At 37.6% G+C, this 287,537-nt stretch overlaps 24 protein-coding genes across 30 annotated transcripts in view; 9 read left to right on the forward strand and 15 right to left on the reverse strand.

The window, feature by feature from the left end:
* Positions 1-32,395: 32,395 nt before the first annotated feature.
* LOC310738534 (sodium- and chloride-dependent betaine transporter-like) lies at positions 32,396-36,908 on the reverse strand. 2 transcript variants are annotated; one of them, XM_083563573.1, is made up of 14 exons: positions 36,596-36,908; positions 36,377-36,511; positions 36,054-36,194; positions 35,223-35,316; positions 34,905-35,037; positions 34,622-34,756; positions 34,428-34,531; positions 34,195-34,319; positions 33,948-34,060; positions 33,715-33,852; positions 33,426-33,528; positions 33,241-33,341; positions 32,687-32,857; positions 32,396-32,530 (listed from the first exon to the last, which is right to left on the reverse strand). In XM_083563573.1, exons 1-14 carry the CDS (start codon positions 36,750-36,752, stop codon positions 32,432-32,434), a joined length of 1,749 nt encoding a protein of 582 aa, XP_083419699.1. In that variant the 5' UTR covers positions 36,753-36,908; the 3' UTR covers positions 32,396-32,431. The 2 variants fall into 2 exon arrangements, with proteins under 2 accessions (XP_083419699.1, XP_083419700.1); XM_083563574.1 differs by lacking the exons at positions 33,241-33,341; positions 33,426-33,528 and having other exon boundaries at positions 36,596-36,907.
* Positions 36,909-50,501: 13,593 nt separating this feature from the next.
* LOC310739205 (sodium- and chloride-dependent GABA transporter 3-like) lies at positions 50,502-53,747 on the forward strand. Its single transcript, XM_083564925.1, has 10 exons — positions 50,502-50,538; positions 50,713-50,847; positions 51,137-51,240; positions 51,329-51,453; positions 51,573-51,685; positions 51,774-51,911; positions 52,861-52,963; positions 53,050-53,150; positions 53,271-53,441; positions 53,581-53,747. The coding sequence occupies exons 2-10, from the start codon at positions 50,746-50,748 to the stop codon at positions 53,677-53,679; spliced, it is 1,056 nt and encodes a 351-aa protein (XP_083421051.1). The 5' UTR covers positions 50,502-50,538; positions 50,713-50,745; the 3' UTR covers positions 53,680-53,747.
* A 5,971-nt stretch (positions 53,748-59,718) lies between these two features.
* LOC310739200 (sialidase-3-like) lies at positions 59,719-220,796 on the reverse strand. Of its 3 annotated transcripts, none has more exons than XM_083564920.1 (3): positions 80,523-80,648; positions 61,373-61,621; positions 59,719-61,288 (listed from the first exon to the last, which is right to left on the reverse strand). In XM_083564920.1, the coding sequence occupies exons 2-3, from the start codon at positions 61,601-61,603 to the stop codon at positions 60,506-60,508; spliced, it is 1,014 nt and encodes a 337-aa protein (XP_083421046.1). In that variant the 5' UTR covers positions 61,604-61,621; positions 80,523-80,648; the 3' UTR covers positions 59,719-60,505. The 3 variants fall into 3 exon arrangements, with proteins under 3 accessions (XP_083421046.1, XP_083421045.1, XP_083421044.1); XM_083564919.1 differs by lacking the exons at positions 59,719-61,288; positions 61,373-61,621; positions 80,523-80,648 and adding exons at positions 73,380-74,944; positions 75,029-75,277; positions 220,791-220,796; XM_083564918.1 differs by lacking the exons at positions 59,719-61,288; positions 61,373-61,621 and adding exons at positions 73,380-74,944; positions 75,029-75,277 and having other exon boundaries at positions 80,523-80,644.
* Positions 83,855-92,113, forward strand: wdr73 (WD repeat domain 73). The gene is made up of 8 exons (XM_083564922.1): positions 83,855-84,120; positions 84,242-84,309; positions 88,550-88,635; positions 88,721-88,809; positions 90,137-90,204; positions 90,523-90,684; positions 91,230-91,598; positions 91,683-92,113. Exons 1-8 carry the CDS (start codon positions 84,074-84,076, stop codon positions 91,925-91,927), a joined length of 1,134 nt encoding a protein of 377 aa, XP_083421048.1. The 5' UTR covers positions 83,855-84,073; the 3' UTR covers positions 91,928-92,113.
* LOC310739197 (sialidase-3-like) lies at positions 91,105-97,752 on the reverse strand. 2 transcript variants are annotated; one of them, XM_083564915.1, is made up of 3 exons: positions 97,598-97,752; positions 93,735-93,967; positions 91,105-93,657 (listed from the first exon to the last, which is right to left on the reverse strand). In XM_083564915.1, exons 2-3 carry the CDS (start codon positions 93,960-93,962, stop codon positions 92,707-92,709), a joined length of 1,179 nt encoding a protein of 392 aa, XP_083421041.1. In that variant the 5' UTR covers positions 93,963-93,967; positions 97,598-97,752; the 3' UTR covers positions 91,105-92,706. The 2 variants fall into 2 exon arrangements, with proteins under 2 accessions (XP_083421041.1, XP_083421042.1); XM_083564916.1 differs by having other exon boundaries at positions 93,735-93,964; positions 97,598-97,742.
* xrra1 (X-ray radiation resistance associated 1) lies at positions 97,923-110,957 on the forward strand. The gene is made up of 17 exons (XM_083564878.1): positions 97,923-98,162; positions 99,028-99,206; positions 99,340-99,411; positions 99,539-99,611; positions 100,616-100,713; positions 101,868-102,016; positions 102,122-102,223; positions 103,462-103,541; positions 103,658-103,728; positions 103,822-103,887; positions 103,990-104,083; positions 104,160-104,284; positions 105,695-105,979; positions 106,096-106,246; positions 106,337-106,452; positions 108,415-108,520; positions 110,311-110,957. The coding sequence occupies exons 1-17, from the start codon at positions 98,072-98,074 to the stop codon at positions 110,451-110,453; spliced, it is 2,001 nt and encodes a 666-aa protein (XP_083421004.1). The 5' UTR covers positions 97,923-98,071; the 3' UTR covers positions 110,454-110,957.
* Positions 111,492-126,265, forward strand: chrdl2 (chordin-like 2). Its single transcript, XM_083564284.1, has 11 exons — positions 111,492-111,697; positions 111,901-112,004; positions 112,252-112,345; positions 113,711-113,856; positions 114,735-114,828; positions 115,532-115,587; positions 115,835-116,003; positions 116,871-117,059; positions 117,184-117,360; positions 118,334-118,426; positions 120,734-126,265. The coding sequence occupies exons 1-11, from the start codon at positions 111,529-111,531 to the stop codon at positions 120,865-120,867; spliced, it is 1,425 nt and encodes a 474-aa protein (XP_083420410.1). The 5' UTR covers positions 111,492-111,528; the 3' UTR covers positions 120,868-126,265.
* Positions 130,164-137,053, reverse strand: pold3 (polymerase (DNA-directed), delta 3, accessory subunit). Its single transcript, XM_083565491.1, has 12 exons — positions 136,910-137,053; positions 135,375-135,430; positions 135,192-135,294; positions 135,028-135,067; positions 134,463-134,595; positions 132,750-132,990; positions 132,561-132,633; positions 132,317-132,482; positions 132,008-132,117; positions 131,807-131,883; positions 131,532-131,607; positions 130,164-130,716 (listed from the first exon to the last, which is right to left on the reverse strand). The coding sequence occupies exons 1-12, from the start codon at positions 136,964-136,966 to the stop codon at positions 130,499-130,501; spliced, it is 1,350 nt and encodes a 449-aa protein (XP_083421617.1). The 5' UTR covers positions 136,967-137,053; the 3' UTR covers positions 130,164-130,498.
* defbl1 (defensin, beta-like 1) lies at positions 140,573-141,944 on the reverse strand. The gene is made up of 3 exons (XM_083564300.1): positions 141,820-141,944; positions 140,920-141,043; positions 140,573-140,780 (listed from the first exon to the last, which is right to left on the reverse strand). The coding sequence occupies exons 1-3, from the start codon at positions 141,872-141,874 to the stop codon at positions 140,756-140,758; spliced, it is 204 nt and encodes a 67-aa protein (XP_083420426.1). The 5' UTR covers positions 141,875-141,944; the 3' UTR covers positions 140,573-140,755.
* LOC310739473 (olfactory receptor 4B13-like) lies at positions 159,291-160,241 on the forward strand (the record flags this gene model as incomplete). Its single annotated transcript, XM_083565397.1, has 1 exon — positions 159,291-160,241. One exon carries the CDS (start codon positions 159,291-159,293, stop codon positions 160,239-160,241), a length of 951 nt encoding a protein of 316 aa, XP_083421523.1.
* Positions 172,529-173,488, forward strand: LOC310739474 (olfactory receptor 52P1-like; the record flags this gene model as incomplete). The annotated part of the gene is made up of 1 exon (XM_083565398.1): positions 172,529-173,488. One exon carries the CDS (start codon positions 172,529-172,531, stop codon positions 173,486-173,488), a length of 960 nt encoding a protein of 319 aa, XP_083421524.1.
* On the forward strand, positions 176,410-178,735 carry LOC310738536 (carbonyl reductase [NADPH] 1-like). The gene is made up of 4 exons (XM_083563576.1): positions 176,410-176,762; positions 176,881-177,061; positions 177,697-177,820; positions 178,448-178,735. Exons 1-4 carry the CDS (start codon positions 176,474-176,476, stop codon positions 178,685-178,687), a joined length of 834 nt encoding a protein of 277 aa, XP_083419702.1. The 5' UTR covers positions 176,410-176,473; the 3' UTR covers positions 178,688-178,735.
* Positions 185,848-188,262, forward strand: LOC310738535 (carbonyl reductase [NADPH] 1-like). The gene is made up of 4 exons (XM_083563575.1): positions 185,848-186,220; positions 186,336-186,516; positions 187,353-187,476; positions 187,964-188,262. Exons 1-4 carry the CDS (start codon positions 185,932-185,934, stop codon positions 188,201-188,203), a joined length of 834 nt encoding a protein of 277 aa, XP_083419701.1. The 5' UTR covers positions 185,848-185,931; the 3' UTR covers positions 188,204-188,262.
* tgfb1b (transforming growth factor, beta 1b) lies at positions 190,672-198,824 on the reverse strand. Its single transcript, XM_083563628.1, has 7 exons — positions 197,914-198,824; positions 194,904-195,167; positions 194,694-194,774; positions 194,449-194,596; positions 194,116-194,266; positions 193,082-193,192; positions 190,672-192,994 (listed from the first exon to the last, which is right to left on the reverse strand). The coding sequence occupies exons 1-7, from the start codon at positions 198,254-198,256 to the stop codon at positions 192,947-192,949; spliced, it is 1,146 nt and encodes a 381-aa protein (XP_083419754.1). The 5' UTR covers positions 198,257-198,824; the 3' UTR covers positions 190,672-192,946.
* b9d2 (B9 domain containing 2) lies at positions 199,626-202,894 on the reverse strand. Of its 2 annotated transcripts, none has more exons than XM_083563629.1 (4): positions 202,716-202,894; positions 201,712-201,814; positions 201,506-201,634; positions 199,626-201,422 (listed from the first exon to the last, which is right to left on the reverse strand). In XM_083563629.1, the coding sequence occupies exons 2-4, from the start codon at positions 201,797-201,799 to the stop codon at positions 201,109-201,111; spliced, it is 531 nt and encodes a 176-aa protein (XP_083419755.1). In that variant the 5' UTR covers positions 201,800-201,814; positions 202,716-202,894; the 3' UTR covers positions 199,626-201,108. The 2 variants fall into 2 exon arrangements, with proteins under 2 accessions (XP_083419755.1, XP_083419756.1); XM_083563630.1 differs by having other exon boundaries at positions 201,506-201,631; positions 202,716-202,892.
* Positions 205,318-217,718, reverse strand: LOC310739475 (odorant receptor 131-2-like; the record flags this gene model as incomplete). The annotated part of the gene is made up of 2 exons (XM_083565399.1): positions 217,628-217,718; positions 205,318-206,285 (listed from the first exon to the last, which is right to left on the reverse strand). The coding sequence occupies exon 2, from the start codon at positions 206,275-206,277 to the stop codon at positions 205,318-205,320; it is 960 nt and encodes a 319-aa protein (XP_083421525.1). The 5' UTR covers positions 206,278-206,285; positions 217,628-217,718.
* On the reverse strand, positions 218,738-219,694 carry LOC310739476 (odorant receptor 131-2-like; the record flags this gene model as incomplete). Its single annotated transcript, XM_083565400.1, has 1 exon — positions 218,738-219,694. The coding sequence occupies one exon, from the start codon at positions 219,692-219,694 to the stop codon at positions 218,738-218,740; it is 957 nt and encodes a 318-aa protein (XP_083421526.1).
* Positions 220,797-223,354: 2,558 nt separating the features above from the next.
* On the reverse strand, positions 223,355-224,509 carry LOC310739477 (odorant receptor 131-2-like; the record flags this gene model as incomplete). Its single annotated transcript, XM_083565401.1, has 1 exon — positions 223,355-224,509. One exon carries the CDS (start codon positions 224,507-224,509, stop codon positions 223,499-223,501), a length of 1,011 nt encoding a protein of 336 aa, XP_083421527.1. The 3' UTR covers positions 223,355-223,498.
* Positions 224,510-234,176: 9,667 nt separating this feature from the next.
* On the reverse strand, positions 234,177-236,788 carry LOC310739478 (odorant receptor 131-2-like; the record flags this gene model as incomplete). The annotated part of the gene is made up of 2 exons (XM_083565402.1): positions 236,462-236,788; positions 234,177-235,156 (listed from the first exon to the last, which is right to left on the reverse strand). Exon 2 carries the CDS (start codon positions 235,146-235,148, stop codon positions 234,177-234,179), a length of 972 nt encoding a protein of 323 aa, XP_083421528.1. The 5' UTR covers positions 235,149-235,156; positions 236,462-236,788.
* A 3,290-nt stretch (positions 236,789-240,078) lies between these two features.
* On the reverse strand, positions 240,079-241,035 carry LOC310739479 (odorant receptor 131-2-like; the record flags this gene model as incomplete). Its single annotated transcript, XM_083565403.1, has 1 exon — positions 240,079-241,035. The coding sequence occupies one exon, from the start codon at positions 241,033-241,035 to the stop codon at positions 240,079-240,081; it is 957 nt and encodes a 318-aa protein (XP_083421529.1).
* A 6,915-nt stretch (positions 241,036-247,950) lies between these two features.
* On the reverse strand, positions 247,951-258,478 carry ddx46 (DEAD (Asp-Glu-Ala-Asp) box polypeptide 46). Of its 2 annotated transcripts, none has more exons than XM_083564259.1 (23): positions 258,106-258,478; positions 257,393-257,566; positions 257,219-257,296; positions 257,009-257,087; positions 256,734-256,902; positions 256,456-256,652; positions 256,193-256,303; positions 255,877-256,042; positions 255,599-255,719; positions 255,217-255,392; positions 255,003-255,124; positions 254,703-254,781; positions 254,041-254,123; positions 253,588-253,752; positions 253,306-253,468; positions 253,015-253,208; positions 250,343-250,480; positions 249,786-249,935; positions 249,309-249,527; positions 248,962-249,180; positions 248,629-248,773; positions 248,463-248,536; positions 247,951-248,160 (listed from the first exon to the last, which is right to left on the reverse strand). In XM_083564259.1, the coding sequence occupies exons 1-23, from the start codon at positions 258,120-258,122 to the stop codon at positions 248,113-248,115; spliced, it is 3,087 nt and encodes a 1,028-aa protein (XP_083420385.1). In that variant the 5' UTR covers positions 258,123-258,478; the 3' UTR covers positions 247,951-248,112. The 2 variants fall into 2 exon arrangements, with proteins under 2 accessions (XP_083420385.1, XP_083420386.1); XM_083564260.1 differs by having other exon boundaries at positions 256,734-256,899; positions 258,106-258,242.
* Positions 258,479-261,105: 2,627 nt separating this feature from the next.
* On the reverse strand, positions 261,106-264,409 carry camlg (calcium modulating ligand). Its single transcript, XM_083564969.1, has 4 exons — positions 264,086-264,409; positions 262,534-262,943; positions 262,343-262,408; positions 261,106-261,937 (listed from the first exon to the last, which is right to left on the reverse strand). The coding sequence occupies exons 1-4, from the start codon at positions 264,234-264,236 to the stop codon at positions 261,746-261,748; spliced, it is 819 nt and encodes a 272-aa protein (XP_083421095.1). The 5' UTR covers positions 264,237-264,409; the 3' UTR covers positions 261,106-261,745.
* Positions 264,410-266,613: 2,204 nt separating this feature from the next.
* cdc23 (CDC23 (cell division cycle 23, yeast, homolog)) lies at positions 266,614-273,856 on the forward strand. The gene is made up of 16 exons (XM_083564704.1): positions 266,614-266,762; positions 267,442-267,514; positions 267,959-268,096; positions 268,253-268,295; positions 268,430-268,535; positions 268,632-268,764; positions 268,888-269,065; positions 269,454-269,551; positions 269,875-269,956; positions 270,113-270,266; positions 270,570-270,689; positions 271,152-271,227; positions 271,306-271,367; positions 271,469-271,547; positions 271,856-271,975; positions 273,213-273,856. The coding sequence occupies exons 1-16, from the start codon at positions 266,653-266,655 to the stop codon at positions 273,396-273,398; spliced, it is 1,758 nt and encodes a 585-aa protein (XP_083420830.1). The 5' UTR covers positions 266,614-266,652; the 3' UTR covers positions 273,399-273,856.
* Positions 273,857-274,667: 811 nt separating this feature from the next.
* The window catches only part of kif20a (kinesin family member 20A), a 13,041-nt gene continuing 171 nt past the window's right edge, over positions 274,668-287,537 (reverse strand). Inside the window, exons 2-19 of the mRNA XM_083564960.1 lie at positions 286,932-287,090; positions 286,556-286,648; positions 286,290-286,409; positions 286,038-286,176; positions 285,764-285,939; positions 285,501-285,591; positions 280,882-281,091; positions 280,457-280,568; positions 280,182-280,247; positions 279,819-279,962; positions 279,507-279,675; positions 279,256-279,405; positions 277,732-277,871; positions 277,352-277,454; positions 276,970-277,234; positions 275,904-275,983; positions 275,541-275,678; positions 274,668-275,452 (exon numbers count right to left, since the gene is read on the reverse strand). Coding sequence (XP_083421086.1) covers positions 275,108-275,452; positions 275,541-275,678; positions 275,904-275,983; positions 276,970-277,234; positions 277,352-277,454; positions 277,732-277,871; positions 279,256-279,405; positions 279,507-279,675; positions 279,819-279,962; positions 280,182-280,247; positions 280,457-280,568; positions 280,882-281,091; positions 285,501-285,591; positions 285,764-285,939; positions 286,038-286,176; positions 286,290-286,409; positions 286,556-286,648; positions 286,932-287,081 — 2,691 coding nt within the window. The 5' untranslated portion in view covers positions 287,082-287,090 and the 3' untranslated portion in view covers positions 274,668-275,107. The remainder of the gene's footprint in view (positions 275,453-275,540; positions 275,679-275,903; positions 275,984-276,969; positions 277,235-277,351; positions 277,455-277,731; positions 277,872-279,255; positions 279,406-279,506; positions 279,676-279,818; positions 279,963-280,181; positions 280,248-280,456; positions 280,569-280,881; positions 281,092-285,500; positions 285,592-285,763; positions 285,940-286,037; positions 286,177-286,289; positions 286,410-286,555; positions 286,649-286,931; positions 287,091-287,537) is intronic.

Below are 287,537 nucleotides of genomic sequence, written 5' to 3' on the forward strand. Positions count from 1 at the left end.
AGAGCCACTGGGGATATATATTTCTTGTATTGCTGATATTATTGTTGTTATTCTTAGAGATGTGGAAATGATTTATTAAACCACCAGGAGCTGTGATGAAAGGAAGGTTTCATTAATTGAACACATTTCTTTTTCAGTGTGTCCAAAAATGCCTTATTGACCATAATCAAAGACTATTCATCAAAAACAACAATTTGTGCTGCTGTTGAACCTCTATGTACAACACTATTATTGGCTTTGCAAATGCTAGAAATAAGACCATTCTTCTTATGACTGCTTTAAGTATACAAGACACAGTATGTATATAAAGTATATAAAATACATTTGTAAAAAAAATAATTATTATTAGAGATATAGACAGCTAAAGTTTTCTGCATTCAACTAAATGCAAAAAAAGAACACAAATAGATAGATAGATAGATAGATAGATAGATAGATAGATAGATAGATAGATAGATAGATAGATAGATAGATAGATAGATAGATAGATAGATAGATAGATAGATAGATAGATAGATAGATAGATTATTTTGAAAAAAAAAAAAAAAAATATATATATATATATATATATATATATATATATATATATATATATATATATTTATTGTCAAAATAGCTGGCAACAAAAGTGAGTACACCCTAAGTGAACATATTAATATTTTGTCTGAGCACCATTGTTATGTAGCACTGCCTTAATCCTCCTGGGCCTGTAAATAACCAGAGCTGCACAGGTTGTTGCTGGGATCCTCTTCTACTCCTCCATAATGATGGATCTGCCGGATGTTAGACACATGGCGCTTCTCCACCTTCTGCTTAAGGATGACTCACAGGTGCTCAATATGGTTCAGGTCTGGAGACATACTTGGCCACTCCATCACCTTAATTTTCAGCAAAGCAGTTGTCATCTTGGCGGTGTATTTGGGGGCATTTTCATGTTGGAAAACTGCCGGTCGGCCCAGTTTCTAAAGGAAGGGCATCATGTTCTGCTTTAGAATGTCACAGTACATGTCGGAATTCCTGTTTCCCTTGAACGAAGCGCAGCTTCCTATTACCAGCAGCACTCATACAATGATGCTACCACCACGACACGATTTTCTTGGTACCCCTCACCAGGGCTTTGCCACACATGCTGGACACCATATGAGCCCAACAATTTTATCTTAGTCTCATCAGAACATAGGAACATTGTTCCAGTAATTCATGCTCTTGGACAGGTTGTCTTGTGAGCCAGCTGATAATGACCATCCAAACCGACTGGCAGCACTCATGCGTCTGTTTTTTGAAGCCAGCTTTTGTGATGCCTGTTCTGAGTGGTATCTGTCTTGGAAAACCTCTGTATGACCCTGGCCACTGTACTATAACTCAGTTATAGCCTAGGGCATCTTTTTTGAGAGCAACAATTCTAATTCTTAAATCCTCAGAGAGTTCCTTGCCATAAGGTGCCATGTTGAGCATCCAATGGTCATTATGAGAGAATTGTAATCACCAAATTTTAACTGCTCTAATACAAGATACACAAATGTGTATAGTCCTGTCAAGCACACAAAACATGTACATGATAAATAGGACATGTGGCTTTGCATGGTTACACAACCTACAGCTGTTATCACTTAGGGTGTACTGCATTTGTTGCCAGCTATTTTGACAATAATGGCTGTATGTTCTGTTATTTTCAGAGAATAGCAAAAAAAAAAAAAAAATGTAAATACTATATATCCAAGTTTTATTTCTATATTATTGTCCCTTTGTCCCTTTAACAATATACTAAAATGTTTGCTAAAGGGGTGAGGGGTGTACTCACTTTTCTGAGATACTATACATACATACATACATACATACATACATGCATGCATATATAAAAAGAGTTCAATAGTATCAACCTTAGAATAAATAATATAAATTGATACATGTGCAAAATTACTACTGGCATACCAAAAGAAAGAGGAGGAATTATATAGCTAACTTGCCACTGGCAGAAAAGATCTCCTGTTTCTTTTTGTAGTTTTAGGTGTCATAGTTTTTGCTTAAATAATAATTTGATTTAGTTTCACTGTTTAACATTTCTCACTTTTAGAATAGGGCAGTCAAGATGTTAGCTGTGTAACTATCTAATAGTGAAGGATGATTAAAATATAGTTTACCTACATCAATTGAAATTTGCAATACAAAACATGAATCTTCTTCTAGGCACATGGTGCACATTTTATTATATAAATTAACTTTATAATACATAAGATTCAAAGATGGCAAAACCTGTTAAAACATCTTGTCATTATTTAAATATATATGTAAGTAATTTGGTTTAGTATTAAGGGTAAGCTTAGCAGTTTTGACTTTTCTGTTAATCTACATAAAATTCAACCTCATTCAATTATTAGCATTTATTAAATTTTATTTTCGCTTTCATATTGACTCAAAGTGCACATTTTGAATATTCTAAGAAACACTGATGTCAAGTAACTTTGTGAAAAAAGATACTGACCTATGAACCTTGACCTTGACCTATGACCTTATGCTTGAATACTGGACAGTAACAAAAAAGCATTTCACTGCATGTCGTCCTCTGTATGTATGTGAGAAATAAAATGTAATTTAATTTGATTTGTTTTGAAATAACGGGATTAAGACACATATGATAAATCCCATATAATAATGGAGACTCTTTTCTCCCCTAATATAAGTAGTATTAGCCTTTACCTGCTTGTAAAACTGTGTACTTTCAACAATCTAAACATATTTCATGTCCCACCAGATCTCAGATGTCTTTTTCTGTTTATCACAAGTTTATTGTGACATTTCTTCACACGCTGTTACACAGTCAGATTAGTCACTTGGACAGATCAGCAAGTTACAGACAAATATAGAACGTGTGTTCATTCAATTTCTCGTCATTCTCAGGCTGAGTCATGGCGCTCTTTGTCTTTGCCAGTCTCTTTTAAAGAGTCAGGCTATCTGACAGGTAGACAACAGAACAGTAGTGATGAGAAATTTATTTTTTTATTTATTTTGTCTTTTTTGCCTCAGTTCATACTCAATTTAGCCTTGTTCTGACAGGATAGTTTCTGTAGGTGATAAATATGATTATGTTTTTAAAGTCATTATGTGTTAAAATTTCTTGGTGTGCGGCTAGTATTTAACAACAAAAATATTAAACGGAAATATTAGATAACAACGATTTCAGACTCTTTTTTAAAAGTGTTAAGTGTATCAATAGCTCATGGGTTTACAGGAAGAAAATTTCAGAGCTTGGGGCTTGTTTGTAGTTGTTACTAATGTTTTGTTGTTTATTAGTGTGCCCTGTGGTGTGGTTACACAATTCCATTATGAATCATTATAAACAGTAATCCCTGTAGTTCAAAGAGCTTACCAAGTGCATGGTTATTATGGTGGTAGACCTGCAAGTGTGAGTTTTATGCTTTCATTAGAAGCAAACTAATACAAATAGATAGGTACTCCTTAGCTACAAGTAAAACAAGACTAGGTACGTAAATTTGAAACAAGCCACAGTAAAAGCACAAATTGAATTTAAGGCTTGAAATCACTACTGACACGATAGTGAGCGTCTAAGGTTGCATCTCGGTCAGCTCCATAGTTCAGTAGGCAGGGTACCGATCGGGAAATATGCCATTTTGGGTGTCTTAATTCTTCCACTTTCCTATAATAATACAACAAAGCACCACAAAAGCAAAGGAGCATTTATAATTACTTTGTTACCTTATTAAAATGACAATATATTTTCTAAAGCTCTTCAGCTAGATCCGCAAATGTATATACAGTAGCTTGCTATCTTTGTTATAGCTCTCAAATCATTATTTACATCAACTTATTAAATTTAGATTTAAATTTTTGGTTTGTTTGACAAATTTTAAGTGCTTACTGATTTAAAAAAAATACACAATCTAGCCTGCGATCCTGTTTGTGTATTAAAGCTAATACATTTTAAATATTTAAATTTGATATTTAAAATGTTGTATATGTTTGGGTTTTTACAGTGAATAATAAAGATTAGAAGGTTCATAATTAATCAAGTGATTTTGAACTGGAGATCATTTACATTTAGTGCATTTACATTTAGACAATTCTGTTATTTATACACCAATATTCTTGCTCAAGATCCCAGCAGTGGAAGTTTGGTGGGGCTGGGCTTTGAAAAAACAAAAGTTTAAAGTCTGCAATTTTGGCAGTTACTGTGGTAAAAACAACTGAATAAACACAGAACTATCAAACCTTAGCATAAACATTACCAGAGAAGAAGAGACTTTTACTAAAGCCTATAAAATTGTCATATAATTTGTGTATTGTCATATAATTCAAAGTATAAAACATGATTTCAATTTATCGACTTTCTAGTTTTTTAGTTTCTTTGCTGTTTAAGCTTTACCAAAATTAATTTAAAGTTTAACTTTTAAATAATTGCAGCAGGAATTGTCATCATTCCTGAGAAAGAAAACTTTAGAAACTTCAGAATAGGTTTATATTGTAATTGACTGACTATTTAAGAAAAAAATATGTTTTTGGTTAAAAACTGTCAGGGAATTCAATGTTAAAAGCCTCTATAGAAAGTCCAAAAACAGCTCTGTTTCTATTTTAATGTGTTTTAATGACAGGGTGGTTATAACCTATTAGCTGATTAAAACAAATTGTGGTCCATTATGTACAGTACTATTGTAACAATTTACACAAAGACAAAAAGTGTAGGCTAAGACTTATAATAATCATGCGGTCAGAATCATGTGTGGCCTGTGATGTGTGTGTGTGTGTGTGTGTGTGTGTTTGTGTGTGTGTGTGTGTGTGTGTGTGTGTGTGTGTGTGTGTGTGTGTGTGTGTGTGTGTGTGTGTGTGTGTGTGTGATGGGAATCAAAAAGTAAAGTTTCCTTAAATTGTATAGCTCTCTGGCTGATGGAGCGATGGCTTCCTGTGTAGAGATAAACTTAAAGCTTAAGTGACAGAAGTGAAAGTCCCTTAAGAGCCATCACATTGTTCAACTCCTTTAATGGCATTTTGATGTACTTAAGAGGTGGTATGCAAGTAATGTCCATTAGCAAAGAAGGAAACATTAATGGAAGATGTATTTTTAGATCCGGTTTGCTGTAAGTGTCAACTTATGTTCATACTGAAATGCTGCAAATAATAATAATAATAAAAAAAGATCTATCTAATCACATTCATCTGTTGTAGCCATTTTTGTGCAAGTCTATTTGCTGCAAGTGCATTTACTCAAGGAGATTCAATATGATTCCTAATAATGAATGAATTATGTGCTAGAACATGCTGAAAACACTAAGCAACTAAACACTAAGCTGTTTACATTTCTTTTGGTCTCCGACTGCATGTGTATCAAAAGGGGGAAAGTCATTAGAGGCTGCTGCCGTTTGATTGCTTTTTTCTAAATGACAAAGAAAAACAAAAATTTTGGAGGCACAAAATCTTAAATATGATTTAATTATTTTTTCCTTTCGAGATGGTGGTAAACATGGCTGTTAAGCCTTCACCAAGACATTTCAATTTCAAGATTGAAATTATTTTGTTAAACTGGAAAAATAATTTGTAGAAATTAATTGCCTGAAAATAATCTGACCATAATGATTTATTTTAATTCAAACAAAAATGAAGTATGTGAAACAGTTACCAAAAAATACATAAGTGAACAGCTAATAAAACTGCAACTTCCAGGATTCTGAGGCTTGTAGCCAGAAAAGTGCAAGCACACTGAAATTGAATATGAAAGACTAATGCTTGATTAAAGCATGAACTATATTCTTTTTTTTTTTTTTGCAGTTTTGCAGTTTTGCAACAATTAAACATTTAATACTGTACACTTCAATATATTCAGCAAAGTGGACCCTCCTTAATTTGATTTTGGAGATAAAAAGGCTCAGGTTTAGCAAACGCAAGAAAAACTTTTCTGAATGAGAATATATATAAATAAGTAAACACTGAATGTTCTGAAGTTAATGTCTGCAGAAAGAAAGTAGTTTCAATATGTTGGATACTGCCCAGCTGTGCTGCAGTGTAAACAACGTTTTTTGCATGTAGAAACACTTTCACTGGAACAACACAGTTTGCAAAAGATTGTAAGCTCCCATACGGTAAATTTTGTTATTCACAGATCCATTTTCTGGACTGGAAAATAATACTGACACACCAAATCTTAGCAAATAGAACAAGAAATATACCTATTCACTGCAAAATAGACATTACAAACATGTGATAACTCTAAATAATGTTGCCACATTATTTACAGTTTCCTCCAGCAGATAAAATAATTATTCAGCTCAAATAAACTGTTAATAAATCTACTTTCCCAAGAATCTCAGATTTTAAGAAAAATTGTACACTGATGCAATTTGGCATTTTAAAAAATGTGTATTTTGTATTTGGACATTGATATCTGGTTTTTAAAAAATGTATATTGCTGTATTGTATGTACTGTGTATGGATTCATTTTTCATTCTCTCCCGCTTATCCGTTTCGGGTCGCGGGGGCAGTAGTCTAAGCAGGCCCCCGCCTTCGACTGCTGCCCAATCCTCACAGCACCGTCCCTTACGGTCCCTCCTGCAGGTGGTGAGCCCACGGGAAGGCGGCCCCACGTCATTCCGATGTCACGGACCTTGATATTTCCCTCGTAAGGGACCGCTGGAGCATAGAGGGTTAAGGGCCTTGCTCAAGGGCCCAAGAGTGGCAGCTTGGCGATACCGGGGCTTGAACCCCAGACCTTCTGATCGGCAACCCAGCGCCTTAACCGCTGGAGCCACCACTCCCCCTGTGTATGGATCTTCCATGAAAACTAAACTTTTAGCGTTTAAGCAGTTAATTATATCACAATATTATTGCAAAAACAAATCAGTATATGTAAGTCATAATTTTTTTGTGTTATAGTTTTTAGTTTAGTGTAAGTGTTTCTAATTGTTTCAGGTGGTGTTTCATCCAAATACCAAATCAAGTCTCCAATTAGAAAAAAAAAGTAATTTAACTTACAGTTCTGTATTTTGTCCTGATGTATAATTTGTACTATCTACTTGATACATCTATTTTTAGTTTCTTCTCTGAAGGCATTTTAAAAGCTTTTAGCCTCTGGTCTCTCAGCCAAGGTTGTAGAGACCTATTTCCAGTCCTGAGCTCCCTCCACGAGGAGGACGTATACCGCAAAATAGTGCCTGTTCAGTATATGGTGTGAGAAAAATCACTTAGATCCAGTTAAGTGCCCGGTTGGCCCAGTGCTGAAATTTCTTCGGAAACAGTTCGCCAAAGGGGTTGTCTCCTTCCACCCTACAGGTGTACGTGTCTGCTGTTGCGGCATATCATGCTCTGCATGCTGAGCAGTCGCTGGGGAAAGATCGTTAGTGACATGTTACTTCCGCAGTACCTGGAGGCTGAGATGCCATAGTCCTGAAGGCCCTGTCCAAGCCTTAAGATTTTTTGCAGTCAAGACTGTTTATCGAATCACTATTTCATCTCTAAAGAGAGTTGGGGACATTCATGCTCTTTCTGTGGCCCCTCTCTTGTCTAGAGTTTATATGACCTTGAGACATTTTCTTTGTTAAAAAAAAAACAAAGAGTGTTTTTTTTTTTTATTAACCCTTGATTATGTGGATCATCTGCTGTATACAATAAGTCCCTATGTATGAGTTGTTACTTTTGGAAGAATAATATATTTCAGAATAAGTGCATTATTACAGTATCAAACTATGATTTACTGATGTTCCAGACAGAAGTAGTATCAAAGGTTGTTATGTTGTTAAGTGAATGCCCACTTACTTGTTCCATATTTTAAGCACATTATGGTCTAACAGCAAATAAGATGGTTTGGATGCCAAAATTTAAACTGTATATTGATGTCTTTTATATTAAACATAAAGTAGGTTTAAATCAAATATAGCTATACTATTTGGACGAAAGTTTGTGGATACCTGAAAATAAGATTCATGTGCTTTTTGAGCATCCTATCTCACACCTAGTCACCACTTGCTGTTCTAATAAACTCTAGTCTTCTGTAAAGACGTTCCACTAAGATCCAGAAGGTGCTTGTGGAGATTTGTGTTCATTCAGCCACAAGGCCATTAATCAAGTCAAGTACTGATGTAGGGTGAGGAGGCCTGGGGTGCAGTCAGTGTTCCAATTCATCCATCTATGTTCAATAGGGTTAAGTTCGGAGTTTTATTGCAGGCCACTCAAGATCTTTTACTCCAATTCATGTAAAACATATCTTCATGGAACTTGCTTTGTGCACAGGAGCATTGTCATGCTGGAACAGGTTTCTGTCTCCTAGTTCAAGTGAAAGGAAAATGCAATGCAACCATATCCAAAAACTTATACAATTGTGTGCCTCTAACATTATGGTAACAGTTTGGGGAATACCCACTTATGTGTGAAAAAGTCAGGTGTTACAGTGTATAATAGTTGGAATGTAATGTACAATGTAACCGAGACCGTAATGCTCTAAGAATATTACTAACAACTAAAAAAAATGGTTGATATAACTGTACTATTAAGTAAAGTCTCTGGGACATAAAACAAGCTCCAATACTGTAAGACAAGCTCCAGAGTCTTACTTAGCTCTTGTCATACAGCATTAAAGTTAAAAGTAAAAAAGTAAAATATTTCTCCACCATTTCTCATCCAGTGGATTTTTCAGTGACACTGAACTCTGCTGAGGTTAAAGGATTAGCTCAAGAGCTGTATTTAAGGAAAAAAATGAATAAACATTACTGATTTTGCCTCTAGGCCAGTGACATTTTCTATTTATTGAGGACTGTGCACACCCTGGCTGTGTTAGAAGATTTCACTGGAGCTCTAGCTCTTGTCACAGACTGTGAGTTAGTAAGGGAATCAATATAACCTTGGCAAATGTTGGACTTAAGCTTGCTTAATCTACCACATCTGAAATGTTTTATAGACTCGATAACAAACATTATTTTTTCTTATGTCGTAACAGTAGACAAGCCAAAGTGATTGCATAGAGAATGACTGAACGAAGCACTGTCTCTAACAGTTCCTATCACTGTCAGTCATTAAAGCCCAGCTGAGTGTGAACAAACCTTACTCTGCACCTCCTGCCAGGTGAACCAATTCCTCAAACACATGGAGCAGATGGACCAATTACACACTGGCAGTGCTCACAAGAGGGAACAGACAGTTCAGGTAAACCAGCTCCTCTAAGCATCCACAATCATGAAAAAAAAGCATGAGCTCTCCCAGTGAATGCTTGACTGGAGTAAGAAAGGGCTGGCCAAGGGAAACAACCCTGTCTAAATGTTGTGCTTTTTCCCCCCAAAGTATTTGCTCAGCACATTGTATGCCTGTAAACATCTGTACCAGATTAACTTTAGAGACAAAAAGCTGAAAATGTTTTTTGCCTCAGAGAGGTGTACACTTCTGAGAATATATTATCACAAGCTTTGTTGACAGTCAGGGAAATGAAAATAGCTTAAGGATTTACACAAAAACAAACAATTAAATAAATTTTGTTGTCAGTATTGTTATTGACTCTAAATATAATACAATACAATATTAATAATTCTGCACTGTCTACTTATTTAAATTACTTTTTCTGGCAGTTTGTTTTTTAAGGCTGTACCCCAGCAGCATCTCAGGCCTGTGTGTGCGGGCCCAAACCATTTAATGCACTTAGTAACTATGAACAATGAGAGCAACTGATGAAGTGAGATTGAGTGAGATTTACATTTACATTTATTCATTTAGCAAATGTTTTTGTTATGAATACAACAAGCAATTTATCATTAAATTGGCAATAAAAAAAACTTTCTTTTCGGCTTCTCCCGTTAGGGGTCGCCACAGCGGATCCTTCGCACGTTTGATTTGGCACATGTTTTACGCTGGATGCCCTTCCTAACGCAACCCTCCCCAATTTATCCGGGCTTGGGACCGGCACTAAGAGTGGCTGGGGATGGTTCCCTGACCGGGAATCATTAAATTGGCAATAAACATGGAAAATTCCCGTTATGCAAGGTTTCAGTCATTGATTGTCATCAGTCGTAGACTAACAATTAAAGCTGGGTTTAATGTAAGGAGCTAAAGCCAAACATTAATAAGTTGTCATTTACTGTGAATATATTTAAATTTATAACAAAAAGCTTAATAAATTGCTTCTTGAAAAGCACTGGGGAGAAATGACCATGTGAATTCAACTTAGTGCCTGGATAAACAAACCCATCCTGCTATTGACAAGTGATGAATTATTAAATCATGCCACTTCATATTTAATCAAGACCTCTCAATCTCATTTCTCCAACCAAGGACTTGTTGATCTTCATATGCAAACCAATTCAATGAAACCAATTCAAATAAGAAAGGTTATGAATAAAAATGTAAAATGCCAAGTACTGGACAGGTGGACAATTGAACAGTTGGGCAGCCAGTGTACCCAAAGGGATAAATACAGTTAGTTCTATATTCTGTCAGAGCAGCATGTTTTCTTTTATTAATAGTAGTAGAATGAGCAGGAGGGGTATTGTATTAGTATTAAAAAAATTTTAATAACAAGTGGAAATAATTGCTGTATTTTGTCTGTGTATCCAATATGTGGTCTGTAGAACTATCTGTATTATACATTGATGGGCCGTGCCTTTCACACCTATGCCATTAGTGGTGTCCTACCTGAATCAATCCACCTCTTAATACCATCATTATAATGCTACAGATGTAGAAACCATCAATATTATTCAGAAATGCAGAATAACAGAGCGTTTCATTACAGACAGGTATCTCATACAGTGAGAATGAATGCCATTACTAAACCCAATGAACACAATTCACTATGTCATGTCTCTAGCAGAAGCATCAATACTAACTAGAGTTCAGGGAAGCTAAGAAGGCCTTGCTGGCCGTGACGACCCGCCACAGGTATTATAGGAATAATACTGTACATGCCTATACTCAGTGCATTAAGTATGGGGTCTATAAGCATACAATCTATATGAAAAAATACATGATATATTATTTATAAATATAATAATATAAATAAAATATATTATTAAAACTCACACACTCAAACCCTTTAAAAGAAACACTCATTCTCTAACTGTTTTTGAAGTATACTGTATGCTCTAGTGACTCTGCTCTATGACATTACTGACCCTTTTAAGATTGCCTTCTCATACCTTGTTTTTGACCAGTTTCTGTGTATGTGTATGTGTTGATCTTGCCTAGCCCGGTTTAGTCTCTTTGTTAATAGCCTGGATTTTCCCTGCTTTGACTATGCTCCTTTTATCGAATTGGAATTATCTGCCTGCTTTGTTTATCCACTAAAGCTTCAAACCTGCACTTGCATATGCAAATGTTTTCATTATATGACAAAAGCTATCTTTTTCATAATGTTTAAACAATATAATTAGTGGACCGAGAGAGCTGTTTTACAACATACCTTCTTTTTTACTTTTCTATATGATGTCAGTTGATGTGGTTAATCAATGTAATACATAGTGTGTATTGTGGATCCACAATATTTTTTTTTGTGTTGTGTAGCATTTATAACAATATCTCGTTATAACCGTGTATCCTCAATCAAATAACATGTACCACTCAGTCCTGGCATGGTTTGGCATACTGAAGTGACTATGACTGACAAGGCTCACCAACTCTGTCTCAATTTGTCCTATTTCTTAAGCTTGCCTGCCACAGTGACAAAACTGATTTCACAGGGGTGCAGGCTTGAAATTAAATGTGGATTGGAATTTGCTGTAGGCTTTCTTCTTTATGTTTCTTTTTTTTTTATTAGCATAGGTATAAAATCACTTAATACACCTGATTCAAGAGATTTAAAGTGATGACATTTTACATTAGATCTGATCCATGGTTTAGATGCTGTGCTAATAATCTTCTTGCATATTAAGGGGAAAGAGATACTGCAGTAACTGCTTTTCATCAGTTGGCTGCAATAGTGAATAGACAAATACTGAGGTATTCTTTATGTCCACATAAAAACTTCTGTGATTCTGCTGGGGGTGGTGGGCATCTGTAATTCATATCTCAGACAAATAAAAAGCCACATTTCCTTTCTCATCATTTTTCTTTCTGTTTATAATGAGGCCTCATGGAAAAGTATATAAAAAGAACCAGAACTAGAGGTGTAAAAATCATTATGCACAACCCTCTTGGACTTTTGTCTTTTTGTAAATAAGTATAGAGCCTAGAACTTTTTTTGCTCGAGTAGGGACAAATCAAGAATCTGAAAATCTGAAAAGTGTCAAATGATCAAAACTGGAGCAGCACATTGCAGATGCACTCTATTTTGATCATCTGTAAAACAACAACTGTTGCATGGTTGTTATTTGGTGTCATAAGTCAGCATGACAATTTATTTATGGTTTCATAGCTTTGTTGTCTTACCATGAATTGTTAGTATGTAATAGCTACAACAATTTTATGGCACCTTACACTACAGCTAATTTTGGTTAAATGTACTGTAGTGCACTCTTGTATGATCAAATTAATCTTGTATTATTTGACTATTGTTGCTTCTCTTCCACAGCTTTATCTGACCTTTTTATTTTTCTCAATCTGGAACCAGCAGTATCTGTGAATTCATCAGCATCAGCAATTCATTCAGACAATGTGTTTTTTTTTCATCTGGTTCATTCATCTCAAAAAGGGTCAAATAATTATTAAAGATGGTTTTGGCAAAAACTAGACCTATTAACATTCTAATTAAGCCCGGTGTACCCTGTGACAAGAAATGAGCGAGCATGTCAGAAACACAAGACAACAGATGAAATGCAAACAGTGTCCTTAAAAAAGGTACGATGAAATGCCGAGTGTGCACTTTGCAAGATGCTGACACAGAACCAGAGTCCTGATTCTGCTTTGCCAACCTGTCCCAGCTTTACTCAATGCAGCCTTGATTAAAGAGATGGTATAAATAATAAAGACGTCCAGTCAGCCTGTATATTCATCAGCACACTCCACGCACAAATGTGGCCTCAGTTTATCCTTAGCACACATTGCAACTTGCTATTTAAAGTTAAAATAACAACATGGATATGAAGGCAGATAGCACAAATATCATGACCTGTGTAAATAGTGCTTTCAACCAAACACTATGCACAGTACAGCTGTTTTCAGAGGTAAGTATTTGTAGTTGGAATGGAGAGATATCTTTATTACAAGAAATATTTAAATGCTGCCCAAAACTATTGACTAAAGGTGATTATTGAACTATGTTCATGCAGTTTTAAGTGGTGAGTGCTAGCAGGCTACAAAATGCAGCTCAGAAAACAATTCATCTTGCAGCATAAAACGCAAGGTGAATTCACACACAATTTAAGAAACATAAAGGGCTTTTGGTTAGAAGTAGATCTTATTTTTTTTATTTACTGTCTCACAGGTCTTCTCATATAAAACTCCCTCTCAGATCTATCTCTATTTTGCATATTATAACATCTGCTGTTGTTAGCATTCTAAAAGCAATAAAATACTAAGAGGCATGTTGTTATATGGGAAAAAGGCAACATGGATTAGAAAGACATATACCGTTCCCACCGTAATGTAATGTTATTACATTTAACATCAGACATAACATCATACTTTAATCATTTATAAAAAACGAATAATAATAATTCAGATGTATATGTTTTTAGAGTTATGTTTCAAATTATAAAAAAATCAAATTGGAATTGAGAGTTTGATTGTAAAATAGGATCATTTCAGAATTATTTTTGTTCTCTACAGAAATGCAGAAATTACAGTATTTCGTTTCACAGATGTGTTTATATGAGCTTTTTATTTATTTAAATTTTTTCTAACAAACCCGTGTAAATTGTCTTTTGTGCTGCCATATTTAATAGTGAATGCTGAAGAAAATTTCATGTCATGCTGTAGCTTTTCAACTGAACTTGTCTGAGCTTTGACCTGCCCACTCCAAAATACAAAGCTGCTTTTTCTCCCAAGCTGTTCTGTGTTTTTCCCCTGTGCTTTTGCTGATTGCCCTGTTGGAACCTATATATTATCTAATCTAAATGTGGATATCTGGCTGAATGGACTGTATAAGCAATTGGCTTATAATGTGATGGCAGCAAGCTTTCCTGTTTTTCTTCCTGAAAAGCAGTCTAATATTATCCTGATACCCCAATATTCGTGATAACAGGGATGGCCTGGATGTTGGCTATATTCTGGATTGGCGTTTCTTCTGGCAACTCTCCCATAGAAGTTAGATATGTGAAGAACAGATAATATTATTTGCTAAATGGGTAGTTCACTGGTCTTCATGACAGCAGAAATGATCTGTTTTAGGTGCGAGACCTTGGTGCAAAATTTGGATATTGATTGGGCAAGGACTGGACTGGGCACAGATGGATTCAAGATTACCAGATTTAGTTTCAGTGTAAATATGAGAAATTACAATAAAAACTCATGCTGTAAAAAACAGTTTGGCAGTTTTTAGACTTTTTTATTGTTAAAATCATTCTTTAATTATAATTTTTTTCAGTAGCCATGTCTCCCATACTAATATGAGTTAGTTAAGGGGTGATTATCTTATTTTGGCACTGTGTATAACAATGCAAGTAAATCCTAAATATGATTCACTATGTTTTATGGAAAATACAGGAACTAAGGGGATTATAGCGTTAAGATTTACATGCTGCGCAGTTTCTGTGTGGTACTGTATATTCCACAACAATTAGGGGTGTATACAGCATGTCATATACAAGACTCAATTTGATAAACTGTAGATTAAACACTACACTAAACAAAGTGTAATCTAAAATATGTTTGTCATAAAATACAGCTTCAGTTACTTATGTAATAAACATTTATTATTTAAACCTACACTGCCACTTGTCAAATAGTATATTAATCTAGAGAAGGAAATCGGGTTTTAAAACTTGCAAACCCTGATCATGCTGATTTTTGAAGCCAATATGCTACTACACCAGCATATTAGCATACTAATATTTTAGCTTATTAAATGCTGTAAATATGCAATATGTTTTTAATTGCATCGACTTGATTGAAGGACAGCTTTACTGGAGGATATATTTTTTTAAACAGCTGTAATGGGCAATTATTTAATTATGGCCACTACTAGCATAATAATATAGGTGATTATTTTAAGTAAACCACATACTGTATAATGATAATGCATGTCTTCTGCAGACTTTCCCACCCTGCCATGAAATTTAATAAAAGGCATTGCTTCGCCTAAAAAATGACCGAAAAACACAAAATAACTCTGATACCTCTACATGATCCAATTTAACAGCATGAAGCCAAGTGCAGCTGAACCAATTATGGGTACTGAAAACAGACTGTCCAGTGTGATAGGCGGCTCAGATGGTGGTTCACTAAATAGAACAGAATTACGTGCATAGAAAAACATAGGAGGAATAGAAAGGAAAGGAGGGGAGTTGGAAGGACAGGAGGGAGTGCACAAACATAGCAATAACCATGCAGCAGGCATGCAAGGCCCAAAGGATACAATTAGCAATCAGGACAGAGTGCTACAGTTCTGATTACACATGCAAATCACGTCTCGCTAAAATCGCGAGCTTTATCAAACACTAGTGGAGGCGCTAAGCAAAAGCTGAACCTTTTGCACTGGATGTTTGACAAACTGTATAACAATTCACAGACAGCCCTTGATAGAGGGGTTTGTAGGTTATTTGTTTCCAAACAGACACATAGTGTGACTAATTAGAGTAGAAAAGATAGGATTATTTACACTTGATGTGATCTGCACTAGTTGACTTTCCTGATTTTGCATACCATAACATTGCATGCAAAAATGAATTGCATTATATAAACAAGTTGATATCTAGCCACCATCGCTGAGAGAGGAGTCTATAACTAAATGAATGTCTACTGAACAAGGAAAATTATACAGTGAGTCTAATATCAGTTTCCCACGATGTCTTATGGGGCAGCAGTTTGCTAGCTGAAGCATGAAGACTATCATTAAGTTGAGGTCTTCTGAGAATTTAATCTAATATGTAAAGCTAAATGTATAATATTCAATTACTATTTTTTTTTAACACAATGTTCTATTACTTTGGAATTATTGCAGCAATCAAATTCCTAATTAGCAGCTCAGGTGACAAAGAAATGTTCAGAGAAAGTGTTTTAATTATGTACATTAAGACCATAACACTGTTCAATAAAACATCCACGTTCGGCTTGTATTTGTAACTCTACATTCCTATTGGGCCACATTAGAGCGCTTCATTGGTGTTTATTCTCTTAGATTAGCACATTTTCATTCATTGTTTCTAGTGTGCATCAGTAAACAGTTAATAAGCTCAACATTGATAGCACTATAATAAATTTCGTTCTTTCTTTCGGCTTCTCCCATTAGGGGTCGCCACAGCGAATCATCCGTATTCGTGATCCTCATATTTGATTTGGCACATGTTTTTACGCTGGATGCCCTTCCTAATGCAACCCTCCCCATTTATCCAGGCTAGGGACCGGCACTAAGAGTGCACTGGCTTGTGCAACCCTAATGGCTGGGTTTGGTTCCCTGACCGAGGATCGAACCCGGGCCACGGTGGTGAGAGCGCCGAATCCTAACCACTATAATAAATTAATAGTCGGTATCACCCAGATGAGGATGGCTTCCCTTTTGAACCTGCATTATCTGAAGATTCTTTCTCATATCATCTCAGGGAGTTTATCCTTGCCACCATTGCCACTGGCTTGCTCATTAGGAATAAAACTTACAGGGACAAATTTCTGAATTGAACTGTATTCCTGTATTCCTTGAATATTCCTGTAGCTAACATCCTTACAACGTCATATTTAATGTTCTGCACGGACAATTCCCTCCACAATTTATAATGAATGAAACTGAGAGCTTCAGTGAAGCACATCAAAGTCTCATGCCCTCAGAGACTCATAAGCTATTTTTTTCCTAATGTTTTAAATAGCCTGAATGGGCATTTTACCACTGACATTCTTAGAGTTCATGTTATGCACTTATCTTCAAATGCTGGATAATGCTGGTCACAATAAAAATATATAAATAAAAACAAAAAATGTGCTCTTTTATCCATTTAACATTGTCTGTAAAAGTAAAATTCTCAACTTCACCTTGAGACTTGTTATAGGAAAATAATCTACATCAGTGTGGTACCAGTATCTCCATCTTTCCTTGATTATTTTCCTATAATATGACACAATGAAATGATTTGTTCTTCATTTATGTTAATATTATAACACCCTGGATGTGTTTATAGTTATCCACAGATGTGTTCAAACATATCTCGTATCTCAATATTTAATTTGTCAGACAGACAGACAGACAGACAGACAGACAGACAGACAGACAGACAGATATACAGGCAGATAGAACAGGCCTTGCTAAATGTATTTTGGAATCATCAGGGAAACCAGAAATGATATCATTGATAATGATGTTGTTGATGATGATGATGATGATGATGATGATGATGATGCTATCTTTGTAGTAAATTAGAGTATCTAACATTTCCCACAAATACACAAATGTGTGAAGGAACTCAGCAGCTAGATTATGTAAATGAGACAGAAAAGCTCTTGGCTCTTTGGCAGAAGACTTCAAAGTAGTAGGGTTAGTAAGGGAATTAGTCTGCAAGCTAATCTCAATGGATGTGGGAATGAAGGTTTCACTTAGCTAATATACACATAGTCATTTTTGGAAAGAGCAAGAGAGAAAGAGGGAGAATGAGTGGGGGGAAAAAAAAAGAGAGAGAGAGAGCGAGAGAGAGAGAGAGAGAGAGAGAGAGAGAGAGAGAGAGAGAGAGAGAGAGAGAGAGAGAGAGAGAGAGAGAGATCAAAGAAAGCGAAACTCAATTTTCTTGCTCATCTCCCTTTTAGTAAATGATTTAAGATAACCATTTCAAAATGTTTTGGTTTGTAGAGTGTCGATTTATGTAGTTTAGTATATACACATATCGTATATGTTTTTTTAAGAAAATAAATGCATATGTACATTTTTAGAACATACTGATTCAAAGCTGAAGTTTGACTCTAAGTGCTCATGTGCAGTAAATAGAAACATTAAACTAATATAGAAAACTGCTGAAGGCTTATACAGGCTAGTTTAAAAAAAAGGTAAACACATAGGCCTATGGAAAATCACCCTAATACTGCATGCCTTTATTTGCCCTGTTTCTTTTTCATTTTCTTGACTGATAAGATTCAAAGCTCTACTCATATATCTATCCATTCATGTGCCCCAGGTTGCAGAAATACACACTACAATGCTCGCACCTGACCAGAGTATGATATAAAGGAATGCAGATGATTGTGGTGCAGTTCATAGATTATTGATACCATTTAAGTATAAGTGCCGTTCAAACTGTTTTTATGTTGTCCGCTATCTGTTAACGAGTGTTAAAGAGAGTTTGTGAAAACTTATTTGGTGATGATGATTAGTTGTGATTCCATAAACTTTCCACCTGCAATCTATTAGAGCAGTTGTACTGACATAGGTTATTAATATCTTTGTTTTGTGGCTTTTCTAATTAAGTTACATTTAATAATGCTGTGCCTGAGAATTTTATGAAGCTGCTTTACATTTACCACAATTGCTTACTTGTTGCATGGAACATTCTTAATTAATGTCATGTGTTATTTGCAATTTGCAAGTACTGTATAATTTAGTGGTGGGCCGTGCATTTGGTACCTGGGCCTTCAGTGGGGACTTACCAGACTTAATCCACCTCTTAATACCACCACACACTCACGTCGCGATTATAGAAACCATTAATAATATACAAAAACGCAATAAAACAACACGTGGCATTACAGAGAGAGAGGCATTTCGCATATGGAGGGTAAATAACATTTTACTGAAGCTAGCTTCAAACCTCTACACTACAACTGTAACTGTGCCACCTACATCATCTGGAATCAATATTTGTCTAATAACATGACAAAAACTTGATTTAATGTATATAAAATAGAATAGAATGTCTGAGACCAAATCAATTTCTCTTCCTCCGTCAGCCATTGTGGGCATAAAAAAGTATTTTTAACAGCAACTCTAATGTATTAATGTGTGCAGAGCACTACGACGTGTTTTGCTAGTCAAAGTTGGCCAACCAATCAGAGGACAGAAAAATGCTGACGCTCTTCTGGGCCTGCTAGCTGGCCCTGTGAGGCAAATTTGAAATCTGATTGGTTAAAGAAACAGACCCATTGCTAATATAGTCTAAGGTACAACGGCCAGTACTACTGACAGAAAGGGCCGAAAATAAGCCCTACCGTGCCTTTTGGAGAAAAATTTTATATAAGACCTGGTCTTATTTTCAGGAAAACATTATATATAGTCATTATATACAGTATAGTTACAAGTTTGAATGACACAAAAATTGTTCCAGCCAAAGTTCTTATTGCTATTAAAAGTACATTTGTCAACAGATCATTAAATTAGTTTAAAAAATGCTGCTTGCATAAGTATGTAAACCCTTTTATCAGTTGGTAGAACTAACGTCTGCTGCTCACAGCTTTAAGTCTTCCAAATTTGCACACTGTTTGAGAGTAATATTTTCACTCTTCCTATCAGGTTTGCTTCAGGATCTACAGGCTGAGAGGGTGTAATTTTTTCAGACAATTTTCAAACAGTGCCAGAACTTCTACATTTGATTTAGATCTGGACTTTGACTAGGTCTCTTTAGAACACACACACACACACACACACACACACACACACACACACACACACACATATATATATATATATATATATATATATATATATATATATATATATATATATATATATATATATATATATATATATATATATATATATATTTCTTTTTTATCCACCCCTGGTTTGCCTTGGCCTTGTGTTCATTTCATTTTGTTTTGTTTTAGAGCAGGTTCTCTTCTACTATACCCCTGTATGTGGCATCATCCAGAAGCCTCTGTTTTGAGGACGAAAAGTGTTCCCAGAAAAAAATCTCATACTGTAGAGATACTGTTATTGTAATTACTGTTACTGTAATTTGCATGCATTAAGTTTGCACCACACATACACTGAAACAATTTTGTTTCATTTCAAGTGTTCAGATCAGTGTTGTATGAATGAATTAAGATATAATTAAGATATTATAAGACAATTTGATTCATCACATCCTGATTTGATCAGGTATTTTTTGAGTACTAAATACTCTACTTGTACTGAGGCTCAGACACAGTCTATAACCCTCAATAATCTCAAAAACCCTACTTTATTTTAGCACCTGCTATTTTGATGATTACATTTTATAGTTAGGATTCCTGTCAGTGACAAAATCTTTCAAGATTTCATAATGTGATAATGTAAATGGTTCCTTTCTAGCTACCTACTAATTATTCAGAGCTCTTATCTGATTGTCTGGTGCAACTTCATTTTACTTTTAGCCACTGTACTCTGCAACTCCTCCAGGGTGACTGTTGGCCTCATTGTGGCATCCCACACAAATCTCTGTCTAGGCATTCAACTTGTCTCGGTAGTGGTGGAATGGCGCAATGGTGCTTTCAGTTCAGACTATTGATCCAGCAGTGCTTACTGGGATGTCTAATTCTTTAAATATAATTTTACACCCAATTCCCAAGTTGTGAAATTCTATTACTTTTTTAAAATTCCTTAGCAAGCTATTTATTCTTTATTCTTATTCCTGTACATCTGACTGACAGTCTTATCACTGGTAGTTCCACTAAGGTGTTTTTTGTTCAGAGAAGCTGTTTTATTATTTTACAGATAAAGGCCAATTATGCATGTTTAGAAATGAAAAACAAACAAAAACCAAATAAACAAACAAAAATATAGAAATACAAACAAATCAAGCACAGTCTGTAAATCAGACCAAACAGGGAATTTTGTATACTTGGAGATGGACACTAAACAGTGTGTGTGTGTGTGTGTGTGTGTGTGTGTGTGTGTGTGTGTGTGTGTGTGTGTGTGTGTGTGTGTGTGTGTGTGCCACTGGATGTTTGATGCCTGACATTTCATAGATGTTTCTGTCTATCTATCATACACTTATGTTGTCTTGTCTAATTAGATTGACCTTTTGGTTCCATACACTTCTTTTCAGTTTGCTTTATAGAACCCATACAAACCAAACAGATCTGCATTTAACAACTGTCACAGAAGTTTCCATTTTGTTTTTGTTTATTTATTAAATTTTGCCTGCTAAGTTTGTTATAATTACTACTGTATTCATTGTTCAAAACATATAATGGCAATAATTGCCAGGCTTGACTGGTCCCTGGTGGTTTTGCAATCATTTGTAATAAATAGAATTGAAATTTTGTGTTTTTGTATGGGGTAAATAATTTTAAAGATGACAAATGATTCAATGTAGACATTGCAAAAGATATTCAAAGGTTTCTATGATGATGACTACTGTCCTAATATATGTGTCAGATTTTTTTATTTACATTTGCTTGTGTAATAAATGGCACTCTAGGCTGTCTGAAAGGAAATAAGAAAGCAAATATATGTAGCATGTGAGCTTATCTACATCTGTACCATTAGTGGTGGCTGGTTAATAAAGGTAGGTGGGCCAGAGCCTTATCAATATGAGCAGCCATTCAACAAACAATCTTCCTGAAGTCCTTACTCAACTGATTTATAATAGAGATTATTTAAACAGATTTATTTAAATAGATATATAAAATAATATAGTTATTATTGCACCACTGATGGTGCAACAACAAAAGAACATGCTTAAGGAAAAAGCAATAAAACAAACAGTAAATTACCAGATTGCTTACAGGACAAAGAAAGACCATCCTGATTTACATGCTACTATTCTCATGTTAGTCATCTTTACTACATGATGGTTTTGGCTGGTATAGTTACATTGACCCAATAAATATAATTATTTCTTTATAATGTTTTATGAAATTGTACAAACTGAGTTCATAAATACATAGTACAATGGCACTAAAGAACATTAAACAACTCTTATAAATTCCGAAAAATGTACATAAAGTTAAAATACTTATTGAAAACCATTAGGAAGTAACTAATATTTCCAAATACTTTTGACATGAACAGACCCATGTTAAAGCAGGTTAAAAAAAAAACATTGGAGGACCTACTGCCCAAGTCTCTTGTGGTTGTTCTGGAAAATCTTGAGGGATACCTGGCAGAGGGTGAGAGTAGCCAAAAAATGCAGTTTTGCAGAAACAATCTATCATAATAACAGAGAATTTTAAGAGCATTGATCAGTTCAGAGATTTTCCTCAGAATTCTGTTTTGATATATGAGTAAACTTTTCCTCCAGAATGCCTATATATATCGAACCAGCAATGCAAAAGGGAGGTTGGTGGGGACAGGGAATTCCAGGTGTCATCACACATCTGATTAGAGCAGCATGAGAGGAGAAAAGACATCAGTGTTTTGCTGTGGTTAGAACTTACCAATGCTTAGGAATCAATACTTTTCTGGTTGGTTGAGGTTGCATTGACCCAACATCATGTCCCTTTGAAGATTGTGGACATCATGAACTATTACACCAGCTTTAGCCCGAGATTCACCATCCGATCCTCCACATCAGATTTCAGCATTGATTAAACAAGGGCATCATTACACGGTTATCCTCTTGCCCTTGCTATGAACATACTGGTAGAGGTAGTTGAGGTGTAATGCAGAGGCCATTGACCTCATCTGAAGTGTGACAGCTTCTTATTGGAGCTTTTCTGGACAGCCTTAAAAGCACAATTATATTAGCGCTCAATGCTTGCATTTGCCAATATGGGTAACATGGGCCAACATTCTCCTCCATTCCTCTTGCTGCTGTTCAAACAGGCCATATATATAGGATTTCTTGGCCGAAAATCAGGACTGTGTTGGATGAAGAGCAGTGTGCAGCAGTCAAATGTTGCTATGACACAAGTTGAAGTCTCATCAACCCTATAAGTAGTCTAATGCAGAAAAACCTAAAATATCTGATGACCTCAGGAAACAGCGCTGACTGTGCTTCCTAGAACATCCTATGGTGTATCTCATCAACAGCCAAATGTATTTTGTTTGTTTTCAGCTGTCCTTAATTATTAGTGTCATTAACCAGTAAACCTTTAGATTGTCTTGCAAATTGGCTTGGGAAATGTATTAAAGGCATTTTATTTCATAATGACATTCTGTATGTGTGTATATATATATATATATATATATATATATATATATATATATATTTTTTTTTTTTTATTTTTTTTTTTTTAAATAGAAATAATGGTTTTAATTGTTTTAAAGCTTACACTTGATGCATATAGCGGATCAAGTATAATTGATTCGATTGTTTAAAATAATTAATATCATGATTAATAACACCACCCCACTATTGATTATATACCTATAAAACATGCTCCAAAGATTGATTCTTTTCATATATTAAACTGTAGAATTTATAGTTACTGGAATAGCATAACTGTTTACACCGACCCGGCATAACACTAGATACACTGACCAGGCATACCATTATAACATTCTGACTGGTGAGTGAATAACACTGATTATTTCTTCATCATGGCACTTGTTAGTGGTTGGGTTATATTAGATGAGATTTTGTCCTCAAAGTTGATGTGTTAGAAGCAGGAAAAATGGGCAAGCATTAACGCTTTAAGGAGTTTGACAAGGGCCATATTGTGATGGCTAGATTACTGGGTCAGAGCATCTCCAAAACTGCAGCTCTTGTGGGATGTTCCCAGTCTGCAGTAGCCAGTATTTATCAAAAGTGGTCCAAGGAAGAAACAGTGGTAAACACACAACAGGGTTATAGGTGGCCAAGGCACAATGATGCCTGTCAATGTTTGACAGGTCTGAACTGTTTTAGCAGAAAAAGGTGGACCAACACAATATTAGGCAGGTTGTTCTAATGGTATATCTGTCTTTCTTTCTTTGTTATGTACCCTGTCCTTCTGTATGTTTTTGATTTCAACAAAGGTGCAAGGAAAATCAAAAGACAACCTACAAAATCCTCAGCTTCCATGCCTACAAAATAAACTGTGAGGTAAAACATTTCAGTGTTTTTTTTTACATGACCTTTGCATGCATAGATCAGTCTGACAGTCCATTATCCAAATGGAGAGTTGAAGACAGTTCCAAGTCTGTTTACATTTAGCACCAATGGATAGCAGTGAACTTAGTAAAATGATGTAGGTTGCAACTGGCCTCAGTAGATATTGGAAAAGTCAGTCTAATGAGTTCAGAGCAATGCAGTCAATCAGAGGTGTGGACTTACAAGGTGCCTCTAACAGTCTCTTCTGTGCAAATGGCACAAATGCTTTAGCTCACACAGATCAATAGTCAATTTAGGAAAGGTTGTCAAGAGAGAAAGATAGAGAGGTTACACAACACTGGTTCTACAGAGTAAGTTCTACACAACTGCCCAAGAGAAACTCTGTCCAATGCTCTGACTCTAAACTAAAAGCATCATCTTTGACAAGTCTATCAACTGTTACAGATTCCTGTGTCAAAACCAGAAATCTGCACTTAAAACAGTCTCCCTACATTAATTCAATCATTAAAATTGATTGGCACATGTCTTTTTTTGTGTTATTTTCTGTGTTTCCTTTCACATCTTTTTCTAAGTCTTAGTGCGTTGGATTCTGTGAAAGAAAAGTGTGATGTCAATCTTTGTAAATCTTTGATGTTTTTAGATAGAACATCTCCTACTCTAAGTATGGGATCTTTGAAACCTTTGAAGACATTTCCTGAAATTCTTTTTAAGAATAGTGTTAGTTTGATAAGCCTTGTACCATACAAAGTGAATTTTATGTTATTCCATGTTATTTTATGCCATGTGCTTTCAAACATCTTGACACTGTGTTTCCTGATTTTAGGTTTCATTACAAGGTCAGTGTTTTTTTCTCCCACTTCATGCCACTCAAAACTTTTAAGTTTTATGTAATTTCCTGGTGCATTATTAATAACAGCTTCAGTAGTGTCACAATCACCATATGTTACAAAAGACTGTCATTTCAAGAATAGAATTTGCATACAGTGTCTGGCCCTGATACAATTTATGCAACTTAGCATGTAAGTCAAAAAGAAATAGCAAATATAAACTAACATTTATTAGTACTACCTTCAATAATTTTTTAATTAAATGCCATATTAAGTTCATGATATACTGAATATAATTTGCTAAAGGTTAACCAATCTTAAGCTCATTTACTTCATAAAAATCATTTTGCTCTAGTGTCCAAGATGATTCATTAGATGATTCGTATTAGGATAAAATCCTATTCTATTTTTATCCTGAGCCTTTCAATTTCTCTTCTTCTTCTTAACTTTAAGTGCTTTCACTCTGGCTACAGTGAACAATGAGCAATTCTAACAAGGCCCCTAATACCATATGACTTCAATGAATGCTTAATGACAGGCAAAGAAGACATGACTAATAATGTGCATTCAGAGAGTATTCAAACCATAAGATTACATTTTGTTATGTTGCAGGATTATTCTAAGATGCTTTCTTTTTTTTTACATCAATTTTCAGTCCGCTATGCATTGTGACAGCAAGAGCTAAAAATTTCTGATAACTTTGCAAAGTTCTTAACAAGAAAAACTTGAAATATAACATTCAATTGCTTTGCTAAGACCCTTATCTTCAAACTTATCTGCAGTGTTTCTCTGGATCATCTTAAATGTTTCTACACTTTTGATTGGAGTTCAGCTCTAAAAAAAATCACTTTGGACATGATTTGGAAAGACACACACATATCTATGTATCTAAGTATACAGGTAAACAGCTAAAAAATGAATACGAAAACAAAAATCAATCAATGAGGTAAAATAAACTGCCTGCATAGCTCATAATTGTTTTAAGGCACATATCTGAGGAAGGCTGCAAAATGTTTTGCTGCACTGAAGATTTCCAAGATCACAGTATCAACATCAAGGTCTCTTTCTATAGCTGGGAGCCAAGGCAAACTGAGCAATTGGGGGAGAAAAACCTTAGTAAAAAAGTTGACTATCTGTTACTCTGGAGATGGGAGAAACTTTTGCAGTAGGTCAGCTACACAATTTCTTCGATCTATTCTTTAAGATCAAATCCTCTTTTCAATTGAAAAAACACATTAAGGTTCTCTCATAAAAATTGCAGGTGTGTGCCTTAACAAATGATGCACCAATCAATTAATTTGTCCACAGATGTGTAAAAAAATCTAAAAGATAATAAAACAGGATGTATTCAACCTCTGTAATCAAATACTCAATCTTTTCACATCAAAAACATCTAAGAGCAATTTTAAGTCAGACGGAACACTTTCAAGTGTAAGTCTAAATGCATTACAAAAACAGGTTGAAAACATGGAAATATAAAATCAACTGATATGAACACAAGGAATCATTTTTGCTACACGGACCTTGGCCTGAAATAAAGTTTAGAGCACTACACACTATGGCAGCTACTCACAATGCAAGTGTGACATCTGCTGGTTGGTGTTTCAATGTTTCAGGTTTCAGGTGTGTGTGTGTGTGTGTGTGTGTGTGTGTGTGTGTGTGTGTGTGTGTGTGTGTGTGTGTGTGTGTGTGTATAATAATCAATGGAGAATTCATTGTAAAATCTTATTGTAAAAAAAAAAGGTTTTGACTTGCAGTTAAAGTTATGCAACTATGTACTGTAAGAAACCATGTTTTAGTGTCCTGACTATTTTGATGAATGTGTAGTAAGAAAAAAACTCTAATTATTGCTTAACTCTTTATTCACTGTTTGAGTAAACCCTGTTATAGGATATAGTCATACATACAGCCATGCTTTATGAATCCTTCTGAATTCCATGGTATTGCGCTATCGACCTGGTGCCAGGTGCCAAGTTGCCCAAAGGTCAGGTGTACTCATTGTCTGTCCCAGAGCATGGAGCGATGGAGGGCTACATCCAGAAAACCTTAAGGTAGGGCTTCATCATGCCATCCTCTTCCCCAGCGGCCTCCAGCTTCTTTTTCTTGGAGAAGAAGGGCGGAGGCCTCCGGGCATGTATTGTTTATCGCAATCTTAACTCACAGATCACCACTCCCGTACCCACTCCCTCTGGACCCTGCCGCTCTTGAGGATCTCCGTGGAGCACAGGTTTTCACCAAGTTGGACCTCCGAAGTGCCTACAACTTGGTGCGCATTCCGCAAGGGCGACGAGTGAAAGATGCCATTCATCACCCCCTCAGGGCACTATGAGTACCGAATCATGCCGTATGGACTGTCAATTTCACCCACGGTGTTCCACGGTGTTCCACCAGTTCATCGTCTACATTGACTACATCCTTATCTTCTCCTGAGACCCTATGGAACATTGTGTCCACGTCACACAAGTCGTGGAACGATTACAGGAACACCAGCTCTACCTGAATCGGGAGAAATGTGAGTTCCACCGGTCCAAGGTACAGTTTCTGGGGTACGACATCAGTCCATCAGGGGTACGGATGGACCAGGAGAAGGTAAAAGCAGTGCTGGACTGGCCCCATCCGGGTTCCAGCAAGGAGCTCCAGCACTTCCTAGGGTTTTCCAACTTCTACCAACGGTTCATCTGGGGCTTCAGCTTGGTCACCGCCCCGCTCACTTTACTCCTGAAGGAAAAGGCAAAGACCATTGTGTCGAACCCGGAAGCCGAAGAGGCTTTCCTCGAACTGAAATGGAGGTGCAGTACCATCCCTCTTCTATGACACCCGGATCCCCAGCTTCCGTTCTTAGTGGAAGTGGATGACTCCTCCCCTGGTGCAGGGGCCGCTCTATCCCAACAGATGGGTAACCCTCCACAGCTACAACCCTGCACCTTTTCTTCTAAGAAGCTCTCTCCCACAGAACAGAACTACGACATCGGAAATCGAGAGCTGCCTGCCATCAAGCTGGCGTTTAAGAAGTGGCGCCACTGGTTGGAAGGGGCGGTGCATCCATTCACGATGATCACCGATCACAAGAACCTTAAAGCATGGCAAAACATGGAAAAATAGGCTGGCATAGAACATAGAACCCATTATATAGACAATACACAGCAATGTAAGTAAATGTGTGTGTCTCTTTTTAAAAACCTCCTGCTTGGAACTAAGAGGAGTTTGCAATTAGTTCTCAGGAAGAGGCTTCTGGAAACTGCAATCCAATAGGACACAGTCTTGGTGGTCATGGCGCACTCTGGTGGAAAGTGGGAGGAATGACAGGGACTGGAGACATCCCAACTGTTAGCACTTACAATGTCCTACAATCAAAGTATCCATAAAAAAACATGTATGTGTATATATATATATATATATATATATATATATATATATATATATATATATATATATATATATATATATATATATATATATATAAATATATATATATATATATAAATATATATATATATATATATATATATATATATATATATATATATATATATATATATATATATATATATATATATATATATACACACACGTGTTTTTTTATGGGTTTTTTTATGGATTGAATTTGAATACATGCTTTAATCATTTAAAAATATAATTTAGAAAATATACAAAACAATGGGCAAAATACAAGATTGAAATTTTTTCTTTTATTATATGGGTGTTTTAAAAGGTTATACCAAATAAAATATCATGATAAATTATTTAAATCCACAGTAATTTTTGTTTTAATTAATACAAAAAAAAGAAAGTAAACCACTTTAAAATGTACTATTATATGAAAATATTTGGGTTAAATTTGGGTGGTAGGTAACATTAATCGCTTTGTGATGGGCCAAATCAAATAATGCAGTCTTTGTTAATTAGCTTTATCAGCATGCTCATAAATATTTTATCTATTACATGCTGTAGTTTATCTTTTTGTCAGCTCACAAAACTGAGGTTTATAACTGGATGTGTGGCTCAGAGGACTCATCATAGTTGTCCCTACAAATACAGGTAACTATCGCACAAACTTAAAACATTCGGACTGTTTTATCAACCTGTACATTTTTACAGATGCTGTGCTGCTCGATCTTAACAAATACCCAAAAATATTGTCTGACAGAAAGTCAACGACTGAAACACCTGACGATCAGGGACAGGTTTTGTAAATAAAGTAATTGCAAATATAAAGAACATTACAATGAGATATGCATTGAATTGCTGTGTGTTTGCACCATTTGGTCTTTCAAGTACAAACATTTTACCCAGTGAATGCTTTTTTATTATTCTGTTAAAATTGTCTTAATTGATATATAGTGTCCACTATACAAGGCCATGCATGTGTATGTTCTAACATTAGAATGAGTATATTAATGTAACTGCTGTCAGAGTTGTTATTATAGAAAATAAAAGAACATCTATTTAATCAAGATCAGTGCTGCTGTCAAAGTGAAATTATAGCACAAGTGGGATTAAGGACGAATAAACACACACACACACACACACACACACACACACACACACACACACACACACACACACACACACACACACATACACACGCGCACGCACACACGTAGTGCAATGACACACAGTGTGTTCTTTTTTCGTAACTGGAATTGCATGCAAATTCTTTCATCATATTAATGTCCTCATTTATTCACTTACAAACCTATTTAACATTTTTTTATATTGCTTTTATATTTTACAGTTACAGTCTAACTGTGCTGCAAATTCACTACTCTGTCTCACTGTATAATAATAAAGATAATAATTCATTAATTCATCATGGGGTTATTATTTCAAATAATAAAAAAATAAAAGATAAGCTTTTTGAAATAATGAAATTAAATATTCAAGCAACAGCACCAGATTTTCACAGACTTTACCCAAAGTTCAGATAATTGACATTTCCAATGTACTTCTTTAATGATTACAGATGCTGTTTTTATCCTTTATTAAAACAGGAATATGAAAATGCTAAATAAAGCATGCATAAGCTTCTAATGTTGTAAAATAATGTAGTATTGTATATGTCACTATTTATATGCACATTATTGCATGTCTTACATAATTTGGAAAAATTTAACAATATATAAGACATAAGTTTAAACACAAAAGTATGTTTAGATGTCCATGGTGATTTGATTTAAGCGGCCAGTGGAGGCTGGGGGTCAGAATATTATAGTTTATTAAATATAAAGTTTTTTATTTTTTACATTTATGGAATAAGATCAAGGAGAAGAGAGGAGCGCATACTGTACAGTATCTACACAGTAAGAACAACAGTCATTTTGGCTTTACATTTTTGGAGTTACAGTCTAACTGTGCTGCAAATTTACTACTCTGACTCATGTTATTTACATCTAACATGCAATGATTTGCATGTTATATGTAAATAACATGCAAATCATTGCAGCATTCAATAATCTTTCTGATAAAGTTTATCACATAGAGGCCTTTTTTGCATGATCTATTCTTAAAATATTTTTACAATACCAGTATGGAACCGAATTGCTGGATATTATAAAATGGTAAAATATTGTTTGTGATTTTGGATTACATTTTTCTATAGCTCAGATTTATTCATGAAGAGGATTGGGACAAACCTGAAGGTTTGCATTTTATATTTTATTCATTTGGCAACAACAATTTGCACTTTATTTTTGGTTGCACACTTATTTTTGTTTCACCTTTTCATTAACCAAAATATAAAACCAAATATTAAAAGAAGATGCAGGGATTATTATTATTATTATTATTATTATTATTATTATTATTATTATTACTTATTTGGTATTACTGATTACATTTCCATTATTTTGTACACACTGTATCTGTTTCCTCTTGTATACTGTGTATCTATACATCTATCTTTCATTTATTATATAAATGACTAACTTTTGTACTACTTTTAACTTCTACTACTAAATTCTAGCTAACTAGAATTTTTATTAAATGCATGGCTTTTTTTTTAATCCACTAATAGTTGCATTTACTTGTCATCATATTTGTATTACGATATCAGATATATAGTTGCAACTTCTATAAATGTTAAACGAATCTCCTTACAGAAAACAATTTTCTTTTTAAACGGCGTTTGAAATATATCAATCAAATTGTTGCTCTAAAATCAATAAAGCAGAGCATAATACAAACCTGTGATTTGTGTTGTGTGTGTCAGAGCTGCTAAATTTTAATCATCTCTTGTTGAAAGAATAATGTTTTTTGTCTTAAGAGTATTTGTTTCAGTAATATAGTAACAAAATTGTTGTATACTGTTGTATTATATTGTTTTTTTGTGGTGTGTGGTTTATGTGTGCAGGTGCCATCCTGACCCTCCAGTCCATGGCTTAGCTGCACTCCAGTTAACTAAAGCTGTGCCCACTTCCTGTAGATGATGTCACTAGGAGGCAACCTATAAAATGAGGTCGGTAGTGGGAATTGGGAGCTTATTTAACCTCACCTATAACCTTTAATGCTCACTTTGTTCTTTTGTTATTCTGTTCCGTGCTTTGTGATTTACCGTTACTAACTTAGGCCCGTTCTGTCTCCGAGTTTGCCCTGTCCTGTTCTGACCTTGCTTAGCTTATTGTAAATACTGGCTATATTATACATTTATAATATATGTACATCCGTGTGTTGTCTTGTTTACCGGCAGTAGATGTTTGGCTGCCATTTCTATTGGGTGTAAGTTAGGGAATTGTTTTCTTTTGAGTTTGTTTGTAGGTGACTTAGTGTTTGTGAAAAAAAAAGTGTTTTTTGTTTATTATGAAGTCTATCCCGAAGCTGTATTATACATTTTACTATTTTCCTCCTGTAATTAGATACCCGATGTTTGTGTTCCATTCTTCATCACTCAAAATACCAAATACACTCAGATCCACCTATTATCCACCACCCCATGCATTTAATCACACTGTGTGCCCCAACCTAAACTGGGACGTAACAATACGCATCAGTGCTGAATTCTCCTTAGGCTACTTATCTGCATTTCACGCTATATTTTATTAATTTAATTAAAAAAAGACTTATTATTATTCAAATGTATATATTTTGTAACACACTACCTCAATAAGTGCTTCAATGCTGAATCAATGCTGGCCCTGATTTTAGCCAAAGTATAGTGATATTAATAGTATTTAATAAGATTTATATGTAATTAAATTGGGAAAGGCTGTGTGTTTTTGTTTTTCTTCATGTCTAAGTTACTTCCTTGGTGTTTGTCTGTATACATATGGCAAAAAGATAAGATGCAGTTAGTAACAATTCAAGTGGGATTAATGATGTAAAAAAAAATTACAACAACAAGCATATGCAGTAAGCATAACTACACACACACACACACACACACACACACACACACACACACACACACACACACACATACACACACACACACACACACACACACACACACACACACACACACACTTGTGCTAAGGATCCTTTTTTTTTATCTTCACACACACACACACACACACACACACACACACACACACACACACACACATATATATATATATATATATATATATATATATATATATATATATATATATATATATATATATATATATATATATATATATATAAAATATCTTCTGATCTGATGCACTGAAGAACAAATGATCATCATATTTCTGTCATTAGAGTCTCAATGATCTGCATCTGTGCTCTTTGCATTCGAGTCATCGGGAGTTTTTTATCTGGAGTACACAGAGTTTTAAAGCGCTGTTCAGAAAAAAAAACACATGATACATTTTGTTTTCACTTGTTATGCAATCAATAAGTTATACACAGAAGCCGATCAAAAGAGAGAAAATATCAACTATGAAATATGTTATGCTATGTAATGCAATGAAGCATCTTTGTATATTCTTTGTCTACCTGCTTCAGTGATCCTGAGTGGGTGCATAGCTTCACCAAACCCCATGTAATGACCAGTACAGGTGAAAATGTGGTCATGAGCCATCCAAGACCATAAGCCCAGTTTGGATATACATAAACATTGTTATACATGAGGGGCTTGTATTTTGACAGGTAAAAAATGAAAGCTCCCTAAAAAAAAAAAAGGAAAGGTTGTGTGATGTTCATAATGATGAAGATGATATAAAAATAAATATTTTCTCAGAGCAGCACATCCAAAACTGTGTCCCCTTATACCACAGCAGTTTGTCAATGATAACATTGCTGTATTTAAACATTGTAGACTTTTTGGAAAAAATGCCAGAGCTTTTCTTTTTACCAGCCTCTCTTTTTCAGTTATTAATTTGTGTCCAATGTTACAGCTTTTTATCTGACGTTTAGACATTTTTATAAACAAAATTTATATAAGTCTCCTTGCCAACATTTCTGGAAATTTGTCATAAAAATAAAAAGATAACATATTACAATATCAACCTGTTATCTGCTTATAGTCTAAGTCAAATATAATAACTTACAAGGCACATCAGTGGTGTGAAATAACGCCAGCAGTATTTGAAAAATGCACATGGTGGTTGATCACACATGTCCTCAATGACAGCAAACATGCGATCAGCTCCTGATTTTTCAAAATATTAGGTGTTTACTATATAACGTTTACTGTATTTAGAAAAGACTCATATGTAATAGCAGTAGCACATACCAAAAATCCAGCCAATTACAAGAGTTTCAATTAAACACATAAAAAGTAAGCAAGCGCCACTACTTCCATAATAGTCAATAAGTTGAAAGATGTAGACTCCTCCCTAGTGAAAAAAAAAATAGAAAATGAAAACATTATCTCCGTGTCTTAAATCATAAAAAAACACTTACAATAAGTGTGCTATAATAAAAAAAATGAAAAACATTGCCAGTTTATTATGCATCCCAACGTTCTATCAAGTACACCTATTACTTATTTTATATAGTGTGTATACTGTGTATAGTATTACCTGAGTTGTCATTAGAATTTGAAAGCAAAAGCAGCCAGTGCAGAAGAAAAAAAGGAAAATCTCTCTCCTGTAAGGCCTCCGCAGCACGTTGGGAAACATATCAATTGATGAAGATGTTATCAGCTCAAGTCCAACAAACTAAACAAATGTAAAAGTGTTTCGGGTTTTTTTCCCCAATGGCATCCAAGAAGCAGGCAAAATTAAAAAAAAATTAAAAGCGAGCATCTTCCTACCTGTGTATCCAGGCCCAATAAAATTAGCATGATGAAGAAACAGACTGACCACAGTTGTGGCAGAGGCATCATGGCTACTGCCTGAGGGTAGGTTATGAATGCCAGACCTGGACCTTTATTAAGAAACATGCTACATATATTTGTGTGCTTATTCAAATGCTTTTTATATATTAATTGTGATACTAGGGATTCTTTAGTATATATACACTGTACACACTTTGTATTTAATAAAATGCATACAATCCACCTGGCTTTGCTGCATCTTCAATGTCAACTCCCAACTTCTCTGCCATGAACCCAAGAACAGAAAAGACCACAAATCCAGCTATGAAACTAGTGCAGCTATTGAGCACACACAACCAAATGCTGTATCTACAAGACATGAGAAATATACAGTACAGTACAGTATTTTTGTTTTTATTTAGCATAAGCAATATATGCACCGCACTGCCATCATTGTTTTATTTTCTCGGTGCTTACCTATAGCAGTTAGTTTTGTAACTATTGTAACTTCCAAGAACAGTTAAGGTACCAGTCGCCAAACTGTAGGAGAAAAAAATCTGAGTCCCTGCATCAATCCAAACCTATATGATGTTTAAATGAGGCAGAAATACTTATTTTTGTATGCTGTATACAATCTTTGATTATACAGAATGTGTCTTGTCTTAACTAACCTGTGGGTCCATCAGGCGTGAAGGTTGTGGATACAAGTAATACTTTATACCAGTCAGTGCACCAGGTAAAGTTAGCCCTCTCAACAGCAGCAAGAACAACATAACATATGGAAAGGTGGCTGTAAAATACACTGCCTGTCAAAATATACAGGATATCATATAGGTTATAGTCACACTTTTACAATGATGTTTATAAGCCTTTTTTTATCATTTATTTTGCAAAATAGTTATTATTTTGTTTTCCGGTGAGTTTGATGCAAATATTTTCAAACCAAAATCTGACCTTTCCAGTTGACTTGACCCCTTTCCAGATGCAGAAATAACAGGCTGCCCAACTCACCAGTAAACAGAGAAAAATCTCCCAGTTCAAATTACCCAGTATCTCCATACCTGGGGATATGTTCAGCACTCTTCCCCTTGAAGTCAGCAAAAAAATGTTAGTGAAATAGATATCTGTATGATAAACTTTATATATATATATATATATATATATATATATATATATATATATATATATATATATATATATATATATATATATATATATATATATATATATATATATATATAAATTTTTAATAGTTTTTTATAATTAACATACTCCCAGAATTCAATGACTGAAGAAATGGTAAAATTTCCATGAGTGCTGTTGGGAATCATATTAGTCTGGTTTGATGTGAGTTCTACACAGTTCACTAATAGAGAGAGAAGAATAAAACATGAGGTATACAAAAAAAGTACATCATTGCATATTTAAATGCTAAATTAATGTTAAATGGCAATGTGTTTCAATTATATTTGGCTTGGTTTATTAAAGACCTAATGATGTGGGAAAAACCACTCAATTATTATTACTTACACACATAACCCAATCAGACTAAAAATAGAAATATAAAGCCATCTGTGAAGGGTGAAGGTAAAAGGAAATGTCTGGGTATCAGACACATACTGGACAGCCTTAGATAGACTAGACTCTGAGAGTTACAATGATTTTGGGCAGTAGGTGATTTTTCGAACTGTCAAAAGATTTGTCTCAAGTCTAATAAAGAAAATTCATACAAATAAAAAAACCTGCTAGAAAGTTCACTTTATTACTATATTGACTTCTTTTGCTTCACTCTCTATTTTCAGCTGTCTTTTGCTCTAATTCTCCTTATTCTTCACTCAGTCATAGATAGAAAATCTTCATACCTTTCCATGTTTAAAGAAAATAAAAGGCTTACTATTTGCTTATTGTGTTGTGTTTTGTTTAAATTCAAATTTTAATCTGAAAATAAGAGTGTTTGCTAACAGACAGAATGTGAAGCTTCAAAAGTTTCATTTATTAACCATGCATACACATTTTGAACAGCTATGCAAAATCATAAGTGAAAACTATGTATAAAAAAAAAAAAATTAATAAAAAAAATTTTTTTAAAACCGATTACTATACCTGTGTTCCAAAGATTGCCACAAGTGGTCCATGGTAACTGGGAGCTTAAAGATTTAATGAAGTAGAAAAGAGCCCAAGCCAAGAGCATATTATAGCAAATGCAGCTGTAAAATGAAATTATATAGGCTCCATGTCCAAAACCTGCCAAGAATAATTCATTTTAAAGTTTTACTGCATTGGCAAATATATGATAAACCCTGTAACTAAGCTTAAATTTTATTTGTCAGACATATACTTCATTAGCAATTAATATTATTACTATATTTATATGTATTATTATTCTATCTCCATTCTTTGCTGAATAGATGCACTAAATTAATTACCTTCTGCTAATGGACAGAGTCTCCCCCAAAGTAATGCTGGACTTTGTTTTGTATACTGACCAATACAAATGTCCAACAAAAAAAGAGGCACACCGCAAGTCACAGCAAACAGAAAGTAAGGTATCAGGAAGGCCCCTAAACGAACAAATAAGGTACATAAAACTTGTGTTGCCTCATTCTCATTACTGAGATCATATTGTCTCTTATTCAGGTCGTTACCTCCTCCATTTTTGAAACACAGGTATGGAAATCTCCAGACGTTTCCCAGACCAACAATATTTCCAGCCACAGCCAGTAGAAACTCCAATTTATTGCTCCATTGTCCTCTTTCATTAAGCATTTTATTTCCAGCTTTTTCTCTCTCTAATTCTCCCATTTTTCACTTGACTTAGTCATAGACCATCAGAAAACTCAAATGTTTTAAATGTTTGAACATACAAAGCCAAGAAGTACACTATTTGCATATTATATTTATTATCTGCCAGACAATGCAAAAATTATTTAAAACGTATTCTGGGAACAAAGATGTATGCCAATAATCAGACTGTGGAGCTTTATGAGACCTGGAGACTACAACTACAAAAACGAGTGTGAAGTAACAAGTAACACAAGTACAATATGAATAAAGCTGTGACAGCAGAACAAGACTGATTAAAAAAGTACACACAGATGACAATAAGAATGTCTCAAAGAATTCTCCATAAAATTAACTAATCACATAGCCTGTTAAGGCCTGTCCAGATATTAGATTTAAGTTCTCCTTACTATAATTCTTATTGTATGTCAAAAGCTTGATCATTAGAAAAAAAAAGTTTAAAGGAAAAAACCCCACAGAAAAGTGCATTATTAGGAGTAATAATAGCACAGTACAGTAGTTATTTTTTTTAATTGTTGAAATTACTAAAGTGAAGCTTATCCTTACCATTTTGAAGCTCCAGCAATTCAATTTGCATGTACAGCCAGCATCTCTAGTCAATTGATGTGCCATAGTAGATGGGGACTCTCCCATAGACCTTGCGCAGAGTGGCCACTCATGACTGCTCCCCACCTCGAGAGGAACGCATCCATTCTTAGCACTATGCGACGACCATGGACTCCCAGCACGGGGCCTTGAGATAGGAACCCGCGATGACTCCAAACATCGCACGTAGGCATGGGCCCATGGAACCCATGGGCTCTGAGCCACCACTGAAGGGGTCTCATATACAAGAGGCCAAGTGGAATGACATTGGATGCTGCTGATATGAACCCAAGCAGACTCTGAAACTGCCTGACAGTGAGTGACCTTCTCTAACCTTAATGACAGCAGTAAGGATGGACGCAATGCAGGCAGGGGAAAGCTGCATATGCATAGTCGTCAAATCCCATATGACGCCGAGATAGGTGGTTCTCTGTGATGGAGAAAGCACACTCTTCCCGGCTTTCAGACAAAATCCCTGTTCCTTCATGTGAGCGAGAACAACATCTCGATGCTGGACCACTAACTGCTCTGATCAAGCTAATATCAATCAATCATCGATATAGTTGAGGATGCGGATGCCCTGAAGTCTCAGCGAAGCCAGAGCTGCATCGACACATTTCGTGATGGTGTAGGTGATAAGGCAAGGCCGAGTGGAACAATCCAATATTGGTACGCTTTGACCCCAAAAGCAAACTTCGGGAACTTCCTGTGAGAAGGGAGGATGGGTACATTAAAGTACACATCCTTTAGATCTACCGTGACGAACCAGTCGTCTGATCTGATCTGAGACCCAACCTGCTTGAGGGTCAGCATTTTGAACCGGACCCTCATCAGAGAGCGGTTTAGCTGACGTAGATCTAGAATAGGATGGAACCCACCGTCCTTTTTGGGAACTATGAAGTACCAGCTGATTCCATGACCAGAGCCTGCTTGCTTCCCACCAGAGTGGAATAGAGCCCGTTGAACCGGACAAGACCTGACGCCAGTGGGAAGTGCTGGGTTGTGGTTGGGGCTGCATGGGAGGTACTGCTGGAATGCCGCCGATTGTTTCTTTGCTTCCTGAAAACTAACGGAGTCACCAAAAAGGCCTGAGGTCAAGAGTGGGGCTTCTAGCAGCACGTCTTTGTCCCTGTCATAATTTCGGACAGGGTGAGCCACAGATGTCTCTTTGTTGTTGTCAGGGCAGCTATAGACCAGCCAATTAGGGGCTTATAGGGCCAGGCCTGCCGTACGGCAAAGCTCTTGTATCCGGCCGCCCACGATGTCTCCCACATCCAGCTCCCACAGCAGGTCAGCTTGGTATGCCTGTAACACTGCTACCTAAAGAGATAGCCTGCTAGCGTCTCTTTTACCAGTGGCACGACTTCATAGCCCCAGTGTTGTTGGAATACACCGCAGTCCTGGGGCTAAAGGGGCGGGCAAAGAAGGGCCCAGGACCAGGAACTCAACACCTCTGTGTGCAGGTCAGGAAAAAGTAGCAGACCCCTATGTGGAGGCTGTGACATCGGGAGCAAAAAGAGCTTGTCGAGCTTACTGGATAGGGGCTTAATGCTCATCAACTAGACAAACTATATCTAGCTTCTGAACGGCACATGTCACAACCTCCAGGAGCTCCTCGCTATCTGGATCGCAAGAAAATTGCGGGACCAGAACCGCAAGGAGTGGGGGCACCCTCTTCAAAGAGTGCCCACCGGGAGCGTTGTGATCGCATGGGCATGCGAGCGCAGCGCTAACATTTGGCTCCCTTGAGAACCGACTTAGCATGCTCCGTTCCCGAAACAAGCAACACAAAGGCTGTGTGTATCCCCCTGTGATATATCGGGGGCAGGGAGGGACACATGGCCGAAAAGTATGCTTGGTTTTCATCTATGCTTTCATTTTCATATTTATTTTTTTTGACAGACAAACAAACAACATTACATTTACACAGATTTTTTTTTTTTACATTTAAACAGAAGCTGGGCTGGCTTCACTCCATGTGCGTTTTATACCTCCTGTTCATGACGTCACCCCACTGATGACAGCCTGCCTAAAAAATTTTTTTTGCACACATTATTCAGAGCATGAACAACATGGCTGCATTCCCAAAGCTTTCTAAAGCAGCTCGAGTTCCTAAAAGGGAACTTTGGGGTTCTGAAACAAATGAAATTAGGTAGTGCTAATCCACCTTAAACCTTTTGTCTTTGGAGAAATTCCTTCCGAATACTAGGTGTTTTTCCACCCAATTAAACGAAGATTAGACTGTCTAGTTTCTGAAAAAAGGATTTATGAAACAAATACATTTTACATTGAAACAAATACAAGAGCCATGTGTCAGGCTGCAGACGCGGAAGCAGATAAAGTCCAATCATGTTCTTTATTGAGGTGCAGAAAACAAAACACTCATAAACCGATGAAAACAAAAGCAAACACAGACATCCGCTCGTAACGAAGTATCCACTATGAGCGCGAATGTCCAACGCCTAATCCCAATGTAAGTAAAGCTTTCGGCAATGAGTACTCCAATAAGGAAATGGAGTTCGGAGAAATAGCCAGCGGTGAATCCCGGCGTTTGAGCAGCCACGCGATTTACCTGCATGACAATACAACGACCGACAGCCTGTGACTCAAGAACGTGAGTTTATGTAGTCTGATCTTTCATGAGCCACAGCTGTCGGTAATCTTGGGAAGCAGCGTGACTGCTATCGAGAGGGGCGTGGCAGGGTGAATCCCTGACAGCTACAGAGGGGGGCGTGGCAGGGTGAATCCCTGACAGCTACAGAGGGGGGCGTGGCAGGGTGAATCCCTGACAGCTACAGAGGGGGGCGTGGCAGGGTGAATCCCTGACACCATGGTTAAATGTTTTTATTTTGTTATTTAATTGTAATCACAATTGTAAACACAATTAATTCGTCCTGCAAGTTTTAACTTTAATTAAAGAAGCAAAGTTAAAGGTTAGAAGAGCCCTGTGTAATATTTATCCCTAAGTATGTAAAACCTGATACAGAAAACTGAAAGGGTATATTATTCTTCGAAATATGGAGGCCCTTATTGTTTATGGGGAAACAAAATTGAATTTATAACCTGAGAATGTTCCAAATTGATTCAATATCTTAACTACTTGTGGAATACCTACGATCAGATCCAAAAGGTACAACAGCATATCATCGGCATATAAAGATACATATGTTTTATGTCCCTACTGTTAATGCCAGTAAAGTATCATTTTATACTTCTATGCAAATATAATTAAAATGAGATCAAATGTCAACTGTGAAATATCTTAATTAACTTTGGTTCAGCTGTTTTAATTGCCCTGAGCGGTTGTATTGTTTCACCAAACCGCATTTAATTACAAGCTCTGATATCATTAGTGATCCAAGAACATAGCCCAAGACTAAATATCTGTGTAAACCCTGTTAAAACAAAGGAGCTGATACATAAACAAGCAAAAAAAAAAGAAAGGTAGCTGAAGTTAAACAAAAGTCTAAATCTGAGTTTAAGAATCTGACTGAAGATACTGTTGCAAATGATAATAACAAAAAGAAAACTGCATTAAAAACATATTGTTGATTAACAAAAAAGCATATATTGGTATTGTGAAGTTCTCTGTAAGCAGGTGGTTATTTAGCACTCTCAAATTACTCAACATGGAAATGGATGTCCACCTCAGGAGTATGACTACTAGTAAACCCCTGCCACTTGGGAGAACAGAGCAGTAGTCTTTGTCTTGTTATAATGTTGGTGAATTTTTTACTACGATTTCTTAAAACATTCTTTTCATTACATTTTACAAAGTACAAAATGTAAATGTCTATCTCTGCATTTGAACTTAAACAATGCCCATGAATTTGGGTGATATTAAAAACATAACTGTCTTGTAGTCTTGTACGTGCTGGAGAGAAGGGGAATGAAAGTCAGTAGGAGTAAGACAGAGTACATGTGTGTGAATGAGAGGGAGGGCAGTGGAGTCGTGTGGTTGCAGGGAGAAGAGGTGGAGAAAGTGGAGGAGTTCAGGTACCTGGGTTCAACAGTGCAAAGTAATAGAGAGTGTGTTAGAGAAGTGAAGAAAAGAGTGCAGGCAGGGTGGAGTGGGTGGAGAAGAGTGACAGGAGTGATTTTTGATAAAAGGGTATCTGCAAAAGTGAAAGGGAAAGTTTTTAGGACTGTGGTGAGACCTGTGATGTTGTATGTTTTAGAGATAGTGGCATTGAGTAAAAGGCAGGAGGTGAAGATGTTGAGTTTTTAATTTGGAGTGACGAGAATGGACAGGATTAGAAATAAGTTTACCAGTGCATGTAGGATGTTGAAAAGGCTGGAAAACTAGTTCAACCATCTTATGTTCCAGCAAATGTTAGCTAGCTAACAATAGTCTTATGTTATAACTTTAACTCACGCCTATTGCAACTACATAGTAACCTACATAGTTCTGTATTAAGCATCTGGGCGGTCTGGGAGATAATGATGTGTGCAGTGGTGAATGTGTATGCTGAATTTTCAGCATTAATTTACAGTGTAAATGGTGGAAATATTAACAACATGCATGTATTGTAGATAGAATATTGGTAGAGCTATTAATATTCTTGAACCATGTGCATGGCTGGTATAATTTTTTCAGACATACAAATATCTTTTTTATATATATATATATATATATATATATATATATATATATATATATATATATATATATATATATATATATATATATATATATATAATCATATTTATATTTACAATTGAACATAGAAAACTTATAAATTGCTCTAAAATGCTTAATCTGAGAAAATATACTTTAAAAATTATGAATTTGAATAATAAATAAACATTTTTGGTCATTTTGGAATTGGAATTGCAATCAAGACCATGCATTGTTTGTGTTCATGTAATAATGTAATTTGTGTATGTTTCATTCATGTTCACCCTGTGTTGTATTCTAAGATGGTCTCACTTTTCCTGTTGGTGTGTGTGTGTGTGTGTGTGTGTGTGTGTGTGTGTGTGTGTGTGTGTGTGTGTGTGTGTGTGTGTGTGTGTGTGTGTGGGTCTGTCCGTTTGTGAGTTTTGTGTTTCTGAAGTGACTTTTTTATTTATCTAACAATTACTGACTCCTTTTGTTTATTGTTCACACTGATGGTTTCCTAATGATTTGATGTTTCTGTTTTCTCATTTCTTATTCTTGTCTTGCCTAATTGAATTTTGTGTTCTGATCGCCTGATCTTAGCCCTTATGATGTTTAGATTTTTTGCCTGTTTCAATAAAATGCTCTAACCCTGCATATGTGACACAATACATGACAATTTGTCTCAATAAATAATGTGATATAATATTTTAGCAGATTTTTGTTCCAATTTATTTTCTAGTAGCTTGTCAGAAAAAGTCAAGATTTTGCAACTTCTTGTCAAGTTAGTAAAATAAAGGTAAGCTGAGTCACTTGTTTAAAGAAGTCAACCATGGAGTTAATGGAAGGATTAAGCAGAACGGAAACTTATTCTCATTATCTGTACAAACACTAACCTTCTAACATTTTACAAAAAAAGCAAGTGAAGATCATTTAAAAATGGCATATGTGGTGGACCAAGCCACAGTAATCAAGGAAGGGTTGAACTCAATAAACCTGCTCTCATGTCTAAAAACCTTGGAAAAACTGTGGAAACTGTGGCAAAATTAGCTCAAAAAGGGCTTCAATATGTGTACTGCATGGACAACATTACAGAAATAAAGCGAAATTAAATGTAGCAAAAAAGCTTTACGAATTTACGAATAAGCTTTACGAATATAGTGGAGTCCACTTTGTAAATGATCTGCTGTTTACTGCTGACAGTGTCACTGCTGACATAAGACCAGTGCTAGTGCCACAATCATGCCAACAAATGGATTAAAGTCCAAATTTAAAAAAATACAACTGATGTGTTATTTATAGTCACTGGTCCAAGAAATAAAATTGGCATCCATTCCCACTTCATGAGAAGTTTCTATTCCCAATAATAGGCATATGCAAATAAAAATTTAGCTGATGGGGATGCTACAAGGATGTTGAATTACACATTAAAATCATATGTGAATATGCAAGTGTTATCTAGTGAAATATATGACAGTTGTTTAGGCAGTCCCAGTAAAAGCAAATGAGAAAATGGAAAATGCACAGCAAAGGAGAGCTGCTGATAAAGATTTAGGTGAACGAGGCCAATGGAGCAATAAAGTGGAGTTCCTATTAGCTGTAGCCGGAAATATTATTGGTTTACCGCTCGGTTTACCGCAAACTTTCCTGGAAGTTTTTCCAGGACTAGAGCCTCCTTTTTTGTACCCTGGCGGCATCCAGTGGCTGGAACAAATCCGGAGATTAAACAGGCAATGGCGGTGCATGAGGACACAGTGGGATTGGAGAGCTTTATACAAAGATCCATCGGGCTCTCCCAGCGCTTGGCAGCATGTCACCCAACTTCACCTCGACCAGAAGCTTTGGAAGGTACAACGGCTGCCCCGGACATCAAACTAATACAGCTGGGCTCACAAGGGCTGTCCAGGAGAAGGAGGAATTGTCGCCTGGCCCCTGGGAGTTGCCTATACTGCGGGTCACAGGGGCACTCCGTCACTCAGTGCCCCACGCGCCCTGCTCGGGCTGTGGTGAGTACTGTGGAGTTACCAACCGACATTTCACCACTATCCAAGCTGACCGTGTCTCTTATAACCCCCGCTCTCTCTATTTCTCTGCAAGCACTAGTTGACTCCAGCTCGGTGGGGAACTTCATCTCCCAGGCCTGCCTCGACCGCTTACGCCTCCCCCGAGAGAGGGGCTCCCAGGACCTAGCAATTCAAACCATCCAGGGATGCCCGCTGGGTGAGGGTTGGGTGAAGTACTGCACGCCACAAGTGACGCTACAAGTGGGGCTATTTCATCGAGAGGAGATCCGGTTCCTGGTCCTTGAGTTCCACCAGCAGCATGATCCTGGGGAGATCATGGTTACAAAGACACGCACCGAGGTGTTCCTGGGATCCCTGTGACATCCTGGAGTGGAGTCCCCACTGTAAGGAGCACTGTCTCTCCCAACTTCTGACGTGGGTCCCGGGGACTGTGATAGGCGCCACCCGGGTGGAGGAGGCCACAACCACGACGCAGGTGGAAATCCCTGAGGAGTACCGGGCCTTTGAGGACGTATTCAGTGCGCAGGCCGCCACTCGTCTCCACCCTCATCGACCCTGGGACTGCTGCATTGACATGCTCCCTGGTGCTAAGCTACCCCATCATGCACTTGTCCTCCCGAGCAGCGTTGAGCTGCTTCTTCGTGGGAAAGAAGGACTGAGGTCTTCGCCCCTGTATCGACTACCGACAGCTGAACTCACAGATCGCTCCTCTTCTGTACCCCCTCCCGCTCATGCCCGCTGCTCTGGAGGACCTGAGGGATGCGCAGGTTTTCACCAAGCTCGATCTCCGGAGCGCTTACAACCTGGTGCACATCAGGAAGGGAGACGAGTGGAAAACGGCCTTCATCACGCCCTCGGGGCACTATGAGTACCGGGTCATGCCGTATGCCCTCTTTATCTCTCCAGCCGTCTTCCAGGGGTTCATGAACGAAGTACTTCCGCCCTACCTCCAGAAGTTCGTCATGGTCTACATAGACGACATCTTGATCTACTCACGAGATCTGAAGGAACACCTGAGACACCTGAGGCAAGGCCGACACCCTATTCAGGATGTACAGACCGGACGAACCCAGTGACCCAGAACCTATACTTCCTTCTGCACTCATCATGGGGCCCATCATCTGGGAGATTGACCGGGAGATACGCACAGCAGCATGCCAAGAGGCCGCACCTGTGGGGTGCCCAGAGGGGCGTACCTTCGTCCCGACCTCCAGCTGGCACAGGCTCATAAGGTCAGTCCACGTGGGACCGGGCACGGGTCACCCGGGGGAAAAATGGACGGTCCAGCTCATCAAAGCACAATACTGGTGGCCAGGAATGACGGAGGAAGTCACGTACTATGTGCAGGACTGTCCCATCTGCGCTGTGTCCAAGGTCCCGCGCCACCTGCCTGTAGGCAAGCTGATGCCGCTCCCCGTCCCTCAGCGCCCCTGGTCCCACCGGGAAATCGACTTCGTGATGGATCTGCCCAGGTCGGAGGGCCACACCTGCATTCTGAGAACCTATTGTGGCCAGGACCAAGGGGAGTGGTGTTGGTTCCTGCCATGGGCGGAGTATGCTCAGAACTCGCTTCGCCAGGACTCTACAGGACTCACCCCATTTCAGTGTGTGCTGGGGTTTCAGCCACCCCTGTTTCCCTGGTCGGACGAGCCAAGCTATGTGCCCTCAGTGGATTTGTGGTTACGGGAGAGCAGTCGGGTTTAGGAATCGGCACACAACTAGCTGCGTCAGGCCCTCCGCAACACCCGCCGACACGCTGACGCACGGAGGCTGGACTCTCCACGCTGGCGCTGCTGGCGGAGTTCTATGCCTCGCATCCACGCTGCCCGGCGCTTCGGACAAGGGGCCGGCCTCGTCGCCGGGTCAGGGCGTCTGGTGCCACACCTGGGGGAGGTGCACCCTGCTTTTTCTCCCATGCGCGCCCCGCCCATCCGGAGCTCCTCGCCTTCATATTGATTTCACACACCTGTCCCTCATTACGCACACACTTATATAAACACCTCACTCGCTCCACTCCAGCGTCCGTTATTGTCTTTGTTGGACTTTGTGTGTTTGCTCTGCTGAAGTTTTTCATTAAACTCGGTTTGCTGGTGATTCGGCTTCCGCCTCCATCACTCCCGCCTATCAGGTAACTTGACCACCGAGTTTAATTCGTCCCGTGGACTAGCTCGTATCTCAATTTGCTCGCACATCAAATCAGTTTTCCATATTAAAAAATACTTTAAATGGCATTAATCCGTTCCAAACCTCATAATGACACCCCGTCTTTGTGTTTCATGTTAATAAATTGGAAAATACATTTCTAAATAACAAATCTTGTATAGATACATAATAGAAAGAGTATGTAAAGATATAATGTGTTATTCAGTGTATTTTTCTTGGATTTTTCTTGAGCTAACGAAAACACCGGTGGGGTGTGTGTGTGTGTGTGTGTGTGTGTGTGTGTGTGTGTTTGTGTGTGTGTGTGTGTGTGTGTGTGTGTGTGTGTGTGTGTGGAGGGGGGGTAGAGGCGATAAGCGGAGGCGGAGGGAAAACTAATTTTTTTACTATCAGTCCTGTACACTACGTATCCCTAAACTTACAAATTTTTACTTTTTCTGCTTTGCTTATCTTAATTTTCATCACAAGCTTCGCCATCTAGCAGCGGTGTCTCAAGCTGGTACCTCAATTTTTTGCTCGTGTAACAAATCAAAAAAAAAATCAATCGTCTGAGTGACCGCTCGTACCTCGGAAATCTCGTACATTAATGCACTCGTAGGTCAAGGTACCACTGTAGTTGTGAAAGGAAGGAGGAAGACAGTGACCTACTTGGTCGGCTACTGTTTAGATACAAGCCGTTGTAGCGCGTTGAGTCTGGGTGAAGGGATAGCTCACTAAAACTCCAGTTGCAAATGAAATCATGTAAGCACAGACAGGTTTCCAAAACTCGTGCTTTTTTATTTTTCTTGGCAACAGCGTTATGGGTTAGTCAAAGAAACTTAGAAATGAGCATCAGAAAATAAAAAGGACATATTCCTCGGTCTCCACACACGCAGTAATACCGAAGGAATGCAGTGGCAGGCTATTCCCAAAATACCGCTATGCTCCTAATAGAAGCGCAACATATTGCATTTAGTGTCTTTTGTTAAAGCCTGTGTAAAGTTCGTTAGTTTCAGTGTAGACACTTATGTGTATATTCAGTGTAGGCTTATAGACAGGTGCGGCTTGTTTAAAATAAAAGTCTTTGTCAAATTCAGTGGGTGCGGCTTATATAAGGGTGCGCTTTATAGTCTGGAAATTACGGTACATAACATTTAAATGAGAGATCTATTTCGTCATCTGCTTTTTCATATAATTAGAATTGTGGCTACACATCTGCATTGCTCTGCATTCTGTATTAAGCATCTGGGTGGTCTGGGAGATAATGATGTGTGCAGTGGTGAATGTGTATGCTGAATTTTCAGCATTAATTTACAGTGTAAATGGTGGAAATATTAACAACATGCATGTATTGTAGATAGAATATTGGTAGAGCTATTAAGATTAATTTTCTTGAACCATGTGCATATCTGGTTTTATTTTTTCAGACATACAAATATCTTATATAAAATGTATCTTATATTTATGGGTTTATTGAAGGCAGTAGCATTTGCATTTGGCCTAGAGAATATGCCCTTGAACTGATTTATGTGTATTCAGAAGTTGACAAAGTCATGACAGTTTGGTAGTTGATGTACTGAATGAATTGTACAATGTTGTATAATGTTTGTAAAACAAGAGGCAGTCAGCAAACTAAGTTGAGTTAGGGTTATGAAAATATTTTTAATGATGCAATTAAATCAATATTTTAGCAATTAATTATTTAAAGTAAATACAACACCAATTCCAAAAATGTTGAGACACTCTATAATCATATTTATATTTACAATTGAACATAGAAAACTTATAAATTGCTCTAAAATGCTTAATCTGAGAAAATATACTTTATAAATTATGAATTTGAATAATAAATAAACATTTTTGGTCATTTTGGAATTGGGATTGCAATCAAGACCATGCATTGTTTGTGTTCATGTAATAATGTAATTTGTGTATGTTTCATTCATGTTCACCCTGTGTTGTATTCTAAGATGGTCTCACTTTTCCTGTTGGTGTGTGTGTGTGTGTGTGTGTGTGTGTGTGTGTGTGTGTGTGTGTGTGTGTGTGTGTGTGTGTGTGTGTGTGTGTGTGTGTGTGTGAGTGTGGGTCTGTCCGTTTGTGAGTTTTGTGTTTCTGAAGTGACTTTTTTATTTATCTAACAATTACTGACTCCTTTTGTTTATTGTTCACACTGATGGTTTACTAATGTTTGATGTTTCTGTTTTCTCATTTCTTATTCTTGTCTTGCCTAATTGAATTTTGTGTTCTGATCGCCTGAGCTTAGCCCTTATGATGTTTAGATTTTTCTGTTTCAATAAAATAAAATAAAATGCTCTAACCCTGCACATGTGACACAATACATGACAATTTGTCTCAATAAATAATGTGATATAATATTTCAGCAGATTTTTGTTCCAATTTATTTTCCAGTAGCTTGTCAGAAAAAGTCAAGATTTTGCAACTTCTTGTCAAGTTAGTAAAATAAAGGTAAGCTGAGTCACTTGTTTAAAGAAGTCAACCATGGAGTTAATGGAAGGATTAAGCAGAACGGAAACTTATTCTCATTATCTGTACAAACACTAACCTTCTAACATTTTACAAAAAAAGCAAGTGAAGATCATTCAAAAATGGCATATGTGGTGGACCAAGCCACAGTAATCAAGGAAGGGTTGAACTCAATAAACCTGCTCTCATGTCTAAAAACCTTGGAAAAACTGTGGAAACTGTGGCAAAATTAGCTCAAAAAGGGCTTCAATATGTGCACTGCATGGACAACATTACAAAAAATAAAGCGAAATTAAATGTAGCAAAAAAACATCCTCTTTCTTTAAGCTTTACGAATATAGTGGAGTTCACTTTGTAAATAATCTGCTGTTTACTGCTGACATAAGACCAGTGCTAGTGCCACAATCATGCCAACAAATGGATTAAAGTCCAAATTTTTAAATATACAACTGATGGGTTATTTATAGTCACTGGTCCAGGAAATAAAATTGGCATCCATTCCCACTTCATGAGAAGTTTCTATTCCCAGTAATAGGTATATGCAAATTAAAATTTGGCTGATGGGGATGCTACAAGGATGTTGAATTACACATTAAAATCATATGTAAATATGCAAGTGATATCTAGTGAAATATATGACAGTTGTTTAGGCAGTCCCAGTAAAAGCAAATGAGAAAATGGAAAATGCACAGCAAAGGAGAGCTGCTGATAAAGATTTAGGTGAACGAGGCCAATGGAGCAATAAAGTGGAGTTCCTATTAGCTGTAGCCGGAAATATTATTGGTCTAGGCAACGTCTGGAGATTCCCATACCTGTGTTACAAAAATGGAGGAGGTAAAGAAGCCGCAGCCTTCAGCAGCGATCTTATGTAAAGAATTTTAGAGAGCACTTGTTCTTGAAGAATCATGCCTTGTCTCTGTGACTTGATAATGTAGGTGCGTTCCTGATACCTTACATTCTTTTTGCTGCAACATGCGGTGTGCCCCTCTTTGTCCTGAACATTTGTGTTGGCCAGTACACAAAGCAGAGTGCAGCAACATCCTGGGGAAAACTTTGTCCATTAGCAGGAGGTAATTAATGTATTAAATGTACTCGGTCGTTCTGAAGTTAACACTGTAATGGAAAGATATTGCAATAAAGAATGATTCACATAGGACACTTAAGGAAAATAGAATTACATTGAATTGTTTTGAATGGCAATTTTAATATGCTTGTTTTTTTGGTTTGTTTTGCAGGCTTCGGGCATGCAGGATGTGTGTTTGCATTGTACTTCTGCCTTGGCTACAATCTCATCCTGGCTTGGGCTCTTTTTTACTTTTTTGCCTCTTTTAGCTCCCAGTTACCATGGATTAGTTGTGATAATCTCTGGAACACTGGTACAGTAAATAGCTGAGAGTTTAATGTAATATTGGTCCAATGCTTTATAGATGCTATGTATTTTAATGCAATTTTATAGACACAAAAAAACATACATGAGCATCAAAATAAACAATGTAAATCATAGTAAAAAGAGAATGAATCACGTAAACATTCTGACTGACATTTTAAATATGTAAGTAATCTGTACTTTGTACAATGACACCTTATGTTCCTCTTTATGTACATCATAGTCAACTGTGTGGATCTATTGGCAAGCCAGATCAATCTGACTAAAAGCAGGACTCAAAGGAATTTCAGTATTTCTTCTGTCATTGAATTTTGGGAGTAGGTCCATAAAAGTATAATTTATTAATTGTATATATAGATACCCCACCCCAATCTCTCTATTTTCTTTTTCTTTTTTTCTTTTTTTATTTCACTTACCTTTCTACTGTTAACCACCAGGGGGCGAACGCTAAATGTCTCTTCTGGGATTGAGACCCTTGGAAAACTGAACTGGGAGATTTTACTATGTTTACTTGCTGCTTGGGTGGCCTGTTATTTCTGCACCTGGAAAGGGGTCAAGTCAGCTGGAAAGGTCTTGTCAGACTGATTGCTTTAAGTTTGCCATAATGATTTTCATGTACACATAGAATTTTTGGAAATGTCTAGAAATCATTGCATGTCAACCTGAATATTGCAATTGGAGTGTAACGATTAGAAATGATATACAAACTGTAATATGTAACTGTATTTTTTAAATGTTTCTTAGGCCGTGTATTGTACAGCCATCTTTCCATATGTAATGATGTTAGTGCTGCTGCTAAGAGGTTTAACTTTACCTGGCGCACTGCAGGGTATCAAGTATTACCTTTATCCACAACCCTCACGCCTCACAGACCCACAGGTATTAAATTTATAACTTTCTAGTTATTCGCCATCATTTGGGACAAGATAACAAACAATGATATCCACACTGGTCATTCATTCATTCATTCATTCATTTTCTCCCGCTTATCCGTAATTCGGGTCGCGGGGGCAGCAGTCTAAGCAGGCCCCCGCCTTCGACTGCTGCCCAATCCTCACAGCACCATCCCTTACGGTCCCTCCTGCAGGTGGTGAACCCACGGGAAGCACACTGGTCACATGTGTATTAAATTATGAAAAACTCTTTCTTTTTTTAATGACAATTTTAGGTTTGGATTGATGCAGGAACACAAATATTTTTCTCCTACAGTCTGGGAGCTGGTACCCTAACTGTTCTGGCAAGTTATAGTCCTTACAATAACAACTGCTACAGGTGAGCTCGCTAAATCTGTCATGTCAACTCTTATGATGCAGCAATTTCTTGATTGTTTTAATTATATTCCTGTTGTATTGTTTTGTAGAGACGGTATTTGGCTATGTGTGCTCAACAGCTGCACTAGTTTTGTTGCTGGATTTGTTGTCTTTTCTGTCCTTGGTTTCATGGCAGAGACACTGGGTGTTGGTATTGAAGATGTAGCACGCCCAGGTGGTTTTTCACATGTAAACACTTAATAAAATCTCTAAAATCACAATTAATATGTACTTGAACAAGCAATAAAAATATTTCAATTACAAAATAGCATGTAATTAGATTTCATTTTCCAGGTCCAGGTCTGGCATTTATAACATACCCTCAGGCAGTGGCAATGATGCCCCTGCCACAATTCTGGTCGACCTGTTTCTTTATCATGATGATTTTCTTAGTCCTGGATACACAGGTAATGGAGAAAGCTGTTTAAAAAGCGTTTGTACATTTGCATTACACTGTAAAAGCAGCAATGAATATTTATATTTATATCTGCTTAGTTTGTTGGAATTGAGGTGGTCATTACCTCAATAATCGACATGTTCCCGATTGTACTCCGGAAACCCTATAGGAGAGAACTTGTCCTGTTATTTTTCTGCAGTGGCTGTTTCTGCTTTCAGATTCTTTTAACAACGCAGGTAATAACATACATTTTGACCACAAATACACCACAGAGATATAAAAAAATGTAGTCATTGCTGGGCTGGAAGTTGGTCAGCCATATAAATAGTCCCTTTCCTTTCATGGATATAGTAGATTGTTCAATAAATTTTTGACATTTTAAAAGCTATAGCTTATATATCCATGACCTCTTTGTAGATAGGGACTTTTAATAAAGATCGCAAAACCTAAAAAAGTTGTTTTGTTTTAGGCTCAAAAAAAAAAAAATTGCATGTGATGTGCACATCTGCGAATTGGTCTTTAGTATTAATTCATATTGGATGTTACAGAATTTATTTTTACCCATGTTTAAATAGTTTAAATAATGTTCAGGAAAGTGTTCATGTACATATTAGGCTAATCCTTATCCTTATATGAATTAGCTAGCCACATTAGTTGCTTAAATTAGCTAAGGTAAATAGGGTTACAATAGAAAAAAAGAGGGTTTTGGGCTAATATGTACTAATGCTGTCATTCGATTCAAATTTTATTTAAACTTAATCACACACACACACATATATATATATATATATATATATGTGTGTGTGTGTGTGTGTGTGTGTGTGTATATATATATATATATATATATATATATATATATATATATATATATATATATATATATATATATATATGTGTTCTAAATGTACCTTAAATTAATAATTTTCAAGTTTTTAATACTCTATTCAACATGGGCATGGAAACTATGGATGATTTATGAATGTATGTTTATCATTAGTGAAACCAAACTCAACATAGCATGAAGACAAAATATTCTTGTAAATGTTTTAAAGCATGCATATTTTGTCTTTAATGTTAGGACATATACCGTATAATACGTTATAAAGGTGCTATATACAAGTCCTTTGTAAGTACCTTTCTAAAAAACTTTTTTTACTTGTCAATATCCCTGTTTTTTCTCCACAGGCAGGGGTCTACATTTTCCATCTAATTGATTATTATGGATTTAATGGTGCTTGCTACTTCTTCATGTGTCTAATTGAAACTCTAGTAATTGGATGGATTTTTGGTATGTATTAGTGTCTGTTTTTAGCCTATTTCTCTCATATATGATTGTAATATAGTAAATATATATATTTTTAAATATTTCTCTAGGAGCTGATCGTATGATCGATATTATTGAGGACATGTGTGATAAGAAACCCAGTGCATTTTTTAAATACTGCTGGCGTTATTTTACACCACTGATGTGCCTTGTGAGTTATTAGTTCTAACATACAGCTTTCCAAGACCTCTGTAGTGTTTTTCTTTGTTCTCCTCATCCACACAACAGTGATTTACTCCTGTCCTATTCATTTTTGTTCTCTTGCATTTAGGGAGCTTTTATTTTGTGCATTGTGAAATATCAACCTCTCATGTACAACAATGTGTATGTATATCCAACCTGGACTTGTGTTCTTGGATGGTTAATGACTGTATTTGCACCAGTGCTGGTCATTACATGGGGATTAGTAAAGTTATGCAGCCACTCAGGGACTCTTAAACAGGTGAGGCAAGATACATTGAAAGTGTTGGAATTTTTGGAAATGTGGATGGCACCTTTTTTTTTTTCTTCAGACAAGTGTAAAGTAAAAGTTACAAGTGTAAAGTAAAAATCTGTTTGTTTGTTTCTTCTTTTCTGAGCAGCGTTTTAAAAGTCTGTGTACTCCAGATGACAAACTTCCTATTACTCGAAAGCAAAGAGCACAGCTACAGATCAGTGAGACTCTAATGGGAGGAATCTGATGACCATGCATTCATCTTAATGTGTGTGTGTGTGTGTATGTGTGTGTGTGTGTGTGTGTGTGTGTGTGTGTGTGTGTGTGTGTGTGTGTGTGTGTGTGTGTGTGTGTGTGTATGTATGTATGTATATATATATATATACTTGTGTTCTGTGGCTCAATTTTTATTTTTTCCATATTAAAGGAAGGTTAATCCAAGTTGCACAGTTTGGGGGTTTGGTTTACTGAACATTAATCAAGTTCATTTTAAAATGTATAGATGATTTACACCCAGCTTCGATCCCCGGTCAAGGAACCAACCCAAGCCATTAAGGTTGCACAAGTCTTAGTGCCGGTCCCGAGCCTGGATAAATGGGGAGGGTTGCGTTAGGAAGGGCATCCAGCGTAAAAACATGTGCCAAATCAAACATGCGGATGATCCGCAGTGGCGACCCCTATGGGAGAAGCCGAAAGAAAGTATAAGATAATTTACCTAAAACTAGTTTAAAATCGAATTTTGTTATCAGTTTTCCTGTTATAGTTAGTCTTTTTTTGGATCAGTTAGGATTCTTGTTATATACTTATTTTAAGAAGAAGGAGGATCATAGGATGACGTTTAAGAGTGGAGGAAGGTGCACACAGGTGGACTAGGTTCTATATAGGAGATGCAACCTGAAGGAGATTGGGGACTGTAAGGTGTTGGCAGGGGACAGTGTAGCTAGACAGCATCGGATGGTGGTCTGTAGGATGGCTTTGGAGGTAAAGAAGAAGAGAGTGAGGACTGAAAGAAGAATAAGATGGTGGAAACTGAAGGAAGTTTGACTGTAGTTTCTGACCTCTTCCTTAGGGAAGAGGTCAGACAGGGGCTTAGTGGTGGTGATGGGGTGCTGGATGATTGGGCAACTACTGCAAGAAGTTGTGGTTGCAATATGGTCATATTTTCTGTGGTATTTTTTTTCTATATATATAATATATAATATATATAATATTTCTTACCTTACAATTTTAATTAAAGAGAGAATCTTTCAAAATAAAATCTTTGTGGATCATTCACTATCACACAGTGGTTAATGGTTAATATGATGAAAAGAATCTGGGTATGGATATTACCTACAACTTTTTGTGCGGAATGCCTGGGAAAGTAAAAGCAGACCAATCCTTTTAGAGAAGCATGGGATTCTGACTGAAAGCACATCATTTCAAGAAACTAAATTTGCATTTTAAGACAGTGTGAACCTGACTGTGAACAATGTGTAAATTAAACCTATATTGCTGAGAAATTATAACAATGCATCCTGTTGTTCCTAGGCATTGAGATTTTAGGCAAAAATCGAAAAAAAAAAAATCCAGAATGTACATGAGCTGCACTTCATGAATAATTATGGTAGAATGCATTTGCAAAACACTGTATAGTATTTTCTATACAGTAGTATAAGTTTTAGGTCCCCTGATGGTCTAGTGGTTAGAATGCGGCGCTCCCGAGTTCGATCCCCGGTCAGGGAACCAACCCCAGCCACTCTTAGTGCCAGTCCCAAGCCCGGATAAACAGAGAGGGTTGCATTAGGAAGGGCATCCAGCGTTAAAACGTGCCAAATCAAACATGCGGATGATCCGCTGTGGCGACCCCTAACAGGAGAAGCCGTAATGTTTAGTATAAATAAAACAAAGTGTGTGTAAGGTGCTTGAGCAACTTTCCTGGTAAAGTTACAATGCATGCTTCATTGCATTTGTAGTTTCTTCTGCAATGTGACACACATTAATGTATAACAGTGAAAAGTTAGTGTTTGTTATGCAAGGATGTGAAAAGGAACAGGTTAAAGATCTCAGAACCTGTTTTTAGCATGTCTATGTATTTTTGGAGCTGGGGTGACCTGTGAAACAGTGTGGCAGGCTTGGCAGAAGTTTAGATATTTTGCTGCTAGGAGGTGTTCTTGTGGTTGATAAATATAGTAAATATCTGAGCCAGCAAGAGTCGCCACTCTTCCAGTACTAGCTTAACTTACAACAGCTCTTAGTTTCCAAAGTTGTAATTTTATTTACCTATTAAGAGCTTCTGTGAGAAGAAAATTTATCTAAACCTCTTAACCATCTGCCTTCTCCAAGCAATATACAATGGCACAACCTTTTTTCCAGCATCGGTTCAAATCCTGGCAATTGTTGAATGCAGTATGACATTTAAGAAAATTGTCAGTAAAACTACCAAAGATTTAAACAAAGCAATGAAGAAAATAGCACAATAAACAACATTTCCATTGTGATCAAACAAGGATTTGGTTTAAATTTAAGGAAAAGTTAAATCCAAAAAAACTTGAAACTAAACTAAAATCTGTTTAATATAAAAAAAAAGTTTAACTCACCCTCTATCCCATCTTTAAATAGAAAGGGAACATCATAGGACCACTGCTCTCTGTGGACACTGACTTGGTAGTGGGGTGGTACTCTGTGTGGTGCTAATATCAGTGTGTTGTGCAACAGCATTATTCAGTGCCAATGCTGAACTGAGATTAGCCAACCAAAAATATCCTGCTGCCAATTGCCTTACTGTCAGAAATAAACTACTTATTAATATTAAAAATTGTATTCAATGATTAACACAAATTGCTAATGGAGAAATGTAGCTACAGTCCTTAAGTTTACAACTACAGTATGAGGTGAAGGTTTGGTGTCATTCATACCAAAACACTACCATGACACTACTATGGTGATAATGGTCAGCCATGAAAATATCTAGTCTGTGATGATCATATGATGACCCCCTTTCAGTGACAGACATTGTATAAAGTTCTGAAAGACAGACCTTCATATACGTAGCATTAGAATTGTTTTTTGTTGTTTTATGTAGAATTAAAATTGTATATATATACATTTATATATTTATTATATATATATTTTACCTGTGGCTGTGGATTACTCTGAAAAGCTTCTGTTATTTGTTAGAAACAATGTAAATGTCATGAATATGTTCTTTTTAAAAAATTATATTATTATTTAGAGTATTTAGCATGTCTTTATCCAGACCAAAAGTGCTTTGTAATCTCTGTTTTCAAAAAGTCCCTTATTCTAGTTCACTGGGACAGAGAACATTTTCCCAGAATTAGTAGAATGCAAATGACCTTCAATATGTGAGGCAATGCTAAGGGCAAGTTGTTGCATATAATTAAATACTATCTAATATAAAATGTCATTTTTAAATATTTTAGCAATTAATCTTTATGAGATTAGTAAAACCAAATTAGAAAATGAGAAAAAAAACGAACAAATGACAGCTTTTGAAATGTTGAGGAAATGCAAAAAATGGAGCAATAAAGTTTCTATTGGCTGTAGCGGGACATATTGTAAGTGAGGCTTAATGTCTTAAGTTTTCCATAACTGTGTTTTAAAAATGGAGGTGGTAAAGATTAAAGGAAGATTAAACTGATTCCTTTATATATACAACAAATCTCTGGTTAACAAAAATATTCTCTTTTTAATGAGGAACCATGTCTAGGTTAAATTTCTTAAAAAGGTGTTTTCCTGTTGCATTATCAATAAAAATGTTCCAAAAGCTTGTCTGTGCTACAAAATTCTTTTGTCTCTGGCTTTTTTTTACCTCAATGTATCTTTAAGCTCCCAGTTACATTGGATCAGCTGTGGTAATGTCTGGAACACAGGTAAAATACAAATTACAGATATGTAAATGTACAAATACACAGATATGTGCATTTTTATATTGATTTCCTATCAAGAAAACAAAACATATTTATTAAGAATTAGCATAAAATAAAAACCCCTCCCATATGCCCCTTCTAAAGATAATCATATTATTGCTCACAGACTCTCATTTTAATATATACTGATGATGTACCGTGTCTTCTGTTGTGATCCTCTCTGTATCCACTAGTGAATTGTGTTTAAATAATATCCAATCTGAACACTATGACTGTCAAAAGGGCACCAAAAAATATCACAGCTTCTCGTGTAAATTTTCGGATTATGTTTGTGCAAATAGCTATTCAAATTTGTCATGTTTAGTTAAAATAATTTTTCCACATAATTCAGTCTTTCCTCTGGTATCCATAAGGTTTACATATATTGAGACCCTAAGTAAATTAAACTTAATTAAACTTTAATGTAACAGGGTATTTTTTTTTAGGGAATATTATAGCAACCTTGCTACTGTATATGTAATGATGTTAGTGCTGCTGTTAAAAAGTCTAACTTTACTTGATGTACTGCAGGGTATGAAGTATTATGTGTATCTACAACCCTTACATCTCACAGACATCCAGGTAGAGAAGCATGTCAAGTCTTTTTACCACTAGTTGGAACAAGACAGACAATGATAAAATCTAGAATGTTGAATGTGGCACATTTGCAAAAAAATTCAAATTCACACAATACAAATTTCCTACTGCCTGAGAACTGGTGACCTAATTGTTTTCGCAAGCTACAGTAGTCATAAAACCAACTGTACCAACAGGTGAGCTGCAAAAGGAAAGATCATACATGCATAGCTTTGCATTTCCAGTTTTATGGATTGCATTGCAGTATATTGGCTCCTGATATGTGTATTGCCTTGTAGAGATGGTATTCTGCTGTGTGTGCTTAATGGTTCTACTAGTTTTGTAGCTGGCATTGTTGTCTTTTCTGTTCTTGGCTTCATGACAGAGATGTTGGATTTTTTTTTTCTTGTTTATTTGTAGCATGGTACTTAAACATTTAAATAAAAGAAAATTGCTTTTGCCTGACATGCAGTCGACAATACAGATGCAGGTTAATCTTAGTGGTTAAGGTATCAGGCTTCTGTTTAGAAGCTTGAGAGTTCAAATCCCAGCTAAACCAAGCTGTCACTGCTGGGCCCTTGAGAAAGGCCCTTAACATTCATGTGCACGTTATATAAATGGATAATTTGTAAGTCACTCTGGATAAGAGTATCTGCCAAATGCCTTAAAGTATGACATCAGATGCAACTCCAATCTGCTTAATATGGCATACTGTTATACTTAAAACTTTCTTTTCGGCTTCTCCCGTTAGGGGTCGCCACAGCGGATCCTCCGCACGTTTGATTTGGCACATGTTTTACGCTGGATGCCCTTCCTAACGCAACCCTCCCCAATTTATCCGGGCTTGGGACCGGCACTAAGAGTGGCTGGGGATGGTTCCCTGACCGGGAATCGAACCCGGGTCGCAGCGGTGGGAGCGCTGCATCTTAACCACTAGACCACCAGGGGACCTGCATACTGTTATACTTACTTAGAATATTTTTGTTTGTTTTGTATTTCGTTTCCATCACTATTGTATCATGATTATATAAATGAAAAAAAACAAAACAAATAAAATTATTCTAAATATCTTTGGCATTCCAAAGAGTAACATTTTGAAAAAAATTCTAGGAATTGCCCCTTTGACATATTACCCTTTGGGTGGTGTATTAACTTTATCAGCTTATAAGAGCAAGGTATATAATAAACTTTGACTAAAGTGCTGAGGGTCTGTTTGCAAGTAAAAAAAATATATATATTTAAATGATAACATTTATAAAACTTAAAGCAAATCTTCTGAAAGCAAGTTATTCAATTATGTTTCATAACTATGATGTATTTCCAAATTCAAGAACTCTCTCTGGTACATTTCACACCAAAGCTATTTATTAAAAGTTATATCAGATTTGCTCAAGATTTGGGTGCTTATTACATTCCAGATAGAAAAGCTTACTGAGCACACACACATCCAAATTTGATTCATTAATTAAAATGCAAGCTGGAATATACTGGGATGTAATACTTTTGCTGTTCAAAACTGGGATACTTCAAGCACCAGTTCATATTATAACATTTACATTGACATATGGCATTGGGGAAATGCCTTTGAATACAATTATCTCCTTTTTACACAACTTAGCAGCAAATGAAGGGTCTTGCTCATACATTAGGCCAAGTGGTTATACTGCTAATGGAATTTGAAATTACTTCCCGATATCAAATTACTTAACCTTTCATGGATATAGCTTCAGAAATAACATGGACCCTGTATTACAATCTAATGCCAATCACAGACAGCAATATTCATGCACAGTAAACCAGAAACCAGGGTTATATAAACATTTTTATTTTAAAAATAATTAAATGCATAATATATTTTTCAAAAACAAAGCAAAAACATTCACTTTAAATTAACATTGATGTTTTATTATATAGATTTTTTTCTGTTTGTTGGCATGAATCACAGTCAGCTATTAACTAACTAAAGTTTTGCCATCTGAAAACTAGTAATACTCTGAATAACTAATAATGTGCAAAAAAATAAACAGAAAAGCAAGCATAACACTCCTGTAAGTCTAAATGCCTACACAAAAAAAATAATGTAATTAACCTTTAGAATAACCATATTCTCCAAATGCCTAAACATCAGTAGAGTGCAGTGGAGCAGCACATTAATATTAATCATACCTTTGAAGCATTATAATATCATAAGCAATATAAAAATAGTACTGTATCAATGTTAACCACAGCAAGATGCATTCTGCATTAGAAAATGCCCACTTTAGGTTCCACTATTGGTTACTCTGTAGGAATTTATATCCATATTTAAATTTGAGAAGGTGTGTTGTGGTTTGTTTTTTTAAGTGCTGTACAAACTGAATTCTAACCATGATGAGAATTTTATTCTGATTTAAGTGCTTTTCAACAATTCGATTTATCACATGCATGTAATTCTATCTACTGAATGTTCAAGAGATCACTGAGAGAAAATTCCACAAAGGCTATTTCTTCAAGCTCACTTTTCTTCCCACACTCCATGAGGCAGGCAAAACGATCAGGCTGCTCGCATATACTCAGATCTGAGTATCCACTGGGCCCGTGATGTATGATTCATGGTTTGCTCCAACCAGAGCCACTAAGAGGAGATTTATTTAAATACACCCCAAGATTCATTCTCATTTTTCTGTCAGTTGGATGAGAAAAAAGGAGCCAGTTCTCAGTGTTTGATGTTGACTTTTGTTCGGAAGGCACTGCAATGCTCAAAACACTACCCTGGCAGCCAGTACCGGTTTCTACTAGGTTTTGTGGAAACTGAGGTGTCCCGAAAGCTTTTCCATTGGTCTCGCTCAGACTTTCAACCCTACAATCTTTTGTGCGTCTTGCATTGCAATATAAGTGACTCCTGCTCTCTTTGTCAATAATCTCTGCCATCACACACTCACAAGATTCAGTGCTTACTCTTTCTCCAAACTTCCATGTGGCCCCTTTATCATCGCTATAGAATGCAAAAGACTGGGAAATTGTATGTGGTTGTTTATCATCACTCCTGTTTATGTAATAGGCATAAGCAGGAATGATGAGTCGGCCACTCTTCATTTGAATGCCATGGCCAGGTCCAACAGCAAACGTGGCCCAATTTCTAATCTCACCTCCAATCACACTTTCTGTCAGATCTTTTGCGCTGCTCCAATTTTGCCCATTGTCACTACTGGTGACGTAACACAGCAGAGCCTTGTTCTTACCGGACTGAATTTGGTGATGCTCCGAGGTATTACCCACCACACAGATAAAAAACAGAAAGAGAGTCTTAGTTTCCTTCTCATACACCGGACATGGGTTCATGGTGCGATGTCCTGGCAAACAAGCTGTGCTAAGCTCCTGAACAGGTGACCACTGAAAAGGAAAAAATTGCTTTTACATTTTCAAAGAAATACAATGTTAAAACATAATAAGCTGTGTTTATACCAGCATATTTACCTGAATGGTCCCATCCTGCCGTGTTCCTTTCCTCATAAACAGCAAAGTGGCATCATGATCACTAGACGATGTTCTTTTCTCAGCAAACGCAAGAAATGTTTGGCCGTCATTAATATAGATTAGAGCTGGGATTCTGTAATTGACGCCAAATTGCTCTTTTCTGAACAAGGTTGTTCTCTGTGGGTCTGCTTGCCACATCTGGGAAACACTTACTGATTCACTGTTTGCCATTTCTTCAAATGTTTTTACCTGAAAACAGAAGATTCAGCATCAGATTTTTATATTACCGGTAATTACTGTTGTAGTAGATAAATGCTATAAAAAGAGAATGGAACAGAGGAAAGTAGCAAGCTAACAGGCTTAAAAAGAAAATAAAAAAATATGCATTGGTCTACAAATGCATGAAACATTCGACTAAAAACTTCATGCTGCTGTTATTTGCTGCTTTAAGATTATTGTTTTAGTGAATTATTTGGTGTAATTCCAATAAAATGTGATCAAAGAAAAATATCTTGTCAAAAACATTAAGCAGTTTAATGTAAACTGTTTTCTCGGTAGAGAAACAAGGATTATATCATCCCTGTCAAAACTATTGGAACAATAAAGCCACTTCTGTTCTTTTTACTACACTGATGACATTTGGGTCTAAGATGAAAAGCATATAAGATGATTAAACAAAGGTTCAGATTTCTATTCCTGTTCCTATTATTTTGGATAAAGATCTTAGAACATGGCACTTGACACCACATTTTTAGGTGAGAATTAGCTTATATAACTAATATATATAACTAATATATATATATATATATATATATATATATATATATATATATATATATATATATATATATATATATATATATATATATATATATATATATATATATACAGCGAGGAAAATAAGTATTTGAACACCCTGCTATTTTGCAAGTTCTCCCACTTAGAAATCATGGAGGGGTCTGAAATTGTCATCGTAGGTGCATGTCCACTGTGAGAGACATAATCTAAAAAAAAAAATCCAGAAATCACAATATATAATTTTTAAACTATTTATTTGTATGATACAGCTGTAAATAAGTATTTAAACACCTGAGAAAGTCAATGTTAATATTTGTTACAGTAGCCTTTACAGAGGTCAAACATTTCCTGTAGATTTTTATTAGGTTTGCACACACTGCAGGAGGGATTTTGGCCCACTCCTCCACACAGATCTTCTCTAGATCAGTCAGATTTCTGGCCTGTCGCTGAGAAACACAGAGTTTGAGCTCCCTCCAAAGATTCTCTATTGGGTTTAGGTCTGGAGACTGGCTAGGCCACGGCAGAACCTTAATATGCATCTTACAGAGTCACTCCTTGGTTATCCTGGCTGTGTGCTTCGGGTAATAGTCATGTTGGAAGACCCAGCCTCGACCCATCTTTAATGCTCTAACTGAGGGAAGGAAGTTGTTTTCCAAAATCTCGCAATACATGGCCTCGGTCATCCTCTCCTTAATACAGTGCAGTCGCCCTGTCCCATGTGCAGAAAAACACCCCCAAAGCATGATGCTACCACCCCCATGCTTCACAGTAGGGATAGTGTTCTTGGGATGGTACTCATCCTTCTTCTTCCTCCAAACACGTTTAGTGGAATTATGACCCAAAAGTTCTATTTTAGTCTCATCTGACCACATGACTTTCTCCCATGACTCCTCTGGATCATCCAAATGGTCATTGGCAAACTTAAGACGTGCCTGGACATGTGCTGGTTTAAGCAGGGGAACCTGCCGTGCCATGCATGATTTCAAACCATGACGTCTTAGTGTATTACCAACAGTAACCTTGGAAACGGTGGTCCCAGCTCTTTTTAGGTCATTGACCAGTGTTGTATATTTCGTTGTCTTGATGAGGTGTAGTTGTCGGCTGGAAGGACTCTTCTTAGACACCGTATTTCGTGTAAATAATGATTTTTATTTAGCACAGAAATATAGCATCTTTACAGGCCTTCCGGTCAAGCCTGGAGTCAGCACGCTCTGATTCAAAGTCTGACTCCAGATCCATGCTTACACACACATTAAATGCTTGCCCGTTTCCCGGGTCCGCCTCTTAATGTAAATGAGATGCATATGAGCTTACTGTACAATAATGTTGAACGTAAAGAAAAGCCTGTCTTTGTCCTGACTGAAGTGTCCAGATGTTTCCAGGGGTTACATCCCCAGAACATAAACATAAAGCACATCCTGTTTCCTGTACCTCCTCGTATATGGTGAACGGGTCAGAGGTCGCCTCCCAAAAGGATATACATCCTTGACCACATTCTATATTTGTTTTAAGAACACGGCGCCAGTCTCCCTGTAGCCTTGAGATAACATTAAAGCCTTCTCATACACTTTTGCTTAAAGAGAACGATCTGTCCAGGCGGTTCAGTAATTAACTTTGGCCTCTCCAGGAGTGTCACCATTGCTGAATAACATTAATTTAGGCCTTTTGATATTACACATTTAAGATACTATAATCAACTGCGTTGATTCTCAGTATGGGGTCGCCGATGTGTAGATTTACAGCATTCCTCGTTCCGAGCCTTCAAATCTCCCCCAATATTGTTTCCTTGGAGAGAAGAAAAGGAAAAAAAAACCAACCAGTATCGTCTTCTCAGGCGACAAATGAATCATATCACATTCCATTCCCCCCTTTTACCCGAACACAGTATAGGGGGAAAACTATTAAAAAGTAAGCTTATAGTCAAATTACACGAAGAATCACAATAAGAACTAATATCAAAACGGATACTTCTCCATCAGTTCACCATCTAATTCTATTCCATCTACATCTGCTGTTCGCAGCAGCGGCATCTGAGTACCGTCCCCAGGCATCACAACTCCAACCCATCGCAATATCATTGCTTTCGCAAAGGTCAGCAACAGCGTGCAAAAGCAAAACATCACACACAACGATAAGATAACTGCCATAAAAATCTGTACCAGGACCGCACCTACCGGACCTAATTTGTCTTGCAACCAAGAATTAGCAGACCATTCGGCTCCTGCAGATGGACCGAAGGCATCCCGTATGTTTCGCAATGCCTCTATAACACTAGTCATATTATCAGAAGAATCGGGGATCAAGGTGCATCTTTAGAAGAATCGGGGATCAAGGTGCATCTAACATGCATCACCAGTTAAGTTCAAAGCCACACATAGGCCACCTTGCTTGGCCAATATATAATCTAACGCCATGTCATGCTTTAGCAGGGTCAATCTGTGACTTCTTTGAGTATTAGACAGAAAATCAAATCCCCTTATTGTCTCATTGGCGAAACGCTGTAATGTATAAGTGATATTATCAATATGATCAGCTAAAAATGTCACACCATACCATGGGAACAGTCCTATACCCCACTTTTCTCCTAGACTTATTCTCCAATGGTATGACTCCAAATTATGGAACTGTGCCAATGCTCTTTTCCTCCTATTAGGGACCACATTTGACTGATTTGTATCAGGGCCGTCTCCTTTCTGTACTGTAAAAACCTCATATGGGAGCTTCAGTTTTGCCATGTAACAGCATCCTATCCATCCATAAGGCAGAAATATATATGCCTTATCACCACAAACCCACCAAATGTCTTCAAAATTTCCTATTGTCACATTTCCAGGCAAATCTTGATTTTTCACCATCAAAGTTTTACTATATTTCTGATGTGGTGCATGAAACTTCACTTCATATAATTTACTAATATTCTTATTACGGTGTTGGCCCAGATTCATCAAATAACTGTCAGAATCAGATATTCCCATAAACATCCCCGAACTAGTATACGTTCCATTTGAACAGAAACATACATCAACTTTCACAGATGTCACTTCCATCGACTCAGGGACTGCTGTTAATATATTCTCATGTTGACCTAGTAAATTCATGTAAGGTAATCCTCCCAGCCATGCACACTCGAATTTAGGTGTAAACAGAACGCGTGACCAAGTCATCAATCTATCCGTTGGTGCCTGCTGCTGAAACAATAGCCACGATAATGCATAATAATGACACTTAGAAGTTAGCGGTTCTGGCACCGTTTCTAAGATCGAAGGCCATGTGCCTGGTGATGAAACTTTCACCACACATGGACAATTCAAATTTCAAACTGATCTAACAGAATGAGTTATTTGCTGAAACCATAAGTTCCTACCTGCCCAGGGGTCAGCAATCTGTAACACCGATGAATCGAAACCATATGCTTTCCAGTCACTGTCTCTCTTTTGCAAAGTACGAACTTGAGTAGAATTAAAATATTCACTCATTGTATCTAATATATTTTCCTGAGTTATCTCAACTGAGGCTACAACATGCTCATCCCACATCTGTTTCCCGGCTTCAAAAGTCTCTTCACTACCATTTACTGTAGGCTTTGTTTTCAACATAGGTTCCTGAGTCATATTTAACACTTCTGTCGACTCTAAGGTCACTATGTCCGGCGCCTGTGTTATATTTACAAACTTCACAGGCATCAAAGGTATTGGCACTGTTGTATCATTATACTCTTTTACAATCGTAGATAAAGTAGGAGTAGTCTGGGTTGATGTATTAACACTCGTAGTTGTATCCAGAGCTGTAGTGACAAGCTTTATCTGTGACAAAGTAGTAGTCTGGGTTGGTGTATCAACATTCTTAGTTGTACCCAGCACTACTGTAACGAGCTCCATTTGACAATTATTCGTTCTCGGAGTAGTTATTGCATTAGATTGATCTTGAATCTTTGTAATATCCGCGACATTCCCACTAGGTTCCAAACCTTTTATCACAAGTGTCACTTTACGCGTTACATAATCATCCTCCCAATAATTAAGAATTGGCACAAATTTAAATGCTGGTTCTAAATAAGTGCACACATATTCACCTGCATCTTCCCATGTAGCATTACGCAAGACTAGTGAACAATCCGTCTGCATCTTCACCAACTTCATGTCATTGTACAAAAAATACTTTCTTTGATCGCGAGGCACACTTTCAAATTCGGGTCCTGTCAACAACACGTCTTCACCACGATTATTCCTCCACTTAGGAGGATTAGTACTACCAACATTCCATCTTCCACATTGACAAGGAAGAACAACCGCTTTCCCTAACTTAGCTCTGATAACAACCTTCAGAGGAGAGGGTGTTGTAGCAATCTGCTGAGGAACTATAGGCACATGGGCTCTAGTTCTCGTATCGTTTTGGTCTAACCCTTCTCCGAGCCGGTCTCGGACTCCTTCTGTCAGCTGTCTCTCTTGATTCTCCTGCAGTTGAGTTACAGTCCTTCTAAACCTGTGACGCATTTCTCTCCACCGCCACAGGCTCTGCTGATTCGGGAACCTGCTGGAAATCAATGTCCCCAAATGTTCTTTCCTGTCCGTTAGCTGTACTGTCATTTCTGGCATCATCAAAAGCGTACACAGCATCATCAATATTGCCCATATCACAGACAACCTCCCCTTCTGGGATTTGACTCTGGTTATTGTCATGCATCTCTTCTCCTGCTGTATGCTCACCCATACCTTCTTCCAATTCTCTTGAACCTTCAACATCTTGACTCTGGGAACACGTTATCTCCTCTTTTGGTGCTTTAACACAATGTGATAAATGATACTACGTTGGAGACCCTTTGACCTGGTCGTTATACCACTTTCTTCTAAATACTTTCACAAACAACTTGTCTCCGGGTTGCACTGTGGTGCTCTTTTGCTCATCAAGTTTCTGCTGCGCCTCGTCTTTCCTCTGCCTGTCAAAAACATATGTGGATATCTTTTTATGTAAGCTGACCATATATGTTACATAAGTTCGCATTTCGTCTTCCAAAAGTGCTAGACTTGGACCTTTCCCACTGGTACGCAAACAAGGAGTCGGCATCCGTCTTCCCGTTAGCAACTCATGAGGTGTCATATGCAAATCACGCAGCTCACTTGATCGACACGCCATCAGTGCCAACGGAAGCGCTGCTACCCAGTTTAAACCCGTATGCTGACAGATCTTAACAATGCGATTCTTTAAAACACCATTCATTCTTTCACACATTCCTTGACTTTGTGGGTGGTACACTGCTCCAAGACGCTGTTTAATTCCCAACTTTTGTAAGATTAATTTGACTGTTTTATCCACAAACTCTTTACCATTATCTGAGGATATTCGATCCGGAAGTCCCCACCTACTTATAACCTCTCTACACAAAAACTTGTTCGCATACCACATCTACAGGAGTAATTATTTTCGACATTATTACAACTGTCTGTATTTTTGTACGCATAAATTGATACCAACTACCAAATTAAAGATTACTTAAAACTGACTTCAGCAAACCCCATAAACCAATTGTAAAACTTGCATCAACAACTTGTAACTGAGTTCAAATCAAACGATTGTACCTCATTAACTAGTTAAACACCATGACTGGTCAGTCCGTTGCCAAGTGTCCTTTAAACTGCATAACACAAAGGTCACACACAAAATGTAATTCACTGCGATACTTCTCAAGCTGAGAGATCAAACCGCACAGTAACAAAAATAGATATTTGAATACGCACACATATGTTCAAATACACATCCAAGCATTTAAAAAATGTATTTTTTTTATTTATTTATTTTTTATTTTTTTGGATAAAACAGCACTGGCCTTAATCAAACAGAAGCCATGCGTTTATCATGTTGCTCCGGTCGCGGGCCTCAATCCGTGTGACGTTCTGAGCAACTGTCTCAGCAACGCGCACACACCAAAGATTCAACAAGAGAGGCAGACAGGACCTTAGATCCTTTCTTAGTTCTCCACAGCTAACACCACATATAATTCAATATAATTCACACACAATATCCATCAGCATTTAAGATTTTATACTCTACAGATTTCCTATCTCCTTTTAACCTCTAAACATCATTATTGTTTAAACTTTGATTTGCTTTACTTTAATAATCACCCCAACTTTTTATCAATCAGTATTACTCACAAACAATACATATACATATACAATAATCACTTTATAGTTGCTCATACACGCACACACACACACCCTCATTAATTTCTCTACTTGAAAATGTCCTTTTTTGGGAATTATATTATTCATTCAGGGCAGGGGAGTGTTTTGTCTCACTGTAGGGATATCTTTGTTCATTCAGTAAAAAGGCTCATAAAGTTATTTGGCCATACACAAAACATTTTCTCAAAAAGGCTCATTGTTTTTATCTTTTCTTTTGTTATTTAACAGAAAAAAGGTCTTCCGAAGGAAGCTCATAAGTTTTAACAGATTCAGTCCTCTCATGTAATGAGGCTCATTGTTTTATTCTTAATAGAAGATAAATATTATCCTTATAGTTACTAGAACGTATCTCACACGCACACACACGGCTGCAGCCTTACACACAAAAATTCAGACACGGAGCGGGAGGGGAGGGGGTCTCTTTTAGCTAAACGCACATACACACACTCAGAGAGAGAGAAAGGGAGGGGGTCCCGCCCACCCGCAGCGGAGCGCAGACCCTCACACGCAGAGAGACAGAAAAGCAGAGGGGGGGGTTCGCCCACAGCGGAGAAAGAGGGACTTCACTCGCAGCTGAGCGCACACGCTCAAGCACAAACACACACTTAGTTCCCCTTTATTTATTTTTTTATTTATTTTTTTTTTTTATTTTTATTTTTTTCCTCAAAGTGCACACGTTTTCCTCAACACACACACACAAATTCCACATACACTATAGTCTACTCAGTCATACAAACTTATAGCATGCTATTTTGCCGCACCTTTATTCTATTTTCTCTTTATTTTCCTTCCTTTATTAAATTTTTGCTACCTTATTGATATGCAGAAATTCAAATGACAGTTGCATCATCACCTAGCTCGTCAGCTAATTAGTCAGAGTGGGAACTTCAATTGAATTTTAATTCTGCATCATCCAGTTCCCAGAACTGACCTTAAATCCACCTAGTGAATGCCCAGGTTTTGTGGCCTGACTTAAATGTCACCTCCCTGAGGGTTTTTGTCCAAATCTTGCGGCTTCCTCTTTAAACCTTATTCTTACTTTTCCCTTTTTATTTCAACCTTTATATTCCTGTTTTCCTTTATTTCCTTAACTTTTTTACCATATTCAACTGTTTCTCAAAAGCAATCACCTTTATGCTTTTTTACTTCAGCTTCAACTCTTATTTTCTTCACTTCTCTCTTTATTCCTGTTCCTTTTATCTCTTAAACTTTTTACTTCACTTCTTTTCTATTGTAATTCAACGTTTAATTTTCCTAAAAACATCATTACAGTCAAATCCCCCCTTTTGCGCTGCCCAGCAGTGCAAAAAAAAAAATTTAGAACGGAGAGCCACCCGAACCGACAAGCACAACACAACACTCAACAACCCACACACAGGCCCTTAACGGTGCGACCCAACAGCAGATAAACGGAACCCCAAACACTCACCGTTTCAGCCGGCCGGACAGATCCGGGAGCAGTCGTCGGAGCAGACCCGCGAAGCTGAGAAGGCCGCAACACGCCCAGGATTCGTGACGGCAGGAAATGTTGTATATTTCGTCGTCTTGATGAGGTGTAGTTGTCGGCTGGAAGGACTCTTCTTAGACAACGTATTTCGTGTAAATAATGATTTTTATTTAGCACAGAAATATAGCATCTTTACAGGCCTTCCGGTCAAGCCTGGAGTCAGCACGCTCTGATTCAAAGTCTGACTCCAGATCCATGCTTACACACACATTAAATGCTTGCCCGTTTCCCGGGTCCTCCTCTTAATGTAAATGAGATGCATATGAGCTTACTGTACAATAATGTTGAACGTAAAGAAAAGCCTGTCTTTGTCCTGACTGAAGTGTCCAGATGTTTCCAGGGGTTACATCCCCAGAACATAAACATAAAGCACATCCTGTTTCCTGTACCTCCTCCTATATGGTGAACGGGTCAGAGGTCGCCTCCCAAAAGGATATACATCCTTGACCACATTTTATATTTGTTTTAAGAACACGGCGCCAGTCTCCCTGTAGCCTTGAGATAACATTAAAGCCTTCTCATACACTTTTGCTTAAAGAGAACGATCTGTCCAGGCGGTTCAGTAATTAACTTTGGCCTCTCCAGGAGTGTCACCATTGCTGAATAACATGAATTTAGGCCTTTTGATATTACACATTTAAGATCCTATACATTTAAGATACTAACCAGCTCCTCCCGTGTAGTTCTGGGCTGATTTCTCATCTTCCTTAGGATCATTGAGACCCCACGAGGTGAGATCTTGCATAGAGCCCCAGTCCGAGGGAGATTGACAGTCATGTTTAGCTTCTTCCATTTTCTAATGATTGCTCCAACAGTGGATCTTTTTTCACCAAGCTGCTTGGCAATTTCCCCGTAGCCCTTTCCAGCCTTGTAGAGGTGTACAATTTTGTCTCTAGTGTCTTTGAACAGCTCTTTGGTCTTGGCTATGTTAGTAGTTGGATTATTACTGATTGTATGGGGTGGACAGGTGTCTTTATGCAGCTAACGACCTCAAACAGGTGCATCTAATTTAGGATAATAAATGTAATGGAGGTGGACATTTTAAAGGCAGACTAACAGGTCTTTGAGGGTCAGAATTCTAGCTGATAGACAGGTGTTCAAATACTTATTTGCAGCTGTATCATACAAATAAATAGTTTAAAAATCATATATTGTGATTTCTGGATTTTTTTTTTTTAGACTATGTCTCTCACAGTGGACATGCACCCACGATGAAAATTTCAGACCCCTCCATGATTTAAGTGGGATCTAAGTGGGAAAACTTGCAAAATAGCAGGGTGTTCAAATACTTATTTTCCTCACTATATATATATATATATATATATATATATATATATATATATAAAGCTATATTATATAGTTTATGGCTTATCTCTGTACTGGATTTTAATTTGGGATTTCCACTTCTTGCTGCTGAATGTTGAGGCTTATATATTCATGATTTTAAAGTGTTTTTGAACAGTATACTGTGAAACTTTCTCTTCTGCCTTGTGAAGAAGGTATGTGATCAGCTCTCACAGTGTTTGGGCTTAAACCAGGAGCAGATATAAAAAGTTATTAATTGTTTAAACAATGGCAATTTACCAGTTTAACATGGCACACTTTGGCAACAAGAAACACCCTGTATGTGCTTTTTATTTTACCAGTGGTCTCTTTCTTTTTTTAGGACTTGACATATTGTTGAACTGACAACACCCATTTTTCTGCAATGCCTCTGATTAATCTACTAAGAGCAGATGTTCCAAGGTATTATCTTTTTAACCAGAGATGCACAAACACTAGAAGTGAAACAACTGAATTGTTTATTTTTGTACTATAAGGTACAAGGTGAAGAACACTAAAATATAATTGCACTAGTTGAGCAAATTACAGATTATATATAAACTAAACTTTCTTTTCGGCTTCTCCCGTTAGGGGTCGCCACAGCGGATCCTCCGCACGTTTGATTTGGCACATGTTTTACGCTGGATGCCCTTCCTAACGCAACCCTCCCCAATTTATCCGGGCTTGGGACCGGCACTAAGAGTGGCTGGGGATGGTTCCCTGACCGGGAATCGAACCCGGGTTGCAGCGGTCGGAGCGCTGCATCTTAACCACTAGACCACCAGGGGACCAAATTACAGATTATATATATATATATATATAAAATCTGTAATTTGCTGTAAATAAAATCAAACTATATATGAGAGGAACCAGGACTACTTTAAGTTATAATGACTGGAACAATGCTGAATTGTATGTCTGACCCATTCAGAGTCTGTTGTTCATTATACCAGTTGTTTCTTTCTTTTCAGTAAATAGCAAATTGCTGTATTGTTTACACCCAATGTTTTTCAATGCCTCTTATTCATCTTCTAAGAGCAGATGTTCAAAACTATTTATTGTTTAAACTATCAGTCTAACAGGACATAAAAAAATCGAACTTGCAAAAAGTTGTACGACTATTATCTATTAATTTATTGGACAATTAAATGTAAAAAGTTGATTTAAGTGGAAATAAGTTGGTTCAAAAATTGTCTGACCAACTTGATTTGAACTGTTGACTGGATATGCAGATGTAAATTTACAAGCACACATGTTGGTTTGGTGGTTGGAGCACGCGAGCTGGAATGATAGCGCCATTTTAATCGGCAATCAAACGTGCAGCACAAGATCATGACAAACTTCACTGTTAAAGTAAGTATCTTTATTCTGTGTTTTGAAACTGCAGTCATACTTGAATGTAATGTCACTAGGCAAGCTTATTTTGGCGCTATCATTTCATGTGAGCTGCAATGTCGTTTTCTGTGATTTAAACAACACGGTTATATTTTTGAGTCAATTTAACAATTTAACAAAAACAATTTAACATAGCACACTTGGGCAACCAGAAACACCCTGTATGTGCTTTTCATTTTACCAGTGGTCTCTTTCTTTTTTAGGACATCACATATTGTTGAACTGCCAACACCCATTTTTCTGCAATGCCTCTGATTAATCTACTAAGAGCAGATGTTGCAAGGTATTTTCTTTTTAACCAGAGATCCACAAACACTAGAAGTGAAAAAATAGAAAAACTTTAGAAAAATAAGGACAATTAGACATTGAACTCCACTGTACAATAAACTAAATTGTTTTTTTTTGTACTACAAGGTTCACTAAAGAACACTAAAATATAATTGCACTAGTTAAGCAGATTACAGATTAATGTTTTATGTGTACACACACACACATATATATATATATATATATACACATATACTTCAAGCACCAGTTCATATTATAACATTTACATTGACATATGGCATTGGGGACATGCCCATGAATACAAGTATCTCCTTTTTACACAACTTAGCAGCAAATGAAGGGTCTTGCTCATACATTAGGCCAAGTGGTTATACTGCTAATGGAATTTGAAATTACTTCCCGATATCAAATGACTTAACCTTTCATGGATATAGCTTCAGAAATAACATGGACCCTGTATTACAATCTAATGCCAATCACAGACAGCAATATTCATGCACAGTAAACCAGAAACCAGGGTTATATAAACATTTTTATTTTAAAAATAATTAAATGCATAATATATTTTTCAAAAACAAAGCAAAAACATTCACTTTAAATTAACATTGTTTTATTATATAGATTTTTTTCTGTTTGTTGGCATGAATCACAGTTAGCTATTAACTAACTAAAGTTTTGCCATCTGAAAACTAGTAATACTCTGAATAACTAATAATGTGCAAAAAAATAAACAGAAAAGCAAGCATAACACTCCTGTAAGTCTAAATGCCTTCACAAAAAAAATAATGTAATTAACCTTTAGAATAACCATATTCTCCAAATGCCTAAACATCAGTAGAGTGCAGTGGAGCAGCACATTAATATTAATCATACCTTTGAAGCATTATAATATCATAAGCAATATAAAAATAGTACTGTATCAATGTTAACCACAGCAAGATGCATTCTGCATTAGAAAATGCCCACTTTAGGTTCCACTATTGGTTACTCTGTAGGAATTTATATCCATATTTAAATTTGAGAAGGTGTGTTGTGGTTTGTTTTTTTAAGTGCTGTACAAACTGAATTCTAACCATGATGAGAATTTTATTCTGATTTAAGTGCTTTTCAACAATTCGATTTATCACATGCATGTAATTCTATCTACTGAATGTTCAAGAGATCACTGAGAGAAAATTCCACAAAGGCTATTTCTTCAAGCTCACTTTTCTTCCCACACTCCATGAGGCAGGCAAAACGATCAGGCTGCTCGCATATACTCAGATCTGAGTATCCACTGGGCCCGTGATGTATGATCCATGGTTTGCTCCAACCAGAGCCACTAAGAGGAGATTTATTTAAATACACCCCAAGATTCATTCTCATTTTTCTGTCAGTTGGATGAGAAAAAAGGAGCCAGTTCTCAGTGTTTGATGTTGACTTTTGTTCGGAAGGCACTGCAATGCTCAAAACACTACCCTGGCAGCCAGTTCCGGTTTCTACTAGGTTTTGTGAAAACTGAGGTGTCCCGAAAGCTTTTCCATTGGTCTCGCTCAGACTTTCAACCCTACAATCTTTTGTGCGTCTTGCATTGCAATATAAGTGACTCCTGCTCTCTTTGTCTATAATCTCTGCCATCACACACTCACAAGATTCAGTGCTTACTCTTTCTCCAAACTTCCATGTGGCCCCTTTATCATCGCTATAGAATGCAAAAGACTGGGAAATTGTATGTGGTTGTTTATCATCACTCCTGTTTATGTAATAGGCATAAGCAGGAATGATGAGTCGGCCACTCTTCATTTGAATGCCATGGCCAGGTCCAACAGCAAACGTGGCCCAATTTCTAATCTCACCTCCAATCACACTTTCTGTCAGATCTTTTGTGCTGCTCCAATTTTGCCCATTGTCACTACTGGTGACATAACACAGCAGAGCCTTGTTCTTACCGGACTGAATTTGGTGATGCTCCGAGGTATTACCCACCACACAGATAAAAAACAGAAAGAGAGTCTTAGTTTCCTTCTCATACACCGGACATGGGTTCATGGTGCGATGTCCTGGCAAACAAGCTGTGCTAAGCTCCTGAACAGGTGACCACTGAAAAGGAAAAAATTGCTTTTACATTTTCAAAGAAATACAATGTTAAAACATAATAAGCTGTGTTTATACCAGCATATTTACCTGAATGGTCCCATCCTGCCGTGTTCCTTTCCTCATAAACAGCAAAGTGGCATCATGATCACTAGACGATGTTCTTTTCTCAGCAAACGCAAGAAATGTTTGGCCGTCATTAATATAGATTAGAGCTGGGATTCTGTAATTGACGCCACTTTGCTCTTTTCTGAACAAGGTTGTTCTCTGTGGGTCTGCTTGCCACATCTGGGAAACACTTACTGATTCACTGTTTGCCATTTCTTCAAATGCTTTTACCTGAAAACAGAAGATTCAGCATCAGATTTTTATATTACCGGTAATTACTGTTGTAGTAGATAAATGCTATAAAAAGAGAATGGAACAGAGGAAGGTAGCAAGCTAACAGGCTTAAAAAGAAAATAAAAAAATATGCATTGGTCTACAAATGCATGAAACATTCGCTAAAAACCACAACAGTGACTAAAAACTTCATGCTGCTGTTATTTGCTGCTTTAAGATTTAGTGTTTTAGTGAATTATTTAGTGTAATTCCAATAAAATGTGATCAAAGAAAAACATCCTGTCAAAAACATTAAGCAGTTTAATGTAAACTGTTTTCTCGGTAGAGAAACAAGGATTATATCGTCCCTTTCAAAACTATTGGAACAATAAAGCCACTTCTGTTCTTTTTACTACACTGATGACATTTGGGTCTAAGATGAAAAGCATATAAGATGATTAAACAAAGGTTCAGATTTCTATTCCTGTTCCTATTATTTTGGATAAAGATCTTAGAACATGGCACTTGACACCACATTTTTAGGTGAGTATTAGCTTATATAACTAATATTAATATATATATATATATATATATATATATATATATATATATATATATATATATATATATATATATATATATATATATATATATATATATATATATATATATATATATATATATATAAAGCTATAGCTATATTATATAGCTTATGGCTTATCTCTGTACTGGATTTTAATTTGGGATTTCCAATTCTTGCTGCTGAATGTTGAGGCTTATATATTCATGATTTTAAAGTGTTTTTGAACAGTATACTGTGAAACTTTCTCTTCTGCCTTGTGAAGAAGGTATGTGATCAGCTCTCACAGTGTTTGGGCTTAAACCAGGAGCAGATATAAAAAGTTATTAATTGTTTAAACAATGGCAATTTACCAGTTTAACATGGCACACTTTGGCAACTAGAAACACCCTGTATGTGCTTTTTATTTTACCAGTGGTCTCTTTCTTTTTTTAGGACTTGACATATTGTTGAACTGACAACACCCATTTTTCTGCAATGCCTCTGATTAATCTACTAAGAGCAGATGTTCCAAGGTATTATCTTTTTAACCAGAGATGCACAAACACTAGAAGTGAAACAACTGAATTGTTTATTTTTGTACTACAAGGTACAAGGTGAAGAACACTAAAATATAATTGCACTAGTTGAGAAATTACAGATATATATATATATATATATATATATATATATATATATATATATATATATATATATATATATATATATATATATATAAAATCAAACTATATATGAGAGGAACCAGAGACTACTTTAAGTTATAATGACTGGAACAATGCTGAATTGTATGTCTGACCCATTCAGAGTCTGTTGTTCATTATACCAGTTGTTTCTTTCTTTTCAGTAAATAGCAAATTGCTGTATTGTTTACACCCAATATTTTTCAATGCCTCTTATTCATCTTCTAAGAGCAGATGTTCAAAACTATTTATTGTTTAAACTATCAGTCTAACAGGACATAAAAAAACTTGCAAAAAGTTGTACGACTATTATCTATTAGTTTATTGGACAATTAAATGTAAAAAGTTGATTTAAGTGGAAATAAGTTGGTTCAAAAATTGTCTGACCAACTTGATTTGAACTGTTGACTGGATATGCAGATGTAAATTTACAAGCACACATGTTGGTTTGGTGGTTGGAGCACGCGAGCTGGAATGATAGCGCCATTTTGATCGTCAATCAAACGTGCAGCACAAGATCATGACAAACTTCATCGTTTAAAGTAAGTATCTTTATTCTGTGTTTTGAAACTGCAGTCATACTTGAATGTAATGTCACTAGGCAATCTTATTTTGGCGCTATCATTTCATGTGAGCTGCAATGACGTTTTCTGTGATTTAAACAACACGGTTTTATTTTTGAGTCAATTTAACAATTTAACAAAAACAATTTAACATAGCCTTCCCGTGGGCTCACCACCTGCAGGAGGGACCGTAAGGGAAGGTGCTGTGAGGATTGGGCAGCAGTCGAAGGCGGGGGCCTGCTTAGACTGCTGCCCCCGCGACCCGAATTACGGATAAGCGGGAAAAAATGAATGAATGAATGAATTTAACATAGCACACTTGGGCAACAAGAAACACCCTGTATGTGTTTTTCATTTTACCAGTGGTCTCTTTCTTTTTTAGGACATCACATATTGTTGAACTGCCAACACCCATTTTTCTGCAATGCCTCTGATTAATCTACTAAGAGCAGATGTTGCAAGGTATTTTCTTTTTAACCAGAGATCCACAAACACTAGAAGTGAAAAAATAGAAAAACTTTTAAAAAATAAGGACAATTAGACATTGAACTCCACTGTACAATAAACTAAATTGTTTCTTTTTGTACTACAAGGTTCACTAAAGAACATTAAAATATAATTGCACTAGTTAAGCAGATTACAGATTAATGTTTTATGTGTACACACATACACACACAGATTATATATATATATATATATATATATATATATATATATATATATATATATATATATATATATATATATATATATATATATATATATATATATAAAAAATATTATATATTATTATATATATATATATGACTACTTTAAGTTATAATGATTGGAACAATGCTGAATGTCTTGTCTGACCCATTCAGAGTCTGTTGTTCATTATACCAGTTGTTTACACCCAATGTTCTTCAATGCCTTGTGAAGAAGGTATGTGATCAGCTCTCACAGTGTTTGGGCTTAAACCAGGAGCAGATATAAAAAGTTATTAATTGTTTAAACAATGGCAATTTACCAGTTTAACATGGCACACTTTGGCAACTAGAAACACCCTGTATGTGCTTTTTATTTTACCAGTGGTCTCTTTCTTTTTTTAGGACTTGACATATTGTTGAACTGACAACACCCATTTTTCTGCAATGCCTCTGATTAATCTACTAAGAGCAGATGTTCCAAGGTATTATCTTTTTAACCAGAGATGCACAAACACTAGAAGTGAAACAACTGAATTGTTTATTTTTGTACTACAAGGTACAAGGTGAAGAACACTAAAATATAATTGCACTAGTTGAGAAATTACAGATATATATATATATATATATATATATATATATATATATATAAAATCAAACTATATATGAGAGGAACCAGGACTACTTTAAGTTATAATGACTGGAACAATGCTGAATTGTTTGTCTGACCCATTCAGAGTCTGTTGTTCATTATACCAGTTGTTTCTTTCTTTTCAGTAAATAGCAAATTGCTGTATTGTTTACACCCAATATTTTTCAATGCCTCTTATTCATCTTCTAAGAGCAGATGTTCAAAACTATTTATTGTTTAAACTATCAGTCTAACAGGACATACCTGGTTAACAAGAAACCCTTGTCAGTCACATGTTCCAATTTTCCTCACCTAGAAATCGAGGGGTTTAATATAAAATGTTCTATGTTGTACAAAACATCTAAATACAAATACCAGAAAATAAAAGCTACTATTCTGAACTCTCTTCTCATATTTACTCATTCTTCTCCATCCCAAATATCTTCAGTCTACAGCAAAAAATGTATCAACTGGCCTTGCCTGTCCAATCGTATCAGAGGAGACTGGACAAAGTATTAATGGTCATTAAGTGATCAGCTTTCACACTGTTTGAGCTTAAACCAGGAGCAGATATAAAGATTTATTAATTGTTTAAACAATCAACCTGTAAGTGCAGTTCATTATAGTAGTGGTCTCTTTCTTTTTCAGGACATCACATATTGTTGTACTGCCTACACCCATTTTTCTGCAAAGCCTCTGATTAATCTATTAGGAGCAGATGATTCAAAGTATTTTCTGTTTAACCAGAGATACCCAAACACTAGAAGTGAAAAAATAGAAAAACTTGATAAAAATAAAGACAAGTTTTATGTCTCTGAATAGAAGCCACTGAATAACTGTATTAGACATTGAACTCCACTGTACAATAAACTGGATTGTTTCTTGTTTTACTACAGAACACTGACATAAAAATTAAGAATTAATTAATTTATTCATTCATTTATTCGAATGGTCCCCAAGTTACAATGGTTCAACTTACATATTACGATCTTATGATGATGATAGCGATACGACTAAATTGTAAAAGTATTTTAAAGTTTCTCGCGGCAGGCAAACATAGCAGCGAAATTAGACTGTATATAGTTTTTACAGAATAGTACTGTACATTGCTCTGTTTTGCTACTGTAATTTGTTAAATTGTTAACAATTTACAGTATACTACCCCATACTGTTCAACGTTATTTAAACTCCTGGGTAGGCTGGGTCATGTGGCGATATTTTAAAGTTATAATAGAGCCATCGTTGATTGGAGACTACCTGTATTATCAAATTATAAATGAGAGGAACCATGACTACTTCAAGTTTACTTAAAGTTTGGGGACATCTATATCTAAAGTTTGGGGACATCTATGTAACATTTATATGTATGCAGTCAGGGGCGAAGCCATCATTTCAAAAGTGGGGGGACGAAATGTGTAGTGTTACCTGTTTTTTTTTCCCCTCCACTAAAAAAGTGAGGGGGACGAATTAACTTTTTATTAAAAAAAATGCAGGGCACATGTCCCCCGAGTAATCTACGCCCCTGTATGCAGTTATCCAAACAGGCTCTCATGTGGCAGCAGCAGATACAGGTCCAAGCCCTTCAGGTAAAGTTCAAATCAAACATAAGAATAAAGAAACGTTTAATTCAACAGACAGACAGACAGACAGACAGCACTTTATTATTCCCAAAGGAATCTGTAAAAGTAACCTGCATGCCTGATATACATTTTTTTGGATGCATTTCATTTTTGTTCAAGCAAAAACTAAAGACAGATTAGTCTCACTAGATTTAGAGCAGATCCAAACCACCGGGTTACGACCCAGTACAGGTCACTGGAAGAGTTGCTACCCGGTCGCAACTTCTGGGGTAAATGTTTACAGATACGACACTATTATTTCATGTGCGTTTTGCTTTTTAAAAAGCCGCGATCCAAATTTACAGGTCGGATTTGTATCTCACAAACCCGGTGCGCGAATATATTATTAAAAGTAAACTGGGCCTTAATAAAGAAAAGGTTGCAGACCTCTGATCTAGAGTTCTACAGAAGCTTATGAAACGTTCTACCTTCATGTACAACTGTATGACAGCACATTTCCTTATAAAACTATTTGTATAAGTGAATAAAGCAATGCTCTTTTACCTAGTTATAAACGTCGGTTCGGTTTTCACCACTGGTCCGCTTCCAGACTGCCTCTGATCATCTGGACTGTTTCCAGGTCGCTCTCACATCCGACAAGCTCATTTCCCTTTACTTTTCAGTTTCTGGTGCGAGCGTACTTTATGCTTTACGGTAGCGAGGGGCGCGGAAATGCTGTAGGTTTTTGACTTCATGAGAATATCCTACCAAGCAAAGCAACTAGTCTCAACTATCAGTAAATGGAAAACCTATATATTTCCTAGATAACAACCAAACACAAAGTAATAAAGTGGTAAGTGGTTCCCCCAGACCAACTGTGGTAAATGGGGAGGTAAATGATAACATTATAAAAATATTGGATAGAGAGGCCTGATTTTTTTTCCCCCTCACATTTGTATGGCATGGATTCCACAAAATGTCCGAAGCATTCCTCTGAGATGCTGGTCCACTTTGCCTTGATTTCATCACACAGTTCGTCACGATTGTCAGTTGCTCTTTCATTCAATGCTTAATTGTGATTAACAGGTTCAAAGTGTGCCAAGAATGTATTCTGCACACCATTACACCACCCCCACCAGCCACCATTGATAGCACAAGTGCAGGAATATACAATGTTGGAAAAGTTCTGATCATATAAAGTTTATTGCATCAGGTTATGTTTTTGGCTGTCTAGTATTTGCGAGCCCCTGCCCACTGCAGCCTTGGCATGTTTTTGCTGACAAAAATGGAACCCAATGTGGACTTTTGCTGTTATAATCTATCCATTTTATGGATTAATGTGTTGGCCATTTTTGCGTTGTCTTATGCTCACCACAATTGTACAGAATATCTATCTGAGTTACAATAGCCATTCTGGCCACTCTTCCTTAATCCTTTATATTGACATGGTGTTCCGGTCCCCAGAAATGCCATTTACTGGGTGTTTGTCCTTTATTGCAACTATTTAACAAAAAACTCCCAGGAGATCACCAACAATCATGCCACAGTGTGCATTTTAAATATTGCACTGTTGCTGGAAAATAGGGTTATAATCGCATGAGTTGTTCTCACTTGAACTGAACTACATAAATCAGTCTCGGTTTACATCAATTTACACAAACATAAGAGTTTCTTTGAGGAAACATGGAATAAATATTTTTCCAACAAAGAGAATGTGATGAATACCAAATGTCTTAAATAAATCATACTGTAAATAATTTAGCTCAAGAACTATATTCATATATCATATATAAGTGCAACACCACTAATTATTCATCTCACAATTTCAGGTTCACTGAACATCCTGGCAACTTTGTAAGAAATGTTTGGCTGTATGTGGTGTGTTTAAGATTAAAATGGATAATGTTTGTACAACATGTGGTTTCTATTGCATTGTCCATTCACTGATTTAAATGTGAACTGCAAAAACATTGTCCTGCTCATATTCTGCACACTACAACTGAATGAAAGCTGGTGTCAGTAAGAATGAGGTATTTTTTGTAACTGCATCACTCTTTCAAACAGATGCTGCTTTGACATGCAGTTTCTTTCTTTATAATAAGCCACATCATCAGTTTCTTTCTCAGTTTCTCTGATCTGATACATCTTTGTGTGTTGTATTTAACTCTGGGTAATATTGTTTCACTTTTTATATCATGAGGAATGTTAAACATTAATCACAAAACAGTAATTGTGCACTGTTATCACATATATGGGTTTACTGTAGCATGACAGTATAGGACACTATTTAACAACAGTAAACAGACTGAAGTGATATATGGCACTAATGTTAGAGGCCATATAATACTTTCTTAGAACATCATGCCCTGGAGTGTTTTATTGAACTTATGCAACAGCATGTTGTTAACTTTTACAATGTTCTATTAAATAATACAATATAACCTTTTTCTGCTATCATAATAGTAAAGGAATTGGAATAAAAAAAAAAAATTGATGGGAGAGAAAACACAACGTATTAACTAGAAACAAATTGAAGACTTTTGTCCTGAGGCCATCACATGCTTTTAAGGAGAGTTTTCAATTGTTATATGTGCAGAGTGAAAACTTCCTCCGTAAAAACTCTCGCAAGAACTGCAGAGCTACGATTGTGATCTCATGACAGGTTCTCAATTCATGTAATTTATATATTCACTTCAAATAAGCAATTAACTGCATGATTTTTAAAATGTAATGGAATCAGTGGTGGTCTGTCAGGGCCAGTAAGGCCTTTTCTGCTGAACAGAAACACTAACTTATGTTTTAATATTTTTTTTGTCCAAGAATATGTATAAAATACATATGTATACAATCCTTTCAATAGTCCATTCTTTTCATTTCAGAGCATTTGTTTCGAGTATGGTGCTGCTACTGCTGCTGCTGCAACACCAAGTATGAGCTTTTTGTTTGTTTTTTTAATATAAACTCAATGTTGCCTTGAGCTGTTGCTTTAACCATCAGAATGTGATTTGTCAATTCCAAAGCCCCCTAGCAGGTGTCCAAACACGGCTGCCAGCATCTACTACAAACTTGATTTGGCCACAGATACACTAACGATAACATTTACAAGACAGACTTTTTAAGAAAAGTTGGACATTTTCAGGAAAGGTCAGCAAACACTCTTTTACAATTTACCTTCACTTCAAATCCCCAGGAAAACTGCAATGCAAAACAAAAAAATGCACCGAAATGCATTATGAGGGTAATTGTGAGGCTTCTAAAAGAGTTATGTTTGTGGGCGTCAGTGAAAGGAGACTTGTTAAATTTTGTTGAATGGTTTTCTTGCTTTAGTAATGATATTTATTCACACTGCATGAGATACAGGTATAACAGAGAGCTGTTAAACAGGTATAACAGCACTCTGTTATACCTGTATACAGTATAACAGAGTGCTGTAAGGCAGATTATCTCTGCTGTTATACTGCATTTCTGTATAATATTGATGTAAAATTTATATTTCTATAGCTGTAGCATCATGATGATAGGACGCCACTGCAGGCCTAAGTGTGAAATGCAAGGTCTGCCACTGAGTTTAGTAAAAAATGAAAACATTACTCATTAGAATGCATTGAAGTATTTTTGTCAAGTGAAAATACGTTTTAAGTATAAGTAAAAGTATAAAAATGAAATGAATAAATATATAAATAAATAAATAAAGTTCAAAATTAAAGGCATTGATTTTATTATACCCATTTTCTTTTCGAACCTAAGATAAAATAATAATAATAATAATAATAATAATAATAATAATAATAATAATAATAATAATAATAATAATAATAATAATTCTGAAGTGTGTGCAGCAGGTGGCAGCAAACAGCTGCGTGATCGGAAACTCACGTCAAATTTGAAGCAACGAAGAAGAACTTCCGCAACTCAGGCTCCCTTTCATTTCATACCGCCTTGATCCACATATAAAGCTTGTACACACTACACACTAGTGCACTTTACATCCTATAGAGAACCATTTGGAATTGAATAAGTAAAGTGCGGTTTTGTTTCCTCTTCAGCGGCTGTTGTATTTAATGAGCGAGAGAATAGAGAGTATATATTTAAGGTAGAACAAAAAGGAGATAAGAATGTCATCTGATGAAGCGGACGAATGGTTTATGCAGTCCTTTACACTGTAAGTCATAAAAGAAGATGAACATGATGAGATTCCTGGAGATTTGTCTTTATGAGCCAGACAGATGTTGAAAGTAAGAGCACATCTGATGCTGACATTATGTCTGTTGTCTTTCTTGCAGCTATAAAGACCTGCATGAATTTCAGCTCGAGCATCCAACAAAAACTATTGAGTGGACAGGAGAAAAAAGTAAAGTATTGCTGATTAACATTATTTTTATATTCCAGCATATCCAGTGTGTACATGAATTGCATGTGGAAGATTATTTGTACATCAGAATCAGAAATAGCTTTATTACCAAGTATGTTTACAGGAGCTTCCAGTGCAGGAGAAAGTACAGTCACAATATAACAAAATATAAGTAAAACAGCCAATTAATTATTGCACTATATACAGAAGTAGAAATGTTGTTTAAACGAATGTACAGATGTGTGCAGTTGTACCATTCGGATTCTATATATAAATGTGTAGTTCTGAATATTGTAAATGTTCATGCTGAGTATAGCCTGCAGGAGGAAACCCACAGGCCTGGCTGTTATAGTAGATGATGTTCTGTAGCGCTGACCAGAAGAGAACAATTCGAAGAGAGAGTGGGCTGGGTGTGTGTGGGGTCCAAAGTGATTTTCTTATCCCTTTTCCTCACTGTGGAGGAGTGAAGATCTTGGAGGTTGGGGCACCAATAATCAGCAGTCCTGGCTGTCTGCTGTAGCCCCTTGATGTCTGATTTGGAAGCTGAACTAAACCAGACAGTTATGGATGTACACAGGACAGACTCAATGGCGAATTAAGTACAACCTCTGCAGGGCCTTTTTAGCAATGAAGTCAATATCATTGTCCCACTTTAGATCATGAGAGATGGTGCTACTCAGAAACTTGAATGACTCCACTGTTGTTACATGGCGAGTGGGGGGAGTGCCGGGGGAATTCTCCTGAAGTCCATGATCATCTCCACTGTTTTGAGTGTGTCGCGCTCCAGGTTGTTGTGATTGCACCAGACAGCCAGCTCTTTCACCTCCTGTCTGTAAGCAGACTTTTCTCCATCCTGGATGAGGCTGATGACTAATGTCGTCCACAATCTTTAGAAGCTTGACCGAGGGGTTTTTAGAGGTGCAGTCATTTGTGTACAGGGGAGGAAATGCAGCACTTGGGAGCACCAGTGCTGATAGTGAGAGAACTGGATGTGAGGTTGCCCAGCCTCAATATCTGCTGCCTGTCTATCCACTGACGGATTGGGGTGGGCATGGAGAGCTGCGTCAGTTTGGCTGAGAGAAGGTCAGGGATGATGGTATTAAATGCCGAACTGAAGTCTACAAAGAAGATCCTTGCGTTGGTCACAGGTCTATCAAGAAGTTGCAGAATATAATGCAGTCCCATGTTGACTCCATCATCCGCATACCTGGCAAAGTAAAGAGGATCTAGCAAGGGTCCAGTGATATCCTTCAGGTAGGCCAGGAACAGTCTTTCAAATTACTTAATGATCACAGACATGAGAGCAACAGCTCGGTAATCATTAAGATCAGTGTTTTTTTTTTTTTTTTGGAGACTAAAATGATCTTGGAGCGTTTGAAGTATCAGGGAACTACACAGCCCCAGTGATCTGTTGATGATCTGAGTGAAAATGGGGCCAGTTGGTCAGCAGCATCAATGCTTTTAGACAGGCAGGTGAAACAGCATCTGGGCCTGAAGCTTTCCTAGTCGTCTGTCTTCTGAAGACTCGTTTTACATCCTCTACACATACCTTAAGTGCAGGTTTAATGGAAGGGAAGGCAGGAAGGGGGGTGGCAGGAGGGGTAGGGGGTACATAATAAGACAATGATAACTCCCTCTTTTCTCATTTTTTCTAATCTTTCCTGGTCATCTTCTGATCGTTAGTTAATTTAATAGTTGCATGTGTTACGTCTCCCCATCCAATAAGAGAAAGTAAGCAATGGCATGTTCCTTGTCCTGACCATGGCCATAATGGCCTTTTGCACATGCACAGACATCACCTTAAAACTGAATAAGTCTCATATTACAGTTTTTCTCAAATGCTAAAACACATTTCACAAACGTTTCCTCCATGTTCCCCAATGTCTAAACACAACACCCTTTTCTAAAGCTACATAAACACAACCACACCTTCTCACTTCAAAACTCAAACTTTCACACCAAAAGAGCAGCTCGAAGCTTTCAAAAATCTTAACACTATACACATCATTACACACTACAGCAAAACAATTGAAAACACAATGCTCAATTTGTGAGAAGGTTCTTTGTTTCATAACTGCCAATGCATATTTTTAAAACTTTACAGCAATGGATGTTCTTAGATCTCTGCAGAGGATTAGGCATTTAGATTTGAGAGTTTCATATGAAGAGTATAAATCTATAGTAAATTCTGCATGTACACTACTGTAACACAACTCAATGCAAAAACAGAATCTATTGCACACAACAGTACTCTTGAAAACATGATCAGGGTGTGAAGTTTTTTTATTTACTTTATTCACACCACACACACACACACCACAATCACTGTCGCTGAGCTGCATCGGGCCACATCACCTCATCCACATCGCAGGCTATATTGTCTCTTGCCAGGCACTGCAGGAAAAACGCCCTGGAATGGCGAATCCATCCTTGGAAGGCCTCCACTGGGATGTCAACACAGGCCAGCTCCATTGCCCTTAGGAGGTCCTCTCTAGTGTATGGTTGTCTGTCATAAACCTTCCATCTCCATGATGAGAAGAACTCCTCTATAGGGTTCCGGAAAGGGGAGTAGGGTGGTAGACAGACGTTTAAAAAGTGGTTACTGTTGGTGGTGAACCACTCTCTGATTTGGTTTGTTTTGTGGAAGCGTACATTTTCCCAAATGATCACATAAATTTGATGTGCGGGCCCAGGATGGTGTTGTTGGCGGTCCATATGGATGTCTTTTAGCTCCTCTAGGAAGGTGAGGAGACGTTGGGTGTTGTAAGACCCAAGGACAGCATGCCGGTGGACAAGCCCCTCCAAACCCATGGCCGCACAAAGAGTAATATTACCCCCCCGTTGGCCAGGAACCTCAGTGATGGCTCTTTGGCCAATGATGTTACGGCCTCTTTGCCTTCGTTTCTGCAGGTTGAAGCCAGCCTCATCCAGGAAGAGGTACTCATGAGGTCTGGCCATCGTGTCCAACTGTAATAACTCTGTGAAAATGTGAAAGTGCACAGGTGTTTAGAACAACAGTCAATCAGGTAGCACAGTATTGTCCAGAAGTAATGTAGGCCACTGAGCAACACAGTATGTCCACTAACTGTACTGTGAATATGGATGTATACTTACTTGCACATACTCGTAACGTAGGTCTTTGTGTCGCGCAGAGTTGCGCTCAAAGGTAACCCTATAGACCTGTTTCATCCGCATCTTTTGGCGCCGGAGAACTCGGTCTATTGTGGCCAAGCTGACATCATCAATGCTCTCAAAGTTGACATTATCGGCAATGACTTTGTCTCTGATCTCCCGGAGTCTGATGAGGTTGTTCTCACGACCCATAACCACAATGAGGGTTTCTTGTGCCGCTGTAAATATGGCAACCCTCCCACCTCTATGTGGCATTCTTTAAACTCTAAAGAAAGAAACATGTGTTGTCAGTTTTACAATACAGCAACAACTGATTTGAAACCAATAGACTACTTTCACAGGCTTGTAAAATTGTATTGTGACAAAGAAAGCAATAGAGTACAATACCTGTTGTGTTGTCTGAATGCCCTGATAATGGTGGCCACGGTGAACCTACTCAGGTTTGGACGGACTCGTAGTCCTGCTTCAGCCATTGTCATGCCATGGACAATGACATGGTCAATGACTGTTGCTCGCATTTCGTCCGTAATGATGGTGCGAGGTTGTCTTGCTCTCCCTCCTGGACCTTCTCCTCTCCCTTGTTGGCCTGCTCCTCTTCTTCCATGGCCAACTCTTCTCCCTCCTCTGACTCGAATTCCTCTTCCCCTGACTCTGCCTTCATCCATTGTGTTTGTTTGGAATCTTCAGCAAACTGTGCACTCTGAACTTGCTTTTGTACATGTGGTCACAGCATTAGCAACAAGTGTCTTCAATTGAGTCGTTGTGTGTAATGAATGACGCCAGGTGTGTTCATTGTGTTCAAATATTGCTGACTGTGGCAAGCATTTTGCATCACATGAGCTTTCATTTGTTCTTTTTTCACGAGTTCTTTTGCAACTTGTGTTTTAGCAAAGAAAAAAGTGTTAAGATTTATGAGAACGAAATATTGTGTTTTGTAAATTGTGTCTTGATGTGAAATGTGTTTATGATATTGGAAAAGGATGGCTAGATTTAGTAAATGTGTTTAGACAACTGGCCATTTGGTTTAGAGGATTGGCTTTTGTGTTTTAGCATTTGAGAAAAACTGTAATGCGACAGATGGAATGAACGGATGCTTCTTCTGTTTCAGGTATATGTGTTGCAGGTTACATGTCAGAGAAGAATGAAATTTTAGAGCTGTTGTTGCCTTTGAAATTGTATGCAAAGGGGAATAAGGTAAGTCCAAATCTAGACAAATTTCTTTGTATATTTCTCATCAAAAATGCAACCCAAATACAATCTTCTTTTTCAATGTGCAAAGGGACTCTGTCCAGAGCGTGACTTTAAAGTGCAGCATGGTGGATTTAGTGAAGAGCCGGTTGAGTGCCTGAAACACATCTTTGGTAAACGGTACGTTTAATGCGTAGTAGCTTGATCACCCTCAAAAAGAATCTTGCTAATTTCAACAGATTGTAATGGATTAGTGGTCAGGGTGCAGAGTACATGGATTTTAGCAAGGATGCATAACACACATCAGAAAAATTGAACTTTGTGTCCACCGCTAATATCCAAGGTCACAACAAGGTGAAAAGTCTGAAAATTTTTGTTGTGCATTCCTGTTTGTGGTATTTCTTAAATAAAAGTTAAATGAAAGACTAGAATTGTGGCAAAGGTACAGAATTTCACAAAAGTGAGTACACCCCTTACTGGCCTCTTAAAAATAACAACATTCAGCCATTATTGTCAAAACAGCTGGCAACAAAAGTGAGTACACCCTAAGGGAACATGTCAAAACTGGATCCAAAGTGTTTATATTTTGTGTAAGCACCATTGTTATTTGCCTTAATCCTCCTGGGCATAGAATTCACCAGAGCTGCACAGGTTGTTCATGGGATCCTCTTCCATGCCACCATAATTAACATCACAGAGCTTCTGGATGTTTGGCACATGGTGCTTCTCCACCTTCCCCTTGATGATCCCCACAGGTGCTCAATAGGGTTCAGGTCTGGAGACATACTTGATCACTCCTTTAGCAAGGCAGTTGTTTTCCTGGTGGTGTGTTTGGGTTATGTTGAAAATCCATCTATTGGCCAAGGGAGGGCATCATGTTCTGCTTCATTGTGTCAAAGTACATGTTGGAATCCATGTTTCCCTCAATGAACTGCAGCTCCCCAGTACCAGCAGCACTCATGCAGCCCCAGACCATGATGCTACCACCACCATGTTCGACTGTAGGCAATACACAATTTTCTTGGTACTTCTCACCAGGGAACCTGTCTTCTGAATGACCCAGGCCTCTATACGGTAACTCAGTTTCAGGGTGTTACCGATCTTCTTATAGCCTCGCCATCTTTGAAGAGATCAACAATTCTAATTCCCAAATCCTGCCATGTTGAACATCCAGTGGTCAGTATAAAAGAATTGTACTCACCAAAGCATTATATTTTAACTGCTCTAATACAAGATACACAAAAGTGTGGTCCTGTCAAGCAAAAAAAAAAAAAAAAAAAAGATTTGTAAAACAAATTATATAAGAAATGTTGTTGACCCCGTCCACCTGTTGTGATACAAAAGCGTGTAGATCTAGATGTGACAAAATTTTTTTTTTTTTAACAAATTATGTTTTAAGCTCAAATGCCTGAAAGAATTGTGAGATAATTATAATTGTACATTTCTCTGTTATAATAATGAATAATAGTTCTAGAGTCATCACCTTTTAACTGTGATCTATTTGCAGATGTGTGGTGACTAGTGGGCATTCTAATTCCGAAATCCAGGTCTGGGACATTGGAGATGATGATAGTGGTATTTATTCATTATTATTGATTATTTCAGCACAATAATATGTAGTTTGTTTTAATTTATGTATGCAGACATTTTTCAAAATCACAATGAACTTCAGTATTGGCACCCTTGATTAAACTGGCTATTTTTATTTATTTATTTTTTATTATAGAGGTTATATTTGTGATTTTCAGCCTTAAGCAAATAAACTACAAAAATAAATAAATATCAAAAATATATATATATATATATATCATATTACGAATATTGCCAATTTATTTTGGAGCTGATTGTGTTTTTGTTAACTCATTTTAAAACTTTGTCACCTTTGGTTTTCAGATGTCATCAAGAGAACAGGAGTTATAAACTGCAGTCACACATCAGCCAAAGGAAGAAAACTTGCTTCGGGTTTCACTCAGAATCCTTCTGTTCTTCACGGCTCTACAATACATGATGTTCAGCAGACTGACATAAGCTCAGGGGGAAAGCTTTATGCAGTAGGTAATAAAAATGTCTTATTTTTATTTTTCATGTACTTTCTGTTTCAACCAGCATTTAAAGTGAGGATGCAGACCCAGCAAAGCAGTAATACACTAATATATGCTACAGCTATATTGCTATTTTAGCAACTCCAGTTTTCTAAATATGATCCAGTTTGGGTTCTTTAGCAGATTCCCTGTTGCAGTTTATCCAGTCGCATGTATTTATGTATTTTATTTAGCTAAGAGATAGGTACTAGCTACAGGGACATAGGACATAGGCTCACCTTTGTCTTATTTGTGATCTTGTGATTTGAGGATTTTAGGAAAATGTAATGGTTGAAGACAGACGTGTTTAATCATTAATAAATTAATTGAGAGGTCACATCTATTTGGTCAAATTAATCACCACTACAAACGAAACCAGTCACTTCAAATTGCATTATTCATAGCCATTTCCTTTATTAGTTTATTAGTTGCTTATCCATGCCATTGTAAGCTCTGAGTTTTTGCAGGTGAACTAAACAAATTTAGTTCTAACCCGGGGTTCTTTTTTGTTGTTCATAGAAACAGACTCATTGGATATAGTGAGTGGTCTGCAGTTTGTGACTGATAATACATTTGCTATTTGTGCAACTAATGGCACTCTGTATCTGGGAGATTCAAGAAACCCAAAAATCAATCATTATGCTTTCTCAAAAAGTTCAACTGGCTCACATTGGACTTTTGGATTGAGGACAGTTGAAGCACAGTGTGACACTGCCTCATGCATTGTAGCAAGACTTTCCTCTTCTGGTCAGATAATCGTGTCTGATCTACGAAACCCGAGCACTCCAATCAGCCAGGCTCAGCTTTCCCTGCAGCAAAATGATCTCAGTGACGAGTTTGTGACGATCACATGGGCTCCTGCTCTGGATGACCTTCTTGCGGTGTCAGGTAGATCATATTAATGTATCTTCTTCTAACTTGATGGGTTTGTTCAAAGAAGTGGATTGACTTTGTTTATGTTTTCATTTTAAGGATTTGACGGATCAGTGCAAATCTTTGACACAAAAAGCTGGAGCACCGATTCACAGACGCCTAGGCCCGTTTTTGTTCATCGGGGTCACAACTTATCGTGGAAAGAAAAGGCCGATGCCACTCTTGTGGTCACAACTCATGTGTGGCATCCATGGCGGCCAAGAACCTTGCTCTCTGCAGCTTCAGATGGATCTATACATGTCTGGGACTGGGTAGAGCAAGATAATGAGAGCACAGAAAAATGAAAAAATATAGTTTGATCCTCTTTCAAGTTATAGATGCTTAAAATATTTCTGTATTTTTTTTTTATTGTAAAAGATATTTTTCTGTATTTTTTATTGTAAACGAAAATAAATTGAAATGTGAATTTGATGCATCATTGACACTGCTGAGTAAAAGTTAAAAAGTTTGCTGAATATGTTGGAGGAAAATCTTGCTGTTTTTGCATTTTTTTTTCTCTCTCTCAGATCTAGTAACTAGATCTAAAATGCTAATTGTGCCACTGGTTTCAAACAGTGGCCCGACAACCATCATGAGAAAATACAGAGCCAATCAAACTGTAGCATTTAACAACTGCACAAAAACCATTAGAAGTATCACAGCCTCTTTGTAGAATTTTAGATACTGAGACAAGAAAAAAGGCCTCTGTCTAACTGACACATTCCAGCATACATCCCATACCTTCAAAAAAGGTAAATTAATTTCACATTTGTTTTTTTGGTTTCAGTAAAAACACATTGTTCCAGTGTTTTGAAGATTATGTGGATATGGCCAGAGTGTAACTATAGCTAATATTAGTTGTGGATGCTTGCTGCATTTTCCATCTCCTCAACAAGCTCTCTGAAATGCACATTAAGGATCTAGATCTACACATGGATTTCGCAAAGCTGTTTCATGACCATGTCTTTTGTTAAAAGTGCTACAATATTAGAATTGAAATTCTAAAAACTGTGATAATTAAATCTCATGTAGGTGTATTTATGCTTTTCTTTAAACAAGATTATTATTAACCATGCAAAAACAGCTACTGATTTTGCATGATATCACAGAGAGAAAACTCCACAAAGGCTATTTCTTCAAGCTCACTCTTCTTCCCACACTCCATGAGGCAAGAAAACTGACCAGGCTTCTGGCATGAGGTCAGATCTGAGTATCCACTAGGGCCTTGATGGATGATCCATGGTTTGCTCCAACCAGATATACTAAGAGGAGATTTATTCAAATACACACCAAGAGCCTTTCTACTCCTTCTGTCAGTTGGATGGGAATAAAGGAGCCAAGTCTTTGTGTATTGTGCTAAACAATTCTCTTGGTCCTCAGGTGCAGAGAAGCTCACCACACTCCCCTGGCAGCCATGAGAGGGCTCTACTAGCTTCCGTGCAACATGAGGTCTATCAAACGCTGCTCCACTGCTCTTACTCAAAGCCTCGACTCTGTGACCTTTACTGCTCCGTGCGTTGCAGTATAACTCACTCCTGGACCCCTGGTCTATGATCTCTGCCATCTCACACTCACAAGACTCACTACTTACTCTTTCTCCAACCTGCCATGTGACCCCACAATCATCACTATAGAATGCGAAAGCATGGGATGTAACCCATAGTGGAAAATGAAAGGGAAAACATCGACAATGAATATAATAGACATAAGCAGGAATGATGAGTCGGCCACTCTTCATCTGAATGCCGTGGCCAGGTCCAACAGCAAACGTAGCCCAATTTCTAATCTCATGTCCAATCACACTTTCGGTCAAGTCTATTGTGCTGGTCCAGCTTTGTCCGTTGTCACTACTGGTGACGTAACACAGTCGAGCTTTGTTCTTACCGGTGTGAATCTGGTGATGCTCACTGGTCTTGCCCAGCACACAGATAAAAAACAGAAAGAGAGTCTTAGTTTCTTTCTCATACACCGGACATGGGTTCATGGTGCGATGTCCTGGCAAACAAGCTGTGCTAAGCTCCTGAACAGGTGACCACTGAAAAGAAACATGACCGTATCTAAGACCATTTGAGGAAAAAATTTAAAGTAATACAATGTTTGCACCATCATTACCTGAATGGACCCATCCTGCTGTGTTCCTCTCCTCATGACCAGGAGGATGGCATCATGATCGCATGGTGATGCTCTTTTCTCAGCAAAAGCAAGAAAGGTTTGAGTCTCGCTTATGTAGATTAGGGCTGGGATTCTATATGTTATGCCATTTATCTCTTTTCTAAACAAGGTTGTTTTTCGTGGTTTTGCTTGGAGTATTTGGGAATAACCACGTGTCCGGTTTTCCATTTCTCCTGGAAACAAATAAGAATAAAATGTCATGACTTTTTCATTGTTAAACCATTTTGTGTTAAAAATAACAAATACACAATTCATAGTTTTTTTTATTATTGTATAATAATGGTTAATTGTTTTCTAGACAAATTGTTAAATCTCAGCACCTCCCAAGGCCTAAATATTTTAAACAAAACTATTGACTGTCAGTAACGGCTCTTCCTGGACAAACCCATAATGGATCTGGTATCAGCCTGGATGGGATACAAATCCATTGCAAGCTACCATGCTCGGATGCACTTGTCAGCATTTCAGCAGACGCTCGTTCTTTCACTTAGTGGACTCATTTATTTTAGCCAATTCACTTACTGACAGGAAACCTTCAAAAGTAAAAGAAGAATGCACAGAAAGATGCTTAAGACAGTAACCCAGTATCAAACCTGGTACCCTGGTGCTGTGAGTCAGTAAGCTAAAAAAAAAAAAAATGATTCAATAAAATCCAGTCTACAATGAAGTTACATTGTATGGCCAAATTTTTCAATTTGTATGATTTTTGTATGACCATCACTTTCAGATATGCTCTTTGAACATCCTATATCAGAATGAGTCCCCCTCTATTAGTTTACCTTCATATATTATATATATATATATATATATTATATATATTGGAGCACAGACACCCTAAAGGTGATTGGGTTTAGGGCTCTCTGCAGGGCACTCAAGTTCTCCACTCTAACCTTTGCAGGTCATGTCTTTATAGACCTTCCTTTGAATTACCATGCTGGAACATGATTGCTGAAAATGGGATTGCTAGTGCCAGTGAAATAAAATGTGTGTATATATATATATATATATATATATATATATATATATATATATATATATATATATATATATATATATATATATATATATATATATATACAGTACAGACCAAAAGTTTGGACACACCTTCTCATTCAAAGAGTTTTCTTTATTTTCATGACTATGAAAATTGTAGATTCACACTGAAGGCATCAAAACTATGAATTAACACATGTGGAATTATATATGGAATTATATACATAACAAAAAAGTGTGAAACAACTGAAAAATGTCATATTCTAGGTTCTTCAAAGTAGCCACCTTTTGCTTTGATTACTGCTTTGCACACTCGTGGCATTCTCTTGATGAGCTTCAAGAGGTAGTCACCTGAAATGGTCTTCCAACAGTCTTGAAGGAGTTCCCCGAGAGATGCTTGGCACTTGTTGGCCCTTTTACCTTCACTCTGCGGTCCAGCTCTCCCCTAAACCATCTCGATTGGGTTCAGGTCCGGTGACTGTGGAGGCCAGGTCATCTGGCGCAGCACCCCATCACTCTCCTTCTTGGTCAAATAGCCCTTGATGCCTTCAGTGTGACTCTACAATTTTCATAGTCATGAAAATAAAGAAAACTCTTTAAATGAGAAGGTGTGTCCAAACTTTTGGTCTGTACTGTATATATAAAGATACTTTAGCCAATTATGTGCCACCAAATTTGTGGCAAAGGTTTTGGAACACAACACAACAATAACATCTTGTTAAAAAGCAATTTCATCATCACATTGATTTTTATTGCAAAAAGCAACAACATTTGCAGATACTCGGTAGTCGTACATCTAATCTAATCTACTTCTAATTTCAGTCCTATCCTAATTCTGAACACATAGGTCACATATTGATCAGAGGCTACTAAATTTTACTAAATTGTATTTTAGCAGATTCAGTATTGTCAATAAATACAGTATCAATCATTGCTTTAAGACCAGAAATCGTATTGTATCCTGTGGAATATGATATATACTACATGGACAAAAATGTGGACACTTGACCATAAGATTCGTATGTGCATTCCGTTCCACATTTATTCCTTATTTGCTGTCATAATAGCTTCCACTTTTCTGGGAAAGTGTTCCACTAGATTTGTGTGCCTCTGGAGCCACAAGGATTTTAATAAAGTCACTTACTGATGAAGGGTGAGGAGGCCTGATAGTGTTCCAATTTATTCCAAAAGTGTTCAATAGGGTTGAGGTCACACCTCTATAACAGGCAACTACATATCTTCCAGTCCAACCCATGTAAACTATATCTTATTTGAGCTGGCTTTGTACACAGGGACATTTTCATGCTGGAACAGGTTTGAGCCTAGTTCAAGTGAAGGCAAATTTGAATGATTTACATCCTAAGGCATACAATAATATTGTGTGTCAACTTTGTGGTAGCAGTTTGAGAAAAAAAAAAAGATGGCTATACCTTTTTATTTAACCACTTCCAGGTTGAGGCCACACATTACTATCTGTTCCATAAGTTAATATAATGAATTTACATATTTGTTTTGTATTGTATTGTATTCAGAGATAGGAAGTAGTGAAGTGCAAATCCTTCATTACTTTACTTGAGTAGACTTTTCTGGAATCAAGTACTTAACTATTTATTTTTCTGACAACTTTTTACTTTTACTTATTAATTTTTTTTCACAATTATTTGTACTTTCTACTTCTTACATTTTCAAACCAGGCTTGTTACTTTAGTTTTAATCAATTTAGTGACACGATCAATATATATATATTTTTTAATTGCGCACAGTTTTTAGCCTATCGACCTATTTCTTGACATTGTGTGACTTTTTTAACTACTGGTATATAATTTACTGGCTCTCACACACTACAGTCGTAGTCTATGGGGCTAACGTGGACTTGACAGAGGGAGTCAGCGATGTTAACATGACTGAGAAAAGAGACATTCCTAACCACCTCATCATCATCATCTTTTCTCTGCTTGTGTTCTATTTGGTGGTTGTTCAGCCTGGATACATTCATTAGATAACAACATTTTAAATTCCTGTATATCAATATATTGATATGATGTGAGGTCCGGTTTAGTGTGTGACACTAAAACAGCTTAAATGGCTACTTTTTACGTAAGTACATGTCAGAGCCCAAACTTCTTTACTTTAACTTGATTGAATACGTGTAGTCAGTACTTTAACTTTTAAAACATGAGTATCTGTACTTCTACTTGAGTGAAGGATGTGTGTAATTTTGCCACCTCTGATTGTTATATTGTCTTTTGTCACAAGGGGGCTCCATAATGCTACTTTAAAATTAAGTAAACCCAGGTACTGTATATCCACAATTAAGTCATCCTGAATTGAAATAATTAAGTAATGAAACAGTATTTCAGGAAAAATGTTAACTACATTCACAATTAAATCCCTTCTTTCTATTTTAAAACAACAGAAATCGTTATAGAATGTGTAATGTTTTTAATGGTTATCATTAAAATTGCATTGGTTCTAATGGACACAGTAATGGTCCTTCTGGGTCTGTTTGTAATGTATAGGCATGTTATAGTCTAGTGAATACCATAAGGACCAATAGTAATTCACATGTAAATCACATGTTGGTATCAAAATAGGGATCTTTGGGTCCCCCACCCAGATTTCTAAGTTTCTACACCGATTTGTTTGTTTTTTATGTTAATGATTTAATAATGTTCACAAACACACTGCGTCACGTGGTGTTTATGGTTAAATACCAGCTGATGGTTTGTAATCGTATTTGTACTCTTTGAAACCAGTTAGAATTTACTGGTATTTTGTAGCTGTGAGAGAAGGAAATCATTCTCTTTTACCTGGTTGTGAATTTCGTTTCCGATTTCAGAGCGCCTGCATTTTCCTGGTGCTCCGGACTGAGCTGTAATAACAATCTGCAATGCAACGTTTGGATGCGTTCTTTCGGTCTAATAAGGAATAGCGGACAGGATCTTTGGACTGACTGCGGAAATCCTCGCACGACTGCATTATGGGAAATGCAGTCATTTTAAGAAAATAGTCGTCGTTTCTTCAAACTAGCATACGGATTTTCTGAAAAGTGTCACTGAGAATGTTTTGCATTGATGGCATGTTGATGAAATGTTTTAATCTATCGGAAATCGTAACTATTTTTTAACACACTTCTTACAGCAATTGTGTGTTAAACTACAACTCCCACACATTTTTATTTTGTCGCTAAGAGACCAGTCCATAACAACCAGCTTTATTGCTGGTAAAGTTCCTTATATAGGTTTAGCAGTGTTTTTCTTCAGATCTGAGCTATTTAGTTCAAAATGGCTGGTTTAGGAATTTATAAACTGGACAAAGGAGAAAGTTTTCCTACGAATTGTTTCCCGATAAGGTCATCTCATCAAAATAAAGAAGGTACAAACATTGACCTCTATTCTAATGTATTATGCAGTGCCGCAATGCCACAATAATACAATAAAGGACAGAAAAATAAAGAGTATAGGATATAAAAAGCGAACACTTCATAGTTGTTCTTGAGTTCTTGTCCAGGCTAAAAAAAAAAAAAAAGGTTTTTCTTCTTGAAACAGGACTATGCATTGTTAATTTTAGACCTGATCTGGAATGATCAGTTAGGACTGAGCAAGGAGATGTGAGTTATATGTACTGAATAGTTTTATTAGAATAGAAAATAATATAATAAAATGTATTTCTAATAAAAAGTAATCTTTGGCTGCACATCAAACTAAGTACTGACTTTAATATAATTTATAATTAATACTAATAGAATTGCTTTCTGCTGTTTAACTGGTATTAAATAGGCAGGAAATGGACTAAGTTAATAGATACAATTATTTACTTTAATCATTAATAATAAATAATAGTGCATACTGGTTGGACTTTGAGAATAATGATGATCAGTGACTGGACAGTTATTGAATATTGGAAACAATAGTGATCAGTGATTGGACTTTTTTGTAACAAGGGTGATTCAATCTTTTTTAACCCAGATTAAGAGAAATGCAGCTCAGTCAGGTTTTATTCAATGCTGCCGGATGTGCGTCGATTGAACCTGATGTCTCAGCTTGTATAACTGTAATGTGAGCTGGAGAAGCATGAACAGTTACTTGCATCAGCTAAATGTCCCCCTAGATTTTATTGCTAATCTCTTTTTTTCATTAAGGCACCAAACACTGAAGGGATTTTTTTTATTTGGCAACACTATTGCCACCTATATGGCCAAACTCCTTGTTCAAAAGTTATTATTGTTTTCTTTCTTAAGGAGCAGGGCACTGGTTAACTGTCCACAGAGGCAGTGTGGAGGATCGATGCAAGAGCTTAAAGCATCCAACATCACTAAAACGTGTTTGCACCGGACCATTGGGTCAGTCTGAATGTGAGAGACCTAGGCAAAAGGCATCATCAAAAAGCTCTGGAAACATTTTAAATGGAACGGTTTTGGTGAGAATGACTGCAAAATTTTGTTCAATATCCATCACAGTGTCTAAAATATACGTCATGTTATCAGGTCCACTTGTCAACTTAGTAGAAGTTCAATGACTGAATGTATTAAAATCTGCTTCTTCTTCTTCAGCTGGCTCTGCACAGTGTGGACAAACCATCAGATCTCTGCTATGTGGACATAAGTGAAAGAAAGCTGAAGTCGGTAGGATTGATTGCTTCTCATTCAATGAACCTTTATGGCTTGTGGCATACAGTTTCTTCTTTATACCATCATCAGATCCAAAAAGTTTTTTTGATTTGTCTGATCTTATTCATCTATGTTTGGACAGGTAACATTAGACGGTTTGGAGGAATTTGACAGTGTTGCTTACATGAATGCTTCTGACAACTATTTAACATTAGGTAATATGGATTCACTTTTCATTTGATGATGCCCTACACATTTTACATTTCGGGTAAATCATGCCATTACAGGTAAAAGATCAAGAATAGTTTGGAGTTAGGAAGCCAAACATTACTTTCCTATAACAGCATGCTGATCTGTTTTAATCAACTTATACAACTTGCAGTTTGCTAACAATTACAATATTTTGTTCAGTGAAGAACGATGCAAAATAAAAAAATTTTCTTAGGTTATATAATTCTTGGATTAATATAATTATATGGATTATAGGCAACTAGTTTAGTTGCTCTGGAGCTTATGTTTTTTTTTAACTGGCTTTATAACTGAATAGCTTGATAGACCTTTACTTTACTTTACATCACATTACATAGCATTCAGTAATTCAGTCTAGTGGTTAGGATGCGGCGCTCTCACCGCTGCGGCCCGGGTTTCGATCCCCAGTCAGGGATTCAACCCCAGCCGTTAGGGTTGCACAAGCCTTAGTGCCGGTCCCAAGCCCGGATAAATAGGGTGGGTTGCGTTAGGAAGGGCATCCAGCATAAAAACTGCCAAATCAAACATGCGAATGATCCGCTGTGGCGACCCCTAATGGGAGAAGCCAAAAGAAAGTTTTTTACATTACATAGCATTCAGATATTTGGCTCACTGTAATTTTGCAAGATCGCAAAACCTGCTCTCTTCCTGCTTCCTGTTACTCTTCTTGTTGGTGCAGAACTTCTTTTCTGTATTCTAACTTGAATATTGAGTCATTTCCTTAACTTGAGCAATCTTTTTACTTCTTCATGATAACAAAGTAAATGCTCATTAGGAGTAGCAAGCTGGCTTTCCTTGAGGTAAGACACTTATAGGTGACACAGGATATTGTAAAACTTTTCTTTGGCCGTATTGGACAACACATGTAAATGTATTCATGTAGATTAAAAAGAACCTTCTCAAATGACTTTAAATAACAAGATGATAACTTGATCAAAACACATCTGGTCTTTTTTTGTGATACGTTTAGAGGCTTTTAGCAGGTTTCCTGCTCTGAGGGAGCTGGAGTTGTCTTTGAACCGCATCAGCACTGTGAAAGTTAATGCTGTAGATTTCCCTAAATTAGAGGTATGTCTTATTTATGGAATATTACTGAAATGATTAGCATGCATTCCAAGGTCTTATACTGGTTTATACTGCATAGTGCTGGCTAACGAGTCAGAATTGCTGATAAATCTGTTTTTAATTTTTACAATTTAGTTTCTCATCAAAGAAATAGGTCCCCTGGTGGTCTAGTGGTTAAGATGCAGCGCTCTCACCGCTGCGACCCGGGTTCGATTCCCGGTCAGGGAACCATCCCCAGCCACTCTCAGTGCCGGTCCCAAGCCCGGATAAATTGGGGAGGGTTGCGTTAGGAAGGGCATCCAGCGTAAAACATATGCCAAATCAAACGTGCGGAGGATCCGCTGTGGCGACCCCTAACGGGAGAAGCCGAAAGAAACTATAGTTTCTCATCAAAGAAATTCTCTTTCTTTTGCAGCCAGAAACTCATTGAACTCTAATATAAATCTCATTAACCCCCATAATCACAATGCAACTATTCAAATATTAGACTCATTTTAAAATGCACAATAACTTGTTGGTTCTTACTTAAAGTCATGTGGTAGAGCCATTTCAACAGGTGAAACACATGAAGTACATTATTTACAGACCTACTTTGGATTAAACCGCATTTAGTCAGTCAATAAGGCTAATATTTATAAGAAGCCTATCAATATGATATAAAAAAAAATTACAGTAACAAAGTGAAATATTATCAACAAATTCAGATTTTTAGATCTGATTGGTTGAAACATTTCAAAACACTGGAGAAATCCTTGATACATACATACAACACATTCCCATGATCAAATTCCCTATTAATGTGCCCACTTTTGAAATCAATTAAAAGGATTTCTCACTTCTTAAACATACTGTTATTAAGTGAGGAAGGGAAAGCTCCTTCAGGGATCAGTGTTCTGTCTCAAGAACAATATTTTATGACCTTTTGAATGCAGTGTCTCATTCATTTCTCAACATACGTGTGTGTGTGTGTGTGTGTGTGTGTGTGTGTGTGTGTGTGTGGGTGTGTGTGTGTGTGTGTGTGTGTGTGTGTGTGTGTGTGTGTTGGTCTAAGTATTTAAAAGAAAGTATACTTTAACTAAAGTGTAAGAAATTATCCTAAATTGTTTCCAGTAAGTTTTGATTGTATTGTTTTGTTTTTTTGTTTTTTTCTTGCCTAGGTGCTTGATCTGTCCTATAATAATTTATCAAGCAATAGTATATTAGCCATTGGTCTTTTACAACGATTAAAGGTGCTTTATTTGACTGGAAATGGCCTGCAGACACTTCCACCTGATATGACTGTCCCTAATATCCTTCATGGTGATCAGTATGTTTCTTTTTGTTTTTGTTTTTTTATACAGTCTACTCTTTTGTATTTAATCTCATTAAATATCCACTAAAAACTTTACTTTGACATATTTCATTTTAACAGGGGTCCTGTCTGCAGCAACTTGTTTCAGACTCTTGAAGTTTTGATGCTGGATGATAATAATCTGTCTTCTTGTGTCTTTACGAGTCTTTCGAATCTGAAAAGGTCAGTTTATTTTTGCACTAATAAAAAGATGGAAATAAACTGCACTCTGCCTTGTTTCTGATATTATTTTGTACTTAGACTATGTATCTATATGCTAGAAAGCTTTACTCTATGTTTGCACACTAAAAAGAAAACAATAAATGTATTGCTAAGCTTAGTACTCCAGCAACATGAAAAGTATTCCTTTCAGTAATTGGTTTTTGTTCTGAAGTTTGAAAGAATATATATTTATATCATGTATAATATATTTTAGTGCCTCTGAAATATATGTCTACAGTAGTATTACTAGAATGGAAGGACAGTATCTAACAACTTTTTACCTTTTTATAGCTTTTAAACTACACTACTGAAAAAGGTATAAAGCACTTAGGATGTGTTGTTATAGAAAAATAATCAATGACAGAGTGGTGTCATGTGGGCCATCATTAACAGTTACTGTTACCACTGACTACTGTTACAAAGCTGATTATTTTATTACAGTGGCACATTTTAAAAGGGCTTTATTCACCTTACCCCACAGCAATTTTCCAAAAATTTTTAAACAATTATTAATCAACCCTTTTATCCATATGAACTTACATTTAGTGTTATGGAATTTCTGTTAGCTTTAAACAGTTTTTTTTTTTTCCTTTTTTCCAATTTCTTGAAGTTTCTTGAATAATACAAAAAATGTATGTTTCTAAAAAATTTGATCTAGTGCAGTTATATTTAACATTATTCACCTTTGTCCAATCAAAACTGAGCATTCAGTGTAGCTATAGCATTGTCAGTCTGGAAGAACGAGCAGAAGCCGAAGTTCGACAGAACGGAGGTGCTTTAATGAAATTAGGGAAAGTAGAGAAACCAAACCAGCTGTAAACACGGGAACACAGATATACACCAACAAATAGTAGATCATGAGATAAATCCACAGAAAAGTTCACAGAGTAGAAAATCCACAACAAGTAATTCCATAGGACTGGTAGTCAGTAATGTCCTGAGCTGTTCACCAGACTAACCAGTAGACCAGACGGGGAGTGCTTGGAAGTGTGAGCTTATAAAGTGGGTGAGCTGATGAGTGTCAGGTGTGTGTGATTAGTAGGATGGGGATCTGCTAGGAGGAATGTGTGGTTCTAGTGAAGGTGTGGCTGGTGGATCCCTGACAAGCATAAATATATTAGTATTATAAAAATCAGTTTTTAATTTTTTTGTTTTTAAGTTGTTGTTTTTTTTTAATAAAATTTTTTTTATCATTTCAGACTTCGGCATTTAAATTTAGAGGGAAACTACATCTCTAAAGTCCCATACCTCCAGGCGGTGCCAGTGCGACAAATGCCAGGTGCTTCAGATCTGGCAATAGTGATCACCACAAATGATGACATTATGTTAAACAGCATCATACTCCACTAGAAACTGTTAGCTTTGTATTAATCCTCTTTCTTTTCCCCCACACAGGCTGCTCTGATTCTCAATTGAACCAACAGAAGCATTCCAGTATAGGAACTGATATAGAATCACCACAGTTGGTATTATTACATAGTATATAAGGGCATGCATATCATAAATAATAAGATTTAAGTAGATTTTATGATTCTGAAAACCTTTGCTGAACTGTTTAGATGGATGAGGGAGATTTATGTCCACCATTGCCAGAGCTTCGATATCTGAATCTGGCAAACAATAAGGTCTGTTTACCTTCTGCTTCTAGATGTCATGGTTTTATAAAAAAAAAAAAATGGTGTTTGAGAGAAGTGGGAATTTTTGTTGGTATTTTATTTTTTTTCTAGATCTTTGAAGAAGAGGCATTGTTGGCCGTGGCATTGCTTCCTTTCCTCAGCGAGCTTGTTATCCACTCAAACCCCCTGACTACACAGAGGAGTGGTAAGCTCTTTATTTGTGCAAATAAGGTATTTTCTTATTATTGTAATAACATTTCTGTTACTTTTATTTTATTTAGGTGACCCACCAATGTTGACCTGGATTCTTCAAGACAGACTTGGTATTAAAATAAGACGTAAAAAGTTATTAAAGACTGATATTGACAAACCACGTCTTGTGTTGCCTGTCAACCCTAAAAGAAAGGTTATTTATCCATTTATAGATCTTATATTTTTTTTCTTTTCATAAATTATGAATTCTCAAGTCAGAATTATTGATTAATTGTTTACAGTAGTAGAGACTGGTTTGGTGGGCAGTCCTTGTAATCTAAGATTAAAACACAATGATCAATCTTGTGGCTTTATTTAACATTCATGGAAGTTGAAGAAAAGTGGTAGCTCAGTGGTTTTGACATTATTGCACAGTCATGAGTTCAAAGGCCCTCAACCCTCAACTGCTCAATATAAAAAAGAGAGATAATTTTAAGCCACTTTGGAAATGGGCTTCTGTCAAATAAAAGGGTGAAGGGGCTTTTCACATTACAGCACATTGACATTCTTTCTTTGCATATCCCAGAGATGCTAAGAAGCTGGTGTCAGCCATGATACAGAAATCCTGGAGCACAGAGGATTAAGGGCCTTGCTCAGGGCCACGAGAGTGGCAGCTTGAGCAAGGTGATACAGGAGCTTGAACTCCCAACCTTCCAATCAATAACATAGAGTTTTAACAACTGAGCTACCACTTCCCCAAATGCCATAAATGTAAATGTTAGTGTTTCATGTCAGTCAAACATAAAGTTTTACATTTTATTACATTTTCAGTTCCTATGTAGCATTGAAAGCATTTTTTTTAATTTTGCTTTATTTACAAGTACAAAAGTAATTTAAGTGATATCAGATTCGCATATTTGATTTGGCATGTTTTACGCCGGATGCCCTTCCTCACAAAACTTCCCGATTTACCCCGGCTTGGGACCCGCACTAAGAGTGCACAGGCTTGTGCAACCCTAATGGCTGGGTTAATATAAATAATATCAAAAACTAGATAAAAAACTAAATTAAAAACTAAATTATTAAGTAATAACAAACTAAACCATTCTTTTAATAAAATAATTTTTTATAAAAAAATTTGCAGATGGCAGATTGTTGCAGTATGAAAACAAAAAACACATTTTTTAACAACGTTTGTAAATTAATAAAATAATATTTCTTTAAATACTTTAATTATTTGTAGAAGCTCAGAAGTGATACCATGGCACATTTTGTCCATTGATCATTACTTATTACTCTTTTTGCACTTCAAAATATGCTTCACTCACCATGCATAGACCCAAGATTTGTTTTTGTATCATATGATATCAAAGAGTGACCTTTCTGTCATAATCTTCCTAAATAAAATCAATTTTAAAGGAGCACAATTCTAAAATGACAGAGGAGACAACAATATTGCAAACATTATTTAAAAGTATTTTGTGTTTTATTTGGAAATCAAATAAAATACTAAATTATTATTTCAATCTGCCATGAATATTTTAAATAACTAACAAAAACTGATAATATTTATGTGTATATTATCATTATTGTTAAACTGATCTTTTTATCTTTACAAATGCAGGTAGAAACTAAACTCCCAAAGCTACAGAAGGTTTCTTTGATCACAAAACCCTTATGTGCTTCAGAGCTCCCTTCTACAGACAGAAGTATTAAACAGAATAATAGACCTCAGCCAGATTTCAAGTGCACTGACATGTTGTTTCCCAGCTCCTCACAAACTAACACTGAGGACATGAAGAAGGAGAAAGTTGTCACTGCTTCCAGTGGATCAGACCCTTTAGAAATGGAAAAAATCGAAATTCACAGCAAGAGTCAACAAAATGAAGAAATGTTCTTTGTAACAGAGGTGATTTGCCTTTGATTATATTATTGTAGAAAAGGAAATAGCTGGAACAGATGATGTATGAGTATTTCTTTTCTATTTACATTCTAACATGTATTTTTTTCTATTTACATTCCAAGGTAAATGATTTGCATAAACATGAGTATCAGGATAAAACGGAGAAGACAGCAGACATTACTGATTTTGAGAGAAATTACATAAAACAATATCTCTTTGGCTATGAAGTTCTTGAAGATAATAATCTGGATGTAAACATGACTAAATCTATTGGTAAATCTATTTCCTTATTATGCTGTAATGCGAAGGTAATAACATGTAATAATGAGATAAGATTCATGCCTTTTTTTAATGCTTTGCCAGGAATCCAGCAGACAGTGAGAGCTCTAGAGTTCACACTAAAGAACCTGCTTGTGTACAGAGACTACAAAGTAAATTCTGATTGTCTGCAGAGACCATATAAAGAACACCCAAAAGGAGTAAGGAAATTATTATTATATAACTTTATATTGCTTTACATATTCATTCCTGCACTGGCCTGATGTGATTGATTTACACACCAAATGCTATTTTTGCTCAATTTGTTCATAGTGAAATGAACTTAAATGGTTTGTTCAAGTTTATTTCTTTAGCTCTTTTCACAATGGACACTGTCTCAAAGCAGCTTTATAGAATGTAAGAATTATAGAAAAGAAATGTAAAATATAAGTAAATTATGTGTATTTATATCTGTTAAACAAGCCAGTAGCAGTAGCAAGAAACAACTCCAGACACAAAAGGGGAACCCATCCTCATTTGGGTGATTTCAAGAGTGTAACTAATAACTAATTCCTTATAGTTATGACCTAATAAATAATATATTAATAACACAGTATTTATCTAACAGAACAGAAGTGAATCAGAGTTTATTTCCACACTGATGTTTGCATGAGTCAAGAGGTGATGAGAGATTTATGTGAATGATGTGAATACTCAGAGTGAGAACTCTTACAATTTTTCCATTGTAACCTTATAATTCCTTCGACCGTAATATTTCTTTTAACAAGTTGATTGTAAATGGGGTGGTGGGTGGGGCCTTTCAGTGGAACTGAAATTGTTTAATAATTTCTCTCATTTTCACTTTTGGGGCTAACCAGACTTTACCAGAACTTTCTTCAATTTTCTTCACTAAATAAGATAGCAGGTTAATTTTGTGGTTTTTGCAATACTGTCTATAGAAGCAAATGTCATTGAACCATGAGTTCAGATTTTCTGCACCTCCCATATTTCAGAGAATTAGCAGGTTATTTTCAGAATTGTTGCTGTAAAACAGAAGTACCAAAATATACACAGATCAGGCCATTATGACCACTGATAGGTGACGTGAATAACACTGATTATCTCTTTATCATGGCACCTGTTAATGGGTGGGATATATTAGGCAGCAAATGAATATTTTGTCCTCAATGTTGATAGAAGTGTTAGTGTTAGTGTTAGAATAAGGAAAAATGGGCAAGCGTAAGGATTTAAGTGATCAGTTTGACTAGGGCCAAATTGTGGTGAATCGGTGACAGGGTAATGGGCGGCCAAGGCTCATTGATACATGTGGGGAGCCATGCACCCATCTCTAGCTCAAATTGCTTTTTGTTAATGCTCGACGGATCAGGATTGTTTTGGCAGCAAAAGGGGGACAACGCAATATTAGACAAGTCATAAAATTATGCCAGTTCGTGTATCATATGAATTTATATTTTCTATAAGGCTGAAGTAATTTTCTATAAGGCCGGGTAAATCATATGCCACTGATCATAGATATCACCCAATGTATATAGATTTTTCTTGACTGAAGCTGGCTATTTTGTGCTATGGGATTTTTTTTTTTTTGTAGGATTCGCTCTCCTCTTATTTGGTTTCTACATAATCTTGATTTACCAAATACTTGCTTAATAGTTCCATTCAAGTGTGAAATTGAAAGGGAGCTAATTTGAGATTAACTTTTTCCATCTTCAGTTTATTTGGAGAAGTGATAAAAATATAGCATCATAGCATCAATCCAGCATTGCATCAGGGTTATAATGATGAAGATTATTATAAATGCAATTTAAATTTCACTTGGCATCACTTATCCTGTCTGGAGGTACTGGTGTGATGATTAAGATATTCAGTTTAAAATGAAGTGGTAGAACCAATAAATGATTTGGTTTTTGTTAGCAGCATTACAATAGTTGCACTAGTGGACAACTAAAGAAGCAAAATACAGACAATAAACATGCCTTTGCTGACTACAATTAGAAGAGTTTTGTATTTTTAAAACAGTTTCAGGTTTTTGGCTGACATGCTATCCCAAAAATCCCCATGACACCTTATAATCAGCTGTTAAATGACCTTCAGATATGAATAATCAGTGTGACCAGCATTGCTGTTAGAGCTTTTTTTTGTCTTTGTTCTTATTCTTTTTCTAGACAAGGAACTTGCTTTCTGCAAAACCACAAAAAACTAAAGGAGAGAAAGTCAAAGAAATTCTGACAGAAATGAAGGAAAGGAAAACAATAAGTGAAGTTCCTTTGGGTAAGATTCAGTATTTCACTTAGAGTAAACAGTGCATATTTCTAAGTGTTGTCAGTTCTGTAATTCTCCTTAAGAATTGAGTCATTCTGTTGCCAGATCATTGTTGATAGTTGTCTTGTTTACATGCTGGGGTTTGAGCACTTTGCATACATTAGATTAAATGGGACTGTTAATGTCATTTCATTAAAAAAAAAATCATTTTAACTAGTCAGATATTCTTTAACATCAGCAACTGCACAAGCACTGGGCATTGCCATTACAACAATCTGAAATGTCCAGATGAAGAAAGACATAAAATGACATTGAGAAAATCTCATCAACAAAAAAAACCATATAGTCTATATACAGTATATAATATTTTTTAATATTTGCTGTTAATGCTGTGGCTTTGAAGGGAATTTAACACTTACATGTATACTTACACGTACACACTTACACTTATATGTACAGTTATACATTTATAGAAATATTATCAACTTTAGAGATTCCCTGTTTTTCTATAACAGCATTATTTATTGCTGGTTCTTGCAGTCATATTTCCATTCCTGAAATGCCTGCTCAGAATCCCCCCATATTTTATAAATTATGTTTTCTTTTATGCATAATAGAAGTTCTCCAAAGCTCCGCTCTGTTCTTTAACTATATGTATTACTTCATTCTTGTTCTGGCTGAAAAAATAAGCATGACTTCCTATTTTGTATTTTGATTGTTCAGTGTAAAAACTTTGTTAACTAATGCTGTGTTACATCAAGGAGAAGTGTTACAACTCCATATTTCTCCATCTTAATCAATTAACAACAGAAAGAAGCTGTAGGATCTCAGAAAATCATTATTTGAAGTTTTCAGTGTTTTTTTTCAAACTTAATGCATTTATTGCAAGCAAGTGATATGTAGGCCAATAATAAGTTTAGTCTTAAAGTAAATTACATTACATACTTACGATATTTTTGTTCACATAATAGTTTTGTGTTCTGACACCATAAATGTCTTGGTTCCAGTTGTTTATTGCATGTGGATGCACTTTATGTGGCGAGGATACTTACTAGTCCTTAGCTCTGTGTTTTCTGTTATGTATCTTTATGTTGTTTAATGTAGCACCAGGGTTCTGGAGGAACGTTGTCTCATTTCACTGTGTACTGCGTCAGCTATATATGGATGAAATAACAATAAAAGCTTTATAACTTGAAAAATATAGGAAAATGAAAGCTGAAATTCTGATCTGTTGTCATATAATTAGCTTTTGATCTCAAACCCAAATGTCTTCAGTCCATAGCAAAAAAAAAAGGGAGAAGAACAGAGCCTATGTGTTCCAGTATTTTTGGATGGGACTGTAATTTGTTGAGTCAGAACATGTTGTAAAATATTTATCTTGTTGCACCATCGGGCCTGGTCAGTTAAGGTTACACAAATGTAAGAGTGGCAGATCTGGAGGCTGAACACGATTCAATAATAAATATGCTTGAATCGGAGCTGATCTCTTAAAACTCTTGAGAAATAGGTTTACTGGAAAGGGAACTGTTTAGCATTGCAGCTGTTCTTTTCTTTTCCCATCACTAATAAGAGCAGTCAGAGTATGATATACTGACTTGGATTCGTGGTGCACAGTTGTTATTGCGAATTTTGCTATGCTGAGCACATTAGACATGCTGGACATCAGTATTTACAAGAGAATAAGAGAATGGTTATGACAAAGATGTTGAATTTGTTGATTGTATTTTATATAACGTTGTGTGGTCATATACTGGATTTAATATTGGTTATTTATTATTCTTGTCCATTTTTGTACACAGAGAATATTCTCCCAGCCAAAAAAATCTCCAGGAATGAATATGAGAAAGCACTGATATTACTGAAAGATATAAAGAGCAAGTACAAGATGGTCTATTTGAAATCAATGGAGCAAGCAGCACAACTTGAATGCAACTGTGGTTAAAAGGAGCAATCGGTGGACAAATCCACAAAAATTAATTAAAACCCTAATCAGGGATCAGAAAATCCACATCTTTGTACCCTGTATATTTTGTGTATATGCAAGGCAAATGATTTTCTTGTTCTAATGCATTATCCTGTCAATAGTTATAATAGCACATAGACTTGGTACAGCAGATGCCCAGTGGAATAAAACACTTTTTAGATGCACTACTTATGATAGTAACTTATAAAAACCACATTGTAGTGTAGTGTTCCAACGCTGACTTCCAATGTTCCCACTTCTGTTTTAAAACCCACTGTATTGGAAAATTATTATATTCATGAATTGTTCTGCACTTTCAATCAAAGAATTACTGTTCTAATCACTTGTTACATTTATATGCAAAGCACTGACTAAAAAATAAACCTTTACTTTGTGTTTTAAGTGGTAATTATATAACTTTGAGAGAAGTTACATGACAATCTGTGCATATTAATCAAAGACTCACTGCGTACAAAAACATGAATAAAAATGTTTCGATTTTGGATTTCAAATTTTACATCTTCTGGGGTTTTTTTTGGACAGTTTTTACATTTAGGAAATCCAAAGCCAATGTAACTTTAGTTTCCCATTGTTAGATTCCAGTGGTACAATCCATATAGTTGTAGCCCTTCCATTTTAAGAAAATAATCATGTGATCTTTTGAGGTGCATGAGCTACAACAACTTTGAAAAAGGCATAATATTATGCTTTTCTGCTAACCACTGCTGTAGAGTTGTTATTTGCATTACCATAGCCTTGAACTAGACTTCTCTGGTCTCTTTCATCAGGTTTTATAAATTCTAGAGATTGTAGTGTAAATAAAAAATAATAATTAAAATACCAGAAGATGTGCAGTTTCTTAAATACTCGTCACTGAGGTCAACTTTTAGGTGTTATTCGAATAGGCCTCAAATTAAATGGTAAAAAAACAAAACAATTGTATACACTATAGCTTGTTCTTTATGTTGTGTAAAACAACATGTTCTCCTGTAGGAGGCGCTTTTCTATAAAGTCGGTGAGCATTAGTAGACTGCAGTAGTCTGTCCGGTAGTCGATGCTGTCGCAGTTACCAAGTACAGAAGAGGAAAAAGTGAAGTATATCTGTTCACTGGAAGTATCTGACATTAGGAAGAGAAGAATGCCATCCCTGAAGCATGTGTTTATTTTAGCTGCTATGCGCTGGATGGTGTGGTGTGAGACAGAAGCAGCACATAGCCGAAAAAGTAAGTATTTACTTAGATTGGGATTATTTTGGGATATATTTATAAAGCTCTTTTTAATCACTTGTTCATCAAACAATGCACACTTATTAAATTATAATGGTCATTATTATAGATGTTGACAGGTAGGTTGTAATCCTCATGAATGAATCCTCAGTGCTAATGATAATGTAATTGTAATGTTGTTTTCTGTGTCATCTGTGTAGTGTTTTGCACGTTTAAAGAGAAAACCTACAGCCCCGGAGAGAGCTGGCATCCTTATCTAGAGCCGTTTGGGTTCATGTTCTGCATGCGCTGTGCCTGCACTGAAGTATGTTCTGTACTCACTGATACTTAAGAGAGAGAGAGAGAGAGAGAGAGAGAGAGAGAGAGAGGAGAGAGAGAGTGTATATATGTATATATATATATATATATATATATATATATATATATATATATATATATATATATATATATATATATATATATATATATATATGTGTGTGTGTGTGTGTGTGTGTTGGATTTGTGTACATTTCCTTTCTGTATGACTTACATGCAAATCTGACCCTTCCAAGTCTGGCCATGTGAAATGTAACCCGGTCAAATGCCCAACACTGCGTTGTGACAATCCTGTAACTGACTCGCAGCAGTGCTGCCCACGATGTGCAGGTACACACACACACACACACACACACACACACACACACACACACACACACAGACAGACAAACATAGATAGATAGATAGATAGATAGATAGATAGATAGATAGATAGATAGACAGACAGACAGACAGACAGACAGACAGACAGACAGACAGACAGACAGACAGACAGACAGACAGACAGATAGATAGATAGATAGATAGATAGATAGATAGATAGATAGATAGATAGACTATATCAGTGTGTGAAACAAACATTAGAAAAAATTTTTAATTGAAGAGACCATGTTTAATCAGATTTCTATAAAAGTATTTGTCCCTTTGCCTGTCTGTCTGTTCCATCCATCTACTGGTTATCTATCGATAGACACACACACACACACACACACACACACACACACACACAGAGAGGGAGAGAGAGAGAGAGAGAGAGAGAGAGAGAGAGAGAGAGAGAGGATATGTTTATCTGTAAAGATGTGTAGAGAAATAGTGACTCCATGACTAACTATGAGCTGTACTGCTCATTTATAAATATCAATATTAATCAATATTAATCTATCCATTCTTCCATCAGTCTATCTATCCATCCAGGCATCTGTTCATCTACCAATATATCCATCCATTGATATGTCTTCAAATTAACTGTTTTAACAATTTTAGACAGAAATATAGAGACAGACAGACAGACAGACAGACAGACAGACAGACAGACAGACAGACAGACAGACAGACAGACAGACAGACAGACAAATATAAAATGAGAAATAACTTATAGAGTTGGATTTCTAATAATAGTTTAGATAATGATCGCTGATTATCATAAATATGAGGTAAATGTATGTATTTATGTATTTATGTATGTATATACATATGTATCTATCTATCTGCCTATCTATTTATCTATAGCTAGCTAGCTGAGGATGACTGCTTTTAGCTATGCTGCTTATATGAGTATTAAGGCTCTCCTCGTGTTGTGTGCTGCATAGACAGATTTTTATAGGAGTTGTTTGAATGCCTTTAATATTATTTATGTGACATAGTGACATTATGTGACGCCTTGTCTCAGCTGGCTCTCAAAATAATTTTATGGTTTGTTTCTTAGTACTGTAGTCACAAGTTACACTTATGTTATAATGTATGAAATGCTTTGAATTTGGTGTGTAAACACACTGGGTTCAAATGCTTTATACTCTGAAATGATTTTCAGGCAAAGGAAAACTTATCTGTATTAATCAGTAATCTAAATTTCTGCTTACATGAAGGATAACCTGTAGATGAAGGAATGGATGAATGAATGAATAGATGGATGGATGGATGGATGGATGGATGGTTTCCTATTAATATTCTATGTACTGTTGTATTCTACCACAGATGAGCAGAGGCCCCCTGCGGGTTTGAGGGCTCCTGTGAAAACCTGTCACTACAATGGCACTACATACCAAATAGGCGAGACATTCACTAATCACGATCTGTTCCCATCCCGACAGTCCAACCAGTGTGTTATGTGCACATGTTCAGTAAGTGGTTGCATGTTTTATGATGTTTTTTCCTACATTCCTTTTATTTTATGGTTTTATATTTAAAAGCAGACTGATTTTTTATGTTAAACATAAAAGTTGTGACCTATCTATAACACTGCCAGATACAATTAAGGTAAAAATTTGTCTAGTGGATACCTGTTGTTTGTGTGGAACAAAACATTTCATACTGTTATATGATAATGTTCAGTAATAGGGTGGTCCGAGGCAAAGGCGAAATTACTGTGACCACCCAGATGTAAAATATTTTTTCTATAACCCCACCTCCCAATGTGCACTTCTTACACTACAGCATTGATATTTCTTACTTTTAATGTCCTACAAAACTTGTTCCTTGTTATCATTTTTGTTATAATAGCTATACAGTATACAGCTATTCCCTGAGCTGCCTATTATTTTTTTCTCTCACTGTCATGTTAAGTAAATAAGACAAAATAATTAAACCACAAAAGTGCAAAATTGGCGGTACTGAAGTCTTTCTTGTGGGTGAAAACATACGATTGTTTCCCATTACTTTTTTTTATTTCATTTATGTTCAATGTTCACTACTATGTGCAACTAATGTTGTACTAGTACAAGTACACAAATTGTTACTATAGAAATCTTGAATTGTATGGATTAGGATGCGTGTTTCGAGCGCTTATTGATCTGTATATCTGAATTGTAGATTGTGAATGTAGATTTCAGCACTTCAGAGTTTTACTAGATGGAATTGAAAAATATTAAGGATTTATAGCAGTAAAGTCAGGAGGTACTGTGGTAAAAACGAGGACTAAATCAGTTTTCAGCTTAAAACTAAATCAGCTTTGGCATGTTTACATTGTCTTTTGTCTCTCTTTTCTTTTTTGGCCTCCAAGGGTGGAAATATTTTTTGTGCACTGAAAACCTGTCAGCCCATAACATGCTCTTCACCCATCTCTGTTCCTGATACATGCTGCTTCGTTTGCAAAGGTGATTCTTCTTAGGTTGTTTTTGTGTAGGAATTGTGTAGGTGGTGTGAGGCAAAGCAGAATGACTAGCATTGATGACTTATCCCTAAAAGCATGTGCCAAATTTTTTTATTTCGCTTATACTATTATTAATGTGCTAACAGTAATTCATTGTAACACATCTAATTTCATCCATTTATAGTTGTAACATAAGATGTACAACATTTACAGTTAGCTTCTATCCCTGCTTACATCTTAGTATGCATAAACAGTTGTTCTCTTATCAGCCTCTTTTTTTCGAACACACACACAGACACACACACACACACACACACACACACACACACACACACACACACACACACTGATAAAGTTTCTCTTTGCTAAATACAATCGAAATGTTTTTAGCCTTAAATTCCGAAAGAAATTGTAAAATATTAGAACAATTACATTGAATCACTGCCACTATTTTTAGAGTTGTTGCTGAAAAAAATTAATTAATTTTACCTTCTGACAGGTTAGCTTCAGGTATACACTATAAATGTGTATTCGACGATTTTTTGATATAGCTTATCAGTGGTAAAATATTTTTTATGTTTTGAAATGAATATGGATGTGTGATGTGTTTTATTTTTTGATTTCCTGTAAATTTGGCACATTAGCACGTGCAGTTTTCAAGCAGATTTAAGGAGGCAATGTGACTCTTGTTTCTCTGACATGATCAGAGGGTCCACCTGACAATTCATATGACGATGGAGGACAGCAACTGAACCGAGGAGTAGTATGTACTGTATATTCTTTTTCTTTACACATAGTGCATCATTACTTATACATAATAAATTAAATACAAGGACCTTCTAATGCACTAATGTTTAAATTAGTTCATTTTGACCCCACCCCACCCCCCAAAAAAAGAAAAAATTGTTTATATTAGCTGTCTTGTGATGGATAGATTAAGTTACAAAGTGGAACTTGGCATTAAGTTATTTACAAAGTCCCATCTCTTCTTTCATCTCCTCAAACCAAAGAGGCATTCTATGGATCAGTGCCCTGGAGAGCAGGTGAAGAACCGGGCCACACGTGTCACACCGGCCGCACTTAGAGGCTCACCAAGAGGGCTTAATCTACAAACACTGCACCTTAAAGGAGCGGCTGATACCACAGTGAAGATCCTCTTACAACGCAAACACCAGAGAGGTGAGCTCCACTAGATCTTTAGCTGAATTAGTCAGTAGGGTCTGGAAAATCTAGGATTGCAGAACACAGATGGTGTGTCTTTAAAGGTGGAATTGTGGATAAGATTTGTGGATATTAGTGGAAATGTGGATATGGGTCATCAGCCAGATAGCTAGCATTAGCAATCAGATGGCACAAAGCAGAAGAATCCTTGAGAGAAATTGGGCTCAAAAGAAAATGTATCTTTTTCAGGGTTACTTATTGTACACTATAGAATGATATATAATATAATATTATTTGGAAAAACAATATTCAGTATGAGCAGTGGTGGGCTATGCATTTGGTACCTAGGCCTTCAGTGGGGACTTACCCGACTTAATCCACCTCTTAATGCCACCATTACGTCGCAATTATAGAAACCATCAATACTACACAAAAACGCAATGTAAAAACGTGTGGCATTACAGACAGAGAGACATTTCGCATATGGAGGGTGAATACCATTTTACTAAAGCTTCAAACCTCCACACTACAACCGCAACTGTGCCACCTACATCATCTGGAGCAGTTCAAAACCAATATTTGTCTAATAACATGACAAAAACATAAAAATGTAAATAAAATACAACCTACTCACCAGAAATGCATACACATAATTTGCAGCGCTCCTCAGAGGCTGTAAGCCAGTGGTACTGCTCGTATTCACTGTTTTGGAAGCGGCAAACAAAACCTTTCCCAGGCTGAGACAGCTCACATCAAGTCAGCTAAGATTTCGTAGGGGTTTTTCAATGGCACTTATAAGTGAATATGCAATTTCGTTTTAAATCAGCGCATACTGCAGTCAAAATATTGTTGTAGCCAATAATTTCTCACAGTTGTTTGTCTAAGCTTGCATGTACAGTGGGAAGACTTACTCCCATGGTGACGTGTGGCACCCCGTGTTGGGGAAGGTTCTGGAGTGCATCCTGTGCACCTGCCGAGATGGCCTTCAGGAGTGCAGACGCCTCACCTGCCCCAGCCAGTACCCATGCAAACACCCCACAAAGATAGAAGGAAAATGCTGTAAGATTTGCCCAGGTAGCACAAGAATTTATATTTTGTCTGGCATTGTTTTATTGGTAAATTCTACAGTTTATGTACCTGGACTTTTTTATATATAATGTCATATATGTTCCTTTGTGCTTTTTATCTTATTTGACAGAGAGTACGACTGAAAACAATAGAATCGATTGTTATTTGGGACAGGACAATAACAGTCTCCTGGTGTATAAAGTCGAATCTTCATCTGCTGCTCATGAGGAAGACACGGTCCGGAAAATTGCCATTGAGAGACAGGGAGCCACAGAGATTGAGGTGCAAGTATGGAAAACAGTAGACGGTAAATAATGTGAACATCTTGTATTCCTACTAGCAAACTATAGCTTAATGTTGAAATGTTATAGGGTTGGCTGTATTGCAGAATTTGACGTTGTTTTAACAGAGATTAACAGCAGCATTCTAAGTAATGTACAGTAGATAGTTATATACTTGCAATATAATTTACATTTATCTGCTATTTTACAATCTTGTTTATTTAAAAATGGGAGTATGAGCCTAAGTGATGTAATTTAAAGCAGTTATGTAAAGAACATGTACAGAAACAAGGAAAGATTTTGGCTTTTCATTTTTTTGGATATTTATTTGGCTAGACGTACACAGTTTCTGTTTGGATCATTCTTGCTTCTTGTATCTGTACTGTATTCTGATACAATTCTGAAATTATCTCCATTCACTGAAATCTGATTGCTGTATGAAATGTTCATACTCAAAGGTGCTTAGTATATTCCTTGTTTTATTAACAAGATGATTAAATCAGCCACATTTTTCTTCCATTTTAGATATTGCTAACAATTGGAAAGGCACCAACTTTAATAGAGCACATGCGACTCCTACAACACCGACACAGGAGCTTTATTGTCGAATGTGTCCTGGATAGAATGGTGTATTTACTTTTATAACATGAACTTGCATTGCACTTTTATTTTTGTGTGGATAGTCTTCATTTGGATATAATCATGATAATAAATAAAGCCAGTGAAAGTTTAAACGTGGCCACATAAACATTGCAGTAATAATGCAATGCAATAAAACAGAAATAAATAAATACACCAAATGAATATTACATGGCTTATTATCTAAAGGGGCAAATTGTGTACAATTGCTTCTTTTACTAAATTCTAGTCTACAGTAAAAACTAGCTAAAAAAAGCTAATTTGGAATATGTATTTAATTTGGAATATGTATATATTATGTATATAAAATATATATATATTATTTTTTAATTATTATTATTTTTATTGTATTTTTTCTAGGGGTATTACATTTAATGGAAACTGGTGATGTTCAAAAAAAGGACCTTACAGAGTATCCAGAGAATTATATTCTGCTGACTACATTGGATGAGGGTGAGTTTTTGTACCGTTCTCCTTTATAAACTTATGTTAATTTATTATTAGGTAGATTCATGTGTGAACAAAATGTCATACTTTGAAATATAATACAGAAAGCATTAAAAGATAAGAGTCAATGTATATGGACTGGATATACAGTGAGGAAAATAAGTATTTGAACACCCTGCTATTTTGCAAGTTCTCCCACTTAGAAATCATGGAGGGGTCTGAAATTGTCATCGTAGGTGCATGTCCACTGTGAGAGACATAATCTAAAAAAAAAATCCAGAAATCACAAAATATGATATTTAAACTATTTATTTGTATGATACAGCTGCAAATAAGTATTTGAACACCTGTCTATCAGCTAGAATTCTGACCCTCAAAGACCTGTTAGTCTGCCTTTAAAATGTCCACCTCCACTACATTTATTATCCTAAATTAGATGCACCTGTTTAAGGTTGTTAGCTGCATAAAGACACCTGTCCACCCCATACAATCAGTAAGAATCCAACTACTAACATGGCCAAGACCAAAGAGCTGTCCAAAGACACTAGAGACAAAATTGTACACCTCCACAAGGCTGGAAAGGGCTACGGGGAAATTGCCAAGCAGCTTGGTGAAAAAAGTTCCACTGTTGGAGCAATTAAAAAATGGAAAAAGCTAAACATGACTGTGAATCTCCCTCGGACTGGGGCTCGATGCAAGATCTTACCTCGTGGGGTCTCAATGATCCTAAGGAAGGTGAGAAATCAGCCCAGAACTACACGAGAGGAGCTGGTCAATGACCTGAAAAGAGCTGGGACCACCGTTTTCAAGGTTACTGTTGGTAATGCACTAAGATGTCATGGTTTGAAATCATGCATGGCACGGAAGGTTCCCCTGCTTAAACCAGCACATGTCCAGGCACGTCTTAATTTTGCCACTGACCATTTAGATGATCCAGAGGAGTCATGGGAGAAAGTCATGTGGTCAGATGAGACCAAAATAGAACTTTTGGGTCATAATTCCACTAAACGTGTTTGGAGGAAGAAGAATGATGAGTACCATCCCAAGAACACCATCCCTACTGTGAAGCATGGGGGTGGTAGCATCATGCTTTGGGGGTGTTTTTCTGCACATGGGACAGGGCGACTGCACTGTATTAAGGAGAGGATGACTGGGGCCATGTATTGCGAGATTTTGGGGAACAACCTCCTTCCCTCAGTTAGAGCATTGAAGATGGGTTGAGGCTGGGTCTTCCAACATGACAATGACCCGAAGCACACAGCCAGGATAACCAAGGAGTGGCTCTGTAAGAAGCATATCAAGGTTCTGGCTTGGCCTAGCCAGTCTCCAGACCTAAACCCAATAGAGAATCTTTGGAGGAAGCTCAAACTCCGTGTTTCTCAGTGACAGGCCAGAAACCTGACTGATCTAGAGAAGATCTGTGTGGAGGAGTGGGCCAAAATCCCTCCTGCAGTGAGTGCAAACCTGGTGAAAAACTACAGGAAACGTTTGACCTCTGTAATTGCAAACAAAGGCTACTGTACCAAATATTAACATTGACTTTCTCAGGTGTTCAAATACTTATTTGCAGCTGTATCATACAAATAAATAGTTAAAAAATCATACATTGTGATTTCTGGATTTTTTTTTTAGATCATGTCTCTCACAGTGGACATGCACCTACGATGACAATTTCAGACCCCTCCATGATTTCTATGTGGGAGAACTTGCAAAATAGCAGGGTGTTCAAATACTTATTTTCCTCACTGTATGTGTGCAAAAAGTGTAAAGTAGAACATTTGGGGTTTATTTGGGGCACCTGCAGGTCAGGGCAGTAACAGACACAGCAGTAAACACATGGAAATACTTTTTTTTGCTTAAAATGTGAAGACATAATGTGAATTCCTATTTACATTGCGTGTCCCTAAGCAAACTTGTCATAAAGCTCAGTCCATTTCTTTGTAGATTAGTTAATGTTAGACCAATTTATTTCTTGGTTCTGGTTGGTGAACATGTGTTGATTAATGATAGGTAGTGATTTTTCAGGCAAAAAAGAGATTTCTATTATGCCCTTGTACTAATCAGTTGTGCAACTTGCAAATCAATGGCAATAGATGCTCTATTTTTAGACCCTAGTAACATTCAGTGAAAAAGATGTTTATTTATAAATATAACTGTAAATGGATAAAATAAAAAATATGTAATCAATTGTAATCACAGGTAATTTAGGTAATTGGAATGAAACAGTTCAGATCATGCTGTTGTTAAAAAATAATCAAGTTGGTATCTGGTATTTTTGTTTTATAGTGTGTGTTATATTTTTTGTTCTCTCAGACACATGGAGAAAGTTTAAAGAGGAAAAAGACAAGGAGAAGGACTTCAGTAGAAACAGGACTTGTGAAGATGGCATTAAGGAGGTAGTGAAGTACTTAAACCCCGATCAGCTGGACATTCTTTGCACGTCCTAGTCCTCTGAGCGTCCTCTCTGCTCTGGAACAGTGTATCAGCTAAACGTCCAACACCTCTTTTATTTCCAGACACAAAGCAGAACACACACAATGTGTTTTAGTGGAAAAACCAGATACCGGCAGAAGAACTTTGCTGTCCCATGTGAGATGTAGCTTTTGTAGAGGCCTTTAACTGAAGTCAAAAGTGTGGTCTTGTCAAAATACAGAAGGGAAAGTAAACGCATACAGATGTGTTAGTTCTGAATCAAAGGGGAAGTATGGAGATATTACTTTGTATTAAGAAGAAACTTATGGATGTGATTCAAACAAAGCAATCACTGTCTTTGTACAGTAATTAAAGAGAAGTAAAAGTAGGAATGTAAGCAGAATGGCCCAGGATGCTTTTATAAAGTTGATGTAGGCCACATTTTAATCACTGTCATTAGTTATGCACCCATTAAATAATTTTAATACTAAAAAGAAATTGTAATATTTATTGTAATAAAAAAAAGAGTTTTCATTTTGACTGAAACAGAAGCATGGTCAATGGTGAATGGTCAATATGAACATTATGTCTGTATGCACAGAACCGTTTATACCATGGTAGAGAAATTAAAAAGTGAGAGCTGCTGACCAGAGGCAAGTGTTCTTACATAAACGGTTCTGGCTGGACAATGAACCATTTAGGATTTTTTTCAGATTTGTGTCTCTCCTCTGAAATTTTGGCCTGTGCTACATGTTATAGTTTGTTTTCTCAAGGGTTGTGGTAGTTTAACAGCATGAGTGCAACAAGAGAGCTCTGTTAATTTGATATAAATGCAGGTCAGAATTTTCCAAGAATACAGAACAGGCCTTGTTAAGACACATTGCTGTCTTATTTGAGGCAATGTGATCACCAAAAAATCTAGTATTTGTTAACATTTACTCGATGTGCAGACTTTTAGCCACCTGTTGGGGCACATCACAGTACAGTGCAATTTTTATGGCAAATTCCCAGATGATTGTTAGTTTAATGGAGATGTCATTCTGCAGCCAAGCTGTGGTTTGGTGCAGACATGGCCTGTCAGCTGCTTGTCGACAGCCTTGTTCGGGTCACCAGGTGGAAGATAATCCGTGCTTGTTCACAGTGAACTGGGCCTGGCCACGGACCCAGACTGGAGAAGTTCAAAGAGTAATATCCACTTTCCCTTTTCTCCGAACCCCAAAAGCCCACTTTCCCTCCCTTCCCAAACACAATGAGTCATTGTCCTGGACTCACACTTAGTGCCAGACAGCGCTGCTCATCTCTCACTGAAGGCCTGACAAAATATTTTGCAACAGAAGCCCCTCAGTTGAAGACCTTAATGGTCACACAATGAAGCTGTGAATTATTTTTGCTGGCTGTTGGATCTGGCACTCTGGCAATTTGTTTCTCTCCAGAGTGACTCAAACCCGACTCTCTACTCCAGGGGTGGCTGGTATAAATAGGCTAGCAGAGTTAAGCACCTTCAAGCCCACTCAAATTGTAAAAACAAGCAATAATATAAAAAAAGACATACATTTAAGGTTGTATCTTTTGCATGAATAGCAGAAACGTAACAAATATCTTAACCTGAATTCAGTTTGGACTTTTGTGGAATCGAGCACGACAGAACCATCAGCAGAGGTAAGATGGTGTGCCGTCATGAGGCTGCAGCTGATCTATTTTTAGTCCAGATTGTAGATTCATGCATCTTATAAGTCGGACATGTCAAGTGATTATACAGAGTGAAAAGTTCCCTACATTTCGATCTACATTTGTCAAGCTTCTCTGACACATCTGTAAAACATTAGCAGCAGCGATTGAGAATGAGCATGTGAAATACAGTCATGGTGTAATGAACGTGAACATGATTATTGTGTTTTTATTACTCTTTTTCACCCAAAATGCCTTGGAGGGAGATAGTAAAAAAAATTAGGAGCACACTAGACAAGCAGTGCAGACTACACATAGTGTATTATACAACAAATTGTTTTTTTTGTTACAACAAATCATTCTGTTTACCTTGTTTGGTATTCAGAGGAAACATGGCACAAAGCCACTAGCGCGTCAAGGACGTTTAAAAACATTCGAAATTACAAATGCAGCTGTCTAACTTGCCATCGATGAGAAATTGTAAAAGAATGCAGTGCTCAACCTTAATACTTAAAATTTTTAACCTAACAATAGATAATAGATTTTAGTCTATTTCACTCTTCTCAGTATGTATATTTGTGGCATTTTATTAAATTTATACATTGGTAAATCAAATAAATAAACAAACAAACAAACAAATAAATAAGAATAAAACATGTATATCATAATGCCTGAGAAATAATCTAATTAATTTGATAAGTTTGGAACGTTCTGCTGCATTTCCCACCGAATTCAACACTTGCTGCTGGAGCACAAGCTTGATTTTAAGCATTGCCATCTTTGGCAGCCGTATGGTCCTTTCATCGTTGGATGGAGGTTGGTTTTAAATTCCCTCTAAATAGCATTTGGCCAATTCCGCTATGCATGCTTAGTCTTGGCTCTGGCAATTTGAACAGCTGGGGGCAGTCAGTGGGTATAAATCAAGCAGAAGGGTCAGTTCTCTGTGTGACTGTTCCTGTTCAAGCTTACAACCAGTGTTACAGCCATGTTAAAGCCTTAAATTGACACGGTTTTTAGTTGCATCTTAACATCTGAGCGTGGGAAATGTTTTCTGTGTTTTTACTTAAATAGTCAAGTTTTTAAACACTTACAGAAATGGAATTGTTCAGTTAATTCGATTAAACATAGAGGCGAGTAAAAACTCGCTCCTCTGGGAGGAAATAAATGATCCGTTCAACAATATTTACAGTCCTGCAGCATGTAGGCTCAACATAGTCACTAAATCACCACACAAGCTGTTTATTGTGTCTTGATGCCATATAAATGAAAGATTTATTTTTTCCAGTGGTGACATTCAACAGCCGCGGACCTAAAAATACTGACACCTCTGTAGCTATAGCAATGTTAAAAAGAAAAAACCTAAAGGTAAAGCAATATATATAGAATATTCAACTGTTTATTTTTTGGTTAGGGTCACGCTGAAACCTTTCCCAGAGGTGGAAGTACACACTGTATCAGGTGCCAGCCATCAGAGAACACTATAAATAAACAAATTTATTCACAATTGGGGCAATTAAGTATAACTAATTCAACTGTTTTTGTGCGTAAGAAACTTATACAGACTGGACGTTAAGCTCAGGACAGCATCAGTACCCTAGTGCTGTAAGGGGGCGCAATGCTACCCAATGCCATATTAAGCCTTTAATATTTACACATAGTTTTTACATTTTCTCATGTATGTTTTTTTTCACAATTCATTTATTTTTATGTTTATTTGTGGGCAATGCAAATCATTCTTCTTCACAAATGATCCAAAGTGTTTACTGGGGTTCACATTAAATTTCAGGGCATAACACAAAAGAAATGCACACTTACATGATCATATGCATGTACAATCAGACATTTCATGCATTATCATGTAAAGAAATCATTTTGCATAAGGGTAATAACACAAAGAACCAGTGGCCGTCCATGCTGTACGATGCTGTGTAAGAAAACTGTGAAAATGTTAATAAGAATTCTCTGAGCCGCTGAACTCTGTGGTGCCTTACAGACATAGAGGAACTGAAGCATTGCAAATCAATTACATGGCCTTCTGACTCAAAGGGCACCAAACCGGGGCTATAAGGCAATTAACTCTGATGTGCTTGCTTTTATAGCTGATTAAGGTGTTCAGGGGACCCTTAAATAAATGCTATCAAAATACTTCCGAAATCTTTTTAAGAGTGCTGTTTGGGTTACTTTCTCTCAATCTGCTTCATTAAATCAGGCCCCGATCGTTTCAGCTGGTGATCAGGAAGTACAAACATTAGTGAGCTACATGTCAGGAACACTTCCTGTGATTTCCACTGTTAGAGGGTCACAGAAGAATTTTCAGATTTAATAAAAGGGAATATTTTGATTGAAACATAAATAAGTGCTATTAGTTGTATAGCAAATTAGTGGCATAATTGCACTTAAGAGTGAAAGTCATTTGTTTAGCCTCTGCCAGGAAAAAGCATGGAAAACCAACTCCTACATTTCCACATAACTGTCATATCAAAAGGATTATGATAAATAGGCATCTCACTCACACTGACACATTGATGAACGAGAACTGAAGTGTTTGAGGTGCAATCAAAACTTGCGTGCAAACTGGCGATATTCATAAACCATCAAAAAACTTCACTTCTTTATCCAAAACGGTAAAGTACCACTGGCCTTCTTACTGTATTTCGCAAAAAGGTTATTCCAGATGTGGAGATTTAGCACCCTCCCACGCACACCCCAAAAATAGCCCGTGACACTGCACTCCCTGAGTCCCAGAAGAAGTACCACATTTTAAAGCCATGTCATAAATATTCTCCAATTTGGACAAAGAAAATCTTCATCAAGCCATAAAGTCATAATCATTCCATAAAATCCATTGTCAGTCTTACATCAGTATAAATGTACTTTATATATTGAATAAGAGACAGATCTTTCAAATTGTTCATGACTAAATGAATAGTGTTACAGCATATAAATGTTTTAGTATACACTATTGATAATTTTTTGTTTGTTAGTACTGCTCTTTAATGAGTCTAGAGCAAGCCAGCTCAGTTTTATGAATATGAAGCATGGATTAACTGTTTTTGTGAATTTATTTAATAGCGATTTTTGTGTGTAGGTAGTAAAATTATACTGTAATTAATTTCAAAAGAAAAACAATAGAGGTTGGTTTATAGCTACTATAACAAACCTGATAACAAAGACCAATTGCTAATATTTTGTAGCATTCAATGTAGCTTAAATGGAAAAAAAACTATAACATGCTTTTTAAATCAGATTGTAGCATCAACAGATTGTACACCACTTAAAAATCTTTACTTTTCTTTTCCTTTTTAGTTTTTCTTTAACTATAAAAGGTTCGAGGAGCAAAACCTGTGAGGGAAGAAGCCATGGGGAAATAACTGTAAATACCCTATATGAAAGGATTATTACAAAATGTGAAAAGTAGATTTAATAGACAAAATCTAATCAAAATGACATTGTTGCAGAACAATACACTGCTGCACTAATACTCTTTCATATTTAATGGCTTTGCAGATAGCCTGAGGTTGGTTTGAATTTAATAATGTGGATTCACTTGATATACTTTTTTTTTTTAAATGGCTATTGATTTATTCCACCTGGGCTGAAAATGCATTCCACATCTGTGTAGACGGGAAAGTGGAAAAAAGCTGAGCTGCACTGAATGGAACAAAACAAAGTGAAGAGTTTATGTATATAATGTAGATGTACTGTATAAACAATGCAGTTATGCATTTTGGACAAATTTGATTAAACACTTGCATCAATTGTAAAGTTTATTGTTTACTTCATCTCTAAACCTACTAACCATTTCAAATGTGTATGTGTGTATATATATATATATATACAGTGAGGAAAATAAGTATTTGAACACCCTGCTATTTTGCAAGTTCTCCCACTTAGAAATCATGGAGTGGTCTGAAATTGTCATCGTAGGTGCATGTCCACTGTGAGAGACATAATCTAAAAAAAAAAATCCAGAAATCACAATGTATGATTTTTAAACTATTTATTTGTATGATACAGCTGCAAATAAGTATTTGAACACCTGAGAAAGTCAATGTTAATATTTGGTACAGTAGCATTTGTTTGAGGTCAAACGTTTCCTGTAGTTTTTCACCAGGTTTGCACACACTGCAGGAGGGATTTTGGCCCACTCCTCCACACAGATCTTCTCTAGATCAGTCAGATTTCTGGCCTGTCGCTGAGAAACCACGGAGTTTGAGCTCCCCCCAAAGATTCTCTATTGGGTTTCGGTCTGGAGACTGGCTAGGCCACGCCAGAACCTTGATATGCTTCTTACAGAGCCACTCCTTGGTTATCCTGGCTGTGTGCTTCGGGTCATTGTCACGTTGGAAGACCCAGCCTTGACCCATCTTCAATACTCTAACTGAGGGAAGGAGGTTGTTCCCCAAAATCTCGCAATACATGGCCCCGGTCATCCTCTCCTTAATACAGTGCAGTCGACCTGTCCCATGTGCAGAAAAACACCCCCAAAGCATGATGCTACCACCCCCATGCTTCACAGTAGGGATGGTGTTCTTAGGATGGTACTCATCATTCTTCTTCCTCCGAAAACACGTTTAGTGAAATTATGACCCAAAAGTTCTATTTTGGTCGCATCTGACCACATGACTTTCTCCCATGACTCCTCTGGATCATCCAAATGGTCATTGGCAAACTTAAGACGTGCCTGGACATATGCTGGTTTAAGCAGGGGAACCTTCCATGCCATGCATGATTTCAAACCATGACGTCTTAGTGTATTACCAACAGTAACCTTGGAAACGGTGGTCTCAGCTCTTTTCAGGTCATTGACCAGCTCCTACCGTGTAGTTCTGGGTTGATTTCTCACCTTCCTTAGGATCATTGAGACCCCACGAGGTGATATCTTGCATGGAGCCCCAGTCCGAGGCAGATTGACAGTCATGTTTAGCTTCTTCCATTTCCTAATGATTGCTCCAACAGTGGACCTTTTTTCACCAAGCTGCTTGGCAATTTCCCCGTAGCCCTTTCCAGCCTTGTGGAGGTGTACAATTTTGTCTCTAGTGTCTTTGGACAGCTCTTTGGTCTTGGCCATGTTAGTAGTTGGATTCTTACTGATTGTATGGGGTGTACAGGTGTCTTTATGCAGCTAACGACCTCAAACAGGTGCATCTAATTTAGGATAATAAATGTAGTGGAGGTGGACATTTTAAAGGCAGACTAACAGGTCTTTGAGGGTCAGAATTCTAGCTGATAGACAGGTGTTCAAATACTTATTTGCAGCTGTATCATACAAAGAAATAGTTTAAAAATCATATATTGTGATTTCTGGATTTTTTTTTTTAGATTATGTCTCTCACAGTGGACATGCACCTACGATGACAATTTCAGACCCCTCCATGATTTCTAAGTGGGGGAACTTGCAAAATAGAAGGGTGTTCAAATACTTATTTTCCTCACTGTATATATATATATATATATATATATATATATATATATATATATATATATATATATATATATATATATATATATATATATATAAAATTTTTCTTTTCCCCAGAATCAATATAATATCTGTACATGAAGGGATGCAATAAGGGACCCTTGTTTGCCACACAGTAAAGGTTATTTTTTAACAGGACTGTTTTCGATTGCTGTTTTAATCTCTTATTTCTAATCTCAGATCAGGGGACCTGAACCAGCTCGACTTCACCCTTTCTGAACACAAACCTGGAAACAGTTGCGGGCCCAACATGGCGATGCCAAATCACAAGAGCTTTGAAGTAGCCCAGCTTTTTTTTTTCGACGATAGCCATGCTATCGAGCAACAGATTTACTCTGAGACACAGAGACACCTCATGTTTTAAACAACAGTACAACGAGTGATCTAGAGCAGGCACCTCACGCATGTTACCTCCGCATGCAGCAGGGTTTGTGCAAGGATAACGTTGTGTAAATTGTGGATGAAAAGGAAAAGTCACATGGATTTTTATAGACACATTTCTATATGCAGTGGACTTTATACATATTATTTTCATGTGATTATTTAAATTACATTTTAATGTTGATTATTCACATATCTGGAATAGAATGAAATTTTTTTAAACCCGGTTTTCTATTTCGATGACAAACTTAACATGCAATTTTAGTGCATCACATATATAAACTGACGCAACAAGTGCACAAGTTCACTTATTGCATCAGATTTGCTTTTTCTATAAAAGGTTGAGTCAGTTGGTGGTCCTTCATCCACAGTGACTCAAGAGTGTAAAATGTGTCAGATGCTTCCTTTTTTCTTCTTAAAAATGTTTTAAGGTCTTAAGACCTAACTATGTAATTTTAGCTAATCTAAAAGACTTGAACTCATAATCTTCTGTTTCACAACTGGTATTATTTTAGTTTCTATAGTTCAGTATTTTAGATTTCTTTTTGTGGTTTCTGACACTGTATTACACTGACATCCACAAAAAGGGGTTTATAAAAGATGTCACTTGTAACACCATTGTAGAATACACCAAACATACTCTGTGCAGATTAAGGATACTGGAGCCTACTCCTGAAGCCATATCTGGGGCAAGTGGATATCTACAAATGAGCATGTGGTGATAAAGCCACACATCACCCTAGAGTAAGAAACCCACATCGACTGGCAACTCACGTCATAAACTGTCTTTGAGAGCATTCCTGGAAAGAAAGCTTGAATTAAATCAATTAATAGAATTCGACCAATCAGGAACACCCTCAAAAAAGTCAATGCACCATAAAATTGAGCGAATCTAGTTGAGCATCAACTGGTGCAGACACCCATGACCCACAAATCTGGAGATAGTCAGCAATAAACTGTAATCTAAGGCTGTGGATGAAGAAGTCTGATCTGACCTTTTCAGTCTATAGCCACTGCAACCCTCATTAAAAAAAGGGAAAGTAAAATGGACGAATAAAAAAGGGAAATTTTAAAGGAGAATAGCTTTTCTACCACAGTTCATAATTCAAAGGATGATAAAATTCACATTTGATTGTTTTTTTATTTAAATTGTATTACTGTGAGGCAGTGCCATTTTTACAGTGCTAAACAGGAGGCTACAAGCTTCCTATACTTAGCATCAACATTGTAACTCCAGTACAAAACCGAAGAGCCTGGATGATTAACGACATTTGGTGTACATTTCATTTTTGGCTGAAGGGCCCATTTAAAACTGCATTACCCTTTTAATAACCGCTGACTAAACGCTATAAAAATAAAGTTTAGTGATTGCCAGGGAGAAAAGAAGGTAGGTGGAAAAGCTCTGGTTGGCATGAAAAGCTCAAAATCACATACATGGCAACAGATCAGAGAAGCTTCATTACACATTTCCAGACTCATGCCATCCCAAACTGTCAGTTTTGTTTTAATAAATCAGAACCCCCTGTAATGAGGCCAAGAGCTGTGCCAGAGACTGACGTTATTTAAAATTGTGGAAAAAAAAAGCTTTTGGCAAAGCTCAAGTTCTGTTAAAAAATAAAAATAAAAAATCCAAATAAACCACAGAAAAAAAAAACTTTCTGAACTAATAGTTCATCATTAGGATTATACACAGCACAAACATTCATCAATGAGTCCAAAAAGTACAGAAAAGGACTGATAAAAGAGGTGAGAATGAAAGGGATAGAAGATTGTGAGAGTAAAAACAGAAGACACAATGTGAAAGTAAATTTTATTGTTTATAGAAACATTTAATATTACTTCTAATATAAGATTTTCAGAATGACAAAAAAAGTAATTTAGATGCTCAGTGAACAGCAATCGGTGATATTAATATCAGACAAAAATCTTTCACATATAGGCACCTCAAACCCCTCCCCAATCCCAGCATCTCCGAGGTTTCCTCTTTAAAAAAGACTAATGACCAAAACACCTGATAAACTTTACAGGGACACCTACTGGTTTGTTATTGTACTGAATCCAGTACAATAAATATCCAGTTTTTAGAGCACTGGAAGGTCACAGAGGTACACAGACAGAAAGCCCACATAAGTAGTTCATTTCTTTTGGAAAAAGCCCATGATGGATGCTTGTTTTGTCACTTTATTTGTAGCAGCAGGAGCTTTCTTCTGGCTTTTCTCTTTAACCTTTTTCTCATCATCCTTCCTTTTAAGTGTTTGCGTGAGCGAGCTTGAGTTTTCAGCAGGCTGAGTGGCAGTCTTGGATTCGTCATCACTCTCCGAGTAAGATTCACTCTCGAAGCCTTTCTCGGTCACTAAGTTTAAAAAAAAAAACACATGGAGACCAAATTATACCACAGAACAGGTGGATTCTCAACTCTGATCAAATTTTTTTTTTGGTCAAATAATTTATTTTCATTTATAGCTTTTCTGGCAGAGGGCTTACTGTTACTAATGCAGAATTGAATTTATCCATTACATTAAATTTGTCGTTCGCCACAGAGACAACATTTGCCGCAGCAAAAAAAATAATAATAATAAAAATAAAAATAAAATAAAAAACACTGCAAGCTGTATATGTTTATGAATGCAGATGAGTGAATTGGATTGGATTTCTAAACTTACAAGGTACTGAACAATGTCAGCAAATACACACTCAATACTGTGCCCAAAAATGGAAAATATTTCACGCAATCATCAGTATTTTAGGTTTTTCTTAGTTCCCACTCTTTCTTGTGAGAACAAAATGGTTTTGTGCTATTCATTGGGGTAAAGGTGAGCATTTTAAGATAGAACATACGTCTAACATTTAAACAACAACAAAAAAAAAGCTCTTGATTTAAAGGGACAAATTAAACATCTGGCTAAGTGTTTCTGACAACTCATACATACAGTGTGTGTAGGCCTTCTCCCGCTACAGACCAAAACTATGCAACTTGTTCTCCTCCAGATGTTAATGTTCAACACTATTAAATATTACAATATTCAACAGTAAAATTGTTGCATTTCTCTCATAAAAGCAATAAACACTTCAGGACATACGGTTATAAAAAAAACAATACATTTTGGTTGTAATAGAACGTCCACCTCATCACACCACAATGTAAACTATAAATGAACCATTACGCACCAATACAGCCTTCGTCATCAACAAATGTACTGGACTTTAACACCCGTCTCCTCTTCCTCCTCCTCCCCTCAGAGTTCTGCAGTAAATAAGAGAAAACACACCAACAATTTAGACTACAAAGAAACAAATTAATGCATAGTACAATACATACAACAAACAAATACATAATTTGATATTAATTCATTTTTTTGTTTTTAAACTGTAAATTTTTTTTCTTCCTGAAAACATGGTCTACTGATTGGGAAATGTGATTATTCAATATTTCAGATACTTACTTGCAAAACAGGCTCTTTCTTCACATGCTTTTCAGGACTAGTGTGCAGTTGAGGTGCAGGTGGAGAATCTGGAATTACTAAAGTGAGAAGATGAACAAAGTCATTTAGTGTGTTTACACCGAAATAACTATTGTAAAAATTTCCTGCAGGTGAAACTGTTTTAATTGCAGCTTGAAGCACTTTTGAAAAAATTTCACCCACCCTCATCATCACTGCTGTCCGGCTGAGGATTTTTTATCCTCCGTCTCTTCTTCTTACGACTGTCCACTTGCTCGCTTTCACTATCCGAATTCTCCAGACGTTTTGTTTTACTGTTTGTAGGATTTTGGTTTATTTTTAAAGAAATATCATGGCACTCGTGATACAAAATCTAAATTCTGCACCCATAAGAACAGTTTCTATAACAATACAATAACAATGATGTGTCTGCATTGATTTACAATATTTATAGCCTACAAGGAGAAATGGCTGTATTGAACCAGAATATCCCAAAGGCATCTAAAAGCCTACCTCCGGGTCTCTTTGGATTGATCTTCAATCACTTCAGGCTCCTTCGGTAATTCCTCCTTTATGTCCTGCTTAGGTTTGGATGAATGTTTTGTGCTCTCTGCAGCTGATGATTCTGGAACACCATCTGGATTCTCTTTTATGTTTTGGTCAGATTTTTCAAGCTTTTCTGTAATCAACAAATTGTAAGGTGGTCAGTGAGGAAAACAAGCAATGGTGACTCAGTATAACAGATATTACTACTCACTGTCTGCTGTTTTTCCCCAAAAATTGTTCATACTGTTGGCTTTAGACGACACCTTGGTTTTAGGTCCCTCAGCCTAAAAAACACAGAAATGTTTATTAGGAGAAGAGAATTTTTAAGTGGTTTGGATGACAAAATTGGGCTCCCGGGCCAAATGATGTTTTAAGGCAGATGCTTTGATTGTGCACTTACAGGGGGCGGATCGTCTACCTCCTTCTTCACCTTTTTGTTCTGCTCATCACTTTTAGGAGCTGTTTTATTTGAAAACATTCCCATGATGCCTTTCGTCTGTTTGGAGGTAGGTTTGGATGCAGGTGCTGTGTAGTTATTGACAACAGGTTTAATGACCTCTTTGTCAGTTGAAGTGGACATGGCCTTTTCTTGAGCTGTCTTCAACTCCTGCACTGCAGCAGAACATCGGATCGCACTGTACCTGTGAAGGGTAATATAATCTATTAATATAAACAGTGAAGAGGTTCTCTTTTTATACAATTAATACAATAAGCATTCTATTAATGCTGAAATACTATGAGAAAATGCAGGATGACTTTTCTATTTCTATCATTTTGTATTTTCAACTATATTCAAATCTGACAATCCTTTTTACAAATGGATGTTTTTACATAAAGCTTTTATGTTCTTCCACAGGGTGATACATTGCAGGAGCATGTTATTAGGAACACCTGCACATCTACTCATTCACACAATTATTTATTCAGCCAGCAGTGCAATGCATCAAATCATGCAGATACACGCCAGCAGCTTCAAGCAATGTCCACATCCATCATCTGAAGAGGAGGAAAGAATTCAGTGATTTCAGCATGACAGTTGATGCCAGACAGGCTGGTTTGAATATTTCTGTAACTGCTGATCTCCTGGGATTTTCACACAACATTCTCTAGATTTTATTCAGAATGGTGCAATAAAAAAAAAATTAAAAAAAAAGAAACATCCAGTGAGCAGCAGTTCTGCAAAAGGAAAAACCTTGTTGAGGTCAAGTGAGAAGCCAGAGTGGTTTAAGTTAACATATAGGCTACAGTAACCCAAACTCTTTTTCACTTGTGATAAGCGGAAAAGCATCTCAAAATGCTCAACATGCCACACCCTGATGAAGATGAGCTACAAGAGCAAAAGGTTCCACTTCTGGCAGCCAAGAACAGACAGCTGACACTACATTGGGAATAGACTGTCCAGACAAATAATGAACAGTTGAAGATTAAAAATTGTGCCCTGATAAACCGTAGAATGAGAAGAGGCCTACCCAGTATTAGTACAACGTTAAGGGACTTTTTATTGAGTGTATATGTGCAATTGTAGAGTGTTGATGGTCACAAAGTGATCCGAGTTTAACTGCTCAAAACCTGACCAATTTACAGCAGATAAGACTTGGGAAAAATAATGACCAAATAATGACTAGGTCAGGAGGGTATATTTGTATTGTATTCTGAGCAATATGACACATATTGTTAAATAAGAGCACACTTGGGAGTGTGCTGTAATAAGAGAACGATCAGTGATGGAGAAATGTGATGAGAGCAAAAAAGACCCCAAAAGTTTATTTTTATATAAAAGCATATCTTCATGTAGTTTATTCCTCTTATTTCTATTTACCGATACTAATTTACTGATACTATTTACCGATGTTTATATATTATTAAAAAAAACAGACATTTTTATTCATCTAGTTTTTATATTCGTTTCATATAGTTTGTATAGATTTTATATTAGTTTTATGTTTTCCCATTTTCTTTGTTAAAGCGGTTATTTAAAGTATCAATCCCGGTGACTACTTCCATAAATGTTATATAAACATTCATGACAGAATTAACTGCTTTGATGCCACATGGCAACATTAAAATAAACCTGAGCAAAAAGAATCATAAAGTCAAGTAATAAATCACATACTTGTTGCAGTTTTTGAGGTTCTCTTTCATAGCATCGTAGTCAGTACTGTAAAGCGGTGCACTGTCCTTGAGCTCAGCTTTTTGCACGCTGTACACATGCACGCTAATCGTCACATCCAGTTTGGATTTTACATCTGGGAAAGATTGTAGATTGTAAATACAAAAGAATTAGTTCACACATACTGTAGAATGATATTAAATTAATTCCAGTGTAAAAAAAAATAAAGTTTGAAGTTCTCTAAAACAAGAAAATACCCAACCAATCACAATTAAATGGTTATCTACGATACAGAATTTCTGAAATAAACCAAAAAAAGCAAAATGGCATATTTCGGCTTAGAATAAGGATGAAATCATAAAAAAACTCAGCAACTCCAACTGCAAAAGCATATCACAGGCTTATGATCATTTCTATAAATAAAATCTATACAATGCCATGTGGGGTGAATAAAAACATGTAATTTAACCATGTGATGGAAAACAGCTAGTGTGCATGTTCATGCATTACACTTATTTCTTCTCACTTATAGCCAGTGTTTATTCAAATATTAGAAAAACAATCATACCCTCGAGCTTGTCTTCACGCACTACTGACACCTTATGACACTAGAGTAAATGACAAAAATGCAGCATTTGTGAAAGCAAAATTACCAATGACATCATATAGTTTTCATTTTGTACTATTAACAACATAATTCAACATAATATTTAGCAAAATAATTCAAATCACCATGCTGCCTTTCTCCATGCACGTCCCAGAAACCAAGTAAGTAGCATACAGTGTGTTTCCAGAGCGCTCCTTCCGTCGCTGCTCTAAGTAGTGATACAGCATTCTGCAATAAATTTGATTAAACATTAAGAGGTTAGATGAAACTAGATTTCAAAATTACCACCAAGAAAAGTGTAAACTTACTGTTTAGCCGTGTTAACATGGACACCAAGAGTAAGACTCAGCCATTTATAGGAGACCTGTTCAGACAAAGTCAATGTTAACGGGTTAATATCTGAAAGCAAACTGAAAATGTACTGTTAGCAGAAGATAACTTATGTATATCATAATGCATTGTGCATGTGTTATGTATATCAAAAAGCATTTTCAGCATTAGAACTGACTAATTACATTCACCCAATGTTAATTTCAATGGCACAGGAAATGCCTTGCACTTTATTGTGCAAGAAAATATCTTTACATATGGAACATAGTAAGTTTTCTTGGTAAAGGTTATTAAACAATGAAGCACTTTATTACATTTTCTATTGAATTCTTTATTTTAATTGGTCAGCTGTTGATTAATTTTCTATAAATAAATTAACATTAATGCGTTCATTGCAGTATAGTATCAGGCCTTATTCACAAGGATTTGTATAGTGTGAATTTTATTATAAACGAAGTACAATGAACACTGGCATAGTAAAGCTTTCCATAAGGAGAAATTGACATAATACAATGTTAGAACAGAATAAGTTTTCCACCCTGATAAAGTCTTCAAATCAGTTTTTCTTTGTGGTTTCTTGGTAACATGATAAGCTGCATATTTTTGTCCTATTAAGTTAAAATAGAATGAAAAAATGTTGATAATGTAAGTGAGAGCAGCAACTGTTTAGTAATCATTTCATAACATTAAATGTAACAAAAAGTAAACCATATGTAGCCACTCTTTTAGTAATAAAGAAATCACTTTGGGAACACTTTGGGAACGTTTATTAAAAAGAAGAAAAAAATAAATAAATCACACTTTCATACCACCCTGTTGATAATATTACAATAACATCAAGCATTCCACCTACACATTATAAAATGTTATATGCAATAGTTGGCTTATGAAATGATTACATTTCCACAAAATCCAGAAATGGATATTCAAACTATACAAAGCGATCTTTTAAACAACAATCTCAAATATTCCCAAACAGTATCCAGTGGGCCATAACTCCATGAGCAAACGTCTGACAGAAAAGCGCGCATGCGCAGAGCTTCACCATAGTCTTGTCTCAATCCATATATATTTTTGCTATTGTAGGACTATGGGACTGAACAGATTCAATTTACAGTTTTACTTTAGTCACCCCAGAAGTGTTTAATAATGGTGGCAATTTTTTTAAAAAAGCACATAAAACAAACACACTAGCAACAAACAAAAATCATTACACTTCTTAAATCCGTATTCCTTAAATTATTAAATGCAAAACACATGTAGAAAATGACGCTGCTAAATAATTTAGTCATTTGCAGAGAAGCCATTATTTAGTAAAACAAAAAATGTTTCGCTCTGTGCAAACTTGCATTTAATAACTAAGATAAAGTGTGACTATCCCCTCAAAATCTCGTGGCTCTAACACACTACACTGCCGTGCTAGCTAGCTTTCTCAAATGTCGAACAAAAAAAACAAATGCTATCCCAAACGAAACACGATGATACGCCAGAAAAATGACAATGTAGAACTTACAATTTTATTCTGATCGTTAACATATTCGTCAATGTTTTCTAAATAAAGATCATCCATTGCAATGCCCAGTTGATCACCCTGGAAACACACTCTTTCCTGCACGAAACAACGCGGGAACTTTATTTACTTCCGATCACGTGGCTAGTCAAGAGGACGCCGGTGTTGCCAGTTGCGTGGTAATCACACTTTACAGAATGTAGACACTTTAATCGTTTCTTCACGTTTTTTGATCGCAAGCTGTGAGATATTCATATATCAATTCTATCATGTAAGAATTATCTATAATTAAAATTAAAATACTACACTTTCTTTACGGAAGGACGGTTGTATTTTTTCCAGGGTTGCCAGGAATGCATTGTCTAATCCATTCATTCATTCATTCATTCATTCATTCATTCATTCATTCATTCATTCATTCATTCGTTCATTCATTCCTTTATTTTTAGTGAGTGTTCAATTATGATCAGGGTCGAGGTGCATCTAGATACCATTCCATCACAGGGCACCATGCACATTTATTTACACAGGGTTATATAGAGTAACCCAAGTTCACAGTGTTGTGTCCTCTGGACAACTATGGATTTATTCTTGTACAGATAAAAAATGATCATTCCTAAACATTACCTGTACACCTGACTGACACTATGCAAAATAGAAAAGTGAATTTTTGAGGATTACCGAGGTTACCACAGGTTTTAAGTTCCCAGTCCCATAGTCCATATTTCAGTGTCCTGTCCTGCATATTTCAGTGTCCTTCCTGTTCCAATAAGCTCATGTGTACTATATATCACTAGTAAAGTGATATGTATCACTAGTAAATATGATGTTAAAGTTAGTTATTAGTACATTTATAATTTTAAAAATCCAGGCCTATTTAAAAAAAGATTTTCTTTCCAAGGTGCTGTCTAATTGGAAAAGCATGAAATTTATATTTATTAGGGGGACACATGATCCTCATATTAGAAGAATATTGAATCATATATACTCACACTAGATATTAAAGCTGTATGGCTTTCCTTGTATTTTTTAAAACCAAAGAACATCTGGATTTAAATTGTAAAAGGCAACTCATTTGAACATTTTGTGCTTCATGTTGTTCAGCATTTTGGATTATATGTCATAATCATTATTTTATGATTTACACCAGGCCTGCCAAAATCACTTTATGCAAAATAAAATCATTTATTTATTTTATTTTTGTTGTTGAGGCTTGGTCATAGGATATTATTTATTATGATACTAAGGCTTTAAATTGTTGTTCTATGAAGTAAAGTAAAAGATTTATAAAAATGTCCATTTGTTTTTGTCTTCAAACTTTGGCTTTAGAAAAATATCTACATTTATTGGCTGTATTTTGTCCTTGTTTAACATATTATGTATAATATCCAGAACACATAAAAGGTGTAAAAAAATCTGGGTGATTGAAAACCTATTAATATAATTGCCCCACAGCTGGCATTCATTTATTTTAGTCATTAAATTAAAGTTTCATTGTTCAGCCACTCAAAATTCACATCAGAGGTGTTCAGAGTAGTTTTGATTAGTAGTATTTAAATAACAGTAGTGTTTATAATGAAACACTAAAAAAAGTGTTTAACATCTATAAAGCTTATTAGAAAATAGTTATGAAACAAATGTGACTCCAAAGCAATGTGAAAGGATTTTGAATACTTTAATTCTGTATGTATGAAGCATAACCTATCAATAAGTATTGAGCAACATATTGCAATAATAGTAGCATTTGCATTCACATTTAGTTGTTTATTCCAGGATTATTCCGGTTGTTAATAAATTCACAGGATGGGCACCACTTTCATTCAAAGAAGATGCGACACACAGCATCTGCCAAAGAAAAAAATTCATAGTCACAGTACAAAATGACTGCAAAAATGGCAGTATTACTTATAACTTTAATATGCTATTTTAATAATACTTATAATAAATACAATGTCATAAACAAGTTACTCACAAAAACTTCTTCCCACAGTCTAATGGTCCGAAGTAGAGTTCTGCAGGCAGACACACTCCTTGTCTGCAAACTCCATTGAGGGAAGCACAGCTCCAAGGGAATGATGCAGCTTCATTTCCTTTAGCTTAAATCAAATGGGATTTATTGTGTAGCCAAAATTAGCATATTACAAATAGGGAGAAAAACAGGGGCATGCTGTTATATGAAATGGATGTGGCCCAGCAGAGTGTAATATCAACATACTGTTGATATAATTTCCTATAACTGCACGTTCTGAAGTCCACATTTATTTTACCAGCAAATCTGTGACACGTTATTTCTATTATTGTCTTCCCTTCCCTTAACTGCCCTGTGTTAGAAAGTTATTACAAAGCACTGACACTGATGGCTCCTTCCAGAAATGTTAAATAAACATCACAATACAATAAAGAAAGAGCATATTGACTTACAGTTCAGTGCTAAGATGACCAGCAGGACCAGAAGCAGAGCAAATTGACGTTTCATGCTTGCTCTTCATATAGCAATACTCCAATTGTCCTAAAATTCTGGTTAGACTGTTTTATTTTCTCTTTACCAGGAGGGAGGGGAAAAGTAAATGAGGTGACTTTGAATTGGATGACCAGGTCAGAATTGCATTATGCAGCTGCATGAATAGCAATACTGTTCTTAATCACATTCATTAAGTCCACTGTGAGAGGGATTTATAGCAGCATGTCACAAGACAGGGGCTGTAACAAATTATTATAAATATAGCGGTAAAAACACATGCAGTGGAGTCATGATGGTTCTAATTTTCATTTAAGCATTTACAAAATGTCAGAGATTTAGACAGTCTATTATAACAGATAAACAATTACTATAGCCTGCAAAACATACCTGAGGGTTTTATTCAGAATGCTTCATCTGTATGCATTTCAACATGTATAATAAACATGACAAATGATTGAAATATTTTGCTGGATATTTTTATTTTTTTGCATTGCTGCTGTGAGACTCATTTATAAATAGGTGACTAGTGGGACAAATAAGAACAATATATTTATATTACATCAGTCTAATCTAGCATATAGTCTAGTCTTTTCTCAGAGTGAAAAACTCCAGGCCTTTCTAAAACATTTGTTTCTTTATATTGAGGTTATATGCATTAGGGGGACACCAGATCCTGTAAAATGGTCTCATATTCCAAGAATAATAGATAAGTTTTAAGAGTCTTCCTCAAAACAAAAATACATCTGGATTTAAAATGTAAAAAGATAACACATTTAAACATTTTCAAATGATTTTTAACATTACGTTATTTACACCAGGCATGCCAAATTCTCTTTATGCAAAATTATATGTTGAGCCTTGGTCACAGTGGAACTGTACATTAACAGACATTAAATATCCCTCTGTTTCTGTTAGTAATCGTTAGATTTAGATATAATTTTTGTTGGCAGTACTTTGTCCTTGTTTTTACAGATGATTAGCTGAAAAAAATATTATCAGCCATTTATTAATTTAATTGATTCAAAGTCCTAGGTTTGTTTACATTGTGCCTTTACTGAAAGCTGACAATTAAAAACAAATACAGTTTACATAGATAAACAGTTATGAAGAAAATATTACTCCAAAGCAATGTTAATAAACTTTCCATGAAATAACAAATTATGCATATTTTAATATAAAGAGTTTACATTATACACAATGCATGACCTATTAATAAGTAATCTATACCATATAACAATAGCTGTAGCTGCTGCAAATGATTATTTGCACTCACACATATTTGTTTTATTTAAAAGGCTTGTTTATTTCAGGATTGCTTGTTAGCACAGTAAATTCACATGATGTGCTGCACTTCAGGTAACACCTATTTCTGATTTAATTTTCAGAATTCAAAAGAAATATGACACACAGCATCTGGCAGGGGGAAAAAACATACTCAGTACATTACATCAATACATCAGTACATAGTAATAGTGCAGTATTAATTATAACTTAAGCATGATATTTGAATAATGTTTATAACAAACAGGATGATCATAAACATGATACTCACAAAGATTCCTTCCCACAGCCTAAAGGTCCAAAGTAGAGTTCTGAAGGCAGACATGCTCCTTGTCTGCAGACTCCATTAAGGGCAGCGCAGCTCCAGGGGAATGATACAGCTTCACTTCCTTTAGCTTAAATCAAATGACATTTATTGAGCATTTCACAAACAAGGAATAAAACACATGGGGACATGCTGTTATTGGAATATTTTCCACAAAGGAGAACACAAAGTGGATTTACTGTTACAACCTTAGAGTAGATTAAATTTCCTATAACTGTATGTCCTGAAGTATTTAATTATACCACAATGACATTGCCGGCGATTACAAATGTTGCCACATACATTTACACAACTTTTCTGAGTCCCCTCACCAGCCTTTTTTACTCTTCTTACTAGAAAATGCAACTTGTCTATGTATCTAATAAAGTTTAAAGTGGCTAATAATCTGGACTGTGTTTAAATGGTATAACAAAGTGGAAACATTTATGACTTCTTCCAGATGTGCTGAATATAGCTAAAAACAAACGTGGTTAAATAATCTGTTTATTGTTAGACAGTAGAAATTAGATTGTAGATGTTGTTGTTTATGACCCCAAGATTATGGCAAAGGTGTTGTTTATGTTGCATGTTTATGAGCTTTTACAGTAGAAACAATAAACTATGTTTAAAATATGTTTGGAAAAAATCCACACCATAAGATTTATGAAAAGTATAGTTTATATTCTTGTATTATATTCTTTCTATTATATTCTTTCTATTAGAGTAGTAGTAGACAGGGGAAGAGGATAATAAATAACCATGGAAATATACCCTGCTTCTTGCTATTTTTCCACAGAATTTTTTACCCACAGTAACACAAACCTTTTTGAAATAAAAAATTAAGCAAAGCATACTGACAAAACTTACTGTGAAGTGCTAAGATGGCCATCAGGACCAGAAGCAGGGCACACCGAAGTTCCATACTTATTCTTCATAAAGTAATATTCCAACTGGCCTAATATTCTGGGTAGACTGTTTTATTTTCCCATTTTCAGGAGGGAGGAGAGTATCAGATGAGGTGATTTTGATGACTAGGTCAGAATTGCATTATGCATGAATAGCAATGCTGTTCTTAATCACATTCTTTAAGTCAATTGTGAGAAGGATTTATAGCAGCATGTCACACAACAGGAATGGCACACACATGCAATGGAGTCATGATGGTTCCAATTTTCAAGTAAGCATTTGTAAAATGTCAAAAACTTTAAATTCAGAAATTCTATTATAATAGATGACACATAGTGGAGCAGGAGCAAAATATTTAAGTAAGACTATTGGTGAGGCCTGAGTCCATGATATGTTGGTTTTTGCCAAGTCTCTGACATCTAAAATCCTTTTATTAATATTCTCTAAGAGCAGATTGGGTAATAGTATTAGCATATTTAGCAGAATATTAGATAATTTTGAAGCAAATGTATTTACACACAGAAGTGTGTTTTCAAAAGGACCATGTAATCTTGTTCCTGGTTCCTGGGTGGCTATAAACAATCCACTTGATTTATCCTAATGCTTGACTTCTACTTGATGGAAATGATCTCACATGAGTACCCTAATAATGAATTTCCTCAAAAAAAAGTTCAGACCAAACCTCACTGCTTTCATGCTAAAAACTTCTGCTGTAATCATAAAAACCTGTGCTCATTCCAGGAATTCTTATTCTACACATGTATATGGTAATTATCAGAGGTAAAAAGTAATACATTGCATTTACTCATGTTACTGTAATTAAGTAGTTTTTTTTTTTATGTACTGCCACTTTTATGTAATTTAAGTAGTTTTTAAAACCTGTAGTTTTGTACTTTTACTTAATTATGGTTTTTCTTTACAGAATTGTACTTAACTACATCTTAAATCATGTTCATTACTGAATAAAATAATACAAAAATAAATAATGCAAGGGGAAAAAATCTTGAACCGATTGATCACTCACAAGAAAGAAAGATCGAGACGGACAAGAGATTAATGCAAACCTGTGAAAAAGGCCTGGTTGCCTATTAAGAAAAGTATCTCTTAGGTTTCTCTAGGTTACCTCTCATTAGGGATAATTAATGCAAAACTAAGTGGTGACAATATCTATTTCATTCCATTTCATATCTATCTGTTCTATTTGAAGTGTCTAATAAACAATTTAAATGCTGCAGAAAAATTTAAATAACATCAGTGAGCTTAGCAATACAGAGAAGAAAACAACCTAAGAACTGCAGTTCATGAGAGATTCTGGTGTAAGGCATCACAGTGAAAAGATGGCTAATGAGACAAAGCAAGGATTCTATTGTTATTAAACCCTTATCAATCGCAGATTCTAGGAATATCTCAGACATTTATTGCTCCCATGTTGGAAAAATTACTATTGGCTGGCTCAGCTTCTTTTAATGTGGGCACTTCAATTTGGCCACTTAAAACGCTATTCATTACTGAGCAAATAGTCTGTCTTATTAAACTCGATAATAGCCCTGTGCATGTGGTATTTATCTGTATACATACATTTGCAAGAACACAGCTGTTCACTACTTTATGGTCTGGCATCTTTTTTAGATTTGAAGCACACATATTTGCTATTTACAAGAGTTGTTTGTGAAAGGTCCTTATAGCCACAGCAGCCCGGCAATGTTGCTGTGTTAAATCTTTTGCAACAGTTTGGATACAGATAGAATAAATGTTTTTATTAATTGTTCCTTTCTGGATCATAATTCAGCTTAAATAATGTTTCAAATGCTTCTTGAAAGAACCATAATAAATGATCAGTTTTTTAAGCTATATGAATATAACTTTAATGCATTTTTCATGTATTGTAGAAATTATATAAATATTTTTACACCATTAATAAGTGCTACTCTTTGGGGCAGTCTCATCTGTGTCTATGACCAGTTAAAACAAATTTTTACCTCTGAATGTTACTCTAACTGTAGAACATTTACTGTTTTTTTAATGTAAGTGCAAACAAGTTGTTCAGCATTCGGGCCACCACTTTGGATTTTGTGGGTGGAGCTTTGAACTGTTTTAAGTACAGAACAGATTCCGATCATATAAATGATCCACGCTTGTTTCAACCAGGTCAGAATGCAAAAGCACCCAATGAGATATCTATAACCACTAATAGTTTTGCACTTCTCAGGGAAACTACAACTGTAGATGATAGTTAACTTTATTTTCTTAAACCACAATTCTGGAATCAGATGATGTGCATTCTTTTTCATTAACAGCTTGGTTTTGACAGTAGTTCTTAATCATATGACAAGTTGTTTTCTTTTATTAAGAGAAAAAAGCAAGATTGTTGAACTATTTTTACTCTTTATTGGAGCTGCTATAATAAATAAATGATATTAGGCGTTTATTTATCTTAACTTTATCTTAACTTTAAATTTGTAAACAGTCAAAAAACACAATGTGTCATAGAATAACAAATCCAAAAAATTGTAAGTGCTGGCATATCATTGTGTATATGTGTACAGTATATAGAAATAGCATACTTTATAATGTGCTGTTATACAGAAATAATTACTTTCATAGTGGGCCATATTACATTACCCTGCCATGAACTATTTTTAAAGAACAGTGCAGTTTATTGTGATTTCCTTTCATAATACATAAATCATTTCAATTTCAGTGCAAGAAAATCTAAATATTGTTAAAAACTACAATGTTCATTAATCAGGCATAACATTATGACCACCTGCCTAATATTCCATTAGCTGCCAAAACAGTTCTGAGCTATAGAGCATTAAGAGCATGAATTTTGAGCTTCTGTAGCTCATTTGTTGGATCGGCCACACAGACCAGCCTTCGCTCCCCACATGCATTAATGAGCTTTCTCCGCCCATGACCTTGTCTCCAGTTCACCACTTTTCCTTCCTTGGATTCCTTTTTAATAGACACTGAGCACTGCAGCCCGGGAACATCCCACAAGAGCTGCAGTTTTGGAAATGCTCTGACCCAGTCTTCTAGCAATTTTGGCCCTTGTCAAACTCACTCAAATCCCTAAGCTTGCTAATTTTTCCTGCTTCTAACATGTCAACATTGAAGAGAAAATATTCACTATATATTCACAATATTCCCACTAACAGGTGCCATAATGAAGAGATAATCAGTGTCATTCACTTCATTTGTCAGTGGTCATAAAGTAATGCCTGATCGGTGTTTTCGGTCTTTTCTTTGGCATAATATAAATATTTTTTTATGCACAAGCTTAAATATAGTGATTGCTTTGGTGTTGACAGATGATGATATATTATTTAAGTAATGATTTGTTTATCAAATAAAATTGTAGAGGGCAATATATTTAACTTATGTAAAAAAAAAAAAAAAAAAGCTTACTTGTTTAAGCATTATTGCTTAATATATGATCTGAATATCTGCTGCTCTTAATCCATAGCTACATGATTTTCATGTTAAAAGTGGCCTAATGTATTTTGTTAAGCACCCATTATCAGGATATACTGAATATGTTTTTATTGGGTGATTGGTTATCCTCCCACACCAAGGCCTGTGACACATCAGAAATACACATCAATTTCCCCCTAACATAAAGCAAGCACTGATTCTGTAAATGTCCACCAGTAAACTTTGTTGGGGATTGGAGAGTCCTGTGTGGAGAGAGGGAGCATAAAGAAACATTAGCTCTGAAGTTCGGGAAGCAAAGGGGAAGAGTGATTGATAGACCTGTAGACAATGGCACCAATATTTTATTAGGCACAATCTGGTGTGTGAACAGCCTACGGTATGTGTGTACGTGTGTGCAGTATACCTGTCTGTCTGTCTGTCTGTCTGTCTGTCTGTCTGTCTGTCTCTCTCTCTCTCTCTCTCTCTCTCTCTCTCTGTGTGTGTGTGTGTGTGTGTGTGTGTGTGTGTGTGTGTGTGTGTGTGTGTGTGTGTGTGAATAATACAAAAAATGCTGGACTTATGGCACCATCTACAGACTGTCAGAAATAACAACTTCATGCAACCAAGTTAAATCCCGATTATAAATACTAAGGAAACCATATATAAATCCTCAAGAAACATGTGGATTTATAAAACAAATTAGCTACTCTAATGATGGAAAGAACACATTTAACATAATTAATCTTGAGAGTTTTATGCCATGGCAGAATATCTCTTCTATGTCATACTAAATAATTTACATAGAACATAAATAAGCATATAAAAACACCAGGTCAGTTATCGGAAATATTTACAGCATAACAGATGGCTGCTGCTATATAAGATAAAGGCCATGTTATTGCTGAAAGTACTTTACATCTTACTGAGATTTAGTGTGTGATTTAGTTTTAGTTTAGGAGCAAAAACATCAACCATCCTAATGTTAACTGCCGGATTATGGCAAAGGTGTGGATAGATATGGTCTAAGTGCACTGCTTCTTTGTATGGCTGGTCCAGAAGTGAGTGGGAACTCTGTCTAGGGAGGAGCATGCCTCACTAAGTAGTACAAGAGGCAACCAGAAAAGCTTAGCGGTGGTCTGACATGCTACCAAATTTTTTACCAAATCTATTTTATATCCTTCCTAACAGTTCTAATCTACCTTCCCACATATGTCAAGCATTGTATGGAGAAACTCTCAGCACCCATAACATAAGCGTGTTCTCAAGTGTTTTTAAATGTATGTTTACATGGCCATGTGTGTTTAGTTATAATTCAATGTCAAGCATGATTGCTTGTCTCTCTAGTGTGTCTCAAATACTTGAATTAGTCAATGTACTTTTAATGCCTTGTGTTTCTTAGTTGCTTATTAAGTATATATTTTGTTCCTGTAATTATCAAGGTGTTGTATATTGCTACATTGACTCTTTTTGGTTTTGAGCCCTGTTCTACTTTTCTAGTTTTGCCCAAAGCCTTGACCAGTTTGTTTTATTTGTTGATTGCCTGAATTTTGCTTTAAATTATTCTGTTCCAAATGCTAGACATAGTAAAGTCTTATATGCCTGCAGGTGTATTTGTACCTGCTTGTGTGACAATTAATAATGTCAGGAATCCCCCTGCCACGCCCCCTTCGGAGGCTGTCTTTCCCTGGGATTCCCTGACGCACCGCGCTCCTGCTCCATTGCGTGCCCCGCCCGCCTGCAGCTGCTCGCAATCCGGCTTCACAAGGAGCAGAATGCGTTGGAGTTGAATGCGTTCCGCTACCCGACGGAGAGAACCAGGGTCGCTTCGGTCATCTCTCTTCTGACGGGGGAATCACTCTCTCTCGCCGCACAGCTATGGGACGTGTATGGGGGACTTTGGCACATGCACCCTGTTCCTACAACTTCTCACCAGGGGAACTCGGGTTGGTCACTGCTGATCTTCAGCTCCTCTTACCCGCCTCTGAGAACACGGTCCCGTCCCAGGACCTCCCGGAAAGCTCGGCTCCCCCCCAGGACCTCCTGGAAAGCTTGGCTCCGCCCCAGGTCCCTCCAGAGATCTCCGCCTCGGTCCAGCTCCCTCCAGAAAGCTCCGCCCAGCTCCAGGTCCTTCCAGAGAGCTCCGCCCAGCTCCGGGCTCCGCCAGAGAGCTCAGCCTCGCGCCGGGCTCCGCCAGAGAGCTCAGCCTTGCTCCGGGCTCCGCCAGAGAGCTCAGCCTCGCTAGCGGTGCCTCAGTGGGAGCTCATCTCCGCTCCTGGTGCTCCTAGAGAGCTCCGCCTCTCCGCTCCAGGTTCTCCAAGAGAGCACCGCCCCTCCACTCCAGGTTCTCCAAGAGAACACCGTCTCTCCGCTCCAGGTTCTCCAAGAGAGCTCCGCCTCTCCGCTCCAGGTTCTCCAAGAGAGCTCCGCCTCTCCGCTCCAGGTTCTCCAAGGGAGCTCCTCTCCGCTCCAGGTTCTCCAAGGGAGCTCCTCTCCGCCTCCGAGCGACCCCGTGGGCTCCTCTCCGCCTCCGAGCGACCCCGAGAACTCGGTTCAGCTCCGGTGTCCCGAGGAGTGCTCCGCTCAGCTCCGGTGTCCCGAGGAGTGCTCCGCTCAGCTCCGGTGTCCCTAAGAGTGCTCCGCTCAGCTCCAGTGTCCCGAGGAGTGCTCCGCTCAGCTCCAGTGTCCCGAGGAGTGCTCCGCTTCGCTCCAGCGTCCCGTGAAGGGCTTGGTTCAGTCTCAAGACCCCCGTAAGGGCTTGGCTCCGCTCATGGATCTCCAGGCGAGCTCCTCTTCGCTCCCAGGCTGCCCAGCAGGCTCCGATCCGCTCCTGAGGGTCCCAAAGCGCATCCCCTTCACCCAGGGGTTTCCCTGTGTGCTCACCTCGACTCCAGAACTGCGAAAGGGAAGTCAAACCGCTGCCCCTGGGCTCCACCGAAGGCGACGGCTCACCCCACAGTCCTGCAGAAGGCGAAGAGATGCCTCAGAGCTCCTCTCCGGACAATGTCTCGCTCCCGAGCTCCTCCCACGGCGACGTCTCGCTCCCGAGCTCCTCCCACATGGCACTCCAGGGGTCCGCCGAGGACGTCCTCCAACCTCCAGCCAGGTCGTAATCACCTCCCAGTTCCGGTTCTCCGCTGAGGAGGTCGCTTCGTCTCTGAAGACCACTGGGGACTTCGCTCCGTCTCCGGCCTCCATCCAGGGGGGCTACCAGCCGGTAAGCCTCGCTAACCTCCGGCTGTCTGTCCCTTCCAGGTCCCCGTGGGTGAGAAGGCTCCGGTCCAGACCTCCGGCGAAGACATCACCCAGCCTCAGGTCAGCACCAGGCACGTCATGCCCTTCCCGGTCGATGTGGTGGTAGGGGCCCCGTTCCAGGCCTCCGCGGGGGCAGCCGATCCGTCTCGGGTTCCCGTGGTGGCCAGCCCGCTACCTCAGACCGGCCTCCAATGAGGCCTCCAGTATCCCCTGAGAGCATCGTGCAGCTCCTGGTCCCCTAAGGTGACGTCTCTCCGACGCCAGGGGTTTCGCTCCATTCCTGGCCGCAGCGTTGAAATGTGCTCCGCTCCTGGGTTCCGCAGTGTCCATGATCCCCTTCCAGCTCTCCTTGGGGGGGTCGCTCCGCTTCAGGTCCTTCCTGGCTCTCCCCGGCTCCGTAGCAGTTCCTACCTGGTCCCTTTAGGCCCTGGACGATCGGGGGGGCCGTCCTCCGAGTGCCCCGGCCCTCCGGGCTTTCTACGGGTTGGGGGCGTCTGGTGCCGCCCCTTCGGGGGGGGGGGGGGGGGTGTCAGGAATCCCCCTGCCACGCCCCCTTCTGAGGCTGTCTTTCCCTGGGATTCCCTGACACACCGCGCTCCTGCTACATTGCGTGCCTCGCCCGCCTGCAGCTGCTCGCAATCCGGCTTCACAAGGAGCAGCTGAGGCTCATCTCCGTTTTCCATTGCACCACCCATATAAACCCCACGCTCGCCTACACAGACGGTCGGTTATTGTATGTACGTGTGTGTAGTCTCGTGTTGGTCTGTGCAGGTTCCTGGTTGCTCGCTGCTCCGCGTATGCTTTCCCCGCTACGCATCTTCTCCTTCCGGATTCCTCGTTCTCTCCACGGCGGCGTGTGCGTTTCCCGTTGCTCCTAGGACTTCTGACGCTTCTCCGTCTCTCCCTCCGCGCTGCACCCTGCACCGTGGATATTTTTGTGTTCCTTATTTGTATTACGAACTGCCGTTTGCCGGTTTATCCCGTTTTGCGGGTGCTTTATGTTGGCTCTGCCTGTTTGTGAAATAAAAACGCTGGCTTATATTTCTGCCTCCGCCTCCATATATGCCGCGTGACAAATAATTAGTAAAAATAAATATTTATCCTATTTTAGTTATAAGTAACATTTTTTAGATGTTTTTATCCAATTAAATTGGCCATAGCCATCTATGATGGCACACTTGGATTGGAGGCTTCAGGTAGGCCTGTTCCATCGCAAAGAGATCCAGTTTCTCATTCTGGAGAACTCCACAGCAAGTGTCATACTGGGTCGACCCTGGCTGGCAAAACACTCCCTCAAGTGCTCATGGAACCCCTGTGACATTCTCAAGTGGAACCCCTGGTGCAGAGAGCACCCCGGAGGTGGAGAATCCCCCCTGAGTACCGATCATTTGCGGATGTATTCAGTGAGCAGGCAGCAACCTGCCTGCCCCCCCCACCGCCCTTGAGACTGCGCCATAGACCTGGTGCCAGGTGCTTAACTATCTAAAGAACAGGTGTACCCGCTGTCGGTTCCGGAGCACACAGCTATGGAGGATTACCTTCAGGGCTTCATCGCTTCATCCTCTTCCCCCACCACCTACAGCTTCTTCTTTGTGGAGAAGAAGGCAGGGGGACTCTGCCCCTGCATAGACTATCGTAAACCTCAACACCCAGATCACTCCACTCCTGAGCTAGATGCTTCCTCCACTGGCGCAGGGGCTTCCTTATCCCAACAATCGGGGACCCCACTACGGCTCCGGCCCTGTGCTTTCTTCTTGAGAAAATCTCCCCTGCGAAACATAATTACAACTTTGGAAACCGGGAACTCCTAGCCATTAAACTGGCTCTTGAGGAGTAGCATCATTGACTGGAGGGGGCGGCACACCCGTTTACGGTCATAACGGGGATTGACTTCATCACCGATCTGCCCTGCTCGGAAGGTAACACCTGCATCCTCTTGGCCGTGGACCGCTTCTCTAAGGCCTGCAATCTGGCCCCACTCCGTGGCCTTCCCACAGCTCTAGAGACTGCCGAGGCTTTGTTTTATCACATCTTTCGGAACGTGGAGGAAATTGTGTCCCACCCGGGACCCCAGTTCACATCTCATGTGTGGAATGTGTTTTTCCAGCTCCTGGAAGTCACAGTCAATCTGTCCTTGGGATATCACCCTCAGACTAACTGACAGACGGAACACAAGATACAGAAGCTCGGACGCTACCTCTCGTCATACTGCAACCAGGACCAAACAAGCTCCCCTGGGCAGAGTATGCGCGGAACTCCTGCATCACCAGCCTAACCCCGTTCCAGTGCATGCTGGGCTTCCAGCCACCTTTCCTGCATGCATGTGTGGGAGTCAGCCCACACACGGAGGACCCCCTTTATCAAATCAGGTTTGGCTGTCCACCCAAGATTTGCGGCTCCAGCTATCCTGTAAGAAACTCAGTCCCTGTTTCATTGGGCCATTTCGGATCATCAGGCGGGTCAATGACTTGGCCTATCGGCTCAACCTGCCTCCTCGGTACCGCATCCATCCAACCTTCCACATGTCTTTCCTAAAGCCCTTCACACCCCCCTAGCACCGAGCACCCTGGAGTCATATTTCACCCCTGATTTCATATTATTATTTTTTTCTTTCTTATAAGCACTTTCCTGATTATTATACTGTACAATTCCGCTTATTAATGTCGTAATTCATAAGGTCCCCTGGTGGTCTAGTGGTTAAGATGCAGCGCTCCCACCGCTGCGACCCGGGTTTGATTCCCGGTCAGGGAACCATCCACAGCCACTCTTAGTGCCGGTCCCAAGCCCGGATAAATTGGGGAGGGTTGCGTTAGGAAGGGCATCCAGCGTAAAACATGTGCCAAATCAAACGTGCGGAGGATCCGCTGTGGCGACCCCTAACGGGAGAAGCCGAAAAGAAATCCAATGTCGTAATTCATAAATAGTCATCTTCAGCAAGTCACATTCCTAGACCCTGCAGCAGATAGTGAGAGCAGTGGAAAAGATTATAAGGTTCACTCTTCCCTCTGTCATGGACATTTACACTATACACATCATCTGCAGTATTTGCATTGTGGCTGACCATACATCTTTCAACAATGAACACACTCGTCACCCTCCAGCTGTCTTGAAAATGGTACCAAAGCATTCAGGCATTTACAACCAGATTACGGAACAGATTCTGTCCATGAAGACATCCGACATCCGGCTGACACATACATACACCGTCATTACAGTTTTCACATTAATAACTGGTGCTAAATCCACAACTGTTTAAACACTCAGTATTTTTTAGTAGAAACTTACTACACAATTAGCTCTGTGTACTGGTCAGTACTGCACTGTCTCTATGTAACTGTTTGTGTGTGAGCCAAGCGGTGGACTACATTTGTTCAAGCACTGGACCTCTACAGTTTCATTATACTGTACTGTGTTGTTTGCACAAGTGTTGCTTGTACAATCACACAGTATATAATCCTGTGTAAGGGTCTGTATGTTCTACTAAGTTCTGTGCCATCTAGCATTAATTTCTATTTTCTTATTTAGCTCCATGGTCCTGAATGAACATTGTCTCATTTCTCTGTGTACTCTTTCAAATGTATACTGTATGAAATGACAAAAGCCATTTGACTTGATGTAACAGTGTATTCTGCAGACAGTTTCCTGCTTTGGCATTTCCTGTTTTCCTGTGACTAACTTCCTGGCATATAAACAATGTTCAATGAGCAACAAAACATTGACTACATCATTGCAGCACTACCACCACAACCAACTGGACCTGTTGACAAAAGGAAACCAACGTGCACAGATGCTCCATACTTCATTCCTATGTTCACCCATTCATTCCTAGGTTTATTCAATATTGTAATTGTTTTTCTTAAAGACCAAGTAGAAGTATTTGATCATTTATATTGATTGTCCATAGTTTGAAAAATGGTTTAAAACCAGTAAGGCAGTAAGAGTGCATGAATTTTCATAAAATAATGCATATTATTTGTTATAGAGCATTTATGATTTAGTTCACCCCTAAATAAAATGTATTTATTAACTAACAAAGATGTACTAAGGGTGGTCATTATTCACATATAAATTCATAAGACCCATGTGGTAGTTAAGGTAAGCTCTTCATTAGTTCATGATTTGTTCTTTCCTCAACTCACAATTACTATATATATTTACATAAGAATTAGTGCATGGTTATTTATCTACTGTTACTGTGTTACTGTTGAATCTCTCTAAATGAGTAATGAGCTAAAGCGGAGTGACCATTATAGATACAGCCAGTACATTTCCTTGTTTGTCACATGCCACTGATCATACATACCTTTTTCTTGTCACATTGAGTACTTATGTATACAGTTTGACCCTTCATAGCACTTGCTGTCTCACCTTTGTCTTTCCATGTCCTTGCTCATACTCAGGGGTTTTTTGGTCATTTTTTAATGTTAGTAATTATTTTGTGTTTTGTTTCTAGTTTTCGTGCTTTAGCATTTAATGAATAAAAAGGATTCCGAACTTGTGTCCGCCTATACATGTTATGTTATAAACGTGTAAAATATACAACTTTTTGTTAATGGAACATGGAGAATGGGGACAGTCAAAAGTGGGGTAGCTGTATTCTGGTGAGTAAGACTATGATCTATGGCCACTAATTATTTAATATAACATTTACATAGGTCTGTGTATATTGTTATTATTTATTATTGATCTTGGAAGCAAAATTATTTTAAACAATATCACTAGAAATGATAATACTGTAATAACAGCTTCATTGTCTGTGACCTTCACTCTTGACTTAGTAGTTAAATTACATATTTAGTTTGTTTAACAATATAAGACAGGAAAATACGTAATGAATAGTAAATTGCATTATTATTTCAACATTATCAATAGAAATTGTATTCATTCCATTCAGATGAGTTTACACTTTACTGTTTGCCATATCTTGTCCTTTTGGGAACAGTTGGTAGAGTCTGATAAATAAGGGAGATTATAAACATGTTTATTAGCTTTCATTAGTTTGGCCATCTTATCTATTCCCAGGAAGGCAATTTAAAGTAACCACTGATGGTCTTTGTGTACCAAGCAAACACATTGAGCCCTCAGTGGACAGGAGCAAGAGGCTGGAGAATGGATTCATAATGACCTCCTTTGAGAATCACTGATACTGCAACTCAATGTGTGCAATCAACAATAGTAATGTTTAATCATACACTAAAGACCTGAAATATGTATAGATGTTTATGCTGTTGTTTTTTATCTTTTAAATGCTATAACAATTTTTAATTGGTTAAAGTTAATGTTATTTTATATCAACATAGACAAGAATATTGAAAGTAAATGAACAAAAGAGAAATCCAAATCAAACTACTATTTGGTTTTACCCCACTTTGGCTTAAATTCTTACACTTGCACACTTTGTACACTTGCAGGAAGTGATTGAGTTTGTAGGATTAGAGTCAGATGTATAATAAATCAATTATACTAACATCAATTTCATATTTAGGTTAAAACTGAGTCATTAAACAGAAACAGCTGTGTAGGAGTCTTAAAACTGGGAGGAAAAGATTGTGAAGGATAGTTTCATGTCACAGGCCATACACCATGGCAAGACTGAGCACAGCAACAAGACACAATGTAGCTATACTGCATCAGTAAGGTTTTTCATAGGCAAATATTTTAAAGCAGACTGGAGTTTCAAGATGTGTTGTTCAAGCTATTTTGTAGAAACACAAAGAAATGGGCAGTTTCGAGGACTGTTCATGGAAGAACAGTGGCCAAAAAGCCATATCTCTGATGTGAAAACAGTGGGGTGCAACTGGGGTGCAGAAAAATGGCACCAAAGTGCTCAAGTCTAATGAGTTAAATTTTTTTTATATTTGAGCAGTTCAGTAATCAGGGGCTAGAGCTATGGGTGGAGCATGGTAGAGGTTCCTTGCAAGTTTGGGGCTGCATTTCTGGTAATATTCACCGATCAGCATAACATTATAACCATCTGCCTAATATTGTGTTGGTCCTCATTTTACTTCCAAAACAGCCCTGACCCATTGAGGCATGGACTCAACTACACCACTGAAGGTGTGCAGTGGTATTTGGCACCAAAATGTTAGCAGCAGATCCTTTAAGTCCTGTAAGTAGCAAGATGGGTTCTCTGTGGATCACAATTGTTTGTTCAACACATCCCACAGACGCTAGATTGGAGTTCTGGGGAATATGGAGGCCAAGTTAACACCTCAGACACATTGTTAGGTACATTATCCTGCTGAAAAAAGGCCACAGCCATTAGAGAATACTGTATAGATGCAAGGGTCTACATGGTCTACAACAAAGTTTAGGTAGGTGGTGCGTGTCAAAGTAACATCCACATAAATGGCCAGACGCATGGTTTCCCAGTAAAACAGTGCCCAAAGCATTACACTGCCTCCAACAACTTGCCTTGTTCTCATAGCGCATCCTGGTGACATTTGTTTTTTCAAGGTAAGTGACACACATGCGCACTCCATCCATGCGATATAAAAGAAAACATGATTCATCGGACCAGGCCACCTTCTTCCATTGCTCCATGGTCCAGATCTGATGCTCACATGCTCATTGTTGGACAGGGGTCAGCATGGACACCCTGACTGGTCTGTGGTTTCGCAGCCCTATACACAACAAATTGCGATGCACTGTGTATTTTGACACCTTTCCTTCAGAACCAACATTAACTTGTTCAGCAATTTGAGCTAGAGTAGCTTCTCTGTTGGATCAGACCATGTGGGCCAGTCTTCGTTCCCTACGTGCATCATTAAGCCTTGGTCACCAATGACTCTGTCGCCGGTTCACCACTGTTCCTTTCTTGGACCACTATTGATAAATACTGACCACTACAGTTGCAGTTTTAGAGATGCTCTGACCCAGTCGTCTAGTCATCACAATTTGACCCTTTTCAAACTCACTCAAATCCTCATGTTTGCCCATTTTCCTCTTCTAACACATCAACTTGGAGGAAAAAATTTTCACTTGATCCCTAATATATCCCACCCAATGAAAAGTGCCATGATGAAGAGATAATCAGTTATTCATTTCACCAACCATAATATTATGCCTGATTGGTATAATATATATTTATAATTACCCCATTGTCATGTAAAGCAGCAAATGCAAGTGCAGAAAAAGTAGCATTGCAAATATACAAAATAAAAGACAAAAAAGCTAAAGAAGGCAACATGGACAAAACAAGCATTGACAGACGAATGAAATAAAAAAAGTTCAGTGAAGTAAATATACAGTATATTCACGACAATCAAGGTGACAACGGTTTGCAGAGCACTAACTTCTTCTCCAGTACTTTTCCAAACAACTACTGCTTTCAGTAATACTGAATATTGAGTATATGAGTAATACAATATTTTGTATAAATTTTTTTTATATGATAATGTGATACATGCAAACAGAGAAAACATATAGATGTGAATTTAACAGATATTTAATAATGAGATAAAAAATTCTTAAAGACAACTTTTGTACAAATTTCTGAATCAAACATTAATTAATGGCATGAATAACAAAATGGGGTCCATTTTGAGGTTATTGGTAGTCTGAGGTTTTCAGACTGTATAATGATATATATATTATCTTATGACATTAAGATACTGATTAATATATGACATAAGATAAGATATTATAATGTACTGTGTATTATGTACAGTATACTTCTTTATGTACTAGGTATTACTTTCATAATCTATGCAGATTTTTATCTAATTGTCTAATCAGCAGTGGGTTTAGTAGGAAAATGTCAACATAAATGATGTAAATAAAAGTATATAAAGACATATACCTGCTTTGCATGTGGACATACAGTCTAAAATTATTAGTACAGCCAGATAGACAACTTGAAATGTGGCACTCCTGTTGGCAGACCAGATAAGTTTTAGGTGAGCAAAAGTTAAAAATCAGATAGTGGTAAATTAATAAAAGTAAAAAACATGCTATTTTGCAATCATGGCATCAAGCCAGTGATTCATTGTATGTAGAAAGATCATGCTCTTAATGAGCTATTTTATGAGTTGCTCAGTAGCTCCTAGTTTTATAACCATAATGACTGTATAAGACTGTAGAAAGAACATTACTTATAATCACACACTCCAGTGCTCATGTTAGTTCTTACTTTCCAGTGTTCTGTATTGTTGAAAGATTAATGATCACACTCTTAATGTCACCCAAATGAGGATGGGTTCCCCTTTTGAGTCTGGTTCCTCTCAAGGTTTCTTCCTCATAACATCTAAGGGATTTTTTCCTTGCCACAGTTGGCACGGCTGCTCATCAGGGATAAATGCAGACCATTCACCTTGACTGTTGATTTGTGTAAAGCTGCTTTGAGACAATGTCGGTTGTGAAAAGCGCTATGGAAATAAACTTGACTTGACTTAACTTGACTTGACTTGTGGCCATACAAAAGTGTGTTGTAAATGCAGCAAAGAAAGATTTGCCAATGCATCTATATTATACATCAATCTTGGTGAAATTCTATATTTAGTTACTCAGAATATTAAAAACCATCAAATCTCCATTCATTATTGCTTGATCATTGTTAATGTTATAAATGATGAACTTTATCAACAGTGAACTGTGAACATATTAGAGTGGGGGATGTAACAGCATCCAAACATCTTTGTTCACCAAAACATTTATCACATAACCATGGAACCATTACCTCTGCTCCTTTTTAGGCTTAACTAAACAAATGTATTTTTGACTTTGAGTCCTGAACACTAATTAGAAGGATGTGCCATAATATTAGGGCTTTGTAAGAGAAAGCTCCGCTCTTTGCTTTAGTCTTTACTATTTGAGGTACCAACAAATAACCTGCACCTTTTGTTCAGAAATATCACAACATCAGATTTACTCAGATCAAGAATGAAGAAGTTAAAAGAGAAGCCAGCAGTCATTAAAAAAAATAAAAAAAATAAATAAATAGTTGCAGGATGACCTTAGAGCAGCAGGACCATAGGTAACATAGAGAACAAAAAGCAATAGCCCGCACCACAATCATTTATATTTCTCTCCACTACACAAATCTCATATGTGAAAAAAGAAGCATAGAGTCAGGGTTCATTTTCTGTCCATATCTTTGACTTTGTGCTTATGTCTCTGTCTTTTCACAATTATATTCTTTAATTTTTTTTATCCCAATTGCTAACTGTATTTAAGTTCCCCTGTCTTATTTATTTGATTTGCCTTTGAATTTGTTATTGTCCTTTACAAGTTTTTTTTCTAGCTCACCTCCTGTCACTCAAGCTCCTGTTCTCACACAAAGCTACAACTTACACCATGTGGTGCAAACCCAGTTCCTCTTTACCCCAGTGTTTCTCATGTGATCCTATTTAATTTCTGGCCTATTTCCAATGTTTATTATCACCTTCCTTTCATGCTGGTCTTCAATTATCAGTGGCCCGAGGTGTCAAAGCGACTGCTTACCATCCAGCAAACAAACTGCAGTGTGGCAGACTATGCAATGCACTTTCACATTATTGTGGCAGGAAGTGGCTGGAACAAGGAGTCTCTCAAATATTGCTTCCAAGCAGACTTTTAGAAAGAGGATGAAGATTAGTCCATGCATACATTTACATGTCCTTAAGAGCATCATTGTCCAGAACTGCTACCTTCTGTCCCTTTTGGTTACCACGTAGGATTAGACTTGCATAATGAATATAAACTGTTGCAATAAGATTAAAAGAATGAGTGGAAGACTAAATTTAATACCCCTACAAGGCATTATGAGTACCTATTCGGATGTATCCATTGGCATTCCAATTGGGGTAAATAAATTATCCATCCATCCAGCTAGAACACTGGTTCCCACCTTTAGTCCTGGTCCCCAGTTGTCTACTACAAGTGGTCAAAGGACAGCCAAACCCTTAGATGGCATCACATACTAAATACCATAAAACATAATACCTAAAGACTGAGTGATTTACACCTGACAGATGATGCTAAGAACCAGAGCTAAGTAAAAAAAAAACGAGATCTTGCTTTTTTGACCAAGTCTTGCTATTTCAGACAATTGAAGACTTTGTCCAGCATTGTATTTGCACTAATACACTTTGTTTCCTACAAATCAGTATTGTTACTACTTCACCCTGTATTTGGCAACATGCGCCCCTCCATTGGGGTTGGTTTTCCTAAGTGTCCTCTGATCTTGTGAGCATTCATATCCCAAGACCAGTGGGACTGTGCAGTGACACAAGGAATGGCAATATCGCAGACCATCCTATATTTCTAAGCCATAAAACAGCTTGACAGCTAAGCAAATAATTTAATAAGAACAACCTTCCTCTTTGCTACTTCTCCAAAAAGATCAAGCAACTGCTACTTTTAGTAAAGGCAATCTCTTTTCATTATCATTAATTGAACATTTTTTTAGCAACAGATGGAAAATAGAGTGAATATGAATTGTAATTAATATGAACAATGGTATAATATAATTGTTTTTCATTCATATTCTCATTTCAGTTACAAACATTTAATTAGGGGAAGAAGGTCAGGTGGCAGGGAATGTGATTCAATCGTTTTAAAAATGTTGTTGTTCTGATTATCTCAGCCACCCTACTTTTTTATAATATATGCTTAATAATGACCACAAAGATCATAGTAACAATTCAACAACAAAAAATGTATTGTGTAGAATAGGGATGATTTTTGGGTTAGATGAAAAAAATATTCAAACATAAATTATATATTATTTTTAAAATACCTGCATTTTCATTACTTTTTTTACTCTCTTATTTCCCCAGAAAATCTTAATGGAAAATATATCAAGCATTACCTCATTCATTCTGGATGGCTACTTTATCATGGACCAGCAAAAACATTTGTTCTTTTGCATTTTTCTCCTACTCTATGCAGCAATTTTTACACTGAACTCACTTCTGATTGCCATTATATATTTTGAAAACACACTGCATAATCCAATGTATATCTTCATATTCAATCTGTCATGTAATGGCATCTTTGGCAGCACAAGTTTGATTCCTCACCTGTTATTTAATCTTGCTACTGAGGGGCATAGGATATCTTTATCAAACTGCCTCATGCAAATCTTCTGTTTACACACCTATAATATTATTGAGCTAAATATTTTGGCCTTTATGAGCTATGACCGTTATATTGCAATTTGTTACCCACTTCACTATCATGACATGATGTCTACAAAAAAGCTTCAGGCATTTATAATTTTTGCATGGGCTTATCCATTTGCCACTTTTCTGGTATACCAGTCATTCACAATACGCTTAACGTTTTGTGCAGAAATTATAGATAAGACACACTGTGTAAATTTTGAACTTATTAAACTATCGTGCACAGACATCACTGTCCACAGCATATTCGGACTTGGTCTGACAGCTTTTTACACAGTTCCACAGATTATAGTGATTTTATTCTCTTATGCGCAGATTTTGCGTGTTTGTACATTTTCTTCTAAGGAATGTCAAAACAAAGCCATCCAGACATGTACACCTCATCTTCTTGCTATTTTGAATTATTTTGTTGGAATATCTTTTGAAATATTACAAAGTCGATTTAGTTCTAGGTATTTACCTTATGTTGTCCGGACTTTTATGTCTCTATATTTTATGATATTTCCTCCTCTGCTCAATCCAGTTATATATGGTATCAGTGGTCAGGTTATAAAGAAACATATTAAGAAAATATTCTGTGTTAAAAAACATAGCTCCATTGAAAGAATTAAGTAAAGATGTAAAAACGTTTCAGTAAATATGATTGATAAAGTCTAATGCCTAATTAAATATTATCATCGCCATTATTAATAATAATAGTAATAATGATAATGATAATAATAATAGGCAGGTTCAGAGCTACCAAAATGTCATCAGCACTAAAGGTCATCTTTATTATATGTATTCATATTGATATTTACTTCTACTGCTCTGCATCATCTTCCATGCATGATAGATAGATAGATAGATAGATAGATAGATAGATAGATAGATAGATAGATAGATAGATAGATAGATAGATAGATAGATAGATAGATAGATAGATAGATTTGAAATATTTTCATACTTCTTAAATATGTACTACTTAAATATAATTTTTAATTTATGTAATATTATTAAAACATTTTTTAATTAGTTAAATTGGCAATATCCTGAATATATATCATATGCATTTTATAAACTATTTAAGATTCAGGTTTAACTGGGATTTTATACTACTATACTATTTTTTTTTTTTTTTTTTTTTTTACAAATTTAAATTAACCATTTCTGTATTTTTGGAATGATACAAATTTCTGCTAAATTAGCTGACTTGTAGCTGTTGGTTCTTAAAATAAAATTTGTCTGTGTATGTAAAACATAGAAAACTCAGGTTGATAACAGAAGCAGTGTATTTCATCTGGGAAACCGAAGCACCCAATCTGCTAAAAGATTTCACTGAAGGAAAAGTTAGACCAAAAAGCTTCTGAAACCACAAAACTATATATATAAATTATCATATATACAAATTATTAAGAAGAAATAACAAGCTGTACAAGCTGTGTAAAACTGTTTTAAATTAGGAAAAAGAAAATCTATTATTTCGAATTATGACCAAGGATTTGTGACCAATATTTTGTATGTAGATTGATTTCTTCTCTCTAAACTGTTTCTCAAGGGCTTTTTTTCAGCAACACTGGTGCTACGTGAATATGTCGTTTCACAACACTACGGACACGAGGCGTGTAATGAGGGTCATATTGAATATTGACTAACATGGCAGAGGTAGAGCTGGATCCTCCTAGAGACAGAACAGGAAAGGAACATCTGGTTTTATTTAATCTTTTTATTTTTTTGCACTACAGAGGACTGTTTCTGAAAGGGCCATACAATAAAAGTCAGAAGGCACTTAAGTAAATTTATGATTTGCTGTCTGTCTAAACCAAAGAAATAAAAACAAACTATTTGCACCATATTTAATTGCACATTATATTTTTTCCATTGCATTGTGTTGAATCAAATCGAAAACAGATTGCACTGCACCGTAATAGTGTTAAATCATATTGCCATAGCAGCTGCTTCATGTGTATTTTTATTGTATTGTATCGTTGGCAATCTATCGAGATGCGAATCGCATCTGCTTAATTTATAGAGATGCACATATTTAACATAAACTGTTTGCAGTGGACTGTACACCCTACATGAAAAATATGAAGCCAGTAGAAACACTTCGGATAAAGTCAGTTTCATGGGTTCTAATCATTGCCAAGTATTTTGTTCAAACTAAGCACAGTTGCAAACGCAGGTTTGAAAATTTGAATCTTCAAAAACTCAAGGAATACAAATCCAAAACACAAGGCAAAGACATAGTCAAACTTCAGGCAATGTACAATCAGACCAAAACAAAATACTTGACAATGATTAGAACTCATGAAACTAAAACAAGTCAGATACAGTGTAATCACAATAACAAAGCTTGTACATATACCAATAGACACTAAGTAATAATTATATGTGTAGTCTTTAAACAAGATCCAAGATGGCGGCATGGCAGTAGCATTCAGCGGCCTTTTCGGATTAAAGTGGTGCTTTTCGAATCTTTAGCCCAACAAGTACATGGACACCAGATACAGCTGTGTTCATGTATATGACCAACAGCCACTGTTACATACAGAAATCATGCAACAACCAAACTGCATGAGTCAGTTCAAGAGGGTAAGAGGCTTTTATTGTCATTTCTAGCATACACAATGGTAGACAGTACACAGTAAAAAATGAGACAAAGTTCCTTCAGAACCCTTGTGCTACACTAAAAAGCATAGAGGTACAACACACAATATAAAGCTACATAAAGTGCATCGAGTGCAATCAAGTGCAAACAGTGCAGACAAAAAAAACAGTACAGACAGACAACACAAGACAGTGTGGGACAATACACAACACAAAATAGCGCCGACCAGTAAACCTACTGTATACTTTAAATATACAGTACTGTGCAAAGAGGACTATAAAAGACTATGAACAAGAGGATATGTAAACAAACACAATGCAGTGCAAACAGCAGTAGCAGCAGTCAAGAGGTTGTAACACGTTAAGTCAGGGTCATGGGATAGCTTACTAACTCTAGTTGCAACAGAAATCATAAAAGCACCGACAGGTTTTCAAAACTCGTGCTTTTTTTTTTTCCGTGGCAACAGCGTTACGGGTTGATCAAAGAAACGTAGAAATGAGCATCAGAAAATAATAAGGACATATTCCTCAGTCTTGCACACATGCAGTAATAACAGAAAAATGCGGCGGCAAGCAATTCCCAAAATGCCGCTTTGCTCTTAAAGGAGCCACAACATATTTCACCCGTTACAAGGTGCAAAAAACAGCATGTAAACGGTATAATATGGTTAAGTATAAATAATAAATAAATGGTGGTGGAATGGATTTAGATGAGTAATGAGTGTGTGTTTGAGTTCAGGTTGTACAGTTCAGTAACACACAGTTGAGTGAGTATGTGTGTGTAAGTTTCAGTTTAGTTCTGTGTGTTGAGAAGCCTGATGGATTGTGGGAAAAAGCTGTTGCACAGTCTGGATGCTTTGGAACCACTTACCTGATGGCATGAGGGTAAAGTGTATTAGGGGTGTGTGGGGTCGTCCGCAAAGCCAACAGCATCTACTTCCTATGAAGTAGAGACACAGCTGGGCTTTCTTGTTGACGGAGCTGGTGTTGAGTGACCAGGTGAGGCTTTCCGCCAGATGAACACCAGGTGCTGAGGAATGATTGTCTTGAATGCTGAGGTAAAGTCTATGAACAGCATTCGTACATACGTGTACTTGTTGTCCAGGTGGGTGAGGGCCAGATAGAGGGTTGTGGAGATGGCATCGTGAACGGTTTGGACGATATACAAACTGCATGGGGTCCAGTGAGGGTGGAAGCTGGGTCTTGATGTGCCTCATGATGAGCCTCTCGAAGCACTTCATCACGATGGGTTTGAGTGCGATGGGGGACAATAGTCATTGGGGCAGGAGACTGTAGACGTCTTCGGCACTGGGGCGATGGTCGTTGTCTTGAGGCACGTAGGAACAATGTCACTCTGCCAGAAATGTTGTCTGGTCCAGCAGTCTTCCCAGCCGTTACGACATACTATGTCCAACCTGTAGGTTATGGATTGATTTGTTTGAGAACCTATAGACCAATACCTAGGGATAAGCTTTTGACATGCTAGAGGTTATATTTCTATGTATAGGCTTCTTGTTCTGGACACTACTGTGCATGTTATATATATATATATATATATATATATATATATATATATATATATATATATATATATATATATATATATATATATATATATATAAAACAATTCTATTTCAAACTGTAATATCAATATAATATCAAACTTTTATGTATGCTGTGTTTCCTGCTCTAGAGGGTTAGCTGTTATAATAGCTTATCTGTGTAATACCTTGTGAATATGGTGTACATGGTCATCATAATATAGCAAGTAGATCAATATGTTTCAATGTAGGCAATCATGAATTGTCCCAGCATACAAAACCTGGCAAAAGTTTGGGAACTCCTAGTCTTTATTGGTTTTGGGAAACACATTATATAAATAAAGGAAATTTAATGGTATAAAGATTTACTTTGACCAAGCCAATATATACATTTACAGATGTTAAACTTTATTTTTATTTATAAATCGTCCCTTAGCATGAATAAAAGCTTTGCACACTCTTGACATTAAGACAGATCAAGACCAAATATTAAGCCAAAATACTTTGTCATGCAACTTGTAAACTTGCCAAAGGTGTTCTTTGGTAGGTGGATATTTCTTTCTGTTGGGTCAATATTCTTTTAACCATGAAAAAGTCTCCAACTTTTTACTGCTCCATGTTTGACATATTCTCTCCTGTTCTCCATCTTACACCCCAATTTTAAAAAGTTGGGATGCTGTGTAAAATGTAAGTAAATACAACATGCAATGATTTGCAAATCTTATAAACCCATATTTTATTCATAATAGAAAATGAAAAAAAAAAACACACAAAATTTTCATACAGGGGAAAGGTACCATTTTAGGGAAAATGAAATGTGATGGCTGCAACAAGTCTAAAAAAATGTAGGCTAAACCAACAAAAAGCTAGAAGAAAGTTAAAAAAAAAAAATAACTAGAGGAACATTTTGCAACTAATAGGCTAACTGGCAACAGATCAGTAAGATGATTAGGTAAAAAAAAGGTTCAAGCTTTATGATGCAAAGAAGAACCCATATATGAACATGATACAGAGACACTACCATCATGTTAAATGTGGAAAACTGTTCTGTGATTAGATGAATAGCAATTTTAAACACTTTTTGGAAAGCATCCTCCAGACTAAAAAGGAACCATGCAGTTTATCATCAGCGCTAAGTATGGGGGTTCCTAAGACCCTATGGAATGGGCAGCCTGCATATTTGGAAAGGGACCATCAATCCTTAAAGACATATAGAGGTTTTCAAAGAGCAAATGTTTTCAATCAGAGAAATGTTCTTCAGGGAAGGCCTTGCATATTTCAGCAAGACAATGCCAAATTGTATACTGCATATATTACAACAGCATGGCTTAATGGTCTAATAGTCCTGTCCTGAAATGGCCTGTCAACAGTCCAGGCCCTTCATCAATTTAGAACATTTGGTGCATCATTAAATGAAAAATACAAAATAAAATGACACAGAACTGTTGAGAATCTGTATCAGATACAAATACGACAACATTCCTCCCAAAACTGCAGCAACTGGTCTTCTCAGTTCACAGCCATATATGAACTGTTGTGTTAAAGAAGAGGAGATGCTACACAGAAGTAAACTTGACCCCGTCCTAAGTATTTGAGAAATATAGCCATCCAATAAAAAATTATATTATCCTTATATTTTTCTTAAAATTATGTATTTATATATATTTGTATTCTATATATATTTTAACAGCACTCTACTTTCATTTCTCCACTGGGGTTCATGACATGATGTCAACAAAAAAGCTTCAGGCATTTATAATTTTTGCATGGGTTTATCCATTTGCCACTTTTCTGGTATACGAGTCATTCACAATACGCTTGACATTTTGTGCAGAAATTATTGATAAGACACACTGTGTAAATTTTGAACTCATGAAACTATCGTGCACAGACATCACTGTCCACAGCATATTCGGACTTGGTCTAATGGCTGTTTACATGGTTCCCCAGACTATAATGATTTTATTCTCTTATGCACAGATTTTGAATGTTTGTTTTTTTTCTTCCAAGGAATGTAAAGCTAAAGCCATCCAGACATGTACACCTCATCTTCTTGCTTTTTTAAATTATTTTGTTGGAATATTTTTTTAAATAATACAAAGTCGATTAAGTTCAAAGTATTTTCCATATATGTTCCGTACTTTTATGTCTCTATATTTTATGATGTTTTCTCCTCTGTTTAATCCAATTATCTATGGTATCAGTGGTCAGGTTATGAAGAAACATATTAAAAAAATATTCTGTGTTAACAAAATAGCTATCATGAAAAAATAGGACAAACCGGCAAAAGCTTCAATTACAAAAGCTTCTTTACTTCTGTTTTGTTTTCTATTTTTTTGTGTGTGTATTGAGACTCCATTTTTCTTCCATTGTTTAAAAATAATAATAGAAAAGTGAATAATAGGAATAAAAATTTATTTAATAAAATTTTGCTTGTATAGAACTTTAAACAACGAGACACTTGTAATCCTATTTAATCATAAATTTCAGGACTTTTACACATGATACTATCGCTCTGTGGAATTCTTTTAATGCATGTGATTATCTGCTAAAGCTTTTGGTTTAATTGAGTTCTTGCCTATTTAAAAGTATCTAAATGTTGTTGAAATAATTAGACAAATCTGTAACAAACAAACAAACAAATAAATAAATAAATAAATAATAGTTTAACATTTCTACATACAAATGCAACTGCACACTGTATATGAGACATATTTTTGACAAAGCTCATTGAATGGGTTCATGAAAATAATGTATTATTATTATTATTATTATTATTATTATTATTATTATTATTATTATTATTATTATGTATAATTCTATAGTCTTTATAACATGCACTAAAACCTTTACCACTACAACCTCAGTGATTCAGTGGCCTAACATCTTTCTGAGACAATATTCTAGACACAATTCTGAGACATACTATGAACTATTCCTACTGTATAAGTGCATGCATTTAGTGTCAACGTTGTAATAACACAGAGAAGACTGAGAAAATCGTAGCACCAAAAACAATGTTAGCTGTTTTTAAAAAATGCATATAATTACACTATCTGATCAGAGTTTTTTTGGGCATCACATCCTTATCTGTCGTTAAACATTCCATTCCAAAGCTGTGGGTGCTAATTTGGACTTTGCCCTCGCTTTGTTACTGTAAAAGCCTCCACTCTTAGGAGGATATTCTCCATTAGATTTTATAATGTAACTTTTACCAACAAAAGTATTACTAAAAAAAGAAATACAAGAGCTCCAGTTTTTTCCGGAGTGAGCTTGTGGTCTGGGCTTAAAGTCAATTTAGTTCAAGGTTTTCACTTTATGTTTGTCTTTCGTTTATGTCTCAATATTTAATGGCACGTGAAATGAAATGAGGACCCTAATCGCTGATTTTAGTATTCCAAAATATGGGAAGACATGATTGAACAAAAACTCTGAAAGTTACTGAAAGAGACTGGGATTAGTCACAGAGATTTGATGAATGTAAACATTTGACAACAACTAAGATGGTTGTATAGTCCTATGATTCACGACAATTAGTGAGAATCAGTGAGACCAGGGGTATTGTGGTGTAAGAAGTGAAAATACACTGCTGTTAGGAGCGATCTCAGAAAACAGGAGGCAGAGTTCTCATGAATATATTAGATTCAGAAGAAATTCCCACCTGTTTTTAGGAAGTGTATGAAAACAATATATAGTATGCAGTGTTGCCAAGGTCTGCAATAGTTTTACATAGATGCTGATTATCAAATGGTTCATTTAAAAGTTTGCAATATTTATTGACTTAATAAATAGTACTCTACCTGTTCTGTGGTTAATACTTTCATTGGAGGGAGGGCTGTGGTGAGGGCTGTGGTGAGGGCTGTGGTGAGGGCTGTGGTGAGGGCTGTGGTGAGGGCTGTGGTGAGGGCTGTGGTGAGGGCTGTGGTGAGGGCTGTGGTGAGGGCTGTGAAATACAATGTGGCAAACCTTGTCCACTTTTTAAGTCAGAGCTGCCTGATGACGTTGATGAACACTGAGACTTCAGGGCCATCATCCAATTTACCTACTCATCTACTTTCGATGTGTACATATAATCATGCAAGCTGATGAATGCAATTTTAATGGTGCATTTTATGAAGCTATGTAATACTAAATGTTACAGAGATTAGATATGTTTTTATTTTTTATTTGCCAATTAGTAAATTCTTTGTCTCAACTTTACCTAACAAATTAAATATTATTGAAACCAAATGACAGTTCAGTAATAATTCAAAAATGTGAAGTCCAAAGACAGTAAAAACAATGTAAACTACCAAACATTAGCAATAGCTGATTGCATGATTCACCCAATAAGTAAAACAAGTGCCTCTAATCAGCATTGGTATTAATTGTTAATTGTCATTTCTCAAGTTTTCATTTTCCTCCTCCATTTCTCTCAGCTTCTTCTGTGTGTCTGTCAAGGTTGTGTCTATATACTCATCAACAATCATTTGAGCAACATTTCTTTGTGGTTTGGGAAACACTGTCCTTTTTCTTTAGACATTCAAATAAGGTAATGTGGTATATCCAACTACCAGCAATGAAAAAGGCTATGCAATGGAAAATCTCTGAAAATGATATGAATGCATTGCATGCATTGCTAGATGTACCCATGCCCTCTACTGGCAGGTATTATAACAGAATAGTACCAATAGTGCCAAATCGAACATGCGGATCATGAATACGGATGATCCGCTGTAGCGACCCCTTATGGGAGAAGCCGAAAGAAAGAAAGAAAGAAAGAAAGAAAGAAAGAAAGAAAGAAAGAAAGAAAGAAAGAAAGAAAGAAAGAAAGAAAGAAAGAAAGAAAGAAAGAAAGTCATTCACAGCCAAACATATACAAAGATAAAGACAAGAAACAACTCAGTTGTGATATTGAAAGATGGAAGTATTTTTTAAGGTTTTATACTTTCTTTGTGTCACTGATGACCAACATTGCCTATATGCAGTCGAAAATGTGGGAATTGTACAGTGCAGAAGCTGGTTCGAGGATGTATTGTCTAAATATCATTGACCTTTATGAGGACTTTTCATTTTCCTACAGGATTTGAAAGAGCACTTGACAGCAATGACATTGTGAGACCATGTATTTACATTAATAATGAACTGTCTGGTCCTGTTGTTTGTGAACAAATCAGAGCATATTGTTGTAAATACTTAAAGTAAAATAAAAAAAATTCTAGATCAGTGACCTAAAATGTTAAAAATTAAGGGGTTAAAAATTGCCTAGAATATATGATATATTATATAATATATGACAGAATGTCATTTTTGTATATGTCACATGAACTCTGTTGGTGATTATATGTGTAAGAATCACTTTGAGTTTGTGTAAAGTTTTATTTTTGTGGGTTTAAAATAGAACTATTGTACAGTATATACTAAATGTAGTACTGTGATAAAGTTGTGATGAAGAAATTGTCACAAAGGAATATGAAATCTGGTGATGTAATATTTTAAATAAAAACTACAGTATATTGGTATGTGAAATATGCAACTAAACCTTTTAGACACACTAATAAATAATTTTGTCATTAAAACGTGTGCTCGTGTTTGTAGTTTAAATCTAAATGTGAAAATCAGTATACAGTATGACTATTATTGACTATAGGCATAAAGGGTCCACTTAGGTCAAGATAAGAGCAAGATCATTGTTTACTACATATTTCCGTAGTGTATGTGTTCTTTATATTTTGGCTACAATGTTGAGAACAATAAAAATTAGGAAAAACCACTGAAGGAAAAGGTGTGTGTAAAAAACTTTTAACTGTACACCAGTGTTGACGAGAAATTGTTAAATTATGTAAAAATGAATAAATAAATAAATAATTAAACAAAAAACAACAACAACAACAAAAAAGACATATGCAGTTAACTTCAACAAAAACAGGTTAAACAGTGACATTAAGTGAACTTCTTGATCAGACAATCTATTCAGGCATTACTTTGATGTTGCACACAGTACTTAATGACTGGGCTCTGTTGATAATAAAAAAAAAATTTCTTTCTGATATTTAAACTATAAGATTGTCAGGCCGGAAGAACTCGCCAGAAACCGAAGTTCAGCAAAACGAGGTTTTAATGAAACAGATAGAAAATAGGTAAAACGGCAAACCATAGAGTACATGAAAGTCCAGCAAGCTTAGGTAATTCTATGGAAAGGTTAAGTTCGTGGAATACACACTATCCTGGGAAGGGTAGTAATCCAAGCATGATAGTCTGTGAATGTTCTCTAGCGTGAACTGTAGAACGGACAGTGACATGAAGGAGAGCGGAGCTTAAGTAGGGAGGTGAGCTGATGAGTGTCAGGTGTGGGTATGTAGCATGATGGTGAGCTGCTAGGAGTGATAGGTGCGTTTGGAGAAGGTGTGCCTGGTGGAACCCTGACAGTACTCCCTCCCCCAGGGGCGGCTCCTGACGCCCTGACCCGACGCCTGGGTCGGCCCCGACCCTGGAGCGCAGGATGACATGGATGGCCGGTATGGAACTCCTCCAGGAGCGCTGGGTCCAATATGTCCTGTCTGGCCACCCACGACTGTTCCTCTGGACCATAACCCTCCCAGTCTACTAACTACTCCAGGCTCCTACCCCGGCGGCGAGTACCTGTACTGAGTAAACCGAGGGCTGATCCAGTATCTCCGGCGGCGGGGGACCTGCCGTCTCGCCCGGGTGTTGCAGGGTCGAAGAGGTGTATGGTTTTAGGAGCGACACGTGGAACGTGGGATGAATCCGGTATCGGGGAGGTAGCTCTAGTCTGTAAGCAAACTCATTGATCAGCCTCTTGATCTTAAAGGGTCCAATGAACCTGGGGTTCAGCTTCTGGCAAGGGAGTCGCAGCTGTAGATCTCTGGTGGACAACCATACCAGATCCCCGGGCCGATAAGATGGGGCCTCCAGCCTCCGTAAGTCTGCATGTCTTCGGGTCTCCCTCAACGCCCGACGCAGTTGAGTGTGCGCAGACTCCCGAAAACAGTAGTCCACCACTTTATTTATTTATTTATTTATTTATTTTAGTTCATTTTCATGACAAAGAGGGAATTAACTGCAATTCATCCGATCACTCTTCATAACTTTCTGGCGTATAGGCAAATTGACATCCTAAAAACTTTGTGCAAGTGAATGTGTCATTCTCAATACTTTCGCCTATGGCTGTATATACAAGTGGTAATTACCATGAACGTGAGATATGTCCTCAAACAAACAAACCTGAAACGTTTCACAGAAATTGTTTGTGTAAAAAGTAGACTCTGCATAATCACGACACCATTACATTCCTGATAAGAAGCTCATAAATTAAACCAGGGGAAAACAGAATTTTAAAGACAGTTGTGGGTCTTTACAATACATTCCCATATTCTGTGAATGCTCATAACAAAAAATAATTTAATGTATTTCAATGTACAATATTCTATTTATTTAAATGTGCAGTGTTGTTTAGGAAAATAAATCCCCTCAGTTCATGTGTGCACAAGAACTAATTCACACAGGAGCAAAGGTCATTACTTTTTGTTCCAATTAAAAGACTACACAAGAATGCTATTATCCAGACCTGACTGTGTTTTGGGAGTTTGAAATGTTGTTTAAAAGATTTTGCTCCAGATATTGGTGGGAAGATATAAACTGATAGAGCAAGACAGTATCGTTAGCACAGAATGTTGTTTTTTCCATTGTAACCCTCCCCAACTCTGAACTTCTGCTTCTTGACTAGGTATCACCTTTGCTAATTTTCTCTTGTCAAAATATTGCTTTTACTGATTTTCTATTTCCTCACACTAGAGAAACTGACAGAGGTATAAGCACAGGCTTCTCTTTCATAAATGACTTCATTTTTTTCCCATTTAAATTTAATGTTATTATTGTCTCTATTAATTGTTTTATTTTCTTATAACTTAGAGCCAGTCCTCCTGCCTCCTTGCTTTTCTTGTTTTCTTTTCACTTGATATTTAACCAATTCCTGCTGACACACAGGCAAAGATTTTCTTCATCAGCTCTGAGCATTAACATCACTTTGTATCATTTACATTTCCATGCAAGATACTGTTTTTCCTCAAGACCTGCTTTAATTCTTTGTCCTAATATTATTGTTAATACCATTGTTCTGTAGATAACACAACTCGTTCTCTCTTTTACATTCTACAGACTGAGCTGCTGTATATTTGGTCGTCTCTCTGAAGAACTCTGATTGATTCTGATGTATTGATGTACAATTTCTGCTTTCTTTTCATATTGTTAACCTGACTTGCTCATGTAGGTTTCTTTTTGGAACACTGGGAAGATCTAAACATTACTATTTGCTCATGTACTTGTTTAGTCCATTTTACTGTAACACTGCAACATGCTTGTGGCAGATTTTTGCATCCCATATGACTTGTAATTGTGCCCCCTTAACTGCATCTCTTGACATTTTACAGCTTCACCAAGGTCTCACAGTAATTCCTTAATTGCGGACGTTTGATCTACATCTTTAAACTGTCTTATTTGTACAAAAAAGAGAATATGGTATTTCATCCACTTATACTGTGTTTTCTCAGTAGACTAGCTGCCTTCTCCAGCATGGATAAATTCAAGCTAAATATATTTCTCTTAGATATGATAAAGATTGTGCTGGTTTATGTAAAAATTTCATTAAAAAAATGCAACTGACCCCATATTTAAACACAGGCTAAACAAATTGCTTTTTTAAACTAATTTTGGTTTATTCATCTATTTCAGATATTTTGGTGGTTTGCCCCCATTTTTGGATCACATATCACAATGGAATTTGGACAATCAAAGAATTTTAGCCACACTGAATTTTATCTAATTGGATTTACCTCTCTAAAAGAATACAGAAAACTTCTTTTCATTCCATTTTTTATAATGTTCATCTTTGCAGTGGGCACTAATGTTGCCCTTGTCTTTGTCATCACACGACAGAGGACACTTCATTCTCCAATGTATATGCTGATATGTTTCATAGCATGCGTGGATATATGTGTGCCATGCTGTATTATTCCACGATTGTTATTTAGTTTAGTATCAGGGATCAATGTTTGGCCTCGAGAATTATGTCTAATCCAGATGTTTATTGTTCACTATGTCTGTAGTTTTCAGTCCACAATCTTGTTTGGAATGGCTGTAGATCGCTACTTTGCTATATGCCTGCCATTACGTTACAACGATTTCATGAGTTTTACTAATTGTATAATTGCTACAGGTATAATTGTAATTCGTAATACATTCATTATAACAGCCATGGTTGCTTTGGTTGGAACACTAAGGTTTTGTTCCTCTAATGTTCTTTATCATGTTCATTGTGAACATCAGCTTGTGGTCACCTTGGCAAGCCCCTGTGAAGACACCACAAAGAACTATATAGCTGGTCTGATCGGTTTCTGTGTGCCAACTATTGACTGCATTGGCATTGCAATTTCCTACATTGCCATATTCTTTGTAATTTTCAGATCAGCTGCAGGAGAGTCACGCAGCAAAGCTATCTCTACTTGTACTACCCACTTGATAGTTATCTCTGTTACTTACTTTAGCTCCATGGTGGCCTTCCTGGCCTACAGAATTCCATCAGGCCTTACATCTGATTTACGTGTCCTTATCAGTCTCTCATATCTACTTATCCCTGGTATCTGCAACCCATTGGTCTACGGAATCAGGACTAAGGAAATACGAGAACAGTTAATTAAACTTCTTAGAGTAAATAAGGTCAATTCTGATCACTAGAAAGCAACATTATTAAATTAAATGCACTAATTTCTTTTTATACACTAGTAAAACTATTTTATCTCTGTGACCAATAGCACACTTAAATATTTTTGGGACTTTGTATAAAATAATAGATAATAAAATCTACCTTTGGTTAAAAGGGTTTTTTAAGGCTTTTAAAAACAAGAAATAAAAAGTCTATTATACCAAGGTTTGAAATAAAATGAATAAAATAAATTCATTAATGGATAAATTTGTCATTCCAATTGTAATTGCAAAAAAGTTTTTCATACATTTCTTTAATCGTATAATTTTTACTTTTTTTTTTTTTTACTAAAAATGACAGATAAAAATGTTACTTTAGTATCTATACTATAGTAAGTGCTTCCTTACGTTCCGAATTTCTTTATTTAACTTACACTTAAAATCAAGCATATGTACATATTTATACGGATTTAAAGATTGTGTTTACTTTATTTTGCACATTGCAAAAATTTTTGTAACCTAATTTTTTAAACTTAATTAATTGAAAAAAAGCTTAAAATCATATTTCATAAATATTTCAATAGAATGCCCTGATATCAATAAAATGCTTTATCAAACAGTGAACTCTGTGGTCTGTGGTCATGAGCAGGTTATGGTGCCTGCCTGCCTGCCTGCCTGCCTGCCTGCATGCAAATGTAGTGCAAAGCTTAGTTTGGCTGCAGGGTATTGCTTGATAAAAACTGTTTATCTTATTTACTTTACAATGTCAAAATATACTTAATTAGATTCAATTTAATTGCAGGAATAACTAAGCATCACCGGAGGTGCACACCTGTTATTTGAAACAGAACTGATTTTATGTTATCTGCTCTCTAAAGAGTAGCATGAGCCTTCTAATTGGTTTCTTAAGGAAAAAAATTTAATTGATTCCTAAAGGTAATGAAAATCCTGTAAATAAACTTTCTGTAATAATTTTCCATAGGGACAGTAAAAACACACAGTACACCCAAAGCAAAGACCTCATGTGTACAGTGAGTGATAATTAATAAAGTAGTTTCATTTATTGTAGCATTGAACAAAATTGTTATAAAACCTATTAAAAAACCCATTAAACAATTTGTTTTAAAAATTTTATATTTTGCATTTAAATTAAATAGATAATTATAATTGAATATAACACAAAGTGCACAAATCATCCATCGGCATGATGCACACGCAGCCATTTTATTAGAAACATTTGCTCGTTCATGCAATTGATCCAATTAGTCAATCATGCAGCTGTTGCACAATGCAAAAAACATTCAGATACATCAGGGGGCTTTAGATAATGTTCAGATCTACAGTTACACCAGGGCCTTTTTTAAAGCTGCTATATGAACCATTTTTTAAATTGCTGCTCATGCTGGTTTAATATACATAGAGGAAAGCCACAGATGGTATCATCAAAATTTGAATTCTCAAACTCCTGACATTAAGTCAAAAACTGTTTGACACTCAATGTCAGAGAGAAGTAAAAGCAGGGGTGGAATTGTTAAGGCACCATAAACAATATACAGATATAAACAAATGGATCCTTTCAAAATCATAATCTGAATTTTCAAAAAATAATATAAAGTAGAAAAGATTTAAATAGTCAACACAATATGATGTCTGTTAAACATTTTCTTGATATAAAGTCTAAGTCAGTGTTAATGGTTTAAATTGTTGTGGTTATATAGTTATGCACAGATACTCGATTATGGCAGTCAGGGCAGTTGAGACAAAACTGCTTTATCCTGAAGAGGAGCAGCATCTTTGGAGTGAAGCCCAGGTGGTTACTATAAAACCTTGTAGATAGGAATGCACAGGTTACTGTGGTAGTCATACATGTAGGCTAAATGGAAGAATTGTCTATTCAAACAGTACAGCTTTTTGAAAACTGGATCACTCTATGTCCAGCTTCAGTACTCATACAGTACAGCTCTCTTGTTTCACACTCATTCCAAACAAACCAGCATTCAGCAGTAGCCAACGTGTATACACACACAGTAAAACAGAATAAAATTTTGTGCACTGCCAACTGTCTATTTTACACATATTGGCATAGCTTATATGTATAATATAGTGCACTTTCTATACATTTTAATTCTATGATTTAAAAAGAATTCAAAAAGAACAGCGGAAATAGTTACATTAAAAAAACTTAAATGTAGTGCTTTGTAATTTCATCAAAAAAAATTTTTTTAGTTTACTTGCCATGACTTTGCACTTTTTCTGTCTGAGAGGGGAGGAGTTCTTCCAGTTTGCACTTTGATCAAAGTTAAACCCTAAACCTATGCAGCCACACTAAACTGTGAGGCTGTTCATAGATCACAATAAAATACAGTACTTTATTTTTTCCAGGTGAATTCACCTACACAGTGCTGTAATTATGCTAATTCTGATTGTCAGATGATTTGGGTCAGCACAATAAGAAATTATTATTGTGTGTCTATCCATGGTTAAGTTGTTTAATCACATCATACTACGCAGGATAGTTTGCCTTTGGAAGTATTTTTTCTAGATTCATTCTAATAGAACTGTTTATGTAAACGTGAAAAGTGTGAACATACTGTATTCACTGCATACAAATCTAATTTCTAACCATGGTTTAAAGCAATCAAATATGAACATTTTGGAATTAAATTTTGGAGGTCCACATCAGACCCTAATAGAAATTCAACAGAAATGTTGATATAAATGTTGAACCTTAAAAAAAAAATCTTGCAAGGAATCTCTGGAATCAATGAGTTGAAGAACTGTGTGGAATTGCACTTTGTTAGATAAATAAATGTAAAATATAGTGTTTTGCAATAGTTGTTTAAATTAGTTGTTACAACAAATAAAACGTTGGAAAGGTTTCACAAACTTCCGACCGGTATTGTATGTGAGTCGGTTCACAGCTTCAAAGAGTTGACTCAATCAAATGACACTACACCCTAGAGACTACTGGTTCCTCCGTTAAGTCGAGTTGTTCAGTGTAATTGTACTAGATGAAACATGGCTACGAAGGTCGCTGTAGTCACCGGAGCCAACAAAGGCATCGGACTGGCCATAGTGAAAGGACTTTGTAAAGCTGGTTATAGTGGAGATGTTCTCCTCACTGCTCGCAGTGAAGCACTGGGAAAGGAGGCAGTAAAGCTTGTGAAAGCTGAGGGTTTCAAAAATGTCGTCTTTCATCAACTGGATATTTGTGACCAAGGCAGCTGCCAGGTGCTTGCAATGTTTTTGAAGGAGAAATATGGAGGTCTGGACGTGCTCATCAACAACGCGGGAATCGCTTACAAAGGTTCATTCACACTCATAAATAATGCACCTAAAATGTTTTTGTACAAATACAACAATGCACGTGCTCAATAGTTGACTAGCAAAAAAAACCACAATCTCTTCCTGTCTCTGTTCATTAGTTGATGCCACTGAGCCTTTTGGGGAACAGGCTGAAGTCACCATGCGCACCAACTTTTGGGGAACTCTGTGGGTGTGTCATGCCCTGTTCCCGCTACTGAGGTCCAATGCTCGTGTGGTCAACGTGTCCAGCTTTGTCAGCAAACAATGTCTGGATAAATGCAGTCCAGAACTCCAGGCAAAGTATAAAAACTAAAGCCTTTACTTATCATACACTCTTAAAAAGCAAACAACTTAAAATACACACAGTGTGGTCCAAAGATCAAAGATCATTTAAAACTCTTGAACTGGTGAAACTCTTGTTTTCATTTTTAACTGGAAATAAATGCAAGTTTGAAAGGTGCAAGTAAAATGAAGGAGAAAAGTTTTAAACCTTAAATATTGCAAAATATTTTGTAATTTTTGGCCACTGTGTAAATGAAGTTAAATTGTGACACACTGCATCATTTATTCAGTCCCTTTCACTGAAGTGCATGTCTATCTATCTATCTATCTATCTATCTATCTATCTATCTATCTATCTATCTATCTATCTATATATATATATATATATATATATATATATATATATATATATATATATATATATATATAATAGATAGATTGATAGATAGATAGAGAGAGAGAGAAAGAGAGAGAGAGAGAGAGAGAGAGAGAGAGAGAGAGAGAGAGAGAGAGAGAGAGAGAGAGAGAGAGAGAATATTATGGCATTTGTATGATAATAACCCCCTTTAAATACACATATATAATTTTTTCTGCCAATAATTGCATTAGTCTGACTTTGATTTTAATTTTGATGATATGCTGTTATGTCTCAGGTTGAGAAGAACAGATATGTCAGAGGAGGAGCTCTGCTTAATGATGAAGGAGTTTGTTACTGCTGCACAGAGTGGAACTCATCAGGCTAAAGGCTGGCCAAACATTGTTTATAGTACCACCAAGGTGCTGTTTGCAAGATAAATTTATTCATTTACAATGTGGATCATTTGATACTATCATCTAGCTAAATTTAAGTAATTAAAATGATTTTGTAGGACAACATGGTATAATGCAATTCAAAAAGCAAAGACAGCACAACATAAAGAATTAATTCTAAACATATAGCAAATTAATATTCTTATCATATAATAACTCTTACAGTTATTTAAGAGTAAATATTGCCTCAAATAATGGTAACTGTTTACCTAACCTGCATAGTCATGTTTTTTTTTTTTTTTTGTTAGATTAAAGGTTGACATGATCGAGATAACATGACCTGTGTGTGCACATTTATCAGTAGAAAGTCCTTAGATAAAAGCTTCTTTTTTTTTTTTAGACAAATATTGCTTTATGTATTCTACAGTAGTCTGTTGTGCTCTCATATATGCTGTGCTTAGTCTATCTGAATATATAGAGCCCTGTTGTGCTTATGCTCTACTTATTCTAAATCTGTGCTGGGTTTTTTTTCTTATTTTTTTCTAATCGTTTTGAACAAATTTGTGTGAAGCTGAGGACCTTTTAATGAAGATATGAAATCTTTAATGCAGCAAAACAGGGTGAAAAGTGACTGTTTGCTTTTGATCTTTTTAGATTGGTGTAACTGTTCTTTCAAGAATCCAAGCACGGGTTCTTAATGAAACCAGATCTGCTGATGGCATCATCCTCAATGCCTGTTGCCCAGGTTGGGTTAGAACAGACATGGCTGGTCAAAATGCCCCTAAGAGCCCAGAGGAAGGAGCAGAAACTCCGGTGTACCTGGCAATGTTGCCAGAAGGAGCAAAGGAGCCACATGGACAGTTGGTTTGGGACAAAACAGTGCAGGAATGGTAGAAGAAATGGAAAGTTTAAATAACAAAACAAATAAAATATATGAAAGTAGGGCTGTCAATCAAGTAAAATATTTAATCACGATTAATCGCATGATTGTCACAAGTGAACTCAGGATTAAACGCATCTTAATCGCACATTTATATATTCTAAATGTACCTTAAATAAATAGATTTTAAGTTTTTAATACCCAAATCAACATGGGCTTTGACAGATATGGATGCTTTATGCAAATGTATGTTTATTATTATTGAAATCATACTCAACATAGAGCATGAAGACAAAATATTTTTGTAAATATTTAAAAGTACTTATGGTGTTTTAAATGACATAATTCATCAGGGAATAAAAAGGTACTTTTGCTACATTTCCACACGGACTGATTTAATTGGCGGTTGTGTGCACCATGGTGGATTTGGTGCTTGACCTGAGACTTGGAACATCAGTAAAACATGTTTAATGATTACAAATATTTTCTTTTAATGGAATTTTTTTAGAATATCTGTATAAAAAAAAGAATGTTGCAAATAAATGTGTGTTGCATTGAAGGTTTTGATTTTGCCTCATATATTTATTAATATTTTATAACCCAGCCATTAGGGGGGCACAAGCCAGTGTACTCTTAGTGCCGGTCCCAAGCCCGGGTAAATGGGGAGGGTTGCGTTAGGAAGGGCATCCAGCGTAAAACATGTGCCAAATCAAATATGCGGATCACAAATGAGAATTTCATACCGGATCGGTCGAGGCCCGGGTTAACAACGACCGCCACAGGTATCGTTAGCCGACAGGGTACCGGTGGAAATTGGGCTACTGTTGGCCGAAAGAGGAGAAGGAGAGGAGGAAGGCGTCTACAGAGACGGCAGGAAAAGGAGCAGTGTAGGAGAGTAGAGGTTCGGGTTGGTACTTTAAATGTTGGTACTATGACAGGTAAAGGGAGAGAGATAGCTGATATGATGGAGAGGAGAAAGGTAGATGTGTTGTGTGTTCAGGAGACCAAGTGGAAAGGGAGAAAGGCCAGGAACATTGGAGGTGGGTTTAAACTGTTTTATCATGGTATGGATGGGAAGAGAAATGGTGTAGGGGTGATTCTGAAGGAAGCGTACAGTAAGAGTGTAGTGGAGGTGAAGAGAGTTTCTGATAGGGTGATGATCGTGAAGGTGGAAGTTGAAGGGATGATGATAAATGTCATCAGTGCCTATGCTCCACAAGTTGGCTTGTGAGATGGAGGAGAAAGAAAGATTCTGGAGTGAATTAGATGAAGTGGTAGATGGTGTACCTAGGAAAGAACGATTGGTGATTGGGGCAGACTTTAATGGGCATGTAGGTGAAGGGAACAGAGGTGATGAGGAGGTGATGGGTAGGTATGGTTTTAAGGAGAGGAATGTGGAAGGGCAGATGGTGGTAGATTTTGCTAAAAGGATGGAAATGGCAGTGGTGAACACGTATTTTAAGAAGAAGGAGGATCATAGGGTGACGTATAAGAGTGGAGGAAGGTGCACACAGGTGGATTATCTTCTGTGTAGGAGATGCAAACTGAAGGAGATTGGAGACTGTAAGGTGTTGGCGGGGGACAGTGTAGCTAGACAGCATCGGATGGTGGTCTGTAGGATGGTTTTGGAGGCGAAGAAGAAGAGGAGGAAAGTAAGGTTTGAAAGAAGAATAAGATGGTGGAAACTGAAGGAGGAAGAGTGTAGTGTGAGGTTCAGGGAAGAGGTCAGACAGGGGCTCGGTGGTGGTGAAGAGGTGCCGGATGATTGGGCAACTACTGCAGGAGTGATGAGGGAGGCAGCTAGAAAAGTACTTGGTGTGACATCTGGAAATAGAAAGCAAGACAAGGAGACGTGGTGGTGGAATGAGGAAGTGCAGGAGAGCATTAGGGGAAAGAGGTTGGCAAAACAGAAGTGGGATCGACAGAGTGATGAGAAAAGTAGGCAGGAGTACAAGGAGATGCGGCAGCAGGTTAAAAGGGATGTGGCGAAAGCCAAGGAAAAGGCATATGAGGAACTGTATAAGAGGTTGGACACTAAGGAAGGAGAAAAGGATTTATACCGATTGGCCAAGCAGAGGGACCGAGCTGGGAAGGATGTACTGCAAGTTAGAGCAATAAAGGATGGAGAGGGAAATGTGTTGACTAGTGAGGAGAGTGTGTTGAGAAGTCAAGTCAAGTTTATTTGTATAGCGCTTTTCACAACAGACATTGTCTCAAAGCAGCTTTACAGAAAACAACAGTGAAGGTGAATGGTGTGCGTTTGTCCCTGATGAGCAGCCGTGGTGACAGTGGCAAGGAAAAACTCCCTTAGATGATATGAGGAAGAAACCTTGAGAGGAACCAGACTCAAAGGGGAACCCATCCTCATATGGGTGACATCAAAAGTTTGGTCATAAATCTTTCAACAATACAGAACAATTTGTGATCATCATAGATCCAGCATCAGCTTCTCCATGCCAGGGCCTTTAAACACTCGGCATCTACTTCTCCATGATCATCCATAGGTCCATAATCTTCACGAGGTGGGACGTGACTGGAGCTGGCCAAACCTCAGGATGCCTCGGGATGGGGAGAGAAAGAGAAGCAGTGGAGAGGAATTAGCGTAGCTGCTGTTCATGATATTAACAGCACAAGTTGATAATGTGCATGTGATCAGATGTTCTGGAGCACAAGGTTGTGATGTGATGTGTGTGATGTGTGTTATGTGTAGGCTTTGCTAAAAAGATATGTTTTTAATCTGCACTTAAACTGGGAGAGTGTATCTGAACCCCGAACACTGTCAGGAAGACTATTCCAGAGTTTAGGAGCTAAATGTGAAAATGCTCTACCGCCTTTAGTGGACTTTGCTATTCTAGGAACTACTAGAAGCCCAGAGTTTTGAGATCTCAGGGAGCGTGACGGATTGTAGCGTGTTAAGAGACTGGATAGATACATGGGAGCCAAACCATTTAGTGCTTTATAAGTGAGTAGCAGTAGTTTGTAGTCTATTCGAAACTTAATAGGAAGCCAATGTAGGGACGATAAGATTGGGGTTATATGATCGTATTTTCTTGACCTAGTAAGAACTCTTGCTGCTGCATTCTGAACTAACTGAAGCTTGTTTATTAATGATGCAGGACATCCACCTAGTAATGCATTACAGTAGTCTATTCTAGAGGTCATAAACGCATGGACGAGCTTCTCTGCATCAGATATAGATAACATATTTCTTAGCTTAGAAATATTTCTAAGGTGAAAGAAGGCTGTTTTTGTAACTTGATTGATGTGATTTTTAAAAGATAAGTTGCTGTCTAAAATAACTCCCAGGTCTTTTACCGTTGAACTAGTAGTTACAGAACAACCGTCTAAATGCAGGCTGAGATGCTGGAGCTTCTGTGTACTATTTTTTGGGCCGATGAGCAAAATCTCCGTTTTATCAGAATTTAATAGCAGAAAGTTATGGGTCATCCAATCTCTTATTTCTTCAACACACTCAGTTATGCGAGCTAATTGAGCTGTATCGCCTGGTTTGGATGAAATATATAGCTGGGTATCATCAGCATAACAATGGAAGCTAATTCCATGCCTTCTAATAATATTTCCTAATGGAAGCATGTATATTGTAAAAAGCAGGGGTCCCAGAACTGACCCTTGTGGCACGCCATAATTTACTAGCATTATTCTGGATAGCTCTCCATTTAAATCTACGAAATGGTAACGATGGAGGGAGTATTTTGAGCAGCTGATGAATGAGGAAAATCAGAGAGAGAGAAGGTTGGAGGATGTGGAGTTGGTGAAGCAGGATGTAGATAGGATTAGTAAGGAGGAAGTGAGAGCAGCGATTAAGAGAATGAAGAATGGAAAGTCGGTTGGACCAGATGACATACCGGTAGAAGCGTGGAGATGTTTAGGAGAGATGGCAGTGGAGTTTTTAACCAGATTGTTTAACAGGATTCTGGAAGGGTAGAGGATGCCTGAGGAATGGAGAAGGAGTGTGCTGGTACCGATCTTTAAGCATAAGGGAGATGTGCAGACCTGCAGTAACTACAGGGGAATTAAGTTGATCAGTCACACCATGAAGTTATGGGAAAGAGTAGTGGAAGCCAGGTTGAGAGAAGAGGTGACCATCTGTGAGCAACAGTATGGTTTCATGCCGAGGAAGAGCACCACAGATGCCTTATTTGCTTTAAGGATGTTGATGGAGAAGTATAGAGAAGGACAGAAGGAGCTGCATTGTGTATTTGTGGATTTAGAGAAAGCGTACGACAGGGTGCCGAGAGAGGAGTTGTGGTATTGTATGAGGAAGTCAGGTGTGTCAGAGAAGTATGTGAGGGTGGTGCAGGACATGTATGAGGACAGTGTGACGGCAGTAAAGTGTGCAGTAGGTACGACAGACTGGTTCAGGGTGAAGGTTGGACTGCATCAAGGATCGGCCCTGAGCCCTTATCTGTTTGCAGTGGTGATGGACAGGTTGACGGACGAGGTCAGACAGGAGTCTCCCTGGACTATGATGTTTGCAGATGATATTGTGATTTGTGGTGAGAGTAGAGAGCAGGTTGAGAAGAGCCTGGAGAGGTGGAGATATGCGCTGGAGAGAAGGGGAATGAAAGTCAGTAGGAGTAAGACAGAGTACATGTGTGTGAATGAGAGGGAGGGCAGTGGAGTGATGCGGTTGCAGGGAGAAGAGGTGGAGAAGGTGGAGGAGTTCAGGTACCTGGGGTCAACAGTGCAAAGTAATGGAGAGTGTGTTAGGGAAGTAAAGAAAAGAGTGCAGGCAGGGTGGAGTGGGTGGAGAAGAGTGACAGGAGTGATTTGTGATAGAAGAGTATCTGCAAGAATGAAAGGGAAAGTTTATAGGACTGTGGTGAGACCTGCGATGTGGTATGGATTAGAGACAGTGGCATTGAGTAAAAGACAGGAGGTGGAGCTGGAGGTAGCAGAGCTGAAGATGTTGAGGTTTTCGTTGGGAGTGACGAGGATGGACAAGATTAGAAATGAGTTTATTAGAGGGACAGCACATGTAGGATGTTTTGGTGACAAGGTGAGGGAGGCGAGATTGAGATGGTTTGGACATGTGCAGAGAAGGGACATGAATTATATTGGTAGAAAAATGCTGAAGATGGAGCCACCAGGTAGGAGGAAAAGAGGAAGGCCAAGGAGGAGGTTCATGGATGTGGTGAGGGAAGACATGCAGGTAGTTGGTGTAAAAGAGGCAGATATAGAGGACAGGGTGGTATGGAGACGGATGATCCGCTGTGGCGACCCCTAATGGGAGCAGCCGAAAGAAGAAGAAGAAGAAGATTTATTAATATTTTATATTAAATTGGTCAAACAGAAATGCACATAGCAGTAATCACGCATTTCTAAAATTTGTGCCATTGAAATGAATTTGCATTAACACGTTATTAACGCAATAATTTCTGACAGCCCTAATTAAAAGTGATTCATTAATAAGTAAAGCTGATATAATCTCAATTAACTCTTATTTTATTACAACCTCAAGTTCCAGTTGGGATGCTGTGTATAATGTACAAAAAAACAATGCAATGTTTCGCAAATCTCAAACCAATGTGTTATTCACAATAGAACATAGTAAACATATGAAATGTTTAAACTGAGGAAATGTACAAATGTAAAAAAAATTATTAGAAAATAAATAAATTAATTTTAAATGAATGGCAGCAAATCTTTTGAGTTCGGACAGGCCCATGTTTACCACGGTGTAGCATACCCTCATCTTCTAAAAACAGTTTGTAAATGTTTGGAAACTCAGGAAACTGCTAGAGTTTTGGGAGGGGAAAGGTCTCCCAATCCTGCCCGATATAGGATTCTAAGTCCTGGGTATTCGTTGCCGTATTTTCTGTTTGAAGATGTACCAAATATTTTTAACTGGTAAAAGGCCATGCTGTTATCATAGATGCAATATGCAGATTAGCATTGCCCTGGATATATCTCTCAGCACTGATGATGTCTTTTCAGATCTAAAAGATTCCCATTCCACAGGCACTAATACACCCGTAACATCAAAGATGCCCATAGTTGACAAAAAGAATGTCAAATTTTGATTCAACATAACAGTTTTCCACTTTGCCACAGTTCATTTTACATGAGCTTTGGCCCACTGAAGACGGCAGTGTTTCTGGGTCATGTTCATAAATGGCTTCTTCTTTCCATGATAGAGCTTTCACTTGCATTTTTGGATTGCATGTCAAACTGTGTTCACACACAGTGATTTTCCTAACTTGTTAATGCCGTGCTATTTTTTAGCCTTGTCCCTTGCGCACAGAGATTTCCCCAGATTCTCTGAATCTTTTGATGAAATGGTGTACTGTAGATGAAATATTTCAAAAATAAATAGTAAAGTCTACAATTTTATGTTGAGGAACATTGTAAATTGTTTGACAATTTGTATATGCAGTTTTTCACATTTATTTCTAAAACTCTGACTCTCTTACTGATCATCTTACTGACTTGTTTCCAATTAACTAATTAGTTGCAAAGTGTTTTTCCAATTGTTTAATTTTAAAAACACTTTCTCCAGACTTTTTTTTGAGACTTTTTGCAGCCATCAAATCCAAAATTAACTTTTTTTTTCTTTTGATATTTTTTGTATCTTCTGTTGTGATTAAAATATGAATTTATGAGATTTGCAAATCATTGCATTCTGTTTTAGTTTACATTTTACACAGTGTCCCAACTGTTTTTGAATTGGGGTTGTATATAATGATTACATTTGTCTTATTTGGGCCATTCGTGTTACTGTATTTCTAATTTCTTTAGATTTAGAATTTCACTTTATTATCCCCCTATGGTGATCATCCTGAATAAAATCTGACATGAGTAAATAGCACCTATTGTTTATTTGTATGCTGTTTTCTACCCTAGAAGATGCTAGATGGTTCAGATCACAAAAGTTCCATAAATTAAGTAATAAACAGACAGAAAGAAAATGGTTCTACTGTTGTTTTATATGAGGTGATTGAAAATGTTGCCACAAATCTCACACAAATGTGTTTCCCAACCAGCATAAATGAGTTGAGCTGAAGGCTTGTGTTTGATAAGTTTTGTCAATACATAAATGTAGAAACGTAGCGTATGCAGGAATACAGGAAATTGTTCACAAACACTAAGTCGGTTGTCAGGATTCGGTTCAAAGCTATGAGTTAATTCCTAGACGGCACACGGTCGGCTCAAATTACACTGCACCCTAGAGAAGGCTGGGCAGAAGGTAGGCACTGGGTCGCTTAGTAAACCTCAGTGTAATTGTACTCGGTGAAACATGGCTACGAAGGTCGCTGTAGTCACCGGAGCCAACAAAGGCGTCGGACTGGCCATAGTGAAAGGACTTTGTAAAGCTGGTTATAGTGGAGATGTTCTCCTCACTGCTCGCAGTGAAGCACTGGGAAAGGAGGCAGTGGAGCTTGTGAAAGCTGAGGGTTTCAAAAATGTCGTCTTCCATCGACTTGATATTTGTGACCAAGGCAGCAGCCAGGTGCTTGCAAGGTTTTTGAAGGAGAAATATGGAGGTCTGGACGTGCTCATCAACAACGCGGGAATCGCTTACAAAGGTTCATTCACACCTGGAATGTTTTTCGTGTAGTTGTAATTTTTTTTTTTTAATGCACGTGCACAATAGTTGACCTGCAAAAAAAAAATACACCACTTCTTGTCTTTGTTTATTAGTTGATGCCACTGAGCCTTTTGGGGAACAGGCTGAAGTCACCATGCGCACCAACTTTTGGGGAACTCTGTGGGTGTGTCATGCCCTGTTCCCGCTACTGAGGTCCAATGCTCGTGTGGTCAACGTGTCCAGCTTTGTCAGCAAACGGTCACTAAATCAATGCAGCCCAGAACTTCAGGCAAAGTATTAAACCTTAAACCCACACTCATCATTTATTCTTTTTTAAACCTTGCTATTTCCTCATGTTTATATTCGTTCATTCGTGGTCATATTGTGCATGAATTTATCCAAACCAACAACTTAAAAAGCCTACAAAAAGTTGGGTCCAAAGATCAGAGATTACTTTGAAATTCTATTGTTTCTATTTTAATTGATAACTGGAATAATCCAGGCTTTTTCCAGAAATATTTTAAACTAAATGATTAAATAAAATATTAAATACCCAAAAAGAATATGTGCCGTTTGTTGGTCACTGTTTAAACCTGAGTAATTTGACATTTGCAACCCTTTTGTTCAGATATTTCTCAAGATTTATCCTTTCCACTAAAGAATGCGTTCAGACGACAATCCTTTGATTTTGATCTAACATGACTCAGCAGGTTTTATACAGAAGAAAACACACAAACATCAGACAGGGTGGAGAAAAAAATACCAGCAGTTGGTGACAAAAAAAAGAGCTCTCTAAAGAAGAACACAAACCACCAATGTCATGGGAGGAGAGAAGTCCTCCACCCTTCAAAGAAGACTTTAAGAAAAGAAATGTACAGGCCAGTAGGAATCAGACAAAACACAAATCACAAAACAGAACCATCCAATTACCACTGCCCACCTACTTTTACCAAGATTACCAGGACCTCCCCACTTTTAGGAAAAAACCTACACAATATCAGATCCACTGCATTATTTCTGCATTTTCCTGTTTATGGCTGCTTTCTAATACAGAAATAGTGGTTTTAATTTCTTTCTATCAATAACTGCCTTTGATTTACTGATGTATAATGATATACTGTTTGTGTTAGGTTGAGAAGAACCAATATATCGGAGGAAGACCTCTGTTTAATGATGGGGGAGTTTGTTACTGCTGCACAAAGTGGAACTCATGAGGCTCAGGGCTGGCCAAACTCTGCGTATGGTACCTCCAAGGTGCACCAATAAATCCATTCAAGACATTTAGCTACCTAATATTTTCTAATAATTTTATGATTCTTATATTAACCCTAAATATGAAAATGGCCTTAAATAATAATAATTAACATTATTATAGTAGTCTGTTGCTTTGCTCTATGCTTTGACATGCTGTATTTTGCATTGAGTCCATCTGAATAGAGTCCTGGTGTGCTTTTCCTCTAAATGTAGTGCCACCCAGATCTAGTCAAGCTCTAGCATGATTTAATTGCTATCAGTAAACAGTTCAACACTGAGTTGACCAAGAGAATCAAAGATATGCATTGTCGGTTGAAGGCAATATTTTTTGTAGAGCTTCCAAACTGAGTTGAGAGATCTTTTTTCTATAATCGTTTTAAAAGAGTTATGTAAAGCTTAAGAAGGCTTTTATGTGGGTCCAAAATGGTTAATTTAACATAACAAGGAAAAAGTGACTGTTTTTTTGTTGTTGTTGTTGTTGTTTTAGATTGGTGTAACTGTCCTTTCAAGGATCCAGGCATGTGTTCTTAATGAAACTAGAGCTGCTGATGGCATCCTCCTCAATGCCTGTTGCCCAGGTTGGGTTAGAACAGACATGGCTGGTCCAAAAGCCCTCAAAAGCCCAGAGGAAGGTGCTGAAACTGCAGTGTACCTGGCAATGTTGCAAGAAGGAGCCAAGGAGCCACATGGCCAGTTTGTTTCAGAAAAAATGGTACAGGAATGGTAGAAGAATTATAGAGTATAAAATAATGAAAACTGAATAAAAAATTTATTACTTTCTAATTACCTTTTGTTGGATAAAGCTGGTATGAACTCAAATAATCTGGTGGGAATTTTTTATTTTTTTTACAAATACATGTTTAATTAATAATAATTTAAAAAAAATTGTATGTGTGTATATATATATATATATATATATATATATATATATATATATATATATATATATATATATACAGTATATATACAGTATATATTCGTTATTTGGGTCATTTTTCCTGCTCATTCTATGTGAATGTTTTTTACTGTGTGGAATATTTGCCACAAATCTGCCATTACCAACTCAAGGCTAAACATCTTGATCAACAATTAAGTACTATTTTATTTAAACCCCCAAAAAAAAGATTAACTTTCTTTTCGGCTTCTCCCGTTAGGGGTCGCCACAGCGGATCCTCCGCACGTTTGATTTGGCACATGTTTTACGCTGGATGCCCTTCCTAACGCAACCCTCCCCAATTTATCCGGGCTTGGGACCGGCACTAAGAGTGGCTGGGGATGGTTCCCTGACCGGGTCGCAGCGGTGGGAGCGCTGCATCTTAACCACTAGACCACCAGGGGACCTCCCCAAAAAAAATATACCACAATAACTGCTTGTGTACATTTTGTATAACAGCATCTCTGACAACAGTGTTGTTGCACAACTTATTCACAGATCAAAAGGACTATGCATCATTTAATCTAAGAATAAAAACAGATTTTAGGATTAAAAACCCTTTAAAACACATTTGAACATAGGGATCTACTGCTACAAGATATCACTTAAAAACAGTGGCAAGGCCAGATATTGAACAGTGAGTGATATTGAATAAAACATTGTAGAGGAGGTTTGAGATATAAACTTAGATGGAAATGGCCATTTTAAAGAATTTGAATGATTGCAATGTAAAAGCTTTACAATAGTAAAATATTACTATTTGTAAAGTGTGAGTATGGTATAGTAAAGTATAAAGCTAGTAGTCTTGTTCTTCTGACATTTTAGTAAGCTTATCACAGGATGGTCCCTCATCAGTTTTATCAAATCATTTCATTTATTCTTACACAAAAAACTTCAGATTTTGGCTGATAAATTTGAATTTTGATTTAAATTCCTGTGATCAAAGATAACATGTACACTTCTTCCTGGGAAAGTCTTCAGAACAAAGCCGCTCTGGATAAGGGTGTACCCAATGGCATCTATAACATGACAAGCTGCATTTTTGTCTTCTTCATTTGAAGTGAGAGAACAAGGAGAGTCTTTATAGTCTCTAGGATGTTTATAGTACCAATGCATTAGTAAGGACAGGTAGTAACTTGTTTTGTGGATGTTCCATAACATTAAATGTCCACTAGAGGTCAGCATCTCACTGTTATCTAACTATTTTCGATTATGCATAAACAGGTGCTGATTAAAAATAAATCTAAACTATATTATCTATATAGACATAGAAATAGTAGTTTATCAAACGATCTTATAAAGTGGCTCAAGTAGTCACATTTCTATTTATTAAGCCTTTCGGAGGGCTCATCATTAATCAAGCCTTTGTTTAAGGCATCTCAAAGATACTGCTTAAGACTTTTTCTAGTCATGCTGTTGGTAGTCACATGAAAATAAGTCACATGCAAACATTTCTATGAAGAAATGTGTAATATGTCTTTATTATATACTGAGTTTGCTTCGGGTAAAAACAAAAAAAAATGTGCACTTATTTGCACATTAGAATGGCATGGTGGTACAGTTGGTATTATTGCTGCCCCACATTTCTCTGGGTCGATCTTAAGCTCAGACTGTGTGTGTTCACTGGCTTCCTACCACCTCCAAACAACATGTTACTAGGCAGATATTCTATACCTTATAAACAGGGTAAATGTCTGTGTGCCTATTGTCTAAAAGACCAGTGCTCAGTGATAACGAGACTGTGGAGGCAATAATGATACAATAAAGAATTATACAATAGTCAATTGGTTTTTTGCCAACTTATTCTTACAGTTGACATTACAAAAACACGTGAATCTAGGATTAGTAAGAGTGGCTTTATATTTTCCATGTACATATTGCAAAATAAAAAAGTTTGAAAGTACACAGTTTTCTTGCATCCCCAAAGTTGCATCAATAGTAAGTCATTTGTACAAAGTTTCAACATTTTGCACTTTTTACTATATTGCATCAAATCAACCAACACAAATATAACATCTAAGCTGTGTATTATGGTCCCGCAGATGACTGATGCGTCAACAAGATCATGCTGTGTGTTGTATGTTTGCTGAGTCTATAATCACAATAATACTTGTTGACAGGATATCTGCTTCCTGAACACCTGGAACAAATATAGAGATGGGCTTGTGTAATATAATATTGCACACTTGTGCTTCACTTTGAGAGAGTCTCCAGCAGTACATTTAACAGTAGGTAAAATTAGTTAGATGATAACAATAGCCTTAAGTATGGGTTTGTTTATTGCTTTACTAATATTTACATGTTTGTGTTAAAGGTTTTTCTTTTACACACATTGTCCAAGCAGTATGTTTCAACAATAAGCAACAAAATTACATTTCAATATAAGTCTTACATGAAGTATAACATTTGTTCAAATCTAATATTTCCAAATGTAAGCAAAGACAGAACTGTTATCAAGTGTTCTTACAATTCACCTTATCCAGCTCCCAATACATCAGATCCTATCTTATGGTGAAGATGCCGGTTTATAAATCAGCAGGAGCAACACTGGATGCATCCCCTCAGCTGTTTAGACCAAGACACATTGCTTCAACAATTAAAATTGGGTTTGTTTTCACTTGACTATCAACCCCTAAATAAACCAAGCAATTCTATACTAGCCTAAATTCTATACTAAAACATAAATATTTGAGCAAAAACAGGAATTAATATTTAGACTACTTAAACTTTGCTTTGTATCTGTTTTGAGAGACTGCTCTATATGGAGCATGTCTAACAGACATAGTTAGTGTATGCCTAAAACATTGCTGTCTGAGTGTGACTTCCTCACAAAGTGTCTTAATACATTGCTAGCTAGGTGTTACTTCCTCACACAAAGAACACAGAGCTTTGATGTTGTTGGATAGCTGCTTACTATATTAATTCAATTTGTGTTCAGATGCTGTCCATAAGGTACCTTTAAAATGTACTATAAAGTGCACTATAGAACTACTTGTAACTGATAAAGATGCAAAGAAGACAACAATTTAAATTCAGGAACTCTAATATTATAAACTATTAATAAAAATAAAAAAATCCTGTACTATGTGAGAACTCTTCTTAGTCCACCACACAATTAGAAACACTGAATACAGCTGTGCCGGAAGCTGGGAAAGAAAAAAATGTGGACTGTTTGGAGTTCCCCAAGGACCTGTTTGGTAAGAACTGCCATAGATGCAGCTAAATACAGAACCGATAAAGTAATGTCCTACACATGTATGATTAGTTCTGCAAAAATCAAGCATGCTTTTACACTGTTTTTAAAACTTAGCAAATGCCAGGATACATGGAAGCATTAGGGTTTGATCATCATATATTACAAAGGCAATGGCAGTGCATCCATAAGGGAACAATGTACCTCAATTTTTCAGCAAATTTTTCAGCAAATCATTCACAGTCTATGAATTTTATTTATGCTGAATTACAGATAACCAATCAATCAATTTTCAATGGTTCGATTTGACAAATATAAGTTTACTATTGATTTGGTCTTCGTTTAGCTGTTTCACAATCAAGAGAAAGGCATTCCCTGCCCCACTTGGCTCGATAGTGTTATTATGGCACCTAGTGGTCAGGAATGCAAACTGCAACAGGTACTAATAGAGGCCATGGTGCCCCAGAGGGCAGTTAATTTAAAGGTTGCCAGATTCTTTGATAGTTTACACCCAGATTTTTTTTTTATGTGCTCTGCATATGACCATATTTTAATGGCAAACAATTAATAACCAGTGGCAATGTTCTTTAATCATGCTTTGGCTTTCTTTCTTGCAATGATGTCTAAGAAATTATGCCAAAACAAGTTAAAAAATAAATGCTAAACAACCAGTGCAAATGAGAGCGTGTGCACATTAAATACAAACCTATTAAACAAAGCAATTCATATAAGTGTATTCTGAATTGCCTGCTTCTTGGAAATCATTTGAGGAAGTAAATCCTAATGTCACTGTTTTATCCTAAACACGTACCGCTACAGCATGAATTCCATTAACAGATATATATATATATATATATATATATATATATATATATATATATATATATATATATATATATATATATATATATAAAAAAAAAAACACAACCAACTTGACAGGTTCAACAGGGCAATTGCCATTTGTTTGCTTGTTAAAGCCACATAGAACAATGAAAGTGTAATGTACCAAAGACAATTAGACAAAAATGTTGCCCCTTACAGTTCCATCCTATTTTTTAACTAGTATATATATATATATATATATATATATATATATATATATATATATATATATATATATTTTTTTTTTTTTTTTTTTTTTTTATCACATACATAAAGGAATGAACAGTGTGAGTCTGGGAGTTTAAGCGGGCAAACATTCACTAAGAAAAAATAAAAACACAAAAACTTATAACAATAACTGTATTAATTGTCCCTCCATTCACACCCTTCCTCTTCCTTTCAACACATTTTAGTCCTCTTTTCCTTCCTCTCTACAAGAGACTGAAGACTGCACATGTCGTTCAGCTACATTTGCAGGTCTTGACAATCATATTTGACAGTTGTTCTACCTGTGGAAGAGCCAAACTATACCAGTCAGATTGATTTCTTATTTCTTTCAAAATATATGAAATTGTAGTGCATAATGTTATACTGGCCTTGTGTTGCCTCCCCACATAGTACAGGATGGGTAAAGGATCTAGGACCTGCGGTACACAGCAGGGTTGGGCTGATGCTCCAGGATTGTGATGTTTATACAGTGCCAGCACCTGTTTATAATAATGCAGTTTTTATAAAGCGTGAGTCCATCTATGCATGAGTCCACTGGTAGAACTAGAGCAGGAGTTTATGTAATACACTTAACAATTCTAACACTTGTTTCTCTATAATGGTGCCCTTAATACTTCTTGCATACTTCTACAAAAAAAGTACTAGATATTGGAAAGGATCACTAGACAGAAAACCACAAAGACCCAATTTTGAAGTTCTCAGGGCCAGCCCATAATAATTGCAAAGCAGTAAACTGAAATATCTGCTTTAGATGCTCATATTTACCAACCTATAGTGACTGGATATAATTAAAGGAATTGACTGTATGGTGAAATAATATATACTCTCAGATTATGGTATGCTCAATTACAAGAAACAATTTCCAACCCGGCAGGGAAAAGTACATTTAAGTTGGACCAAAATGTCAAATTTGTTTTGCCTTTCCGTCAATGTTCATGCAGAGATAGACATGCAATATCCTGAAGTGGCCCCGTGCAAAGTTTTATGCTATAATTAACAGCAAAACCTTGTCTTGAAAAAAAATTATTTTGAGGTTTCACAACTGGTTAGCAGAAGATTTCGGGTTTTTTTTGTTTGTTTTTTTCCCCTGCAAATCATGACACATTGTGTTATATTTTTTAAATATAGCCTATAGCCACACAGTCTAGTGTGTATAATTATTAGTATTGAATCTATGTTCAACAGTAACCTTAAATCCACCTTTCTTTTTATTTTAGTAGTGTTTTATTCCTCGTATACCATAGCAAAAGTCTGTAAATCAACACCTTCTGTGCAGAATTCAATAGCACTTAATTGTAATACATATATAGTTTATTATGGTATGGATGTCTTCTTAGGAACAAAGCTTTAAATAAAGTTCAAATTTTTTAATAATTTCTATTTGTTCAGCTATGCATGTTACCTGTGAGTATTTATTTTCCGCATTCCAGACAAATGAACAGGAGCCAATACAGTAGTTTGCATAGTAGCCAGAGGGTTCATGTATCCATTTCCAACCCAGGTCTTTACGGAAGTCTATATACAGTCTTCTCACACAGCAAACATCTGACTGCCTGAATAAACCACAAGGAAGAAACAATAAGGTGAATGAAATAAAGTAAAATAGGAGAGATGGAGAGAGAGAAAATACATAAACAAAACAGGTTTTTCAATACAAGTTTAAGGATGCATCAAGTATCGAATATTTAATTGGATTTATTCTGTGTAATAGCATCATTTTTTTTAAGTGCTCAACTCAGAACAAATGGCATCTCCTGTAGCTTGTCGTTTAATCCGTGAGCTGAGATGACGGGCACGATCTGCAGGAAGTGACATAACCAGAATATGTGGCTTTGTCATTTTGGCTTGTAAACTTTCTGTGTCTCCTCTCCCACTGGGTATCCCTAAATGTTCATTAAACAATACAGGATTTTTTTTACAACACAGATACGCATACTAGAAACATGTACTCAGTATCTTTGTGCTGAATTTATTACAAACCTGAAATTTTGAAACTCATAATTTTGCCAGTCTCCCCACACGCACAAGGAATCTTCACTTCTAGTGCTTCACTCTCTGTGGCTAAAACAGTACAATTAATCAGCAATGCATGTTATTCTTTAAAAAATAGCAATTTACACTTCATTACAATTCATTTCTCTTCTAGTCCTGAGATATCAACTGATTTTGTGAAAGATTAAATTAACTTACCAGGATTTTGTAGCCAGTTTTTCACAGTCTGCGTCACGTCAAAAGATATCCATTTGCCGTTCAACTCATTGGTGATGGTATGTGAATAGAGATACCGAGCCTTATCCCCAGAACCATAATAAAGCTCCAACCTCTGCTCATTGCCAGGAGCTATGCGAGAATCCTTGATAAGAAGACGGAGCTCAGCCTGGGAAACCATAGGGTTTGCGCCCAAAACGGCTTTCATTGCAGTAACGTTGAACCGCATCACACTTTTATTTTGAACTATAATAAAAATAAAAAAAATTATATATGTTTACAATTTTGTCATTCTAATTAAAGTATTGAAACTGACAACTAATGAATTAAACATCTCCATACAGTGAACTTCACCAATGAAATTTTCTGGCTCATAGGTCCACCAGTTTTGGTTTGTTGGTAGACCAGACTGACATTAAATGGGTGCCAGATCCTTTAACGCTACACTACTTAAACTACACAATGGTACCTACTGTCTGTCCTGAGATGTCTGAAATAAGATATGTATATATTAAGGCCAAAAGGGAATAACAATTTTTCTGAATTATTTCATTTGAGCTGTTGGGGAATTTTGTTTGAATCCAGGTAGAAAGCCAATGAAGAGAGCAGTGAGAATGTCCATAGAGGAAATAAAACTAAAAGAAGATCTAGTTTTTACACTTAACACCTTTTTATAGTAAAAAGGTGGAACTAGATATTTAGTCCCAGTCAAAATGCACACAAGTGTAATATTAAAACAAAGAGCAAGTATTATTTCTGGAACCTACTTTAGAAAGAACCCAAAGTTGGCAGAGGAGGGTGAAGGTTTGGCAGAATGCCTGTTGCTCACCACCTATCCCAGTGTGATGCAAAATTATCTGTCATTTTTTACAGTAATTACACCCTGGCTAAGGCACTGGGAAAATGGTTTACACACCAAACCTCCCTCTTCAAATAAGTGCTTCTGTGCGTTACACTCTATGTAAACTGCAGAGAAGTGTAATGAAAGAAGAGGCAAAAGACTACATGAATGGAAATACGTATAGGAAAGAGTGTAGTGGTTGTTATAGTAGTTTTTTATAATGTCTGTAGTTTTCCAATGCTCTCAGTTAAAAAAAACCAACAGCCAGGCATGTCCAACCTCATCTAATGATCTAAATTACAAATCCTAAAACTAGCCTCCCCACAATGCCATAGATTAGGACCCTAAATTAACTTGGATATTGAAAAAAAATCATGGGAATGGGGAGAAAATACAAAAAGTGATTATTTGAAGTAAAAAGATAATGTGCTATAATAGAAAAAAAACATGCCATACTATACCATCACACTATACTGTAAAAGCGGGGAATATGGGAAAATACAAAAAGTAATTTTAAGTGAAGATAAAGTGGTGATCGAATACTTAAAAAAAAATACTCTAGAAAGGAATAAGCTTAAAAACCATTTCCTCCAAGTATTAATGTTCCTCTAATTTAGAAGTATTGCGACAGTTTCCAGAGAAAGCCTACAAGTAGTGTGGTTAGGGTTTCTGATAACTATGACAGACAGGTCTGCAAAACTCCCAAATGTTTTTTTTATACTTGTCACGCAAGAGTAAATGAGTTTTACAATAATACAACTCCCATATTTACTCTATTATTACTGTCCTACCACTGTGCTGTTTATAATTCTTGAATATGGTTCATCAGAAGCTGATGATTAAATGATCTATAACCAGCTCTGAAAATAGTGCCTGCTGTAATACCATTTTCTATAGTAAAATAGTAAAGAGTGACTTGTATGATGGACGAACAAAGCTGTGAATAAAACAAAACATATAAAAAGTTTAATGGAAAAAGTTTGTGTATAAGAGTTTTTCTGTAATAAAACTTCTTGTATTCTTGTTTTACTAATTTCAAGAAAAAAAGGGAAAACAGGATCTACTTTGTTTTATTGACATTCCACAACACTAAATCTAACTATCAACTGTGTAAGTGTGACTGCCTTTTTTAATAAATAATCATATATCTTAACAATTTCATGTGATATGCCAAGAAAAAAAATAACCTCTTGGGGTTCTATAATTGGTCACTTTAGTGTGGTAACAATTACTTGCATTGGGCTGCATCACACTACGCTATTGTACTTTTACTTCCACATTTATGTGTAGGAGATGTAAATGTACAAGCAGTAACATTTTTTTTTTATCACTGGCTTACACTGACTATTGCATTGCATATATAATTTATATATAAAAACTTGGGGTTTTTTTTGTCCTTTACAATTTAGTTAAACTTTCTTGGTTTTTTTAATACTCTTCAAAAGAAATGGGCCTCCTTAAATAGTTTAACTTGTTCTACATGGAAATGTTAGTGGTTTCCCCAAGGGACAAGCCAAAGGAACTACTGTGGGTGGTAGCGTCCTGTCTTCGATATCACTTGCTGTTTAAAAAATTGCTGTACATTGCTAACAACTAACCGAGCAACTTATTAATATCAGACTAGAGTCGTCCACCAAAAATCATTAAAAAAAGAAATATTTTCTTTAGAAATGCCAGCTATAACATTAGGCTATAAAATAAGCAAACATTTTATTTTAATTCATCTAAGAAATGATTGACTTGCTTTAACTGCAGTGTTCTGTTTCAAGTCGGTATGCTTTCAATTAATTTTTTTTTAGAAATGATGATCATCGTCTGGCTTTATAAGATAAGAGTTAAGTGATGGACATGTGCACCAAGATAGCAAACACAAGCTGGCCAAACGACTATTAAAAGGAGGATCTGAGTCACTCCTTAGCAGCCACTAAGCACCCTTCCTTCCTGTTTGTGGTTCTGCTAACCAGTGTGAAACCTCAAAAGAAATAGAAAATGTTTTGCTAATAATTACAGCCTGTTATCATTGTAACTGTTATATATTTTTAAACATCTGTTTATATAGAGCCTTCGGCATTTTGATAGAATCATTAAGGAGGTATTTGCTCTAATGGTACTTGTTATACTGATATAACCATGCAACCGGTATATACTCACTCTCAGTCATGTTAAACCTATGAACCTCCTTTGCATAATACTCCTCCTCCTCTTCATCAGGAGAATCCACATGCTCCGTGTTCTGCATCAACTCCTCACTCAACTCCACCGTGCTGTTGTAGACGGACAGGACCTCCGCAGGCACCTTATCTCCCTCTCCTTCATCATCATCTACTGGTTCTTTAGCCAGCCGTAGTTTGCTGAGGATCTGTCCACGGATGGCCTCGATGCGCTTCCTTTTCACAAGCTCCAGGTTTAGTGGTTTGCAGGTTGATAAAGTGCTACAGTAGCCCACACATCCCATTAGGCACAGTAGTGCCAACAGCAAACTTTGTGCTCTCATTGTCCACAATGGTGCTGTGGGGCTGTCGTTTTGCACTCTGAAGAAATCTCAGGAAGTTCAAGACAGAAAATATGTTTAAGGCGCACACGTGTTTAATGCGTGTTCCATTTCAAGATTTAAAAAAAATTTTTTTTCCATTAGCTGGTTGCTTGAATTCAAAACTTCACGGTCAGAATCAGACTACACTACACCACTGTGAAATTGCTGCCCATATCTGTCTTGCTGGCAAGCAGTATTGCTGAATCGGACAAACACACGGCTCCCACAACGAAGTCTTTTAGGAATGCAGTGTGCTGGCACACAATAAACTGAATACAAGCTCAAAACTAAAGTCTCTTAAAACATATTACTTACAACACATGAGGCAACTTCAAAAGCATTGAGAAGTCTAAGTGTATGAAACAGCTTAGTGTGTGTTGCTTCCTTGTTTCATATGCCTCACTTAAGTCTCAAGTTAAGGGGTGAAAGAGGAAAAGGAAGCAGCACAGCTTAACATAAAGGACACAAAACTTCCTTTACTGCAAAGCAATTTCCCCCAGTGAATTTAACCCGTTAATCACACAGTCTCAGATGCAACATTCAAATCAGCACTTTTTTTTTTTTACTTCTAGCTCACATTAAATATGTAAATGCTTGTTTATAGCAATCTTTGCAGCAATCAAATGATTTGAGAAGATAAACATAATCTGATGTGTAAAGTACAAAATCATACAAGAAACTGATAAACTTATCTGTAAATTTGGCTGCCAGGTTTAAAGATGTAGTGGCCAACTTTGATGCAAGTACAAGGTAAATAATTCCCTCCAAGCAAAAAGCTAGATTGCACCTAACCCCATGCCGACAGCACACACAGTAGCATAATCCCCTGGCGTTAGATCAGCTCTGTTCTTTCCTTCCTCCCTCCTCTTCTCACTCTTTTTCCTCTCATCAGTCATTGGTTAAGAAAAAAACAAAAAACAAAAAAACGGAAAGGAACTTGGATGTAAACAGGACACCATGCCAATATGCCACAAGCGACAAACATCCACAATGTAAAAGCTGTTTCATGAGCACGTCCTTGAAAAAGGTGAGAACGCTGATGCGGCAAAAGCTGCAGCGGTTCCTATTTTAAGCCCAATCAACGTTGTGTCCCAACGTTTGGTTATGTTCCACTTCTATCCTCAATCTGACGTTCCATTTTCTGTTGTACTAACTGCTATTGCTTGCTTCAGTTCACTGAAGACAAAAATGATTTGTAAAGAGCAAAACGTTCCAAGCAAGACAACATTGGTAAACCACAACTGTTTTTCCACTTTCTTTTACCCTAAGAGAGAGAAAAAAAAAAGTTCCATACAGCATACTAAAATGTCTGTAACGGATCAAAAGGTTCGTTTTTAGCTCGGCCTTGAATTTTCTATCATCGGCAGAATATATGCATACATTAACGTAGATGACAATTTCTATATATATACGCAGTCATTACTGGCTTCTCCAGCAGTTTAATAAGTGCCATTAGCCACTCATTGTGGTTCCATAAAAAATAATATAACTATATGGTTTTATTAAAATAACATAAAACAATAAAAATAACAATATAGTTCTGTTAGAGGAATGAATTAGCAATCGAGTGGGTCGTAACATCGTCAATTATTTCTTTTCATAACAGCAAATCCCGAAGTGTATTATTCATCTTATTTTACTGCAATTTATCTGCAAAAATGTATAAATTTGAAAACAAAACAAAAAAATAGACACTTTTAGAATAAACCATCACCCAAATAATATCTGCTCAGTGGTGGTCACTTTTCATTCCTTCAGATGAGGTAGAATTGTAAACTGCAGTGCAAAATCAAAAGCCATAGCACGATTCGGAGGGATCAGGTCATTCAGTACTTACTGTTAGTCATATTACAATATCAAATCATATTCCATATTATATGCTTTTTTGTGTGATTTATGACCTGTAACAGTGATGTAAAATGATAGGAAAATGTAAAAAAAAAAAAAAAAGAAAAGAAAAAAAAAACACAAACAGAAAAAAAAATCAAATCTTGTAATATTTTAAACTAAATATTGGCCTGTATACATTAGTTTCACTAGAAATTTATATACTATACATTTGCACCGTATTGTCACAAAATAGTGAGTAGTGAAAAACCATTTTGAATAAAAAAAAAAACAAATTTCCACAGTATGGTATATCTGCATATTATACAGCCAATGGGTGAATATAATTAGATGTCTACATATATGTTGAAGGAATTATGTCACTTGAGGTGTAAACTGAGAATGTATACATATAAAAAAAACTTTAAGCAATCAAATGTTTAATTTGTTTATAATACATCAGAAATACATTCAAATTATGTATAAAATTAGTCCAAAATTTTACAGATTCATCAAAACATACAGGTCTAATTTATTATCACTGCAGCAATAGATGCCTTACAAGCCAGAAATCAGCTGACCTTTACATCTTCTGTGAATAAAAATATAAAGTCATAAATCCACTACTCCACTATAAGTGTAAATAAAAGGCTGGGGGTAGGCAAAGCAATAGTCCCGATTCCCAGCATGTTTCATGTCCAAATATTAGATTTTATTTCTAGTTGCTTTTAAGGGAAAAAAAAGAAACGTATCTAATAAGCTAATCATTCCAAATACCATCGCCTAATGACCTACAAATGACCAAACTGGGAAAAAAGTGGTCTGTTGACAGTCGAAAGTTACAAGGTGGAGAAATTCTTGTGCATTGAAGAAATTTGATCCTGTCAAAAAGTTTTACTTCTGCAGTGCACAAGCTAATAAATTTATGATTTGAAATACCTCTTATTAGAAGTTGCTCTCTGAATATCATCGCAAATCAGAGTCTCTCAGCTCTCTACGCCGTATCGGTCAAAATGCCGTAGAATGATGCACAGCTCCAGTTCTACTGTGCCCATAGCCTCTGTGTGAAGCCTGTATCTGTCTGCTCCGCTGTAAATAAGGTCAGGAGAGCGAAGCTGAGGTCCTCCGCCAACAAACATTTGGGCCAGCTGTTCCTGCCACGTGCCCACTGGCCTCCATGTGACACACTGCAACCGGTGTTGGCCTGGGCTAGAGGGCACATGGCAGTAGCCATAACCATATAGCTGACATCTGCCAAAAGAGTCCTGATGCCAGACCTGCAGATGAAGCTTTGGCCAACCTGGAAAACAAATGATAAACCAAGTCAGCAGTCAGACAACAGAAGAAAAAAAGTGATCAAATCAATACAAAATGTTAACCAACCTTGAAGGCCTTTGGTGGAGTAATGTAAATCAATAGGATGACTCCAGTAAGCCATTTCACCTATTTGGGGTATGTCCACTTGTGTCTGTCCCTCCTTTAGACCAGATAAGAGTCTCCATGCTCCTCCTGCTTCAAATGACATAACTATCAGGCATGTTCATGGAGAAAAAGAAATCAAAATGTTAAAAAATGATATCAAAGGGCACCTGTGTGAACGCCCCAATTGCAGAACAGGCTGCTCTCTGGGAAACCGCTGGCCCCAATGATCTGCCCGATTATATGCAGCTCTGCCATATGATGTGCTTTGCTCTATAGAATTATCACAACCGTAGCATTAGAGGAATTTCAGCCGACAGCAGATACCTCCACTGAATTGTCATTTTATTGTTATACCAATTATATTACATTACTGATATCAGATCATTATAAATGTTAAGAATAAATACGGGGAAAAACACTTGACAGTCGAAGATGATTATTTCCTATAAAGATTATTATAATTGTATGGCAATTATTCAATTAACCAAGAACTGTTTGTTATACTTTTATAGTTATGGTTAAGGTTATGGACCAATCATGAACACATGAACTCCTGTTAATCGCTTATATGGTTTACAGCTTGTTAGATAAAAACTGTAAAGCACAATGGGGTTTCTTCTGAGAACTCTAATTTATAGCTTCAACTCAAACTATTGCAAAGTGCTGGAGACTCCTTCCATAACTGTTAAGTAAGTATAGCCTTAAAGAAAACATCAACGACCTTTTTTGTTTGTTTGTTTTATGTGTATCATTGTTAATATTATATTATGGTACTTCTGCCATGCAATTCCCTGTGAATGAAACTGATTTGATCTGAATGATCAATGGACCAAATAATTGATATATAGGTGGCTTTTTTTTTTTTTTGCAGCTGGCAGCATATCCAGGGGTCTTCTACAGCTCCAATATTTAGCTAGTGCGTCGCAAAGCCCAGCATATAAAAGCTATTAAAGGGAACAAGCTCTATCTTACAAGGAGCTTTTTAAAGGGACGTGAAAAAACATTAACTGATAAAAGTCTTGGTCGATAAAATGTGGCAAAAACAAGCACTAGTTAGGCAGTTATACTCTCCGTTCGATAATCCGGCTACGTCTGCTAGTTAGTCAGCTAGTCATCTGCTAACATTGGGGTCTTAGCATGCCGAGAAAAAAAATTACAGTAACACACATACCCAGGTCCGTTCATTAGCTGTTAAACTGATGCAATCTGTTGAAAAGAAAAATAATTGCTAAACTTGCAGTTTGCAAACCCTAATTGTTTACTCTCTTGGTAGTCAAGAACCTTACTTCCTTAGCAACGACTTCTTTACTACACGAGAGGAGCCAGTGATGGTCAGGCGAATCGTCGGCGCCACCTGGTGCTTGAATAATGACATACAAGTGCGTCTCACAATATTTTCTGAGCACATTTAGCCAAAATTAACATAACCTAAAGTTGCACGTGTTTAATGATAAATGAATACACAGTGATAACATTATAATAGCACACAACGCAATGATATTTCGAATCCATCGAGACCAGTATAGTGAATTAGGTGATAATAGTGGCAGTAGGATGTCCTGAGTATACACTATATTGCCGAAAGTATTGGGTCACCGGACCGTTCCTGCTATATGTGGTTCTTTTCCAAACTGGTACCACAAAGCTGGATGCGTCAATTGTATAGGATGTCTTTAGATGCGCTATAATAAAATTTTGCATTCACCTGAACTTGGAAACCCAAACCTGTTCCAGCATGGCAATGCCCCTGTGCACAAAGTGAGATCCTCAAAGACCTGGTTTACATGCTTTGGAGAGGAAGATCTTCAGTGGCCTGCTATAGAGCCCTGATCTCATTCCTACTGGACACCTTTGGGATAAACTGGAATGCTGACTGCACCCCAGGCATCCATCCATCCATCCATCCATCCATCCATCGATCCATCCATCGATCGAATCAATCGATCAATCTTTATTGTTATTGCACAAAAAGACCTTTTATAGTACAGAAATCTAAAACAAAATTTATTTAAAATACCTGACTGATATTAAATATTCAATTTAAACCAGCACCAATATTAAATAGCACCAGCATCAGTCAGTAAAATGTATACCATGTAAACCAATATTTAATGACAGATCATTTTAATTTAAGTTTAAAGGCAAGTGCACCTGGAGTGCAAATGTTAAACACTCAGATAAATGACTTTTTTATTACAGTATATACATTCTTTATGAATTTTTTTTGCCTACTGAACAAACAATAAAACAGTAAATGAATGAATTAATGAATCTCTTTAAAATATATAATCAATTAATCTCTTACATCATTGAGCCTTGAGTATAATTTGTGCTATATAATAAATAATTATATTTTCTGGGATACAAAAGTAGCTGAACACATGATTGAAGATGAGTTCTGCTTTTTCAAAGGTCTAGAGACGAGGCATAAGGAGGCTAGGTCTTTGACCATTATGATAAGCATGTTTTCACTTCTGTCAGCTAAAAATAGGAATCTGAGTCTATCGTGGGACAAGTTCACTTAAACAGTATGAGATTAAAAAAAATTAATCATCAATATGTTCATCAAATTAATTTAATCTGAGTAGATGCAAATAAATTCAGAAAAAATGTTAAAAATGTAACCTCTATCCCAAAGCTAACTATAACTTTTGTCTTATCTTACATATTAAATTGTGTTGAGTTATACATTTAGAAGTGATAAAGATTTTAGTGAAGAAATATGCTCCTTTGTCCACAGAAAGAAAATCCCACCTACGGGGCTCACAAAAAGACAAGCCAGAAAGTCATCAGGCCAGAAGGTCATATATGAAATTCTCTGGTAGGCTGTAAAGGAGGCTATAGATACACTGAAATCTTGTATTAGTTGTAATAAAGTAAACAACCCCATGTTGGACAGCAGTGGAAAAGTGTGGACATTTTCTTGTACGTTGGTGTTCACAATGAGGCAGGATCTGTCATGGTACTGTCATATTAACAACCTGGTGAACAAAGTCAGTCAGCTTTTTTTCCAACTTACATGCTCAAGGAAATTTAAACTGTCTTCATTGGTGCTAAGGAACCTTTAATCACACTCTCCAGAAGGTGATACAATCAGCAGAGCACACTATCCACACTTACCTGCAGTCTATCCACAGCAAGCGAACCTGAACCAACACCTGAAAAAAGACAGTGAAGCACCTGAGTCAACTCTTGCAGTCAGGAAATTGCTTCTACTCACTGTGGGCCAACAGAGAAAAAAAAAGGAGAATATTTTTCCCACAGAAAATATGAGCCATCAAACAGAAGAGCACAATGGACTAGAGCTTGTGCAATGATTGTGCACAACATATACTGCACAAACAACTTTACACATAATGGAACACATCTGTACTTTATTCACAATGTCATTCTGTTTCAGCTCCTGATCTCTGTATTCAACATATATTTTTGTATTTACTTGTAATCTTTTTTCTTCTTCACCAAGGGTTTACGTACACCAAGGGTGTACGTAAACTCTGCAAATTTCTAAAGCATATCATTCCATGTTAACCTGTGTATGTGACCAATACATATGAATGTGAAAGAAGCTCTTATTTTATTAATACACAGATAAAATATATGTAATTTCTTTAGGTACATTATACATTTTGATGTTAGATTAAATCATTAGATTCTTTATCAGGATCTAAAACATCCCAACCTTTGTGTATGGACTGTATGTACAGAAATACATGTTTACATTTATTCACATACAGATCAAAGAAACATAGTTCATTGTTCTTGTCTCATCATTAATGTAAAGTCACTAAAGGCACAACTTTCTTTGTGCCACAGTACATGAAATTCTGTTTAAACAATGGTCTGAAGGTGTCATCCCTCAGACCATAGATAAGTGAGCTGAGGCAGCGTGACAGGACCACCACTACGAAGTAGATAAAGAAGCGCACATGTAGGTATATGGCAGGTGGCAGGCTTAAAATCATCGACTCTATATATTCATAGAGAAACGACATGAGTGAGAGGCCAAGCTGCAATGAGTGAAATATCACAGTGCGCAAGGCCTTCTGGGCAGAAGAGGTGTTAGAGGAGGCTTTACGGGCCTGCTGCAGGATGGCCACATATGTGTAGAGCAACACAATGGCCACTATGATGAACAGCAGAACTTTGAATGCCACACTCCTGCCCTGCTGCCAGGGAGCCACCATGACCTGTGCAGTGGCACACAGTGTAGGAGACAAGTAAAATGATGGCTCTGCGAGGAGGAAGAAAGCAAACACATCAATTAGAACATCAGTGAGGCCCAAAACCCACACCATAGCCATAGCCACGTACACTCGCGCCGGCGTAGCCAACTCGCTGTGCCGCAGTGGAAAGCAGATGGCCGTGTACCTCTCCAGGGACATGACAGCCAGGTTCAGCGGTGCATTTACAAATGTTGATGTAGACAGAATCACAATGCAGGCACAAGCAGCACGCACCATCATAATGTAGAAGGAACTGAGCATGTAGAGCAGCATGCCGATCAACAATTGAATGGTGTCAATCAGGAGCATGTGGGTAAACAGAATGTAACGTGGCGTCTCACGGAAGATTGCTTTGGTGCGCAGGGTGAACAGCATCACAATATTAATGTAAATGAAGAGCAAGTGTGCAAACACCACCAAGAAAGTCCTTAAGACCTTCTCCCCTGTAAAGGTCACTCTAATGGTCGGCATATCAATTACGGTCAAAGGACCAGACATGTTGGCCATCAGTAATCCTGCAAAAAAAAAAATAAAAAAAAAGAATTTCTTATAGCAAGTGGTTTCAATTGTAAAAAACAATCAAACACTCCCAGTGATCACAGCACATTAGTTTCATGGTTACATACAATTATACAAACAGTGAATGTTCTACAAATATGTTCCAATATATTTAATCTAGTAATTTGTGCTTCTTATTTTTAAAGTATTTTTAAAGTTTAAAAAATCTAGAAATGTAGAATCCACCCACAGTGTTGTGTGCTACTCACACCTCTGCTCTATCTCTGTATGACAAAGGCCACTATTTAAATATACCTCATCTCTCTTACATCAGCGTGCCTTGAGAGTTTTATGTACCAAAAATATCTGTGTCGATAAACACTGTCGTCTGTTTTTTCCCAAATGTCAATTGCTTACAGTGCACCCGTAAAATATTCACAGCGCTTTACTTTTTCCACATTTTGTTATTTTACATCCTTATTCCAAAATACATTTTATTAATTTCCTCGAAATCCTAGAATCAATACCCCATAATGACAATGTGAAAGAAGTTTGTTTGAAATCTTTGCAAAATAATTACAGATAAAAACTAATCATTATTTGCTGCCATATTCTACCATCTGTAATGCATCAGCAAGGTCTCTCAAGGCAACTATTTTAAAGCAGACTAGGTTTTCAAGATGTGCTCTTCAAGCAGTTTTAAAGAAACACAAAGAAATGGACAGTGTTGAGGACCGTAGATGCAGTGGTCAGCCAAGGAAACTTGATGCAGCAGATAAAATACACATCATGCTAGAAGTATTGATGCTGTTTTCCAGACAAGAGGTGGTCACATCAAATTTCTATTTGTTTGGATTTTTGTACTCTTCATTCACTTTCCATCAAACAAACTATTAATACTTCTATTTTGGTCATTCTATTCTTTCTTACTTTACAGCCTTTCTTTCACTCCTGCCCAAAACTTTTGCTCAATACTGTATGTTCCCATAATGTAACACACAATTAAAAAAATCAGTACAGTAGCAGTGCAATATGCACTAGCAATACAACAATGTACAACTATTTACAATTTTGTTTCTGCCATGCTGAAAATTTAATAGCAATCCTTAACTAGAAAAGGCCTATGGTCCAGTAATTAGTGAAGAGTAAATTTATTAAGGTGATGGAGGTAGGCCACCATTATCCCTGGCATGGACATGTCAGGTGAATTGACCACAACATCACACTCAAGCTCAGACAGTTTGTTGGCCCCTGAATTGAGCTTGATTGGATAGGCCATCTCTGATGGGCCTCTCAAACCCAAAAGTCCCATAAGCAGTGAGCTTTAAGATAGGGAACATGACCCACTGCCTTTCCACAAGCTTAGGCTCCAGCAGACACTCAAAATAACATTACTACTTCATAAAGTATCCTGCCAGGCTGAAAATGCTTATGCATCCATGGTAGAATAAGAGTAATATGTTAGTGCACTGAAAGCACTGTAGTGGGAGCAGATGCAAGTGCTTGGTAAGAATGTTTATTATAAAACAAGCAAACAAATACAAAAAAACAGGCAAAAACTGAAAACAAGAACGATGAAACAAGAAACTGAAAGCAAGATCATAAGCCATGAAATGTGAATTGTGAAACATAAACCACTTGAAAATCAAGAGAAACTGAAGAAAATAAAATTGGAGAATGTTTAAAAACAGAGAGTATAAATACATGCACAAATGACACAACAAGGGGTGGAGACAGGACAATGATTTTTTACTTGCACTTAAGTATTCACAGCCTTTGTTCAATACTTTGTTGAAGCACCTTTGGAACCAATTACAGCCTCAAGTCTTTTTGAGTTTAAAGCTACATGCTTGGCACATCTTTTTTTTTGCAGTTTCTCCCATTCTTCTTTGCAGAACCTCTAAAACTCCATCAGGTTGGATGGGGAGAATCGTTAAACAGCCATATTTAGATCTCTCTAGATATGTTCAATCAGGTTCAAGTCTGGGCTCTGTCTAGGGGAACTCAGGGACATTCACAAAGTTGTCACGTAGCACGTAGTCACGTAGCTAGTTTTCATCAAGGATGTCTCTGTAGCCTCTCCTTGAACTGCCACCTTAACGTGGTGGAGGGGTTTGAGTACTCGAATGACCCTAGGAGCTATGTTGTCCGGGGCTATATGCCCCTGGTAGGGTCTCCCAAGGCAAACAGGTCCTGGGCGACGGGTCAGACTAAGAGCGGTTCAAAACCCCTTATGAGAGATACTACATCAGGGACCGTGACGTCGCCCGGTATGGCGCAGCCGGGACCCCACCCTGGAGCCAGGCCCGGGGTTGGGGCTCGTATGCGAGCGCCTGGTGGCCGGGCCTTCCCCCACAGGGTCCGGCCGGGCTCAGCCCGAAGGAGCGACGTGGGGCCGCCTTCCAGTGGGCTCACCACCTGCAGGAGGTACCGTAAGGGGCCGGTGCTAAGAGGATCGGGCAGCAGTCGAAGGTGGAGGCCTCGACAACCCGATCCCTGGACACGGAAGCTAGCTCTAGGGACGTGGAATGTCACCTCGCTGGCGGGGAAGGAGCCTGAGATTGTGCGTGAGGTTGAGAGGTTCCGACTAGAGATAGTCGGGATCACCTCTACGCACGGCCTGGGCTCTGGAACCACACTCTTGAGAGGATGGACTCTTTACAACTCTGGAGCTGCCCATGGTGAAAGGCGTCGGGCTGGTGTGGGTTTGCTTATAGCCCCCCAGCTCAACCGCCATGTGTTGGAGTTTACCCCGGTGAACGAGAGGGTCGTTTCCCTGCGCCTACGGGTCGGGGATAGGTCTCTCACTGTCGTGTGTGCCTACGGGCCAAACGGCAGTATAGAGTACCCGGCCTTCTTGGGGTCTCTGGGAGAGGTGCTGGACAGTGCTCCGACTGGGGACTCCGTCGTTCTACTAGGAGACTTCAATGCACACGTGGGCAGCGACAGTGACACCTGGAGGGGCGTGATTGGGAGGAACGGCCCCCCTGATCTGAACCCGAGCGGTGTTCAGTTATTGGACTTCTGTGCTAGTTACAGTTTGTCCATAACGAACACCATGTTCAAGCATAAGGGTGTCCATCAGTACACGTGGCACCAGGACACCCTAGGCCGTAGGTCGATGATCGACTTTGTGGTCGTTTCATCTGACCTGCGGCCGTATGTCTTGGACACTCGGGTAAAGAGAGGGGCGGAGCTGTCAACTGATCACCACCTGGTGGTGAGTTGGATCCGATGGCGGGGGAGGAAGCTGGACAGACTCGGCAGACCCAAGAGTACTGTGAGGGTCTGCTGGGAACGTTTGGCCGAGCCTCCTGTCAGAGAGATCTTCAACTCCCACCTCCGGCGGAGCTTTGACCAGATCCCGAGGGAGGCCGGAGATATTGAGTCCGAGTGGACCATGTTCTCCACCTCCATTGTCGAAGCGGCCGCTCGGAGCTGTGGCAGTAAGGTCTCCGGGTGCCTGTCGAGGCGGCAATCCCCGAACCCGGTGGTGGAAACCGGAAGTAAGGGATGCCGTCAAGCTGAAGACGGAGTCCTACCTGGCCTGGTTGGCTTGTGGGACTCCTGAGGCAGCTGACGGGTACCGGCAGGCCAAGCGAACTGCAGCCCGGGTGGTTATCGAGGCAAAAACTCGGGCCTGGGAGGAGTTCGGTGAGGCCATGGAGAAGGACTATCGGCTGGCCTCGAAGAGATTCTGGCAAACCGTCCAGCGCCTCAGGAGGGGAAAGCAGTGCCCCACCAATGCTGTTTACAGTAGAGGTGGGGAGCTGTTGACCTCAACTGGGGATGTTGTTGGACGGTGGAAGGAATACTTCGAGGATCTCCTCAATCCCGCCGTCACGTCTTCCATTGAGGAAGCAGAGGCTGAGGGCTCAGAGGCGGACTCGTCCATCACCCAAGCTGAAGTCACCGAGGTAGTAAAGAAACTCCTCGTGGCAGGGCACCGGGGGTGGATGAGATCCGCCCTGAGTACCTCAAGTCTCTGGATGTTGTGGGGCTGTCTTGGCTGACACGCCTCTGCAGCATCGCGTGGCAGTCGGGGACAGTGCCTCTGGAATGGCAGACCGGGGTGGTGGTCCCTCTTTTTAAGAAGGGGGACCGGAGGGTGTGTTCCAACTATAGGGGGATCACACTTCTCAGCCTACCTGGGAAAGTCTATGCCAGGGTACTGGAGAGGAGAATACGGCCGATAGTAGAACCTCGGATTCAGGAGGAACAATGTGGTTTTCGTCCAGGCCGTGGAACACTGGACCAGCTCTATACCCTCTACAGGGTGCTGGAGGGTTCATGGGAGTTTGCCCAACCAGTCCACATGTGCTTTGTGGATTTGGAAAAGGCATTCGACTGTGTCCCTCGCGGCGGCCTGTGGAGGGTGCTCCAGGAGTATGGGGTCGGGGGCCCTTTACTAAGGGCTGTCCGGTCCCTGTATGACCGAAGCAGGAGCTTGGTTCGCATTGCCGGCAGTAAGTTAGACTTGTTTGTTAGACTCCGGCAGGGCTGCCCTTTGTCACCGGTTCTGTTCATAATTTTTATGGACAGAATTTTTAGGCGCAGCCAGGGGTCGGAGGGTGTCCGGTTTGGTGACGACACGATTTCGTCTTTGCTCTTTGCAGATGATGTTGTCGTGTTGGCTTCATCAGACCAGGACCTTCAGCATGCACTGGGACGGTTTGCAGCCGAGTGTGAAGCGGCTGGGATGAGAATCAGCACCTCCAAATCCGAGGCCATGGTCCTCAGTCGGAAAAGGGTGGCTTGCCCACTTCAGGTTGGTGGGGAGTTCCTGCCGCAAGTGGAGGAGTTTAAGTATCTTGGGGTTTTGTTCACGAGTGAGGAAAGGGTGGAACGGGAGATTGACAGACGGATCGGTGCAGCTTTTGCAGTAATGCGGTCGATGTACCGGTCTGTCGTGGTGAAGAAGGAGCTGAGCCGCAAGGCGAAACTTTCGATTTACCGGTCAATCTACGTTCCTACTCTCACCTATGGTCATGAGCTCTGGGTCATGACCGAAAGGACAAGATCCCGGATACAGGCGGCCGAAATGTGCTTCCTCCGCAGGGTGGCTGGGCGATCCCTTAGAGATAGGGTGAGAAGCTCAGTCACTCGGGAGGAGCTCAGAGTAGATCCGCTGCTCCTCCACATCGAGAGGGGTCAGCTGAGGTGGCTCCGGCATCTGTTCCGGATGCCTCCTGGACGCCTTCCTGGGAAGGTGTTCCGGGCGCGTCCCACTGGGAGGAGACCCCGGGGAAGACCTAGGACACGCTGGAGAGACTATGTCTCCCGGCTGGCCTGGGAACGCCTTGGTGTCCCCCCGGAAGAGCTGGAAGAAGTGTCTAGGGAGAGGGAAGTCTGGGCATCTTTGCTTAGACTGCTGCCCCCGCGACCCGGCATCGGATAAGCGGGAGAAGATGGATGGATGGATGTCTCTGTACATTGCTGCATTCATCTTTTACTCAATACTGACTAGTCTCCGAAAAACATCCCCACAGCATAATGCTGCCATCACCATGCTTCACTGTAGGGATTGTATTGAACAGGTGATTAGCGTTGCTTGGTTTCCTCATGACATGACGCTTGGCATTCATGCCAAAGAGTTCAATCTTTGTTTCTAATGGCCTGAGAGTCCTTCAGGTGCCTTTTGGCAAATTCCAGGTAGGCTGTCAAGTGCCTTTTACTGAGGAGTGGCTTCTGTCCAGCCACTCTACCATACAGGCCTTATTGGTGTTGTGCAGCAGAAATGGTTGTTCTTCTTTGTTCTTCCTCTTTATTCTGAATTGGGCAATTGATGGCTTAGACCTTTTTTGGCATCCATAATTTTAATTTTAGCTCTCCTTACTCACGTGATGTCACTCCAGGTTGTCAGTTCTCCCACTGTAAACTTATTTTTTTGTGTGTGTGTGTACATCCTGTGCTGCCCCTGGCAAGATGCCCCCCTCGGTCGCTGACGATGTTGCCCATGCCTAAATATGCCACTGCCCAAAGCACCACAATATCAATATATGGTATCCTGGTTAAATGTCTTCCAGATGTCAGGGCTCTTGAGGTTGTCATTGTTCAGATATGTCTACAGCAGTGTCAAAAGGCAGTGTGACCTCAGTGGGACACAGAGGTGGAGTAATGACATCACTGGGGGCTTGGACAAAGACTGAAATCAGGAATAGATATTGTGGTCAAGGCCATGATTGTGCAGAAGACACAATTATTTAACCATAGAGGTGGACCCAGGAGATATTCAGGAGATGTGATCAGTGATTTCTGTGGACAGGCCACACTCTGATATACCCAGAAAAATTCAATTTTGAGACAACTGTAGCTAAGTCTTCAATGGGGATTAGAACATTGTTGCAACATTGTCTTCATGCCATTGGGCCCTTTCAGGATGCCCACTTCAGTGTCATGAAACTAGTTTCACACCAACATTGACCCAGCAAATTATGCTACAATCACTGGACTAGTAAGGGCCAGCGTTGCTATACTTCAGGGTACCTGGGATTCACTTTATGTCTGCTACTTGTGTGACTTGACTGTATGCCACAGCTAATGTAGGACATCAAATCCTGCACCGGTAAATGCCACAATAATTATTATTAACTAATTAACTATTAAAATTTTTTGTGGTTAGTGTAATTGGTGTATTATTTCCTGGCTCTCACACACCACAGACAGAGGCTAGTTTACGAAGCAAACAAAGAGCAGGCAGAATGCAACAAGAAGTATGGGGATAACGTGGATGAGACAGAGGGAGTCAAAGATGGAAGCATGACTGAGAACATCTCCAGGTTATGTATGGCACTGAGAGGGCGTGGCACTAAGGTCAAGGTTATAGAACATGATGAAGGTAAGTAGGGTGGACCATCCCCCAGTGTTGCAGATGTCATGAAGAGACACTTTAGCAGAATGCTTAGAATCTGCTTATTAGCAGGAAGGCCTCTCCTTGGAGGTCCATAGCAGATGAACAGCTGTTACAAATTCCTCCCTGGACTCGTACTGTGAACATAAGTGTTAACTACTGTGGAAACAGCTGGTTTAACCTTTTCTGGTCTAGGGCCTGAAAAGAAGGAGGAAAGAATAGATAGAATAGGATAGAATGCCATGGGACGACTAAGGGCACCTTAGGGATGTAACCTGTTTTAGGGTACAGAAAGGCACTTGCCATGCCCTAATTGAACTCCAGAAAAGAGGGGCCTCTGAGAGGGCCTGTAAATCCCTTACTCTCTTTTGAAGCATGCGAATGCCTTCATTTTGGGCAATTACCCCACATGGGCACTTAACCCTCTGCGGGTGACATACACGCCGGCGCATTTTGTGGCTTTTTTTTTTTTTATATATATATATATATAATGTGAAAACTAACTTAAATTACACTGTCTTTTTAATCGTACAGATAAAAGCAATACATCATTTGAATCTGTAAAAATTTAAAGAAAAATTTTTATACACTAATAATAACAACAAAATGCTGTGCTTTTGTAAAATGAAGAAAACAGACAGGGGGCACTCTCTGCTGTCTCTGTCATCTCTTTTCACAAACATTAAAATATAACAACCTGATTCTCAGTGAATACTTGCCTCACAGGAATAATAAGTATTCGAATAGAAATCTTAAAATGTCTACTTTTAAATAAACCATAGAATATTCTCTGATTATGTAATCCGTACGGAAGTTAGAAGTAGACAGTTTCTCCGGTATCACCTCGTTAACCATCCGTGTGAAAACATAGCAAAAGTTCCATGCTGTGTCCTGATGATTTACGTAAAAACGTAACACCATAATTAAATTTACAAGAATATTTTCTGTTCATGCTCTATATTGAGTTTGATTTTACTACTACTAATAATAATACATTTGCATAAATCATACATATTTCTCTTTATGCCCATGTTGATTAGAGTGTTACAGAGGTCAAGTTGTCATTTCTGGTACATTTAGAACAGGTGAAAAATGTGTGATTAAATATTTTAATTGATTGACAGTCCACATATTAACCCAGCCATTAGGGAGGCACAAGCCAGTGCACTCTTAGTGCCAGTCCCAAGCCCGGATAAATGGGAAGGGCATTAGAAAGGGCATCCAGCGTAAAACGTGTGCCAAATCGAATATGCGGATCAAAAATAAGAATTTCATACCGGATCGGTTCAGGCTCACAGGTATCGTTAGCCAACAAGGTACTGGTGGAAAAAGAAGGAAAGATTCTGGAGTGATCTAGATGAAGTGGTAGATGGTGTACCTAGGAAAGAACGATTGGGGCAGACTTTAATGGGCATGTAGGTGAAGGGAACAGAGGTGATGAGGAGGTGATGGGTAGGTATGGTTTTAAGAAGAGGAATGTAGAAGGGCAGATGGTGGTAGAGTTTGCTAAAAGGATGGAAATGGCAGTGGTGAATACATATTTTAAGAAAAAGGATGATCATAAGGTGACCTATAAGAGTGGAGGAAGGTGCACACAGGTGGACTATGTTCTATGCAGGAGATGCAACCTTAAGGAGATTGGAGACTGTAAGGTGTTGGCAGGGGACAGTGTAGCTAGACAGCATCGGATGGTGGTCTGTATGATGGTTCTGGAGGTGAAGAAGAAGAGGAGGAGAGTGAGGACTGAAAGAAGAATAAGATGGTGGAAACTGAAGGAGGAAGAGTGTAGTGTGAGGTTTAGGGAAGAGGTCAGACAGGGGCTCGGTGGTGGTGAAGAGGTGTTGGATGCTTGGGTAACTACTGCAGGAGTGATGAGGGAGGCAGCTAGAAAAGTATTTGGTGTGACATCTGGAAATAGAAAGGAAGACAAAGAGACATGGTGGTTGAATGAGGAAGTGCAGGAAAGCATAAGGAGAAAGAGGTTGGCAAAACAGAAGTGGGATCGACAGAGTGATAAGAAAAGTAGGCAGGAGTACAAAGAGATGCGGCAGAAGGTGAAGAGGGATGTGGCGAAGCCAAGGAAAAGGCATATAAGGAGCTGTATGAGAGGTTGGACACTAAGGGAGGAGAAAAGGATTTGTACTGATTGGCCAGGCAGAGAGACCGAGCTGGGAAGGATGTGCTGCAAGTTAGAGCAGTAAAAGATGGAGATGGAAATGTGTTGACTAGTGAGGAGAGTGTGTTGAGAAGGTGGAGGGAGTATTTTAAGCAGGTGATGAATGAGGAAAATCAGAGGGAGAGAAGGTTGGATGATGTGGAGTTAGTGGAGCAGGATGTGGATAGGATTAGTAAGGAGGAAGTGAGAGCAGCTATTAAGAGGATGAAGAGTGGAAAGTCAGTTGGACCAGATGACATACCTGTAGAAGCGTGGAGATGTTTCGGAGAGATGGCAGTGGAGTTTTTAACCAGATTGTTTAACAATATTCTGGAAGGTGAGAGGATGCCTGAGGAATGGAGAAGGAGTGTGCTGGTACCGATCTTTAAGCACAAGGAAGATACAACTACAGGGGAATTAAGTTGATCAGTCACACCATGAAGTTATGGGAAAGAGTAGTGGAAGCCAGGCTGAGAGAAGAGGTGACCATCTGTGAGCAACAGTATGGTTTCATGCCAAAGAAGAGCACCACAGATGCCTTATTTGCTTTGAGAATGTTGATGGATAAGTATAGAGAAGGACAGAAGGAATTGCATTGTGGATTTGTGGATTTAGAGAAAGCGTACAACAGAGTGCCAAGAGAGGAGTTCTGGTATTGTATGAGGAAGTCAGGTGTGTCAGAGAAGTATGTGAGGGTGGTGCAGGACATGTATGAGGACAGTGTGACAGCAGTGAAGTGTGAAGTAGGAACGACTGGTTCACGGTGAAGCTTGGACTTCATCAAGGATCGGCCCTGAGCCCTTTCCTGTTTGCAGTGGTGATGGACAGGTTGACGGACGAGGTCAGACAGGAGTCTCCCTGGACTATGATGTTTGCGGATGATATTGTGATTTGTGATCCTTGATGGTAAGAGTAGTGAGCAGGTTGAGAAGAGCCTGGAGAGGTGGAGATATGCGCTGGAGAGAAGGGGAATAAAAGTCAGTAGGAGTAAGACAGAGTACATGTGTGTGAATGAGAGGAAGGGCAGTGGAGTGGTGCGGTTGCAAGGAGAAGAGGTGGAAAAGGTGGAGGAGTTCCGGTACCTGCAGTCAACAGTGCAAGCTAATGGATAGTGTGTTAGAGAAGTAAAGAAAAGAGTGCAGGCAGGGTGGATTAGGTGGAGAAGAGTGACAGGAGTGATCTGTGATAGTAGGGAATCTGCAAGTATGAAAGGGAATGTTTATAGGTCTGTGGTGAGACCTGCGATGATGTATGGATTAGAGACAGTGGCATTGAGTAAAAGACTGAAGAGAGCTAAAAAAAAATGTTAGGTTTTCCGTTGGGAGTGACTACTATGGACAAGATTAGAAATGTGTTTATTAGAGGGACAGCTCATGTACGATGTTTTGGTGACAAGGTAGGAGCAGAGGAGGGACATGAGTTATATTGGTAGGAGAATGCTGAGGATGGAGCCACCAGGGAGGAGGAAAAGAGGAAGGTCAAAGAGGAGGTTCATGGATGTGGTAAGGGAAGACATGCAGGTAGTTGGTGTGAAAGAGGCAGATGTAGAGGACAGGGTGGTATGCAAATGGGTGATCCGCTGTGGCGACCCCTAATGGGAGCATCCGAAAGAAGAAGAAGAAGATTGACAGCCCACATATTAATATGATTTAAATTTCCAGTTACCAGCATAACACTAAAACAGGTAGTAAAAGCTACTTTTTACTTAAGTACATGTCAGAGCCCATATTTCTTTACTTTAACTTGAGTAAAAAAGTATATTCAGTACTTCAACTTTTACCCAAGTATTTTAAAACAAAAATATCTGTACTTCTACTTAAATGAAAGATGTGTGTACTTTTGTCACTTCTGGTCACTTGTAGCTAAACTACTGCACACAGACAGTGTATGTCATATAGGACACATATAGGATCTCTTCTTTTTTTATTAATTTGTACTTACAGACAGCCACAGCTGCCCAGTTTTACTATGAGAGCAAGACCATCTAACTACAGATTGCTTTGGCAACAACAGGATTTAATCCTTTACTGTCCAGATAAGAAAAAATTCTCTGGAATCCCCAATATTTGGAATCTTCAGTCCCTGATATAAAACTCCTGAATTTACTGCTGTTATAAATGTAATTAAATTATTTAATCCCTTATTGTTCCATAGTAGTTGTGGACACTGTGCAGTGTGATCAGGACGTAAGTAAGGGCAAGGCTAGCTATCATATCAAAATTTAAAGAGGAAGCCAGAAAGGAACACAGACATGAAAGAACAATCTTCAGTTAATAGGAGGCATCAACAAACATTCCTGTTCACCAAAATTCCATAGCTGTGTGACCATGGTCATTGTGGTAGTACCAGTTTACCTGATAATGGGATCCTAGGATTTATGCCTTGAGCACATCAGGAATTTGATGAGATGAATTTATAATCATGTTCATGTTATCAAACATGTTGGGCCACCAGTATTTGCTCTGAAGTTGTGGGGTGTTGTGAATCCCAGGCTTTCTGGTCTGTCTCTGAGGATTAAAGCCAGGAAACATCATCAGGTTTCACACATGTTAGCCAAGAAGAGGGATGAGAGTCTATCATGGGAACTCATTCACCTAGACTGTACAGTTGAAGATTGGAAGAAATAAAAACACCCTGAACATTGTCATCAAATAAGAATATTTAAGTAAATACAAATAAAGTCTGGAGAAAGCACACAAATGTAAAATCTGTGCCAACCATAACAATCATATATATCATCATTAACAGTATCTTATCACACAGTTGATTATTTGTGTAAAGTGTTACATTGAAAAATTACTCCTGGTAAGTGGTAACGATTTATTGTATGTAATTTTGCAAAAATGTATAAAATCTTTGTCCACAGAAAAAATTCCCACCTGTGGGACTTACAAAAAAAAAAAAGTGCAGACCAGAAAGTCTACTGTAAGCTAATGTATGAAATTTTCTGTTGCAGTCAGGAAGCTCTTCTGCTCACTGAAGATAAACAGAGAAAGAACATGAAAGAGCCTCTTCCCACATAATGGAACACATCTTCACATTAAAAATAAGTCATAATGTTTTGCTTCTGATCCCTGACTTCTACATTCCACATATTTATATTTTATATTTCATATTTTTATCTTCTTTGTAGCAGTACAGAAGGTGTACAGGGGGGTGTGTGTAAATTGTGCTTTCATGTATGTAAATTCTACTTTTTATTATATTTGTCGCAAAGAGTATATAAAGCTTTCTATTGCATGTGAAATGTGCATGTGACCAATACATTTGAATGTGGATGAAGCTCTTATTTTATTAATACACAGAAAAATATTTTTCATTACATTGGACACATCATTCATTAGAATCTTTAACAGGGTCACAAAGACCCCATCTTTTGTGTATCTACTGTATCTACAGAAATACATGTATACATTTATTCACATACATGTCAAAGAAACAGTTAATTGTACTTGTTTCATTAGTTAGTTTATAATAAGAGTCACTAATGGCACAACTTTCTTTGTGCCACAGTACAGAAAATTCAGTTTGAACAATGGCCTGAAGGTGTCGTCCCTCAGACCATAGATGAGTGAGCTGAGGCAGCGTGGCAGGATCAGAACTACAAAGAAGATAAAGAAGCGCACCTGTATGTATATGGCAGGTGGCAGGCTTAAAATCATCGACTCTATATACTCATAGAGAAATGACATGAGTGAGAGGCCAAGCTGCAATGAGTGCAATATCACAGTGCGCAAGGCCTTCTGGGCAGAAGAGGTGTTAGAGGAGGCGTTACGGGCCTGCCGCAGGATGGCCACATATGTATAGAGCAACACAATTGCCACTATGATGAACAGCAGAGCTTTGAATATCACACTCCTGCCCTGCTGCCAGGGAGCAACTATGAGTTGTGCAATGGTACACACTGTAGGTGACAAGTAATATGATGGCTCTGAAAGGAGGAAGAGAGCAAATACATCAGTTAGAACATCAGTGAGGCCCAAAACCCAAACCATAGCCACAGCCGCATACACTCGTGCCGGCGTAGCCAACTCGGTGTGCCGCAGTGGGAAGCAGATGGCCGTGTACCTCTCCAGGGACATGAGAGCCAGGTTCAGCGGTGCATTTACAAATGTTGATGTAGACAGAATCACAATGCAGGCACAAGCAGCACGCACCATCACAAAGTAGAGGGAACTGAGCATGTAGAGCAGCAAGGCAATCAACAAATGAATGGTATCATTCAAGAGCATGTGGGTAAACAGAATGTAGCGCGGCGTCTCACGGAAGATGGCTTTGGTGCGCAGGGTGAACAGCATCACAATATTAATGTAAATGAAGAGCAATTGTGTGAACACCACCAAGCACATCTTTAAGACCCTCTCCCATGTAAAGGCCAGTTTGATGGTCTGCATATCAACAAAGGTCAAAGGGCCAGACATGTTGGCCATCAGTATTCCTGCAAAAAAAAGACAGAATTTCTTATAGCAAGTGGTTTTAATTGTAAAAAAACAAAACAAAAAAAACAACCATAAACCCTCCCAGAGATCACAGCACATTAGTTTCATGATTGCATTAAAATATACAAACAGTGAATGTTTTACAGATATGTTCTGATATATATTTAATACAGAAAATTGGTGTTTTTTATTTGTGGGCAGTACTTTTTAACATTATCATTATCACTTTTCCTATTTTATTACAATTCTAATGACATTAAAGCTGCCAATTTATATTCATATACTAAATTTTTAAATTATCGACACTTAGATTAAACCCAGAAAACTAAAATTGTAAAAATCACAGCGATAACCACAAGTAACCTAATTTACTGTCTGGTAAACCATTATATAAACCAAACAATGCAGATGGCGATCAATAAAACTGAACTTTTAATCAACTCCTTTATTACAGGCTATTGTCATTTGGGCTGGTTATGTTACACATAATACCAATATTTTTGTCAGCATTTAATATAAATATAATAATTATATTACAATTTATTCACAATTGCCACTGTAGGTAATTTAAACATTCACAGAAATCAATTAATTATAAAAAAAAAAAAATACAATTAAGCAAGCATGTAGTAAATATATTAAAAGCTAGATAAAAACTTTAAGTAGTCTCTTCCTATTATTATGGGGCTTAAAATTATGCCTAAATATATATCATTTGAGCAGCTAAGGTTTAGAATAAAGTAGAATAATCTAGATGTGTAGAAACTACATACAGTGTTGTGTGCTACTCACACCTCTGCTCTGTCTCTGGTTGACAAATGCCACTATTTAAATATGCCATATCCCTCTTACATCAGCGTGCCTTGAGAGTTTTAGGCACCAAATATGTGTGTTAATAAACATTGTCCCTTAACTCATTAAAGTGAAAGAGATCATTAACTGACTTTTCTGAAGTTATATTCATATGTAGGTAGGAATACATTTTCTTAGGATGGTTGTAGCTCATTATTTAAATCCAGTATCATATTCATGCATTCAAACACTTTATTAGGACCACCTACTTAACATAAACATAAACTTTGTTATGAACAACTACTCAACCTAAACATAAACCTTATTAGGAACACCTGAACCTGAGCACCTTACCCTTTTTCCAGCACCGTTTCTGTTCTCCCTTTAAACTTTCACTTGAGTAAAAGTACAAAAGTATTTGCCTTCAAATGCACTTAAGTATCCAAGTACTATAATATATTATGGCTATAATGACTGATGTTAATGAGTAAAAAATGAGTGATAAGATTTATTGATATCTAATATATTATCATGAGCCTTAAAAAAAAAATAGTGCAAATAAGGCCATAAGTGTTGTGTCAGGAGATTCTTCCATCATTTATTCCTCTTAAAATATTCTGCTTGCTGTTGAACTGATTCTTAACTGTATGTTTGTGCTAAGTAGATACCATCAACCGGCAATGGCGGGTCTAGCTTGAATGATGCCCTGGGCGAACCACGCCATGACCAAACATCACCCCCTTTTGTTAATTTCAGCTTTAAAATGCTCCTCTCTGTTTCAGCTACTGTCACTGGATGAGTAATACATAATCTCAGAGCAGTCCACAAATTTGGATACATTTCTGAAAGCTCCATTTCATGTATAAATATTACTCTAAATGCATTTATTGCGCAATTAAATACATGTGTCATTGTGCACAATTTATTAAACTCTCTATTTATTAAAGAAGCATACAACTCCTTGGCTAATTGTAGCCATAAGATGCATACAACATCTGTATCCTTATAATATATGTCTTTTGAATTAGCCATTAAAGCTGCACTGGAGATTCACCTCCTGAACTCAGTTCAGGACCTTTTCCTTACAAATCACAGAAAGCCTTTATGACCTCACCTAAATTAAAAGGTAACCAAATCAATAAGTGTTATTTTAACCAAAATAATCAACTTTGTTTTTTTGCGTGAATGGCCCGTGCCAACCATGTCCTATGTTGCCGATGACTAAACCTGCCACTGCCAATTAGCAATCAAAACAAGTTTAAAACAGTGCATGCTCTACTCTGATTGGTGGCTTGCTGCATGTTTGACCAGATAAGTTTTTATCCACTCAAAAATAATAGGGAAGGGTGTTACTAATAATTTTCTTTTCAATCTGATACCGAGTACTTTTAAAACAAGGATCAGTGATATAGTTACCGATAAGTCTATGAAAAATGTATAAAATGTTTTAATAAAAATCTTACTGTTATAGAAAAATGGCCAGTTGAAATATTTATACTCATATGCAGTGTAATATTCTAACCCATTCATTAGGATTGCACAAGTCAGTGAATTCTTAGTGCCGGTCCCAATCACGGATAAATGGGGAGGGTTACGTTAGGAAGGGCATCCAGCGTAAAACATGTGCCAAATCAAATATGCGGATCTGTGGTGAGACCTGCTATGTTGTATGGTTTAGAGACAGTAGCAATACTAAAAGACAGGAGGTGGAGCTGAAGATGCTGAGATTTTCATTGGGATTGACGAAGACAAAGAGACAGAGAGACAAAGTGACAGAGGCCCTATTGAGATGGTTTGGGCATGTGCAAGGGAGGGACATGGGGTATATCGGTAAGAGAATGTTGAGGATGGAGCCACCAGAAAGAAGGAAAAGAGGAAGGTGAAGGATGCGGTTTATGGAGGTGGTGAGAGAAGACATGCAGATATTTGGTTTGAAAGAGGCAGAAGTAGAGGACAGAGTGGTATGGAAACAGAGGATCAGCTGTGGCGACCCCTAATGGGAGCCACAATTTCGAATACAAAATTATTCTTAAACTATTTAAAAATTTAAATGTCAGCTTGAACTAATTTTTTACTGATTCTATACAAGTGGAAAATAAATATTTATGTGAATTTTGTTCATCCAACCTAATGTAGCTTGCTATTTATCTTTTCAATACATAATATTTTTGTATTTATTTTCAGATGTATTTTCTGAGCAGCAGAGTGGACATTCCAAATACAATAATACGTCTTTGTTTTTGTTATAAAATAAACATTGTTGTGATCACTAAATTGCCATAAATGCCCAAAGTATCAAATTTGATTAAAAAAAAATTTAATATGTCATGCTTCACAGAGGTAAAGACTTTTACCTTGACTCTCTGCTGGCATACTGCATTTGGATCCCACCTGCCCATCACTGAAAAATAATTATTTTATGAGGTAGAATTATTTTTGATGCACAATAATGATGCGTGACAGGAAAAATTGCATTTTGCAACTAATTAAAAAGAAAACAGAAGTGTGTTATTTTGTATAATCATTCAAAAAATGTTTATCTATGGTAAAGAAGTCCCTAATTCATATAGGCTATGATTGATTGGGCTCTAACTCTGTCAACCAAAATATATATTATGGTGTTAACTCATTAAAATGTAATTACATTTTTTTTTTTTCAAAAAATATCAGTGTACATCATCAGTGTATGTATGCAGTGTATGTTCCCATAATTAGAAAAATAATAAAAAAAATAATTGGCAGAGCAATTTGTAATAGCAACACAATAGAACATTCTACAACAAAAAATAAACTTGGTGTCATATGTAAAATCCAATTGTAAGTCTCTGATTGAATAAAGCTCTTATTTTATTAGTACCCAAGGAAGTATTTTTTGATTTTTTTGTACATATACATTCTGATGTTAGATTATACCATCAGAATTTTTATCAGGGTCACAAACCCTCTGTCTTTTCTATATGTAGTGTATCTACAGAAATACATGTATACATTTATTCACATACAGATCAAAGAAAGATTGTTCATTGTTCTTGTCTTATCATTAATGTTTTTGAAAGTCACTATAGGCACAACTTTGTTTATACCACCGTAAAGAAAATTCTGTTTGAACAATGGCCTGAAGGTGTCGTCCCTCAGACCATAGATGAGTGAGCTGAGGCAGCGTGGCAGGATCAGAACTACAAAGAAGGTAAAGAAGCGCATCTGTGAGTATACTGAAAGCGGCAGGCTTCCCAGCAGGGACTCTATATACTCATAGACAAATGACATGAGTGAGAGGCCAAGCTGCAATGAGTGCAATATCACAGTGCGCAAGGCCTTCTTGGCAGAAGAGGTGTTAGCAGAGGCCTTCCGGGCCTTTTGCAGGATGGCTACATATGTGTAGAGCAACACAATGGCCACTATGATGAACAGCACAACTTTGAATATCACACTTCTGCCCTGCTGCCAGGGAGCCACCATTAACTGTGCAATAGTACACACTGTAGAAGACAAAAAAAATGATGGCTCTGAAAGGAGGAAGAGAGCAAATACGTCAGTTAGAACATCACTGAGGCCCAAAACCCAAACCATAGCCACAGCCGCATACACTCGTGCCGGCGTAGACAATTGGCTGTGCCTCAGTGGAAAGCAGATGGCTGTGTACCTCTCCAGAGACATGACAGCCAGGTTCAGCGGTGCATTTACAAATGTTGATGTAGACAGAATCACAATGCAGGCACAAGCAGCACGCACCACCATAAAATAGAAGGAACCGAGAATGAAGTGCAGCATGGCACTCAACAAGTGGATGGTGTCATTCAGGAGCATGTGGGTAAAGAGGATGTAGCGTGGCGTCTCACGGAAGATTGCTTTGGTGCGCAGGGTGAACAGCATCACTATATTAATATAAATGAAGACTAAGAGTGTAAACAGCACCAAGAACGTCCTAAATATCTTTTCGCCTGTAAAGGCAACTTTAATGGTCTGCATATCAACAAAGGTCAAAGGGCCAGACGTGTTGGCCATCAGTAGTCCTGCAAAAAAAAGACAGAATTTCTCATAGTAAATGTTTTAAAATGTAAAAATCAATCACAAACCTCCACCCAGTGATCACAGCACAAATTAGATTTATGATTACATCGAACAGTGAATGTTCTACAGATATGTTCTGCTATATTTCATGCAGAAAATTAGTTTTTTCTATTTGTAGGTAGTAATTTTAAATATTATCACTTATATTTAACACAATAATTACTACATCATTAGTAAAGAGTATTATATAAACCAAACAATGCAGATGGCAATAAAACTGAACTTTTTAAATATTTAATTATTGACTATTGCCATTTAGGTCGGTTACACTATACATAATATCAATCTTTTCTTCATGTAGATGAGAGGTCCTAGTACAATTTTAAATAGATAGATAGATAGATAGATAGATAGATAGATAGATAGATAGATAGATAGATAGATAGATAGATAGAGATAGATAGATAGATAGATAGATAGATAGATAGATAGATAGATAGATAGATATCATATAAGCAGCTAAAGTATTCTTAAATTAGAATAATCTATAAGTGTAGAAACCACGTACAGTATCGTGTGCTACTCACACCTCTGCTCTGTCTCTGGTTGACAAATGCCACCATTTAAATATACCACATCTCTCTTACGTCAGCATGCCTTGAGAATTTTAAGCACAAAAACATGTGTCAATGAGCATTGTCCCCTAACTCATTAAATAGAAGAGATCATCATTGGACTTTTTTAAAGTTATATCAATGTGCAGCTAGGAATACATTTTTGTTAGCAATGTTATGAATTTTTTTTTTATCCTGTATAATATGCAAGAGTGAACCCAGCCATTAGGGGGGCACAAGCCAGTGTACTCTTAGTGCCGGTCCCAAGCCCGGGTAAATGGGGAGGGTTGTGTTAGGAAGGGCATCCAGCGTAAAACATGTGCCAAATCAAATATGCGGATCACAAATGAGAATTTCATACCGGATCGGTCGAGGCCCGGGTTAACAACGACCGCCACAGGTATCGTTAGCCGACAGGGTACCGGTGGAAATTGGGCTACTGTTGGCCGAAGGAGGAGAAGGAGAGGAGGAAGGCGTCTACAGAGACGGCAGGAAAAGGAGCAGTGTAGGAGAGTTGAAGTTCGGGTTGGTACTTTAAATGTTGGTACTATGACGGGTAAAGGGAGAGAGATAGCTGATATGATGGAGAGGAGAAAGGTAGATGTGTTGTGTGTTCAGGAGACCAAGTGGAAAGGGAGTAAGGCCAGGAACATTGGAGGTGGGTTTAAACTGTTTTATCATGGTGTGGATGGGAAGAGAAATGGTGTAGGGGTGATTCTGAAGGAAGCGTACAGTAAGAGTGTAGTGGAGGTGAAGAGAGTTTCTGATAGGGTGATGATCGTGAAGGTGGAAGTTGAAGGGATGATGATAAATGTCATCAGTGCCTATGCTCCACAAGTTGGCTGTGAGATGGAGGAGAAAGAAAGATTCTGGAGTGAATTAGATGAAGTGGTAGATGGTGTACCTAGGAAAGAACGATTGGTGATTGGGGCAGACTTTAATGGGCATGTAGGTGAAGGGAACAGAGGTGATGAGGAGGTGATGGGTAGGTATGGTTTTAAGGAGAGGAATGTGGAAGGGCAGATGGTGGTAGATTTTGCTAAAAGGATGGAAATGGCAGTGGTGAACACGTATTTTAAGAAGGAGGATCATAGGGTGACGTATAAGAGTGGAGGAAGGTGCACACAGGTGGATTATCTTCTGTGTAGGAGATGCAACCTGAAAGAGATTGGAGACTGTAAGGTGTTGGCGGGGGACAGTGTAGCTAGACAGCATCGGATGGTGGTCTGTAGGATGGTTTTGGAGGCGAAGAAGAAGAGGAGGAAAGTAAGGTTTGAAAGAAGAATAAGATGGTGGAAACTGAAGGAGGAAGAGTGTAGTGTGAGGTTCAGGGAAGAGGTCAGACAGGGGCTTGGTGGTGGTGAAGAGGTGCCGGATGATTGGGCAACTACTGCAGGAGTGATGAGGGAGGCAGCTAGAAAAGTACTTGGTGTGACATCTGGAAATAGAAAGCAAGACAAGGAGACGTGGTGGTGGAATGAGGAAGTGCAGGAGAGCATTAGGGTAAAGAGGTTGGCAAAACAGAAGTGGGATCGACAGAGTGATGAGAAAAGTAGGCAGGAGTACAAGGAGATGCGGCAGCAGGATAAAAGGGATGTGGCGAAAGCCAAGGAAAAGGCATATGAGGAACTGTATAAGAGGTTGGACACTAAGGAAGGAGAAAAGGATTTATACCGATTGGCCAAGCAGAGGGACCGAGCTGGGAAGGATGTACTGCAAGTTAGAGCAATAAAGGATGGAGAGGGAAATGTGTTGACTAGTGAGGAGAGTGTGTTGAGAAGATGGAGGGAGTATTTTGAGCAGCTGATGAATGAGGAAAATCAGAGAGAGAGAAGGTTGGAGGATGTGGAGTTGGTGAAGCAGGATGTAGATAGGATTAGTAAGGAGGAAGTGAGAGCAGCGATTAAGAGGATGAAGAATGGAAAGTCGGTTGGACCAGATGACATACCGGTAGAAGCGTTGAGATGTTTAGGAGAGATGGCAGTGGAGTTTTTAACCAGATTGTTTAACAGGATTCTGGAAGGGGAGAGGATGCCTGAGGAATGGAGAAGGAGTGTGCTGGTACCGATCTTTAAACATAAGGGAGATGTGCAGACCTGCAGTAACTACAGGGGAATTAAGTTGATCAGTCACACCATGAAGTTATGGGAAAGAGTAGTGGAAGCCAGGCTGAGAGAAGAGGTGACCATCTGTGAGCAACAGTATGGTTTCATGCCGAGGAAGAGCACCACAGATGCCTTATTTGCTTTGAGGATGTTGATGGAGAAGTATAGAGAAGGACAGAAGGAGCTGCATTCATATTCATATACTAAATTTTTAATTATCGACCCTTAGATTAAACCCAGAAAACTGAAGTTGTAAAAACAAAATGTGTGTGATATGTGATACACCAAAGATATGTGTGTTAATAAACATTGTCCCTTAACTCATTAAAGTGAAATCGATCATTAACTGACTTTTCTGAAGTTATATCCATATGCAGGTAGGAATTCATTTTATTAGGAATGTTGTAGCTCATTATTTAAATCCAGTATCATATTCATTCAAACACTTTATTAGGACCACCTACTTAACATAAACATAAACTTTGTTATGAACACCTACTCAACCTAAACATAAACCTTATTAGGAACAACTGAACCTGAGCACCTTACCCTTTCTCCAGCACCGTTTCTGTTCTCCCTTTAAACTTTCACTTGAGTAAAAGTACAAAAGTATTTGCCTTCAAATGCACTTAAGTATCATAATATATTATGGCTATAATGACTGATGTTAATGAGTAAAAAATGAGTGATAAGATTTATTGATATCTAATATATTATCATGAGCCCAAAACCTTTTTTTCAACAACTTAAAAAAAAAATAGTGCAAATAAGGCCATAAGTGTTGTGTCAGGAGATTCTTCCATCATTTATTCCTCTTAAAAAGTTCTGCTTGCTGTTGAACTGATTCTTAACTGAATGTTTGCGCTAAGTAGATACCATCAACCGGCAATGGCGGGTCTAGCTTGAATGATGCCCTGGGCGAACCACGCCATGACCCAACATCACCCCCTTTTGTTAATTTCAGCTTTAAAATGCTCCTCTCTGTTTCAGCTACTGTCACTGGATGAGTAATACATAATCTCAGAGCAGTCCACAAATTTGGATACATTTCTGAAAGCTCCATTTCATGTATAAATATTACTCTAAATGCATTTATTGCACAATTTAATACATGTGTCATTGTGCACAATTTATTAAACTCTCAGAACCAAGAAGCATACAACTCCTTGGCTAATTGTAGACATAAGATGCATACAACATCTGTATCCTTATAATATATGTCTTTTGAATGAGCCATTAAAGCTGCACTGGAGATTCACCTCCTGAACTCAGTTCAGGACCTTTTCCTTACAAATCACAGAAAGCCTTTATGACCTCACCTAAATTAAAGGTAACCAAATCAATAAGTGTTATTTTAACCAAAATAATCAACTTTGCTTTTTTCTTTTTTTTTTTTTTGTGTGAACGGCCTGTGCCACCCATCTCCCATGTTGCCGAAGACTAAACCTGCCACTGCCAAGTGGCAATCAAAACAAGTTTAATACAGTGCATGCTCTACTCTGATTGGTGGCTTGCTGCAGGCTTTTCTTTTCAATCTGATACCGAGTACTTTCAAGACAAGTATTACTGATATTGATACCGATACTTCTATGAAATATGTATAAAATGTTTTCATAAAAATCTTACTGTTATAGAAAAATAGCCAGTTGAAATATTTATACTTATATGCGGTGTAATATTCTAACCCATTCATTAGGGTTGCACAAGTCAGTAAATAACACTTTTCACTCTCCTGCCATAAGGGAAGCAGTTCCGAAGCATTCGGGCCGCCACATCCAGACTGTGTAACAGTTTCTTTCCTCAAGCCATCAGGCTCCTTAACAAACATCTGAACTAAACTCTCTCTCTCTCTCTCTCACACACACACACACACACACACACACACACTCACACCTACACACAACTGTGTGACTGATCTGCACAAACCGGACTCAACACACATCATACACTTCGCATACCCATCATTCAGTACCACGAAATGTTTACATGCCGTTTTTTGCACATATTTCGGGATTTGTTTTTTTGCACAATATTCTGTCCACATCTTTCTGCCACTGTTCACTTTATTTTAATTGCTGCTATTGTTGAATTGCACAATTCTGTTGACATTTTTCTGCTACTGTGCACCTTATTTTGTTACGACATGTTTACTGGCGGAGCTATTTTGTGTTTTGTGTATTGTGTATTGTCCTGCACTGTCCTGTGTTGTCTTTTGCACTGTCTTGTGTTGTCTTTTGCACTGTTTGCACCAGTTGCACACATGCACTTTATGTGCTGAGGATCTTTCCACTAGTTCTTGGCCTTGCGTTTTTCTGTTTCTGTGATTGTTGTTTTATGTAGTTTTATGTAGCACCTGGGTTCAGGAGGAACGTTGTTTCATTTCACTGTGTACTGCATCAGCTATATATGGTTGAAATGACAATAAAAGCTTCTTGACTTGACTTGAAATTCTTAGTGCCGGTCTCAAGCCCGGATAAATGGGGAGGGTTGCGTTAGAAAGGGCATCCAGTGTAAAACATGTGCCAAATCAAATATGCGGATCACAAATCAGAAATTCATACCGGATCGGTCGATGTCCAGGTTACCAACGACCACCACAGGTACTGTTAGCTAGCAGGGTACCGGTGGAAATTGGGCTGCTGTTGGCCAAAGGAGGAGAAGGAGACGAGAAAGACGTCTACAGAGACAGTGGGTAAAAGAGAAGTGTAGGAGGGTGAAGGTTAGGGTTGGTGATTTAAATGTTGGTACTATAACTGGTGAAGGGAGAGCGGTAGCTGATATGATGGAGCAGCGAAAGGTAGATATGTTGTGTGTTCAGGAGACCAAGTGGAAAGAGAGTAAGGCCAGGAACATTGGAGGTGGGTTTAAACTGTTCTATTATGGTGTGAATGGAATGTCATCAATGCTTATGCTCCACAGGTGGGTTGTGAGATGGAGGAGAAGGAAAAACTCTGGAGTGAGTTAGATAAAGTGGTGAAGAGTGTAGCTAGAAAAGAAAGATTGGTGATTGGGGCAGACTTTAATGGGCATGTAGGTGAAGGGAACAGAGGTGATGAGGAGGTGATGGGAGGTATGGCTTTAAGGAGAGGAATGTGAAAGGGCAGATGGTGGTAGATTTTGCTAATAAGGATGGAAATGGCAGTGGTAAATACTTATTTTAATAAGAAAGAGGAGCATTGGGAAACGAATAAGAGTGGAGGAAGGTGGACTATATTCTATGCAGAAGTCTTTAAGGTGGTGGCAGGGGACAGTGTAGCTAAACAGCATCAGATGGTGGTCTATAGGATGGCTTTTGAGGTGAAGAAGAAGAGAAGGAGAGTGTTATTTTTGAGACAAAAATAAATAAGATGGTTAAAAAGGAAAAAAAAAAGAAAAAAGAATGGAGATGGAAATGTGTTGACTGGTGAGGAGAGTGTGTTGAGAAGGTGGAGGGAGTATTTTGAGCAGCTAATGAATGAGGAAAAGAGAGAGAGAAAGAGAAGGTTGGATTATGTGGAGTTGGTGAAGCAGGGAGTGAATAGGATTAGTGAGGAGGAAGTGAGAGCAGTGATTAAGAGGATGAAGAGTGGAAAGTTGATTAAACCAGATGAATATACCAGTAGAAGCATGAAAATGTTTAGAAGAGATGGCAGTAGAGTTTTTAACCAGATTGTTCAACAAAATTTTGGAAGGAGGTGAGAAGATGCCTGAGGAATGGAGATGGAGATTTCTGGTAGCAATTTTTAGGAATAAGGGGGATGTGCAGACCTGCAGCAACTACAGGGGGATAAAGTTGATCAGTCAGATCACGAAGTTATGGGAAAGAGTAGTTGAGAGAAGAGGTGACCATCTGTGAGCAGTATGATTTCATGCTGTGTGTTTGTGGATTTAGAGAAAGCATACGACAGGGTGCAGAGAGAGGAGTTGTGATAGTGTATGAGGAAGTCAGGTGTGGCAGAGAAGTATGTGAGGGTGGTGCAGGACATGTATGAGGACAGTGTGACAGCAGTGAAGTGTGCAGTGGGAACGACAGACTGGTTCAAGGTGGAGGTGGGTTTGCAGTAAGTCTGTAATTAAATACAAGGAATAAGACAGAGTACATGTGTGTGAAGGAGAGGGAGGGCAGTGGAGTGGTGCGGTTGCAGGGAGAAGAGGTGAAGTAGGTGGAGGAGTTCAGGTACCTGGGGGCAACTGTGCAAAGTAATGAAGAGTGTGTTAGAAAAGTGAAGAAAAGAGTGCAGGTAGGGTGGAGTGGGTGGAGAAGAGTGGCAGGAGTGATTTGTGATAGAAGGGTATCTGCAAAAATGAAAGGGAAAGTTAATAGGACTGTGGTGAGACCTGCGATGTTGTATTATTTAGAGACAGTGACATTGACTAAAAGACAGGAGGTGGAGCTGAAAATGCTAAGATTTTCATTGGGAGTGACAAAGACAAGGAGACAAAGACAGCGATACAAAGTGAGAGCCCCGATTGAGATGTTTGGACATGTGCAGAGGAGGGACATGGGGTATATTGGTACGAGAATGTTGAGAATGGAGCCACCAGGAAGAAGGAAAAGAGGAAGACCAAGGAGGAGGTTTATGGATGTGGTGAGGGAAGACATGCAGGTAGTTAGTTTGAAAGAGGCAGATGTTGAGGACAGAGTAGTATGGAGACGGATGATCCGCTGTGGCGACCCCTAATGGAAGCAGCTGCAATGTCCTGCCACAATGTCAAATACAACATTTTTATTACCGTATTTTTGTCCCACGCTTTGAACCCCGCGGCTTAAACAACGAAGCGGCTAATTTATGGATTTTTTCCCGGTTTCACAAACTTCAAGCGAAAAAACTGAGCGACATAACATTAGACCAATGAAATTTCCGAAAGGAAACGGAAAAACGCACCTCACCTGTGTTCTAAACTGCACGGCAACGGGAGAAAAACTTTCACCGGTGTTGATTTTTAAACGCACGACGATGCCAAAAGATAAACTCCCGAGAGAAATACAGTAGTTGTGAAAGGAAGGAGGAAGACAGTGAACAATGACTTTCTTGGTCGGCTACTGTTTAGATAAAAGCCGTTGTAGCGCGTTGAGTCTGGGTGAAGGGAGATCTCACTAACTCCAGTTGCAAATGAAATCTTATAAGCACAGACAGGTTTCCAGAACGCGTGCTTTTTATGGGTTAGTCAAATCAACTTAGAAATGAGCATCAGAAAATAATGAGCACATAATCCTCAGTCGCACATGCACACACACGCAGTAATACCGGAGGAATGCAGTGACGTGCTATTCCCAAAATGGCGCTCTGCTCTTAAAGGAGCCACAACATATTTCACATTATGTAACAGACACTGTCTTTCGTTAAAGCCTGTGTAAAGTGCATTAGTTTCAGTGTATACCTTATACACAGGTGCGGCTTATTTATGTTAAAAATAAAAATATTTGTAAAAATTCAGTGGGTGCGGCTTATATAACGTCCGGAAATTACGGTAAGCTAATTAAAATTAAAATGTCATCTTAAAAGAATTTTTTACTGATTCTATACTAGTAAAAATTAAATATTTATGTGATTTTCAATAAAACAAATACATTATCTGTTATATTTACCAATTCAGAGAAAAAATGTAGAATACACAAACATAATTTTTCTGTATGTATTTTCAGATGTTTTTTCAGAGCAGTTAGGGGAAGATGAAAATAAGGAGGAGAAGGAGTGGACATTCCAAATACAATAATACGTCTTTGTTTTTGTTATACAAATAAACATTGTTGTGAATTTTTTGTTTAAAGACCCCGTAAACACTTCAATGTCTAATAATTATTTTTTTTAAAGTATCATTTTTGGTCAATTTCACATGACAGGCTTCACAGGGTTAAAGACCCTTAAAGACCTTACCTTTACCTTTTAACTCTCTGCTTAGGTAGAATTATTTTTGATGCACAATATTGGTGTGAAAGTAAAAATTGCATTTTGCATTTTGCAACCAATTAAAAAGATACATAAGTGTGGTATTTTGTATAATCTTGTTTTTTAGTTTTTTTTAGTTTTTAATCTATGGTACAGAAGTCCCTTAATTCATAAAGGCTATGATTGATTGGGCTCTGACTATACCTTTCAACCAAAATATATATATTATGGTGTTAACTCATTAAAATGTAATTAAAATAAATTTTTGCAAAAATGATCAATGTATAACATTGTATGTATGCAATGTATGTTCCCATAATTTTAAAAATAAAATACAAATTATTAGCAGAGCAATTTGCAGTAGCAATTCAATACAACAGTCTACAACAACAAAAACTAGGTGTCAAATGTAAAACGCAATTGTAAGTCTGTTTTACATTATATTTCTTGGTTCTAAAGAAACTGTACTCAAGCTCTCAAGATGGGTGATGTGATTGCACACTTAGTTACCTTACCCACTATCTGTCCACAGCAAGTGATGCTGGGCAATTCGAGTCCTCAACCAATAGAACACCAAGGACTTATGCAACATTTTTGCACAGCATATACTGCACAAACAATTGTACACATAATGGAACATGCCTGCACTTTATTCTGAACTTTATTCATACTGTGTCTGCCCTGATATCTGTATTCCACATATTATATTTTTGTATTTTATAATTTGATTTATTTTCTTCTTTGTAGCAGAACAGAAGGTGTATGTAAATTCAGTTTTTATGTATGTAAATTCTTCCTTTTATTCAATCAGTCGATGAAAACATTTAATTGCATGTTGAACTGTGTACGTGACCAATACATTTAAATTTGGATAAAGCTCTTATTTTATGAGTAACCAGAGATAGTATTTTTAATTTCTTTGTACACATACATTCTGATGTAAGATTATACCATCAGATTTGTTTTCAGGGTCACAATCACCCTGTCCTTTCTTTATGTACTGTATCTACAAAAATTAATGTGTACATTTATTTACATACAGATTAAAGAAAGATTGTTCATTGTTTTTGTCTTATAATTGATGTTTTATAAAAGTCACTAAAGGCACAACTTTGTTTGTACCACAGTACAGGAAGTTCTGTTTAAACAGTGGCCTGAAGGTGTCGTCCCTCAGGCCATAGATGAGTGAGCTGAGGCAGCGTGGCAGGATCAGAACTACAAAGAAGGTAAAGAAGCGCATCTGTGGATATACTGAAAGCGGCAGGCTTCCCAGCAGGGACTCTATATACTCAAAAAGAAACGACATGAGTGAGAGGCCAAGCTGCAATGAGTGCAATAACACAGTGCGCAAGGCCTTCTGGGCAGAAGAGGTGTTAGCAGAGGCCTTCCGGGCCTTTTGCAGGATGGCTACATATGTGTAGAGCAACAAAATGGCCACTATGATGAACAACAGAACTTTGAATGCTACACTTCTGCCCTGCTGCCAGGGAGCCACCATGAGCTGTGCAGTGGTACACACTGTAGAAGACAAATAAAATGATGGCTCTGAAAGGAGGAAGAGAGCAAACACATCAATTAGCACATCAGTGAGGCTCAAAACCCACACAACAGCCACAGCCACATACACTCTTGCCGGCGTAGACAACTGGCTGTGCCGCAGTGGAAAGCAGATGGCCGTGTACCTCTCTAGAGACATGACAGCCAGGTTCAGCGGTGCATTTACAAATGTTGATGTAGACAGAATCACAATGCAGGCACAAGCAGCACGCACCACCATAAAATAGAAGGAACCGAGAATGAAGTGCAGCATGGCACTCAACAAGTGGATGGTGTCATTCAGGAGCATGTGGGTAAAGAGGATGTAGCGTGGCGTCTCACGGAAGATTGCTTTGGTGCGCAGGGTGAACAGCATCACTATATTAATATAAATGAAGAGTAAGAGTGTAAACAGCACCAAGAACGTCCTAAATATCTTTTCGCCTGTAAAGGCAACTTTAATGGTCTGCATATCAACAAAGGTCAAAGGGCCAGACATGTTGGCCATCAGTAGTCCTGCAGAAAAAAGACAGAATTTCTTATAGTAAATGTTTTAAAATGTAAAAATCAATCACAAACCTCCACCCAGTGATCACAGCACAAATTAGATTTATGATTACATCGAACAGTGAATGTTCTACAGATATGTTCCGCTATATTTCATGCAGAAAATTTGTTTTTTCTATTTGTAGGTAGTAATTTTATATATTATCACTTAATCACTTTTCTTGTTTTATTATGATTGTAAATAAGTTTAAGTTGCCAATTTATATCCAAATCATAATTCTTAAATTAATTATTAAAAAATTATTAAACCCAGAAATGTCATAGAAACACAGCATTAACCAGTATTAACAATAATTACTACATCATTAGTAAAGAGTATTATATAAACCAAACAATGCAGATGGCAATAAAACTGAACTTTTCAAATATTTAATTATTGACTATTGCCATTTAGGTCGGTTACACTATATATAATATCAATCTTTTCTTCATGTAGATGAGAGGTCCTAGTACAATTTTGGATGGATGGATGGATGGATGGATGGATGGATGGATGGATGGATAGATAGATAGATAGATAGATAGATAGATAGATAGATAGATAGATAGATAGATAGATAGATAGATAGATAGATAGATAGATAGATAGATAGATAGATAGATAGATATCATATAAGCAGCTAAAGTATTCTTAAATTAGAATAATCCATAAGTGTAGAAACCACGTACAGTATCGTGTGCTACTCACACCTCTGCTCTGTCTCTGGTTGACAAATGCCACCATTTAAATATACCACATCTCTCTTACGTCAGCATGCCTTGAGAATTTTAAGCACCAAAACATGTGTGTCAATGAGCATTGTCCCCTAACTCATTAAATAGAAGAGATCAACATTGGACTTTTTTAAAGTTATATCAATGTGCAGCTAGGAATACATTTTGTTAGAAATGTTATGAATTTTTTTTATCCTGTATAATATGCAAGAGTAAAAGGAAAAGTTTATAGGACTGTGGTGAGACCTGCTATGTTGTATGGTTTAGTGACTGATACCAGTGGCAGGCTGTGCATTTCGTACCTGGGCTTTCAGTGGGAATGTACCCGAATTAATCCACCTTTTAATACGACCACTACAGCGTCACAATTATAGAAACCAATATAACAACACGTGCCATTACAGAGAGAGAGTCATTTGGCGTTTGGAGAGTGAATAACATTTTACTATAGCAAGAAACCCAGTTAAGACAACTCCAAACCTCTACACTACATAACAAAAACTTTTTTATAAAAATTTTAATAAAATACAACCTATTTACCAGAGATGCATACTCATAATTTGCAGGGCTCCTCAGAGGCTGTAAGCCAGTGGTACTTCTCCTCAGAGGCTGTAAGCCAGTGGTACTTCTCCTCAGAGGCTGTAAGCCAGTGGTACCGCTCGTATTTACTGGTCTGGAAGTGGTGAACAAACCCTTTCCTGGGCTGAGATAAGATAGCTAGCTTCGGGGTTGGTGACCTCTCCTTACGATGTCTAGCTTTTCTTGAAAATATAGTTTTTAAAATGTCTGAAACCAAATCAATTTCTCTTCCTCCATAGGCATAAAAAGTCTAACTTTGATTTATTAATGTGTGCAGAGCACTACACATGTGTTTTCCCAGTCAAACTTGGCTGTAACAGTTTCCCACTGACCAACCAATCAGAGGACGGAAAGTGCGGACGCTATTCTGGGCCAGCTAGCTGGCTGTGTGGGGCGAATTTTAAATCTGATTGGTTAAAGAAACAGAGCTTTTTCCTAAGAATACTATGGTAAAAAGCCACCAGAACAGACAATGAAGGCCCTGGGCAGATCATATTGACATGGCAGCACATAGAGGCTAAAAACTGATTGGACAAAAAAATCATCCACATACACGTACTGGAAGCAGTGCAGCCAAGAGAAACATTACGAAATGAAGAGAATAAACTTTTGGGGGAAAAAATTAATACAATTTCATGAAAGAAATATTAGAATTTGGGTTGTAAATGTAAGTCAGTGCTTCTGATAGTGTTTAGGCCAGCAGAGAAGGCTTTGCTGGCCCTGACCGCCCGCCACTGCCTGATACATGTTCTTCGCTTTTCTGCACACTTTGGTTGAAAGAGTGGTTATTTAAATTATAATAGTTTTCCTGTCATCTCAAACCTGTCTGATAGTCATCTTTTGTCCTTTCCAAATCCTACAGAATCCTTGTCTTTAGAAAGGACAAAAGATGACTATCAGACTGTTTTGAGATGACATAAAAATAAAGCATTTTTAAAAAGTAAATAAATAAAGAATTGAAAAGGGAGCGGCAGGGAATTTCCAAATTAAAAGCTCGAGATTTTCAAGTGGTAAATTGAAACATTTCAGAAAAAAACTAAACATGTCTGAGAAAAAAAAAAAAAATAAAAATTTGAGAAATAAACTCACAAATTTACAAGAAATAAACTTGAAAGTTTTGTATTTAAAACTCAAAAATTTGTGTGTGTGTGTGGGGGGGGGGGGGGTTCTATCTAGGGAGAAAAACGCATATACACTTTGCATGGTTGGGCAGATGGTTTACTTTTACCTTGGATTTAACAACCAGGAAATACTTGTTATTTTAGCACAAAATCATGAGATTATCATATTGGGGATTTTCAAGTTTTAAACTTGAAACTTAAAATATGTGAGTTTTTCTCATGATATTCTGAGTTTTAAGCTTGAAAATTTTGACTTACAACTTCACAATTCTGAGTTTTCAACTCAGAAATTTTCTGCCAATTCTTCAAATCCCATATTAGCCATAATATGCTGTCGTATTGTATGCGGTTTTCTTCCTTGATAGGAACCCCTTCCAATTGTTTTCGTTTTATATCTCCCCTCCGTTTATTTCTCATCAATTAGTGAGCTTTTTCTTGTAATATTCTGAGTTTCAACCTTGAGTTTCTTTTTTTTGGAAAAAAATTTTTTTTGTTTTTTTCTTGAAGATTTCCCTTAAAATTCTTTCTTTTTAGCCCATATTGGCCCTAATACGCCTTCGTACAAATAAGACACAAAAAAACACAAATGATGCATCCTGGTGGATAAAGTTAAAATGACCTCAAGCTCATTTTGAAGAATGCTGCTGTTTATTCGAATACATTTTCTGAATGAACCTGGATAATGCTAATTGGTGGCTTTTCTAAACACAGTTCTAATTTTAGGGGATCTCACTTATTCACTCACTCACTTTCTGTAAGTACTATTCTTGCTAGTGTTGTGGATATTCAATCCTGTCCTGTCGTAAAACAATGAGTGTGAACAGGCATATACCCTGATTATGTACTCAGTCCATATACACCCACATTCACACACTTATTCACATTTGAAATGTGTATTAGGGAATCCATCTATTGGCTAGTTCTTGGAAGGTGGAGAGAAACTGGAGAACCCAGAAGAATCCCATCTTGCATAATCCATCTTCCTCACATACATCATTTAGTTATGAAATTACATAAATAAGAATGTATTCTCATACAGTAGGGAGCATATGATATGCATTATAAGACCACTGATTATTGAGAGCTAATCATTATTTTATAATGTAGAATTCTTTTTTATGCACAATTTTAATGTATGATAGGTAAAATTGCAATCAAAATCAAAAAGAAACAGAAGTGCAGTATTCCGTATAATCTCTCAAAAACAAATTCATCTATGTTACAGAAGTCCCTAAATTCATGAAGGCAGTGGTTGGTTGTGCACTGACTCTAACAATCAACCAAAATATGTATCATGTAGTTAACTCATTAAAATTTAATCAAATGTGTATTTGCAAACATGATTTAACTGTTTTTCTTTCTCTTTGCAATATTCAATAGCATTACAACAATGTACAAAAATTACATTGTGGCAAATTTCAAATGCAAATGTAAGTCTGTTTTACATTACATTGTATTTATAAATAAATAACATTTATTACAAAACTGCCATATATCTATATTATAGTTATATTATATTTTATATTTTATTTATATTTTATTATATAATAGGCAGACAAATCCAGAACAGCTGGCACATATCATGAATGAGAAAAGGTTATGATCGGGCAAATAGTAAAGAGGAAGAGGAAAGCGTCTGTCATGGAGCTGGTATGCAGCATGCTGTAGGACGACACCTTGTAATTTTTGTAAAAATTTTATAAAATTTCTATTTGGCACTAAAGAAATTCCAAAAAAAACATAATTGCAGGTTAGGTCATCTACTGTATGAAATTTTCTATAAAGGGGAAATAGATATCTGAAATGCTGGTGTTTCTAGCAATAATGCTAATATATTAATTAACAGCATAAAGATATCTTAACAAAATCCAGTGAAGAATGTTTACAGTTTTCTGTACTTTGGCATTCAAGTCCTTAATAAGAAAGAAGAAAGTCTGTCAGTTTATTTTACAACTTACTTGCTCAGGGGAATTTAAACTTTTGGGTACTTAGGAACCTGTACTCAGGCTCTCCAGAGTGTGATGCGATCACGCACTAATTTCCATTAACCACAATTTGTCCACAGCAAGCAATGCTGGACAAATAAAATTGGCGCGCTCAACCAGAAGTACACAAAGTACTAAAGTTTGTACAATGATTTGCACAGCATATACTGCACAAAATAAAAAAAATGTAAAAGAAATTAAAAAAAACAAACATTTTATTGCATTTTCAACTGTGTATGTGACCAATACATTTGAATTTAAATGAAGCTCTTATTTTATTAGTCGGTGAGAAAGTATTTTTTACATTTCATAGGACACATTATACATTCTGATGTTAGATTAAATCATTAGAATCTTTACCAGGATCACAAACACCCCATCCTTTGTGTATGTACTGTTTCTACAGAAATACATGTATACATTTATTCACATACAAATCAAAGAAAGATTGTTCATTGTTCTTGTTTTATCATTAGTGTTTTATAAAAGTCACTAAAGGCACAACTTTGTTTGTACCACAGTACAGGAAATTCTGTTTGAACAGTGGCCTGAAGGTGTCGTCCCTCAGACCATAGATGAGTGAGCTGAGGCAGCGTGGCAGGATCAGAACTACAAAGAAGGTAAAGAAGTGCACCTGTGAGTATACTGAAAGTGGCAGGCTTCCCAGCAGGGACTCTATATACTCATAGAGAAATGACATGAGTAAGAGGCCAAGCTGCAATGAGTGCAATATCACAGTGCGCAAGGCCTTCTGGGCAGAAGAGGTGTTTGAGGAGGCGTTGCGGGCCTTCTGCAGAATGGCTACATATGTGTAGAGCAACACAATGGCCACTATGATGAACAACAGAACTTTGAATGCTACACTTCTGCCCTGCTGCCAGGGAGCCACCATTAACTGTGCAATGGTACACACTGTAGAAGACAAATAAAATGATGGCTCTGCGAGGAGGAAGAAAGCTAATACGTCAGTTAAAACATCAGTGAGGCCCAAAACCCAAACCATAGCCACAGCCGCATACACTCGTGCCGGCGTAGCCAACTTGGTGTGCCGCAGTGGGAAGCAGATGGCCGTGTACCTCTCCAGAGACATGAGAGCCAGGTTCAGCGGTGCATTTACAAATGTTGATACAGACAGGATCACAATGTAGGCACAAGCAGCACGCACCATCACAAAGTAAAAGGAACCGAACATGTAGTGCAGCATGGCACTCAATAAATTAATAGTGTCATTCAGAAGCATGTGGGTAAACAGAATGTAGCGTGGCGTCTCACGGAAGATTGCTTTGGTGCGCAGGGTGAACAGCATCACTATATTAATGTAAATAAAAAGTGACAGTGTAAACAGCACCAAGAACGTCCTTAAGACCCTGTCCCATGTAAACGCCAGTTTGATGGTCTGCATATCAACAAAGGTTAAAGGGCCAGACATGTTGGCCATCAGTATTCCTGTAACAAAAAAAAAAACAGAATTTCTTATAGCAAGTGGTTTCAGAATGCAAAAAAAACAAAACAATTAAAAACCCTACCAGTGATCACAGCACAGATTAGTTTTATGTTTACGTTAAAATATACAAACAGTGAATGTCTAGAGATGTACAATGAATCTACAGATATGTACCAATATATTTAATGCAGAAATGTGTGGTTTTTATTTGTGGGCAGTACTTAAATATTAACATTATTATCTCCACAAAATTCCAATCACAATTGTATTATGATTGTAGGTCAAATTAACATTACCATTTTTTTTATACATATATACTACTTTCTTAAATTATTGCTCTTAAGATTAAACCCAGAAAAATGACATCACAAAAAATCTTAGCACCAAAACATCAGACAGAATTAACTAGTATTGAGATTAATAAGTGGCTGGTTAATGTTTATTTAACTATTTATGTACAGACTAATGTAATTTGGATTGGTTACACTACAAACACTACCATCTTTTTTCAGCATTTAATGTAAATCAGAAATTCTAGAAAAGTAGTACTGTTTATAATTAGTGCTGTAAATAATAAAAACATTAAAAGAACCCAAGTAAGTAAATATAAAAGGACAATTTAAACAAGCAGCATGTAAAGATATATAAAGATATAAAGGACTAACTAGCTTTCATAATAGGTCTCAAAATTATGCTTCAATTTAAGTGCAGACAGGAGGTAAAACAGTTATTTCTGTGAATAAACAACTCATTATCAATTCAATGCACAAAAGGCTTATCAGTTATACATATTGTCTACTTAGCTTCTTTAAAATAGAATTTCAGACATTAAAAATAACAACCAATTGCCTGTTTGTCCAAATGTTAAAATATTTTTTACAGCTCTAGTTAAAAAAAATTGTGTTGTAAAGTATACAATATAGTATAAATTATATTGTAAGGTGTGTAAATATATATATTTCTTTAACAGGATACATACAATTAAAAAGTCATGTTACATCTACACACATATATACAGTATAAACCAAACTAGAAAGGATCAGTATAACATATAAGCAGCAAAAATATTCTTAAAGTACAAAAATCTAGAAATGTAGAAGCCACATACAGTATTGTGTGCTACTCACACCCTTGCTCTGTCTCTGGGTGATAAACGCCACTATTTAAATATACCACATCTCATTTACATCAGTGTGCCTTGAGACTTATCATCAAAAATATCGGTCATTTATATTGTCCTATAACTCATTAGAGTGGAAAAGATCATTAATGGACTTTTCTGGAGTTATATCTATTTCCAGGTAGGATTATATTTTGTTAGGAATGTTGTGACAAATCATTTATTTTTAGAAAAACATCTGGTCTTTTGTTCCAAACTCAATTTCACTTTCTCAATTATGTGAGAAAATCATATTCTCACTGGGCAAGAAAGATGAATTACTCTGTTTGAAAGATTAATTAATGTAATGAATTCATTCCCATGTGCAGATTTTCAGGACTGTAGGGACCGTGATATGCTTTTGTGAGAATAAGATACAGTATGTGAGGTGACATTTGTTTAATAAATAAACTCTGATGCTAATGAAAAACTGGAGATGTGCTCCTGACTTTCTTTCTATTTATTATATGTTTACTTTATTAAGGGATTATCATTCTTGAGATCATTTATAATCAATGTTGGCCCTTTTTATTTTTATTAAAAACATTTGTTAGCTGAATAATCCAGAAGATTCCTATTTTTGTGTACAGATTCACATACATCATTCAGTTATCAAATGACATAAATCAGAATGTATTCTCACACAGTAGTAAGCACATGACATTATGCATTATAAGATCATTAATATTAAGACCAGAAGATTAATTTATAATGTAGAACACACAATCTTATGATACAGGAGGGCAGTATTTTATACAATCTCCCAGCATTGTTTTCATCCATGTTTCTGAAGTCCCCTTATATTATAATATAAAAATTAATTGATTGATGATTGGTGATTGATTTCTCTCCTATTATAAAAATCAACTATATCATATTATAGAGTTTACTCTTGAACATTTTATTTAAATGCTTATTTTTCAAAAAATAAACCATCAAAACTCAATACATGTGCAATATGTTAACCATGTATACAAAGATAGAGTTTAAGATTAACTATATACAATGGCTGCCATAGTTACAATGCAGATGTCTGTTTTATATTGAAATTTCCAAGTCTAGTGTGTTTCTGCCAGGCTAAATGCCCTCCTTTCACTTTAATTTACTTTTAGATGTTAACTTTGTTTGTTTACTTGGTTTTGGTCACTGATTTCTTTCTCGCTTATTAAAATGTATATTGTATTTAGTTGTTTTGTTTTGCAACTTTTACAATGTAGCATAAATGTACCTAAAAAAAACGACATAAAAAAAAAAGTAAAATTATACCTAGTGAGTTGGGAATTGGAAAAAAAAAAGGAGTGGTGTAAATGACACCCTAACATATAGCAAAAATGTATATCGTATGTATATATAAAACAAGAGAGTATTAATACACATAACACAAATGACAACAAAAAGTGAGACAGGACCAGGGATACAATCCGTGGTTCCTTGGTTAATAGTTCTCCAGTTGTCAGGGTTCTCAAAGCTAGCACTGCTTAAGGGGGATATGTCATAGCAGAGTCAAAAAACAGACTGAGCGATGACATCCTAGGAGAAATAGCCAAAGTCTGGATGCAAAAATAGCTAATATGGTCAAGGCCATGATTGTAAAGAAGACAATGTTGTTGAACAACCGAGATGAAGAGAAGCTGATATCAGTAGAGTATTAAGAAGTGGAGAGGAGACATCAGTAAAGCCAAAATGTGGAGTGAAGACAATTAACCAAGGACATGGTGACTAAACAACATCAGTGATTTCTGCGGACAGCCTACACTCTGACATACCCAGGAAAATTCAACGTTAGATGACAGTTGGTTAGTCTTTATTGAGGATTAGCACATTGCTGCAACGTGTCACAGTAATGAGTAAATTACCACTGAACAAAGGTGTGCTGCAATACTTCATGTATAATATATCAAATATCAAATGTTTTAAAGAATCAGGGGAAATCTCAGTGCGCAAGGGAGAAATTTACTACTGGATGCTTGTGATTTTTGGGCCCTCAGGTGGCGGTGCAATAAAATCAGGCATGATTCTATAACATAATAAGGAAATCACTGCATGGGCTCAGAAACAATGCCAGAAAACATTGTCTGTGAACACAGTTTACCATGTCATCCACAAATGAGGGTTAATTGTCTATCATGCAAAGAAGAAGCCATATATGAACATGATCTAGAAACACTACCTTCATCTCCATCTTTTTTGAGTCGAAGCTAATTTAAAATTGCCTCAGTCCATTTGGAAAACTATTTTGTAGTCCCATGAATCTGCCTTGAGGGACCATCTGGCTAGTTATCAGTATTTAGTTCGAAAGCCTGCATCTTTGATAGTATGGGGGTGCATTAGTGCCTATGAAATAGGCTTTCACATCTGGAAAGGCACCATCAATGCTGGAAGGTATATACAGGTTTTAATTCAGATGTGTTTTTTAGAGAAGGACTTGCATATTTGAAGCAAAATAATACTAAATCACAGCTCTTCAGTAGAAAAGTTGACCTCCCTACTGGTGATTGGTATGCAATATACACAAATCAATATGAAACAAATTTACAAAACCTTTGTAAATCAAATTTTTTTGTTTGGATTGGTTTAATATTAACTTTATAAAAAGCCTGATAAACAAATTGGATTTTCCATGCCAAAGTCAGTTGTGGCTGACTCAGCTTACACACAACAAAATGTTTTTAACCTGCCTCAGTCTTGCGGGACCATAATATGAACTTGGGATTGACTTAATAAACTACTGCATGGTTATAAAATACAAGAGGGAATATATTTTGCTTTGTGTAATTAACAGAAAAGCTGTCTTTCATCAGTGTATATCTCTAGAGTCAACGCTAAAAAAACTCCCAAGTTCCATCCAATTATTAATCCTATTAATTATTAATGCTTGCCTGTTTGTGTTTGACTTTGTTTTGACACATCCTGCCTGTAAATATCAGGGGGAAAAAAATCACAATCATGCATGGTGCAAGTTTTTGTATTTAAATTTGGCTTTATTTATCTAAAGAAAAACAGTTCAACAACAACAACAACAAAATTGTTTTCATAATCCTAATGTTCTCTGCCAACCAAGACATGTTGATATCTTCAAAACCTAAACACAATCCAACTATTGTGATCCAATGATTCATCCTTTTAAGGAGATTGTATTTAAAATGAAGAATTATATGAATTATGGCGCTGGGTTACCGATCGGAAGGTCGGGGGTTGAAGCCCCGGTATCGCCAAGCTGCCACTCTTGGGCCCTTGAGCAAGGCCCTTAACCCTCTATGCTCCAGGGGACCCTTACGAGAAAAATAAATCAAGGACCGTGACGTCGGAGCGACGTGGGGACGCCTTCCCGTGGGCTCACCACCTGCAGGAGGGACCGTAAGGGACCGGTGCTGAGAGGATTGGGCAGCAGTCGAAGGCGGGGGCCTTGACAGCCCAATCCCTGGACACGGAAAAGTGTCTGGGGAATCTGCTTAGACTGCTGCCCCCGCGACCCGAATTACGGATAAGCGGGAGAAGATGAAATGAGATGAAAATGAAATGAAATTATCTGAATTATGTAAAAGCCACTTCAATAATAGCCTATATTTCTGCCAAACAATATCTTTGCAAATACACACCAATATCTGAATAATATAAAAGCCTGTTATTTTGAACCTATAAATGAACCTTCATTTTCAGAAATACAACTAGGATTTTCTGTAACTATCTCCTCTTGATCAGAACAGTAACTTTATGTAACATTAATCGTAATTCTTAAAACTTTACTGAATTTACTTTACTTTTACTCTAAACTGCAGAGTAGGAAAATGTATCATTCGAACCTGTTGTCAATGTTTGTCACTTCAGCTACAGTACATTATTTTTCCTAGAATTATTTACACTTCTTCTGTTACACACCCTCAAGCAGAACAGTTTGTCAAACCTGAGATGTTACTGAAAATGGTTCATTTCCTTCAACATTTTCTCTCTGTGGAGAAACATTGAAACCAGTATATCTTCCTTGTTACTTTATCTTCTTTTGTCTGATTGAGGACTGTCAAGAAAGACACAACTTCATTTATAAATAATTCTTCCCTTTGAGTAGTTGTGAAAGTTTTTAGCAGCAGTAAAAGATCTCCATTGCAAATAATTTTGCTTGTAGATGCAGTAGTGTAATAGAAAAATAGCTGACCCAGCTGTCATGATATGCATAGTGTTTGTTCTAAGGGACTCATTCATTGAAAGAAGCATGTTCAAAACAATAGCAGTGTGGAGTTCAATTATTATTCATTCTTTGAAAAAACAGGTGTCATTAATTATCCTTTATTATAGAAGAAAGCACATGTTTCACACATTTTTATAAAATATATTGCATTTTGAATTGCTAAGAAAAAAATGGCCATTCCAAACATTGTTCTAAGAAACAATGCAATTTGATGCAACGATTGGAATGGGGAAAAGGTATAAAGAAGTACAATTAAAAGCTCAGCTAAATTGATTTTAAATGCTTTATAGCAACAAAAACCCAAAATGTGAAAGAAAATAAGCAACGAATCTTAAACGAGCCAATCATAATCTCTAGGAAAATCAAAGATGATCTAAAATTAAGTTTCATTGAAGCTATCAGCAAGAAGCCCAAAGACTAATGTGCAGAATCAGTAAAAATTTGCCAAGAAACACATCAAGTGGTCAAAGAGAAATGGCATAACATTCTGTGGTCTGATTAGAGTATTAGAGTATTAGAGTATTAATGTTACTTTTGGGTCTAATGGTCATAGACAGTATTTCAAAAAAACCTCCAGGTAATGAATTCAAGCCACAGACACAATTCAAGACATTAAAACATGGAGGCAAAAATATCATGGTATGGGGAAGTTTTACATACCATTGTTTAAGGCCTATTGATATTACCACCAAAAATCATGTATCAGTTTAAATAAATCTAAATACTTGGAGATTATTTTGCCTAATAAAGAGGAAATGCCCCTGAAATGGGTGTTTTTAACAAGACAACAACCGAACACAAGTAAACAAGCAACCGCTTGGTTTCAGACAAAAATTATTAAGGTAATGGAACGGCCAGCACAGTTCCCTGACTTCAAGCCCATTAAAAAAAAAAAAAAAAAAAAGACTTGCAGGGTGAGATTAAAAAAAAGCCGTTTCTGATGCAAAAAATGAACATAAGCTGTAGAATCTGGTATTCACCCTGGGCTGAAGGTGTCAGAAGTCAGTTGACTTGACGCAGCAGGTATTATGAACAATGGTTATACAACTAAATATCAGTTCAGAAACTTTAAGTAAATATGAATCTTGAAAAAAAAGTTTGTGTTTGAGAGGAGAAAAGTTTTAACACTGCTTTTTTTTTTTTTTTTTTTACAGATTTTTTTTGTTTCCTGTAAAACTACAGAAAACAAACTTTGTTTACTGTAAAAGAATAACACAGACTTCATAAAATTCATTGATGCTTTGTTTAGAAAAAAATGTATAATTTTCACTGCTTTTCAAATATGGACATAAAAGCTATAAAAAAATATTAGCACTTATTCACATACAGCTATTTACTGGAACACACTAGTTACGATTATAGAGAGTAAGTGAACCTACATTAAAATGTTTCAGCTACAAATACATTTATATAACTGCAAGAGTTTACCTGTATGAGGTACCCGAGGCACACTTTTAAACAATTAAGAAATGCTAACTATTCAGATTTTAAAAATCAAATTTTAAAGCTATTGCAATAGTAAATATATTTATGTTTTAACATCATACACAGAGGATTATGTTTAAAATCTTTTATTGGTGTAAAAGAGAATCTACACAACGTATGAGACTGAACGAAAAGCTGATTCACCACACAGCTCATTTGATCACGAAAATAAACACAGATCACCTCGGCCACAATATTGTAAAAACACACCAAAAAAAAAAAATTAATTCGTTTATAGCACTTTGTATCGGCCTTTGGCTGTCGGCTGGTACGAATTTTGCTGAAAGGGAAGAAAATAAATATTAATAAGCAATCAAATAAAAATAGAAATATTTTGTAATGCACTCTTTTAGCCATTTTTTTTATTTCAGCAAAAAACAGCGAAAGTTCTAACTTTAAAACCTCATATTTCAGTAAACCATCAAATGATTTGTTCACAAATAATAATCCCATAATATACACAACACTATCACATCTGCTAACCAAATTCTACATTTAGAAGTTTACAGTCTTCATGTTAGAAATAACTAATAATAATAATAATAATGATAAAATTAATAATAAATAAAATAAAAAGATTACCAGGCGTATGAGCTCTTCTTTGATGAGCCGTGTGATCTCTGCTTTTGCTTTCTGCACAGCCAACTCATTTGCACCTGAAATACATTGATGCACATCATCTCATTTATTATTAAAATGTATTAAACATAACTTTTGTGTGCATGTGTAGGTGGGTGGCTGTACTTACTCTCGATGGCAAGGTAAATCTTGCGTTCTCCCTCTTTGGGTTCTTTGCCAGGAGGGAAGTATGTCCCCCTGATGGTGATGGCGGCCTCGGAATATTCGCCAATCCTTTGCAAAGCCTCTTTAGACGTGACCTTCCACCTTGCCGTCTACACGGCAACAAAATGCAAACAACAGTTCAGTCAGATCAGTATGCAGCTCTCTCACACACACACAGGATATAAGGAGTTAGGTATGTGTACCTGTCGCACACACATGTGCCCCGACACACACACACAGTGTATCAGAAGTCTGGTGTATGTCTTTCACATCAAGAAGACGGTGAGCGAGTGCTTACCTGTGGAAAGTCGTTGATCTCCAGCTCCTCTTCGTATCTCTTGACACTCTCCTGCTGTTCAGCATTCTGTCGTTCCTCCTCTAGTTTCTCAATTGGTGTGTAGTTCAGCTTGGCATTGATTTTCTCAGCAAGCTGCTCAGCAATGGTCTTAGCGGAGATGGAGGGTGCAATCATGGTGCCACCCCTCATGATGGCATTAGTAGCCTGCTGCATCACATCCTAAAATTCAGATAAATTATGGATGGATGGATGTACAAAGCCTGGTTGTATCCCAAATACAGAATAATTTTTTTTGTGTTTGGTATTTAAAAAAAAAAAAAAAAAAAAAAAAAAAAAAACAGTTTTACCTGAGCTTCTGCACCAAGGTTTTTCTGGGCATTGATCTTCAGCGCCAGTTTCTTGGCAATCTCAAGTTTCTGTATGTTTCCAGCTGAAGGTACAGCGAGACCACCGAGTCCTGCAGCAGTAACGGTGAGTCCTGAAGCTGAAGGAGCGGCACTACCGGGAGCCGCCAGATCCTTCACCCGCTTCTTAGAGTTAAACATGCTTTCAATTTGTTCGTCTATCTGTGAGGGGGGGAATAAACACTTCTTTTAACACCACACATCATAAACACAGATTAGAAATTAATACAAAAAACACTGACAACACATACAGGTGGCATGTCGTCAGTGGATCTGAACTAGCAGTTTACACTCCCACACTACACAGAACCATGCTAATTTATGCTACCTTCCATGATACCTTCATTGAGGACAAACAGTCAGATAGAAAAATCAAAGGTTAATCAGAATATTAACACTGCACTGAATCTTCACGCTTACATCCAGTGCTGTGTCCTCATCATCCGAGTCATGAAGACCGAGTGCTGCTTTCTGCAGTTTCTTCCTTTCGTTAGCCAGAGCGTGTTCAGTCTCATCGAACTTAAAGCCTTTCCCTGAAAACCCACTGCTGCTTTTAATAGTCTTTCCTTCCTGCAAACACACAGACACATAAAAGATGTGTGGTTTAGTTGATAAGATGATGTTATGGGGTGTGGTGATAGTGAACAAGTGGCCTTATGTAATGTTTTTGTTTATTGTTTTGGGTTTTTTATGCCATGCCAGCATTGGTGGGTATTTCCATGACAAGATCAAGTTGGATATGATGAGATGTTATGGTAAATGTGTCTTTAATGTTCTAGTATTTTCTTTGGTGGTACATTTTGGAAGATTCCTATATGTACTTTCTGAGTAGAAAATATGTCTTTTGTTTTTAAGTGTATTGCGATGGTGATGAAAGTGAAAGTGTGGCATCATGCGTAGCAGTATGGGTGTGAAAAAGTTGAAACGTTGGTGTTGATAAATGAGTGGTGTTATGGGGTGTGGTCTCAGGGTCTTACCGCTTTCTGCTGCTCCTTGAATGTGCCCCAAAGCTGCTCAAGCTCAGGAGGAACTGGGGATCCTGACAGCTCCAGGGCTTTAATGATGTCACCTGCATATCGCACCTGATTCTCTGTGATAAATGTGTATGCAAAGCCCTGAGAACAAAAAATAAAAAAAACACATACATATATAACATTGGCCAATAGAGAATTGAAATTTCACACCTACAGATGTATGTTTTGTTCAATCGTCATTGATTGCACATGTGAAGGTTGCATTAGCACAGCTGTAGCATAAAATATTGCATATCTACAAGACATAATGAAAGTTCAAAGTAAGACAAAACATTGGTGGCCATCTCACTGGCACATCTGTGGATAAGACAGACCGTTTTATGGTGAATCAAAAGCCACAGTTTCTAGGTTAATGATGGCAAAGGATTAACTACATTCAACAGGAGTACCTGTCACTACAAGAGAAAGCTGTCTGAAAAGGAAACAGTAAGACTAAATATTATCATGCCACTTTGGAGTGTCTTGGAGGTGTGAGCCAGAAAATGTTTCTTTCAACAACATCATGTAGTGACCGTTTTACCAAAGAAATGGCTTAACACCATTCCCAAAAAGAAATGGCAGCCAAAAGCAAAAATAAATTATTTTGGTCCAAAACCAGGTGTTTCAGTTCCATAATCCAAGCAATGTATAAACAAACACACAGGCCAGAAAATATGAAGACACTTAACCATCACAAACATACTTTTCATTCCATTCCAGACCTTGCCTTGCCACTATAACAACATCCAATCTTCTGGGAAAACCTTTTATTTTGGAATCTGACTCGGGATTTGCTTATGAAACCGCAAGAGCATTACTGAAATCAGAAGGTCAGGGGGGGAAACACCAAATCATCTATTTAACATTCATCATCACCATAGGTTTTTTAGTGGGGTTGAGTTTAAGGCCATTACGAGTTCTTCTATACCAACCTTTGCAAACCATGTTGCTATGGACCTTGCTTTGTCCTCTGGTGCATAGTCATGCATGAAACAAGTTTGGGCACCTAAATTATAGTAGAGGGAAATCAGTCTTTCTAGACAGTTGTGTACTTCCAAATTTTGCCAACAGGCTTCCAGGTATCCACATAACTTTGAGTGTGTGTGTGTGTGTGTGTGTATATATATATATATATATATATATATATATATATATATATATATATATATATATATATATCCATACATAAACAAAATTAAATTCATCAAAGTTCAACATAAACGTCTATAACTAATAGGGCTGGGACGATTCACTAATCTCGCGATTCAATACTATCCCGATACTTTTGTGCCGATTCAATACATATTTCGATTCTGTAGCTATTGCGATTCATTGTTTAAATTGTGATTTTTTTGTTTGCTTAATAAAGATTAGACAATGACAAATACTTGATCATACCCTTAAAGAGACTGTATATGAGTTATATTAACAAAAACTTTTTTTTTTTTTTTTTTTTTCAGGAGCACACACATGCAAAGAGCATAAAGAACCTTGAACCATAAAACTTTCAAGTACCAAAAACTTGAATATAATATTTAAATGTGCAACAAAATATCTAAAAACAATACTTTCTAAAATAAAATAAAAGTGCTGTTTAAACTGTTCCAATGTCCAACTCAACTGCTAATATCCTTCTCTCTCTTCCTCACCTCAGGTGAGAGCAGTGCAGCTGTTACTGCAGCCTGTTGCTCCAGAAAACATTCAACCATGTCATAGGCACTATTCCATCTTGTTAAAACGTCTGTTATAAGTTAGTGCACAGGGAGCTCCAGTAACGTTTGTTGGAAATCCAGTGATGCGTCGTACTCGTCCGAGTAACTTCGCGACAGCGGGCAGCTTCAGTGCGCGCTGTGAGGCCAGATTATGAGTGTGCGCGTAGCACTTAATATGGAGAAAGCCGGTTAATTGGGCAGCGATAACCATATTAGACGCATTTTCTGTGACTAAAGCAGGGTCTTTATCCGTGAAACAATTCCCAAAGAGCTTTACTTCCCTGCCTCTGCCATGGTTTTGATTTCTCTCGCCAGCTTAGAACGGATATGACGTCATTTAATACAGACACCAACAAAATACGTTTGGCCCTCTGTTGGAATAAAAGTGGTAACGTTTTCCCACCGCCTCTCTGGAAAAGTAAAATAATTAAATATATATCGATTCTGAGGTAAGCAAATCGATCTCAAAATCGTTTTTAAAAAGAATCACGATAGTTTGGTGAATCGATTTTTTCTCCCACCCCTAATAACTAAAACTACATAAAAATACTTAAACAAGACACATACTGAGCTAAAAACAATACTAAAATTACAGACATTGTAGAAACTTAAGTGAAACAAATGCGAGTACACCAGAGATTCGTTTTTCAAAATGGTGTAAATTGCATACACCGTTAGATCTTTTCACAAAAAAAATGTAGCCAATGCCTTTTTTGTTTCTCAGACTGCATATAACGCAGATAGACAAAAAAAAAAAAAAAAAAAAAGCTGTTAACATTAAAAGCCGAAAAATCGCAGTCCCCCACAAACAAAAACTGCTGTAATGACCACAAACATTAAATAAATAAAAAATTCTCATTGATATTCAACAGTAATGTGCTCACTTTTGTTACATACAGTATAACATTATAATGATCATCTAACCTTATTTCCAGCTCTGCCTGTCCTCCCGGCACGATGGACATAGTCCTCATAATGATTTGGACAGTTGTAGTTCACCACAAGAATAAGATGCTTTACATCCAGGCCTCTCGCTGCCACCGATGTGGCCACCATCAGCCGACATGCACCACTTTTAAAATCATTTATTACACTATCGCGATCGTACTGATCGATTCCTGTGACAAAAAACAAAACAAAAAATAAATACAACATATTTATACAAAACATTATACACCAAAACACTAATAACCTTAAGTCTCAGAATGTGTTTACCTCCATGTAAAGACATGCAGGGGTACGAGGCCTTCATTAGGTCTTTCAGCAAGCCATCAGCATGTTCCTGTTTATCTACAAAAATAATCACTGTGCCTTTCTCCTGATAATGACCCAAAATCTCCAACAGCTTCAGGAACTTCTTGTCCTCCTCAATCACAATCTGACACAGAAAGACAGACAAATGAAGAGAGAGGTCCTCAAATACTGAAAAAAATATATATAACAACAGAGTATACATTAATGCATAAGTGTTCATGTGTGAAAGAGCTGTATTCTCACCACATGCTGCTCCACATCTGAACACACCACACTCCTTCCCCCAACCTGAACCTCGATTGGTTTGTTGAGAATGCGGCGAGCCAAAGCCTCCATCACTCGAGGAAATGTTGCTGAAAACATCACTGTCTGGCGATCTGGACGAACATTATCCATTATGCGCATCACCTACACAAACACACACAAACACAGCACCTCAGTGTCCTCATCACACCCATCAGCAGTTCTAGATCCAGATCTAGATAAGGACAGAGGGTGTCAGCAGCAGAATCTATATCAGATATTATATATCAAAGCCTGTCCATCACAAGCATTACTGTGAGAGTAATCACTGATTGAGAGGCTCACAAGATCCAGACAATTAATAACACTAGCATACAATTTAAAGTCCTATATAAAAAAAAATTTATAAACTGATTGAAAGCAGTGAAAGTGGTGTTGGGTGTGCCAACTCACCTGAGGTTCAAAGCCCATATCAAACATTCGATCCGCTTCATCAACGACGACGTACGTAACTCTGCGCAGGTTTGTGACTCGTCCTGAAATCAGCATAAAATCCGCATTAGTGAACACAGTGCAGCAAACACACTTAAAAGAAACACCCTGCATTAACACTAATACTGATGAGGCTCGAAGACAGACAGAAGGTTACTGCTGTTTTCTTGCGTACCATCGTTCGGCACAGCCAACCTGTTAAACAAACATTAAACACCACGTGCTCACCTGGAAAACACACAGCACAGATTACACGCATGTGTGGGAGCACAAGCTAAGGATTGAAATAAAATCACACAGTCCTGGGGGAAATAAAACCAGTTACACACCACCTTCCTCTACTGTAACCCACTTATTAAACATTTGTGTATACAGACAAGAAAATAAGTGATTTTTCCTTTTTCCTTAGTACTTCGTTACTCATATTTAATCCTCAGCCACCAGGATCTTGTGACGTCACTCACTGTCCTCGATATACTTTTTAGCAATACAAAATGCTTGTAAGCTCATAAATACACACAGAAATAAGGACACACACACACACACACACACACACACACACACACACACACACACACACACACACACACACACAAAAAAAGGTTTGAGGTCATCACACTTACCACTGTTGGCTCCCAGCATGTCAATCATTCGACCTGGAGTGCACACAATGATTTCAGCTCCACGTTTCAGCTCTGCTATCTGCACACAAGACCACCCACACACGAGCATTTAAACAGCCCTCAAAACACGGGCCCCAAACCAGTGTGCTTATTACAGGTCACTGGCCAAAAATGTGAGGGTGAACTAAATGCATGTAACATTCTGCTTTGTGTTCCTGGAATCAAAAAATTGAACTTTATTTTCACACGCCATTTGCATCCATCATATGAGCGGACACAGAACCACACAAACAAACAAACCTGCTCGCTGATGCCTGTTCCTCCGTACACACACACCACTCTGAGCCCCAGCGGCTTGGAGAACTTTTTACACTCTTTAGTGATCTGTAGAGCAAGCTCACGTGTCGGCGTCATGATCACCGCTGCAACACAGAGAAACGTGTTAGCATGAACACCCAATACGTAACATGCAGCAAATGTCTGACCTGTGTATTTAGTGCGTGTATGTGTATACCGATAGGCCCCTCCCCCTCCTCTAGAGGCCGCTGGTCTAAAATATGGCGAAACATGGGCAGGAGGAACGCAATGGTTTTCCCGCTTCCTGTTTTGGCAATGCCGATGAGGTCACGTCCTGACATGATGGCTGGAATGGCCTGAGCCTGGATGGGTGTAGGCTTCTCATAGTCATGTCTGAAAGACACACATACACGTAGCCGTTTCATAAATTATTTCAAACCGTGTCCCAGTCATCAAATAATTATTTTCTCTTTTGCTGCTATTATTAAAATACTGCATTCAGTCGACAATCTTATATTTTCCTGTACAAAACGTTTTAGAATTAGGCGACTAAACAAAAAGTGGAAATGTAAAAACAGGGCCAGTGGTGAAATACCTACTTTTTAAGCGCATTCAAGACCTTCATGGAGGTTCCACATTGAACCCAGGCCTTTATGGGTTTGGGACAGCCTTTTCCCTTCACAATGATGCCCTCAAGCTCCAGACGATACTCATTCACCTCTGAAACACACACAGTCAGTTCAATAGTCTTCTGTCTTATTGACCATAAGTGTAGACTTTATCAGAATCAGGTTTTTTTGGCCATGTGTGTTGACACACACAAAGAATTTGGTTCCAGCTGTTACTGACTCAGTACAGACATAACACTATACCGTACCTTCCAGTGTCATTTTGGCCAGTTCAGGAACTTCTACATAGAAATTCTTGCGGTAGGATTCGTACTGGATTTTCTGGTGATCGACGGGCTCTAGAACTTTTCGCTGTTTGGTCTGGAAGCCAGTGAGAGCAGTCTGCAAGTCCACTTCCTCCTCCTCTGAAGAATACTATACATACACACACAGGATCTCTCATGAGTTTCATTTGTTTTGTGATCAATAAGGACTTTGATCTTAGACACCATTCACATCATAGGCTAACTTTACTGTCACAGTGATGCATCTTTACACACCCACACAACTGTGTATGGCTTTTACCTCCATAGCGTCCTGATCGTTCTCCATTAACTCTCCTTTCTTTTTGGTGGTGTGAGGCATCTTCTTCGTCTTCACCACCGTCACAACCTTCGTTACAGTCATACCTCCTTTCTGCACACACACAATCGAAACACTGTGTCATTTCACATGGCATGAACTTGTTACTCACAACAAAAACAGCATGACTTCTTTCTCACACAAACACATAATGCACATTAACAAAACTATGTTGTAGTTTAAATCAGTGTTTTTGTGTGTCTCACTTTGTCATTTCCTCCCTTCATGGTGCCCATGTTGAACTTCTTCACTTCCTCCTTCACCTCCTCCATGTAGGCATCTAGGGGGTCAAGCTCTTCCCCTCCCTCCTCCTCCTTCATCTCCATTTCCTCCACCTTTCCCTCCTTCTCCTCATCCTCCTCTCCCTCTTGATCCACTAAAGTCGGACCTTCATCATCATCATCTACACACAAACACATTTGTTACTGCATGCAATCAATATTGCATTAGAGAAGAGCCACACGTTTATCTCACACATACACACCATCGTCATCCTCCAAGCTCCACTTCTTGCCCTGCTTCATCTCTTCCAGCTCCTTTTTGATCTCGCCAATGTTCTCCATGGCCTTTTTCCTCTGCTCCTCCCTCCATTTCTCCACCCGTTCCTTCCTCTTCCTCATCTCTTCCTCCAGTGTCGTCTGGTCAAAGTCCTGCTGTAGAGTTATTCATTTATAAGTTAGTATTATGATATTAATACAGTTAGCTACTGCAAACCTGCACACAGTCAGATACACAAAAAAATAAGAAATTTCTTTTTACATCCTCCACTCGCTCCTCCTCCTTCTCCTCTTTCTTCTTCTTTTCTGTTGTCTGCTCTGCCCCATCTGACTTCTCCTTGCTGCATCACACACACAAACATTCCAGTTACCACAAAAACAGTATACAAGCAAACTCAAGAGATAACGCATTGTTTTTCATTATTATTATTATTATTATTATTATTAATAATAATAATAATAGACGTCTGACCTTCGTCCTTTGCTGCGGCTCCTCGACCTCCTGCGCTCGCGACTTCTGGAGCGTTTGCGCTCGCGACTCCGAGACCTCCTGTTAGGCACGTACAAGCACAGTTTTACAGAAAGCATAGGGATGAAAGAGACACTGAGTAACGTGTGTGTGTGTGTGTGTGTGAGGATGTATAACCTCTGTCTCTTGCGGTCCCTGGATCGTGATCGCCTCCTCTCTCTGCTGCGTGTTCGTTCCCTGCGCCCCCGGTCACGTGCTCGGTCCTCTTTCTTGGCACGCTTAGAATCGGGCGAGCGGCTTTTAGAGCGACTTCCCGAGCGCCCACGAGATGATGAGCGTTTCCTATAATGTCTGTAATTAACACAGTAATACTGTAAACAAAAGCAGCTTAAACACTCTTTAAAAAAACTATTATTTGAGTATTGGGCAGGGTTGATTTTTATCCTAGCGAAAATTAAAAACTAGGGTTATACGTTACTAAAAGTATAACATTTGTATTATAATTATTAACAATAATAATAATAATAATATTTAGGATTTGATGGGAGCGCACTGTCTCTCTCAGCGTAACAGTACCCAAACACAGATGGATAGATAGCTCACTGAAGCAGGCAATAAGGTTCTCATTAAAGAGACAAACTTGACTTAAGCAGCATTAATAACTGTCCATTAATAACTATTATTAATGAATAATTAATAACACTGGCTACTGTTAGCTGGTTAGTTAGCATGCCCGCTAATATTAATTCACTAATATTTGCCCGCTAGCTAACAGTGTTAGCTTACATTAATTTACAATTATATCTTTTTCTATCCGCGAGTCACAAACAATTTTTTCATCATTAGGTAACCAGCTTTATAAATGATTATTATAAGTACAAATTTCTCACCGAGATTCTCGTCCCATACTGTCCGTAAACTGCTCAACTGTTTTACAACGTCTCTTGTTTCTTCTTTCCTGACTTCCGCCTCCGGTTTTTCTTCGTCGGTGTTAATTTCGTGAATATGAAAACCGACTGAAGATAAAATACTGCCACCTAGAGGTACTACAACCTGAACAGACAGGACCCAATCGCCCCCAGGGCATTGGCGTCGCACTAGGCTTGAGTAAGTCTCACAAATAATGGATTAACAAATCAAACGGGAAGTGGGTATTTCACAACGATTTTAGTCACTGAAAGTAAACAGGACAATGATCAACATATGCAGTGACAGTGCCACTTACTGGTAAAAGGTTGCAACAACACGTGAAAATGCTTGTACTGTATTCATTTTTATCATTCCTCCAAATTTTGTCCAGATTTGTTTTAGATCATTGTGACACCCTGCTGTCAATTTGTTGACCCAGACCTTTTCTTCTACATCCAGAAAATTCCGGCATTGTCTGTGGTTGAAAAATACACAATATAAGTGCAACTATATTGCGCTTGCTCATGCAGCAGGTTGTCTGGGTGCTTGATCATTCAATAATCCAACTTCTTTTTGGAAAAAATATTTTTCAAAATTCTTCGATCATGGTTTAAATCCTTCTCTGTGTATAATTTTCATCAAGGGAAATCTGCCCTATTGTTCCTAAAAGGCCTGGAATCATCTTACTAATCGGTTTACATTATTTTACTTATGTTAATAGCTGCTTATTCCTTGGTGGCAGGTGAGATTAAATAAAAAAAAACCTTTACCAGAACGTCGTTGAAAAGGTTGTGTGTGTTAAAAATGTCCATGCATTGCTATAGCCCCTCTATATGTATACCCTTAATACATCATCTATGAGTAAAACTTCACTACAAGAGTAAACTATATGTTTGCTACTAAAATATCTTTTCTATTATGTGAGTCTCTATAATACATAAACACTGCCAGATCCATAGTAGAGAAAAGGTGGTACTTTGGGATTTTATAAGTTTACATCAACTCTAGTGTAACACACTGGCACTAAATAATAGAAATAGCAAAACAGGTGTATGTGTATGTACAAAAACAAGGTTCTAAATATAAAGAGACAATGAAACAACAGTATGTTTTGCAGTTTGAAGCCTTTGCATCTTGTGATGAGCTGCTGTAGATATCGTAACACATACTTGACGATTACAATAATCTGAAAATTATCTCAACATTACTTTCTCTGTGTTTGAGCATAAGATAAAATAAGATATACCTTTATTCGTCACACAGTGGGAAAATTTATTTGTTACAGCAGCAAAGGAAAGAAATAAAAATAAATGCAAATATATATAAAAGATTATACACATACTATAATACACAGTATATACACAGTACAATGTATAAATACAATAAGGGAAGAAAAAAGTACGCATTGCAGATAGTATTTCACACAGGTAATATTGCACATATTGCACATGTTGCATGTAATATTGCACACAGGTAATGTTATTGCACAGCTAAAAAGTAACAACAGTGTGTATTTTGGTGACTGGTTTTACTGGGAGCAGCTTTGATTGTAAAGTCTAATAGCAGCAGGGAGAAAAGACCTTCTGTAACGATCCTTCAGACACTTAGGATGTAACAGTCTGTCACTGAAGGAGCTGCTCAACGATGTAACGGTTACATACAGGGGTGAGAGGCGTTCTCCAGCAATGATGATCGTTTGAGTGCAAAGATGAGAGCATGTGTGTGTGTAAAGCAGTGCCCTTTATCAGTTGGTTGCTGATTGTAAGGGCGTAAGTTACAAGACTTCCAACATGTGCAAACCTCTAACGCAAACTAAATAAATGAATAATGTTAAGATTGAAAAGATTTTAGCACTAATTTGTGTGCTGGGAAGTTAGCTCTTTAGCACTATAGATGCCTTGTTATCATTCTACAAAAAAATGTGCTTTATGTTTTACTTCAATTTTGAACACAGATGGTGCAGGAAAACCTATACCAAGCATAATATACACTTAACAAACTACTGTAGGGTCACGTATTTGCCGAACAGATGTGACCACACACCTGTGATTTATTTTTTTTAATTCTCAAATAATTTTTGGTCAAATTGAAACCAACCTACAAATTTGATTCGAGTCAATGTGGAGTCAGTACTTCTTGCTACTAAGAAGTGTATGAATGTTGTTATTTCTTTACAGATTGTAAAGTGAGCACACACACTCGTCTGTCAAACAAAACGAGTCAAATGTATGCATCAGAGGCCCTGAAACATGGTGGTGGTAGTGTGATGGTCTGGGGCTGTTTGGCAGCTTCAGGACCTGGGCAAATTGCCACAATTGATTAAACTGATGAATTCTGTACTCTACAAAAAAAATAAAAAAATCCTGAAAGAGAATATCCAATCATTAGTTTCTGACCTCAAGCTCAACTGCACCTAGGTTATGCAGCAGGACAATGATCTAGAACACACCAGCAGATCCACCTCTGAATGGCTCAATAAAACTAAATTAAGGTTTTGTCAAGTCTGGACTTAAATCCAATTTAGATGCGGTGGAACAACCGTAAATTGTTCGTGTTTGAAAACCCGCCAAAGTAGTTGGATTAAAACAACTCAGCAAAGAGTGGGCCAAAATTCCTGAACAGTGATGTGAAAGAATCGTTACCAATTACATGGGTGGCACAACCAGTTAGTAGAAATTACTGGCAGGGTTTCTATTCCCATACATGATTTCTGGGAACAGGTAGATGTTTTTTTCAGAAGTCATTGTTCTGAACTGAACTATTCATTTCTGCAAGTGACAGATATCCATCTGATGTTGGAAGTCTGTGGTTACAGAAATTGTAAACTAAATTGTAATTTAAAAGTATTTTTGTATTCATTACAATTTTATTTTCTAGCACAGCTTTCATTAATCCATTGCAGCCCATATGCATCTCGAATGAAGCCCAGTCTGCAAACCCAACTCCCCCTCCACAAACAAACAAACACACACACACACACACACGTCTACTGAAGTTTATTGTTCACGTATGGTCTTATAATGAAGTTATTTAGCAATACTGGGGAGCAGTTTTTTTATACTTTTATAAATTACATAAAGTAAAAGAAAGCAACATAAATAACTTTAATCACAAAGTTCCAAAATATTTAAAAAAAAAAGTCACATTACAAATAATCCAGCAACACGATGAGGTGGGAAACTCTATGACACTTAACATCTTAAATTACATTCCATCAAACACAATTAACTTCTCCTCTTATACCTGTTAAGTATTAAGTAGAGAAGTGTGTAGTGTGCAGTGTATAGGATTGTTGCAGACACACCACAGTGAGGACATGGTACTGAAGCCTCATATACAGTTTCTGTACAGATTGCTGACTAGTTATCATGCTAATTAGCTAGCCAACAATTTCATTAGCATTGAGCAGTAGTGCTCCTTAAGCAGTAAAAATGAAGGATTAAAATTCGATCACATGACTGGCATGTCTGTTAAAAGTTCCTTTTTAAAGAGCCTCCACTGGTAAACAGAGAACGTATTCAAAGCAAGACTGGAACACTGAAGTTAACTGGAATCAACACGCTAAAGTATGTAGCGTGTGTACAAATATTTTTGCGTGGTTGTATAAAGCATGTGCGTGTATTAAGTGGACTGAGAAGAGAACGCTGTAATGATCTCGTGACAGGTGATGAAGGTGAAAAAATAAACACAAAGGTCAGAGAAAACGTCTCCCATCCTCCTGTAGGTTTCTGCCGAGCGATTAATCACCTCAGCTGGAATCCCGGAGAGGAGCAGCGCAGCAGAGAGGACCGTTGTCTTCATTTTCCTGTCCACCTGGACGTGGATACAAAAAGGGCACAATCAGCATTGTGGGCGATTTGTACAGAGAGGCAAAATTCTCTCATATAACGACAACACTATCTGAACATATTAATGCCATTAGTGTAGTGCATGTAACTAGTGTTTATTCTGCTTTACGTGTATGTATTTATAGGCTGCTTTTATATACAGTTTTAATTGTTTAACAGTGCTTTTGGCAATGTGTGTAATTAAACTCAATCTCCCAACCACCATCTTATGACCTTCATCACTAACATCCCTGCCACATAAAATCTACAACACCCTGTCTGTATGTTAATGTGGGTGGGGGGTTTAGGTAATGGCCTCAATATGTCTTTAATAGACTGCTGAGTTTTTGTTTGCCCATTTGTCTGTCTGTTCATTCACCGTTAGTCTCACCTTTGGGAAGTATTTGTATAGGCCCATGTAAGCAAGTTCCAGGGTGAGAAATGGTGCAAATATAGACTACAAACCAAAACAAAAACAGAAAAAGCAAAAATTAGACAACTGATCACTTGAGATTAACGAAACATGTTTGTAGCTTGAGACAACTGTCTAATAACGCATGTAAATGTGTTCATCACTCTCACCAGGTAATTACAGACAAATACCCGTACACACACTGCTAACAGCACGCTGCCAAATAGCCGGAAAAGGCGAAAAACGTCAAGCTCTTCCAGGTCTGTGCTCTCCTGTGAGACCTTCTCACTGGTCAGTTGACCCCGCAGCTTCATTGCATCATCAAAGCGAGACAGGTAGGTGTTTAGGCCTCTGCGAGGAGAACGAGTTCGTTCTTCGCTCGACGTTTCCCCCCGTGGTCTAAGCCGAACCCCCCGTTCGGTTTCTTCACCCTCGTCATCCCTCCTCTCATCTAACACTAGTCCCTCGCTCCGAGTTTCTGAGACAAATGGAGACACTCTTTTAGTGGGCACAGAGGGGGAGAAGCATTCGTTCCTGTCCAAGTCCAGGTGGAACCGGGGCTCCGGTGCAAGCTTAGCTTCTGCAAATAAAACAAGGAAGAGAAAATTTACATTTAAGTCATTTGGCATATGCCCTTATCCAGAGCAACTTACATTTATATCCTTCATACAACTGAGCAGCTTTGGGGTTAGGGGCCTTGCTCGGGGGCCCAGGAGTGGCAGCTTGGTGTGGCTAGGATTTTAACTCACAACCTTTAGAGTCAAAGTCAAACATCTTTACCAATGAATTAGCATCTACCTAATTTTCTTAACCTCCGCAAATGTACTTTCCAATAACGTTTTCTTGATTTATAGAGTAAACCACACAGGGGGTAAAAATAATCATTATTTATTTAACATGTATACATGTTCTTTTTTTTCCCCTAAACTGTGTAGGTTTTAGAACAATGTTGCAGATGTAAAAAATCAGTTTGTAAGCAGTGTCAAGACAAGTTTTAAAGCAAGCAATTAGAATGATCTCTAAATCACTGTTTGCATACATACAGTATCACACACACAGTAAGCATGTAAAGTTACAATATATCGAACTGTACAGAACCTTTTCTGTTCTTAAGATGTTTCTGTAAACACTGGGAAACCTAAATTCAAATTATGGAGTGAATGATCAGAAGCATCTTAAAACATCTTAAAAACAGAAAAACGTTCTGTACATTTTGGATAAGGTAAAGGAGATTTTTACTTGTCACACGTACATTACAGCACAGTAAAATTTTTCTTTGCATATCCCAGCGATTTTAGGAAGCTGGATCATGATACAATGAGTGGCATCTTTTGTTTCTAATGACTTATAAAAGGTATATTAAATATTACAAATGTGCACAAGTCATTTTTCCTCATGCCAAAAAAAACAAAACAAACAATTATTAGAAAAATTGTCTCGATTTTCTAAAACAGGACCCGTTTGGGCTAGAGTCAGTCACCGACAAGAGGTCGTGGCTTTCTTCAATAGTACATCAGGGGTCTGATGATATTTAAACATCTCTTGCTGTATCAGGTGCGTCTGAGCAGTGAGGTCACCACCAGCCCTTTTTTTTTAATTATTAATGCACAAACAAAGCAGGCCTGACTCATTGTCCACCACAGCAGCACCACAAACAAGTTCTGGTTGTAGATTAACCTGCTAACAGAAGCAGACACAAGAATTGTAAAGCTTATTTCTCACCGCTATTTTCTGCGTCGTTTTTACTAAAACCCACTATTCTGTTCATCCGCTGCTCGGAGTTCATTAGGAGTTTCCTACGGCGGATTTCTGCTCGTTTCTGCGCCGCGCTCACTCCTCTTTCCTCCGGGGTCGAGCTCTCAGCCTCCATCATACTTACACACTCACACTTATCTTTCCTATAGATTACTCTCTTGTTTCACATTTATTTCCTTCTCCTTATTTTAGTTTAATGCAATCAGCCAGTAGCTTGTCCAGCTGCTCCTTCTTCTAAACAGGCGCTTATTTGTTCAGGGCGCACAGCGATGACGTCACACAACAGTAATTACGTCACAAATAAGCGCCAAACCATAAACAGTCGTTGGATTTATTCTAGAAAAAGCTTTAGGAACATATTAAAGATATTGTAATATTATACAGAATGTCAATCTAGTATTTTTTTTAATGACCTCGTGTAAAAAATTTATTGAGGTGTGTACTGCATTAACCCAACGAACACAACCATTACTGTTGCACAAGCAAGCGCACTCTTAGTGCAGGTTCCAAGCACGGATAAATGGGGAGGGTTGTGTTAGGAAGGGCATCCAGCATAACACATGTGCCAAATCAAATATGCGGGTCATGAACCAGAATTTCATACCGGGTCGGTCGAGGCCCGGGTTACCAACGATCACCACAGGGTAGAGGTGAAAATTGGGGTACTGTTGGCCGAAGGAGGAGAATGAGAGAAGGTAGACGTCTACAGAGACAGTAGAAAAAGAAGTGGAGAAGAGTGGAGGTTGGGGTGGGCACTTTAAATGTTGGTACTATGACTGTTAAAGAGAGAGAGGGAGCTGATATGATGGAGAGGAGAAAAGTGGAAAGTGAGTAAGTCCAGGAACATTAGAGGTGGATTTAAACTGTTCTATCATGGTGTGGATGGAAAGAGAAATGGTGTAGGGGTGATCCTGAAGAAAGAGTACAGTAAGAGTGTAGTGGAGGTGAAGAGAGTTTCTGATAGGGTGATGAATGTGAAGCTGGACGTTGAAGGGTTGATGATAAATGTCATCAGTGCCTATGCTCCACAAGTGGGTTTGAGATGGAGGAGAAGGAAAACTTTTGGAGTGAGTTAGTTAAAGTGGTAGAAGGTATACCTAGGAAAGAATGATTGCTGATTGGGGCAGACTTAATAGCCATGCTGGTGAACATAGGTGATGAAGAGTTGATGGGTAGGTATGGCCTTAAGTAGAGTTATGTGGAAGGGCAGATGGTGGTAGGTTTTGCTAAAAGGATGGAAATGGCAGTGGTGAACACTTATTTTAAGAATAAGGAGGATCATAGAGTGACATATAAGAGTGGAGGAAGGTGCACACAGGTGGACTATGTTCTATGTAGGAGGGCCTTAACACCTTCTACTGCAGGTTCGAGAACAATATCTCCACACCTCTCATCCAACCCAGCCCACTGTCTGCCCCCACCACACCTCTGGGAACCTCTTTAACAACTCCTCCCATTACTCAAGTTGTGCTCATGATTTGTGAAGAGGATTTGTATCGGCTCTTTCAGAGACAGAAGATTTTCGTGCTCCTTAGGGATGTGTCCTCTCCCCACTGCTATTCTCCCTCTATACAAATGACTGCACATCAAGTGACCCAACTGTTAAACTCCTGAAATGTATTTTATGTGAGATTGGTTTGGACATGTGCAGAGAAGGGACATGGGGTTTTATCGGTTGAAAAATGCTGAGGATGGAGCCACCAGGGAGGAGGAAAAGAAGAAGGCCATGGATTCATGGTTCATGGATGTGGTGAGGGAAGACATGCAGGTAGTTGGTTTGAAAGAGGTATATAATTGTATTTAATTGTATATAAATGATTAGAGCAGTCTTTATGCACATGGCAATAAATTAAAAATAAAGTGAGGCTTTTGTGTCGGATGTACATAACAGCACAGTTAAATTCTTTCTATGCATATCCATGCTTGTTATGAAGCTGGAGTCAGAGCACAGGGTTTCTACAGGGACCCTGGAGAATAGAAGGTCAAATGCCCAACAGTTGGTGGTGCAGGGGACTGAATATCTGACCTTCTGATTTGTAACACAGAGTCTTAACCTTTAAGGTACCACTTATAAAACTTTTAAAGAGTCATTAGGTGTACCAGCTAAGATAAATTGCAGTTAGTGTGAAGTGTATGAATTAGTGTGTGTGCATGATGCCATGGTCCTGGACAGTAAAAGGTTATAAGGATTGGAGTAGCATGGATGAAATATGGAGGAAGTGATCAAACTTTCTTTTTGTAGTAAAAATATCTGGCAGCTACATTCTGGACTAACTGTATTTGGGATCGTGTGTGTGTGTATCTTTGATCATAACATGGCACTAATATTATCGTGTAAGGCGAATGTCCGATGTAGTGCACTTATACGAAATTTGGATCGGGGCCTGAGATGTGTCCACAACGGACTTGTGATGTGCACTAACATCTACGGAAATGCTCGACTTCATTTGGAACACAGCCTGTTTCGATGTGGCCGGTCCAATCAGAATGGGGCTTTTCTGAGCCACGGTGACGTCACGTAGACACACGAAAAAATGGCGGCGGGTCTGAGCAGTGAGTTCAGTGACTTGGTGCAGATTAAAAAGCAGCTGAATTCTATGATATCGCAATGTAAAGAGCGCGGACTGGTGCACAGTGTCAAGTGGTGAGTTAGCTTATAGCATATTATACAAAAACCTCACCATAAGTGTGTTCCATAACCGATATGCTCGGGTTTGTAGCTGCCGGGCTAATGTCTGTGTTTCCTGAGAGGGAGTAATGAAGTTTATTTATATTTATGCACAAATTCTCTCATTCATTAATGTTCACTAAACAACAAACAATATAAACAGTACAGAAACCAGAGTTTAATGTTTCTAAGTAAACATTCATTCAGAATCAGAGCCATGACGTTTCTCTGACCTACAGCCGGACATGCACTTAATATCTATATATTTTACACATTCAACACTAAACTGTTATATATTTTACAGGTTAAATACTCATAGTAACATACTAAAGCATTTATAAACTGAACACCATTAAGTTAATTTAAATAAATTATACAGTTATGTTGTTTCTTTTTGAAACTCTTTCACTAATTACATTCAAATATGATTATATTCACTTATTGCATTTTGTCAGAATTAAATTATTTTTCTTTCTTGTCTGCTTATTGTGTGTATGCTTTTATTATTCTATATGTTTCTTGTACTGTTTTTATAAATAAATAATGATTTATCAATACATCATCCTTATTATTTGATACAGAGATTAAAATGCATCATTGTGTGTGTGTGTGTGTGTGTGTGTGTGTGTGTGTGTGTGTGTGTGCGCGCGCACAGGGCTTCTGAGTTGGCTTTTTCGCTCGATCCTCTTCCACTCAGTGAGATACCTTCTCCATCTCAGGTCACGGAGGTCAGTGGGTTTTATTGTTCTGTCCAATCACAACACTTCTCATTATTTAGTTACTGTTTGAATGATGTTGATCATCAGGAAAAGATACATTTGTTTATGATAATGATTTTGCAAGGCAACACCCAAACAAATACATTTACAGCTATGATCACGAACATGTATCTTCTCTGTTTGTTAAATGTAAAAGTTACTATGTGATGTGATAAGTGACTACACTGTAGTCAGAGTGCCTTCTAAAACACTGTGTATCTGTATAAGGTTATCATCTGTATGTGAAATATCCTTTCTATTTAACTAATCTTTATAAGATAACATTTTATATTTTATACAGGAAAGGATTTCATGCCCCAGTTAGTGCACTTACAAACACCAGAATCAACACTTATTACTGTAGCATTCTCACTCCATTCTTTGTTCTGATTGTCCATATGTCTTTGTGTTCAGGATGAAGCCCATGACCTGGATGCTTTGTGTTTAGCGAAGTCGTATTTTGATCTAAAGGAATATGACCGTGCAGCATATTTCCTGCGTGACTGCCACAGTCAGAAAGCATATTTCCTTTACATGTACTCACGCTACCTGGTAAGACAAGCCCATTGTCACTGCCTACTTACACTCTGTGTTTATTTATGCCAAGAGGTGTTGCCTGTTTTCTGGTATTTTTAGCATTTTTCTTTTTCTTTGTGTGTGTGTGTGTGTGTGTGTGTGTGTGTGTGTGTGTGTGTGTGTGTGTTGCAGTCAGGAGAGAAGAAGAAAGACGATGAGACAGTGGACAGTCTGGGTGAGACACATTCATACACAGTTTTTAGCTGTTTTTTCACTGTATGATGTTTTTCAAAAATAAATAAATGATTATCAAAAGGTTTCAGTGGCTGCATTTAAAATAAGTATATATTTTGGTGTGTGGGTATTTAGGTCCTCTGGAAAAGGGTCAGGTGCGTAATGAAGCTCTGAGAGAATTGAGAGTGGAGCTCAGCAAGAAACACACTGCTGGAGAACTGGATGGATTTACACTATACCTGTAAATACACACACATTTCACACACCACATTCTTTCTTGTGGGAATGTTTTCTGTCTTTTTAATGTTCATTCTGCCTCTAAACCACCTTTACACAGGTATGGGGTTGTGTTGAGGAAGCTAGATTTGATGAAGGAGGCTGTGGATGTGTTTGTGGAGGCGACCCACGCTCTCCCTCTGCATTGGGGTGCCTGGCTCGAGCTCTGCAACCTCATCACCAACATTGATATGGTATACATTGAACACACTCACATTCTCACATAAAGACGGTGACTTCTGTCTCTCTTTTTGTGATGGCAACCCAAGGCTCTGTCTGTTTGCCTAAAACTGAAGTCTTTGTCTGTATGTCTGTAGCTGAAGTCTCTATCCCTGCCAGACTGTTGGGTGAGGGACTTCTTCATGGCCCACATGTTTACAGAGTTACAGATGATAACGGAGGCGCTGCAGAAATACCAGAGTCTGAAGGAGGCTGGATTCTCCAAGAGCACCTATATCATCTCCCAGATAGCTGTTGCCTACCACAACATTCGAAGTCTTGAACCATTTTCTTGTACACATTGTCATTACACATCTGTTTGGTTTATCTGCTTTATATGTGCATTTTTGGACAATGCATACCTACAATACACATACATGGAACAGTCTTTACAAAAATGCAAATTTTATATATTAATAGGAGAGAATACAATGAAATTCTTAATGCCACAAACCAAACTGCCACTTCCAGTGCATTGTGGGTTATACACACACACTGTATAAACACATCACTCAGTGAAATTGAGACATATGCATACATCCTCACACAATAACGATTCACACTGTATGAAGACACTGCTCACGAAAGTAAAAACCCTAGTAAGTGATATTGTATCGATTGTATTTGATTTTGTTTTTGTTTTACTGTCGATGTGTGTGCACAGATATTGACCAGGCATTGGATCTATTTAATGAGCTCCGTGAGCAGGATCCATTCCGCATTGAGAACATGGACACGTTCTCTAACCTGCTGTACGTCCGGGTAGGAAAACTCTCATCATGTTTGCTATGAAGCACACAACAGGTCTTGAGCAGTTTTTTTGAGGTTAGGCGTAACTCAGCAAGAGTTTAATGTGGATCAGAACTCTGGCCAATATTGAGGATTGTCGACCAAAGAGCTAATATCTCAAGATTGAATATAAAAATTGAAACAGTAGTGATGTCATGTTATATCCAATTCCATATGAAGCTGAACTGTAATGTAGCCTGCAGGGTGTACTTACCTTATACCTAGATGATTACTTGGATAATGCTGAAGCTGAATAAGTGTATAAGAAATGGTAATTGTGTGTGTGTGTGTGTTAGAGCATGAAGCCGGAGCTGAGCTATCTCGCCCACAGCCTCGTTGAAATTGACAAGTACAGAGTGGAGACCTGCTGTGTCATTGGTCAGTAATTACATACACACTAGCGTTAGTATTACATTAATATATCTCATTATACACAGTTTTATATGGTGTGTGTGTGTGTGTGTGTGTGTGTGTGTGTATACACAAATTCGTGAGGCAGCAGTGTGTGTTATCATGACCATGTTAATTGTGCAGGTAATTACTACAGCATGCGTTGTCAGCACGAGAAAGCGGCTCTGTATTTCCAGCGAGCACTGAAACTCAGCCCACGCTGTCTTGGGGCATGGACACTTATGGGCCATGAGTACATGGAGATGAAGAACACATCTGCCGCCATTCAAGCCTACAGGTCCAATTACCATACTTTCTTGATTTACCAGTATAATTAATCCACCGCATTAAACTCCATCTAGGTCAACACGCTCTACAGAATGATCTAGTATGTATGTTGTAGCTATGTTCATTCCACCACCACACAGGTCCGTTTGTATGTGCATATTTACTCATTCTGGCACCGCTCTACCTTGTCTATCAGTACTTGGTGTACATCTGTAAATGAACCTAAAATTAAGTCTTTTCTGCCTCAGTATTTAGTATTATGCTTTTTTTTAATGTTATGTATTATAAAATTGTGTGTGTTTGTGTATGTAAGACATGCAATCGAGGTGAATAAGCGCGATTACCGGGCGTGGTACGGACTTGGTCAGACCTACGAAATCCTCAAGATGCCTTTCTACTCACTTTACTACTACAGGAAAGCTCACCAACTCAGGTGTGTAGTGTGCATTGTAAAATAATGATCAATTCTGACTTGCTGTGGAGATGAGAGTGGAGTCACTCATTTATTAAAAATAAATAAATAAATAAAACATGTTGCATGTCATGTCACATGATTGCAAACTATTGGTCATGTTATCAGATGGAAATCCGAGTTTGTAGTAAAATGCTCTTTAGCGTAAGCCAAATTTGTTTTTAATTACGCAACAGTTTATACGTTATGACTGAAGGATGGGATTTTAAATTGTATTGTGTTTTACAAAGTAGGTGTTGTTTTGTGAGAATTTTTTCACCCACATTTTCCTTTAACCTGCAATAACTGGAACTTAATGCAGCACAGTTACAGTGTGGATCACAAATCTCAAACTCCAAATGTGTAAAGACACAAGGAACCATTACTTCGTTTCTGTTTTTGGTTTATTATCATTGTTACTGAATGTGTGTGTGTTTCTTCCAGGCCCAATGACTCCCGTATGCTTGTGGCTCTTGGCGAATGTTATGAAAAACTCTCACAGCAGGTTGAAGCTAAAAAGGTCAGGAGCTCCGAACATCATACTGAGTTATGTTGATGTTTAAGGGGGTGATGCTAATATGGTGTGTATGTGTTGCAGTGTTACTGGCGAGCTTATTCAGTAGGAGATGTAGAGAGGATGGCACTGCTCAAACTTGCCAAGTATTATTGTTATTATTATTATTATTATTGTTAGTGCAAAGTGATTGGAAACAGGTGTGTGTGAAGAACTGTGTTCATGTGTTTGGTGTCTGTGTGTCCAGGCTTCATGAGCAGCTAAATGAATCAGACGATGCGGCTCAGTGCTACATCATCTACATCCAGGACATTTTCTCATGTGGGGTAAGTATTAATGCTGTAAGTGTTTGTTTATTGTTATAAGGATGAGTGTTTAATGGTGTAAATTTTTATTGTTTTGAGAGTCTTCCTGTTGAGTTTTATGACAAACTGAAAGTGTTTTCTGATGTGATTTAAAACATCTGTGTTTAGGTTAGACATTATTGTTTTTCGAATACATGGTTTAGAAAATGTATTGTACCTAAATTTAAATGTTTATTCACTAAATACAACTGAGCATTTTTAAACAAGTATTTTAGGCACTTTTAAGTGGAAGTTGTTAAACATGTGTGTGTGTTTGTGTGTATGCGCAGGAGCAGTTAGAGCATGTGGAGGTGAGCACAGCGTTGCGTTATCTTGGTCAGTATTACTTCAAGAACAAACTGTATGATGAGGCATCCCTGTGTGCACAACGCTGCTGTGACTACAATGAAGTGAGTATCATACAAATATACACACACAATAATATGACTGTGATACCTAATCATTTGTGCAGTAATCGATTCAGCTAATCATGCAGCAGCTGCACAGGTCAAAATGCAGACAGGTCAACAATTTCAATTAATATTCACATCAAACATTGGATTAGGGGGAAATGGTGTCCCTTTGACGTTGTGTAGAAAGGTTATTGACTTGAAAAAAAATGCTAATCTCGTCGGATTTTTACACACACTTGTAGAGCGGTCAGAGGATAACTGCCAGATTTGGTTTAGTTTCCAGGAAGCACATGGTAACTCATATAATCATTGTTTACAGCAGTGAGTAGAAAAACATCTCAGCATGCACTCATCAAACTTTGAAGTGGATTTTCAATTTCTGTTAGCCTGAAACAAAAACAGTGCAGTTACCATTTTTAAATGAATGTGAAATTGATTTTTATATATATAGATATATAGATATATAGATATATGTATATAGTGTGTGTGTGTGTGTGTGTGTGTGTGTGTGTGTGTATATATATATATATATATATATATATATATATATATATATATATATATATATATATATATATATATATATATATATATATACACACAGTGCAGTCAAAATTTCCCTTTGCAGTGGCCGTGTAGAGCAGGTAGTGGAGCACATTTTTAAATCTGGCGATAAACACAAGGATTTAGTTTGGAAAAATGAAAAAGCAGCTTTTCCGGAGACAAGAAATACCACATCACTATACTGCGCGAGATTCAAAAAATAAATAAATACGAGTGAGAGTAATCTTTTCATTAAACGAATATTTTCCTATAACTTCTATGCTGATTTTTGAACGCAATTGTATTTGTATTTTGAGGTAATATGGCAACTAAATGGGTTTAGTTTTTCCCGATATTCTTGTATGCAATTTCAGCAATAAACATTTGCATTTTTCCAATAAGAAAACCAAATGATTGTTCATCCATTAGAGACTCGTCTTATTTTATCTCTCTCATTAAGTATTGCTTTTTAATAAAGAAAGAGTACTCGATTAATTGATGGAATAATCGTTAGAAAAGGATTACTAAATTAATCAATAACAGCAGCATAAGTTCAGACATTCTTTTTAACACGGATGATAAATGTTATGAGAAGTGTGTGGAATTGCGAGGGTAACCGCCCACACATGCATTATTAATTATTATACATCTGCAGCTCTCTCAAGTTTTTCAACAATTTTTGTGTGTGTAGGCACGTGAGGAGGGAAAAGCTCTGCTCCGTCAGATCTCCGCCGTGAGGGAACAGGGAGAACCATCATCAGAACAGAGTGTGTTTAACCCACTTAACACTGCCACACACACCCTGCAGAATGTATACAACACCACTACACCCATTCGAAGAGTTTCACCTCTCGACCTGTCCTCCATCACACCTTGACACACACCCATACACATAGTTCTTACCTAATCATCTTATCCTGTACAGATTGATATTTTCAGCTTGCTCAGAAATAGTTGTATGTGTAATTTGGTTTAAATGAAAATGCTACAGGAGCATGACCATGAGAAGTTCAGAGCTGTGGCTCAGTTTCAGCAATGTGACTAAATGGTTCTCACAGTGATTAGAGAACATCCTGCAGGAAACACTGAGGATAAAAAAAATACAGGAAAAAGCTTATGGTCTGAAGGAATTTCATTAACGATGATGGTAAACTTCACCAACTAGCACTTCCTTCTGGAGCAGTCAAAATAGAGATGTATATCTGGTGTAGTTCAGGTCACATGACTTCATATTCAGTGGTATAAAATTCTCTTACTGGACTTTTCTACAACTATTTTAAATAAAACTGCACACAGTGATGCATCAGCAAATGCGTGCTGTGATTAAATGGAGAATGCTTGTGTATTTATTTTTCTTCGTGATTGTGTGAGTTGTTGAATCTCATGTAAAAGTTGTGTGTGATCAGTGTTTTACACAAAACTATATTTAATAAGGTGTCAGCCTGTTGATCATCTGTGCATATCCCATTATGGTTCACACATTTCAACTAATCTTTAGGGTGTGTGCGTGTTGGGATTAAAAACATTTGCAGTCATATCTGTATCAGCGAATGTGTTTTATTCACTCCATAACAGTGTGGATGTGAAAAGTGTGTAATTAACAGCATAAAGATTTGAAGACAGACTTATTACATGAACATGTAAATACATGACCAGTCTCTAAAATCACATCACACACATGACTATCAGTATAAACACACTGGCCATTTCAATATTACAGTGTAAATATAAAAAGAATAAATGCCTCTGTGCAACAAGGTGCATACACACAACTGTACAAACTGCGTTAATAAAGCTTTAAACGTTATTTTAAAAAAAATTCCTCCGGAGAAAACGTCCAATCAAATATTTGGAATAAACTTTCACTTCCGAACTTTACGTTTACTGACTCGTGACTAGTGTTCATCACAGCTCATACACATAATTAACACTGCATTCGTTATCTCTCAAATGAACTGTTACAAAGATCCAAAATGTAGTTTTATTATATTTTGGAAAAGAATTTATTTAATTGTACTACTATTATATAATAAACCAATATTTTATATAATATATATATAATATATATATATATATATATATATATATATATATGTATATATATTAATATATATATATATTAATATATTACACACACACACAGTATTACATTATGTAATACTTTTGCAAAAAAAAAAAAAAAAAGCTTCATTTGCATGATGGGTATTACAATAAAGAGCCGTTAACGAGTAGTTCTTTAAGAAAATGTTGTGATGTGAGAGTATAAAGTGAGGAGAAGCTGCTGCTGTGTAATCCGTTAGGCTTGCTTAATTAAGCGTCTTGAATTACAGCACAGGTTCCCAACCCTGGTCCCGGAGATGCCCCTGTACTGCATATTTTAGTGTCCCTGCTTCCAACCCACCATCTTCGACCCAGAAAGTATTATAGTAAATAGCTGAGTGGTGAGATTTGGTGTTATAGATTAATATCAGTGTTAAGCAAGCTGAAAAAAAAAGCACAATGGAACTAGAGTTGGGAAGTAACAGAAACAACGTGCTGACATTAACACAGTAAATGTGAGAAGAGTCAGAAGTCAAGTGGGTGTGGTTAGAACCTGCCCCGGCGTGCGAGGGCGGGGCTGGGTGGGGGAGAGGGTTGGCGTGAACGCAGTATGCGGGCATACGGTGTCGTGGTTTCTGGCTTCTCTCTCATTTTGCTGCTACGTGATGGCGTAAAGAGCCGCAGGAAAGCTCGTTTCCCAGGCGGTTGGTTCTCCACCATTGCCACGGCAACCCCGCAGCCCCGTCTAGTGCAGGAGCTGGAGGTTGCAGGGGTGACAGGGGTAGTAGTAGTAGTGAAAGGTCGCTTAAGATCTGACAGAGTCTCATCTTTACGATGGAGCTGAGCTTTAAGGAGCTGCATAGTTGAGTGAAGATCCATCAGCATCTGATCCTATATAAACACACACACAAACAGAGTGAGTACAGTGTGTGTCTGATAAATGTTGGTGTTTGGTATTTGAGTGTGTGTTTGTTAGTACCTGTTTGAGGAGTGTTGAGTCGGCAGTGTTGAGGGCTGTGCGAAGTTTCTCTCCGTCTGTATAATGACAGCACGCTCGCTCTCCAGACTGGAGCTTCAACACCAGGGCGCGCAGATCAGCACGCAACTGCCTCAGAGTCTAAACATGCACAGAAACATCAGGAAATGCTGTAAAACAGGAGCGCATCACCTGTTGTGACCCAAACCTCTCTCTACTACTATGATAATCATGAGCACTTACTGGGTTAGTGTTTCATTCAGTTCACTCTATATTTACTAATATAGATTTTCTGATTTTCTAAACTGTTTCAAAATTATTATAAAACACTTCAAGCTTAAATATATGCACAGTATTATCACACACCTTCTGTCCATCAACGAGCTTGCGCTCTGCAGTCGCAGTCAGGCTTGAGGCTCCTGGATAATCCTGAAACCGCTTTAGCTCTGAGGAAGAGAATACAAAAGAGGTGGGTCATAGATTAACCCTAGATTAACTTTATTTGAACTTTGTTTTTCCCATGATAAACATCAGGAAAATGGCCTCTTGGTTGCTATTAACAATGTTGAAATAAACACAAAAAATATAAGTGAACTACAGTGTCACACAGGGAAGGGGGCACACAGACCTATACTGTCCAATCAGAGACTAGTAACATATCTCAATCTTCTATAAGAATAGAATCATCTATTGGTATAACCATATTATTTTAGTTATAGATATTCCAGGTCACTTACTGCTGTTTTAGATATTTGTCCCAACACATGTTCTAATCAGTGATCGCGGCTAGAGGTCTACTGATTAATTGGTTTTGCAGATTAACTAGCACCGATAGCTTCCGGTCCGCTGTCATTACAAGAGCGGCCTCTAGAGGCGAATCACTGATGCCATGTGTTTGTTTTTACACGTGATACTGCGTTTTGTCCGGAGAGCGCTATTTTATATTTATTATTTATAAATTACATAATTATATTTATTCAGTAATATATTCATAGTTACTTTATTTGGCATATTTTTCATGATTCAGCACTTTGTTTTTGTTTTAATTTTTGTAATAAAGTTTGGTACTATTTTACGTGGAGTGTTATGGTTGTTTTTTTTTATCCACCATCTATTTTAAAAACTATCGGTTGATTAATCGGTTATCGGCAAGTATGATCCAACTTAGCTATCGGTAAAATCCACTATCGGTCAACCTCTAATAGTAGCACAAAATATATGATCTATATATTCCAGATGATATCAACAGGTGATGTCATTTTGGTGCAAAAATCAGAAATAGACAAAAAAGAACTATGAGTTTCAAATGTTTTTTTGGGATCAAAATCTAGTTTAGTTAAAAAAAAATTCCTCGGCTAGTATCTTCAGATAAAATGACAACAGACTCATCTTGGCTAACGGACTATGTGTTAAGTGTGTTATTGTATCTTACCAAGTGTTTTGAGCGTAAGCTCGGTTTGTTTGAGATCAAGCTCAGCTCTGCACTGCTCCAGCTCAGCTTTAACTTGTGCTAGATCGGCTTTTGTGTGCTCCAGCTCCGCATGTTCTTGCTGGTCGCTGTGTTTGTGTGACGAAGCTAAGCGTTGAGATCGCCGCAGTCCATCACACTCCACCAGAGAAGGAAACATAGGAGCTGTGCTTCTTCCCTCCATTTCCCTCAGTGCTTCACTGAGCTCTTGGATCTGCTCATCTTGCTCCTGAAACAGAGGGGGTTTCGACATATTTTATTTGTCACTAATTTTTCTAGAGAATTCAGATTTTAATAGCAGTGCAGAGGTCAGGAGCACAGTTTTGAAATGAGTCATGTTTCTCACCTCCAGCTGCTGACTGTAGTATTTCTTTAAGCTGCTCTTCAGGTTGTTGATTTTGTTCTCGCACCGATTCTCCATGAGTTCTCTTTCGCTCTCCATTGTCTCGCTGCAATCAGAAACAGAGATAAATGTATACTTCATTTTACATTCACAGTTAATTTGTTCCTAAATTGAGACCAGTGTATTTTCTGTGTACTGATCTCCCTACTCACTAATGAACCTATCCTGCAGCACTCTATTCATCTGTCTAATCGTCTCTCCATCAATCCATCTTTTTCTTTGACTATTTAACAATGTCTGCTCGTTTGATTATCTATCTATTCAAGATTATTATTAATAGGTGTTAAGATGTGTGTGTTTATTCATGTGTGTGCATCTGTTACCTGAAGTCGTGCTGCATGCGGTTGATGACCTCCATCATCTCTGTACACACCTGGTCTCTGATCTTTAGCTCCAGCTCATCTTTCTCCTGCCGCTGACGCAGAACCTCTCGCTTTAGCACATTGATCGCCTTTAACAGAGCCTACACATAAACATTAATGTCAATCGTGAGATTAAAAAGGAATTCCCACAAACTAATCATATTTGTTGGTAGTATGCAAACTTGGGACCGTTTAAACCAGTGTCATTTCTCTGTAAAGCTCAAACAATTCCTTGAGTTAATTGAGTAATTTGAGAAAAAAAAAAAAAAATGTAATTATTTTCCTCAATGCTCGTTTAGTCCATTTAACTACACACAGAGCATTGTGTTTCCCCACGGACCATTATTGCTGACGCGGTTCTGACTTTGTTTCTCTTAATGTTGGATGTTCACGAGAAATAAAGTCACATTTGAGAGAAATATCTATTTAAAACTTTTAAAAGGAAATAGGAAAACTTTTTTTTATGTGGAGGAAAACAGGCTTCCATAGATTCAGGCCAAAGAAAACAAAGTTTTGGATCACACATAAAAAAAAAAACTTAAATGAAAACAACATACATGAACTTACTTTTTCTTTTTTTGAGTGATCTGAAATTAATTTGTATATTTTTATTTAAGGATGTTATATTTATATATGTGTATTTGCATTTAGATGTAATATGGCAATTAAATGCACTGAATGGGTTTAGTTTTCACAGGTATTCGTGTGCAATTTCTGCAATAAAATGTACATTTTTCAAAAAAAAGGAAACAAATTACTTTATTTAGTTTAAGAGACCCGTCTCATTTTCTCTTGTATATTTAGTATTGCTCTTTAATAAAGAAAAAGTACGTTTTATCCGATTACTCGATGAAATAATTGGTAGAATACTCAATTACAGCCCTATTTCTCTGAATTCTACATTTTATAATATTTTTGCAGTTACATCGAGGTAGGATGTAGTGGAATATACACTGACCAAGCATATCATTATGACCACCTGCCTAATATTGTGTTGGTCTTCCTTTGTCCTAACCCATCAAGCATTAAAAGCAATTTGAGCTACAGCAGCATGTCTGTTGGATTGGACCACATGAGCCAGTCTTCGCTCCCCATGTGCATAAAAAAGCCATAAACATGACCCTTTCGCCGGTTCACCATTGTTCCTTAGACCACTTTTGATAGATACTGACCACTGCAGACCATGAACATCCCACAAGAGTTGCAGTTCTGGAGATGCTCTGACCCAGTCGTCTAGCCATCAAAATTTGGCTCTACCTGCCTAATATATCCCACCCACTAACAGGTGCCATGATGAGATAATCAGTGTTATTTACTTCACCGGTCATAATGTTATAACGTTATTATGTTTCCCTGATCAGATTATTATTCTGCGTAAAAGGCCGTAATGGCGTATGATTAGGAGTATTTCCTGTAGATGCCTCTGTCAACGAGAAGAGAATTCAACAGCGAAGAAATCATTGTGTATCAATGCCACTCACTCACCTCGGGCTGAAACATGCTAACATCTTCCTCTTCATCAGTCTCCTCCTCCTCATCTTCCTCCATCAAGGTATGGTCCACATGGGCGGGGTCATCCCGCAGCAAGGAGAGGATGTAGGCCACACGGCTCTTAGAGGCATGACCATGGACCAGCTAGAACGTCAGCAACATCACAAAATGAGTGTGTTACCTAAATGGAAATGACTAAAATGACTCAAAGCCTTGCACTGAGTGTACTTGTGAGCATGTGCTACCTGTGTGGCAATGGCAGAGAACTTGAGGGCGTGCAGTGTCTCATCATAACTAGAACTGCAGGAATTAATGTTGACCATCATGCAGGCGCGGCCGAGTCCGGAGAAGAAAGTCTGCAGTACTCGGGTTAGTTTACTGTCTCGGAAAGGAACAACCTGCGCCGGACGCTGCCTACAACACAGTCAATATTCTCTCAGGGTGATCAGTAAACCAACCAGTGAGGGGGAGCTAATACATTAACCTCTCCTAACGAATAAAACATTACTCGTGGGGAGGTTTGTGTCTTATGAACACTGTGTAATGTGTAAACTCACCTGTACGTCTGATTGTGTCTCATTGCGTTGATGCAGCGTCCCAGTGTGAGCAAAGAAGTGTTGATGTTGTTTGCCTCCTTCATCCGTTCTCCGTTCTGCTGATCTTTACAGCGCTCAGAGCCAGCCAAGTCACACACACACAACCTGAAACAAAACACACTTGTATTAATATCTTTGTATACTAATAAATAAAGGTGTTTCAGTCGAAACACAAAACAAAAATGATTGAATGAAATCGTTTTTAAAAATTAATTTCAAATAATCTAGGACTGGCAAATGCAGCTTCATTACTGACTTTCTTTTACATACATTGACAAATATAAGTGAAAGGTAGGAGAATAAGTGTGTAGTGGTGTAACTCACTCGCTGATGTGTGTGGCGCCCCCCTCTGGCTGGAGATGCAGCACTCGTACAGTAAACATGCTGTGACTGAAACACACACGAACACACATCACTTGAACATGTGTATAAACAGCAGTGATGTTCATAAACAGTGAACTTACATACTGTGTTTCTGCCACAAAAAAACCCCCAAAATCATTTACATTAGTTTGTTTTAAATCTCTTAAAAAGGCAAAATCTTTGACCTATAGCTGGAGGTTTTTGTGCAGGTGGTGTGTGTGTGTGGGAGTATATACCTGCGACTGGAGTTGTGGTTGAGATGTGTGCTGGCAAAGCTCTGATTGTTCCGCCCTACAGTGAGCACTCGCCACGCCTCATCAGCACTGCGTACATTCACCCAAGTCAGATCTGCACATAAACAACACACTTACACATAAACACACTTTTCTTTGCTGCAACACACATATACACACACTGAACGCACAAAAAAACTCCACATTTGAAAAAGTCAGGAGACCCCCTGCTCTACATATCCCTTGTGGAAATCAAGTCATGTTGCATTCTGAAACCTGGTGTAGTAACTGTAGACACAACAACTGGGCACATGCAAATACGGGCACATGCAAATACGGGCACAATTCCAAGGATGTGAAAAACATTTATTCCACACTCCGGTTGAGCCCTTGGCATCTAAAAGGTTATATGCAGATACTGTGCGTACCTTTGACATAGACGTTGCCGTGCTTGTCGTCGCTTAGTCTCAGGGTATTTCTCTTCTGTGTCTGCAGACATGTGGGTGGCTCCAGCAAATCATAAACAAACTCGTTATAAATCTCATAAAAGGAAACCCAGATGCTGAACTGCACCGTTTTATCCACAGTGACATCACAGAGTCCTATTCCATCGATGTCCAAACACACACCGTCTGAATCTGTAGCACAGAAGTGTGAGGTTAGGATACATTTATATGGAAAAACCACACTGCAGTTCAAGTAAATAAACATGTTGATCAACATGTTTCCCTTGTCCGTTCACATGTTCACCAAACATCTCTTTTCCAGCAGACAGTGGAGTTTGGTACCTATTGCCTAATCTAAATCCTGATCTATCCATGCCCTAACGCAGGGGTCCTCAGCCACCGGGCCGTGGATCACAGTACCAGGCCGCACAAAAAGCACCAAAAGTTTTAATGTCTATTTCTTCTTCTTCTTCTTCTTTCGGCTGCTCCCATTAGGGGTCGCCACAGCGGATCATCCGTCTCCATACCACCCTGTCCTCTATATCTGCCTCTTTTACACCAACTACCTGCATGTCTTTCCTCACCACATCCATGAACCTCCTCCTTGGCCTTCCTCTTTTCCTCCTACCTGGTGGCTCCATCTTCAGCATTTTTCTACCAATATAATTCATGTCCCTTCTCTGCACATGTCCAAACCATCTCAATCTCGCCTCCCTCACCTTGTCACCAAAACATCCTACATGTGCTGTCCCTCTAATAAACTCATTTCTAATCTTGTCCATCCTCGTCACTCCCAACGAAAACCTCAACATCTTCAACTCTGCTACCTCCAGCTCCACCTCCTGTTTTTTACTCAATGCCACTGTCTCTAATCCATACAACATCGCAGGTCTCACCACAGTCCTATAAACTTTCCCTTTCATTCTTGCAGATACTCTTCTATCACAAATCACTCCTGTCACTCTTCTCCACCCACTCCACCCTGCCTGCACTCTTTTCTTTACTTCCCTAACACACTCTCCATTACTTTGCACTGTTGACCCCAGGTACCTGAACTCCTCCACCTTCTCCACCTCTTCTCCCTGCAACCGCATCACTCCACTGCCCTCCCCCTCATTCACACACATGTACTCTGTCTTACTCCTACTGACTTTCATTCCCCTTCTCTCCAGCGCATATCTCCACCTCTCCAGGCTCTTCTCAACCTGCTCTCTACTCTCACCACAAATCACAATATCATCTGCAAACATCATAGTCCAGGGAGACTCCTGTCTGACCTCGTCCGTCAACCTGTCCATCACCACTGCAAACAGGAAAGGGCTCAGGGCCGATCCTTGATGCAGTCCAACCTTCACCCTGAACCAGTCTGTCGTACCTACTGCACACTTTACTGCCGTCACACTGTCCTCATACATGTCCTGCACCACCCTCACATACTTCTCTGACACACCTGACTTCCTCATACAATACCACAACTCCTCTCTCGGCACCCTGTCGTACGCTTTCTCTAAATCCACAAATACACAATGCAGCTCCTTCTGTCCTTCTCTATACTTCTCCATCAACATCCTCAAAGCAAATAAGGCATCTGTGGTGCTCTTCCTCGGCATAAAACCATACTGTTGCTCACAGATGGTCACCTCTTCTCTCAGCCTGGCTTCCACTACTCTTTCCCATAACTTCATGGTGTGACTGATCAACTTAATTCCCCTGTAGTTACTGCAGGTCTGCACATCTCCCTTATGCTTAAAGATCGGTACCAGCACACTCCTTCTCCATTCCTCAGGCATCCTCTCCCCTTCCAGAATCCTGTTAAACAATCTGGTTAAAAACTCCACTGCCATCTCTCCTAAACATCTCCACGCTTCTACCGGTATGTCATCTGGTCCAACCGACTTTCCATTCTTCATCCTCTTAATCGCTGCTCTCACTTCCTCCTTACTAATCCTATCTACATCCTGCTTCACCAACTCCACATCCTCCAACCTTCTCTCTCTCTGATTTTCCTCATTCATCAGCTGCTCAAAATACTCCCTCCGACTTCTCAACACACTCTCCTCACTAGTCAACACATTTCCCTCTCCATCCTTTATTGCTCTAACTTGCAGTACATCCTTCCCAGCTCGGTCCCTCTGCTTGGCCAATCGGTATAAATCCTTTTCTCCTTCCTTAGTGTCCAACCTCTTATACAGTTCCTCATATGCCTTTTCCTTGGCTTTCGCCACATCCCTTTTAACCTGCTGCCGCATCTCCTTGTACTCCTGCCTACTCTTCTCATCACTCTGTCGATCCCACTTCTGTTTTGCCAACCTCTTTACCCTAATGCTCTCCTGCACTTCCTCATTCCACCACCACGTCTCCTTGTCTTGCTTTCTATTTCCAGATGTCACACCAAGTACTTTTCTAGCTGCCTCCCTCATCACTCCTGCAGTAGTTGCCCAATCATCCGGCACCTCTTCACCACCACCAAGCCCCTGTCTGACCTCTTCCCTGAACCTCACACTACACTCTTCCTCCTTCATTTTCCACCATCTTATTCTTCTTTCAAACCTTACTTTCCTCCTCTTCTTCTTCGCCTCCAAAACCATCCTACAGACCACCATCCGATGCTGTCTAGCTACACTGTCCCCCGCCAACACCTTACAGTCTCCAATCTCCTTCAGGTTGCATCTCCTACACAGAAGATAATCCACCGGTGTGCACCTTCCTCCACTCTTATACGTCACCCTATGATCCTCCTTCTTCTTAAAATACGTGTTCACCACTGCCATTTCCATCCTTTTAGCAAAATCTACCACCATCTGCCCTTCCACATTCCTCTCCTTAAAACCATACCTACCCATCACCTCCTCATCACCTCTGTTCCCTTCACCTACATGCCCATTAAAGTCTGCCCCAATCACCAATCGTTCTTTCCTAGGTACACCATCTACCACTTCTTCTAATTCACTCCAGAATCTTTCTTTCTCCTCCATATCACAGCCAACTTGTGGAGCATAGGCACTGATGACATTTATCATCATCCCTTCAACTTCCACCTTCACGATCATCACCCTATCAGAAACTCTCTTCACCTCCACTACACTCTTACTGTACGCTTCCTTCAGAATCACCCCTACACCATTTCTCTTCCCATCCACACCATAATAAAACAGTTTAAACCCACCTCCAATGTTCCTGGCCTTACTCCCTTTCCACTTGGTCTCCTGAACACACAACACATCTACCTTTCTCCTCTCCATCATATCAGCTATCTCTCTCCCTTTACCCGTCATAGTACCAACATTTAAAGTACCAACCCGAACCTCTACTCTCCTCTTCACCGGTCCATGAACATCCCACAAGAGTTGCAGTTCTGGAGATGCTCTGACCCAGTCGTCTAGCCATCAAAATTTGGCTCTACCTGCCTAATATATCCCACCCATCCCACAAGGTGGGATGTCTATGTAATTTCCATTTTATTGACTGGTCAGTAGGTGTTTTATTATTAAAAGATGACTGCTTCCTCCTACAACTTGTTTCAGTCAGTTTTTTCTACGCATTGATAAATTAAGCTCCCACAGATTCTACATAATAGGAGATGAATTACAATTTCGTTATATATGTAATAAATAAATTTGTAATTACACAATGCAGTATGCATACTAGCATTAGCACGTTTTTGTGTTTTGGTATGGGCGGGACCTGGGAGGTTTCCATTTTACATTTACACTAACCATATTGCAAAACAAATAGCTAGCATACAATTTCATTACAGCCAAGAAGTTGCTAATGCAGTTCTGGGGAAAACAATTCGTCAAATTATTGTTTGGAGTATTGACTTCTAATTTACGTCTAGAAAAAAAATTAAATATTGTCTAAAGGGTCAATCTGAACAATTTAATATGTTTTGGCACCCTTTTATCGCTTGCCTAATTGAAAACTACATTGCACATCACTATTTGCCACATCTATGTATTATGAATGTTGAACAGGTCAGGTAAGGGTGGGCTTATTCTGATAAGTAATGTCTATTATGTGTCTTGTCTTTTTTTGTACTTGTGCTTTTCTTTTCTTTCTCTTTGTATACACTCCTAAAAAAATTTGAAACCTGTAATATTGGCTATTGTGCTTTCAATATTTGGCGCCAGTATATTTAATAAAAATGGGAATTCTGAGTGGTGTGTTTGCTGTTGAATGACCCAAACAATACCAATTTGAATTTAATACACATGAACTATTTGTTTGTTGTTACAAATGCAATAAATTACAAGTGACTCTCAAATGACATTGTATATAGCACTGTAGTGCAATGTGTAGGTCATATTTACACTTATCTTCTGCCCTTATCAGGCAGCATGAAAAGTGAATAGGAAGTGATTTAGGACTGGGTCTGACTTGGAATGTACACAAACTTTGGTAGTCAGAGACATTGATCAGGACGAATCTGGGTCCGTTGGGTTTTACCTTTCAGTGATCTGCACTGTTTCTAGCTTTGCCCCTTTTTTCTCTGAACCACACCACAGTCCTGTGTGTACTTCGTCACTCTGTAGTGTGAAATGCTTTACATCATCAGATCAGATCAGATCGGAGATGTGTGCAGACTGCAGTGCCCGTCTCACCTTCCAGTCGTGTGATGGCTGAGAGTCCACTGATCCCACTGTCCCAACTAACACTTGCATTAACACCCCCACGTTGCTTACACATCTCCTCCTGTAACACACATACACACAATTACAATCCAACACACACCTTACATTTAAATTGATCAGTAAAATACACTAAATACTGGATACATGAAAGCACACATACACTACTGAAACTAAAGAAAGAAAGGAGACTTTAATTTGTCTGATTTAAAGGAGTTGGTGCTGTGCACATGTACCTCTCTCAGCAGAGCATAACGTCTTTCCTCCTCGGTGCGGACCTCTGCATCGCTAAGTTGGCGAACCTCCTGCTTGAGAATGGGCTTCAGGTTGGCTCGGGGGTAAAGCTGTCCAGCCAGTGTACTGAACACAGAGACTAAGGCTCGGGGTAGGAGACCGGCTTCACCTGCGGAGCCTGCACAGAGACAATCATTAATACACTGCTGTGTTCACCAGCTTCGTGTCTACAGTAAGTTGCTGATGTCCTTATTATGCACTCGGTGTTTGTGTTACCCTGAATGGTGTAGGTCTTGCCCGAGTTTGTAACTCCATATGTGTACAGAAGTCTGTTTTCTCCCTGAAGGACGTCCCGCACCATCTCTTTCATCATCTGTTCATACACATCCTGCTGAGATGCTGTTTCTCTAAAAATCTGCACAAACCCACACATCAGTAATGTACACATAAATGCAGTGGACAATCATAAACCATGACTTAGCAGACATAAGGCAGTAAACCATTTTGTGTGTGTGTTTGTGTGTGTACCCGTGTGAAGATAAACTTGTGTACACTCTGGGACACTCCTCTCTCTGCATTCTTCATGCTGTGTGAGTCTTTAGGGGCCTTCAGAAGGAGTGTATCTTCACTCTGCACACACACCGAGCCCTGCACGCACACACATCGTGTCAAAAGCATTACAAACGACACAATACAATGACACCAGTCCATTTATACAGTCATGTATCCCAAACAGCTCATTTCACTTGCACTGTACAAAATAATGAAATAAAATGTTAGGTTAACAAAGTGACCTGATTTTCTCCACGCTGTCGCTCTGCATCTGTAAGAGGCCGAACACGCAGAAACACCTGCAGCTTCTCCTCCACCCGCTCGCCTTTGTTAACCTGCGTGCACACGCACATTAGCTCACTGTATTACACTCCAGCTATAAAGCAAGCCTTATTCATTATTTCTGCAAAGGGTTGTTATGGGAATATGTTTTCAAGTCCACCAATCAGAAGTCACACTTGATTCAACTTGTTTAATCAGTTCATCTAGGTTTTTGTTCAGTCAACAGATGTGGCACCTGTGTGGTGTGGATAAAAACTTCACTCAAATCCTTAGCGGGAATTCTGGGTAGGTTTGATAATTCATGCTGTAAACGGTGTAGACTGTGTGTTGTCTGACCTGCTGCATGTGTGTTTCTGCAGGGCCGATGACTGACAGCTCTGTTATTGGAGCCTGGAGGCGTCTGGCATGTGTGCGACTGCCCAGATCAGCCGCTGTTGACTCCAGCACACACTCATCCTCATCAGAGACATACACCGGTGCACTCATCTCACACACCTGCAAGCATACAGTAATGATAAAGATCTATGCTTCTTTCTTAAAAGGTGTGTGTGTGTTGGAAGGTAGACTGTGTTGTAATGCTGTTCTTCTGGTTTTGTTATTATTAAATGTAGAAATGTATGTTAAAAAAAAGGTGTATAAATATAATAATTAATATATACATATTAACTTGACAATGAAAGTAACACATTTCTGAAGCTTCTGTTTGGTTGTAATTAAATATACTAACATTGCCACAGGCAGATACATTATTTCCAAAGCATCATATAAAAGAACAAAAAAGTTATCTACAAATATTTAGTTAGATCAGCGTGTGTCCAGATAAAAGACTCAAGAGTTTAATTTAAGCTAATCCTGAGGTTAAGCTAATCATGCTAACCACACGATACACTTTCAGGAAAGTTCTTATCTATTTAAATTCGTTCACTTTATACAAATTATTTT

The sequence above is a fragment of the Silurus aristotelis genome, assembly GCF_946808225.1.
Source record: "Silurus aristotelis genome assembly, chromosome: 16".
In the NCBI taxonomy this organism is placed as follows: Eukaryota; Metazoa; Chordata; class Actinopteri; order Siluriformes; family Siluridae; genus Silurus; species Silurus aristotelis.

Excerpts from the sequence above, each read along its gene's own strand:
- LOC310739197 (XM_083564915.1), bottom strand. The coding sequence starts at position 93,962 with ATGGAAAACCGGACACGTGGTTATTCCCAAATACTCCAAGCAAAACCA. Across the intron at positions 93,658-93,734 it reads AGCAGGATGGGTCCATTCAG|TGGTCACCTGTTCAGGAGCT; the intron begins GTAATGATGGTG and ends GTTTCTTTTCAG.
- LOC310739205 (XM_083564925.1), top strand. The coding sequence starts at position 50,746 with ATGATGTTAGTGCTGCTGCTAAGAGGTTTAACTTTACCTGGCGCACTG. Across the intron at positions 50,848-51,136 it reads CACGCCTCACAGACCCACAG|GTTTGGATTGATGCAGGAAC; the intron begins GTATTAAATTTA and ends TGACAATTTTAG. Across the intron at positions 51,454-51,572 it reads TGAAGATGTAGCACGCCCAG|GTCCAGGTCTGGCATTTATA; the intron begins GTGGTTTTTCAC and ends TTCATTTTCCAG.
- b9d2 (XM_083563629.1), bottom strand. The coding sequence starts at position 201,799 with ATGGCAGAGCTGCATATAATCGGGCAGATCATTGGGGCCAGCGGTTTC. Across the intron at positions 201,635-201,711 it reads CAATTGGGGCGTTCACACAG|CAGGAGGAGCATGGAGACTC; the intron begins GTGCCCTTTGAT and ends TGTCATTTGAAG. Across the intron at positions 201,423-201,505 it reads CTCCACCAAAGGCCTTCAAG|GTTGGCCAAAGCTTCATCTG; the intron begins GTTGGTTAACAT and ends TTTGTTTTCCAG.
- LOC310738534 (XM_083563573.1), bottom strand. The coding sequence starts at position 36,752 with ATGGGAGAATTAGAGAGAGAAAAAGCTGGAAATAAAATGCTTAATGAA. Across the intron at positions 33,342-33,425 it reads TGTAATTGGCTGGATTTTTG|GAGCTGATCGCATGTTTGCT; the intron begins GTATGTGCTACT and ends TTGAAAAATCAG. Across the intron at positions 32,858-33,240 it reads TCACACCACTGATGTGCCTT|GGAGCTTTCATTTTTTACCT; the intron begins GTAAGTTATTAT and ends TTTTTTTTTTAG.
- LOC310738535 (XM_083563575.1), top strand. The coding sequence starts at position 185,932 with ATGGCTACGAAGGTCGCTGTAGTCACCGGAGCCAACAAAGGCGTCGGA. Across the intron at positions 186,221-186,335 it reads CGCGGGAATCGCTTACAAAG|TTGATGCCACTGAGCCTTTT; the intron begins GTTCATTCACAC and ends TTTGTTTATTAG. Across the intron at positions 187,477-187,963 it reads CTGCGTATGGTACCTCCAAG|ATTGGTGTAACTGTCCTTTC; the intron begins GTGCACCAATAA and ends TTGTTGTTTTAG.
- pold3 (XM_083565491.1), bottom strand. The coding sequence starts at position 136,966 with ATGGATGATCTTTATTTAGAAAACATTGACGAATATGTTAACGATCAG. Across the intron at positions 135,068-135,191 it reads GCATGGAGAAAGGCAGCATG|TGTCATAAGGTGTCAGTAGT; the intron begins GTGATTTGAATT and ends CATTTACTCTAG. Across the intron at positions 131,884-132,007 it reads GGACAGCAGTGATGATGAGG|TAATTCCAGATTCTCCACCT; the intron begins GTGGGTGAAATT and ends TTCTCACTTTAG.
- LOC310739200 (XM_083564919.1), bottom strand. The coding sequence starts at position 75,259 with ATGGCAAACAGTGAATCAGTAAGTGTTTCCCAGATGTGGCAAGCAGAC. Across the intron at positions 74,945-75,028 it reads GGCAGGATGGGACCATTCAG|TGGTCACCTGTTCAGGAGCT; the intron begins GTAAATATGCTG and ends TTTCCTTTTCAG.
- chrdl2 (XM_083564284.1), top strand. The coding sequence starts at position 111,529 with ATGCTGTCGCAGTTACCAAGTACAGAAGAGGAAAAAGTGAAGTATATC. Across the intron at positions 117,060-117,183 it reads ATGCTGTAAGATTTGCCCAG|AGAGTACGACTGAAAACAAT; the intron begins GTAGCACAAGAA and ends CTTATTTGACAG. Across the intron at positions 118,427-120,733 it reads GCTGACTACATTGGATGAGG|ACACATGGAGAAAGTTTAAA; the intron begins GTGAGTTTTTGT and ends TTGTTCTCTCAG.
- wdr73 (XM_083564922.1), top strand. The coding sequence starts at position 84,074 with ATGTCATCTGATGAAGCGGACGAATGGTTTATGCAGTCCTTTACACT. Across the intron at positions 84,310-88,549 it reads TGAGTGGACAGGAGAAAAAA|GTATATGTGTTGCAGGTTAC; the intron begins GTAAAGTATTGC and ends CTTCTGTTTCAG. Across the intron at positions 90,205-90,522 it reads CATTGGAGATGATGATAGTG|ATGTCATCAAGAGAACAGGA; the intron begins GTATTTATTCAT and ends TTTGGTTTTCAG.
- defbl1 (XM_083564300.1), bottom strand. The coding sequence starts at position 141,874 with ATGGAACTTCGGTGTGCCCTGCTTCTGGTCCTGATGGCCATCTTAGCA. Across the intron at positions 141,044-141,819 it reads GGCCATCTTAGCACTTCACA|CTAAAGGAAGTGAAGCTGTA; the intron begins GTAAGTTTTGTC and ends ATTTGATTTAAG. Across the intron at positions 140,781-140,919 it reads GGCTGTGGGAAGGAATCTTT|ATGCTGTGTGTCATATTTCT; the intron begins GTGAGTATCATG and ends TCCCCCTGCCAG.
- ddx46 (XM_083564259.1), bottom strand. Across the intron at positions 253,209-253,305 it reads CTGCATGTCTTTACATGGAG|GAATCGATCAGTACGATCGC; the intron begins GTAAACACATTC and ends TTTTTGTCACAG. Across the intron at positions 248,537-248,628 it reads GATTTACCTTGCCATCGAGA|GTGCAAATGAGTTGGCTGTG; the intron begins GTAAGTACAGCC and ends AATGTATTTCAG.
- tgfb1b (XM_083563628.1), bottom strand. The coding sequence starts at position 198,256 with ATGAGAGCACAAAGTTTGCTGTTGGCACTACTGTGCCTAATGGGATGT. Across the intron at positions 194,597-194,693 it reads TATGAGTTTCAAAATTTCAG|GGATACCCAGTGGGAGAGGA; the intron begins GTTTGTAATAAA and ends ATGAACATTTAG. Across the intron at positions 193,193-194,115 it reads CGGAAAATAAATACTCACAG|GTGCTGGCACTGTATAAACA; the intron begins GTAACATGCATA and ends TATTATAAACAG.
- xrra1 (XM_083564878.1), top strand. The coding sequence starts at position 98,072 with ATGGCTGGTTTAGGAATTTATAAACTGGACAAAGGAGAAAGTTTTCCT. Across the intron at positions 98,163-99,027 it reads ATCTCATCAAAATAAAGAAG|GAGCAGGGCACTGGTTAACT; the intron begins GTACAAACATTG and ends TTCTTTCTTAAG. Across the intron at positions 103,888-103,989 it reads TGAATCTGGCAAACAATAAG|ATCTTTGAAGAAGAGGCATT; the intron begins GTCTGTTTACCT and ends TTTTTTTTCTAG.
- camlg (XM_083564969.1), bottom strand. The coding sequence starts at position 264,236 with ATGATGGAGGCTGAGAGCTCGACCCCGGAGGAAAGAGGAGTGAGCGCG. Across the intron at positions 262,409-262,533 it reads TATTTGTCTGTAATTACCTG|TCTATATTTGCACCATTTCT; the intron begins GTGAGAGTGATG and ends TTTGGTTTGTAG. Across the intron at positions 261,938-262,342 it reads TATACAAATACTTCCCAAAG|GTGGACAGGAAAATGAAGAC; the intron begins GTGAGACTAACG and ends ATCCACGTCCAG.
- LOC310738536 (XM_083563576.1), top strand. The coding sequence starts at position 176,474 with ATGGCTACGAAGGTCGCTGTAGTCACCGGAGCCAACAAAGGCATCGGA. Across the intron at positions 176,763-176,880 it reads CGCGGGAATCGCTTACAAAG|TTGATGCCACTGAGCCTTTT; the intron begins GTTCATTCACAC and ends TCTGTTCATTAG. Across the intron at positions 177,821-178,447 it reads TTGTTTATAGTACCACCAAG|ATTGGTGTAACTGTTCTTTC; the intron begins GTGCTGTTTGCA and ends TGATCTTTTTAG.
- cdc23 (XM_083564704.1), top strand. The coding sequence starts at position 266,653 with ATGGCGGCGGGTCTGAGCAGTGAGTTCAGTGACTTGGTGCAGATTAAA. Across the intron at positions 267,515-267,958 it reads CTCCATCTCAGGTCACGGAG|GATGAAGCCCATGACCTGGA; the intron begins GTCAGTGGGTTT and ends CTTTGTGTTCAG. Across the intron at positions 271,228-271,305 it reads AGCAGGTTGAAGCTAAAAAG|TGTTACTGGCGAGCTTATTC; the intron begins GTCAGGAGCTCC and ends TATGTGTTGCAG.